The 232,834-nt window shown below is 40.8% G+C and overlaps 5 protein-coding genes across 12 annotated transcripts; 1 reads left to right on the top strand and 4 right to left on the bottom strand.

The window, feature by feature from the left end:
- Positions 1 to 795: 795 nt before the first annotated feature.
- On the bottom strand, positions 796 to 35,188 carry KATNA1 (katanin catalytic subunit A1). Its single transcript, XM_026505021.4, has 11 exons — positions 35,080 to 35,188; positions 25,289 to 25,463; positions 23,233 to 23,390; positions 16,876 to 17,056; positions 10,804 to 10,925; positions 7,505 to 7,610; positions 6,475 to 6,633; positions 3,278 to 3,404; positions 2,656 to 2,790; positions 2,241 to 2,367; positions 796 to 1,154 (listed from the first exon to the last, which is right to left on the bottom strand). The coding sequence occupies exons 2-11, from the start codon at positions 25,448 to 25,450 to the stop codon at positions 956 to 958; spliced, it is 1,476 nt and encodes a 491-aa protein (XP_026360806.1). The 5' UTR covers positions 25,451 to 25,463; positions 35,080 to 35,188; the 3' UTR covers positions 796 to 955.
- A 6,963-nt stretch (positions 35,189 to 42,151) lies between these two features.
- Positions 42,152 to 91,033, bottom strand: LATS1 (large tumor suppressor kinase 1). Of its 4 annotated transcripts, XM_026505026.4 has the most exons (10): positions 90,684 to 91,023; positions 89,766 to 89,848; positions 86,415 to 86,508; positions 70,509 to 70,997; positions 64,936 to 65,083; positions 57,072 to 58,582; positions 54,486 to 55,068; positions 51,638 to 51,820; positions 51,334 to 51,440; positions 42,152 to 46,026 (listed from the first exon to the last, which is right to left on the bottom strand). In XM_026505026.4, exons 4-10 carry the CDS (start codon positions 70,848 to 70,850, stop codon positions 45,517 to 45,519), a joined length of 3,384 nt encoding a protein of 1,127 aa, XP_026360811.1. In that variant the 5' UTR covers positions 70,851 to 70,997; positions 86,415 to 86,508; positions 89,766 to 89,848; positions 90,684 to 91,023; the 3' UTR covers positions 42,152 to 45,516. The 4 variants fall into 4 exon arrangements, with proteins under 4 accessions (XP_026360811.1, XP_026360809.1, XP_026360810.1 ...); XM_026505024.4 differs by lacking the exon at positions 89,766 to 89,848; XM_026505025.4 differs by lacking the exons at positions 86,415 to 86,508; positions 89,766 to 89,848.
- Positions 91,034 to 95,669: 4,636 nt separating this feature from the next.
- Positions 95,670 to 108,251, bottom strand: NUP43 (nucleoporin 43). 3 transcript variants are annotated; one of them, XM_026505031.4, is made up of 9 exons: positions 108,072 to 108,245; positions 107,629 to 107,751; positions 106,649 to 106,726; positions 105,255 to 105,435; positions 103,488 to 103,623; positions 102,347 to 102,498; positions 99,605 to 99,727; positions 98,411 to 98,665; positions 95,670 to 97,179 (listed from the first exon to the last, which is right to left on the bottom strand). In XM_026505031.4, exons 1-8 carry the CDS (start codon positions 108,189 to 108,191, stop codon positions 98,436 to 98,438), a joined length of 1,143 nt encoding a protein of 380 aa, XP_026360816.1. In that variant the 5' UTR covers positions 108,192 to 108,245; the 3' UTR covers positions 95,670 to 97,179; positions 98,411 to 98,435. The 3 variants fall into 3 exon arrangements, with proteins under 3 accessions (XP_026360816.1, XP_026360815.1, XP_057166960.1); XM_026505030.4 differs by having other exon boundaries at positions 95,670 to 96,578; XM_057310977.1 differs by having other exon boundaries at positions 95,670 to 98,665; positions 108,072 to 108,251.
- Positions 108,252 to 110,731: 2,480 nt separating this feature from the next.
- On the top strand, positions 110,732 to 151,017 carry PCMT1 (protein-L-isoaspartate (D-aspartate) O-methyltransferase). Of its 3 annotated transcripts, XM_057310976.1 has the most exons (9): positions 110,732 to 110,977; positions 123,415 to 123,519; positions 124,746 to 124,777; positions 133,086 to 133,190; positions 135,588 to 135,708; positions 138,138 to 138,223; positions 142,827 to 142,996; positions 148,549 to 148,692; positions 150,220 to 151,017. In XM_057310976.1, exons 1-9 carry the CDS (start codon positions 110,749 to 110,751, stop codon positions 150,230 to 150,232), a joined length of 1,005 nt encoding a protein of 334 aa, XP_057166959.1. In that variant the 5' UTR covers positions 110,732 to 110,748; the 3' UTR covers positions 150,233 to 151,017. The 3 variants fall into 3 exon arrangements, with proteins under 3 accessions (XP_057166959.1, XP_026360819.1, XP_026360820.1); XM_026505034.4 differs by lacking the exon at positions 148,549 to 148,692 and having other exon boundaries at positions 110,734 to 110,977; XM_026505035.4 differs by lacking the exon at positions 148,549 to 148,692 and having other exon boundaries at positions 110,734 to 110,977; positions 142,827 to 143,043.
- A 5,303-nt stretch (positions 151,018 to 156,320) lies between these two features.
- LRP11 (LDL receptor related protein 11) lies at positions 156,321 to 200,815 on the bottom strand. The gene is made up of 7 exons (XM_026505036.4): positions 199,892 to 200,815; positions 193,539 to 193,696; positions 178,580 to 178,721; positions 174,424 to 174,549; positions 173,301 to 173,501; positions 162,519 to 162,614; positions 156,321 to 158,253 (listed from the first exon to the last, which is right to left on the bottom strand). Exons 1-7 carry the CDS (start codon positions 200,502 to 200,504, stop codon positions 158,099 to 158,101), a joined length of 1,491 nt encoding a protein of 496 aa, XP_026360821.3. The 5' UTR covers positions 200,505 to 200,815; the 3' UTR covers positions 156,321 to 158,098.
- Between the last annotated feature and the right edge of the window lie 32,019 nt (positions 200,816 to 232,834).

Genomic DNA, 232,834 nt, shown 5'->3' with positions numbered 1-232,834 from the left:
TCCCGGTGAGACCTGGGACCATGGCATGATGCTCTTTTCTATGGTTGAGATGATACAGGAAGTTTTTTTTTTTTAAGTAATCCTAAATGGGTATCTTACCTGTAAGATTTTATACCATTAACTTTTATTTCATTTATTAACTTACAGTTGCACCATTGACTATTATTTTAATTGTGCTCTGTATCCAGGGGTAAACGGTGGGTTCGTGAGTCTCACTCATCAGAGCACAGTGAGAGCACAGGCTCGCAAGCATCTGCTTGCCTGCAGTGCCGCCTCGGACGCAGCCAGCAAAGTCATGCGAGAGAGAGAGAGAGAGAGAGAGAGAGAGTGTGTGTGTGTGTGTGTGTGTGTGCGCGTGCGCGCGCGCTTGCCTGCAGTGCCGCCTCGGACGGACGCAGCCAGCAAAGTCATGCGAGAGAGAGAGAGAGAGAGAGTGTGTGTGTGTGTGTGTGTATTTTTTTTTTAAGTGCATTATAAAATGAAGGGTCTTTAAAGCTCTTCCCAGGAAGAGGGAAGCTACCGTAACTCCAAGCAGGAAGGCGTACCGGGGGGCATGGTTCGTGCATCAATTGGCTACTTGTGTAAAAATGTTCGGGAATTTTCAGTTATCCACTGGCACCCGAGGTGCTAGAGCCAGTGTCACTCCCTAGAAGGAACGGCAGCCGGACAGTGGAAGAGAAGATGCCGTACTGAGAAGTGCACACAGAACACTTTTCCAAGCTAAGGAAGCGCACCCGTGCTGCAACATGTGGTCAATGAAAGAGAAATCGGGTAATACTAAAGGAAAACATTCGCTTGCAGCTTTAAAAAATTGCCTTTATTCAGAATCATACTTTTTTTTAAATCTTACCATTATCAAAGTTTAAAAAAATATAGCACTCAGTGCAATGAAATACTACATTTAATTATTATTCAAACACTTAAGGCAGGTTTCTCACAGTTTACATGTGAGAATTTAGCATGATCCAAACTCAAATATCCACTTCTCATATCTTTCAATGTCCGCAGCGGAAACGGACTTAGAGACCTTTTTTAAAGCCATTTCAAAATCCTCCATAGTTGTAGGCATGTGCATTTCTTCTCTTGAAAGATTTCTGATTTCTTCTGGGGTCAAACCTTCAATACGCCTTCTCATTGCCATCAAGGACGCATCCCTAGGTTTTAAATTAAAACACACGGAGTGTTATCTCGATTGAATAAAAACCCGTGAACAGAAAATCTTTTCAGTATGTTATTTGGGAATTATCCCACTACACATACTTAGGTAGAATTGCATAAAATCTTTTCTCAAAATACAAGGCCTAGTCAGAGTTGTTTTTTAGCAGTTAAATCTTCCACAATGAATTAAGGATATTAATCAATTTAAGTAACCGATACTGAGTAGGAAGCCCAAGAAAAAGTAAAAGGGTGTAATGAGTTGAATTTCATTGTAAGTGTCCAACAAAATAAACATCAGAGAGACAGGAGAGAACCAGCCGGTTGACAAACTATTTTCTACACGTGTAGGAAAAACTAAATGATCAAGTTAGCGTGTTTCAGCTTTCCCCTCTGTATTAGTTGTGTCTTTTTGTTTTGGGGGGTTTTTTGTTTTGTTTTTAAAGAAGAAACTTTAGGCTCAAGGACCTCTCCTTTCACCAAGTTTCATCTTTAATAACAGCCACCACTCACGCAAAGGGACGGCAACCTGCAGCTGCTCTCCACCCACACGCTCCCACAGATGCTCGCAACGAACCCGCGTGCTGTGCTTACTCTGCGACGCGCACCTGCCAATAAATACACGAGCTAATACTCCGGACCAAAGCCACTTGAATCAACTGGATTAGAGACTTTTTCTTTTGTACTCCTGTTCCTATCATATTTAAGATGCTTACACTGAAAATGAGATTGCACTCTTCCTGAGTATGCCCAACCCGTTTCACGTTTCTTAGGAAAATGTATACTGAAGAAGTACACCAACATTTTTTTTAATCCAAGACAATTACTGATTTTCTATATTATACCAATTGTTCTAACATTAGCTTCTTGAACTTGTAGCTTTCTACTGCACTGCAGACTGTTCCGTGACATGCAAAATACGCAAATTCTTACCAGCACCTTACCACAAGCTTAATACCAAAACTTGTGTCTGACTAGGTTCTGATGTGGGTCTTTATTCTTCACCCATCTTATTAATTCAGCATAAAAACTTCATAATAGAAGTTTATGCCCACAAAACCCCATGCTTGCAAAATAATTCATACCTGCACACATTGGTAATGTCCGCACCTGAATAACCTTCCATATTTTCTGCTATACTTGCAAGGTCAACATCATCAGCCAATTCCAGTTCACGCAGACTTATTCGTAACAGCTCCTCCCTGCCTTTTGCTAATGATGGAAACAAATTTAAAAATGTAAGCCTTCAACAAAAACAGACTGTTATTTTTTCTCTACTTTGTATGAGAAGTTGTTTTCCAATTCTTAAAGCTCATTTGCTTAAAAACTTAAGAGCCCTTCTAAATTTAAAATTTCCTGGTACCGGGGTGCTGGGTGGCTCAGTCAGCTGAGTGTGTCCGTCTTCAGCTTGGGACATGGTCTCTACCAACTTTAAAATCTCTAGGCAAAACTACCTAAGAGTTAACATGAGCTTTCAGACAAGATTCAAATGCAGATAACCTGATGGTAATGGAATATAGATTCTTTTTTCAAGACGTCGTCTTAATGCCTCATCAATATCCCAGGGAAAATTAGTAGCTGCCAGAACCATAACCATTTTGGAAGGGTCATCATTTTCAGAAGCACCTCCAACACCTAAAAAAAGGGAGAGGAGAATGTAAAAAGACAGGAAGTCAGAGTGTTCAAAATAATGCTCAACCACTTGAAGATCACCACATATTTAGCACTAAATTGCAAGGAAGTGTAATTGTTAAGCCTCCCTACGACTTCTAAAGCTAAATATATGAATTTGTGGCCCGAGAAAAATAAGTTTTAATATGCAAAAGAATAGGACTCAAAATAGATTTAATCAAAAGACCAGCTCAGCTTAATTACATACCAATTACTAAAATTTTTCAAAAACATACATATCCCTAAGGCAAATTTATTTGCATTTATTTCAATTTCATTGCTGAAAATAAGAAATCTGAGCATAGATGCCCATTATCTCTGGCATGTCCCCACAGTCCGAGTCCCCAGTACACCATCGATCTCTGGGACCTACTTGCCAGCCCCTCTAGTCGGCAGGCACCATGTGGCTGAGCCTAGCAGGACAGCTTAGTCAACACACAGACATGCATACCATCCATCTGCACCAGCAGCTCGGCTTTCACCCTCCGGCTTGCTTCGTGCTCCTCTGAAGTCCCTCTGCGACTACAAATGGAATCTATCTCATCGATAAATATGGTGGCTGGAGAGTAAAATCGAGCCTAAATAAAGAAACCATGTAACACCAGGTTTTTATTTCATTTAAAAAATAATCTATAGTAATTAGAAAAGAGCCCAGGAGCCTGCCACACCGCATCTCTCTCTTGTCCTAATATTGGGAAGAAGATAAACTGAAGCAGCTAAAAGACAGCTTCTAATGGAAACTTACATAGACTTAAATATTATATGGCAGTACTTTAACTGGCAATATTTATTCATGAGTGATATAAATACAGAATTATCTTGTACACTACAACAATAAGGTCAACGGTGGCAGGAAAACATCTACAGATATTGGTAACTGTTCCACAGTTCTAGAAAAAAATCAGTTACACAGAACCATTACCTTAAATAAAATCAGAGTCCTTCTAAGAAATCCTAATTGCCATTTTTCATTTGACCATACATTTATTACAGTAACTAAAGAAGTTCATAGTTAATCATTTTTATTTTTAAAGATTTATTTATTTTAGAGTGAGAGAGTATGAGTGAGGGGAGGGACAGAGGGGGAGAGAGGGGCAAACTCCCCCGCCCCCCAAGCACGGAGCCCAACCTGGGGCTTGATCTCACAACCCTGAAATCATGACCTGAGCTGAAATCAAGGGTCGGATGCCTAACTGACTGAGTCACCCAGGTGCCCCCATAGTTAATTATTTTTAAATGAAATATCCAATAAGGGCTAATTTCTCGGGGGTTACCATAAAGACAATAAAAACAAGGCTTAAGACACTGATGGCCATTGTAGCCACCACACAAAATCAAAGGCAACCCACAGGTAGAGAGAGAGGCAAAGGTCAGACATTCCCGAAAACATCTGAATTGCTAGATCTGCTAGTCCTAAAAAGCTAAAACTAACTTCTGAAAATTTCTAGTTACATAACCCAATATGATATTCTTTTGGTTTAAACTCATTCGATTAGGTTTCTGACCCTTGAAAATGAAAGTTCTTGGCAATACAACAAAAATTATAACATTAAGTTTTGGTATGCGTTTGTTACCATGTCGTGAGAAAAATCCCGGACAAACTTATTTAAGTGGCATTATTTAAAATACAGGCCGTGGCGGGTGGGCGGGGGGGGAAGAAAATACAGGCCTTGAGACATGTCTACTTTGAGACATTCTAGGGGATGGGGCTGGGCCTCGGGGAGAGGCAAGTCATCTACAGAGCAGTCAAAACAAGATGAGAGAGGCGGCACAACTTCACTCCCGGCCAGAGTCCACATGATGAACAGGGAAAAAAAATTAAGCCAGTTTTAAATACGAGCCCTAATCAAAAGTCACAAAGGCAGAAGCTCCAAACTGGCTTGTGATTGAGCCCCTCCTCGGTAGTAGGCAACTCAAAGTAGCAGTAACATTCCAGAGAAGCAGGCACTCATTTAAAGATGGTTAACACCAGGGAAGCCAGTAAAAAAAATAAGCCCTTTGATACGGCTCACCATAAAAAATAATGTAAATTAGCACTTTGTTAAGAGGCTTCCCCACAGAGAATAAAATGATCATTTTTCTTGAATATAAACTCTCCATTAGAAAATATATCAAATAATTCTTAAACAGAACAGCTAATATCTATTAGCCCCCGTGAGTCAGGCTCTAGAGGAAGCAATTCGCACGCGTTCGCTCATTTCACCGTCCCACCATTCCGGAGGGAGCTCCCGCATCACGGTCATCCTCTTCCGGATGGAGCAGCTGGGGATCAGGAAAGGCATCTGCCCACAGTTAGCCAGCTAGGAAAGTGACGACAGAGGTGGGACCTGAAGCCGGGCCACCTGACCCTAAAGACTCCATACTTAGCCGTTCCTTCTATTTACCTTACATTTTTTTTTTTTTAAAGATTTTATTTATTTATTTGACAGAGATAGAGACAGCCAGCGAGAGAGGGAACACAAGCAGGGGGAGTGGGAGAGGAAGAAGCAGGCTCATAGCAGAGGAGCCTGATGTGGGGCTCGATCCCATAATGCCGGGATCATGCCCTGAGCCGAAGGCAGACGCTTAACCGCTGTGCCACCCAGGCGCCCCCAATTTACCTTACATTTTTAAAAAGCCTGGATATTCAGGAATCCTGGCAACAGAATTCTTTTTCCCCTGAAGCAAAGGGCAAACTAATTTTCCCAATTCATGTGAGAGGTTCTCCACTAGATTTCTACTGCGGTATAAACTACTGATAAACTATAAAGAACCTGTTAGAATTGGCATCCTGCCATACGAATTATCAAACTTGAAGGAGAAAATGAGAACTGAAACGGGGAGAAACCGTTACAGAAAATGGATAACCTGAAATTGTAAGGGTTTTCATTTGCTTGTCTTGTTTTATTCTGAGCCTAGGAAGTCAGATCTAGTGTTGTATTAACATGGTCGTCTAAGGTTTTGTCCACGATGGAGTCTTTAGAGTTAAGAATGCAAGTCACTGTCCATATCATAAGCATAACTCCGTCCTGATACATATAACTACACTATTTCTTAAATGAGGCAAGACTGAAATAATCAGTGAAGCTTAACAGAGTCTGAAGTCTAAAAAGCTGTTGAATTTAACCCAAACACGCTACTAGAACTTGTTGAATTATAATTCCTTCTACTGATACTCAGATAAATTGGGGCTGAGGAAGGGAAAAGAAACTCAAAGTAACAAGCAAAAAAGTAACAGTCCAAAGTCTGGATCATTAAACTCAAGGTATTTATCATAGTTAATAGATTGCAGGTGATCTAAATTCCCTAACTACTTGATTTTCACGTTCTGCATTACTGATACAACACTGCATTTACCATATTATAAATAAGCCTACTGATTTAAAAAACATAATAATCCCAGACTCCTAGAGCAGATTAGGAATGCAGAGCCCATAATGTGAGCATGCCCCGTAAGCCAACAGAGACGGCTCTTCCTCTAGAGGAAAGGAGACACAGAAAACCTCCCAACTACTCACATGATTCAAGGGTTCTAGCTTCGAGGGCACGGGAATCACACTGTGGGCACAGTACCACCCTGCCTAGCTATTCTACACACTGGAGATGGTTACGACTCACTTCCTCCCCTTTTAGAGAGAAAGAATCATTACATTGGTCTCAAACATTCACCATTTCGAACAGAAGACGAACAAGCTTCTCAGACTCCCCTCTGTATTTGGAAGTCAGAGTTGACGAAGACACATTGAAGAATGTTGTCTTGCATTCCGTAGCTACTGCTTTAGCAAGGAGGGTCTTTCCTGTGCCAGGTGGGCCAACCATCAACACTCCCTGTCGGGAAAACAGCGTAAGTGAAAGATTTACCTGCCACTGTTCTAATTCACAAGAATTCCATTACTAAGAATTAATTTTCAACTAACGTATAATATTAAGATAAATAAAAAATAAACAAAAGGATGTTTTATCACCAAGTTACTTTTTTCACTACAAAAGGTAACTACCTTATTAAAAATCTGGAACTCAGAAACGAGAAAAATATAATCAATGTTATAACACTGACATTATAATAATCATATCCTAACACAAGTACCTATACAATTTGGGTATATTTCCTGCTAGCCTTTTGGTTGAACAAATTAGTTTTTTTGTTATCCAGTTGTACTCAAAGAATGTGCAGAATTCTGTAGCTTGCTTCTCAATATTTCAAGAATTTTTAATAATAAGGACAGAGTTAGCCGATAGCACATTTTCTAAATCCAAGAAAGTTTTTTTCAGTCTCTTTTTCAGATCAGCTCACAACTTTTTTAAAAAGTACCCATTCGATGCAGATAGGTCTCAATTTCTTAAAGACGACTGCAAGAAGTAGAGGAGTCAAGATCTGTAACAGACACATCAAATGGAGTAGTTCTGCATCACGCAACTTGTTCTTACTTGCAAATATGAGCTTGTTCTAAATTAACTTTCCAAAGGTCACACTGTACCTATTTCTTATTCTGGGAACCCTGCAATAGCTTTTGGTCTGAACAAAATTTGGAGCACATAACATTTCTTTTAATTTAAAATTTTCCTTAAAATAAAATAAAATAAAAATTTTCCTTATTTATTCTTTCCCCTCGCTTCCCTGAATAAGATAAATACTGGTTTTCTACAGCAATGTACTCGCCATTCACTCTGACAACGCCATTAGCAGTCATAAACTTACTTTCCATGGTCTCCTAATGCCCTTAAAGAATTCTGGCATCCACATTGGTAACACCACAGCTTCCTTAAGCAACTTCTTAGCTTCCACTAAATCAGCAATATCATCCCTGAAAGAGGAGATATTTCATCAACACCCTCTTAGATTACATATTTAACCGTATGCACTCATTCTTGCGAACCACAGCAGCACACGGTTTTACGCTGCTGCCAGACTGCGAAGCCCCTCCCTGGGCACAGTGAACTCGCACGCTGTGATGAGGCCGCCACACGAGCCAGTACACAATCGGAATCCTCGGTTCTTGGCTATAATGATTTCCAACTTGGTGAATAAGAACACCAGTCTATAGGCCCACTCAAGTATTTATCATGCCATCTCATTTTATTTTATTTTTTTTCCTGTTTTTTTTTAAATGTTTTTTTATTATATTATGTTAGTCACCATACAGTACATCCCTGGTTTCTGATGCAAAGTTCGATGATTCATTAGTTAACACCCAGTGCACCATGCAATACGTGCCCTCCTTACTACCCATCACCAGTCTATCCCATTCCCCCCCCAACGAAGCCCTCAGTTTGTTTCTCAGAGTCCATAGTCTCTCATGTTTCATTCCCCCTTCTGATTACCCCCCCTTTCTTTATCCCTTTCTTCCCCTACCGATCTTCCTAGTTCTCATGTTCCATAGATGAGAGAAATCATATGATAATTGTCTTTCTCTGATTGACTTATTTCACTTAGCATTATCTCCTCCAGTGCCGTCCATGTTGCAGCAAATGTTGAGAACTCGTTCTTTCTGATAGCTGAGTAATATTCCATTGTATATATGGACCACAACTTCTTAATCCAGTCATCTGTTGAAGGGCATCTCAGCTCCTTCCACGATTTAGCTATTGTGGACAATGCTGCTATGAACATTGGGGTGCATATGGCCCTTCTCTTCAATACGTCTGTATCTTTGGGGTAAATACCCAGTATTGCAATGCCTGGGTCATAGGGTAGCTCAATTTTTAACTTTTTAAGGGACCTCCACACTGTTTTCCAGAGTGGCTGCACCAACCTGCATTCCCACCAACAATGTAGGAGGAATCCCCTTTCTCCACATCCTCTCCAGCAACTGCTGTTTCCTGCCTTGTTAATTTTTGCCATTCTAACTGGCGTAAGGTGGTATCTTAGTGTGGTTTTGATTTGAATTTCCCTGATGGCTAATGATTCTGAACACTTTTTCATGTGTCTGTTAGCCATTTGTATGTCCTCATTGGAAAAGTGTCTGTTCATATCTTCTGCCCATTTTATGATTTATTTGTTTCTCGTGTATTGAGTTTGAGAAGTTCTTTGTAGATCTTGGATACCAGTCTTTTATCTGTAGTGTCATTTGCAAATATATTCTCCCATTCCGTGGGCTGCCTCTTAATTTTTTTGATTGTTTCCTTGGCTGTGCAGAAGCTTTTTATCTTGATGAAGTCCCACATGTTCATTTTATCTTTTGTTTCTCTTGCCTTTGGAGATGTGTCATTAAAAAGGTTGCTGTGGCCGATGTCGTAGAGGTTGCTGCCTATGTTCTCCTCTAGGATTTTGATGGATTCCTGTCTCACATCGAGGTCTTTCATCCATTTAGAGTTTATCTTTGTGTATGGGGTGAGAGAGTGGTCAAGTTTCATTCTTTTGCATGTAGCTGTCCAATTTTCCCAGCACCATTTACTGAAGAGACTTTTTTCCACCGGATGTTTTTTCCTGCTTTATCAAAGATTAGTTGCCCAAAGAGCCGAGGGTCCATTTCTGGGTTCTCTATTCTGTTCCATTGGTCTATGTGTCTGTTTTTGTGCCAGTACCATGCTGTCTTTGTGATCACAGCTTTGTAGTACAGCTCGAAATCCGGCATTGTGATGCCCCCAGCTTTGTTTTTCCTTTTCAACAGTTCCTTGGCAATTCGGGGCCTTTTCTGGTTCCATACAAATTTAAGGACTATTTGTTCCAGTTCCTTGAAAAATGTCATCGGTATTTTGATCGGGATAGCACTGAAAGTGTAGATTGTTCTGGGTAGCATGGACATTTTAACTATGTTAATTCTTCCGATCCATGAGCGTGGAATATTTTGCCATCTCATTTTAAATTCTTGCCCTTGTGATGCTCATTCCATAAACTCCATGACTTAGAAACAATGAGCCCATTAAAAAAAAAAAAAAAAAAAGAATAAAAATGGCATAAAGCAGAGACAAGGCTACAATATTGCTGCTTTGCCCCAACCCTATTAAGAGGTGGATACCAGGGATAAAGAGTATCATAGAGACTACTATGAAGTCATCACCAACCACTAGAAAATTCTTACTGCTACTACTATTACTGGTACATGTGGCATTTTCATGAAAATATATGTTCACTGTATAAATACCAAGTACCAAAAAATATTTTAAAAATATCCCCAAAACCATACCTAAAAATCATTAAGATTTTAATGAAAAATATATAACAGAATGTACCTAACTTTGTGGGAAAGGGGGCCTCTTATTAATTTTTTTTTGAAAGGAAGCTTTAGAACTTGGTGTGATCATTACAGTTCTTCGATTAGATGTAATAAAGTTGAGAACCACTGCTCAAAGTCCTAGAAAATAAAAGCAACATCCATGGGATAAACCTACAGTACAACAAGCAACAATGGGGCACCTGGCTGGCTCAGTCGGTAGAGCACTGAAACTCCTGATCTGGGTCAGGGTTGGGAGTTCAAGCCCCACCTGGGCACAGAGCTTACATCAGAACAAAAATCAAAAGCAAACAACACACACGCGTAAGAATCCCTGCCATTTCACCATTAGAGGAAGTCCCAAAAAGAAGATGAAATTTCTGTGATCTTTAGAAGATTTTTTTTATTTAATAGAAACTTTTTTATCATTTGTTACTTTATTAAATAAAAGAAAAATCTCAGACAAAAATTTGGTATAGCCTGAACCAAGTGCTGGGTTCACACCGCATGCACTCTCATTCCATCCCCAAGACTGACCTTCAGTGCATTTACTGAAAAGTAACGGTTCCCTTTACTTTCCCTAAAAGCATTATCAGCACCTAATTATCTTTTTTTTTTTAAGATTTTATTTATTTATTTGACAGAGAGAGAGAGACAGCCAGCGAGAGAGGGAACACAAGCAGGGGGAGTGGGAGAGGAAGAGGCAGGCTCCCAACGGAGGAGCCTGATGCGGGGCTCGATCCCAGAACGCCGGGATCACGCCCTGAGCCGAAGGCAGACGCTTAACGACTGAGCCACCCAGGAGCCCCATAGCACCGAATTATCTTGTTGTGATAGAACTTACCAACGAACGTTGGGATTCTGAGAAATTATATCTCTTTCCAAAGCTTCTACTAAGTCCTTGTCATATCCAGTACTATCAAACTTACTCGTCTCTGGTTCGGTAACTGCAGCCGGTGACTTGTTCTACATCGGGAGAAAAACACAAGAGCTTCTGTTTGACTCAAAAATTATACTCAGAGACAAAGACTGGACCCCTAGTGATATTTTTAAAAGAGCTAATAGTACAAGTAATGAGAGAATCCAAGACTATTAAGTCATCCTTCTACACCAACATCTACACCAACATGTAAGAGTTTCATAATCATTTTTATTTTTACATAAAAAGTATGACAAAAGTGTTCAAGAAAAACAAAAATATCATGCATACAAATTGGTGAGAATCAAAAAAATCAACACTGAGATGAACTGTGGTTACTGGTTAATATCAGATATGTATGGCATTTATCTCAAAACTTCAGAGGAGACAAACTTAAAGCCAGATGATTTATGTAGCTAAGATTACAGCTCACTTTTTTTTTTAAAGATTTAATTAATTAATTTGAGAGCGAGAGTGAGAGCACGCACGTGAGTTGGGGGAAGAGCAGAGGGAAAGGCAAAGAATCTCAAGCAAACTCCATGCTGAGCATGGAGCCCCTGAGGTCACGACCTGAGCCAAAACCAAGAGTCGGATACTTAACCAACTGAGCCACCCAGGTGCCCCATCTATGGCTCACTCTTAACCACCTTCTTGGCCCTCACCAGTGTTCCTGAAATTTCACTCTTCACTGTTCCCACCCCACTCTGAAAGACATATCTCAGTCCCCAGGTGCGATTCCCTCCCACCCACTGTGACAGCAGCCATCAGGGCCAGAGTTCCTAAGCCTGTACTGAAGTACTCCAGGGCACAAAGGCAAACTCACAGAGCACTGCAAGATAGTTTACATTTTTTAGGGAAACCCAGCATTATCTGTAGAACACTGGGTGAATTACCAGCTCCAGGTAGTTCCATTCCACATTAAAACTGCTATATTCTTTTCAATAATGCCATATTTTTATGAAGCTGGGTTTCTGGCAGTTTCTGTGATAAAAGAAATAGTGGGAAAAATCAAGGTGAAAGGAATCACAGTGAAATATCCACTCTGCCTCCAAAGTCTGAGAAACTGAGCCGATTTCTATACTTTATTCAAAGTGGTAAGATGACAATACCAGTCAACCGGTACAAGTTCTGTACACATAATATGTAGAGCAACCACTGAAAAAGCTAACACAAAGGGATATACTCAAAACCACTACAGAATATCAAAATGTAATTCTAAAAAATGCTCAAGTAACCCCCATGCAAAGGCCAGAAAAAGAACACAGAAAAATAAAACAACAAAAAAGATCAGAAAACCAAAAGACAAAACCCACCAGAGACAGAGCGGGGCCTTACATAATGATAAACAGGTGAATCCACCTGAGACAACAAAGCAATCCGAAATGTGAATGCATCAAACAACAAAGCCACAACATCTGAAGCAAAAGCCCATAGAAGTGAAGGAACCGGCAAACCTTCAGATACAGCTGGAGACTCCAGCAGCTCCTCTCCCAACAACTGACAGCACGACCAGAAAGAGAATCATCAAGGACACAGGAAAACTGAACAGCACCATCATCCAGCAGAATCTAACCGATATTAACAGAAAGTCCCACCCAACAAGGGCAAAATACACATTATTTTCAAGTGCTTATAGAGCATATTTCAAGTATTCACAGAACATATACCAAGACAGACAATATCCTGGGCCATAAAACAAACTTCAATAACTTTAAAGAAACTGACATCATATAGAATATATTCTCTAAGCACAAAGGATTCAAACTAGAAATGAATAACAGAGACGTAACACAATCTCTGGACTACCAGGAACTAAATAATACACTTTTAAATAACTGCAGAGTCAAAGAGGAAGTCTCAAAAAAAAAATTTTTTTTTTAAAGATTTTATTTATTTATTTGACAGAGAGACGGACAGCCAGCGAGAGAGGGAACACAGGCAGGGGGAGTGGGAGAGGAAGAAGCAGGCTCCCAGCGAATGAGCCTGATGTGGGGCTCGATCCCAGGACTCTGAGATCACGCCCTGAGCCGAAGGCAGACGCTTAATGATTGAGCCACCCAGGCGCCCCTCAAAAAAAAATTTTTTTAAATACATTGAATTGAATGAAAAGGAAGATACAATATAATTTCTGGGACATAGCTAAAGCAGTACTGAGAGGGAAACTTACAGCACTAAATGCATACATTAGGGAAAATTCTTAAATTAATTATCTAAACTCCCACCTAAGAATGTATAAAAGAAGAGCAAAATAAACTCAAAGCAAAGAGAAAAAAGGAAATAATAGTGGTAAGAGCAAAACCAATGAAAAACAAAAACATAGGGAAAAATCAATAAAACAAAGAACTAGTTCTTTGAAAAGGTTAATGAAACTGACAAACCTCTAGCAACACTGAAAATGAAAAAAACAGAAAACCTATTATCAATGTCAAGAATGATCTACAGACTTGCAGATGCCAAACAGTAACGGAATCTTACAAAAAACTGTACATACATAAATTTGTTAACTTAGACAGAAGTGATTACACCTTGAAAAACAAACTACCACAACTTATCTAATATGAAAGACTATTTAAACAGCCTTACAACTACTGAGGAAATTGAATTCATAATTTTAAAACCAAAAAAGAAACATCCAAGCCCAGATGTCTCACTGGACAATTTTATCAAACATTTATACAAGAATTGCCAATTTGACACAGTCTCTTCCAGAAAATAGAAGAAACACTTCTTCCCAATTCGTCATTTTTGAAAAAGGTATAGAAGCAATTCAATAAAATACAGCCTTTTCAACAAATGATGCTGGAGCAATTGCACATGGACAACAGGAAAAAAGTGAACCTCAACAGAAGTCTCAGCTTACACAGACATCAACTCACAAAAGATCATGGGCTTAAATGTAGAACATAAAATTATAAAATTTTTAGGGAAAAAACAAAAAATTTTCAGGATCCAGGGCTAGGCAAAGAGTTAAAACCCTGACACCATATGGTACAATTTAAAAAATGGAATACTGGGCTTCATCAAAATTAAAATATTTTGCCTTGTAAAAGATCCAGTATAAAGGGGGCGCCTGGGTGGCACAGCGGTTAAGCATCTGCCTTCGGCTCAGGGCATGATCCCGGCGATCTGGGATCGATCTGGGATCGAGCCCCACATCAGGCTCTTCTGCTATGAGCCTGCTTCTTCCTCTCCCACTCCCCCTGCTTGTGTTCCCTCTCTCGCTGGCTGTCTCTATCTCTGTCAAATAAATAAAATCTTTAAAAAAAAAAAAAAAGATCCAGTATAAAGGATAAAAAGGTAAGTCGCACACTGAAAGAAAATATTTTCAAAACACGTATCTGACAAAGTGCTAGTACCTAGAATAAATAAAGAACTCTCAAACCCCAATGGTAAAAGAATGGACAACTCATTCTGACAATGGGCAACAGACTTGAAAGAGAGACACTGCACTGAAGAGCACGTGTCGGTGCTTGTTTTCCTTTCCTCTAGTCATCTGGACAGCTACTCTTAAGGACAGACCAACTCAATACAGAAAGATTGTTAGAATGTACTGATTACTGAAAAGAACAGATTATGATTCCACTTGTGCTAAAAGATAAAAAATCATGCATATGGAAAACGATATACCATGGGAGTACCCGTACTCAGGAGGGGTAGGAATGTGAATTTGAGGGATTTTTTACTTAAGTCTATTTTCTGATTTTCTAAAATGAGTACATTACAAATGATTTTAAATAGGATAAAAGTCTATTCACCTTTTATGGCTTAGTAGTTTTATTTCTTCATAAAGTTTTCTGACTACCACCAACCTCTTCTAAGAATTCTGTTCTTTCTAGTCATTACTTACTACCACTGTTAAGCATCTCATTATTCCATAATTACTTGAAATATATTAATCTGATCTCCCCAAGTATAGTTTCTCAACAACAGGTACATATTTTCAAGACACACTAGCTGACTCGGGGAGAAAACCTATTTCATACATTTGTTCTCCGGCTATCCTATACCCCTTGCTCAAAGTCCTGAGGATGTTAGCAATTAAGCAAAGTCTACATTCAGCAGAGACACAGATAAGACCTCCTCTTATTGCAGCTAATCTTATGTTTATTTAGTATGCTTTCTTTTCTTACTCTATCTTGAAACAATAGAGAACAAAGAGTGGTGGAAACACTATACGTTTTAAAACTGAAGGCTAAAATACTTTCACTGATAAACAAGAACTTTTTTCTTAAGTGAGTTTCCTTTTAGAGGATTTATTTTTGTCTTGTTTTTAACCCAACAGTTCTACTTTTGCATTTGTATCCATTAAGGAGCACTTTGAATGCAGTCACCAATATCTGAAATATCTCACTATATTTTTGAAAAAATGCAATGGTAAAACTGTTTAAGCCAACAGCAAATACAGTAAGATCTCAGTTACCTGGAATGTGTGGGAAATAGTAACAGCTAACACGAAGTACATGCTGGGAGCCAGAATAAGTTATTGCACTTATCCTATGAAAACTCTAGGAGACAGGTGTTAAAATAATTCTATGTATGAGGAAATAAAACTCAGAAAGACCAAAGAGCTTATGGTAACACAGCCAGAAAGAGGAGAGCTGGTGCTTCAACACAGGTCTACCCGTATCTAAAGCCCATGCTGTATTTTTGAAAAGCTTTATGCTTTTCTGCCTCACCAGCAAGATCATATTAATTTAATCTCTCTTGGACAAAGGATTTGCTGATTACTATTGTGCCAGAAAATGAGGAGCTACTCAGAGAATGATGAGTACATGTCAAAAAACACACAGGATCTAGCTTCAAAAGTCACACTCCTCAAATCTCACACAATTTAAGCATCAAAAAGATAGCAACAGATTATAATTCACTGAATCAAGTAAGAATCCATGACTCCACACTGATAAAATTGAATAAAGAGAAAGAGATGAAGTTTTTCCTTACAGTAGGATGCCAATTAATGTAAAAGAAATAACAGCATTAGAAAATCATGATTTTTCAGTTGTCACAGGAATAACTGATTTAGGCAAGCATCACCGGATGCGAAAACAAGTAGATGAAATTTTGATGAAAAATAGGATATTTATATAGTCTCAAGGTATTTCCCCCCAAATTATTATAAAGGGAAACAGTAACTATATAGTGGAGAGCCCGGGCAGATAGCACCCTAACAAAGCACTCCAATCTACCACAAGTCACAGAACAAATAAACATCCTGTATCTCCTTACTATACACTGTGAAGAACAAAACTTCCCTTCGATGGTATTCCTGTCCAAAATGCATACCCTTAATCTAATCACAAGGAAACACCAGGAAAAGCCCAAACTGAGAGGCATTCTACAAAACAACTGGCCTGTACTCTTCAAAAATGCCAGGCCAAAAAAGAGAAAGGCTGAGAGAAATTTCACATTAAAAAGATGAAAGAAAATGACAGCTATATGTAACATACGCTTCCCTACTGCGTCCTGGCATGAGGGTAAAATGAGCTACACGTGTCATTACTGGGATAACTGGCTAAATTTTACGAGGGCCTGTGGATTGATACAGTCCTGCACCAATGTAAACTGTATGGCATTTGACGACTGTATTGTGTTTATGGAAAAGAATGTCCAAGTACTTAGGAAACACACTCTAAAGCATTTAAGGGTAAAAGGACATGATATCTACAATTTACTCTCCATGTTGCAGAAAAAGAAAATGTATATAGAGAGTAGATGAAAAAGCAAAAGGGGCAAAATACTAATAACTGGTAAAACTGGGTAAGTTTATACCGTTCTTGCAGCCTGTACGCAACTCTGAAATTATTTCAAGATATAAAGATACAAAAAAATACTCCAAAATATGTTTAGTAGTCAGTGGGAAAAATCCCAGTCTAGGTGGAATATGACTAAGGTTTTATTAGAGTCTGATGGTTTTGATGACTAAAAAGTATTAAAATTATACAGTCTTCATTTTTAAGGTTAATAAATATTTCATTTATGAAAACCAGTAACATTTACCTTTTCCTCTCTTCCTTTACTCTGTTCTTTCTTTTCCCGACAACGAACAGCTTTCCCTCTGTCATTGTGAAGATTGTGTGCAGATGAACGGTGAACTCTGACGGTTGTACTTGGACGGTTACCGTGTGGCTTAGGGTCACCGTACTGAGGAGACTGGCGTTTTCTAGGTCCTGGAGAGGGTCTAATTAGACACAAGGTCATGAAAATCATAATGAACTGGAGGTGGTCCAAATACAGATGAACACATATCATGTGTAAGTTGGAGTCCATGAACTAAAGTAGCCGAGGCAATAACAGAACTAGATAACAAGATAGGACTAAATGAACAAAGTCACTGAAATCTAAGGCCTAATGGTTATATTCAGCGGTCTGTGCTGATTTCCCGAGAAGAACGGGCTGCAGTACAGTTATATGGTAGAAATAATAGAAGGCCAAGTGATCATCACCTCTCCTTTGAGAGGAAATCACTGGTGTACAAGGATGAATAAAAAATTAGTCTGATTCTTAGAAACTGAAAAGACAGCAATTATCAAAGAGAGTTTTATCAAAAGACCCAGAACACACACAGGTACAGGAGTCATGTTTATCCACTGGCACATGTGCAAGCTGACACTATTTTGTTTAGAGTATTTCATAGTTCTCACATTTAATTAATACAACTAAATCATTTTCCCACTGAAAACACTGACCTAACCACTGCTGTGGACAGTCACAAGAAGTAATGTGTAGCACTTACACACATCACCTGTCATCGTTATTTCTGCGGCAGGACTCAGACCTCTCAAATATTTCTCAGGCTCCTAGACTTGGTTGGGGCCATTAAAATGAGCAATAAAAAAGGTAAGAGAGGCCTATCCGCAAATACCTCAGGTATAGTTAAGAAAGAAGGTATGTAAAACTAGGCAAGTATGCCAGAAAATGTAAAAGAGACCAAGTGCTATCAACGACCTCAAGAGGACAGAAAATAAACTGGGCCTGGAAACAGGAGATGAACTAAACAAGTATAGCTGCAGCCAAGAAAATCAGTGTAGAAGAGCAAAGAAATCAAAACGAGCTTCATCTATGTAAAGGTTTATAAGGACACCCACTATAGACAATGGTGAGCATCCAAGGAGGATACTGGACAGAGAAGGTGGTTTGGTAAGTAGAAAATGTGAATACCAGTTCCAGAGGCTAGCTAACTGCTGCTGGAAAGCCTTTGGAAAGATGAGTCCAGTGCTGAGTAGGAGACACCAACAGAGGAAACAGAAAGCAGGAGGATTTTGCAGGTTACAAATGTTATGGAGGCATGAGATGAGGGCCTGGCTTAAGGCAGTAAGCAATGCAAATCCGAGAGACACACTATTAAGAAAGATACTCCTAGACATGGAAAGTTGAGAATGAGGATTTGGCAGGATGATAAAGACAAAAAGGAATGATGGGGGTTCGATTTTGGATTGAGACACTTGGGTAGCCAGTGTAGGTATTCCTTTAAAATATGTATTTATTCCCCTCTTACTAGAAAAATAATATAAAACAGACACTGAGATATAATCAAGTATAAAGAATAAAAGTCACCTGTAACCCCATTACCCAGAGTTAACCACTTAACACATTAGTTTATTTTCTTATAGCTGTCTTTCATTTAATCAGAATTGGAACCGTTATATATACATGCATTCATATTGTTCTCTAATCGTATCATAAGGCATTTCCTGTATCATCACCTCATAAACGGCTTTTAATGACTAGAGGGCAGTTACATGTAAAATACGCCACTTTTTATCCACATCTTACTGCTAGCTATTCATTCCTCCAAACACTAATATACTGAACTATTACTATTGATTATTCTATGCACTGGGAATAAAAAAAATTCAAATAAGTTTAATAAAACCTTTACTCTTAAAGACTTACATCGGTGTGTGTACATACGTGTGTGGAGAGGGGGCTTCGATGAAGACAAACAGTACACAGATCATGCTACGTGCAGTCTAGAAAAATAAAGAAGGGTAGGGGCTCTCATTGGGGGGAGTATTTCAGGTAGGGTGGACGGAGACAGCCTTTCTGAGGTAACATTTAAGGTGAGACCAGAAGGAAACGAGAGAACAGTCATCAAACATCTGAGCTGAAGGAAAGGCAAGTGCAGAGAACTGAAGCATCTGGTGTTTGACTTGCTCGAGGAAGAAGAGAGCTGTAAGAACTCAGGTTCTAGAGGTAGTGAGGAACCGGACCGCGCGTGCTGTTGAAGGATATGATGAAAACTTTGGGTTTTATTGTGAGATGAGGAGGTATCTGAGGGATGCTAGCTGGCTTTTAAAAGACATTTTAAAAGAATCACATTTAATAGCTCTGAAGCTATTTCCAATCTTTGCTCTAAAAGTGAACCTCCTTGTACAAACATTTCTGTGCATGACCATAGAAGAGAACATTGGATCAGCTGAATCTGTTCTTTAAATGGGACTAAAATCTAGCTGATGACAAGGTTAGAATCACCAACAGAGTTCAAGAAAGAGTAAGCCCTCTTTGGCATGAGTACAAATTGAGACTAACAAAAAATAAAAAGTTTTGAGGGATATCTAGTTGAGGGAGCAAGTAAAATAAACTACAGAAAGAAGCAAAGACCCAGCAAATAAAGTCAAAGAGGAGACCTTTATAGTTAATAGTGATCCATCCAAGGCAATTAAGATTAGGGACAGAAAAAGATATTGAAGAAAGCAAGAAGCAATCAGAAGGGAAACTAGGACTTATAATCACAGAATTTCCTAGATGAAGAGGCTCAATGAATTCAACTTCCTACTACTCCCAAGAGAGAATCCTCCTGCCTTTGCTTCTTAGATCGAGGTGACCAAAGAATTCATTAAATTTGAAATGAACTAAATTTTCACTGGGCACATGTATTTATCAGAAAGTTCTTACCAATAAGTGAGAAAGGAGTTACAGAGCTGTTATGGACTGAATGTTTGTGTCCCCCCAAAACTCATTATGTTAAATCTCTCATCCCCAATGAGACCATTTAGAGTAAGGGAGTAATTAAAGTTGGGGGCATCTGGCTGGCTCAGTCAATAGAGCATGTGACGCTTCATCTCAGGTGGTGAGTTCAAGCCCATGTTGGGCATGGAGCCATGCTGGGCATGGAGCCTACTTAAAAATAAATTAATTAATGAAATAAAGTTAAATAAAGCCTTGATCTGAGGACTGTGAGAGACACCAGAGAGCTTGATTGTTTCCAAACACAGAGACAAGGCAGCTGTCTGCTTGGAAGAGTCCTCAGGAACCAAACTAGCTAGCACCTTGATCTTGGACTTTCAGCCTCCAGAACTGCGAGAAATAAAGCCATACGTTTCTGCTGTTTAAGCCACCCCGTCTGGTGTATTTTGTTACAGCAGCAGGAACGGACTAATAACACAAGGGCCAAATGAACATCCTCCAGAAAGAGAAAAGAAAAAAGAAAGTAAATAGGAATAAAACATACTTATAGGCAAGAAAAAATAAAAACACAACTTGACTCATCTATTATTAGTTTTACTGAAATTAAGAAAAAAGTAATCATTGGGGCGCCTGGGTGGCTCAGTCGTTAGGTGTCTGCCTTCGGCTCAGGGTGTGATCCCGGTGTTCTGGGATTGAGCCCCACATCAGGCTCCTCCGCTGGGAGCCTGCTTCTTCCTCTCCCACTCCCCCTGCTTGTGTTCCCTCTCTTGCTGGCTCTCTCTCTCTCTGTCAAATGAATAAACTCTTTTAAAAAAAAAGTAATCATAAATGTAGAAAAAGATCCATTTACAAATATTCACTTTATAATAACAAAAAGGGGAAAACAACCAGTAGGAGCATGGTTAACTATGTAGGTTATACATAACCCTTTAAAAGCACCAGAGAAAAAAGTCTGATGTGGCTTATGAATCATCAGTGCTTACAGTATGAAGAGCCAATTACCCTATCTAGTGTCCTCATCAGAAATTGGGGCTAAAAAATTAGTACCTACTTTCTGAGACTGTTTTGAGAATAATATATATAAAGCAATGAACACAGTATCCAGCATACAGTAAGTAATGTAATTACACATTACAGTGTAATGATTGTTGTCTAGCATTAGGATTTTTGTTTTTGAAACAGGGTACAAATTTATATATTACGGATATAATATACCTATGAAAATAAGCAAAGACTAGAAGTTGCACTGGAATGACTATATGACTTGCCCCTTTCATGCATTTTCGTATTTTTCTTTAATGAGCCTACGCTGTACTTTTTATTTTTTTAGTGAATTCTAAAATGTAACAGAAAATACAGTATACATAAAAGTGCTTATGAGCAAAGGAAAAATTTAGTAAATATTCAAAAGATATGGGAGTCACTAACAGAACACTGGTACTTTTATCTGGAGCTGAAGAAAATTAAGGTGGCTAGGAAGCAATCAATACCCACTAGTTTATCTTAAAGTGGAGAGGGAACACTTTGGTATGGTACTTCTCAAAGTGCGATCCAGGGATCACCAGGAGCTCCACCTGCTGTCTACAGGCATACCTCGTTTTACTGTGCTTCACTTCATTGTGCTTTGCAGATACTGTTTCTGTTTTTTACAAAATGAAGATTTGTGGCAACCTCATGTTGAACCAGCCTATCAGCACCATGTTTCCAATAGCATTTGCTCATTTTGTGTCTCTGTGTCACAATTTTGGGGATTCTTGGAATATTTTAAGCTTTTTATTACGATTATATTTGTTTAGGTGATCTGTGATCAGAGATTATAACTTGCTGAGAGCTCAGATGATGGTTAACATTTTTTAGCAATAAAGTATTTTTCAATTAAGGTACGTACATTGTGTTTTTTAGACATAATGCTACTGTGCACTTAACAGATTACAGTATAGTGTAAATAACTTACGTGCACTGGGAAACCAAAACATTTATTTGACTTTGTTTATTGTGATACTTGACTGTGGTGGTCTGGACCCGAACCTGCAGTATCTCCTAGGTAAGCCTGTATTATATCAGACTCTCTGGGAGTGAAAACCCAGAATTCACATTTTAGTAAGTGCCCCAAGAGGTCTTTAGGTATACTAGGGTTTGAGAATAAACGGTATGGCAGAGAATGCCAGCTTTGTAATCAAATACACCTGTTCAAATTCTAGCTCCACCAATCATTAGCTTTGTGATAATGGGGGAAAGTTACCCAACTTCACTGTCCATCAAACTATCTTATCTGAACTACAAAGAAAACATGACTTATTTGAAAGGTTAACTGTGAATAAATGAAATAACATGTGTAGCCTCTAATAGTGCTTGGGACACATGAGCACTCCACATCTGGCACCTACCATGAAATACAATCAAGAATGAGAGTTACAAATGACAACGTGAAAGTGAAAAACACCCAAGCAGTGTCTTCCTCAGCGAAGGTTCTCAAACTGATTAGGGGGCAAAGGACCTGCAAGTCAGTGTTTTTTGTAGAATGCTATTACACACTCACATGTTTAAATCCACAGTGCAAACCAGAAATTCTATTATGTGAGTGGAATAGACAAGTGACATCCATCTGACACTTGTCAGTAAAAAATGTGCAGTGAGGGGCGCCTGGGTGGCACAGCGGTTAAGCGTCTGCCTTCGGCTCAGGGCGTGATCCCGGCGTTATGGGATCGAGCCCCATATCAGGCTCTTCAGCTATGAGCCTGCTTCTTCCTCTCCCACTCCCCCTGCTTGTGTTCCCTCTCTCGCTGGCTGTCTCTCTCTCTGTCAAATAAATAAATAAAAATCTTTAAAAAAAAAAAAAAAATGTGCAGTGAAACTAAGCATGACTGGCTGTGAAAAGCATTTCAGTAAATATCACTTTCACCCACTGTTCATTTGCCAGCTCCAGGTAAGAGGAAGCTGAGGGAAAAAACGCCAAAGAAAAACCTAAAATAGAGAACATTTTATCCTTTTCTTCCTGTGAATTAAAAAGCCCATTTTTCATTTTAACAATTTTGATGAATGGCAGGATTCTGTGACAGCCTGTTTGAGAACCAGTGTTTTAATCTAACTCCCTCACTTTACCTAAGAAAAATCTGAAGCCTAGAAAGGGTCCATTTTTCCAAAGCTACAAACAGTGGCAAAGATAGAACGAGAGCCCAGATATTTCAATTGCCAGCTCCTTCCATAAGATAATCTTGTCTCCACTACTGTAAGCTCATTCACAAAAGCCTATTTTGGGGTTATTTCCACCTAAGTTTAATTTATCGATATGGGTCACAGTTACATGATACACAACATAAGACTTCTAAAAGGCGTTCAGTAAAAAACTCTCTGCTGTCCCTGTCTCTCGGCCACCCGGCTCTCCTAGATACAGCCAATGCTATCAGCTTCCTGGGCTGATCTGTTTCTTAAAAGCTCTCCACTTACCTTCGTTCAACGGGTACAGGCAAGGACCAGACTTCCCCCTCGGAAGCTGGCAGCTCATGTTGTGCAGCTTTCAGTGGAGTGTTGTCTAGTTTAAAGCTCTCCAGTGTTTTCATAATATCCTTAACATGTTTAGCTTCCACATTTATTTCCTGCCAAACCTGGTTTCAAAGGAGAACATGGTTCTTTAAATATCTGTAACCAATAAATCACTGCCAGGATTAAACCAGGGCCATTTATTAGAGACATTGGAAACCTCCATTTTGACATCAGCTATCCCATAAATCACACCAAAATATTCTGTCAAAATTTTTAAGAATGGTTCATTAAGCTTTTGTTTTCAATTGCAAGAGAAAATGAATTAAATATTCTGACCAATTAAACCATGTTACTAACTTATGGTTCATATTCAAACTGCATAACATATTAAAGTTAGCAATAACTTTCTTTTTGGAAATTTTGATAAAAAATTATCCTTTTGTACATTGCTTCTTTGATGGTTTTTATGCTATGTTACTGGACTTTTAAAATGGTAATGAGAATGCACTAATTTCATAGCTCACTAATGGAGTGAAAACTACAGTTTGAAAAACATGGGTTCAGATGACAAATGGCCCAATTCACATACAACCAAGATCTTTTTAAGCATTCCTGACTCAATTTATAAACAATATATACAAAATATTGAAATAAAGTTGGTAATGTCTGGTTTTAAAACTAAATGATTTAAGTAGCTTCACAAGAAAAGTATAGACTTTTGGGGCACCTGGGTGGCTCAGTCGGTTAAGTGTCCTACTCTCTTGGTTTTGGCTCAGGTCATGATCTCATGGTTGTGGGATTGAGCCCTCTTTTGGGCTCTGTGCTCAGCAGGGAGTCTGCTTCCCCTCTCCCTCTTCCCCCCTGCTCCCCTGCGCGTTCTATTCTCTAAAAACAAATAGGGGCGCCTGGGTGGCTTAGTTGGTTGAGCATCTGGCTCTTGATTTTGGCTCAGGTTATGATCTCAGGGCTGTGAGATCGAGCCCCAAATCCAGCTCCAACTAAGCCACCCAGACGTTCAACAGGCAGTCTGCTTGAAATTCTCTCTCTCCCACTGCCCCTCTTCCTGCTGCCCACCCCCGCCTCCAATAAATAAATAAATCTTAAAGAAAAAAAAAAAGCTTAGACTTTTAAAATAAACGTCTCCGGCCTACAGGGGCACCTGAGTGGCCCAGTGAGTTAAGTGTCCAACTCTTGATCTCAGCTCAGGTTTTGATCTCAAGTTGTGAGTTCGAGCCCTACCTTAGGCTCAACGCTGGGAAGTCTCCAGCCAACGAACATAAGTCTTTCAGTGACAAATTTAAGACTCTTTCCAAAATAAAATACTTTCCTCTTCAGGTAATGTAAGGGATATGAAGAGGCAGATTTAGGGGAAAAGGTTTAAGTTCAAAGAGGTAGGGTATTTTCTCTTTTAAAGAAATTAGCTACAAAAATGGAATACTATCAAAAATCTGAGGGATAACATTCTACCGAGAAGACCAGCTTAAAAAGACTATTAAATTCTGTAACATTTCTTTCCTCTGTGATGTAGCTGAACCTTGTAAAAAATGCTACCTTCAAGTGGACTTATAACTTCCACACTTTCTATCTGTAAATTTCTATTGGTCCTCAGTGACTAACATTCCTCACATGGGATTCAAATATGGTCTGCTTTAGAATATTCGACAGAGAATATCATAGCCATGAGATTCAGCTGTCACCTACAGTTTCAACAATGGCTTAATAAAGGTGATTCTAATTTTACCAGGTAAAAAAATGTGATGTAGGAAAAAAGTCAAAGCCATTATTTTTTTTAATCTATTAGATTCCAACAACTGTAACTGAGTAGAACTCACAATACTGATGACAGTGAATATGGACTATTACTAATATAATAAATCAAATTTCAAATAACATTATATACAAATCCATGTAACAAACCATACACTCTTCACGTGTAACTGCACAGGGCACTGACAATCTCTTTAAGTCTTCTCTTCTGAGTACTTAAACCATTAAAACACACAGCAGCCACGATTCTTACCTGTTGCCATTTCTGCTGGAGATAGGTATCTTTGACTGAATACAGATACTTGTTCATCTGGTCAAGAACTCCCTGATAATACACCATCGCAGAGTCATAGTTGCCCAGTAGGGCATACTCGCGGGCCAATTTTACATTCTCACTAATCATAAGAAGACTCATGCTCAATTGTAAGCTAAAAAAAAAAGGGGGGGAGAAAGAAACATTTTCATATTGTATGTCTCCTAAAAATAAGTACACAAAGAGTTTCTCTAAAGTATACTTCCTGGGGCTCCTTCAGGAAGCTCACAGTCACACACACCGCACTTTCCATCTCTGTATATGCTCAAGCCATTTCTTCTCCTTCAAAGAAATTTCTTGGTTCCCACAGGCAAACCCCACTGATGCATCAAAGCCCAGCTCCGAGGGCAGTTCTCCCAGCTCATCTGCCCTCTGAACTTCTCAGTTTAAAATAAACTCTCCCCCTTCTAGAAGCCCCCTGGCGCTTTACTGGGACCTTTCGCTCAAGACCCTTGTCTACTCTGAATTATAGTTCCTGATCTATGTCTTATCCCTACTTGGAGAGCAGGATTTAGATCTGCAACGTGTGAGACCCTGCGCTCAGTGCAAGACGCACAAGTCTCACTAAGCATCTGCAGAACAAGCGCCCCACGTCCGACACAGTTTTTGGAAGGCAGTGCGGAATAATAGAAAGCACGTGTGTTTCCAAGTTAGAAAATTCTCGGTTAGAATTATAATTCTGCCACCTTGGTCAAGTCCCTTAACTTTTCTAAGCTTCAGTTTTTAAATCTGTAAAACTGAGATAGTAACTACTTCCAAGACTTGCACTATAAAGAATAAATGACTATTTAAAGTACCCAGGATACTACTTGGCAAATAATAGCATGTCAATAAACACTAACTGCATCTTCCCTGGAACTTTCCATATATGAGAACCAAGCACAGTCTTTGTATTAGTAGGAAATGGCTATATGGATGTGGATAGAAAGCATCAGAAGTAGGCACTTGATAAATGTCAGCGTTGTTGATGTTGACAATTACTGGTATTTATTAACTGTACATAGCATGGTGTAGTTGAAAGTCCGAAAGATCTGCATATTTTTGAGAGGGCAATAAGTTAGGGTCGTGGCCTTCCAAATAAAAAGAAATTTAAAACACATGGTAAAAGAAATGCTCAAAGTTAAAATGAATGAAGTTTCAAGGTGGTGGAACTAAAAAATGAAGGAATCGTGAAAGATCACAGGAAAGCTGAGAAGAGACGGGTGCATGAAGGGCATAAGGTCATTTCTTCTGACTCCTTTTGTCTGTCAGTGGGATATTCAAACAGATGTAATCTCAGAGATGAACAGAAAACTTCCACATGGGGACCTCTCTACCTAGCTTAATTTAATCTAGCCAGAGGCATTTCCTAAAATTGTGGGGTTTGACACCTCCCTCCCTCACCCCACCTATGGTTAAGGTCAAGTGATGCAACAGAGTTTAAGTCTGATAGAGACCACTATGGCTCTTACATTCTTTATTATTTAAATTCTTCATTCAGGGATGAAGTTTTCTGTGAAAAAGTATGCCAAGCAAACTTCGTGAGTTTAATGTAGACTGTTTAGATGGCACACAGAGCAAGGAGAATGATGGCAGGCCAACCAGGAATACCTAACACTACACACAGGACCAGAAAGATTTTCTACCAAACAGACAAGAGAAGGTAATCATAGCCACCCAGCCCAGAATTAGAGGACTGTATTAAGCAAGATTAATGGGAAATATTGGCGGGCAGAAGGGTTACAAGCCAGGACTGCTATCTATACCAGAGCAGAAGAGGGAGGGGTACTATGCTCCTTAGGACACAGATTAGAGGGAGATGGAATCACAACCTCGATGGAGAAGCAGAGATGTCAAAATCACACGAACCACCCCAGGCTTCTATTCTCTGCCAGTCCTTGGCAGTTCTCATTCTCTAACCAGCTAAAGGTACAACTGCGGCACCTCTACCCAGTTAGGTTTGATTAATACATATCACGTATATTTATTACAATCTTTAAACCCAAACATCTTGAATCACAGTATCAGGTTCAACTCCTAAGTACAAGGCAAGCCAGGAAGCCAAGATAGCTACTGGCTCCCTTTCCAAAAACCAAGCCTAGAAGAGCCACAGTTACTTCGTAGAAGGTTGATGGATCCTAGAAATGAATATAAAATTCGGAAAAACACTGAAATAACAGATGGTGATTTGGGTCCTAGTGTGTGGGAAAGTACAAGGCAGCTCAGAGGAAAATAGGGCCAGGTTAGAATTTTCTAACTGTGCCCTTTCTGAGGTCTATTGTCCTGGCTCGTCCTTGCTCACCTTACCCATACTTGCCACTCACTGTAGGACTGAAAAGCAGCAACACAAGCCCAGTCTCTGATGGAGACAGCAGGGTACATCATGGCAAAGCCAGGCCTGGACAAAGTGGGGAGCTGATAAAAACTGAGGTCAACAGGACAGCTCTCGTGAGCAGTCTCCCGCTGCCACTCTTCCACTCAGGTTGGGCTAGATGGGAACAACTGAGAAAGACGGTTTTTAGGAAGATCAGTTCCAGGCTGAGAATCTCTTACGGCACAGCTGGGATAGACACACAATTGGGACATCAGGAAATGATGAGGGGTGGCTGAATATGATGGCAGAAATTCACCACACCCCACCACCATAAGAAAGAGTGAACATAATTGAGCTAAGCTGTCAATTCAAGAAGCTAGAAAAAGCCTAACAGAGCACAGTGAAAAGTATAAGAAGAAAGGAACTAAAGGGCCAAATTAAAAAAAAAAAAAAAAAAAAAACGAAAGGGCACCCAGCTGGCTCAGTTGATAGAGCATTAACTCTTGATCTCAGGGATGTGAGCTCGAGCCCCACACGGGGTGTGGAGATTATTTACAAGCAAAATCTTACAAAAAGAAGAAAAAAAGAGAAAGAAAAGAAGAGAAGAGAAAAGAAAAGAAAGAAAGAAAACCCCAAAACACTGGAAAAGACTTAAAGAATCAAACTATGGGTCATTTAAAAATTGAGAAATCCTGGCAAAAATGATAAAGGAAAAGAAAAAAGGAACATGCAAATAAAAGAAACACAAAATGAAAAAGAAAATAACTAGACAGATCTGAGTTGAAAGAAAATGAAATTTTGGGGGTACCTGGGTGGCTCAGTCGGTTAAGTGACTGCCTTCCGCTCAGGTCACGACCCCAGGGTCCCAGGATCAAGCCCTGCATTGGGCTCTCTGCTCTGCAGGGGGCCTGCTTCTCCCTCTCCTTCTGCCTGCCGCTCGCCTTGCTTATGGTCTCTCTCTCTGTCAAATAAATAAACAAAATCTTTAAAAAAAAAATTCATCTTTTTTTTAAAGATTTTGTTTATTTATATGAGAGAGAGAGCATGGGGCGGGGGGGGGGGGGAGACCAGAGAGAGAAGAAGACTCCCCAGTGAGTTGGGAGCCTGATTCAGGACTCGATCCTGGGACTCTGGGATCATGACCTGAGCTGAAGGCACATGGTTAACTGACTGAGCCACCCAGGCGCCCAGAATTTTTTTCTCCTTTAAAAATTTTTCTTCTCTTATTTCCTAGAAAATGGAGTTTTAATGAAAGACCCGTACCTTTAAAAGGCTTCAGGTCCAGAGGACTTTTTTATAGGTGGGTTTTACCTACCTTCTAAACAAAAAGTAATTTTTAAAAGTTGACTGAGAAAACAAGGGAAAAACTGACCAAGTCTTTTTAGGAGGCTGGGCTCACTTCAATCTCAAAACTGAGTAAGAACAATATAAAACCCATTTTGCATACGAACACAGATGTGGAAATCCAAAATAAAAGCTAACAATGTTTCAAAGCACACACACACTACACTCTCTCTGATCAAGATTTACCGCAGAGGGGCGCCTGGCTGGCTCAGTAGGTAGAGCGCCCACCTCTTGGTTTCAGCTCAGGTAGTGATCTGGGGGGTCATGGGATCGAGCCCAGCATAGCGCTCCACACTCAGCAGGGAGTCTTCTTGGGGTCCTCTCCCTCCCTCTGCCCCTCCTCTGTCCTCTCTAGGATAAATGAATAAATCTTTAAAAAAAGAAGAAGATGATGATTTACTGCAGGAATGCAAGGATAATTTAAGATCAGAAAATCCATCCGTATAATTCCTCATACTAATGGACAAAAGGACTTCATACAGAAACAAGTAAAGAGTATAAAGGACAATTCAAGGAAGAGAAAACCCAAATGGCTAAAAGTACAGGCACTATTAACAGATGAATGCAAATGAAAGCAATCAGAGACCCTCTTACACATCCACCAGATTAAATACAAATTAGTAACTCCAATAATGCTAAGTATTGGCAAGGATTTGGGAAAAAGGAAACCCTTATATAAAATTTGTAGACATAAACTAGTATAGCCATTTTGGAGAACAATCTGGGAATCCTTAGAGAAGTTGCATATGCATATATCCTATGACCCAGCAATCCCACTCTTCTGTAAATATTCCAGAGAAAGTCTCACACAGATCCACAGAGACTTGTTTTGGGATGTTAATGACAGAACTGTTTGAGAAATCAAGGAGCTGGAGGCAATCAACCTATTCCCTCCTAGAGAAATGGGTAAGAAAATATGCTGGAGGGAGCCTGGGTGGCTCGGTCGGTTGAGTGTCTGCCTTCGTCTCAGGTCGTGATCCCAGGGTCCTGGGATGGAGCCCTGCATAGGGCTCCCTGCTCAGTGGGGAGTCTGCTTCTTCCTCTCCCTCTGCCACTACCCCTGCTTGTGCTAGTGCACGCTCTCTCCTCTTTCTGTAATAAATAAAATCTTTAAAAAAAAGAAAAAGAAAAAAAGGTGCTGGATGCATACTCTGGAATATCATGTAGAAGATGGAAACAATTAACAAAATTTACGAATAGCAACATGCACAGATCATCGAAATACAGAGTTGGGTGAAAAAAAAACCTCAGGGGGCGCCTGGGTGGCACAGCAGTTAAGCGTCTGCCTTCGGCTCAGGGCGTGATCCCAGCGTTCTGGGATCAAGCCCCACATCAGGCTCTTCCGCTGGGAGCCTGCTTCTTCCTCTCCCACTCCCCCTGCTTGTGTTCCCTCTCTCGCTGGCTGTCTCTCTCTGTCAAATAAATAAATAAAATCTTTTTAAAAAAAAAAAAAGAAAGAAAAAAAACCTTAGATACAGAACAAGATCTAGATCACAATACCATTTTACAAGTTCAAAATACATATGCTATACAAATCACTCTTTTGTCAGAAATATATATATATCCAAAACCACATATTACATATATTAGTGTGCCTTTGGAGGGCTGAGGTACAGAAATATGAGCGGAGAAAGAGGATGAAGAGTAAGGAAGAAACAAATACTACAAAAGAAGGGTCTTCTATCAATATATAATTACAGACAGCCTCTAAGATGGCTCTCAGTAGCCTCTGACCCCTCCTTTCCTTACCCTGGTGAAATCACCTTCACTTGAATGTGAGCTTGTAACAAACAATATGGAAAAATAACAGAATGTCATTTCTGAGATTAGACTGTGACTTCCATCTCGCTCACTGCCTCTTGTTGGCCCGCTCTAAGCTGCCCTGTGCAGAGGCTCACATGGCAAAGAACTGAGGACGGCTTCAGCCAACAGCCAGTGAGGAACTGAGGCCCTCGGTCCAATAGTCCAGAGGAGCTGAATCCTGCCCTAACCATGTGAGGGAGCCTGGAAGCTGATCCTTCCTCAGTTGAGTCCTCAGATGACTGCAGCCCGACTGATCCCCTGATTACAGCCTGTGAAAGACCCAGACTCATAAGCACCCAGCTACGCCCCGCCCACAGCCTGACCAAAGAAACTGTGCGATAAATGTTTGTTGTTTCGAGCCACTAAGTTTTGGAGGAATTTGTTATGAAGCAAGACAGCTATGAACTGAGGTTTGTAAAGTAATTCAAGATTGAGCATTTGAGGTCCAAAAGAAAAAAAAACCATGACCTAAACAGTGATTCCATGGAGTCATGACCACTGATAATATTCTATCTTAATAAAAACTCTATGGCCAGGGAGCATGGCTCTCTGTTATTTACTGATGTACTCTCAGCACCCAGAACCATGTCTGGCACATCAAATATTCAGTCAATCTTTGAATGAATGGATACTGCCAGGTTTTTGTCTGAACTACCAAGATTTCTTATCTTTGTCCAGTTCCTTTCTGACCCTCAGCACTCTCACATTCCTTGATCCTCAACTCATCCCTACCAGAACTGTGTGACTGCTTCTGCCCTAAGGCTCTAAATGCCCTATAGTGACACCTAGTCTGGGAAACAGTGTTAGAAGAGTACAGCTGGGACCAGGTGCTGGCAGTATACAGTGGGTCTACATGAGCCTGGATACAACACTCTGATGTCTTTCCTCCTCTCTTCCTCTTTTTCTTAACTGGTTCTCTCCAGACCTTTCTTCCCATCCCCCCACTACGAAAAATCTAAATCAAATTGTTACTGATATATACGTGTTCCCCCCTACTTTTTTTTTAAGGATCATGATTCAATGTCCCAAACTCAAAGAGTTCACTCCAGGCCTTCTTTGAAGGTTCTGTGTTATGAATACTTCTTTCTAGTCAGATAAAATTCCTTAGCATCCAATGAACTGACATTTTCTTACAAAAAGAAATATGGCCTTCAATCCAAGGCCACCTGAAAAATGACCTGAAAAATTATCAAGAAACAATGTGTTCACTGAAAATATTATCAAAATACCCTTAGTTGATTAAATGTGAGACAAAAATAAATTTTCCTATTCTTCTGGTAGTCTTTAAGACAGCCTTCTTCTCAAATGAGTATCAACACTGCAAATTTATTAGACTGCAATTTTCAAGAATATATCCTTATCATTGCTAAAATTACACTGCAGGAGTACAGAAATGAGGTCTACCTGGCACAATATCTGGCAATTTTTGAAGAAATGAATATAGTTGGAGAAAAGCCTGTAAGTCAAATTTTAACCACCATCAACAGTAAAGAGTACCTACTGGTTCAATTAATAGAAGACTTATAAAAATGAGATTGTCCAAAAACACAGATTTTTGATTAGACAGATTATTAAAGAGAAAAATAACCATAGGTGATGCCTACTTCACCTCAGAGCAAGCTTTTCCTTTACATTATCCTATCAGGACCAACCTTTTGCTTACATGGCTTATGTATTTATTTTCGCTAATGACTAAATCAATTTAGTTAAACTAAGTAAGGTGCAACATGAAATTTTAATTCAAGTAACAGAGTCAAAAATTTTAGGCAATAAAAAATATTACAGCAAAATTTCTAGCAAATTTAATAGTTGCTGTGGTGTGGAATCTCCACAAAGATACTTAGGGTGTCTTTTTCTCCTCCAGGATTAGGGAAAAGAAGTGATTAAAGAGACAGAAAAAGAACAGGCAACAGATCCAAACATCTGAGGTTCTAGGATTCCTACACTCTCCCTAAACTACAAATATGGGGACTTCCCTATTACACACCTAAAAAGGATACCATATCTGCTTAATTTTTTAAGGAGTTAGACTGGGTTCCAATAATATTGCAGTTTTTACTGTAACGTGCATAGGTCATTCATTCCAGAAGTATTTACAGAGCCTCTACTCAGTTGCAAGGAATTGCACTGAAGACAAAAATAAGAATTAAACCTTTAAATACTTGAAGTTGAGTAGAAGGGACGTAATTTGATCTATCCTAGGTGTATTTTCTTCACTTAGGAGGAGGAAACAAGCATAGCATAGTATTAAGCACAGGCTAAAAAATCAACATCTATGTTAAAAATATTTATCTGTAAAACTGATGTCCTAAAACAAAAATAGATGAACCTCAATTATACATTTTCCTGAAGGCATTTCAGTAAATCGAGTGTAACTTTAAAAATGACAATGCAGGGGCACCTGGGTGGCTCAGTCGTTAAGTGACTGCCTTCGGCTCAGGGCGTGATCCCAGTATTACGGGATCGAGCCCCACATCAGGATCCTTCGCTGGAAGCCTGTTTCTTTCTCTCCCACTCCCCCTGCTTGTGTTCCCTCTCTTGCTGGCTGTCTCTATCTCTGTCAAATAAATAAATAAAATCTTTTTTAAAAATAAATAAAATAAATAAAATTAAAAAAATAAAAATGACAATGCATAATCAAGCAATGTTCAGAATGTTCATCTCTGAGATATGAAAACAACCATAACGCTAGTTTACAGTCAGTCGCTAATGATTATAAATACATACAATAAATGAGTGTACCATGACCAATTACAGCATGGCATATGTTCTTCTTTCTTTTATAATCACTGTATAATAAATACTCAAGAAGCATGAGAAAGTTAACAAAAGAGTGCCTGCCCAGGAAAAAAAGACGACATATATCTGTATTTGGTAAACCTTTCCTCAGTTTACCTTGAACAAAACAAAAATAAATCAGTGAATATAACAATTAAAATGTAATTAAAAGCCATATTCAAGCTGTATCAATAAACCCTACAAGCAAAATCTATTGAGCATATTATCAACATAGACCACATTGATTTGATACACTTTTTAACCAATCACGTAGCTAAAAAGAAAAACCTAAACCATTGCTATAAACAGAAATTCAACAATGCTGCTAGTAACAGTAAATTTTACAAGATTCCCTAATTCTTAGTATTTGTCAGAACTGTGACACCAGTTTCAAAATAAGATGCAGAATGTGTTGTATAATATGCCAAGTACTGAATCTATAAAATGTAAAAGCTTCTTGAATAGCCAATGCCATAGAGGAGCTTTACATAGCTTACCACAGTCTAGGAATGTTGGAAATTGATCAGCACTGCCTTTTTTTTAAGGCATGATACAGTAATATTAATAGTAATAGTAATACAAAATAAAGAGTTCTGCCGCTATTCCTGTGTGAGAACTCACTGATTACAAAAAATCATCTCCTTTGGAAAAGACAATAGGGCTGCACACTGAGACATTTAATCCTGTGAACTTTACAAGAATCTTTCTTGACACTGTGGTGTTCTATCATTGTGGCAAAGATTCTAAAACATTAGGAATGTTTACAGCAGTAGCTAAAGGCCTGATTTCAAAGAGGAATACATAAATGAATGCTTTCAAGAGAGAAGGATGCAAAACTGTGCTGCTGGAATTTAGTAACTGATATAAAATGGCACTTCGAAGTTAAAAGAGAAAATAATTTTTGATTAAATAAGGGCTGGGACTATCCACTGTAAGGTACATAAGGATCCACGTTTATCTCTAACTTCGTCACCACATACTATAGTATATGAAACAAATGTTTCGAGAGGTACATATTTTTAAAAGGTACCAACTCTAAACCAAAAGTGCCAAAAGCCTCCCAGGGGACGCCCGGCACCAAAATAAAGAACATCCTCAACAATATCACACCTACCTAACAAAATGTAAGAAAAGAAGTGCATCCCACTGCAAGGCTTTCGAGATTTTTCAAAGGGGGGAGGGCGGGGGGGGGCGGAGGCGTGGACGAATTAGGGAGAGAACCGCTCAAAAAAACAAAGAAATAAAGACAGGCGTGTTTTTCGGACCAGAGACTTCTCTAATGACACAGGCCTAGAAAGGGGATCGCCAGGAACCCTGAAAAGTCCCAGGCTGGACAGGATTCCTCAGGTAGGGGACCCGTCACCTGAGCCACAGGTGTCAGCGACAACAGCGAGGACCTAAGACCTCGGCGCAGGTAAGAGCAGGCTCATGGCAAGATGCGCAGACGGCTCTCATTGCCGGCTCCAAGTCCCTCGCCGAGGTGGCCACTGGGGTCGGGAGAGTGAGCACTCACCTGTGGCTGCCGAAGCTCCTTGGGAAACCGCCCACCGCCAGGCGGAGGGGAAGGGCCGTGCGTGACTCAGGGCGGCTAGGAAGCAAGGCCCTGCCCAGGCGAGCCCCAACCACTCTCCTCCGTGCTCACGGCCCCAGGACGGCAGTGTCCAACCGTCACCAGCCCCCAATGCTGCTTCAGCTCGCCGAGAATTTGAAGGCAAACCCGCCAGGGTCACTTCCGGTGCTGGGGGTGGCCTCGGCGACTCCAGCGCACGCGGGGCGGTGCCCCGGGAGCGAGGACGCCGGGCGGCGTGCGCGCGCTGCGCGCGGCTGGCGGGGGCGCGCCTGCGCAGTCCGCATCGCTTCCTGGCGGCGGTCGGGGAGGAGAGTAGGGATGGTAGCGTTTTAAGTTAGTATCACGTATCATACCTTGGTATCTTTTTCAAAGTTCTCTCTCGCTTTTCCTTCCATTTGATTTTCACCACACTCCTCAGAGGTTAGGAAGTCAGAGTGTCTATTTCACAGGCGAGTGTCGAGGGCCAAATAATTTGTTTATGACAAATTCAAATACGTAGAATTCGACTGAGGCACTTGTCACGACGCAAGATGAATAAAATAGGGAATGGGTAAACAAGGATATTCGGACATGCTGCTAGTGGAGTTTTATTTTCTTGATTTATTTATTTATTTATTTATTTTGGTCATCGTTTTAATACAACCGGACAACATACAATACTACGCAGTTTCAGGATTTACAGATGCGTACTCCACAGTACGGTTGGCCATGCTCCCTCCAGCCTTAGTCTCCATCCTCTTCCTCCACCTGAGGTGGAATGAGGCACGAGACACGTTTTCCTTCAGGAGTGCATGGTAATTAAAATTCTAATCTTAAATCATTGCTGTAATTTAACACAGATTTATATAAAGGCAATTCAAGGGAAATATGTCCATTTAGTCCACAAATATTTATTGAGCAACTACTGTGCTGTCGACACTGTTGTAGGCATTGAGTATATAGTGATCAAAAAAATATAATGTCTCATGGAGCTTAAACTGTAAAATTATCACCTAAGTAGAAAATAATAGTTTTGCTACGGTGTCTAGGAACTCCACTGTAATGAAGCAAAGGAAAATTATAATTAGTATATCTTTTTAAAAAAACAATTCAGGAAGGTACAGATTAATTACCCTAGTTAGGGTGAATCAACCTTCACCTTTTAAATGTGTGCAAAGGTAGCATACCCTATAAAGCCCATTTGTACTTTTAAAACTTCTCAAAACAGAGGTGCCTGAGTGACACAGTGGTTAAGCAGCCTACTCTCTTGGTTTTGGCTCAGGTCATGACCTCAGGGACCTGGGATGGAGCCCGATTCTCTCTCTCCCTTTGCCCCTCCCTCACACACTCTCTCTCTAAAATATATCCTAAAACAAAACAAAAACTTCTCAAAACAAAATGAATACATATTATATAATTCCATTTATATGAAATTCTGGAACAGGCAAAACTAATCTATAGTAACAAAAAGCTGCTCAGTGTTTGCTTGAGGCTGGATTAAGGGTGAGAGAAGGCAAGAAAAGGATTAGACTCATAGAGGCATGAGGAAAGGTTTTGAGGTTATGGAAATGTTATATATCTCAATTAGGGTAGTGGTTACAGAAATGTAAATATTTATTAAAACTCTTCAAAGAGAACACATAAAATGAATGTATTTTATTGTACATAAATTATACCTCAATGAAGTTGATTTTTAAAAAAGTAAAAAGCCTCCAAAGTGTGGCTTACATTCACTAGTTCAGTTTCTTTACTGGTTGTACCAGTTAGGGAAGACTAGCTAAGCTGTAGTAGCCCCTAAATCAGAGGTTTCAATAACAGGATTTTTTTTTAATGTAAGTAGAAAACCCTTTATACCAAAAAAGAACTCCAAGTTTACCAAAGGAGCTATAAACTCATGCCCCTTTGAACATTTTTTTTTCTCATTTATTCTATATGTTCATAACATAGTGAATGCAAGCACTCGGACCCTTGGAAGTGGGGGGAAAAAAGCGGGAGGGTAACTTGCACAACTTCTGCTTGGATATGATACATGCCACGTCTGCCCACATCTCATTGGCCAGAGCAACTCATGTGACCAAGTGGGACTTCAAAGGGACCAGGGTGTGTAAATCCAGTGCGCCCTGAAGGAGAAACAGTATTTGTACACCACATTCATGACTACTACACTAGCCATTTCTTCTTTTACAGGGTGGCTCCTACAGCCACCAGCTTTCTGAAGTGATTGTATACAAACTGGGACTCAGAAAATTATTATTATTATTATTATTATTATGTATTTTTTCCTAGTGAATGGTCAGATTAACTTGGCAGAATGATAGGACACATTTAGAGAAATTATGGGAAAAGAAGTAGAAAGGTAGATGCCAATAACAGGTGTAAACTTTATTCAATAGGCAAAAAGGAGCCATTGAAAGTTTTCAAATGAAAACGTTAAGTTATACAGCAAATAGATTAATTTGGCAGCTGTGAGTAGGAAGATTTGAAGGGGAGGAAGAAGAGATTGAGACACTGTTGTAAGAGGTGTAGTGACCTTTGGAATTACACAGAAGATTAAAGTATTTCTAGAAAAAATAAAAACATTAAATCATTTTTTAAATTTTTATTATTTACTTACTGTTTTATCTATTAAACTTAAATTTTAAAAATTTACATTTCATCAGAGAAATCTAAAAGGACTTTCAGGACCAATTTATTAATTTTACTTACCTGGTCGATTGTATCTGGCAGTCCTTGTCTACATACTTCAAAAATTTGAGCCATCTCTTAGAATAAAGAGTATATATAAGATGAGAAAATTCTTTTTTTTTTAAGATTTTATTTATTTATTCATGAGAGAGAGAAAGGGAGGCAGAGGGAGAAGCAGGCTCCCCATGGAGCAGGGAGCCCCATGCATGACTAGATCTCAGGACGCTGGGATGATGACCCAAGCCAAAGGCAGGCACTTAACCAACTGAGCCACCCAGGCACCCTAAGATGAGAAAATTGTAACGAGTAAGTATCTGAATTTTTAGATTATATTCCAATATTTGCAGTAACAAACTGGGGCAGATCCCCAGGGTTGTTCATTAAGCTTACTATATACATTTTTCCTAAATAATAGCTTTTCCATCATTGTCCTGCTACTCCCAGACTGCTGAATGCTACAGGGGAAAAAAAAAAAATCACACCACCATGAAGATTGATGCACCACAACTGGGTAACTTCCAAACCACCTGAAATATATTTTTCTGCATGTTCCACCTCAGTTCTCTCTCCCACTCTCTTCACATTAGTTATTTCAAACTTTGACCACTTTTAAGTCAGCCACTACACATTTCTGCCCTTTCAGCAAATTACGATGTCTCCACCCTGGGAGAAAATGGAAGCTATCAGATTGAAATGCCACCTGGCCACCAAATAGCCATTTTCCTTACTTAGTAACAGAACCGAGCTTGATGAAATTGGGCCATCTGCAATAAGGACTACGTTTCCAGACTCGAGTGCAGCTAGGTGTGGCCATGGATCTGACTTCTGGCCAGTGCAGGTGTTATGTAGAACTCTTAGGAAGACACCTTAAAGGGAGAGATCCTGAAACTCTCCCTTACCCTCTTCTCACCATCCCCTCTTTTTACCAGGTGAGAACAGGATAAAGATGGGTAGAGAATAAGCAGCCAAGTGGTGATGTAAGTTTCCTTTAGGATAGAAGCCATATGATGAAGGTAGCAGACTTGAACAAAGTGTGGGCTGGCTCTGTGGAGCTGCCGTACCTGCTGTGGACTGCCAACTCCAGATACTGTATGTCTAAGCAGTGATTGTTTGGGGTTTTATATGCAGCTAAATCTAATCACAATACTTTTACCCTCCAATGACACATGTCTCTACTCCACACTTGCCCTTTGGTTTTTGCCTCCCATTTCAGTGAAAGCTTAGCTTCCTTTGTCTAAACCCAGGTCCTCCACTTGAACTTAAAGATTTTGGTTTTTATTTCCACTTTATGTGTAAATATTTATATGGTTCAAAATTCAAATGATACAAAAGATTATATAGTGAGAAGTCTATTTTCTTGCCACCCCAGAAATCCAGTTCCCATCCCCAGAGATAATCAGTGACATCAAAGTCATTAATTACCTTCCAGAGATATTCTTTTTTATACATGCAATTAAATAATGCAATTTATTGGCCCTCTCACGAGTTTTCTCATATTCTGCCAGTTTATGTCTTCAATCAAAGGACATTCCCTTTTGGTTCTTACAGCTTCTATTTTCTTTTTTTTTTTTTTTAAGATTTTATTTATTTATTCAACAGAGCTAGAGACAGCCAGCAAGAGAGGGAACACAAGCAGGGGGAGTGGGAGAGGAAGAAGCAGGCTCATAGCAGAAGAGCCTGATGTGGGGCTCGATCCCATAACCCCGGGACCATGCCCTGAGCCGAAGGCAGACGCTTAACCGCTGTGCCACCCAGGCGCCCCTAGCTTCTATTTTCTTACTGGGATTTCCTATCTTTACATTTGTTACGAGAATATTTTTCTTTACATCATTGTGCGTAGTTGTTTTTTTTTTTTTAAGATTTTATTTATTTATTTGAGGTGGGGGGAGAACACAGAGGGAGAGTGAGAGGGAGAAGCAGACTCTCCGCTGAGCAAAGAGCCTGATGTGGTACTCAATCCCAGGACCTGAGGTCATGACCTTGGCTGAGGGCAGACACTTAACCGACTGAGCCACCCAGGCGCCCCATCATTGTGCATAGTTTTAAGAGCCATTGTACTATCTTTGCCAATTCCAGATGTTGGAATAGGCTCTTGGGGTTGATCTCCAGTTTTTTCTTTTGAGACTAGGTCGTATTTTTGTATTTCTTTGTATGACAGTTAATTTTGAAGTGTATCTCGATATTGGATATGTTATGTTATAGATACTCTGGTTTAAATCTGTAATATATCTCTGGAAGTGTTTTTTTGTTGGCTTGTTTTGTTTTGTTGTTAAGCAGGCAATTGATTTGATTGCTTTCTGTTGGGCAGCACCTCAAATGCCAGTTTAATTCTTTTGTCCTTAGGATGCTTGAATTCTTCCCCACAGATGTGTAGCAAATGATTCAGCTAGAGATTTGGGGCTTTCTCAGGCAAAATATCATGACAATTGGATACTCATCCAGTGCCATTCCTCTTTCATGGGTTGACTTCCATCCACAATCTGCTGGCTCTTGGTTCCACTCAGTATCTTTAGGTGGCTGTTTTTGTATTTCCCCCAGAATTTACTAAAGGTTCCATGGGGTAAAGTCAATCCATTAGAAGCATATTTGGTCATAGTGGAAGCAGAATCCAGTTAAACATTCTGCAGTTTATCAGTCCAGCCTGGACAGACAGCCCCACTCCATGTATTTTTCAGGTAACCAGGTTCTTATCCTTTTTTCCTTTTTTTTTTTTTTTTAAAGATTTTATTTATTTATGAGAGAAAGACAGAAAGAGAGAACATGAGTTGAGGAGATGGAGAGGGACAAGAAGACTCCCTCCTGAGTGGGGAGCCTGAGGTAGGGCTCAATCACAGAACCCTGAGATCATTGACCTGAGCTGTAGTCAGATGCTTAACTGACTGAGCCACACAGGCGCCCTTGGGTAACTATGTTCTACTCATTTTGTTGATCCATCACCACTAAGGTGTTTCCCTGGTTTTCATGGCAAATATAAAGTCACCACTCTGTCCATGTTCCATCCTATGGCGAAGAGGCTGAGCAAATAGGGGCAAGCAATATCAACTTTTAAGTGTGTATCACATATGCACATATCCCAAGGGCCAAAACTTAGTCATGTGGCCACATCTAATTACAAGGGACTATAAGAAACATGGATTCTAGTAGGGCAGTCAAAATTTGGACAGGGATGGGGGCTCTATTCACAAAAGAATGAGAGAATGGACACTGGGGAACAAGAGCAGCCTATGTCATTAGTCAACCATTCTGGGAACTAAGTACTCATGAGAACCCCCTTTTCACCACAGAACAAATTTAACCCTTCTCCAGGGGAAACAACTCAAAGTTGCACCCAGATTCTGATTCCAGCAGTATGTTTAGGATCTCGGGATCTTAAGTAGGAAGAAGAGACAAGATATTAGGGATGACAATAATTGCCTATACTTCAGACATAAATTTGGCATCTTTCCTCTATCCTTCACACACACATAAGCAGATACATTTTTTGTGTGTTTGGTTTTGGCATACCAAAGTAGAGTCGCAAGCATGCCAAATGTGGGTCTACAGTGTAGTATAAGGAATCATAGGGGGTGCCTGGGTGGCTCAGTCATTGAGCGTCTGCCTTCGGCTCAGGGCGTGATCCCGGCGTTCTGGGATCAAGCCCCACGTCAGGCTCCTCCGCTGGGAGCCTACTTCTTCCTCTCCCATTCCCCCTGCTTGTGTTCCCTCTCTCACTGGCTGTCTCTCTCTGTCGAATAAATAAATAATAAATAAATCTTAAAAAAAAAAAAAGGAATCATAGGAATAATGCAGTTTGCATCAGCTATACAATGGCCTCATGTAGAACAAATATAATTTTATAAGGAAGAGCAAACAAGAGGATAAAGGAGACTAAGAATGATGGTAATGTTTGAAAAAGGAAAAACACAAAACTAAAAATGTGTTCATCCGTGTAACGTTGATTTAAGATATAGCATCAATATACATATTTTCCCTGCCATGTGATAAAGCATTGTAAATAAAGGAAAACAGATTAGCCAACAACTACATATTTAAAAATTTTAAAGCAGACTCAAATGATACTAAATGAGTCTGATAATTAGAAAGGTTTAAATCTGTGCTAATCTAATCTAAAGGAAGCCTTTAACATGAAATATTTATTGTACTTATGTTGGGCAAAATGAAAACATTTTACTGGGTTACACTAACTCTACTCAGTCTGCCTTAACCCTATTATCATTAGTTATATATATTTTAATTATAAAACATCAAATTTTTAACCACAAATTTTCTCTGAAAATAAAGATTTAAACACATTTCTGAAAATGAAAATCAACATACATATGTGCCTTGGTAGTCAGCTTTCCACACATAATTGAAAGATCTGAATTTTTTTTATTATTATTATCCCAGGAAATGTTACACTAGAGAAAATGATTGGGAAAATACAAATAGAGTCATTAAAAACACAGGCTGATTATTCATATCTACTACATTCAGAAGTATGCAAAACAATTTAGTTATATTGCAAAGCTGTAATTCCTTTTCCTACCAAAGAATTATTTTATAAAACTGTAGTGTTGTATTGATTCAATTTTAATACAAAATACTTATATACACAATACAATATAAAAGTAAACTGTGGGATAGTGCCTTCCACAAAGGGATATATTAAGGCGCTTTACAAATATACCAATATGTTGACCCAAATTACTTTTTGCTTTAGATTAAAACGAACAGGCTAAATAAATGTTTTACTTTTAAATACTAAAGGGATTTTTGTTTATTTTTGTTTATTAAAGAAAAATTTCTAAAGTACCTTAAGTAACAGCAGCAGCAATATCTAAAACTCCTCCCACTGTATTCTCTAATTTCTAACATATTATTAAGTCAGAATAAAACATTTCCACTCACAGTTTTGCACTTTGCAACAGCAGAAGGTAATAACTTTTTTAAAAAGTCAATCTCAAAGTGACTTCTTAGTCATACATTCTATAGTTCCTATTACAAATAAGGTAGAAAAGATACAGCAATAGGGCCTGCCTTAGAATGTCACTGGACAATACATAATAGTATCTACGTTACATAATCATAGAACACATTTTATAAATACTATTGATATACATAAAAGGGGGTAAGTATAAGAAAGACAGCAAGTTTTTTAATAAGTGGGGAAAATTATTGGAGAAAGAAAACACCTACAACCAATGTTTTCACTCTGTATCAGTTGAAAGCATATAGATTTTTTCATGTTGTTCTCATCTTTTTGGTCAGGAAGCACCAGATTCTGTGCTAGAAGAACTGGATATGGTTTGGGAATAAGATAGCTAATAAGTATATCCAAACTGTTAAAACTACACATACCAAAGGCTTGCATACTCCTTTACATAAACAGAAAAAGCTTATGTTGCAGAAGAAATTTTAAAAGAATACAAAATTTGTAGTGTCAACACAGATTTTGTGGGGAGGGAGGGAGAGGAGACAGCACCTTAGTTTTCCTACAACATAAATGTAACAAAGTTGGTACTGTACTGCACTGCACCACAATCCAGAAGTAAAACCACCCAATGGAAATTTCAAGAAATCTGACTGAGGAAACCCAAAGAGCCAGAGGGATATCTTAAAATTTGAGTACTGAGCTCAAAATTCTTGAACTACTTTGTTTGGCATAGGATTTTATAGCACTAATCAAATGTTCCATGAAGTGGAGACTGCCAACTCATTATGGTGCCTTTTCTTACAACTCTCTGATTAGGAGTCCTTCAGAAATATTTCCGTATCAAGCCTGTAACAAGCCAAACATCTATTTCAATGCCCTCAAGAGTATGTTTAAAATGTTTTAGTGCTGTACCAGCAAGAGAGAGGCATTCCTGAGAATATCTTATCACATGGTAGACTTTTCCCATCCCAAATTATCAGTGTTTATACAAGATGTGCGAATCTGAGTACTAATCAGTAAATTTAAAGCAAAGTTCTTAGTTTAATGTATCGGTGTTCTTATAGGACAGAGATCCTTAATCAAGTTTGTGAGTTTTCAACATGTCCAGAATTCCTAAGACAGCATGCAGCATTATACATATGTGTGTGCTGATGTGTATTTTTCTGGGAAGAGAGTCCCCACCTTTCATCAGATTCTCAAAAAACCAATGAACCCCAAATACCCGTGGTTTACAAGCTGAGCTCTGAGAGGGACACCTAGAGAAAGGTGGGAAGTATGAGCTAATAAGTCTTCGATGCCCGTTCCAATTCAACTGGAACAGCTTTGCCTTTAATTTTACTTATGTATGTGACTTCCACTAGCTTTTTTCCACTAGTTTGAAAATCACTAAAATTTTGCCTCTTCTCATCCAGACATATAAAATTTTGATAAAACAATTCCCTATCAGTGGAGCTTAAAGAAAAGAAAGTAAAATACAAATTTTACTAATGTCAGAACAGAGCCCTTTTCCCCTTCCTAAAAGAGACGCTAAATGTATTTTGGTATGAAACCACAAGTGTTCTTAAAACCTAAGCATTATATATAATAGGCATGCTGAGATATTAATTAACCTTAAATCAAGATATTAATTAACCTTAAATTAAGTTAGGAGGATCTGAATTTTCTACTAAGACCACTATGTAACTTTTTCTAATTACTAACGGCCACCTTAATTAAGAATTAAGTAATAATTTTCTCACCAGTTAATTTGCCCATACGTAATATGCGGCCAAATAGCCAGATTTCCTTTGCCTTAACAATCCATGTATACAGCACTATTCTGAAAGAGGAAACGTGTAACATTACCGATGACATAACCAAAACTGTCACTATACAGAAAAAGTACTTTTCTAGTGAGTACCCACGAATAATTTTTCTAATTAAAGTTTCATATAAAACTGAAAATAATCTCTCTGCTTAGGATGGTGGAAACTTAAAAAAAAATTTGAAGTAAAAATATGAAAGATGCTAGCATTCAGTACTGTAAATTTTGACTTACGGCAACTTTGTTCCCTTTTAAAAACTAGAAGCAGCATTAAAAAAATACCAGTATAGAAAGAAAAACGGTAGTGCTTTGCTTCTTTTAAAGCCAGTAATTCTTGAGAAATAAATGCTAGAAGATTAAATATTCCACAGAGGGAAAAAAAAAAACAACCCAGATAATCTGCATTTTTTCTTCTTCTGATGAACATACTATTTCAACCCTGTATTTCTCAGTTCTAAGACGTAAATTATCAGATTATCATTAGCCTATGAACACATCACCATAATGGCTTAATTTCTACAGCTTATTTGTACCAAAAACAAGGTTATGGGGTTAAAAAAAAAAAAAAAAAGAGCTCTGTGAATGTGGGGTACATTTCATATTTGGTTAAAGCAAGATAAAAACTAAAACTGTCTTTCAAAAAAATGTCAAAAACTCTTGTCTTTTAAAATTAGTGTATGTACAAATAGATACCAGGCTTCTCCCTTTAAACAAAGCACTATTATTTTTATTTTAAGTACTTTAAGTACCAAGAACTGACTATAATATTCAGTTCATAATTTATTTACTTTATAACAATTTTTACTAAATTACTGATTAAAAAGGCTGGAATAAATTAACATTTAAAAAAATTTCCATAATTTAGGAACATAAAATATTGTACACAGAGCACTCATACATAGCTCTGTCACATTTGCATAATTTTACTCTCAGAGCCTCAAAAACTCTGCGTTTCAGGTCTTTTTGCAAATCCTCACTCCGACAATTTCCTAGTGTGTTAAACATACACTAGATCACGATTTTTGATCTCTGAGCCTGTGTGCTGATCATCTTCATCTGACTGTTGCTCTGAGCCTTGTGAATTAATATATTCATATTCAATAGGCTTTGGATAGTTATATGGGTAGCCATTGTCATCAAAAAACCTCCGAAAGGTAAATTCATAGAAAGCATGTTCAGGGTGCTTTCCATTTTTGTACCATCCGTTGAGAGTGTCATTTACATTTTCTTCCTCATTATCGTCACTCCATAACTTATCAGGATCAACAGGATCAAAATTTGATGTATCCGTTGGGTGTGTGATTTTAGGAATGTATGAAGCAGACTGCTGTCTCAGGTCACTGGAGAAATCGATTGTTTTAAAAAATGGATGAGCTTTTATTTCATCAGCCCCATTCTTGCCTAAGCGATCTTCTGGTCCTCGGCAAAGTTTAATAATAAGATCAGACGCTTCAGGACTCAGTTTAGCTTGAGGTGGAATGTGAAGAGATGTTTGCCAGTTGATAACCTTTAAAGAGGGTTTTTAGAAATTAGGAAGGAAGAGATAATAAGAAAAACAAAAATTTCCTCCAAGTTTTATACCAAAAAGTTTTACCAGACTATTCGCATCATAAAAATAAATCGCATGGTATTTCGCCTTCCTTACCTTTAATAATGAATGAATCAGTGGTGGGAAATAACCTTTCCCCCATTCCCTCCTCTCCAGGCAACTTATACTCACAAGACTCATCATTGTAAGTTTCAGCTCCCCTGTTAAGATCTTCTCCTACCTACCCAAGCAAAAATGACTATTTCTTTTTTTTTTTTTTTAAAGATTTTATTTATTTATTTGACAGAGATAGAGACAGCCAGCGAGAGAGGGAACACAAGCAGGGGGAGTGGGAGAGGAAGAAGCAGGCTCATAGCAGAGGAGCCTGATGTGGGGCTCGATCCCGTAACGCCGGGATCACGCCCTGAGCCGAAGGCAGGCGCTTAACCGCTGTGCCACCCAGGCGCCCCAAAAATGACTATTTCTACTGTGCCTCCCGTTCTATGTATTTACTGGTACCATAGTATCTCTAATACATTGTGATACCTATTTTTATCTGTGTCCTTCTACCACAGATAAAATTTCATAAGGCTATAGGCCATGTTTTGTCTTTGTATTTCTCAGTGCTTGGCAAGTTGCCTGGCACATTATTAATAGATGTTCAATAAATATTTATTCTGGGGGTGTCTGGGTGGCTCAGATGGTTAAGCATCTGCCTTCGGCTCAGGTCATGATCCCAGGATCCTGGGATTGAGCCCCGTATCAGGCTCCCTGCTCAGCAGGGAGCCTGCTTCTCCCTCTCCCTCTGCCTCTCCCCTTGTTTGTGCTCTCTCTGCCTCTCTCTCTTTTTTTTTTTCTTAAGATTTTATTTATTTATTTGACAGAGAGAGAGAGACAGCCAGCGAGAGAGGGAACACAAGCAGGGGGAGTGGGAGAGGAAAAAGCAGGCTTCCCAGTGGAGCAGGGAGCCCAATGCGGGGGCTCTGGGCCGAAGGCAGACGCTTAATGATTGAGCCACCCAGGTGCCCCGCCCCCCTTAAATGATTAAAATCTTTAAAAAAATAAATATCTATTCTGGCTTTAAGTGAAACAGAATGAGGGAGAGAGAGAGGAAGGAAGAGAAGGGAAGAAAGAGGGAAGAAGGGAAGGAAGGTAGTAGGTAATGGAGAAATATTTGTTACTACTTGAGTTTTGAAAGTTCTTTTTATAGTCTAGATACAAGCTCTTTGAGGGAAATGTGATCTGCAAATATCTTCTCCTAAGCTGCAGCTTGTCTTCATTGTTTTAACTGTGTTTTGTTCAGTTTTTAAGACTTTGAGAAAGGGCACACGTGACTGTGCACGTGCATGCGTGGGGAGGGGGGGGAGAACACAAGGAGAGGGAGGGGTAAAGAATTTCCATCAGACTCTGGGCTGAGCGTGGAGCCCGACACAGAGCTTGATCTCATGACCCTCAGGATCATGACCTGAGCTGAAACAAGAGTCAGACGCTCAAATGACTGAGCCACCCAGGTGCCCTTTGACTGTGTCTTTTGTATACTGAAAGTTTTAAGTTTTGATGAATTCCAATTTCTCAACTTTTCTTGTATGGATCATGATTTTGGTGTCATTTCTAAGTATTCTCTGTCTAACCCTAGCCCATAAAGATTTTCGCCTATGTCTTCTAAAAGTATTACAGCTTATGTCTTATCTCTAGATCGATAATCCATTTTGAGTTAATCTTTGTGTAAGGATGAAGTTTACAATGAGTTTCAGTACTTATGTATATGGCTGACCAGGTTTTCCTATATCGTTTGTTGAAATACTATTCTTTCTCCATTTGCACCTTTGTCAAAGATCAAATGGTCATATTTGGGTGATTCTATTTCTCCATTCTCTGTCCTGTTCCACTGATCTATGTTTGTGTCCTTTTGCCAATATCACCCTGTCTGGATTACTGTAACTTTACAGTAAGTCTTAAAATCAAGTAGTTGATTCCTCTTTCTTATTTTATATTTAAATAAATAAATAAATATTAAATAAACAACATTAAATAAATATTAAGTTATATTAAATAATAAATATTTACTTATTTTTAAGTAGGCTTATGCCCAGTGTGGAGCCCAATGTGGGGCTTGAACTCACAACCCTGAGATTGAGACCTGAGCTAAGATCAAGAGTCAGACACTTAACCAAGTCACCCTGGCAGCCCCATTGTTCTTCTTCTTCTTTTTTTTTTTAAGATTTTATTTATTTGACAGAGAGAGACACAGCGAGAGAGGGAACACAAGCAGGGAGCCCAATGCAGGGCTCGATCCCAGGACCCTGGGATCATGACCTGAGCTGAAGGCAGATGCTTAATGACTGAGACACCCAGGTGCCCCCCCGTTGTTCTTCTTTCAAGAAATTGTTTTCATTATTCCAATTCCTTTGTCCACCCATATACATTTTAGAATTGGCTCATCTATATCTACAAAAATTACAACAGAATTAAATCTATAGATGATTTTGGAGATAAGTGATAGCTTTACTATGTTGAGTCCTTCAATCTATCAACATGGCATGTGTCTGTATTGATGAAAATCTTTCTTGATTTCTTTCATCAGAGTTTGTAGCTTTCAGCATATAGATATCTCATTCATGTTTTATTAAATTTATACCTACATATTTCAATTTGGGGAAGCTTCTATAAATGGTACTGCTTTAAAATTTGTTTCTGGTTGTTTATTGCTGAAATATAGAAATACAATAGATTTGTATGTATTACCCTTATATCCTACAACCTTGCTAAACTAGTAGTTGTATGGTTTTTTTTTTTTTTTTTTAAGATTTTATTTATTTATTCGACAGAGGTAGAGACAGCCAGCGAGAGAGGGAACACAAGCAGGGGGAGTGGGAGGAAGAAGCAGGCTCATAGCGGAAGAGCCTGATGTGGGGCTCGATCCCATAACGCCAGGATCACGCCCTGAGCCGAAGGCAGGCGCTTAACCGCTGTGCCACCCAGGCGCCCCTGTATGGGTTTTTTCATAAAGTCTCTGGGATTTTCTTTTTCTTTCTTTTTTTAAAAAAGATTTTATTTATTTATTCGACAGAGAGAGCACAAGCCCCAAGGATATCTGTTCTTACCAGTCTTATCAAGCATAGTTCTGGGAGTCTTAGCCAGTGTAACATAGCAACAAAAGAAACAGAAGACATACAGATTATAAAGAAAGAAAAACTTCCCCTGTTCAGAGATGATGACATAATCTTCTAATAGAAAATCCCAAGGAGGGGGTGCCTGGGTGGCTCAGTTGGTTAAGCATCTGCCTTTGGTTCAGGTCATGATGCCAAGGTCCTGGGATTGAGCCCCACATCAGACTCCCTGCTCTGCAGGGGGCCTGCTTCTCCCTCTCCCTGCCGCTCCCACAGCTTGTGCTTGCTCTAATAAATGGGTAAAATCTTAAAAAAAAAAAACAAAAAAAAAACAACCCCAGATATACTTGCCTTGTTCTTTTATTTTTTTTAAAGATAAGATTTTATTTATTTGAGAGTGAGAGAAAGAGAGAGCAGGAGTGGGAGGGGAGGAGGGAGGGACAGACAGAATCTCAAGCAGATTCCATGCTAAGCATGGAGCCTGACACAGGGCTTGTTTTCAGGACCCTCAGATCATGCCCTGACCTGAAACCAAGAATCAGATGCTTAACTGACTGTGCCACCCAGGTGCCTCATCCTTGTTCTTGATTTTAAGGAGAAAGCATTCAATTTTTCACAAAGACACACATTTTTATATATGTGTGTGTGTGTGTGTGTATATATATATATATATATATATGCATATACTTCCATATATACATATATTAAAATGAAGGTGAAATAAAGATACTTTCAGACAAACTAATCTGAACTAAACCTGAGGGAATGCATTACCAATAGACCTATATTAAAAAAAAATCTAGGGGTGCCTGGTGGCTCAGCTGGTTAGGTGACCAACTCTTGATTTTGGCTCAGGTCATGATCTCGAGGTCCTGGAACTGAGCCCTGTGCTGGGCTCCAGGCTCAGCATGGAGTCTGCTTGGGATTCTCTCGCCCCCTCTCCTTCTCTCCCTCTGCCCCTCCCCTTGCTTGCGCGCACACATGCTCTCTCTCTCAAATAAATAAATAGGGACACCTGGGTGGTTCAGTTAGTCAGGCATCTGCGTTTGGCTCTGGGGTTCTGGGATGGAGCCCCACACTGGGCTTCCCTGCTCATCAGGGAGTCGCTTCTTTCTCTCCCTCTTCCCCTCCCCGCCACCCCGCGCGTGCTCTCTCTGAAATAAAATCTTAAAAATAAATAAATAAATCTTTAAAAAAGAAAAAGAAAAAAATCTAAAGAAAGTTATTTTTATTTTACCTTATTTTATTTTATTTATTTTTAAGTAGGCTCCATACCCAGCGTGAGCCCCATGTGGGCTCAAACCCACAACCCTGAGATCAAGACCTGAGCTGATTCAAGAGTTGGACAATTGAAGAGTGAAGAGTTGGACCAACTGAGCCACTCAGGTGCCTCAGAAGTTTTAAATACAGTATATTAAATGCAATGAAAGAAGTAGTTACAACTTAGGGGGAAGCATCATAGAAGAGATAACTTTAAGATACTCAAAGAATGATTAAGAATGAGTTAGTTTAGGAATTAGCCAGGTTTAAGAAAGTGGGGAGGGTTGTGAAAGATGGGAAAGAAAGGAGGATATTCCAGACAGAGGGAATGGTATGGACAAAGGAAAAGAGGGCAAATTTGGATTTTACTCCGTGGACATGGCAACCACTAAAGGGTTTTTAATGGGGCTGTTTATGGTCCAAATTGAGGGCAACTTCTCATTTAAGTGCCAGATGTAATTACAAGTGGAGATACATACTTTGTTTGTAGTTTGGGGATAGAATGTGCAATGGAAGAAAACAAAGCCAGGAGCCAGAAAGAGACAAAAAATAAATTAGAATAAATCTGCAAACAGTACTAAAGACTTCCATGAGAATGAGTGAGGGGGAATATAACAGTATGACAACAGTGGGACAATGCAGAGTAGAGTTCACCTGTGGCATTTTAGTGGCTTCCTATAACCTTACAAGTTCATTTCTTTTTTTTTTTTTTAATGAACTCTATCCCCAACGGGGGCTCAAACTCACGAACTCATGACCCCAAGATCAAGTCACATGCTCTATCAACTGAGCCAACCAGCAGCCCCCTCACAAATTCATTCTTAAATTCCAGATTAAGATGCTCTAAGTAAAGGACTGCTAAAGGTCTGTGATATAGGGACTTTGGGAAAATTATTTGGTAGATTCTATATCTTACCTTCATTTGTGTTTCTAACGGTGTTTGTGCCAAGAAAGGAGGCTGTCCCACCAACATTTCAAAAAGAATTACACCAACACTCCACCAATCACATAACTGTGTATAGCCTAAAATAAGATACCAAAGTTACAGTTATTCATAAACCTTTAAAACTGCTCAGAATACAATCAACATTAATATTAAATCACCAACTTATGCTGTAGAAATTGATATTTTTATTATAAACCTGAAAAATAAGCCACATGCTAATTAAGTTTCAGCTGGTCTAAAAGACTATCAAGATGTTATGAAACTAATGTTTTACCTGTTCGTAACAATACTTCAGGTGCAATGTAATTGGGAGTCCCAACCAATGAATGTGCAAGACATCGCTGATGCTGGCGTGCAGCTCTCCGCTCTAGTGGCTTCAATCTATCTCCACATCGACAGTTAGAGGGGTCACCCCATTCATTACTGAAATCCATACTATCTTGCCGTGGATGATCACCTGTGTAGTAAATAGGTACGTAAGTAAAAGCATCAAGAACAAGAGTGTACCTAAAGCCTGTTTAATCATTTAACATCACGGTTTAGAGTTATCAATACTCTTTTCTTGTGACAAACTAAGACACAATGTATGCCATATCACTGATGGTGTTTATTACTGACTAGAGCCTGTGCTCTGAAATATCAATAGGACAGGCTTTACACTAAGAAAAATTAGGACTTATCCTATTAATTATTCAGTAATTTACTCAATGTTAAATGATAATAATGAAAGTCATGAGTAGGCAGGATCAGGAATCTGTTATTCTGACTGCTCCCCATTACTAATCTGAACAAAGTTTCAAATAACTTAGATCAGTGTTTCATTCACTCAACAAATGATAATGATAAATAAGAAAGACAAGATTCTCTCAGGTAGCTTCTCTGTATGGGACGAACATAACAGATACATACATAAGAAACAGAATGATACATCCCAGTCAGAGAATCAACATGGGGTGATATGACAAATGTACCAGGGTGGCTCAGGAAGACTAACTGAGGTGACATTTGTAAAAAAAAAAAAAAAAACAAGAAAGACTCAACCATTTGAAAACCAGGGCAAGGCATTCTACACAGAAACAGTAACAGAGAGAAGACCAGTGCGATCAGCAAAGGAGAGAATGTGGGAAGATATTAGAGTTTGAAGGAAGAGAATGACAAGATCTGATTTATGTTTAAAAAAGAAAACACTAACTGCTGTGTAGAGAATAGGTTACAGGGAGCACAAGCGGGAGGAGAGATCAATCCAGAGGCTACTGCAGTTAAGCCTGGACTATGATGGTAACAGTGGAGACAGAGAAAAGTGAACAGATCCAGGGTATTTTCAGAGGTGGAATAAGCAGGATTTATTGATGGATTGGATGTAGAGGATGTGGAAGAAAAAGAATCAAGGATAACTAAGTGGGTAGTGGTAGTGCGATATACTGAAATGCAGAAGACTGGAGGGGGAGAAATTAAGAGTTGTTTATTGGTAATGTTAAGTTTGAAAGGCCTATTAGAAACACGCATGAGGCGCTTGGGTGGCTTGGTCAGTTGAGCATCTGACTTTTGGTTTCAGCTTAGGTCATGATCTCAGAGTCCTGGGATCGAGCCCTGCATTGAGCTCCGTGCTTAGCACGGGGTCTGCTGGAGTTTCTGCCCTGTGCCCCTCCCCTGACTTGTGTGCTCTGTCTCTAAAATAAATAATCTTAAAAAAAAAAACAAACAACCTACACACATACACACATTAAAGGGAGAGGACATTTCTGAAGTGAAATGTAGAAGTCACTGATATGAGATGGCATTTAAAGCCATGGCTGGATGAAATCACCTAGAAAAATACATCTGAAATTAACCTGACATAATAATCATCGGGGATGTTTGATTAAAATACAATTTCGTGGGGCACCTGGTTGGCTCAGTTGGTATAGCATACAACTCATAAACAAGGTTGTGAGTTCAAGCCCCATGTGGGGTATAGAGCCTACTTTAAATAAATAAATAAAAAGCAAACTTAAAAAAAAATACAATTGTCCCCTCCAGTGAATATTTTCAATCAGAAGACTGGAATAGAGCCTAAGATTCATATTTTTAAGAAGAACCCCAAGTAATTCAGGTGAATCTGGGCAGACAGGTTCAGGTTCCTCAGTTCTATCCATTTAATGTCAATTTACTGTGTTCACTTAAGCACAGAAGGCATTATAGTAAGACTTACCTCAGAAGATTGCTGTGACCCTTAAGTTAAAATACACGCAAAGAACCTAGTCATAATAAGTATTCAAGAATTGTTAGATCGACTTACACTTCCATTAGCGCTTTGAAGGGATCTTGGTGAGGCAGTGTGGTGTAGTAGAAATAACATGGGCCCTGTAATCAGACAAACCTGGGTTCAAAGCCTAGCCCTTATACTTCTTTTCCGTCTGACCTTGGGCAAGTTACTTCATCTAAATAAGCCTCAGTTTCTTTATCCTGCCTCACAGTGATATTGTGTATATAAAGTGTTTAAATTTAAATAAGTTGTGTAACAGTGATACAATGGAATCCTAAATAGTAGTGAAAATAGATGTCATATGCAGTAATATAGATCAACCTCAAACATATTAAAGAAAATGAACATAGAAGAATACATATAGAATGATTACATATAAATAAAGATACAAGAAAAGACAAAATGAAATACCATTGGTTCAGGGTTACAGACATATGTGAAAAAAGTATAGAGAAAAGTAAAGAACCGATCACAGAGTTCTGAAATAATGGTTACCTCTGTGAAGGAGAAAAGGGGAAGCAATTGTAAGGGGCTTCAAAAGTACTAATAATCTGGTTCTTAAGCTGAATGGCAGGTATGGGGCTTCATTTCAAAAAATTATTTTTAAAATGTTATTTGTCTGACATATTTCAAGTTAACATATTTCAAATTAATGTAAAGAGATTAACTCAAAAATATTAATAATATTTAGAAATAACTGAATCTAAAACATTCTTTCATTTTATAAGTCTAGGCGTCTAAAGGTTTCACTCACATTTATCTGACAGTCAAGACTTGAAACCAGGACTTCTGGCTTTCACCCAGTGATAATACCATTTTATATCTTATTGCATTAATAAACCATATTAGTATGTACAAATTTTATGATTTTACTCACCACTCTGATAGTACTTAGAATCATGTGTCCATCTGAAGCCAGTGCAGAGGCCGAAGTCAGTCAATTTAATATGACCATCACGATCAATCAAAATATTATCAGGTTTAATATCTCTATGAATAAAACCCATTTTATGAACACTTTCGACTGCACAGGTAAGTTCTGCTATGTAGAATCGTGCCAGATTTTCTGGAAAGATGCCCATTCTAATTAATAGGCTCATCATATCACCCCCAGGAATATAGTCCATTACAAAGTATAAATTGTCCTTATCTTGGAATGAATAATATAGACGAACTACCCATTCATTGTCAGCTTCGGCCAGGATATCCCTCTCTGCTTTCACATGAGCAACCTGATTTCGAAGCAGAACATCTTTCTTTCGAAGAGTTTTTGTTGCATACAAAGCCTTAGTATCTACTTTTCTTGCTAGACAGACTTCACCAAATGCTCCTATTCCTAGTGTCTTTATCTTCACAAACATAGACTTGTCCATTTTAGCCCTCTTAAGACGGATGTAATTAGACTCTTTTTGGCAAAGCATCTTCCTCATTTGATCCTGCGCGTCTTGAGATAATCCAACCTAGGCAAATAAACTAAAGGTTAAATGAGGAATTATCTTCTATACCAAATATTAAAAAACAGTTTGGAAAAAATTCAGGCATATAAGGTTAAATGCATAATAATTTTTAAAAAAGCATGTTAGAAATCTAGAATATACTTCAGAGAAAATTAATTATCAAAAGTGCAGCTTAAGGGATAGTTAACAGGATATACAAAGGTGAGTATATATGCAGATTCTGCTGTGGAGAGCAAGAAGACAATACCAATGGTCAGCCCTCAACTGCTTTCTAATGCACCCCCCAAAAAGTTCCCAATGTGCAATAACCAAACATCTGTTAACATGCATCCTCATCTATCTCTCCATGCATATTCACCCCAAATTATGTGATTAAATTGCCTTCATTATATGCTTCTCTTGTGGAATGCCTAGGATTAAAATATTCTTCCTATTTTACCTTTCATGAAAAAAAAACCTCTTCCCATCCAGATTCATTTATTCTAAAAAATTGATGTATTAAGAACAAAAGAACATCTTCTCTAACCTAATCACTCATTAATAGTCCATCTTTCATCTTTCTTTTATTCTTCTCAGGCATTAGAATAAGGGTAGGACTCACAGCCACCACTAATGCACAATGCAAAGGCTTTCTCCTACCTTACTTAAAAGGGACAACTTGTTTGATTATAAGGTATCTTTTAGACATTTTGGAACATTTCAAATAGTCAGTGTGACCTATGAAGATAGCAAAACAGATTAAAAAAAGCCAACTTCTGAGTAGACCTGGACTACCTGGATTTAGAAGGAAGTTTATTTTTGGCTAGTTCAATAAAGAACTAATTTAAGGATTTAAACAGAAAAGGAATTAAAGAAGTAGAGTCTAATTCTAGAAATGCAAGCCTAATTAGAATATAGCAACCTCATGCTTCTGTTAGGATGCGCATTTGCATGCAAAATCTTTTAAGAAGGGTGGCATGCCAGACTTAGAACTGTTTCTCTTAAAATCTTACTTGCCTACACAGTAATGGAGGCTACAGAAGTCAGCAAAGCTTCCAACACCATAAAAGTTTAAATCAGCTATTAGTGAAAGTGAAGAGGAAAAAGGAAAAATAAACTAAGAAAATACATACAGACAGACTTTAGTAAGAAATCCTAAGAGCTAAAATACGGATAAGTCATACAGATTATCATGGTATTTCTCATCTAAGAAAGTTCAATTTATAACAGGAATAACATAACCATGAAATCAAATTTAGAAATATTATCTTAAAAGAATGGCTCTCAAGTTATATGAACAAGTTTTATCACAAATTTAAGCCTCCTGGATTCTGAGTGATAGATGTAAGATTGGGAGTCAACCTTTGAACTGTAAACATGTGACAAAAATATTAACAATGATAATACCACTGTAATCTCTAATGAAGATATATATATATGGAATCACAACACAGATTCATCTAAAATGAGTTAGCACTAATTCTGGTCTCCTTTTTAGTCGTTTAAAATTTTCAGCACATTTTCCAGTACATTATAAAAATGAAATTAGAAGAGGAAATAACTGAAGGGACAGGTCTTTGACACTTTCAAATGAGACCAACCAAATGAATAAACCTGCTGAATAAAGCCCCAAAACTACTGTAAGTAAAAACAGATGTTTCTAAGTGTAGCAAGAGATGGGACCCAGATACTTCTAGCTTATTTTAAAATGTTGTAAGATAATGTGTAAAACCTAGAAAATAACCCTGGCTCCAATTTCCATATAAAGGGATTATGTACATCTAAACAGCACACTATAAATTATATTTTTCTTAATTTATTAGAACCTTATTCCACAAAATTCTGAGTAAATCTTGAAATACTAAAATAAAATGGTATAATCAAAAGTACTTTAATTTACTGACTTTTAAGTAACTGGTAATATATTTAGCTATTAAAAGAAGGAAAAATACTGAACCCATATTTTAAAATAAAGAATAAGCAAATAGATGATCAAGCATAAAAATGGGCATTTTAAAAGGTTTTACCCGCATCATTTCATTCTCTAATTGTTTTTTACGATGTAGACGTTGCTGATGAGATTTGAGTACATTTTCTACATGTTGCTCCATAAAGAATTTAAATGCCTGAGGAGAGTAACTTTGAATACGAGATTCCCTTCGTTCTTCATCTTTCTTGTTTTTCCTAACAGTGATAGGTGAGGTGGTAATCTGTTTCTTTTCTTTATCCCCACTATCAACATTTTCATAACTTTTTTCACTCTCATCTTCCTTGGGCATGCTCGCCTGATCCTCTTTGCTAGATTTGCTGATTGACTCGTACGGAGGAACAGACGGGTTTTGGTGTAGCAGGTGTTTTGGATAAGGTGGAGGTGGACCTTGATAGTTTGGAGCTTCAGCAACAGGAGGCATAACGGTCATATTTGAAGTGGTACCCTCAGAAAAAGGACTAGCCTGAACCGTTTGAATTGGCTGCGGTATCCAAGAAGGGTGTGTAGGTGCTAACGCAGTCTGTAGCTCTGGTTTTAACACGCGTATACTTTTCACAGGCTGTTGAATAGGAGCTGGTGTAATAGCAGTGACTGTTGTAGCTGAAGGCTGAGAATTAGCAGAATGACTTGTTCTATTTCCTAATGGATTATTAAAGGAATTTGACCTCACTGGTATGTTAGGTTGCCATGTAGGGATTTCATGCCCACTGCTTGGGGATGACTGGGCTGGAGCAGAAGATGACTGAGGCCAAGTTGTTTGCAGTCCAGGTGCATTCATGTTATAAAGTTCCATGTTATGACTGTTTCTATTTGGCACCATCATAGATTGGGGAATATTTCCATTTGTATATGATGAAGGAGCAGCAGATCCCCCTGTTTGTAAAGCAGAAGAGCTTTGTCCATTAGTTGGGGTCAGAGGATATGGAGGGGGTGGCTGCCGATTCACAGTGCCAGCAGGAACATTTTGGTGTATCATAAAATCAGTTTGACCACTACCATTCTGAATTCCAGGTCTTCCTGGTGGAAAGTTAAATTTGTTGGAACTCTGCATGATGATTGGTTGTCTGCCAACAGGAACAGAACTAATGCCTCTCTGTCCCTGATTAGGAGGATTCATTGGGGACGTGTTCAGAGGTGGTGGAGGATAGCCCTCCTGCCAGGCTCCAGGTGGAACAGGAGAGATTCTAGAGATTACATATTCCATGTTCCCGGAATAGCGTTTTGTTTGAGAGTTTGGTTCCCATGAGGGGGGAGGTGGAGTTGTACCTCTTGGAGGAGGAGTCTGGCCTCTGGGAGGTGGTGGAGGAGTGACACTCCGTACTTGAGGAGGTGGTGGGGGGTTCACTCTTTGTCCATTGCTAGGGTGAGCTTGAGCAAAAGCTGTTATACCAGAGCCTGACAAAGGTCTTCCTACATCTGTCTGCGAGTTGGGACTTTCAGAACGATAGGCCACACTTTCTCCTAGTGGTGGGCCATGTCTCTGAGGAACTAAGGATTCTTTGGAACCTTTCCAGCTTTGTTTGCGGTTAACTGATTGTTGCACACTCCCTATGGTCATAAAACAGAGAAAAAAAAAAACACATGTTTTTAACCTCTTACTTTTGAAAAAATTACCTTGGAATTCTGACATAGCTAAAATGGTAATTCTCTTTTGGAGAATTATAAAAATCAAATTTCAGTTAAGTGGTTTTATGTTATCTTTCAAATTTTTACTTGACTAGGTAATACATTCTCATAACTCAGAATTTGATAGTACAAAGATATACCCACCTCTGACCCTTAGCCAACCAACTTCCTTTCTTGAAGGTAACCAATGTCATCAGTAAGATATTTTAGGGATATGCAAGTCAATAGTATACCTCCTACGTAGACTACTGTCTCTTCTCATTAAAATACTGAAGGTTCTGTATCAGTATATAAAGTGTTTGCTTACTTTTAAAAAGTGTTACCACAGTTTTCCACTGTATGGATGTACCCAAATTTAATTTTTTTTAAAGCAGGCTTCACACCCAGCATGGAGCCCCATGTGGGGCCTGAACTCATGACCCTGAGATCAAGACCTGAGTTGAGATCAAAAGTCAGCCACTTAACCGACTGAGCCACTAAGGCGCCTAAATATACCCAAATTTAATCAGTTTCCCTACTGAAGAATATTAAGGTTGTTTCTAATTTTTTGCTATAGAAAAAAAAAGCAATGAAAAATTTTGTATAGATACCATTTTTCTTAAATAAAGATTTTATTTATTTGGCAGAGAGAGAACATGAGTAGGGAGAAGGGACAGAGGCAGAGGGAGAAGCAGACTCCCCACTGAGGAGGGAGCCCAATGTGGGGCTCAATCCCAGGACCCTGAGATCATGACCTGAGCCGAAGGCAGACACTTAACCGACTGAGCCATCCAGGCACTCCCAGATATCATTTCATATATAAAAGTTAAGTAGATAAATTATCAGATGTGGCATTATTGAGCCAAAGGATGTGTCCATTTGTAATTTTGATACAACTACTACTTTTAAATATATTTCAAAGACACCAGGAGATAATTAGCTGGACACTAAATAACGTATAGATTTTACAGTTTCTCTTTACTGGAATTTCCGAATAAATGAAATAGGAAAGAAAATAAATGATAGCCCCCCAAAATCAAAGTATTTAAAATAGTCTGACCACTTGAAAAAAGATCTTTAACACATTTAAAAATACATAAAAGAGGGGCACCTAGGTGGCTCAGTTGGTTAAGTGTCTGCCTTTGGCTTGAGTCATGATCCCAGGGTCCTGGGATTGAGCCTCACGTTGGGCTTTCTACTCAGTGTTGAGTCTGCTTCTCCCTCTCCCTCTGCCTCTCCCCATGATTTGTGTGTGCTCTCCCTCTCCCTCAAATAAATAAATAAAATCTTTAAAAAAAATACATAAAACAAGTTTGTATGAAATGCAATACATATAAATAATATACTCCAGAGAGAGAATATACAGTAAAGATTTACAGATGTAAATACATAAAACATAAAACACTTACCAACATTCAAAACAAAACACATATGAGGAAACATAGTTAAATGTTCAGAATGTACAGTTTAACACTGTTTCATCGAGGCTGGGCAGCATGCTGGGCCTATGACTTCAAGAAAAGTCATCACTCCAGGCAACCTAGGCAAGTCCTCTGGCCACCAAGCTGTTTCACCTTCCTCAGATAGTCAGCTAGGGCTAAATACAACAAGTATTCACTCACCCAGCTTCTTACCAGTTAAATTTTAAGTCTCCGCCAGCCTAGAGTATACTGCCATCTCTGTTCTGCACCTCTCATAAACCTCTCCATGTTCTCCCACTTCCCAAACCCTCCCACTATTGCCCCCTCAGACATGCTCCGTTCTATAACCAACAAATGCTCCTATATCACCAACGTCTGCTCCAGGCTTTCCCACCAACTCCTTAAAGCTGGTTATCTCCTGCTGACATTACTTTCTTTTCAGCCCTTTGCAATTAAGGTTTTCTTTAAAAATAAACTGGGCTAGGGGCCCCTGGGTGGCTCAGTCGGTTAAGCATCCGACTGTGATTTCAGCTTAGGTCATGATCTCAGGGTTGTGAGATCGAGCCCCATATTGGGCTCTGTGCCCGGCACAAAGCCTGCTTGAAATTCTCTCTCTCCCCGTCTGCCCCTCCCACCTTCCCCTCTCTCTCCCTTTCCAAAATAATTAATTAATTAATTAATTAATTAATTAAAAAATAAACTGGGCTAAAGGTGGGATTCTACCTCTTATTATTCCTTCATACTCTTTTTTAAAAAGCCAGCTCTTTGGATACTCATTCTATTTGGGAGGCCACATTCATTCCTCTCATTTAATGAACTCTTATTTGCTCGTCCTCATTCACTCATAGTTTTGACATTCAGTCTACCCTAAGCCCTGCCAACATTCTATAACTTCAACATCCCCATGGACAAATCATCCATCACCCTCACCTCTCAGTTTCTTGACCTCTTTCCCTTGACCTGCAATATCACTCCTAAAATCATATTTCTAATTTTGATATTACCCATATCTGCTTTTTTCAAAATAATTTCTTTAAGGTTTATACACCTGGACTACAACCCTCCTTTCGTGTTTAACTACCACTACAAGCATTTTTCAACCTCATCAAGACCTCCATATCCCTACTTCATTAGTCGTCCACTTTCTTTATGTGACAGTTCAGCTAATCTAAACCCATGGTCCGCTACTTCTTTCTCCCCTCTGCATTCCTTTTCTCCTCCCCTCATTCATTCATTCATTCATTCATTCATTCATTCATTCAATTTTTATTGAGCATCTAGCAATCCAAGTACAGTGGTGAACAAATACCTGTGGCCCCAGGGAACCTCCATTCTTGGGGGAGAAGACCGACAACAAGGTAATAAATAAAAAACAAGGTAACATCTGGGTATGATAAATCCTATGGAGGAACCATAATTGGTGTTAAATGGTAGAAAGTAACAGGAAGATAAAAGGGATGAGATTCAGTAGTCAGAAAAGGCTCCACCAAGGAGATGACATATGATCTAAGACTAGGTAAAGGTCCTGAGGTGGGAGCTTGGTATTTTCCAAGAACAAAAAGAAATTCAGCATGGCTGGAGAGCAGTAAATGTGGGGAAGTGGGGTACTGGAGGAAGTCTGACTGCAGCAAAGCCATCAAGAGGAGTCTGGAAGGAATGAAAAGCCACTAACCGGGGCACCTGGGTGGCTCAGTCGTTAAGGGTCTGCCTTAAGCTCAGGTCATGATCCCAGGGTTCTGGGATTGAGCCCCACATCGGGCTCCCCACTCAGCAGGAGGCCTGCTTCTCCCTTTCCCACTCCCCCTGCTTGTATTCCCTCTCCCTCTCTGTCAAATAAATAAATAAAATCTTAAAAAAAAAAAAGCAAAAAGAAAAGTCCCTAACAGCAGAGGAGGAATATGCCCTGATTAAGGATTTATTTATTTATTTTAAAAAATATTTTAATGTTTTTTTATTATATTATGTTAGTCACCATACAGTACATCCCTGGTTTATGATGTAAAGTTCGATGATTCATTAGTTGCGTATAACACCCAGTGCACCGTGCAATACGTGCCCTCCTTACTACCCATCACTGGTCTATCCCATTCCCCCACCCCCCTGATTAAGGATTTAAATCACGCTTTCAGCAATATTCTGTCCTCCCTTTATCTATCTTATTTTGTACTTGTTTAGAACTCTAGTCACAGATGATAGCAGCTACCTACTTTTTTTCATGCCTGCTAGAAAAGGTGATGTAAAGTGTAGTTGGATTCCACCATAAATTCAATGACCGGCATCATTAAATGGCTTTAGCACTGCCAGGAAATCCTACTGTTTCTTCTGGTCTCCACTACAACTCTCTCTAATCCTGGGTCTCCTCAAATTGCCTGTCCCATTACTCTCAGCAGAAGACCTGATTTTACACTTCAGAGAAAACCTTCAGTTTTTTTTTTTTTTCCTTTCAGCCTCAGAAAGGAACTCCCTTTATCTGCCCCACATAACCTAGGCCTGTTTGTTCCTACTAGAGCAAAATGGTTGATTCCTCTTCCTCTATAAGGCTAATAATCTCTCATCCTATGCTTTGGATTCTTTCTTTTCCTGGCTTCTTAGGAACCTTACTTGATCCTTTTCTCTAGAATATTTAATTTCTTTCTCTTAACTGAAGTTTCGCAATTAACTTTTAAACATGCCTTAAAACAAACGCACAAGGCTCTCCCTCCATTCTCATATAGAGCACTACCTCAAAATGTTGTTACTAGTCCACTGTAAGTATGGAAGTGGAGAACAAAAACTTAGAAATTTTTATAGAAATCTAACAGTGACATTTTATGTCTGTTAAATGTAATAATAAAATATGTGGACTTATATATGTCATTTTAAATTTATTTATTTATTTTTTTAAAGATTTTATTTATTTATTTGACAGAGAGAGAGACAGCCAGCGAGAGAAGGAACACAAGCAGGGGGAGTGGGAGAGGAAGAAGCTCCCAGCAGAGGAGGGAGCCCTATGCAGGGCTCGATCCCAGGATTCTGGGTTCACGTCCTAAGCCGAAGGCAGACGCTTAACGACTGAGCCACCCAGGGGCCCCAATGTCATTTTAAATTTAAATTTTGGAATAATTCATCGTTATTGTATTTTATAAAATTAGGGGCCACCCTAAATGACCTTATTTAACCTTAACTGCCTTCTTAAAGACCCTGTCTACAAATACAGTCAAATTCTGAGGTACTAGAATTAGGACTTCCTGAATTTGGTGGAGGGAGGACTCAATTCAGCCCATAATACATGGGGTAACTTGTTTCTGTTCAGTCATGGGAACATAATTCAGATTGGAGTGGGCTAAGGAATAAATGGATGTGAGATCAAGAATTCATGTATAAACAACACTTTGAGAAGTTTTTCTGTGAGGGTTGAGTGAGGACATTAGCAAGAGTATGCTTCTTATCTGCTGAAGATCTTTTACTTTTTAAATTTTCAATTCATTACAGATTAATAATTTTATAAAATACCCTTTTCTTTCAAGACACTGTTGGTTTTTTTCCTTCCTCTTCAGTTAATTCTTCTGTCCTTGCAGGCTTATCCTCTCCTGACAGCTACTGATTAATAGGCTTGGTTCTAGAACATCTTGTCATTATTGTCTACATTATCTCCCTTAGTGACCTATTTCATATACAAGGCTAATTGTGTGTGTGTGTGTATGTGTGTGTATATATATATATATATATATATATATATATATATATATATCCAGCTCCCTAGATGACATCTTCACTTGGATAACTCAATGAACCTAACTCAACTTGATGTCAAAAACCAGCCTTATGATCTTTTTCCACCAACCCCTGTTCTCTCTTAGCATTTGCTTTTAAATGTGGGTTATCACCATACTGCATCTATGTTTTTGCACCAGAAGCCTAAGAGTCATTCCTGCCCATTATCACCCCTCATATGTAATCTATCACCATGTCCTTGTCAACTTTACCCCTCTCATCTCTCTTAATTCATTCACTTTTCTCTCCTACCTTCTTCCAGTCTTAATAACCTTTGTTTCCTGGGAACTACCGTATCTCTTATCCAGTCTATCCCAATACCCAACCCCCAATCCATTCTTATCCACTGCAGCCATCTTTTTGAAACACAAATCTAATCATATCATTACCCTGCTTGAAGTTTCCCTAACTTCCTGCTGCTCTTAGGATAAGATCAACAGACAGTCCTGCATAGTCAGGCCCTATGTATTTCTCCAGTCCTATTGCATACTCTTGTTTTCAGTGCCCTGGCCACTTTCAGTTCTTCCAGTGTAGCACCAAAACCTGCCAAACAGGCCATACATAGGGACACCCTTCCTCACCAAACCCTTCCCATTAACCTTAGTCTTTCTTCAGCTATCAACTCTACTATTAGTTTCACAGGGAGGTTTTTTCTGATGTCCTTGATTAGGTCAAAACCCACTCAGGTTTTCCGCAGGAAAAAAGACTAAGAAACAAAACACACCAAAATCTTGTAGGTATTAATAGTGGTGTCTTCTTTTTCCTTTTTCCTTTCTAAATATTCTGTGGTGAACATCTTTCACTCTTATAATAAAACAAAATTATAAAAAGAAAAAAAAATAGTTTGAATATGATATCTGTGGTAAAAAAGAAATATTTCAGCTTCAGTATAACCAAACAAGTACTTTTCAACCTTGAAGGCTGCTTATCAGAATTACTTATGAAACTTTAAGGGCTCCATCCTCAAACTCGCTTTGGTGTAACACTATCATGCTATTACCCGGACTTGAGACTTTCCCTTACTGCGATACTTTTAACACTTTCTAAGACTAAAGAGCTGACATAGATAAATATTTTAAGACAATACTATAAGAAATGAGAAAAAAATGTTTGATTCATCACCTGGTTTCAAGCTGGCATTGATAGGTCTGGCAGCTGCTGCGGCCATCTGTTCCCGGCGAGGATCTTGGTAACTCATTTTACTAATGAATTCAATTGCTGCCTCTATACTTCTGTTATTAGTTTTCTGAAGAGCTTGTATAACCATATCCTGGTATGAAGTTTAAAAAAAAGAAACAAAGTTTCAATCTTATAATTGAAAAAAATTTTTTAAAAATCTTATAATTAATTAAGAGAGAAAGAACACTATCTAATGAGCTCTATGAGCTTCACTAGAGAAATTCATAATTATGAAGAACAGGGCCCCAAACCATAATATTAATGGCTTGTAAAACTACAAATAATCCTGTTTGTAAAAAAAGAAAACAAATGCTCCAATTCTTCAAATGTTTCTTTAATATTTTCACCTTTATGTAACATATCACTGTCTTCTTATAGGATTAACTTCTGGGGACAGTCGTAACAACGTAACTGATTATTTCTCATTCTTGATTTCATCCTTATACAAACAAAGACTATCAGATTGTTAAAAAGTTATCAGTCAAAATAATGGAAACCACTCTTTTCTATCATTAAAACATTTTGGTAAGCACCTTTGTCACTGTTTACTAGTAAAAGCTACATAATTCTGATTTCCATCCTCTTAGAGCTTACATTTTCAGAGACCATTATTTACAAGGACATAAATCTAGGACAAACGGTGTAAGAAAAACACAGACTGTATATGATTATGTGATGAAGACTTTAGGAGGCTACATGGTATGATGAAAAAGCAGAGTCTGGAATCAACAGAAGTGAGTTTGAGTTCCATTACTATGCTTCGTTTTTTACGCTTAGGAGCAAAAATGCACTCCAGTGACTGTAGATTTATTTACACGCTCCCCTTCAGAACTGTGTGAACTTTGGCAAATTATTTAACAGTTTAGAGCTCAAATTCTTCATCTGCAATACACTCACAGAACTGATGTGAGGCCTAAATAAGAAAACATGTAAAAACACATAAGCACAGTGCCTGGAGATTAGATGTGGGTCGTCCTCCTGCTCTGCTCCTTGCCCTTTAAATGTAAACATAAATCATACATTAACATTCAGAATACATATGGATAAGCTTTTTTCAAGAAAGCAGCAGCTATTTACTTGCCTTAGAGGAGCTAGTATTTCAAGCAATATTTCAAAATGGGAATGGAATAGTAAGACTAGTGGGTGAACAGGCTACTGACAGACGATCCTTCTAATGAAATGACTAGGGTGAGACTAACCAAAAAAAAAAAAAAAAAAAAGGTTGTGACAGGGGCACCTAGGTGGCTCAGTTGGTTAAGCATCTGCCTCCGGCTAAGATCATGATCCCAGGGTCCTGGGATTGCGCCCCACGTTGGCAGATTCCTTGCTCAGCGAGGAGTCTTTCTCCCTCTACTACTTCCTCTGTCCCTCCCCTCTGCTCTTGCTCTCTCTCGCGCTCTCAAATAAATAAATAAAACCTTAAAAAAAAGGGGGGGGTATGGCAAAGACTCCCTTTCCTAGAAAAAGTTATTGATTTTGTTGGAAGAATTCTTCCTTATAGCTACAGTGACCATATGACAATTCTGACAATGAAACAAAAGCAAGGGTTTCTGGAAAAATGTTGCTGTTCCTGATTTAGGTACGAGTACTTCCTGTATCCTGTTTCCTAGATGACAGATCTGACATCTGTGCTACAGCATGATGCCATCAAGAAGGAACATTCAAGAAATTCATAAGAGTCCTAGGTTCTGACATCTTTAAGAGAGTGGACCAATGCTAGCTATATAAACTGAGTCACTATTTTGTTTAAAGCATTATTATTTGGATTTTTGTTAAAAACAACCAAACTCAATCCTTAACTGATACAAAAGTACAGTGGGACCACATTTTATGCCAATAAGATTTCTGCAAGTTTGCAGTGAGATACAAAGGAATTAATGTCTCACTTTGTGTACAAATTTAAAATAATTCAAATCACTCCAAATTAAAATTCAATAGGGAGTACTTAACTTTAAAACTGGTTAAGCGAAATGAACTGTATTTATGCTACTACCACATGGCAGTGTCATCTCACTTGGTAAGAAAACTCGCATCCACCATCCTTTATCAATATGGGAACCATATTTTTGTTAAATGCACTAGAATTTCAGCTGGTGATTATTATGCTGGCTTTTATTTTTGAATAATTATTGCTGTATGTTAAAATGTTTTTCGCATCTGTTAACAAAATCAACCGAGTTCTGTAAGTGGGGGTGTTGGTGCCAGTGTGAAAAGGAGCACTCTTAAATCAGTACTTTGGAAGAGAAGTCTTATGTGATAAGAAAACATTGTGTCCACATTACTATGGTTTTTTCCATGCTTAGCAGCAAAAATACACTCCAGTGATTGTAGATTTGTGTGCCCCAAGAACACATCAATTCTGTTTAAGATTTATTCCTACAAAGAAACTAATCTTGAAATACCTGAGGTTTTAATTTTACAGACCACTAGAAACATTCTCAAAATACTGCAACAGCCTTGAACCCAACATAGCTAAAGGAACAGACGGGGTTTATGAAACGATAAAATAACGAAGTGAAAACTGGATAAAAAAAATTTTTTTTCCAAGTTTTTTAGGGGTGCCTGGGTGGCTCAGTCGTTAAACGTCGGCCTTCGGCTCAGGTCATGATCCCAGGGTCCTAGGATCGAGCCCTGCATTAGGCTCCCTGCTCCGCTGGAAGCCTGCTTCTTCCTCTCCCACTCCCCCTGCTTGTGTTCCCTCTATCGCTGGCTGTCTCTCTCTCTGTCAAATAAATAAATAAAATCCTAAAAAAGAAAAATTTTAAAGTACCAAGTTAGGATTTTAAACAAATTCTGCAATATAATGAGAAGCTATCAGAATGAGCGATTCAAGGAGGCAGCAGAATAAACTGCCATATTCTTTTTATCACCGTGGGAACAAATAATACCCTAACTTCATTATTTGGACAAACGAGAATGGATACATGTCTAAATGCTTTTAGTAAAGCAACCTTGCTTAAGGGGTTATTAGTGTCAAGCTGACAACTGTGAAATGTGTGATTGTAATAAAGCTAACATATCTTTGTAATGCAAAGCAATTATTGTTATTATTGCCAACAGATAAAGAATAGGGCACTGACCTAAGTGAAGTAAGTCAGAGAAAGACTAATATACCATATGATTTCACTTCCAAGTGGAATCTAAGAAACAAAACAAATGAACATACAAACAAAAAACCAGACTCTTAAATACAGAGCACAAAGTGTTGGTCGCTAGTGGGGCGGTGGGTTGGGGGATGAGCGAAATAGATAAAGAGTATTAAGACATACGAAGTCCCATTTATAAAATAAGTAAGTCATGAAGATGGAAGTACAGCACACAGAATATACTCAATAATATTGTAATAACATTGTATGGTGACAGATGGTGACTACACATACGGTGGTGAGCACTGCGTAATGTATAGAACTGTCTACAGAACTGTGGAATCAACATGTTATATACCTGAAACTAATATAACATTGTATGCCGATTATGCTTAAAAATAAAAAAAGGAATAGAGCATTGACTCCTGCTTTAGATTTCTTAAAACTACCTACATTAGAAAGAATTTTTAAGTTCCTTAAAGGAATAGACTATGTTTGGTATGACTTTCTATACTGATCGAAGGGTTCACACGTAGTAAGAGCTCCAGAAACAGGTATCCACTGAGGTGACTTGCCTGACATAACATATGACCACTTAAGGGCCTTTCTAGCCATGTGATTTTTTAAAACTCTCTTTCCCTAGCAATATATAACAGGGAAAGAATAAGGGCAATGATTCATTCCTTTTTTTTTTTTTTAAGATTTCATTTATTTATTTGAGAGAGAGCAAGAGAGAGAGCATGAGTGGAGGGGAGGGGCAGAAGGAGAAGCAGACTCCCCACTGAGCAGGTAGCTCTATGGGGGGGGCATGCAATTTGGGGCCTGCAGGCCCTGATGTGGGGGGGCAGGGCTCAATCCCTGGACCCTGGGATCAAGACCTGAGCTGAAGGCAGATGCTTAACAGACTAAGCCACTCGGGTGCCATGATTCATTCCTTCCTTTCTTCTTTGCCTTCTGGCTAAGACATTAGGAAGAAAGTACTCTGGAGAAACTCCATGTTAAGCCATTTCCTTAATCCTCCAACTACTAACCAGGAAAACATCACAGGTTCTTTCCTCTTTTCTCTCTATACATTTTCAGGTGCAAATCTAATTATTTTTAGAACACTTAGCATAAAAATGATAGGAAATAATATTAATCAAATGAATGAACAGGGTATGCCAGAAAGACTCATCTTTTTTCTCTATAGTTTGGTTGAAACTTTCTTTTTCAAATCCTTTACTACAGTGCATACTTAAGTTCTCAATTTTAACCACAGAGATCTCTGAAAATGTGGTCACCAAAATATTAACAATAATGGAAGAATTTTAAAGGTAATTATCTTTACGTAGAACTAAAGGTAATTTTCACTGTATTCTTTACACTTTTTAATTTTTAACAGGAAATAGGTATTTTTATAAGCACAAAAAAAGTTACTATAATTTCGAAAGGAAAACTTAATTTAACACTTGCTCGTTCACATTTAGGTAAATTTCCACAGCAATTTGTATCCAAAGTGATTTCTGCCACCTAAAATACTCACAGAAAGTAAGTTATTATGGAATATAAATTTTATAATCTAAACATTATAGATCTAAACATATACAATTAAAAATATATATGTGCTATGAAAAACTTTCAATGTGAATTCTAAAGGTAAATATTAAAGATCTGTCATAATTAACATGAGCTGAAATTTCATTAAAATAAAACTTCAAAATTCTAGCAGATTGAACAACATGTAAATTTTTAGTTTTTGTGAATTTGAGATTTGGGCCTGAGAATGATGTGAACATATAGCTACTTAATGAAATCCCGGTTTAAAAAAAAAAAAAAAAAAGATGGGGCGCCTGGGTGGCTCAGTCGTTAAGCATCTGCCTTCGGCTCAGGGCATGATCCTGGCGTTCTGGGATCGAGCCCCCACGTCAGGCTCCTCTGCTGGGAGCCTGCTTCTTCCTCTCCCACTCCCCCTGCTTGTGTTTCCTCTCTCGCTGGCTGTCTCTCTCTCTGTCAAATAAATAAAATCTTTAAAAAAAATAAGAAAAAGAAATCCTGATCCTACTTCTATCTCTGTAGTATGAACTTAAACTTCATAAGCTGTCATTTCCACACAGCCTCTTGGCTCCCCAGAGCTCCTATTGCAGTCAGAGACCTCCGTTCCTACCTACTCCGTCCTCCCCCGCAGCTTTCTTCAAATGCATTTCCATCTGACTTCATGACTTAACCTTTAATATCCCAGGAACCACAGAGAAAACTAAAGAAATAATTAATTATTTTGTTTTAATAATTAACGGAATTGTAAACAACATTCTTTGCTGATTAGAATACACAAATTTGTACACGCAGTTAAATTCTCTCAAAGGAAACACTTCGGCAGGAGATCACCAAAATAGTCTTATGTAGTAGTGTAAGGTAAGAAAAATCCTTTCTTTTGTCTTTCAAAATTCCTACCTCATCAAATCCAGCAGCTTGCAAGTCTTGAAGCATTTGTGGATTAACTTCTGAAGTACTCCGACTTGTTTCATTTGCAAATGGTTGTAGAGAATTTCGAATTTCCAGCAAGGCTTTATGATGCGTCCCAAATTTGGGTGGATTTCTGACTTGTCGAGGATCTTCAGTTGACATTTTATTCATGTTATGCTCAGCCTTAGCAGCATCCGATGGTTTGGATAAATTCCTAAGGGATTCCCGAATTTCTTGCAACATTTGCCGGCTACTGCCAGTGTAGTTACTGGCAGGAAAGGTCTTAGGCCTCATTTGTCTATATCCTTCTGGCTTTTCACTCCTCTTCATGAAAACATCTATATTTATAACCCACACAAAGGACTTCTTTACGAGCTACTTGACAGATCCAGAACTTTCTCTTGGGCCAAACTGAAAAAGATCCTTTGCAGAAGTCCCCAGGAATGCCGAAATTCTTTACAATCTAAATAATTAACCCTATAAAAGAAAAAGAAAAAGAAAAAGCTATAAAGGGATTAACTGATAGAGCAGTACCATGCGTTTGGGAGAAAACAAACACTGATTTAGTAGTCAGAGTAGAGACCTGGGTTATAGTTCTGGCTCCACTAAGGATTACTGTACAGACAGGAAAAGTTAGTTAACCTTTCTGTGCCTATTTCTCAATCTATAAAATTACATCAAGTACTGGTTATGATGATAAAATATAATTTTAAGAATGCTTAGTAAATTGGGGTGCCTCGCTGGCTCAAAGACCATGCAACTCTTGATCTCAGGGTTGTGAGTTTGAGCCCCATGTTGGTTGTAGGGATTATGTAAATAAATTAAAAACTTAAAGAAAAAAACGAGTGCTTAGTAAGCATATAAAGTATATACAGATACAAGGGATTACTAAGTGAATGATACAATGGACAGCCTCTCATCAACTTCACCTTGCAGCTCCAGTTCTAGATTTTAAAATTAGACTTTGGGGCGCCTGGGTGGCACAGCTGTGTTAAGCGTTTGATTCTTGGTTTCGGGCTCAGGTCATGACCTCAGGGTTGTGAGATCGACCCTGTGTTGGGAGTCCATGTGCAGCACAGGGCCTGCTTGAGATTCTCTCTCTCTCTCCCTCAGCCCCTCCCACTCATTCTCTCTCTAAATAAATTAAGTCTTAAAATAAAATAAAATTAGACTTCCAGTATAAGATTTCTTTAGAGAAAGGGTACTGTTGCTTTAAAAAGGTTTTTAAAACCACTAGTCCAGAAGATACCTTCATGCTTCAGAAACAGATGCTTGAGCTTATTTTGCCAACTGTGGACTGGGACTCTAGAGACAGGAAGTTTATTAATGACAGGATGGGGAAAGGATGTCCGTGGACAACTTGTCTTATTCCTCATTTAATGCATGAATGTCTTCTAAAACACACCAGAATTTGCAATGACATGGATAGAACTAGATGGTATTATCCTAAGTGAAATAAGTCCATCAGAGAAAGACAATATGATCTCACTGATACATGGAATTTAAGAAACAAAACAGAGGATCATAGGGGAAGACAGGAAAAAATAAAACAAGATGAAACCAGAGAGGGAGACAAACCATAAGAGACTCTTAATCATAGGAAACCAACTGAGGCTTGCTGGAGGGGGGTGAAGGGATGGGATAACTGGGTGATGGACATTAAGGAGGGCATGTGATATAATGAGCACTGGGTATTATATAAGACTGATGAATCACAGACCTGTACCTCTGAAACCAATAATACATTATATGTTAATTAATTGAATTTAAATAAAAAAATAAACTGGGAAAATTTTTTAAAAAATAAAACACACTAGAAGAACAGTCACCTGAAGTCTATTTAAATATCCTCATTGATAGGGAAATCACTAATGCAAGAAAGCCATTCTATTTGTGACCTGTAGAAAGTGTTCAAGATGTTTCCTTTCTGTGGAGCATCATGAAATCCCACTCAGTACATGCTGAGAGCCTATTATGGGCTGGTACTAAACAACTTTGCCTACATCCTTATTTGACCATCCTAGTAGCCCTGTGAAGAAGGTTTACTATCTCTGCTTGTACATGAGGAAACTGAGGTTCAGAGAGTTTGGGTAAAGCAGTTTGTAAGTGGTATCACTAGGATGTGAAACACTGCTAATTATCATCTACTAGGAGCCTGTTTCTATTCTTATATTTCTTTAAGTAATCTCTAACTTACAACCCCAAGATCAAGAGTCACATGCTCAGGGCGCCTGGGTGGCTCTTGATTTCAGCTCAGGTCATGATCACAGTGTCGTGAGATTGAGCCCCGTGTTCAGCTCTTTGCTGGGCATGGAGCCTACTTGGGATTTTCTCCCTTTCCTTCCATCCCTCTCCCTGCACGATATACTCTCTCTCTTCCTCTCTTAAAAAAAAAAAAAAAAAAAAAAAAAAAAAAAAAAAGAGTCACATTCTCTACCGACTGAGCCAGCCAGGTGCCCCATTTCTGTTCTTATAAATGTAGTCACCGTTCATGTTACATAAAAAGGTCTACAGGCAAATATAAATACATCCTTCTAGTCATTTAGGTCTCAGCCTTATGTTACCTCCTCAGTAACTCTCAATGACTGGTCACCTAATTATCCTGTTTTATTTTCTCAGTAGTACTTATTACTATCTAAAATTATTTTACTTGTTTAGTTGTTAATTGTCTATCTTCCCTCACTGACATAAAAGCTCTAAGAGAAGACCTTATTTGTCTCCTAACCACTGTCTTTCAATGCTATCAGAACCTGACAGATAGTAAGTGCTCAATAAATGTGTATGTTGACAAATGAAATACACATGTATCTCCTAAACACCCCGAGTTCCTTTAAAGATTTATTTATTTAAGAGAGAGAGAGAGAGAGCGCGAGTAGGAGTTGGGGAGGGGCAGAGGGAGAGAGATAGGAAGAGAATCTGAAGCAGACTCCCCCACTGAGCATGGAGCCCTATGGGGGGGGGGTGCGCTTGATCTCACCACCCTGAGATCATGACCCTAGCAGAAAACAAGAGTCAGATGCTTAACTGACTGAGCCACCCAGGTACCCCTAAATGTTTCTTAATTCTAGCCATGCGCTTCTGGATAATACTCTAGTTTGTCAAAATCCTATAAGTGCCAGAAAGTAACGGAAAAACAAAAAAATTATTCAAGTACCTGTTCTGTTAATTTTAGCAATGTGAACTTGGGTATTTATTTCTCTCAAAAACTGTCTCCTGAGGCATAAAATGTTTGGAATAACAAGGTTTACCTTAAAGCTTGAATAAGGATTATGAGGAACGATGCAATACAACTAAAGGAACACAAGTATTCGAGATGAAGGATGCTCCCTGCAACACCATTTATAACGGCAAAACATGAGATCAGTCTAGATGCTCATCAGTGATTGAGAGCAACTGACAGTACGTCTATATGTGATGAAGCAGATGTTAAAAAGAATGATGCAATTCTATCTGTACTAACAAGAACAGATACCCATAACATACATACATACATATATATAACGCGTATATATATATATATATATATATATTTTTTTTTTTTTACATATTTTATTTATTTATTTGACAGAGAGAAAGAGAAAGAACACAAGCACAGGGAGCAGCAGAGGGAGAGGGAGAATCAGGTTCTGCGCTGAGCAGGGAGTTCGATGCGGGGCTCAATCCTAGGGCTCCAGGATCATAACATGAGCTGAAGGCAGATGATGCTTAACTGACTGAGCCACCCAGGTGCCCCCTTATAACACATTCTTAAGCAAAAAGGGCAAGTTTCAAAACACCACAGATAAAATAAAGCCATTTCTATTTTAAAATTAGATTACTATTACGGTTGTATAGCTCTAGAAATATACTACCCTGAACAACCACTGAATTGAATACTTTAAATGAGTAAATTTTATGGCATATAAATTACATCTTAGAGCTGTTAAAAATAAACACTTTTGGGGGGGCTCCTGGGTGGCTCAGTTAGTTAAGCATACGACTCTTGATTTTGGCTAAGGTCACTATATCAGGGTCATAAGACTGAGTCCCATGTCAGGCTCCGTGCTGGGAATGGAACCTGCTTAAGATTCTCTCTCTCCCTTTGCTCCCCTCCACCAATCTCCCTTCTCACAAAAACAAAACAAAACAAACGCAAACAACCAAAAAAAGAAAATGCTTTTTTATTTTTAAAAATTAAACTTAACGGATGTTAATTATACATACACATAAACAACTATTTGCAGCAGGCCTGAAAAAGGATGAAGTCCTGAAACAGACCATCAGAGGTACAATTTCCTGATGACTTCGCCTCAATAATTAGTAACTCTGTGGTACAGTTCTTATTTATGATCGATTGTGTTGCTGAAGATGATACATATTCTGTCTACAACATAACCCAATCTACTGATAATTACTTCATAAATGAAATTAAGATGGACACATCTTATGCTTTTATGAAGAAAGATGGTCCCTAATGACAAGCAGTTTTTCCTGAAGGCTTCCCCAAATGTTAATGGCTTACTAATAAAATTTTTCTAGGTTTCATGCTTAGCTCGCCAGTCTAAAATTTACAGAATTCCCCTTCTTGCCCTTCCTGAAAGTGAAGATATTTTCCATTTCCTGTTCTGCAACCTATCATTTCTCTGTGATCAAGGATTAACAATAGTGGTTATGCAACGTCATGTTTCAGTTCTCTCAATATCTGAGTTATATTTCATTCATAGCATCTAAGCATTCCATTAATACGTCACTTATTTGGGGTTTCAACTCGAAGTTTAATATCATTTTACTATTATTAGTTTACCATTTCCAAAGTCATTCTCCTTGACAGAGAAGGGAAAAAACAAAACAAAATAAGCATAATTTGCTTTTCTGTCAATATACATTTGCTTCCATTCCCTTTTTTTTTTTTTTAAGATTGTATTTATTTATTTGACAGACAGCCAGCGAGAGAGGGAACACAAGCAGGGGGAGTGGGAGAGGAAGAAGCAGGCTCATAGCGGAAGAGCCTGATGTGGGGCTCGATCCCAGAACGCTGGGATCACGCCCTGAGCCGAAGGCAGATGCTTAACGACTGCGCTACCCAGGCGCCCCCATTTGCTTCCATTCCTAACACAGAGCCTGGTAAACAGTAAGCAGTGCAAAAATATCTGCTGAACTAATAAATTCAAGTGATTTATCCCTTTTTTTACCCTTAAAAAACTATAATCTTAGTTTTTTTCTAATTATATGAAGATTCATCCTTATTGAAAAATTTAAATATTATATAATATAAAGCAGAAGTCCCTCATAATTCACCTCCCTCAACAGTAAGAATCACTATAGTAGGCTGAATAATGGCATCCTAAAAGATATCTACTTTCTAATACCTAGAATCTGTAAATGTTATCTTATTTGGAAAAAGGGACTTTGCTGATGTCATTAAGGATTTTGAGATTGAGAGATTATCATGGATTATTCAGTAAGCAGTACACACAATTACAAGTGTTTTCTGAGAAGGGGGAGATCGGATACACACAGAAGAGGAAGAGGAAACGTGTCTGAGGGGACAGAGACTGGAGTGATGTGGTCAGAAGCCAAGGAATGCCAGCAGCCAAAATGGAAAGGAACGGATTTTTCTCCTAGAGCCTCTTGGACGGAGAGTGGCCTTGTCAACACCTTGATTTTGGGCCAGTGATACTGATTTTGGATTTCTGGCCTCCAGAGGTGTGAGAATAAATGTATGCTTTTTAAGTCCTCATTAGTAGTGATTTGCCATGTAAGCCACAGGAAACAAATACAATCACTATTAACACTGCATATTCTAGACATTTTTCCAAAGAAGATATACAAATGGCCAACAGATACATGAAAAGATACTCAACATCACTAATCAGGAAAATGCAAACCAAAACCACAATGAGCTATCACCTTATACCTATCAGAATGGCTAGAATCAAAAAACAAGAAATAGCAAGTGCTGATGAGGATGTGGGAAAAAAGGAACACTTGTAAACTGCTGGTGGAAATGTAAATTGGTGCAACCATGGTGGAAAACAGTATGGATGTTTCTCAGAAAATAAAAAATAGAAATACCATACAATCCAATAGTTGCATTACTGAGTATTTACTCAAAGAAAATGAGAACACTAATTTAAAAAGATATAAGCATCCCTATGTTTACTGCAGCATTATTCATCATAGCCAAGATATGGAAGCAACCTAGGTGTCCAATGACAGACGAAAGGATAAGGATGATGTGGGTGTGGGTGTGGGTGTGGGTGTGGGTGTGGGTGTGTGTGTGTGTGTGTGTGTGTTTATGTATGTTGGCTGTTATTGGCCATTTGGCAAAGTATTATATATATATATAAATAATGTAATATTACTCAGCCATAAAAAAGAATGAAATTGGGGCACCAGGGTGGCTCAGTGGGGTAAGTGTCTGCCTTTGTTTCAGATCATGATTCCAAGGTCCTGGGATCAAGCCCCGTGTTGGGCTCCCTGCTCAGCGGGGAGCCTGCTTCTTCCTCTCCTCCCTGCTCATGCTCTCTCTCTCTCTCTCTCAAATAAATAAAATCTTAAAAAAAAAAAAAAAAAGAATGAAACCTTGCCATTTGTGACAACATGGATGGACCTGGAGGGTATTATGCTAAGTGAAATAAGTCAGACAAAGACAAGTAACACATGATTTCACTTATATGTGGAATCTAAAAGTCAAGTGACAAAACAAATCCATAAACACAGAGAAGACACTGATGGTTCTCAGAGGGGTGGGGATTGGGAATGGGCAAAATGGGTGGAGAGTGGGAGGTAGAGGCCTCCAGTTATGAGATGTGTAAGCCATTGAGATGAAATGTACAGCATAGAGAATATAGTCAGTGGTATTGTAATGATATTGTATGGTGACAGACGGTAGCTACATTGTGTAAGCGAAGCATAACACAGTTGTCTGAGTAGTATACCTGAAACTAATGTAACACTGTGTATCAACCCTACTTCAATTAAAATAATTTTTTAAATACTGCACATTCTAACATAACATTACTATCAATCAAAATGGGATCACAAAGGGGCACCTGGGTGGCTCAGTTAGTTAAGCATCTGCCTTTGGCTCAGCTAATGATCCCAGGACTGCATTTGGCTCCCTGCTCAGTGGGGAGTCTGCTTATCCCTCTCCTTCTGCCCCTCCCTCCTGCTTGTGTACTCTCTCTCAAATTAATAAATAAAATCTTAAAAAAAAAAACAAAAAACCCAAACTAAAATGGGATCACAAAATAGGACATCATTTTACATAATACATGAATTTATAAGAAGAGAATGCTGTACTGCCCAACTTATCTGACAGAAGAATTTTTTTCCCTCCCAGCATTTCATGAGATTCATTTCTACGGAATACGTTTTAGAAAATGCTGGGCCGGGGTGCCTGAGTGGCTCAGTTAGTTACGTGCCTGCCTTCGGCTCAGGTCATGATCCTGGAGTTCTGTGATAAAGCCCTGCAGCAGGCTCTCTGCTCAGCACGGAGTCTCCTTCTCCCTCTCCCTCTGCTCCTCCCCTGCTCATTCTCTCTCACTTGCTCACTCTCTCAAATAAATAAAATCAAATGCTAGGTCAATCATTCTAATCCTATATTCTGTAACTCTGTACTTGAATAATGTAATTTCTAACATTGTTAACATCTGAGTATACAATGGTCCAGAAATGACTGAGTTCTGGTATATGTGAAATAATGTGTTTTAAGTTAAAATAAATGAAAAATTAGTTTATGCTTATCTCTTTCGTCTACATGTTGAAATACTTATGAATAAAATATGTCTGGAATTTTATTTATTTATATATAATTTGGCTTTGCAGTGAAGTGGACGGAGACATAGATGAGACAAAAGTAGCTGATGACTGTTGTAGCTGGGTGATGGGCACATGAAAGTTCATCACACTATCCCCCTTACTTTTGTATGTGCTTGAAATTTTCCAAAACAGAAAGTTAACAACTAAAAAGAAAAGGATATGACTATAAGTGCTCTGGATCTTGAAATGGTTCTGCTGCAAATTATTCTTATTCAAATACAAAACACACAAAGAACACACAGGATTTCTTTAATTTAAAGGAACCATTAATTCTACACAACAACATCATTTCAAAATTAGCTTTTCAGAGGAAATAACAAAGATATTACATTTATTTTTTATTTTTTTTTAAAGATTTTATTTATTTATTTTAGAGAGGGAGAAAGAGCACAAGCAGGAGGGACAGAGGGAGAGAGAATCTCAAGCAGACTCCATGCTGAGCACAGAGCCCAACATGGGGCTCGATCTCATGACCTTGAGATCATGACCTGAGCTGAAACCAAGAGTCGGACACTCATCCGACTGTGCCAACTAGGGGCCCTGAAACTTTACGTTTAAATGTTTGTTTCAAAAGATAATCCATACCATCTGATTTCAATAATGATGGAATGGAGGAAATGTGGCATATCTTTACCTAACTGCTCTTGATAAATCCTTGTGCCAGAGACTAATTCACATACTGCCCTCTACTTCCTAAATGAGGTCTGGCCAAAGCTCTGTGAACTGATGTAATGTGTCAATTCTAGGTTGAGGCAGTTAAAAAGCCAATGCTTCTCCATCTCTTCCCGCTTCAATGACAATGTTGGTTACATTCTGAAATGGTAGCTTCACAATATGGAGGGAATATGGGTTCCTAAGCCACTGGATGGCTTACTACTGAATCCCACTGGACTTTGTGCAAAAAAGATAGGAATCTCTGCTGTGTTATAGACCGATACTTGGCGATGTTACCACCAAACAGCCTAATATTATTGTGAAAATAAAGACCACCCAAGGGATGCCTGGCAGGCTCAGTCAGTTGAATATTTGACTCTTGATCTCATCTCAGGTCTTGATCTCAGGGTCATGAATTTGAGCCATGGAGCATGGAATTTGCAATGGAGCCTACTTTAAAAAAATTTTTTTTAAATAAATAATATATAAATACCACCGAAAATGAGCACAGTCTATTTATTAAGAGCTTGCCGTAGCAAGGGAGTCAGCCAGCCACTATCTCTTTCGCAGAGATTCAAAGGCAGGCAGGGGAATGCAAACGCTTCAGACTGAATAAAAGGGAAGACATCAGGTATGCTCTGCCACAAGGAAGCTGGAGGCCAACTAACTAGAAGCAGGGCATCCTATGTGATTGGTTGGGGGTGGGGGGATCTGTCTTTCCCTAGTTAGTCCTGAGTTAGAAGTTGACAGTTACTGACAAGACCTGGCTGTTTGGGCCTAGTGCTACTGAGGCTGTGGGTCACAGATCTATTTTCATATATGATCTGGCCATTGTCTATCTGCATATTTAGTCTCTCATTCTCCTTATACAGAAATTGGTACCTAGAAGTGACGTGCTACTATAACAAATACCCTAACATAGTATAGACTTAGCAGTTAGGCAAACGGCTTCAAGGAAAGTGATACTGGAGGCTGGAAAAATGAAGAACCATGTTTTACAGTGGCTAAATATTTCATAAAGCTGTTGCCTGTTATGACTTAGAAGGTGACAAAGGGTCTATTGAATTTGTAGTTCTATAAAAAAGAGTCTGAAAAAGAGAATCTTAGAACTGTATGTTGGCTGCTATTGGCCATTTGGCAAAGTATTATAAATAAATAATAAGGTCAGGAAAGAAGCAGCTGATTTGCAAACAGAAATAGGAAGGGACAGACAGAATTCAGAAATTTAAAGTCTTGCAGGGTTGGACTGCAGCTTGCTTCTGGACCCCAAACAGGAAGAGATGGAATTAAAAGGCTGAGCACAGATGCCCACTGGCATCTCTCAGCGGACTAAAGTACTTCAGTGGTACAACCCACACTAAGGGGAGAGCCGCCTCTCAACCAACTGAGTAGAGAAATGGGAGCTCTCAAATCTTTGGAAGAGGTTACTAACACATGTGAACTTATGGTTACTGACACATGGAATTGACTCGAACTAAACAAATCAGGGGCTTACTAACTTTGAGGAAATTGTTAAAAAAAATTTTTTTTAAAAAAACTACTCAAGCCTTTGACCATTCACAATTTAAACCCCTGGGGCTCCCAACTTCCAGGAACCATAATCTAGATGAGAAAGATTTGCACCTTCCAAAGAGGGACTATTCCCCCCCTCCCAAGCTCACATTTCTATATATGGCCAAGGATGATAATGGAAAAAGAACCCTAAGGAGGTTCTTGAAAGGAACAATGGCCAAGGATCACAGAGAACAATGAATGAGGGAGTTCTTTCCATATAATTGGATTAAGGCCCAATTAAAGAAAATCCCCTACCTCCAAGGCTGGTTGCTTTCAAGACCTGCCTATGGAGATTTCAAAATTATTACAGATCAGCAACTGCTATTTCCTATTCTTCTCCTTTTCTAACAGCAATGTTTATTAAAGCCCTGCCATTCTTGTTATACCACAGTGTACTGTGGTGAGTGAGAGAGAGAGAGGGAGATGGAGAGGAGAACAAATAGTGAGAGCAAAGATAACTGAACAAGTCTCTGGACCAAGAGGAACCATATTTGGACCTGAAGGGGAGATTACTGGACATATGGGCCAAGGCTCTGCGAATCTAGCTATTGCTGCTTAGGGCCTAATATACCATCAGAAGAATAATGTAATACTATGAACATCTTTTGACAGTAAGTACAGTGTTTTCTTGATTCTAAGATACAGGCTTTTCCATATTCTAGTATTTCTGAAATTGAGTATATACAAAAGTCACTATTTATTTACTTATTTTTAAAATTTTTTTTTCTTTTTTTTTATTTTTATTTTATTTTATTTTTTAAAGATTTTATTTATTCATTTGACAGAGACAGAGACAGCCAGCGAGAGAGGGAACACAAGCAGGGGGAGTGGGAGAGGAAGAAGCAGGCTCATAGCGGAAGAGCCTGATGTGGGGCTCGATCCCATAACGCTGGAATCACGCCCTGAGCCGAAGGCAGACGCTTAACCGCTGTGCCACCCAGGCGCCCCGCTTTCTTTTTTTTTAAAGTAGGCTCCATGCTGAGCATGAAGCCCAAAGCCCGGCTTGAACTCACAACCCTGAGATCAAGACTTGAGCTGAGACCAAGAGTCAGATGCTTAACAGACTGAGCCACCTGGGGAGCCCCTGAAGATTTTTATTTTACTTTTAAATATTATTTTTTTTTCAAAGATTTTCTTTAAAATAGAGAGAGAGAGAGAGAGCACCCGAGTGAGCAGGGGGAGGGGCAGACGGAGAGAGAATCTGAGGCAGACTCTGCACTTAATGCAGAGCCAACACAGGGCTCACTGATCTCATGACTATGAGATCATGGCCTGAGCCAAAACCAAGAGTTGGTCACTTAACCACTGAGCCACCCAATTCGACCATAAATAAAGGGTGAAATTTCCTTGTCACTTCAACTGTGTGTGTGTTTTTAAGTAGGATCCACGCCCAGCATGGAGCCAAATGTCGGGCTTCAACTCATGACCCTGAGATGGAGACCTGAGCTGAGATCAAGATCTAACGCTTAACCGACTGAGCCACCCATGTGCCCCCAACTGTGTTATTTTCATTGGCAGCACCACATATGGTTGAATCTAGACCTTTGATTAATGGTCAAAATGTCTTCAAAAAGATTCTGCTATGATGCAGCATTATGTACTCAGGAACTGTCACCCAATAGGCAATACAATTAAAGGGATAAAGAATTGCCAAGTTTAGGTGAGATCACAGAATTTTCAAAGGTCGGAGAGATTCATGAAGTACATGCACTCAGACATGAAACAACTGCCAAAGTCGTTTGAATTATCATCATTTTCCAGAGTAACTCACTTAGCTAAGAAAAAAATCGTTTAAGCAAAAAGAAAAAACCCCAGTATTCTTCAATATGCCTCAAAATTATATATTCAATCATAAAAACAATAAAAGTAGCATGTCACCATGTTATGTGTTAACTATCCCAAAGCCCAAAGAAATTCAGCCTTACTCACATTCAGAATTATTTCTGAATGTGAGGTTGAGACTCAAACTTCACTGCCACCAAAAAAAAAAAAAAGGTATATAATGGACTGGATAAATGTATGCTACTGAAGGTTAATAAAAAACTATGTTTAGGGGCGCCTGACTGGCTCAGTCAGGGGAGCACATGACTCTCAATCTTGGAATATAAGTTCGGATTCCATGATGGGTACAGAGAATACTTAATTTAAAAAAAATTTAAAGATATATTATTGAAAAAATTAACTATAGGGGCACCTGGGTGGCTCAGCCAGTTAACTGTCTGCCTTCATCTCAGGTCCTGATCCCAGCTTCCTGGGATCAAGCCCCTTGTCAGGCTCCACGCTCAGGGGGCGGGGGAGGGGGGGGACACTTCTTCCTCTCCTTCTGCCCCTTCCCCTACTTGTGTTCTCTCCTGTTCTCTCTCAAATACATAAATAAAATCTTAAAAAAAAAAAAGAAAAAACTGACTAAAAAAAACTATGTTTCTTTTTCTTTCCCTAAAAAACTGTTACTACACAGATGGTTTTAGACTTACTGTTCAGAATTTCTTGAAAATGAGAAAATATGACAATTCAACCTTATCTTTTTAAATAACTAAATATTGAATTACAGCATGTATATGTACCATAATTTATCTATCCCCTACTCATGCGCATTTAGGTTGTTTCCAATTTTTGCTATTATAATGTTTCAAACATTGGCAACTTCAATTGTATTGGTAATATTCTAGTTCTGAGGATAATGCATGGTGAGGTCATGAATGTTCTTTTTATTATGATCATAGCTTACACATATATAACATATTCCTTGTAAATACCAAAATCAGTTCATTAAAAAATGTGATAATAAAAATTGTGCATTTCCCTTAAGATAAAACCCCAGGCACTGGGTGGCTTAGTTGGTTAAGTATACGACTCTGGATCTCAGCTTAGGTCTCAATCTCAGGGTTGTGAGTTCAAGCCCCGTGTTGGGCTCAACGCTGGGTATGGAGCCTACTTAAAAAAATAAATAAAATAAAATTAAAATAAATAAATTCCCAGAAGTGGAATTACCGCATCAAAGAGAATGCATACAGGCATATCTAGGTTTATTTGGCTTCTCTTTATTGCATTTCAGATACTGCATTTTTTTAAAAACAAACTGAGGGTCTGTGGCAACCCTGCCTTGATCAAGTCTATCGACGCCATTTTTCCAACAGCATTTGCTCACTTTGTGTCTCTGTGCCATATGTAATTCTTGAAGTATTTCAAACTTTTTGTTATTAATGTATTTGTTATGGTGATCTGTGATCAGTGACCTCTGATGTTATTACTGTAATTGATTTGGTACACCATGAACTGCACCCATACAAGATAGCAAACTTGATAAATGTTGTTCTGACTGCTCCACCGACCAGCTGTTCCCCATCTCCTCAGGCATCCCTATTCCCTGAGACACACCAATACTGAAATTAGACCAATTAATAACCCTATAATGGCCTCTAAGTGTTCAAGTGAAAGGAAGAGTTGCAGGTCTCTTGCTTTAAATCAAAAGCTAAAAATGATTAAGGTTAGTGAGGAAGGCATATCAAAAGCCGATAGGCCAAAAGCTAGGCCTCTAGTGACAGACAGTTCGCTAAGCTGTGAATGCAAAGGAAAAGTTCTTTTTTATTTTTTTAAGATTTATGTATTTATTTTAGAAAGAGTGAGAGTGCGAACAGGGTAAGGGCAGAGGGAGAAAATTTTTCAAGCCAACTCCCCACTAATGAGGTGCGTGAGGTGGAGCTGGATCCCGACTCCCATGAGATCATGATCTGAGCCAAAACCAAGAGTCAGACATCCAACTGACTGAGCCACCCAGATGTCCCAGGAAAAGTTCTTTTTTGTTGTTGTTGTTGTTAAGATTTTTTATTTATTCATTTGAGGCAGAGAGATACAGAGAGAGCATGAGCAGGGGGAAAGGCAGAGGCAGAGGAACAGACTCCCCACTGAGCAGGGAGCCCTACGCAGGACTCATCCCAGGACCCTGGGATTATGACCTGAGCCAAAGGCAGACGCTTAACCATCTGAGCCACCCAGCTGCTCCCCGAGGAAAAGTTCTTAAAGGAAATTAAAAATGCTACTCCAGGGCTGCCTGGCTGGCTCAGCTGGTAGAGAATGTGACTCTTGATCTCAGGGTTGTGAGTTTGAGCCCTACGTTGGGTGTAGAGAGTACTTGAAAATAGAAATATTTAAAATAAGAAAACAATAAGTAAAACAAAAGTGCTACTCCAACGAATGCATGAATGATAAGAAAGCGAAATGCCCTTATTGCTGATATGGAGAAAGTTTTGCTGGATTTTGTGTAACAGATCAAACCAGCCACAACATTACCTTAAGCCAAAGCCTAATCCAGAGCAAGGCCCTCCCTAACTCTCAACAATTATGTGAAGACAGAGGTAAAGACTGCAGAAGAAAAGTCTGAAGCTAGCAGAGGTAGGTTCTTGAGATTTAAAGAAAAAAGCCATCCCCATAACATAAAAGTGCAAGGTGAAGCAGCCAAGTACTGCTTTAGAAGGTGCATCAAGTGATCTAGAAAACCTAGCTCAGATAATTAATAAAAGTGGTTCCACTAAACAACAGATTTCCATTGTAGGTGAAACAGCCTTCTATTAGAAGAAAATGCCATCTAGGCCTTTCATAGCTAGAGAGAAGTCAATGCCTGGCTTCAAAGCTTCAAAGGACAAGCTGACTCTCTTGTTGGAGGCTAATATAGCCGGTGACTTGAAGGTGAAGCCAGTGTTCATTACCATTCCAAAAATCCTAGGGCCCTTAACAGTTACACTTAATCTACTCTGCTTGGCTTTATAAATGTAACAACAATGACTGGATGACAGAACATCTGTTTACAATATGGCTTACTGAATATTTTAAGCCCACTGTTGAGACCTACTGCTCAGAAAAAAAAAGATTCCTTTCAAAATATTACTGTTCACTGACAATGTACCTGGCCACCCAAGAGCTCTGCTGGAGATATACAATGAGATTAATGTTGTTTTCATGTCTGCTAACACAGCATCTATTCTGCAGTCCATGGATCAAGGAGTCATTTCAACTTTCAAGTCTCATTATTTAAGAAATACATTTTGTAAGGCTATAGCTGCCATACACAGTGATTCCTCTGATACATCCGGGCAAAGTAAACTGAAAACCTTCTGGAAATGATTCACCATTCTAGATGCCATTAAGAATATTCATAATTCATGGGAAGAGGTCAAAACAGCAACATTAAGAGGAGTGTGGAAGAAGCTGATTCCCAACCCTCATGGATGATCTTGAGGGGTTCAAGACTTCAGTGGAGGAAATAAATAACTACAGATGTGGTGCAACCTCATGATAAAACTCTAATGGATGAGGGGTCGCTTCTTATGGATGAGCAAAGAAAGTAGTTTCTCAAGATGGACTCTACTGCTGGTGAAAATGCTGTGAAGATTGCTGAAATGACAACAAAGGACTTAGAATATCACATAAACTTAACTGAGTTTCTTAACTTAGTTGAGAAAGCAGTGGCAAACTTTGAGTGGATTAGCTTCAATACTGAAAAAAGTTCTGTGGTTAAAATGTTATCAAACAGCTTCATGTGCTGCAGAGAAATTGTTAATGAAAGGAAGAGTAGACTGATAGAGCAAACTTCACTGTTGTCTTATTTTAAGAAACTGCCACAGCCACCCTAACCCTTAGCAACCACCACCCTGATCAGTCGGTAGCCATCAACAATGGAGGCAAGACGTTCCACCAGCAAAAAGATTATGACTTGCTAAAAGCTCAGATGAAGGTTAGCATTTTTTAGCAGTAACGTTATTTTTTTAATTAAGGTATATATATTATCTTCTTAGACATAATGCTATTGCACTATCAGTAGACTATAGTATAGTGTAAACATGACTTTTAAGTGCACTGGGAAACCAAAAAATTCATTTTACTCACTTTATTACAATATCTGTTTTATTGCAGTGGTCTGGAACTAAACCGGCAATATCTCCAAGGTATGCCCGTATTTAAAATCCTGACATTTGAATGGCTAAAATAAAGAACACAAGAAACAACAAATGTTGGTGAGGATGTGGAGAAAAAGGAATCCTCTTGCACTGTTGGTGGAAACGCAAACTGGCACAGCCATTGTGGAAAAAAGGATGGAAATTCCTCAAAAAGTTAAAAATAGAAGTACCCTTAGATCCAGTAATTGCATTAGTGGGTATTTACTCCCAAAAAACAAAAACACTAATTCAAAGAGATCAATGTACCCCTATGTTTATAGCAGCATAATTTATAATAGCCAAATTGGAAGCAGCCCAAGCATCCATCAAGAGATGAATGGATAAAGAAAATGTAGTGGGCACATACACACTGGAATATTATTCAGCCACAAAAAAGAATGAAATCTTGTCATTTGCAAAGACATGGATGGTGAAACAGACCTTTAATTATACAGCACTAATGGTTACCAGAAGGGGTTTGGGGGGGGACTGGTAAAATAGGTGACAGGGATTAAGGAGTGCACTTGATGATGAGCACTGGATGATGTATGGAATTACTGAATCACTATATTATACACCTGAAATATACACTGTATGTTAACTACACTGGAGTTTAAAATAAAATACAATTTTTGGGGGCGCCTGGGTGGCTCAGTCGTTAAGCGTCTGCCTTCGGCTCAGGGCGTGATCCCACCGTTCTGGGATCGAGCCCCATATCAGGCTCCTCCACTGGGAGCCTGCTTCTTCCTCTCCCACTCCCCCTGCTTGTGTTCCCTCTCTCGCTGGCTGTCTCTCTCTCTGTGTCAAGTAAATAAATAAAATCTTTAAAATAAATAAATAAATAAAATAAAATAAAATTTTTGAAAAAGGAAAAAAAAAAGGAAAAGAGATACCAAAAAAATAAAATGAAATAAAATTCTGACACTTACTCTCAGATTGCCTTCTAGAAAGGTGTACTAATTTACAATTTCAACCAACATGATATAGTCAACAGTGGCATTAACAAATCTTAGTAATCTTTGCTAACTGCAAATGTAAAAATTCAAATTAATAATAAGTAAAGAGAGTTTTTAAAAGAATTCTTCAAAGCAAAATAGCTTACTGCTAACTCATGTTACACTGGTGCCAGATAATCTTCCAAAGAAATAGTTCTGGTCATATCACTTCTCTACTCCAGAACCCTCAATGACTCCTTTAAATTAGTGGTTAGAGAGCTCTGGAGTCAAACTGCAGGGTACAAATCCCAGTTCTACCACTAACAGGCTGTGTAATCTTGGCAAGCTGTGCCTCAAGTTTCTTCATATTCAAATGTGGGCAATAATGGTTCTTTCTAATCAGGTTATTTTGAGCATTATGCTCAAAATACAGTTTAATACAGTTGACCCTTGAACAACACAGGGGGTTTGGGGTGCCAACCCCATATGCAGTTGAAAAGCTGAGTATAACCTTTGACTCCCCGAAAACTCAACCATTAATAGCCTACTGTTGACCAGAAGCCTTGCTGGTAACATAAACACAGTTAACATAAACTTTGTATAAGTATTATACTCTGTATTCTTACAAAACGTAACTTTTTCTTAGTTTTTTTTCAGTATTTCTAGGTTATACAATTGAGTATCTGTGAGTGTTTTCAAACTGTCGCAAATCTCCCCCAAATTTTCCAATATATTTAATGAAAAATATCTGTGTATAAGTGGACCCGCACACTTCATATCTGTGTTGTTCAAAGGTCAATTATGCATGTCAAATGGGTAGAATAAATGCCCAATTCAATGTCAGTCATCTTCTTACCTCTTTTCACTATCTTACCTGGATTCTCCCCACTGTACCTTATACTCTAACCAAGCCAAATTACTTGCTCTCAGCTTTTGTACCTGTGCTTTTCTACCTTCATGTCCTTACTCATCCTGTTTCTTCTTGGGAGAGCCCCTACCATATTTCTTCTTGTAGAAATTATACACAACTTTTAAGGTGCCATTCACATGCCGTCTTCACAAAGATTTCATTGAATTGCCCGTTTGTTATCCTTCTCTGAACTGTAAATGACTTTGCATGGTCAAATAAAATCTATGTTTTTGCCCTACTCTTGTAGTTGTCTCATTTTTCCTACTAGATCACAGATTCATAGAGAATAGGGTATCTTAAATATATATATCCCACCCCTCCATACACACTCCGGATGAGGAAATGGATCCAGAGAGATAAACTGGCCTAAGTTCACACAGCCAGCTGGAGGTCACACTAGAAACAGAATCCACACATCCTGAACTGGCCCAGCGCTCTTCTCATCAGAACCTGCATCTTGAGTTTCCTAAAGGCAGGGATCATGACTCACTCATTCTTTTAAGGAACACTTAAATTGGTTACACTGAACAGACAAAACCTCGGTTTCTTTTGAAACTTCATACCTTCATCAAATATGTAAATGTCAGCAAACCCAGTTTTTGTGGCTATCTTGTCCAACTTGGGGGGGGGAATAGGTACCATTACATAATAAGATTTCAAAGTGTTACCTTGGGTTGAATTAGGTTTATAAAAAAAGACGGTCTGTCTCAATGCTTTGACTAAGTCAGTTATGAGAACAGCAATAGTAGTAATATGTACTGTTTCTTTCTTACCAGCATATAGTCTCAGTTGTTTAGACAGCAATATTCAAGACTCTCTTCCATACTGATGACATTTTCTTCAATTTGCTTTCTACAAAGCTGATCAAAAGTGAAAACTACCACTATATTTTATCTTATGCTGAAAAATAACTATTTCCACTTGATAAAAATGTTGTTCGACTAAGTAACTTTGTGGTCTACAAAAAACCACTAATCTAAATGTAACATCTAGAATGAAAACTAAATAACCAGAGTTGGATCTATTCCAAGGCTATATTTATACAGAATAACAAGGACTAGCATTAAAAACAAAAACAACCTATAGAAGAAAACAGATATCATACTAAAAACAAAACAAAACCCAAAACTTATAAATTTTTTCATACCAAAAATTGTAAAAGTTATTTTTTTCATTTGCTTTTGGAGAGTGGCAAGGCATATTCGATATTCAGGCTTAGAAAGAATGCACCTTCTCCAGCATGTGCCACGATCTAGTTTCTTGCAGCCACAGCTGATGAGAGAACACAATGCTACTTCTTTTACTGTTAAATCAGTCAAATTCCTCCACTGCTTTAGGGAATCAAGTAGCTCATTTTACCTGCCTATGAACTTATTAAAGGAAAAAAATAACCTTACTTAAATCACAAATGTAGTTATCTTAGCAGAGAACATTCATTTCAATTATAATGTCCTACCTTTTCTTCCTCATGAAGGAAAATTGATAAAGAATTTTAATCTTCAACAAATAATCCATAAAGGCCTGACAAGCTTCATGATCCTGGGTGAAGTGACACAATATTTGTGTGTGAGACTTTTTCTTATTTCTCACTAGAGTTATGAATAACTTTTACACAACGATATATATTTTTTAAGTCATAGTAACATATGGGGCAACAAACATTATTAAACTTTGTTCTCTTAGTAACTTTCAAATGGAGAAGTCAGAGAATGGGGTTAAATCAAGTCACCGGAGAATCATTCTTTGAGATTCAAGTTCTTTTTGAAGTTATAACAAATAATATTCCTTTCCTTTTCTTTCCTTCATTTTATGTACACATTCCTACTCCATAAAAATCGCTCTATCGCTCCTACCCCTTCTATGAACAGTAAGCTAACATTACAGTGGACGGGAAATAGAAATTCCCAGGCTTTCTTCAAGGTAAATCCAGGATCGAGTCCCTCTGGGATGCAAAGAACTGCAGCTCTTTCACTGCAATTTTCTTTCAGAACCACCTTTCACTTTCCTTCCTTCGTTAACACCGACCCGTCCGTGTTGGGGATGGGGTGGAAGCGGGAGACAGCCGCCGCAAAGCCTCAAGCAAGCCCAACTCTCCACAACCTAACCTGCACTTCCAAGGCCGCAGTGCCTGCGGCTCTTCCTTCAACCCCAGGCGCGGCCAACCCTCGCTTCCCCAGGGCAGGGCTCAGCTCAGGTCCATGCAACCAGCCAAATCAGGCCCGCATCGGACCGACTCGGCCCGGCCCGCCCGTCCGCAGCAACCCCTGGACCCCCGCCAGCGGGGCTGGGCGTGGGCCCCGGCGGCCACCGCCCCGCCAACTCGCGCTCGGGAGGAGAGAGTGCGCCCCACCCGCCACGCCAGCCCCAGACCTACCTGCAGGGGAGAGCGGGGCTCCTGGACAGCGGCCACGGGCCTGAGGGCGGGCGCCCAGGTGGCTGGAGCCCGTCCCAGGGACCTCAAGTATCCCTGGTGGGACAGGGCCGGGAGAGACTGGGGGGCTGCCGCGGGCCAGCGCGGCCCGTCGCGGGGGTCGCGGGGACCTGGCTCTCCCCTCAGCACCAGTCCACCGCCGCCGCCGCCATTTTGCCTTCCACTCGGTGTCGCCGCCGCCGCACTCCGCCGCAGGTTTCCCGGATGTAGGCATTTCCCGGCGTCGCTTGCGCGGGGGCCGAGAACTGGGGGCTTCTGTCCGCCCGGCTGCCAGCGGCCAGCGCGCCGCCTGTGGCCTCCCGCCTTCCGCTGGTCGCCCTCTCCTCAGCGTGTTGGCGAGCGTCGCCCCGCGTCGCCCCCGCCTGGCGCTGCCCGGGTGACTTGCCCCGGCTCGTGGGATCAGGCTCTCCCCCTCCCAAGTCCGCTCATTTCAGTATCTCTCTTTTTTTAAATTGCGCTCTTTCTGTGCACGAATAGAGAATAAGATGTGCATCTCAAGGAGTTGAATTCTCAGTAGGAAACAGCAATGAGTTGCTCTGAAACCTTGGTGTGGGCACTAGGATGGAGATTTCTAGAGGCTTTGAAATGAATTGAGTTTTGCTTAGCACTCTTTCCCCAAGTAAGTCCGTAGTTAAGTATTTGCCGAATCAGCCAGATTAATACATTCTTGAGCCAGGACGGGGTTAACAGAGTTTGGAGATTTTTGACTTGTTAACTGAATGGGTAGACGGGGATATCATTATTGCCATAATTGGAATAACGGTGACTCCCAGGAGAGGTTTTATATCTTGCTTAGTTGAATTAGACGTTTGGAACGGGTCACTTGGGTTATGGCATTTTAAAGTACCATCTACCCTTTGTAAAGAGTGCCTTTGCCAAATCTGCCTCTAGAAAATATATAGTTAGTATTTTCAAACATCTTTTTCTTTTTTCTATCTTTCTTTTTTTTTTAAGATTTTATTTTTTTAAATAATCTCTACACCGAACATGGGGCTGGAACTCACCACCAAGAGTCACAGGCTCGACCGACTGAGCCAGCCAGGAGCCCTCTCAAAACATCTTTTCATTCTTCTACTAAAGACTATAAAAATTTTCTTCAAATTAAAGACCTCTTTTCATGATGTTAAATTAAATGGCCTTTGTATTCTGAGGTTCAAACGTGAAAACCTCTGTTAAAAGAAGATTCCATTCCAAGAGCACTTCCTTGAAACTCTACAAGCACAAGCACAGAGATTGTAGAAGATAGAGGGTATGACCCAAGGTGGGTCACATAATAGACCTAGGTCTTATTTTCTTCAACTGCAGGACTAAGTAACCTTTGGGGACTTTCAGCCTCAAAATTACATGAATCTAGTATGTTCACAGGCCTGCTTGTCCTTTCCAGAAGGATTTTGTATCTGGAAAAGCATACTGCCCCCCAAATCTTGTCACCTCTGTCACCATCCAGGGAACTTCTTTACTTAAGCTCTTCAATTCCAAGCCTAAAGTTGAGTATCTTCATAAACTACTGTTCTGGGGAAATTTCCCAGATAATTCAGGGAGTTCAGTGAAAATTGCTCTATCTGGGACTAGAGGTTTAACTCCAATGAAGCAGGGGGAGAGAAGAGCAGGAAAGAAGAGAAGGAATGGTCAGGAAGGATGAAGCAATCCCCAAGATAAAAAGCAGCTGACACTAGGGAGTGGGGGGAGGTGAAAGAGTAGGGAAATGCTTACTAATGCTGCTGGATGTCTCTGAATGACAATACCTACCACTGCATTTGAAAGGCTTTGTATTGGCTGTGATGGAAAACCCTTGGTCCAGGTTCAACCTACTCAACTTCAATGCTTCATGGAAATGGGGACTTAGGGTTTCAGTTTTTTTTAATCAACAGATGTAGGGACCAAATTTCATGCTTGGGTGAGTATAGGAACAGGGACAGCAAACATGGAAGAAGTCTGAAGAGCAATGTGGCCCTGAGAACTTAAGTCCTCCCAGTAACTCAGTCTTAGGGGAACGCTATAGGCTATAAGCAGCCCACACTTAAGGGGTGAATTGCATTCTACCTCTTTTTGGGCAGAGAATTTACATAAATCAGTTGGAATTCTGAGCAGATTCATCTCTTCATTATTTTAAAAAACATATCAATATGGACTCATGGATATTTTATAGTTTGAGTATTTTATTTATTTTGATCAAATTGTTCCAACTTTGACTATTAGGAGCTCTTCCAGTTGAATTGGCTTCTGTGTCCCTTTGACATACCCTTCTCCCCATTATTATGACCTTTTAAAATTGTTTTTTAAAAGAACTCCCTAGTTCTCTACATCCCTTTAGGGGCACCGAGATGGCTGAGGTTGTTAAACATCTGACTCTTGATCTCAGCTCAGGTCTTGATCTCAGGGTCATGAGTTCAAGTACCACATTGGGCTCCATGGAGTGTGGAACCTACTTAAAAAAAAATAAAAGAACTTCCTTACTTTCTGACAGTACGAAATGCTTCAAGCTATCTTATATATTCCCTGTCCTTCCAAGAAGTCCTTGTTCCTTTTATTGGAGAATGGTATTAGAGACCAAATCTGGGGGCACCTGGGTGGCTCAGTTGGTTAGGCATTTGCCTTCGACTCAGGTCATGATTCAGGAGTCCCTGATGGAGCCCTGCATCACATCCCCTGCATCACATCGGGCTCCCTGCTCAGCAGGGAGTCTGCTTCTCCCTCTGCCCTCTGCTTCTCCCTCTGCCCTTCACCTCGTTAATGCTCTCTCTCTCACTCTCTCTCAAATAAATAAAATCTTAGGGGAAAAAAAAAAAGAAACCAAATCTGGTTTCTAGATATGCTTGTTACTACTGGGGTATCATTGTTTATAGGGCATCTCTTGCTAAGAAATTTTAAAATTTAACTTCATTCCATACTATGAAGGGGTAAAGTCTGTGTTTAGATGAGTTGCAGCTATTATTTTACAGTCTATTATTACAGTTTAGCTTCTTATGTCCACGGCCTGCACAAAAATTTTTTGATAGCTGATGCATTTCTGATGACTCTGTTAGGCTAGTCTGTCAGCTACTATCCCCCAAAGTCTAGTTATGACAGTTTGGAACCGGACATTAGTTTATTTTTAATTAATTTATTATTATTTTTTTTTATTATTTTTTTTTACCTCATCAGCTATATTCTAGTCATTCTTTTTACCCGCTCCCCACCCCGCGGTTCACCTAATACAGCAAAATGTTGGAATTGTTTTGATGCTAAGATGATGGTAGTCTGTTAGTTCTCTACATTGACATTTAATGTTGTGGTTCAGAAGATACTGCTCAGAGTGAATACTTGCTTGTTGTAGTTCAAATGTCCCCAGGTTTCTGATCTGTAAGACTACAGAGCACTGCTACTGCTTCAAACCATGTAACTAGTCTGAGCTGGGTACCATATTGATACCATAAGCTTAAATGAAGGCTTGATATAAACTATACTGGTGGACTTAGTATTCTTCTTAGACAAGATTCTAGAATGGATTATTAAAAGGATGTTTCCACAATAAATGGAAGTGTTACAAAGGACAAAGAATTTTTCAATTATACAAAATTTTTGATGGGATAGCTATAGCACTGGTATCTCCCCACAGCAGCTTTGTGAACAAGATTAATAAATGGGGCAGAATGTCAATAAATTAGGTTTACAAATATGTCAATAACTAGAGTCAAGTACCAGTGATTCACATGTCACTGATAATTGGGAGGACTAGAGGAGTGGGCCTAAGCACTTGAGTACATTCATCCTATCTCCTAACCAATGGGATGAGAGTGTAGATCATTCTGGGAAATTCTGAAAATAATCAGCTTCTGCTGAAAACGTTCAAAGGAGATTGTTAGTTCTTTCCTCTATGGAAATAAGCTTTGTCTTTGTAGAACAGGGATTGACCTATATATAGTAAGAATCAAAATCATCTGCATTAACTCAACACTAGGGGAAGTATAGTACACTACGTGTGTGAAAAAGGCAAAGGGTTTAAGTTCAACTAGTTAGCAGTCTAATTGAACAGATGTCAAAATAGTTAAAATAAGCTGACACAGCATTACAAAGGAATATTTTACCAAGAACCAGGATGGTAAGATTTCGTAAGTCAACTCTGAGGGAGGCAGACACCACCTGGGAAAGTGTTCATTTTGGAGGTCACACTTTAATGCTGGTCTTTGACAAAGGGGAGTATATATAGATATTTTTTAAAGATTTTATTTATTTATTTGACAGAGATAGAGACAGCCAGCAAGAGAGGGAACACAAGCAGGGGGAGTGGGAGAGGAAGAAGCAGGCTCATAATGGAGGAGCCTAATGTGGGGCTCGATCCCACAACGCCGGGATCCCGCCCTGAGCCGAAGGCAGACGCCCAACCGCTGTGCCACCCAGGCGCCCCTAGGGGAGTATATTTTTTAAGGGAAAACAAGATTGCGAGGTTAGTTCAGCTCAGTTTGCACTGATTCAGTGTTTACCATGGGTCAGATACTGTATTAAACACTGTTAATACAACACTAAGGAATGGGCCCTGTTGGTGTGGTCCAGTAGAGACAGGCTGCTTAAGACAACTGTAAGCACAGCACAGGCTCTGCACAATGGGCTTTTGAAACAGAGTACAATTTAGCCCAGATTGGCAGAGGTCAGGGAAGGCTTTCTGGGGAAAATGACACCTAAAAGGAGTTTGGAAGGTTTGGAATTTAGCCAAGAAGGGCAAGAAATGCTGCAGAGAACTCTGGAGAAAATGACACCTAAGACGAGTTAGGAAGGTTTGGAATTTAGCCAAGAAGGGCAAGAAATGCTGCAAAGAGAACTTTGCCCATTAGAAACCATTGAAGGGATTAAAAAAGCTTACCCCAAAAAGCTATGATACGTAGTTCTGAATATTTGGATACGTGATGAAGGATTTTTTTGTGGCTTCCAAGGAAGACAAATGAAAGCAAATTTCAGTTCAGTATATGAAAATTAATTTATTTAGTGAAACCTTATAGTAAAGCACCCCAACATAATGTAAATTCAGTAAACTGATTGATGATTGGCTGTCTTGCAGGAGGTTCACATGATCATTTCATTAACCCACAATATGATTCTACTTATTTTTACAGGATTGTTTTAGATTCCATTCATACTCTAAAACCCTGCCATAATGTGGTATCAGTAAGAGCTGTCCAAGTGAGGGGATGCTGCATTGGGAAATGGGAAACTTGATCACAGTATATTTTCAAGTATAGGCTGGATGATAATTTGTTGGGAATGCTGTGGAAGTGATGGTTAAATTTGGGTTAGAGATGCTCCCCAAGGTGCTTTCTACCTCTGTGATCCTGCAGCCCTCAAAAGAAACTATTTGATAGTTTCGTGAATAAAGGCAGTGATAATAAACAAATTTATAAATTAGGTTTTTATTTATACTCCATAAAGCTTATGTTTCTTATTAAATCTGGCAGAATTCATCAATTGATAAGAAATGTAACACCATCCAAATGTATTTTCTTTTACTCATGGTTACAAATACTCTTAAGTCAAAGCAAAGCTTCAAACTTGAAACTTGTTCACAGCCCAAGTTAGTATTCTAAATCTACACATCTGCCTCCCTCCCTCTACCAATTATTTACTATAACAACCTAGGGAAACTGTATGCATTGCTGCTGGAAGCTGAGAGGGTGCTAACAACATATATGAATCCTTCAAACTTTTCGGCAGCATATAATGTAGATGAAAGCAGAGGCACGACAAGTTTGCCACTCACTGTGCATGAAAAATGTGCCCCCCAGGAGCTAGTCTTCCAGGAGTGAGATCAACTCAAGGCCCACTCAGAGCAAGGATGTTAGTCTGCTGAATGGAATGGGAGCATGCCTGGAAAGTAAAGAAAGGGACACTGAAGCTTAGGCTGCAGCAAGACATTCATATAAAGGGAAATAAGTCAAAGGAAAATTAGCAGCTATGTTTTTATTATGGAAACCATGTGATTACTGCTGGGGAGTGTATATTCATAAATATAACATGATGTATTTCCTTTTAATAAATTATACACACATTGATGGATAGAAAAGGGAATGAAAGATTATTAATTGTCTGTTTGATAATTATAAGTACTTAAAAATGTCTTGACTTTTTTTTCTGTAACGAGTTACTTTTGTAATAACAAAGTCTTAAAAATTAGTCTCAGCAATAAAACTATAAAAGATTAAAAATTCCTATAGCAACATTTTCTTTCCTTCTCTGATTCTTTGGAATTCAAGTTACTAATTTTATCAAACATTTTTGAGTCAAATTTACATAAAAAAGCAGATTGCAGGGGCGCCTGGGTGGCTCAGTCGTTAAGCGTCTGCCTTTGGCTCAGGTCATGATCCCAGGGTCCTGGGATCGAGCCCCGTGTGGGGCTCCCTGCTTGGTGGGGAGCCTGCTTCTCCCTCTCCCACTTCCCCTGCTTGTGTTCTCTCTCTCGCTGTTGTCTCTGTCAAATAAATAAATAAAATCTTAAAAAAAAAAAAAAAAAGAAGAAAGCAGATTGCATATATGTATTCCATTTTAGAATGTTGACAAAAAACCCCAAACCAAAAACCCCCCGAGGTAAGGTGGCATAAAAGAATTGAAAGTATTTATTAGGACAGAAAAACAAAACTTTACCATAATTACTATCATTGGAATTATAAAGTAAATGAATATATGCTTTAATAGCATAATAACAGTGATTTGTCATTAAGGTCTTCACGTTCAATAACACATTTAACAAACATTGGAAAGACAATGTCACAAAATTTTTAAGCCTACACATTAACCTGAAATTAATGTAACACTGTGTCAACTATACTGAAAAACAAACAAAAGAAAACACCTACATGTTAGATTATCATTAACATGTAGATAAGGACAAAAACAACAATATTCTTTACTCTTAACCATATCATCATACTAGTCTCAAACATTATCTATCAAATTTTAGTTTGGAAGTCAGATCACTTATCAAAACTTATCAAACCTTAATGTCCAGTTCAGCAATTTTGACCATGTTGTAAAACTAAATAAAAGCAAAAATCCTTAGGAAAAATGTACTTTTCCTTTTTCAAGAGAAATGAAGTTGGGTCTCAGCAGTTGGCAGAGTTCTGTTCAAACCTACTCTAATAGAAGAACCTGTCAAAACACTTTCCTTTAAAAAAATCTTTTAAAAAAATGGGAACACTACAACAACTTGTCATCTTTGCTCTACTCAATTCGTTAGGAAATTTATTAATTTATTAAGGAAATAAAATGTGGAAAGATTGAAGAAAATATCTACAATAAAAAGGATAAAAACACTGGCCAGGGTCCCCAGGGAGGGGTAATATCCCCCCAGTGTCAATAAAAAGAACGGGAACCTGTTGGTGGTTGGAGAATATGATGTCCCATAACATTAGAAATGAAAAGCAGGTTCCACGAGCTAGAGCATGTTCTACAGAATAGCCTGTATGAAGGCAGTGTACACATCAGCAGAAGGATCCCTATGATATTCTTCCACAGATTCCAATTGTCTTGCCATTGGTCATCTCTCTCACTCTGCAACTATGAGAACATTCGACTGACAAAAGCCAAAACAGGACTTCGATATTATCAACAGTTTACTGAAGCTTCCTCTGCAAATTTCACATTTTCCAATAATAAAAATCCGCATAGAAGTTGTACTTTGAAAGGCTAACAATATGCTTTACCTGAAATCCTGTAATTACAGTATTTTCATGAGAAAAGTTGTCTAGTAACATAAATGGCTTCTGAATCAGTTCCACAAACAAGACAAGGACCTAAAACATCCAAACTGTTCACAGACAAAGTCCTGCTGGGAAGCAAGCTTGTGATTTCAATACGGTCTTTTGCAGGATCAGTGCTGAGCCAGGAGCTTATAAGAGACTGGTGAACATTAGCCTGGTTACTAATGCTGTGAGACAAAAAAGTACTATTTCTTCCTCCTGCAAGACAAAAAGAGGAAAACATCTTTCAAGACTAATATTATGTTAGTAAACATCTGAAACTCTATTGATATATATTTTTTTAAAGATTTTATTTATTTATTCGACAGAGATAGAGACAGCCAGCGAGAGAGGGAACACAAGCAGGGGGAGTGGGAGAGGAAGAAGCAGGCTCCCAGTGGAGGAGCCTGATGTGGGGCTCGATCCCAGATCGCCAGGATCACGCCCTGAGCCGAAGGCAGACGCTTAACCGCTGTGCCACCCAGGCGCCCCAACTCTATTGATATTTTTAAAAGGCTAGGACTGAAACTTAATTCTCAGACTATCAGGGTGATGACTCCATTATCACACATCACCATTTTTGACCAAAAGCTTATTCAGTGATATTAAATACTCATATTTCCATAGGATACTACAGATATCAAATGTGAAGTCTTCAAGCAAAGCAGGAGATTTTGACCATCTTTCTGGTGATTCTTGAATGGAAAGTCTCGGAAATGTAGCATGAAGACCCCTGGCTGGGAGAAGTTAGCCAGCTTATGGCATTTGTAGTCATCGGCACTATAGCAGTAAGCAGCTGACAGATTTCAAATCCTATGACACTAGAATTTACCCTGAGGCAGGAGAATGGAAACATTCTACCACTCTTTAATGTTAAAAATCTGAGAATTTCTGGGGCGCCTGGTGGCACAGTTATTAAGCGTCTGCCTTCGGCTCAGGGCGTGATCCCGGGGTTCTGGGATCAAGCCCCACATCAGGCTCCTCCGCTGGGAGCCTGCTTTTTCCTCTCCCACTCCCCCTGCTTGTGTTCCCTCTCTTGCTGGCCGTCTCTCTCTCAAATAAATAAAACCTTTAAAAAAAAAAAATCTGAGAATTTCTAATGTGGTATTAAAAACTACAACAAAATTACACACGAGAATCTTCATTAAATCCTTTTACCTTGGTTAAACAGTGATGATTTTTCAGGTACGTCTGTGGAGGCATCCCAGTGCCAGAGGGATCCATCCTCAGAACAAGTAAATAGATGATCTGGGTTGGATGGGTGAAAGTGAACTTCCCACACTAAAAGATAAGAACCAAGAAGCTAATTCCTGTGCAGAAAAGTTGAACAAACATTAAGACCCTGTCTCTAGACATCATATTCCATTAACCTCCATCACACACCTTCAAACCCCAAGTCTGTGATAAAAATCAAAGGCTTCAGAATTAAAGAAAAGACGTAATGTAATTCTCCAAATGGCAATAACACATAGATAGGCTAGAGAAGCCAAATAAATCTACTTGTGTATTGGGCCAGCAAGTGAATGAAAATAAATGCTAATCACTTGACCTATTACATTTTTTTATGGAAGAATATGACAGGGTGCCTGGGTGGCTCAGCTGGTTGGGCAACTGCCTTCAGCTCAGGTCATGATTCTGAAGTCCCAAGATCAAGTCCAGCCTTGGGCTCCATGCTCAGCAGGGAGTCTGCTTCTCCATCTGACCCTCCCCCGTCTCATGCTCTCTCTCTCAAATAAATAAAATTAAAAATAAATAAAAAATAAAAATATGACAATGGGGTAATTACCAAAATTTATTTTTTAAAGATTTTATTTATTTATTTATTTGTCAGAGAGAGAGCACACAAGCAGGGGGAGCGGCAGGCACAGAGAGAAGCAGGCTCCCTGCTGAGCAAGGAGCCTGATGTGGACTCGATCCCAGGACCCTGGAATCACGACCTGAGCCGAAGGCAGATGCTTAACCAAGTAAGCCACCCAGGTGTCCCTAAAATATTTTTTTAAATTGGTAAGTTCTCTTATTTTCAATTCGTGTGTCATTAACATATGAAGGTTAGGTGCGCCTGAGTGGCTCAGTTGGTTAAGCACCTGCCTTCTGCTCAGGTCATGATCCCAGGGTCCTGGGATCGAGCCCAGCTTCTCCTTCTCCCTCCGCCCCTCCCCACTGCTCATGTTGTCTCTCTCGCTCTGCTCTCTCTCTCTCAAATAAATAAAATCTTAAAAGAATATATATATATATATATATATATATATGAAGGTTATATTACTGGAAAAACAGAGAGAAGACCATAAAAGTAACATACAAATGAATTTCTAAGCAGCAGTTCAATTTTGCTTCATGCCAGGATTCTGGATACCTCTGGTATATATGACAGAAATAGCAACAAGCTCCTAACAAACTAAAACCTAGAAATGCTCCCAGAATCTGGACTCAGTTTCAGATGGAGGGCTTTAAAGAAGCCAATCTGGGATTGAGGACCCTGCGAGTTCTAAATTTTAAGGGAACTTTGTGTGTCAACAGACAAATGGAGGCCAATGACTGGCCAGGACGCCTTCGGAGGTTCTCTGCAGCATGCAAATCAAACAGGTAGTCTGTGAACAAGGGTTCTGTGATTCTGGATTAGAACCTTGAAGAGGCAGCACAGAAGGTGCCCGGGACACAGCATAAAAGGTATTAGGAGGCACATGCTTGCAAGTGGCAATTTTCATTCTGACAGTTACCACAGTTAAGCATCATGCCACAAAACATTAAAAGGTCATCTTCCTCAGGAGAACTTCTTCTGGGCAAATCCCTACGGAAAATATATTCATACTGTTTCATTAAAAAAAAAAAACCTGAAAGAAAATAGCCTGTAGAACCATAAGTCGACTGTACAAACCTAGTTTCTTAAGTATTTTTCAAAGTAGAAAACAAATCTATACCAAAACATCTTATTTCATTTCTAGCCAAGCGTCAGAATGAATCAAAACAATACATTACAATCTGCTACATTTGATGTATTGCTTAGCAATACAGGCTGGTAGTTAAAAAGGGGGGACTAGAAGAAGAGATCTGAAAGTTTGTAATACTACTACCACTGGCTTAGCCAACATCAGATTCTATGAGGACATATCCTATTTTTTATTCTTCCCCCACCCCCGGTATAGTTATAAGAGGCAAAAAATTTCTACCCTTTAATTTGCTTCTTAAATAAAATCTTAAAAATCATTTATCTTTCCAAGGTAATAACATGAAACTTAAACTGAGACGTTACAATACTAGTATGTTTCTACTTCTGTACTTTTATTCAAGCAAGGCTTAACATAAACTTCTCTTAAGTCGGAATTTAAAACTATAATCCAGTCATGGTATCAAAGACAGTGATAAAATGAAATATTTCTGTCTAGTCAAAAAATCCCCACCAAAATCAAAAGATGAACAAAAAAGGGGATAAGATCCTGTATACACTGTTCTTGTCCAAAAAAAAAAAAAAAAAAAAAGGTACAATAAATTGAGAAACACACAGATTGGTAAATATTAACAATAGCCTCTATTTGCATGGGAAAAGGGCATCCTCTTATACAGAGTATGGCAATATAAACTAGTATTATTTTTATGTATAACAGTTCGATAACATGTACCACAGCTTTGTTTTGGTGAACCAATTGTACTTCTAAAAAATTATCCTAAGAAAATAAGCACATAAAGATGAACATATAAGGATAATCACTGTGGTTTTGGATAGAAAAATGAAACATGTTGAAGAACTTAAGTGTCAAATAAAAAGGGATTAATTATTATACATTTATATAATTCAGCCAAAAGCTACAATGTAAAATGATCTGTATGTATCATTACGGAAAGCTGCTTACAATATATCACATTACTACCCAACAAAAACTTATGTATATCCACAGTACTTACTCTCAGCTTCATGAGCCTTCAGCAGAGACACAGGCATAGTGCCTTGTCTAACATCCCAAATACTCAGCATTCCATCCTGGCCACCAGTAGCTACAACATGCTGCTGGTTGGGATGTCTATCAACACAGTGGAGGGGCACTCGGTCACCAGTCCTTTTATGGGAGATACAGTGACATCAAACATGTTGTGAGGTATGATTTATCTTTGCAAAATCCATGAAACATGTTTCATTCTAGTAACTATATGATAACTTTGTGGCTGGAGCTACTGGCTGAACTTAAATCATGTCAAAAAATTGAGTGTATTAAATATATTTCTAAATATTAGAATTGTGCAATGGAATTAGAGCCAAAGTTATTCCCTCTTCAATTTGGAGACATAAGGAGCATGATAATCTGATGGTAAGATATGCAAACATATTTCCATTTCTTGGCATTTTAAAAACACCATGTACAACTAAACAGCATGTTCTTTACTTTTACCTTATTTAATACTTTGTTTATATAGTTACTTTCCCAGTTTGACACATTCTATATTCTTAGAAGAGAAAACTGCCCACATAGAATGGGGATTTTTGCTCAGAAAAAATATCTTGGATTGTATTTTTTTACCCAATCACATCTGGAGTGCACTGTACCTATTATCAGTAGAATGATTTGCTGAGTAAAAATAAATTCCCCGGGGCGCCTGGGTGGCACAGTGGTTAAGCGTCTGCCTTCGGCTCAGGGCGTGATCCTGGCGTTATGGGATCGAGCCCCACATCAGGCTCCTCCTCTATGAGCCTGCTTCTTCCTCTCCCACTACCCCTGCTTGTGTTCCCTCTCTCGCTGGCTGTCTCTATCTCTGTCGAATAAATAAAAATAAAATCTTTAAAAAAAATTAAAAAAATTAAAAAAATAAATTCCCCATTAAATAATATAAACTTCAAAGAGATAAAGGCTCTGAATCAATATGACAAATATTTACTAAATGCAGCACAGCAGTACCAAGCCCATTAAATTATTCTTGCTCTACCAAATTTAATCAGGGATCATTCTCTTCAAATGCAATTAAAATACAATATGGTTTAAAGTCAGTTGCTATAAGCAATTGAACAAATTAATTTTGCATTACACTACTGAAATTACAAATGAAAACTTACAGTGATAATATTTGAGAGGGCTCATTTCCTTGTTTTCTGAAATCCCATATTTTTAACTGCCCAATTGAATTTACTGTAAGAATCTCAGGAGTTCGAAGGAAGGTTACAGCATGGAGTGTACTGCTATCTGCATTGTCTACAAATTAAGAAAACAGTAGTATGTGTTAATAAGCTTTACTTTTCCATAAAATTCTTAAATGCCATTCCTTCTATTGATTGAAATATTGCAAGTGAACTTTTAAATAATTCAGTCTAATTTCTATAGAAAAATGCACAGTAATATATGCATTTTTATAGATTTTATAGATTTTGATAGAAAAATCTTACTTACAGAACATCTGTTTTCCAGAGGGCAGAGTTTTCACTTATTTCTCTATTTCCACTTAAGACTGTTACCCTCCATTGCTGATATAGCTACTCAAGTTCCTCTATATCCAATTTTATATCTCCCACTAGTGCTTAACCCAGAACCTCCAAACCCCAGTGCTTCCTATAGAGCTCATTCTGAACTTTTATCATTTGGCTGACTCATCTCAAATCTATTCATCTTTAGGGGTCCCTGGCTGGCTCAGCTGGTAGAGCGTGCAACTCTTCATCTCCAGGCTGTAAGTTCAAGCCCCATATGGGGTGTAAAGATTACTTAAAAATAAAATCTTAAGGGGTGCCTGGGTGGCTCAGTCAGTTAAACATCTGCTTTTGGCTCAGGTCATGATCCCAGGGTCCTGGGATCAAGCCCCACGTCAGGCTCCCTGATCAGTGGGAAGCCTGCTTCTCCCTCTCCCTCTGCCTTCCCCCCCGCCTCGTGCTCGCTCTCTCGTGCTCCTCTTCCTCTCTCTCTCAGATAAATGAGTGGAATCTTTAAAAAGAATAAATAAATAAAATAAAAAATAAAATCTTAAAAAGAAATTTCTTCATCTTCAGCCTCATTAACTCTCTTTACCTAGAGGGTTTACGCTTATACCATATAATTTAACATATATTTCTAGTCTTTTCGTTTTGTGACACTCCTCCGAACTCCAGGCAATGGTCCTTAACCGTTAAATAAGTGTTCTTCAGAACTAAAAAAAAAATAATAAATACAAAGAACTGATTCATGGGCTGAATCCACAGAGGTTCTGATTCAGGAGGTCTAGGGTGGTGGGTTGTTAAAACTATTGTCAGGTAAGTCTGTGGAAGGCATAGTTGAGAACTACTAGACTAGAATAAGCCTTCTAAAGCATGACAGGGAGTGTATCATCCCCTCGGTCGAAAAGATCCAATGGCTCCTTAGCAGCCCACCTAACAAAATGTAACCGTTGTAGCTGTGCATTCAACTCTTCACAACCTGGCCCCAACTTACTTCTCTTGCTTTATCTGTCACCTCTTCTATGTAAGTATCGAAAACTACACTTTTTATCATTCTCTAAATGGACTTATCCTTCCTCCATGTTATTCCCTTTGTTTGGTGTGCCATCACTCAGTATTATTTATGGTCTAGAACCTAGATTAAGTTAATTGCCACTTGCTCCTCCATTCTTTATTTGATAATCCTCCCCAGCCAAAAAACAACCCAAAACCAAAACCAAACAAAAAAACCTCCAAAAAAACCCCAAAATAGTTTCTACTGTGTAGTCACTCATTCATATACACCTTATTGACATATTGTTTTGTAAAGGGATCCTACTTTGTATATTTTTACATCCTTCAAACACTTAGCATTGGGTCTGCTTAGCACATGGTAGTTAATCAATTATGATGTGATAACAAAAGAAGTATGATTTTTCTTACCTATGGTTCTCACTGCCTCCTTGTGATCGGCCCTGAAGAGATTTATCCGACCATCTTCTCCGACGGTGACAATTTCTGGGTTACTGCACACAACACCTGTGCACGGTGCACTGCCGCAGGAAGGACTGCCTGGGCCCGTGTGGTAGTGAGCGCTTGTCCACTGCTGGCTGACTGACAGAGTCTAGGTGTCAGAAATGAGAATATGATGAATCAAAGCAAAGCCCTAAAAACTAGCACTTTTCCCTGAATAAGGAGTATTTTAAAATTCTGTCTCATACCCTCCTAGAAAAAGAAAAACCCTCTCCTTTTTCCTTTGTATTTCTGGGCACTAAAGCCTAGAAACTACTTCCATTAAAGTTCTGTAAATACTGGATTAGATTAAAAAAACACTATTCAAGAATATCTCAAACTTAGAGAAATGGTTTAGGTATCAGATAGTTGTGTGTTCAAAAGCAACTCTAAATTTTTTTTTTTTTTTAAGATTTTATTTATTTATTTGTCAGAGAGAGAGAGCACACGGGCGTGCTAGAGAGCACAAGCAGGGGGAGCCGCAGACAGAGGGAGAAGCAAGCTCCTCTATTAGCAAGGAGCCTTAAGTGAAATACTTTGTTTCATTCAGATGGGACTTGATCCCAGAACCCTGGGAAAATGACCTGAGCCAAAGGCAGACGCTTAACTGGCTGAGCCACCCAGGCGTTCCTAAAAGCAACTCCAAATCTTAATGGAATTAGCCTACATCTAAGAAATAAATCTCTAGTGTTTTCTAACTGAAACCATTAAGAAAAATACTTAAGAAGATCTGGGTCTTATATTTACTAGGCATGTCTATTAGGCAGATGACCTTTATTAGCCTGAAAATCTAAATAAGCACTCTCTTCCAGCAACTTAAAACTGTTACTACAAATGGGGGTATTTTAAAGGACTGCCCTATCATTATGAAGGTCAGCACTTAGGCTTTTAATACACAAGAAAGGCACTGAAAAAAATGTTAAGTTTTCATATAGTACATCCTCTCTTCTAATTAAAACCTAAGTTCTATCCACAGAAACAAAGTAGGTGTTCCTGTTCTCCTTCATGATACCTGAGCTAGAAGGTGCTCTTTCTTTGAAAGATCAGAATAGTAACTTAGAAGAGAAAATTACAGGAAAATTATTTGCCAGAAAACCATATTGATAGCTCTGGACTAACAGAATTTAAGAGATATCTAATTTCAGTAAAAGCTCACGCAAACCTGGTTCGAGAATTAATCTATTAAAAGATAGGTAATATGATATTTCCCCCTCCATATTTTGAGAGTATGAAACTTATTTGTGTCATTATTATATATAGTCTGGTTTGGGCCTCCTTAAAAATAATTAAAATATAAATTCAGTTTGCAAGCAAAAATTCTTTACCTGGTTATTTGGATGGTGAAGGAAAACTGTTACACATCCTGTTGATGAAGCAGCTACAATTCTTTCCTGGTCAAAAAACTAAATAGAAAATTCTTGTTTGTTATAAATTCAGAAATATCGATAGGGAGGAAGCCCATTTGTTTAACTCAATTACCAGTACAACAATTTAAAATGCAAAGAGCCTATAAATGCTAAGCAAATAAAATGTGATGATGGATCTGAAAAGTCAAAACCACTACACAAATGAAAGGATTTTCATAAAGAATAAATAACAAAAATTTTCCCCTCAACTCTTTCACCTAGAACTGGTTTAATTTTGGACTACTACCATAGAGGTTTAGAAAATAATCATTCTCAGGGTTAGGCAGCTTTCTATAGAAGAAAATGCAGGGACTTTGAAGTCCTACAGACCAGGATTTGAAAACTTAATTCCATGCTCCCCCCCTCCCCCACTTTACTGGCTTTGAGACATTAACCAAGTTAAGTTCTTTTTTTTTTTTTTTTTTTCCCCAAGTTAAGTTCTTGAAGACTTGGTAAACCTTTAAAATGGAAGAACTAATCTCCACTTAGGGGGTTGTTATAAGAATTCAAAAAGCAAAACCATGTGAAGTGCCTTGCACAGTACTTGTTCCACAGTGACATAAAACACCTGATTCACAAGCTCCTGATGAAAATTACGTTGGACTTTTGTAAAGCCCCCCCAAATAGTGTTTGGCACACAGATGGCCAACTAATTAAACAAACAAACAAATAAACAAATCAGGATTTTAAAAACTGTGATTAAATTCACATCCCCTTCCCCAGTTCTGACTCTGCTATTAAGCAGCTATATAATTAATATTAGCAAATCATAACCTACACACAACTCAGTTTCCTGTAAACCCGGAATAAGACTAGACAAAATTTAAGGTCCTTTGCATCTCTAAATGTATTACTCTCGGTTTTTTAAAAGTTAGCTTTTGGATGTTAGACAGACTTACTTGTAAATCCATTACATCGCCATGGTGTCTGATATCACACAATAGCTGATGGTCTCCTTCAAACCCTCCATCAGAATCCAAGTTCCCAAAATCTCCAATAGACCACAGTGAAACATAATTTTCCTGTAAAGCAGAAAGTTTTCTCTTGAGATGAAATATACATCAAACTCTTGAACATTAAAATCTGCATTGCCTTCATGCAACCTTGCTTTAAAATCATCTCAGATAAATGGAAGGTGACAGTTTAAAACACGAAATTCGAGGCTCAGGCACATCATCGATGGCTCTGAGGTACCAACCAGACAACCGAACTTGAGACGGGGACTTGGGGGACGGAGATGGTGAGAAGAGCTACAAGGCGAGAGTTCGCGCGCTGACCGCCAGCGGCGCGGTTCCCGGAGAAAGGAAGAAAGCAGGAGCTTCCCGCCTGGTAGCGGAGGTACCTCATTGTCCCAAGAGCCCGCAGCGAAGGTATCCGCGGTCTGCAGGCTCCCCGGAGGTACCGGTCGCCAGCGGGTTTTGCTGATTTTCTGAGACACAAACTTAGCATAAATATCCTCCATGGCAAAAACAACCGGGACAGGTACAGCAAGAAGCACAGCGCGCGCCTCTGAGTCCCGCCCCTTCCCGCGGAGTCCTGATTGGGCCGGACAATACACGGCGGACGGTGGCTGCCGAGAGCCAATTCTCGTCCTTCGGCAACGCGGGTACCGTCAACCCCCACGCGGAAGTTGGGGCGCCCTTCCTTATTACAGGAACACTGAAACGGTGCATTTGTGCAATAATTGTGCAATGTAAAACACATTTAAGAGCAAAACAAAATCAATGCAAGAGAAACCACCTAGTAGCTACACCCAAGCATTCAGTTTTGTATCTCAGCACCCTTTGAAAATACTGAAAATCCTTAAATTCTTACAGAAGCACCTTCATTACTGTACAGACTTATTCTAAAGCTCTCCCTCTTTGTCTCTCAAACAAATACTTTACTTCGAAGTTGGTAATACACAGTATCAGAGCCTGGAGTTGGAATTCTTAAAACTCCAATTCTAGTTTTGACGTCCACGGTCTAGCTGTATAACCTTCTTCAATTCATTTATGTATGTAATTAATCAGTTTGATATGTAACGTCGACAGCCTAGGAATTAGTGCTCTAGGTTCCTGCTTCTGTGCTTCGAAATACCTACAAAATCCTTTTATTCCTCTCTACTTCTTAGAATCCTGGTCATCCTTCAAGGACCAGTTCCTTCCCCTATCTTCTCCTGATTGCTCCAGCCCATGATGATGTAAATAAGCATAGCACTTGACATCTAGACCAGAATAGTATTTATATTTTGCCCTCTACTGCCTGTTTTCTTTTAATGCAGATCTCCCCAATTAGAATGTAAATCCTACTGCATACAAAAGATATATTTAAAAAAAATAAATAACTGTGTGTTGGTTGTTTCTTTATTTTTTTTTTTTTAAAGATTTTATTTATTTATTCAACAGAGATAGAGACAGCCAGTGAGAGAGGGAACACAAGCAGGGGTAGTGGGAGAGGAAGAAGCAGGCTCATAGCGGAGGAGCCTGATGTGGGGCTCGATCCGGTAACACCGGGATCACGCCCTGAGCCGAAGGCAGACGCCCAACCGCTGTGCCACCCAGGCGCCCCTGGTTGTTTCTTTAAAAGGAGCCATTATCTCTTCTTTTTAACGGATATTGGTAGTCCTATTTTACAGCCACAGCTTATGGAAGCACCACATGTAGATGGAATTCATCTAGGTCAGCTTTAGAGAGACTTATCAGGCTCTTATTGAGAGTAGGCTGGTTTTGTTCTTTTAACTAGAATATTAGTAACTGCAGAGATGAGATAGAAAACCAGTAGAGTCCCAAACTGACAATTTTATTTCTAATATTAAAGAACACTGAGGTGCTTCCTTATGGCAGTAGGCAATGCAACAGTCTCATAAAGAACACTTTTTTGGGTGTGGTTTCATTTATGTCACAGAATCCCAGACAACAGTTAATGTACAAGTGTATTTCGGAGTGGTAGTAGACTGACAGTCACATTTGACAAAATCTGATGAAAACTGGAATTTGAAAATCACTGCTCATGCAGTAGCGTAGAGGTCTTCGACATTGCTTTGTTTGCTTTCTTAAAAGTTCATTGGTCTAAATGATGACTGGATTCTGTCAGTCTCAGTTCCGATTAGGAGGCAGCAAGCTGGATGTGACTGGCAATGCTCCCTGTCAGCTTCCCGAACTCATTGTCTTGCAGGACTGATAGCGATAAAGCTGGTGTCCAGTCTAACGGTGGAATTTGTGTGGATTAATTAGCTGAAAATGCACACTTGTGTTGGGAAAATAACACATTCTCCATTAGATACTGTGGTAATTTTAGCCGATTGCATTGTTTGCAGGAGCAAAGCACTCCCACGCTCCACCCACCCGTCCTTGTTATGGCGTTCTTCCACTCTCCAAGTATGTGCTTTAGAGTTGAGAACAAACCAGGGTCCCAAAGTCTCTGCTAACCAAACACTGATGTACGTGTCACAAAACCTGCGGCTCGAGTACTCGGGTGAGAGAGGGCCTTTGCCCTCCAGTTCTATTAGGAGTATTCAGGTTCCACCACACGGAGCTCTGACTCTAACGGACCTAAATATTAGACAACTGGGTTGGGTGAGGAGTACGGAGGAAGCCCACCGTCTAACAATCTGGACAGCTATAGGAGCAGACCCGCGACTCGCAACAGCTGACTCAGCTGCGACTACGGAGCTACCGGCCGCGGCGTAACCAGATCGGGCAGAAGCGGCGGCACGAATCGGTCTCGCCGTCGTGCCACCGCCCTCGGTGACCAAGGCCGCAGCCAGGCACGCGACCGACCACGCCAGGGCCCACCCCGCCTGGCAGCAGGGCAAACTCAGCAAGTTGGAGGTGCACAGCCCGAGGCCTCAGAGAGGCGGCACGCAGCAGCGGCGGCGGCGACGTTGGCGCTGACTCAGCCCGGGCTCGCAGCCCGTCCGCAGCACCCGCAGCAGCCACAGGCGCAGGCGGTGGGGCACGAGGCCACCCCTGCCGGCAGCCCCACCCCGCCGCACCCGAGGCCGCGCAGCGTCACAGAGCGCATGCGTGCCGCGGGGGATGCCGGGAGCGCGCAGTGGCGGCACCGGCGGCGACAGCAGTCACAGCGGAGACTACAGCGGGGACGCAAGCGGGGCGGTGACCGTGTGGGAGGTGGTCTCACTCTTGGGGAAGCTGCTGGGCACCGTCGCCGCGCTGAAGGTGGTTCTGTACCTGCTCCGGGTGTGCTTAGCGATGGCCTGGAAATCCGGCGGCGCCAGCCACTCGGAGCTAATCCACAATCTCCGCAGTAAGTGCCACCCCCGCCCAGTGTGGGGCAACTGGGCCAGGCTAGGCCTGGACTGGGTCCCCCTGGGCCGTCCGGAACGCTCTGTCTACGCCCCCGCCCCGTGCCGGCTGGAGGGTACGGTGCAGTGTTGCACCAGCAGTATCGAGCGGCGTGCGCTTGCTATCGCCTCCCCCAGGGACCTGTCACTCTTCGGCGACGTGGACTGCAAGGGTAGAGAAAGAGCCACGGGCCGCTCTTGGTGGGGCAGGGGCAGGCGTCTCCCCACGGGCCTGGGGGAGGGGTTGCGGCACAGGTGGTGGGGCTGTCACTCGAGTCCGCCGCCGGCTCGTTCGGGTCTGGCGGGCGAGGGGCGTGCCCTCGGGGTGGGGAGATGTTGGCCTGGCCTAGAGGCTGGGCTGGATCCGAGGGGACCCCACCCTCGACCCCCGCGTTGTCTTGCCTTCCTCCTCCTTAATAATCGGCCTCACTGCAAGCATTCTCTCCCTCCTATACAACCTCCCCGCCCTCCGTTTTTTCCTCAGGAGGGAGATGCCACCGTCTGATACAGGCGAGGGGAGGGAGGGAAAGATGAGAGTATTGTCATTGCGGATGCTGGGAGAAATTTCTGGGGCGGCTGTCCAGTGGAAATCTTCGTGGGGGGCGGAGGAAGAAATAATAAGAGGATGCTATTCCTGGGAGACTTGTGTTTCAGGAGCTTTCAGGGGTCCTGGGATCCAACAAATGATTGTGTGTGTGGAATGTTCTAACTTTTTTTCAAGGCCGTTTCTTTATATCATTCTCTTTAGTTATTGTATTCCTAACTTTCATGATAATTTAGGGTGGGATGAGTGCTCTTACTTTCTTTTTTTAAATCGAGATAGAGTGTTGCTCTCTGTCTGGTCGGGAGACCAGAAGGACCGCAGTCCGTGATACCCTCACTCTAGTCAGAATTTATAGCACTCCGTTTGCCACCAGCTTTGCAAATAATTGTATCCTGCCACGTGGTATTTTTAATTGTCATATGTTATTTAGCTTTTCTTGTGTTTGTCGTGTTTCCTAATTCGATTTGTAACTTCCTTGAAGGCTAGGACATGTTTTTTTAAATCTTTGAATTCTCTCAACTTAATACTCATTCCTTTTTTCATAAATGCAATTAAATATATATTATGTGCTTGGATCTGTGCTAGGAATACCAAGGTGAGTGAGAGAAATAAACATCCTCGTCTGGCACATGGTTAGTACTTAATATTAGTCATTTGACTTTTTTTTTTATGGTATGTAAAAATTTTGAAATTGTGTCCTTTGCTTTTAGTAATGAAGAATGTTTAGCTTTCAAAATTCTGTCAAGCATTGCCAGCGTTCACTTTATGGAAGGATATTTGAGTGGAAGTGGACATTTATATGCTGAGGCAGTATTTTTAAGTGTGATTTAGGTTCCCATGGATTACACAAACTCAATATGTTGTAAATATTTTAATAATATTTCTTAAAATGATCTAGTGCCTACCATTTTAGTGTACACATCCCAAACATTCTATGCACAAATTGTGACTAAGTAATTTTCCACTGGTAAGTTATCACAGTAAACACTTGGCTATGGCAGAAATTTGTAATCAGGCTCTTAATGACTCTCCTTTTTGGGTCAAACTTGTAGTAAGTCAAGACTACCTCTTTCCCCACTGGTTTTATAATAATTTTATTGCAGTGTTATTATTCCTTGCTAGAATTTCTAAGGATTTTTTTTATCAGAAAATTTAATAATAAATATTTAACATTTAACATACATGTTGATATTGCAAATATTTAGTCTTATACTGTATCTATGATTTGTAGTAGGAAATTAGAGTACTCAAATTGTTTAGCCTCTGGTAACACTTGTGCAATGTTTCAACTTCTTGCTGAATTCTAGCTAGTAGATTTCATTTTTACTTATTAGTTTATTATAAAAGTAATATTTTCTCATACGAGAATTTCACTTGGCACAAAATGTGAAAATTTCTCTCTTTTCCTAGTTATTCCACTGTTGTGTATTCTTCCTAACTTAAAGGCTTCTAGTTGAATCTTTAGAAAAAGATTAAAGTGTGATTATGTTGTTGATTCACTATATTGTACACATGAAACTAATATAACATTATAATGTTAACTATACTGGAATTACAATAAAGAACTTAAAAAAAGGTGTTGATGTTAAAGTGAAAAAGGATCTGCAAATTGGAAGAGGAAGCAAATTACAGTTGTATATTTTTTAAAAGAAATGAAGTTCACGATTGCTTTAGTTTTAATATTATAATTTTATTGAAAATATCTACTGAGTTTACCTTTTATAAGATGGCATAATAGAAATACGGTCGTGTATGATTTCGTAGTTGATATATCATTTATGGAATATTGTAGAATGTAATGGTATGTCTCAGTATTTTATAGCTTATGATGACAACCACTTTTTAAAAAAGATTTTATTGATTTATTAGAGAGAGAGAGAGCGTGCGCACATTGCACACAAGCACGAGGAGGGGGAGGGGCAGGGGAGAAGGAGGAGGAGACTCCCCGTGGAGCAGGGAACCTGACACAACTCAATCCCAGGACCCTAGGATCATGACCTGAGCTGAAGGCAGATACTTAACTTGACTGAGTTACCCAAGTGCCCCAACAACCACTCTTAAGTAACTTAGAACAGTGGTCTAAAACTTGAGCATGCTTCAGAATCTCCTGGATCACCTGGAGAGCTAGTAAAACAGCTTGCTAGGGCTCAAGAATTTGTATTTTTTAAAAATAAATTTATTTATTCTTTTTAAGTAGGCACCACACCCAATGCGGGGTTTGAAGTTATAACCCTGAGATCAAGAGTCACATGGTCCACAGACTGAGCCAGCCAGGTGCCCCCAGGAATTTATATTTTTAACAAGGGCCTAAGTAATGCTCCCACTGGTCTGGGGGACCACTTTGAGAATCACTGACACAGAGAATTGAAAATTATGAGAAACTCTGCCAGTGTTTCAGTCGAATCAGTTTTATGCTTTAGAATGAGGTTTTAGGGAAAAAATGTCTGTAACAGTCCTGCCCAGTAGAGCTCTCTGTAATGTCTGTATCTTGCCTGTTCAATATGGTAGCCACTAAGCTACATGTGGCATTCAGCATTTGAAATGTGGTTAACACAACTGAGGAACTGGATTTTTATTTAGTTAACTTAAATAGCCACATGTGGCTAATGGCTACCATATTGGACAGTGCAGGTCTACAGAAATGAAGAATATAGTTATTTTATAATTATGGGCTGATAATGTGCTCTTAAAACAAATTTAACTTAAAACAACTATGAGCCTGCTTAATCCACGAAATGTGACAATTTCAGTAATGTTTATATTAGAATTTATTTTCTACTTTTATTGGAAAAATATCAAGCCATGATAGTAATTAGGAAAAGATGGGGACAAGAGTGGATGAGGTTAAGAAAGGTGGTCTCCTAGAGCAGGGGTGTCTAAACCTGAGCATTTGTGGAAGGTTAACTCTTAACTGATAGACTTCACATGTTATACTAGACACTTAAAACATTTTTTTTTTACTGATTTTTATTTGTTAGGAAAGATTAAATGTGCCCTAATAATATCAGTTATTTTTACTTTGCATCCTTGATTGTGTCATTTTGCATATACTGTAATGTTTACAGGATTTGTCAGTCAACTGATATTTAACTATCTTCTATATGCCAAACTGAACAAAACAAATATTCTCTCTTGTAGATTACTTGTAATGGGAGCAGACAAGTACAATACTTAGTATGTCACATGATAAGTCACAAAGAAGGGAAGGAGAATTGGAAGTGTGGGGTACTAGGTTTGCAGTTTTGGGAGAGAAAGCCTCACTAAGGTGTCACTTGAGCAAAGAGTTGGAGGATGGGAAGAAAATTTAGCTATGCAGATAGAAGGGGGGGACAGGCATTCTAAGCAGAGAAAATTGCATGTGCTAGATTTGGATTTGGGGTATGGGAGCAAGATTGGAGTCAAGGATATGAGAGCAAGGTTTTGGGCCTGGGCAATTGGAACGATTTGCCGTTTTCTGAGTTGGAAACAATAAGTGCGTGAGCAGCAGGAACTTTTGGGTGGTGGGAAGGAGTCGTGGGAGAGCGCGAGTTTATTTTTGGGGATGTTGTATTTGAGATGCTTAACATTTCAGTAGAGACCTTGAGTAGGTATTTGAATAAGAATTATAATAATTTGTAGTTTTTGTATCTTATTTATGCAAATAAATTGGAATTATTTTCTTTTTCTATTTAGAATGTCAGTTCTTAGCTACTAGTAGCATAACTAGTGGAGAAGAGAATATTCCATTAGTTTTATTATGTGTGTTCACGGGCCAAATAAAACCAGCTAAGAAAATACTAAGGGATTGTTTTCCAGAAGTTGGGGCATCATTTAGAGTCTAGAAAATACCTCCTCATTTTGGCTTATTTCAAGTCAGTCTTATGGGTACATACTAATAGGTAAACTTACAGTACCTTGAGTAAGATCTAATTTATATAATGGGGGTGGCTTTACTATCAGTGTGCCTACTTACATTTAAATCAATTAAAGTAAAATGAAATTTAAAATTCAGTTTCTCAGTCACACTAACCGTATTTTAAGAGCTCAGTAGCCATGTGAGGCTAAACTTAGTAGTGCAGACATAGAACATTTCCATCATCATAAGTTCTATTGGACAGCACTAGATTTAATGTATTACATTGTATTTCATGTGGTCTTAAGTCCATTTTGCTGTTCCACATATTTTTTATTAGTATTACATTTAGTTTTGGCCAACATGCTTTAAGAGTAGCAGTGAAAAAAAAGGATTATCAGACAAGGGTGATCAAGATGACCAGAGAGAGTCAGCATTTTATATGGTGGTTTGATGAGAAAGCTTAAGAGAGCAACAGTGTTTAAATATTTTAGGAAATGGCATGTAGTGGAGGGTCAAACCAGGACAAATGGAAGGCAGATCTTGGCTCGTAAGTAAGTATTCACAAAGCTATCCTAACAATCAAAGAGTTGGCTTTAAGAAATAATGTTTTCTGTCACTGAATATGTTGAAGCAAAGAATGGTTGATCATTTTTCTATAAGGGATATCATAGAAGAGATCTGTCATCAGCTTTAACTGTACACTAAACTCCCAAAGGACCCTTCCAAATCCTAGATTTTGTGATTTCAGTCGCATTGTGGATTCTGTAAAATCAGCTGCAGGGCGCAAGCTTTAGGAGTGAGCCACAGAAGTTAACATTTGGTTACCTATGTTTTAGAATTTTGTATAACATCTTAGTTTGTCAAATGTGAGGAGTCCAGGGAACATCCTCCTTTAAGAAATAGTGTCAAAACAAATAGTTAACTTTATGTATCTATTAGGAGTGATAGCAGTCCAGGGAGAGATGTGTTTTTTCTTTCTTAATTATCTGACATGGAGTGCTACATTAGTTTCAAGTGTACAACATAGTGATTCAACACCTCTAGTAAGAAACATGTATTTTTAAATAATCTCTGGTACTTAGATGATATGCTTTATCATAACTTTCCATCATGTGAAATTCTTCTTTGATTATAATATGAATTTAAAACTAATCTCTCTCCGACTTTCTATACCGAAAGTGTCTCAAGCTCTGCTTACCTCTTAGGCCTAATCATTCTAGATAGGAAGTAAAGGTGACCAGTCTGTTCATTTCTTACTGTTTTTCCTGGCATATTGATGGTTGAGAAGGAATATAGAGTAGATGGTTAACAACTGTTCAAGTCAAATTAAGTAATGTAATGTAATGTAATAGTTCTTTTATTGAGATGTAACTTTGTAGCAAGATTAGAGAAACTTGTTTGAAGTCCATGAAGCACCTTGTGTTCAGTGCTTCATATCAATACAGGCTTTCTTCCTTTCCATTGCTGCCAGTGTTAGTTCCATTCTTCTGTTCTCCTGGATCAAAAATCTTGGAATAGTTATTGGTTCTTTCAGACTGTTACCACATTAACTCAGCAGTTCTTATGGATGCCTTTCGTAGTCATTGCTTCTGCTGTTATTTTCATTGGTTCTCTCCCAGCCTGAGTCCGTAGTCCACACTTGGAGTGATAGACCTCCAAGTGTCTGATGGGGTTGTTACACTCTCAGTTTCCCTCCCCTCAACTCTGTTCTACACATTATGCTGATTTCCATAGTATACTGCTTTCTGTTAAGTCGTTTGGCTGCCCAGCCTTCCCATTACTTACTGTATCAGGGGTCAATACTTGCTCAGATTTTAGGCCTGTTTAGGGTGTTCTATAACCTATTCCCATGCTCCAACTCCAGTCCTGTTCTTCAGACTGATCTTGTTTTCCTCTTCATATACTGTGTGCATTAGGGTACCTGTTCGGCTGCTATAACAAAGACCACAATAACAATGGCTGAAACAAAATCAAGGTTTCTATCTCCTGTAACAATCCAAGCATAAGCAGTTTAGAGCTAATATAATTGTTCCAAAATGTTGAGGACCTGTGTTCCATCTCCCTTGTGCTTCCTAAAGTCTTTGCCTTATCTGAAAGGTTGAAGATAGTTTACCTCCATCATTTCCATATTCCAGCCAGTGGGGAGAAGAATGGGGAAAGAGAAAAACCCCCGTTCCTTTTTAAGGGGATGATCTGAAAGTTGCATACATAATTTCTGTGTATGTTCCGTTGACAAGAACTTAATTGTAAGACTACACATAACTACAGAGAGACTATATAATGCACCCAGTTACAGTTCTACCATTGTAAAGGAAAAGGAGTGCCCTGCCACATCTTACATCTTGCTAATTGGAGGTGTGTGTGTGTGTGTGTGTGTGTGTGTGTGTGTTGTGTATATACTTACCTAAATACATAGAATCTATGATAACAAGGTTAGGAGAATTAAGATTAATTTTTATTTTTTTTAAAGATTTATTCATTTATTTATTTATTTATTTATTTATTTATTTATTTATTTTCTAAGTAGGCTCCACACCCAGCGTGGAGCCCAACGTGGGGCTTGAACTCACAACCCTGAGATCAAGACCTGAATGGAGATCAAGAGCGGACACTTTAACCAACTGAGCCACCCAGGTGCCCCAAGATTAATTTTTAGTCAAGTAATATATATACATGGTAAAATCCTACACAAGGGCATTTATTGAAAAATAACAATTGCTTGGCTCCATTCCTCCCTACCCCTAGACTCATTGCCTAGAGGGAATCACTTTTAACAACATTTTTTTTTGTTTGTTTTTTCTGGTGATTATCTTCATGCCTTTAAGTCATGTGGTTAAACTGTCATTTCTTGTTTTATCGACTTCAGACATTATCTGTTGACCTCCTGCCAAGATGGACAAGTATTTAACTCTACACACCCACCTCTCCCTCGTATAGTTATATCATAATTTTTTGCTTCCTTTTTTGTGGCTACCTTTCTAACTTTAAGTAATATACTTTAACCTTAGTTTCTTGTTTCATAATTTATAAACTAACACTACCTCTGGTAACCCTTCTACTTTATAACAAAGGATACTAGGGAGTTCTCCCTCTCATTTTCCAACTTATTCGTGGCTCTTTTACATTGTTAAAGTTGGTAATTTGTATTTTGTTTTGAGCAGTAAATAAATTTTCTGTATTTTGTTGATTTTTAAGTGTTAAAAGTCAATAGTCATAATCGTATGACTATGTCAACATTTGGCTGAGTTATGTAGTCTGCTGTGAATTTATTCCCTACTTTCTGTTTCCAATATCACAGACCCCTCCACTATTGTAGAGGAGTAGTTGGATATTTTTCCCTGTTTTTACATTTGATCAGTTGCTTGAAATCATGTCACATTTTAGTTTTCTTCATATCTAAATCATGACTCTTACAGCATTTTTGTTTTTTTCCTGGAATTTATCTCCCTCTCACCCTTCCACCACCCCTCAAGTTGAAAAGAGAAACAGACACCTTAACATGGCTTTAATCTTTACAAGTTTTTTATTATTTGACTTATGGCTTGGATTCTATTGCATTCTCCTTTTTGAATCCTACTGACTTCTCCTTTGGGTCAATTGCATATTTGGACCAATGTTAGCCATTATTATAATTATTTAATTAAGGTCCTTGGTCCCTAGGGCACAGGAGAATTGGGTATGGGTGGTTCTAAAGCTGTTCACTATTTCAGAAAGCCTAATGGTAATTACACATTTACTCATAATTAGGCTATCCACAAAAAGTAAAACATTAAATTATTTTGCTGATTGATAAAAATATTTCAGGGCAGGGCAGTTGTATATGTCAAATTACCAAAAATGGCAAAATGACTTAATAACTTAGTAAATGTAGCTAGTTTAGGCATCTTTCAAAATACGGAATTCAGGGCAAAAGTATAAAAGAATCTTGTGGTGAAAATTTTGGAAGCCACCAAATAATGGCCTAATAAATCTTGATTCTGAGCCTTGATGTGTTCAGCTTTTTAATAAATAGTGACCTGCTTTTAAAAAGTGTTTGGTGAGGGGTGCCTGGGTGGCTCAGTTGGTTAAGCATCTGCCTTTGGCTCAGGTCGTGATCCTGGGGTCCTGGGATCAAGCCCTGTGTGGGGCTCTCTGCTCAGAGGAGAGCCTACTTCTCCCTCTCCTTCTGCCCCTCCCCACCTCGTGCGCTCTCTTGCTCTCTTGCTTACTCCCTAAAATACATAAAATCTTAAAAAAAAAAAAAAAAACACATTTAGGGGGCACTTGGGTGACTCAGTCAGTTAAGTGTCTGACTCTTGATTTCAACTCAGGTCATGATCTCAGGGTTGTAAGATGGAGCCCAACAATGCTGGGCCTGGAGCCTGCTTAAGATTCTCCCCCTCGTGCATGTGTGCACATGTGCACACATGCACACGTTCTCTCTCTCTCTCTCTCTCTCTCTCTCTCTCGTTTAAAAAAAAATTACAATTTGAAAAATTTGACAGATATAGTTATATAACCCAACACCATAATGATACAGAACGAGGGTCAGCAAACTGCACCTCACAAGCCAATCTGGCTTACTGTCTGTCAGTCTTTATTTGTTTATTTGTTTGGATGTATTTATTTTATATAGAGAGAGTGTGCGTGCCCGAGCAGGCTGAGGGAGGGGCAGAGGGAGAGAGAGAATCCTGAAGCAGACTCCTGACTGAGCATGGAGCCCAAAGTGGGGCCCTATCCCAGGACACTGAGATCATGACCTGAACTGAAATCAAGAGTCACAGCTTAACCGATTGAGCTACCCAGACACCCCTACTGTCTGCTTTTAGATGTAAAAATTTATCTTAATATGACCTTTATTTGGTATTGTTTGTGGTTGTTCCCACACTACGTTGACAGTTGAATTCTTGCAGCAGAGACTTTGGTCTGCAACACCTGAAGTATTTACTATTTGGACTTTTATGCAAATTTGCTGATTTCTGATATAGAACATTTCTTTTACCCACAAAGTTTCCTGGTACCCCTTTGCAATTAATCTACTCCTTTTACCCCGAATCTCTAGCAATCACAGATCAGCCTTCTGGCACTATGATTTTGACTTTTCTAGAATTTGATATAAATGGAATCATATAGTGTATGTCTCCTTGTCTGGCTTCTTTCACTGAGATTAGTACTTTTGAGATTTATCCAAGTTGTTGAATGTATTGGTAGTTTGCTTTTTTTGTTGTTTTTTGTTGTTGTGGGGTTTAAAAAAATTTTTTTTTTCTAAGTAAGCTCTAAGCCCAATGTGGGGCTTGAACTCATGACCCCAAGATCAAGAGTTGCATGCTGTATGGATTAAGCCAGCCAGGTGCCTCAGTAGTTTGCTGCTTTTAATTGTTGATTTGCATTTTTCTCTTCTTTTTTTAAAGATTTATTTATTTAAGAGAGAGAGAGTGAGTATATGGAGTGGGGCATGGACAGAGGGAGAGAGGGAATCTCAAGCACACTCCCCATTGAGCGCCAAGCCTGACCTGGGGCTTGATCCCAGGACCCTGAGATCAAGACCTGAGCCAAAACCGAGTCGGATGCTTAACGGACTGAGCCACCCAAGTGCCCCTGCACGTTCTTTTCTTGAATTTCTTGAAAATGTTGCTTCATTCTTGCTTTGCTTTGAATTTTGCTCTTAGGTAATCTGATGGTTGCCTTTTTTGTTTTTCTTTTTTTTTAAACCCTTATTAGGTAATTCGGTTCTTTGCCTTGAAGCTCTGAGGATTTTTTTCCATGCCTTTAAAGTCTGATACTTTTTATTGTTGTTGTTGTTGTTTGTTTTGTTTTAGAGGGAGTATGCTCCCCAGCCAAGCTTGGGTGCAGGGGCAGGGGATGAGGGGCAGAAGGAGAAGGAGAGAGAATCCCCACCCAGCACTGTCAGGCTCCATCTCACTACCCTGAAATCATGACCTGAGTTGAAATCAAGAGTTGTACGCTTAACCAGCTGAGCTACCAGGTGCCGGTAAAGTCTGATAGTTTTATTAGTATATGTCACAAGGTTGATTGTTCCTGGTAATACTTTTACTTACTTCTGCTGTTTTCTTAGAGTATAGTTTTAAAACTATTGTTTCTGTTTAATCAGCTGGAATGTTTTTTTAATTTTTAATTTTTTAAAGATTTTATTTATTTGAGAGAGAGCATGAGCAGGGGGAGGGGCAGAGGGAAAGGGAAGAACAGACTCCCCACTGAGTGCAGAACCTGGCATGGGGCTCAATCCCAGGACCCTGAGATCATGACCTGAGACAAAGTCAGATGCTTAACCGACTGAGCCACCCAGGCACCCCTCGTTTTTTGTTTTTGTTTTTTAAAAGATTTAATTTATTTAATTTAATTAATTAATTTATTTATTTTAGAGAACACAAACAGGGGTGGAAGAAAGAGGGAGGGGGAAGAATCTCAAGCAGATTCCTTGCTGAGTTTGGAGCTCGAGGTGGGACTTGATCTCACGACCCAGAGACCATGACCTGAGCAAAACCAAGAGTTGGATGCTCAACCTGCTGAGCCACCCAAGTGCCCCTCAGCTGAAATGCTTTGATTTGCATTTTGTTTTCTTTTTACAGTATCTTTGATTGGAGTTGGGTTTTTTCCTTTTTTCTATTTTTGGACATTTTGTGGACACAGATCCAGAGCACCTTTTTTCAGTATAGTGACTTGCAGTTTCTTTAATGGATGGTGTGTGTTAGGAGTAGTGCGGGGGAAAGGGGAGGAGCTGGCACGTCCTATTGCTCTTTTTTTTCTGCAGGATCCTTAATATTATTTTCCCTTTATTGCTGCACCAAAAGGCACCATCCTTTCCCTGTTTTCTTTTAATTCTCCCCCAGAATCAGAGCTTCTCGATTGCCACTTCTAGTCCCATTGAATTTTTTGTAAAGATTTTTTATTTATTTATGAGAGAGAGAGAAAGATGGAACGAGCAAGTGGAGGAGCAGAGGGAAGGGGACAAGCAGACTCCGCGCCAAGCGTGAAGCCCAATGTGGGGCTCGATCTCAGGACCCAAAGATCGCAACCTGTGCCAAAACCAAGTGTCAGATGCTTAACCAACTGAGCCACCCAGGCACCCCCACCGAATTTTTTTTTTTAAACAGGTTTACTAAAGTATACTTTTATATTATATAATCCACTCATTTAAATTGTACAATTGTAATTATGTTATCTTGTTTATTTCTAATCCTATATAATAATAATCCTAAGCATGTACCATTGTGTCTGGTATGTATTAGACAGTCAGTAAACATATTGAGTGAGTTAATAAGGGACTTACTGAATAATAACCATGCATGGTACCATGAGGGCTATTTAAGTTTAACATATTATACTTAATCTCAAAGAATTTATAGTTCATTAGGGGATCCAAATATAATCATTGACCTTGCTTTCCTTCTTGAAAAATTTCTTTTCACTTGGGCTTTGTAAGAGTTTATCTGCTTGATTTTCATCTACCCTTGTGGCTGCTTTTTGTCATAATCTTTGAAGGTTCCACTTCCTTTGCACAGCTCTTCAGTGTTCCCTTTTGTTTTTCTTCTTCGTGTATTCTTCCTTGGCCACTTGAGTTCACTTCCATTGCTTCAGTTACCATCTGTATTACTAGAAGTCTATATCACTGTCCTAGATCTCTTTCCTGAGCCCCAGATCCATGTGTTCAGTGGACTGCTGCATATCTCCACTTGTATGGTTTATAGTCACTGAGTAAGTAAGTTATCCTTTTCCTCCTTAACTCTGCTCCTTCTCCAGGATTTCACAAATCAGTGTATGATATCAGCATCTCAACCACCATCCTTCCTCCAAAGCTAGCTAGTTAGGTATATGTTACCTATTAAATATAACTCAGATCCTTCTACTTATCTTCATTCTTAGTGTCATCACTGAAGACCAGGTTGTGTTTACTTGGGCCATTGCAACAACTTCCAATCTTGCTCTCTTCCAGTCCAGTCTCTCCAGTGCAACCAGAGTAAATTTAAAGTGCATCTAGTCATCTCACTCCTAGCTTAAAATGTTTGCCTCATTCATTTCAGAAAATGGAATCATCAAAACAGATAAAGTATTTGAAGTAATGCTGGCCACAGACCGTTCCCACTATGCAAAATGTAATCCTTATATGGATTCTCCACAATCAATAGGTAAGGTCTGGATTTCTGAAAATGTCATGTTTTATTCATTTACTGTATACTTTTTGTTAAGTAAAAATGGACTGGGATACAAATATTTATTATTACCTTGCTAGTTTGAATTTTATACCTCATTTAAGTATCATAATTCCACACAGCCATTTCAGTAAAATGATGTTATGTATTAAGTATTTTTTCTATTTTTTCAAATTGTATATAATATATATATAAAGAATATCTTAAACATTTTTCTTTAAACATACTTTTAATGAAAATTTAAGTTTAAGCTTAGGGCTGAGATTTCTTTAGGGCCTTAATGCTGACTAAAGTTGTTTTTCACATTAACATCAGTTTTTTAAGTCAATATTAAAGGAAATAAGTATAATTAAGCGTTTAGTGACTTCTCTGCTTCACTTGCCCTGAATTTTTTGGTTTGTGCTTGGTTTTAGAAAGTTCAGTGTTTAACTCCTTCTCCTGAAGCAGGTTTTGCTGAGCTGCTGAGCCTTGGCAGTGGGCGCCTTTGAGGCTTAGAAGGGCCTCAGGATTCTGTCAGCCAGCTGCCATACTTTCTTCTTTTGAAGCACTATAACAGTCAGCAGAGAAGATCCTGGGGAGCTTCTGAACCCCGAAGGCACCTGCTACCACCGCTCAGTGAAAATTGCTTCAGATGCAGAAGCAGGTAAATAAGTTTTGAGAAAGCAGCACTGGAAGAAAATACTTGAAAGCTAAAAACTAAGAAAAGTTTGTGAATTACCATCAGGCAATAGTATAAAGAGTAAACTGAGGTCGTTTTTTAGTCTCTTAAGTTTCTTTGATTGCCAGTTGCTCAATAAGTTGCCAGAAATAGGAAGCAATTTAATTTTCAGATTTTGCATACCTATTGTATATAGAAGTTTATTTTCTTTTTATAAACCTGGGGAGAAAACAAGTCATAAACTTACCAACTCAACTTCTTGACGTTCTTACTTTATTTCTTAGCTAACTATATGGGGAAAGAAAGTTTTAGAAATAGTGGGAGTGTCATACTAGATGAGCATAATATGCCTTTGGCAAGGTTGTATTTTCTCATTTTAACTGTTCCTCGACAGTTATAAATAAAAGGTTTATTTTCTTGAGATCATGAAAACAAAAAATATTACTATGAAAAAAAATTTGTGGATGTTAGGAAAGGAGTTACATGGAGTATCTGGTATGGTTTTGCAGCTGAATGTGTCAGTAGTTCTCTTCTTCTTTTGCAGGTTTCCAAGCAACAATCAGTGCTCCACACATGGTAAGTTAACTTTGGCCATTTGGGTATAAGTGGATCACATTTTTCCTCTAAGATCATTTTCTTCAGTTAAAAAGGTTTTAAAAAAGTTGAACTTTTAATTGGATCAATTTTGTCATCTATGAGTTATGTGGATTGGTAATGAACCTCTTATTCTTAATACATGATGTATAGAGAGAAGTCTTGGTAGAAATTGTCATTAAAGTTTTTGTTGGTCGTCATTAGTATCTAATCACATAAAAATTGGATATAAAAGGTTATTTAGTGATGAGCAAATTAAGGAAGAGAATAGTTTATTTTATTTTTAAGATTTTATTTATTAATTAGAGAGAGAGCACAAGCAGGGGGAGCGACAGGCAGAGGGAGAAGCAGGCTCCCCGCCGAGCAAGGAGCCCGATGCAGGGCTCGATCCCAGAACCCCGGGATCATGACCCGAGCCGAAGGCAGCCACTTAACCGGCTAAGCCACCCATGTGTTCCAAGGAAGATAATATTTTAAATAATATAATGGATATATTGTAGAAATCTCAAGTCGAATATTATTTCTTTTATTTCATATCTTATTTGGAAAATTCATTAGGGATTGGTCAAGTATAGCAGCTAGGAAGCTGTATAACTTTGAGAAGAACCTATTTTAAGTTATCTAGTACTTTTAATCTGTTGGGAATTTTCTTGGGTTTTAAATGTCAGTTATTTGAATGAGTACTCTGTTGGTTTTTGGGGAGAACAATAGGTTTTCTGATTCTCTGAAAGTATTTGGGATTGGAGAAGCTCGTATTTAAATGTAAAGCCTTCTTTATATTAAAATAAATTTACATATATTTATAATGAACTGATAATTATACTAGGTGACATTATAGGAAAATTATTATTTATAGACATTAAATAGAAATGACTTTATTTTTTAATTTTTAATTTATTTTTAAAAGATTTATTTATTTTAGAGAAAGCAGGAGCTGGTGGAGGGGTGGGGGTGGAGACTCCCTGCTGAGCGTGGAGTCTGATGTGGGGCTCGATCTCATGACCCTGAGATCATGACCTGAGCTGAAATCAAGAGTCAGATAGATGCCTTAACCAACTGAGCCACCCAGGTGCCCCTGGAAATGACTTTTTAAAACATGACAAAAGACGAGCCATTAAAAAACATGATATATTTTGCAACATAAAAATTTAGGATTTCTGCAGAGAAAAAAATGTATAAGCAAATTTAAAAGAAGAAAAACTGAGGGAAATATTTATAATACATACGACAATCTAGGGCAGATTTCCATATACAAATGTGGTTGTGTATCCTATAAATTAATAAGTGAAAGACTGGTAAGCCCAAAAGAATATAGTTTAAGTACAAGAATGGTAGTTCATAGAAAAAGAAATACAGATGACATTAGCACTTAAGCAAATGAAAACATGTAATTTTCATTTATATTTATGTATATTATATATTGTATTTATATTTATATACTTAGTAAATTACATGTTAGCATTTTCACCTATCAGATTGTCAGAGGTCAAAAAGTTTAATACTTTGTATTGGAAAGGGGGAAACAGTTACATACTTTTTTGTTGAGAGTAAATTGATAGTGTTGGAAGGCAATTTGGCAAATTTATAAAATGTGAAATAAATATACCTTACACTTTTCAGTTTTATTTCAAGATATTTATCCTATGGTATATTTTTATAGGTACAAAATGACTAAAGATGTTCGTTGTCACATTACTTATAATAGCAAAAAAAATAATAACAGTAATCACTGATAGTCCACTAATAATGGATGGTTAATAATTATGGTATATCCATACAGTGAGGTACTGTGAAGCTGTTAAATGAGGAATCTCTGTAAGTACCAATACAGCAAGATGTTCAAGAAACATTAAGTAAAAAAGTAGAGTACAGGGGTGCCTCGGTGGCTCAGCCATTAAGCGTCTGCCTTCGGCTCAGGTCATGATCCCAGGGTCCTGGGATGGAGCCCCCGCATCTGGCTCCCTGCTCAGCGGGAAGCCTGCTTCTCCCTCTCACACTCCCCTTGCTTGTGTTCCCGCTCTCGCTGTCTCTCTCTGTCAAATAAATAAATAAAGTCTTAAAAAAAAAAGTAGAGTACAGAAAAGTATTTAGAGTATTCTGTAATATACAACAATCAATTCTGCACATATACATACACACATACATCTTCCTCTAGGCATGTAAACTAAAAATGATTTCTGCTAAGGTCAGAATTAGATGATTGGAGGGATGGGAATGATCAAGTGAGATCTGCTTTTCCCTCTGTACCCTCTACATGTTATCAATTTCTTTCTGTTTTCTTCTCTCTCTTTTTTTTAAAGTTTATTTATTTAGGTAATCTCTACACCCAGTGTGGGGCTTGAGCTCCCAACCCCAAGATCAAGAGTTGCATGCTTCTCTGACTGAGCCAGCCAGATGCCCCCTTCTTTGTTTTTTTTTTTTAACCATGGAATAGGAATGTGTTTGTTTTTTTTAATATTTATTTGCTTATTTTATTTTACTTGTTTATTTTTAAAGATTTTATTTATTTGAGAGAGAGAGAGGGCACGTGTGCAAGTGAGCACAAGTGGGGGGGGAGGGGCAGGGGGAGAGGGAGAAGCAGACTCCCCACCGAGCAGGGAACCAAATGTGGGGCTTGATCCCAGGACCCTGGGATTATGAACTGAGCTGGAGGCAGATGTTTAGCTGACTGAGCCACCCAGGCACCCAGAAAGGATGCATTTTTATGTATTTATTTTTTATTTTTATTTTTTTTAAGGTTTTTTAAAGATTGTATTTATTTATTTGACAGAGAGAGAGAGAGAGACAGCGAGGGAGGGAACACAAGCAGGGGAAGTGGGAGAGGGAGGCTTCCCACTGAGCAGGGAGCCCGATGCGAGGCTTGATCCCAGGACCCTGGGATCAAGACCTGAGCCGAAGGCAGACGCTTAACAACTGAGCCACCCAGGTGCCCCAAGGATGCATTTTTAATGACTTACATATCCTTACCTCTTGTCTCTTAATAAGGAAAATGTGTGTATTTATGTGTATGTATATAGTCACACAGTACATCTGTATGTATGCATGTATGTATAAAAAGTAATAATACAGTGTCTTTTGATGCTTGCTGAACCAGGATGTGAGTAGACTAAAATAGTATTAATTGTATTATATGAACATGCATTTGTGATTTTGTATCATTTATTGCATAGATCTTAGAAGTATTAAAAGAGAAACAGAAAATGAGCAAAGATAAATGACATTTCTGTTTAATGTCTTAAAATCACAGACTTGCTTGGAAGTATGTACAATCCTGGAATATAAAGTCTTAATTGAAAATGTGATATATGCATTGGGGAAGAGGTTAAAAGCAGCCTGTTTAAATGGCATCCTCGTAGCCGTAAGCACACTTAGTATGCAGATATTGAATCCTAAATATCATTTCTCACTAAATGAGACTAGAGCTCCTTGGAGAAGTGACTGAAAATTGGAAGGTGAAGAAGTACTCAAAGATTGATGGGGTGATGTTGGAAGGACATATGTGCAGGTTTGAAGAGATTCTCAGAGGCCAAACTGGAGACAATTTGAAAATTGAAAAATGATAGATAATGAAGATAACGGATTGTTAACACTGTGAATTAGAAACAAAAATCCGTGAGTTCATAGAGATTAAAAAAAAAAGGCAGAGAAAAAAATGAAAAACAGAAGAATGCCAATTAACACATATGGAGGGAATAATAGAACTTTTTTTAAAAAATCACTATTTTGTAATCATCAATATAATGATCGAATTGGGCAGAGATCATGAGGAAGGTTATTGGGGAACAAAAATGTTCATGTAGTCTCAAATTATTACTCTACATATTACTTATTAATTTTAGAGAGAAAATTATGCCTTTAAAATAGAGTGATCTAGTCGTTACCACATTTACTGAGTGGTTGAGCTTGGCAAGTCCAGAGGTGAGGTGACCCAACATTATGTGCTTCCTGATGTGATGCAACAGGGAGGTGCCTGGCAAGCTTCGTGTGCTGTTCTTGCTGAGTCTTGGATCTGAATCTCACCCTGAGGAAATTCACACATCTAGAATATGGGGTATTATGTGGGACAGCTGGACAGGACTCCTTAAAGGAGTCAGTGTTCTGAAGACTAGAGAAGTGGCATGTAGAGGAGAATTGAGAGGAGAATATTTTCTATTGACAAATGCAGTGCATGAGCCTTGAATAGACTGGGGAAAAAATAGCTGTAAAGGACATTTTGGGGACAGTTGAAATTTGAGTATGGGGGCGCCTGGATAGCGCAGTCGTTAGGCATCTGCCTTCGGCTCAGGGCGTGATCCCCGTGTTCCGGGATCGAGTCCCACATTGGACTCCTCCGCTGGGAGCCTGTTTCTTCCTCTCCCACTCCCCCTGCTTGTGTTCCCTCTCTCGCTGGCTATCTCTCTCAAATAAATAAATAAAAAATCTTCCAAAAAAAAAAAAATTTGAGTATGGTGTGTATGTTAGATGATACTAAATTGATTATTTTCTTGAGTGTGTTAATGGTGATGTGGTTGCAAAGGGAGATATCCTAGTTTTTTTAAGCAGATTCATGCTGAAGTATTTTGGGGTGAAGTATCGTGATGTCTGTAGCCTATTTTCAGATGGTTTGGTGAAACAGTTGGCACAATATATAAAGTCAGTGACTGTATATAAGGAAAAAAAAGGTATTCAATGTATTTGTGGGCTTAAAATTTTTCATAATTATAAAAAAGAACTTTTGAAAAACGTAGTTTGGGGATTTAGAGATAAACATGGGGTATCCAGAAAAATATTAACTAGGGTGATCAAAGCATAAGAAAAGCTAATAATTGTGATCGAAGGCCTTGACATTTTAAATCTGAATGGGACTTTAATAATAACTCAGTGTACTCCCCTGTTTAAAAAACCAAATCCTATGCAAACATAATGCTGAAAAAAATATTCCTGAGGTTTTTTTGGAATTAAGATGGTACAGTACTGCCTATAGATTGGGGATTGGCACCTTAAAGAACTCTCTTCTTGTCCTTTGATTTCTGGATCAGGAAAGCCAGATATTGCAGGATTTATTTTGTTTCATTGATTACTTCTCTATTCTTCCAGCCCCATACTTGTTATCTTATTAGCAGAAATTATTAAACCTCATAACTGATTGTTGTAAGAGTCTGATGAAAGCTACTTTTGATGTTTAATCTAGAGCTCTTTTTCATAGCATGAGTGTTTTTACTCTTTAGGCAAGAGCCTCTTTTGTAAATCAGTCTATATGAAAAATTGACAAAGTTAGTTCTCTATTACTCTTTCCCCAAAACACACCCCTCCTTCAGTGTACATTTGTGTTATCGTAAAGGGTTTTTGTGGAACCTTAATGACTTTCTGGAACACTGTTTGAAAACCCTTAGATTGTGTGTGGTTTATCTATTAAAGGCCTTTTTTACATTAGTTGTGGAATAGTAACCTTAACTTTTTTAACTTTTTAATATGGAAAGTTTCCAACACCACATATACAGATAGAATAATATAATGAACCCTCATGTAGCCATCATCACCTTTAATAATTACCCACAATTTGTTAATCTTGTTGGTTTTTTTTTTAAGATTTAATTAATTTATTTGACAGAGAGAGACAGCCAGCGAGAGAGGGAACACAAGCAGGGGGAGTGGGAGAGGAAGAAGCAGGCTCCCAGTGGAGGAACCTGATGTGGGACTCAATCCCAGAACGCTGGGATCACGCCCTGAGCCGAAGGCAGACGCTTAACGACTGCACCACCCAGGCGCCCCTGTTAATCTTGTTTTATCTTTGTCTCCCTCTTGCTGAACTATTTAAAAACAAATCTCAAACATAATATTATTCACCCCTAAATATTTAAGTATAAATCTGATGACTTTAAAAACATGACTACAATACTATATTATACCTCACAGTATTCCTTCTTAGTATGTTATATCTTACACATATTCCATGCTCAGACTGTACCAGGTGTTTCAAAAAAATTGTTTTATGGTTGATTTGCTTAAATCAGGATCCAAAGAAGATCTAGACATTGCATCTTTTTAGTCTTTTTAGTACCTTTTAATTTTAAAAGACCCCCCTTTTTTTAAATACCACTTATTTATTGACAGAACTCATCCATTTGGGGGCGCCTGGGTGGCTCAGTCAGTTGAGTGTCCAGCACTTGGTTTCACCTCAGGTCCTGATCTCAGGATTGTGAGATCGAGCCCTGCATCGCCCTGCATCGTCGGGTCTCTCTCCCTCTACCCATCCCCTCTGCTCTTTCCCTCCCTCTCCCTCTCTCTCAAATAAATAAATCTTAAAAATAAATAAATAAATAAACAAACAAACCTGTCCATTTGTCCTGTAGAATTTGCCATATTCTAAATTTGGTTAATTGTTTCCTAGTGATAGTTAACTTATTCCTCCCCCCACATACCTTTTTTTTTTTTTCCTTTTCAAGAACACTGTCTAATGGTTCTTTCTGTTCCATCACACAGGGGTGGGGGGTATGATATCTGATCATCTACTTTTAGTGATTGGAATAAATAGTCTTTTCAATAACTTTTTTTTTTTTTAAGATTTTATCCATTTGAAAGAGAGAGACAGAGCAGGGGGAGGAATAGAGGGAGAGGGACAAGCAGACTCTGCACTTAGTGTGGAGCCCAGGACCCTGAGATTGTGACCTGAGCTGAATCCAGGACACTTAACTGACTGCACCACCCAGGTGCCCCTCAATAATGTTTTAAGTTATTATACACAGCAAGGTACACAAATCTTAAGTGTGTAGCTTAATGAATGTTCACATATATATAGGTGTAACCACCACCTAGATGAAGATCAGAATGTTTCCTGTGTTCTAGCAGGCACTCTCATGCCAGTTCCTTAGCCTCTACCCTCAGTGTAACCAGTATTCTGGCTTTGCTCACCTAAATTAGTTTTCTAAATAAGGAGTTTTCGGTCTATCCTCCATTTTGAACATTACCTGTTTCTGATGCTTCAAATTTATTTTCTTTTTTTCTTTTTAAAGATTTTATTTATTTATTCTAGAGAGAAAATGGAGGGGGGGAGTACAAACAGACTCCATGTTGAGTGCAGAGCCCCATGTGGGGCTCGATCCCATGACCCTGAGATCATGACCTGAGCCAAAGCCTAGAGTCGGACATTTAACCAACCGAGCCACCCAGGCCTCTCTGATGAAGTTAAATAGTGAACAATGCAGGCATTTAAGGACAGCTTTTGAGATAACATTTATTAGTTCTAACTGCGTATTTTAGAAAAGCACTGAAATGTAAATTTATAAAGAGGAGGAAGTAGAAAAGCTTTATTTCTTGGTTTGGTCCAAAGTGTATCCAATATGATTTTATTTGATTAGTAATTTATATATTCTGTAAACATAAAAATACATATCCTTCGACCTCCTCAATTCTACTTCTAGGAACTTATCCTATAGATACACTTCGTAAGATTTTTTTTTTAAGATTTTATTTATTTATTTGAGAGAGAGAGCGCACTAGTGGAGAAAGGGCCAGAGGGAGAGAATATCCAAGCAGACTCCTGCTGAGCTCGGAGCTGGATGCAGGGCTTGATCTCACAACCCGTGAGATCAGGACCTGAGCTGAAACCGAGAGTCAGATGCTTAACTGACTGACCTACCCAAGTGCTCCACTTTATAAGATTTATAAAAATTATTACATTATCCTACACATATACCTTTTAAGATTATTTCATCTCTTTTGTTATAGAAGATTAAAACTAACTTAAATATCCCTCATTAGGGATTTTTGGGGAGGGATTTTGTTATTATAATATACATACAAGAATATACTTCTCAGCCATAAAAAGGAATGAACAGGCTATTTAAGTATTGATACAAAAGGTTCTTCAAGATACAGTAAATGAAAAAAATAGATACATATTTGCTTGTGTATGCATAGAATGGATATCTTTGAAAAGGAATCACAAGAAACTGACAACATAGATTGCCTTTAGGGAGTGAAATTGGTTGGGGATGGGGGAGATTGCGGACAGGGGTGGGGTAGAGACTTCACTGTAAATCCTTTTGTAGCTTTTGACTTTGAATTAATAAAAAATTCACGCACTGGAGATCTAAAATTACTAAAACATTTTATACAAATGTAAGAATTTAATCAGTGAAAAATTTTTTACATAATTCTGTAAGTGTAAGTATGTGATGTGTTTTCATTATCTTGGTAGATGACAATAGTAGAAAAATTGGTATGAAGTTGGCAACTTTTTTATATGCCATGGTATATATACTTGATAGAGTTGAAAAAAATGAATATTTGCTTTGTTTTCTTTTGGCAGCATGCATATGCACTAGAACTTCTATTTGATCAGTTGCATGAAGGAGCTAAAGCTCTCGATGTGGGATCTGGAAGTGGAATCCTTACTGCATGTTTTGCTCGTATGGTAAGAGCTTTATTTTTCATTCCTTTCCAGGAGAAGCATATTATATATTTGGCTGTACATTTTTTTACTAGCAGTTTTTGAGTTTTTTTTTTTTTTAATTAATATAGCAGTTGGAATATGTATCACTTAGGTTTTTTTGTTGTTGCAAATAACAGAAGATTCGGTCCAAATTGGCAGAGTAAAGAGGAATTTATTTGGTTTATATAATGGAAAAGTCTAAAGTGTATCTGGCTTTTTGTGTGGCTGGATTCAAAAGAAGATCAGATGTTGTTATTGACAGTGGGTTTCTCTTTGGTTCTTGGTTTGGCTTTGCTTTCCTCCAAATGTTGGCTTCAGTCAGGTTCTTCCCTTGTGATCACAAGATGGCAACCAGTAGCTTCCAGACTGCATTCTTCCAGATTCTCAGCTGGCAGAAAATGATACAGAGAATCTGATTTCCAAACACCCCTACAGGGTTATTAGAAATGAGAGTAGAGCTACTTTTATATTAAGAAAAGTACTCTTAGAAAAATGCCTTGTTTATTGTACTTCAAGTTTTATCACCAGAGGCTTATCTTGATTACTGACTATCCAGAGTCTGTCTGGAATCCTACACAGCCCCTTGAGTAAAGGTTTATCTGTGCTCAGATAATCAAATCAATTTGATTATTATGAAAAATCTTGTCCCTGGGGGCCAGATAGGAAGGTTCTGGTCTAGTTAGGTTGGGATTTATGGATGATACATCTTGGACTGGAATCCATTTAACTTGCTGTAAATACGTAACTGGCAGACCACCAGCATGTAAGCTCCAGGGAGGCAGGAATTTTATTTGATTTTTTTTTTCTATTGGCGTATCCTAAGCATCCAGAACAGTGCTTGTTACATAACAAGGACTCAGGTATTTCTTTTCAGTTGTTTTACTTGTTTTGTAGAAGTTAAGCCCTCCCTAATGGAATGTTAGGGTTTTGTTTTTTTTTTTTAAGATTTTATTTATTTGAAAGAGAGAGCGTTCGACAGAAAGAGAGAACAGAAAGCATGAGCAGGGGGAGGGGCAGAGAGAGGGACAAGCAGACTCCCTGCTGAGCAGGGAGCCCAACGGAGGACTCAATCCCAGGACCCCGGGATCATGACCTGAGCCCAAGGCAGACACTTAACTGACTGAGCCACCCAGGTGTCCCAGGATTTTTTTTTTTTTTTCTAAGCTTAGACCCAGTGTTTACTTAATGACATGTTCTTGACATTTGACATATTTATGGTTTTAGAGAAAAATTCACTTTTAAAAATCATTAGATTTCTGAGTTATCTTTTTAAAAGTAGTGTTATTTTAATGTCTTTCACATATTTACCATGTGCTAGTCAGTGTTCTAAGTGCTTTTCGTGTATTCTTTTATTTAATTCTCACATCATTTATGAGGTATGTACATTTTTCCTCGTCATTTTACAGCTGAGGAACCTGAGACATAGAATAACTTGCCAAGGTTGTACAGTTGTAAGTAAGTGATGAAGGTTAGATGTGAACCCAGGTTGTCTGATTTCAGAGTCTTTGTTAAATTTATTTTACAATTAATATTTATACTTGGGGCCTTTTTATATATTTATGTATTTTATATTTTCCACATATGGGAGTAGAATCGGGTATAGAAATCCCTACAGAAGAATGAAGGGGGGGTAAACAGAAGGGAGAATGAACCACTTGAGACTATGGACTCTGGGAAACAAACTGAGGGTTTCAGAGGGGAGGGGGGTGGGGGGATGGGATAGGCCGGTGATGGGTATTAAGGAGGGCACATATTGCATGGAGCACTGGGTGTTATATGCAAACAATGAATCATGGAACACTACATCAAAAACTACTGATGTACTATATGGTGAATAACATAACATAATAAAAAACTTTTTTAAATCCCTATAGAATTTTTTATGTAACATTTTAATGTTTAAAGTCACACTTTTAGATGGAATTTAAATTAAAAATGATTGCACCAGTTACCATTTAATATCAGTTAAATGCAGTTTAAGTATTTAATATTAATTTTTAAAGAATTTATGATTAAGCATTTAATATTTAATATTAATATTAAGCATTTAATATTAATTATTTAAGCAGTTAAGTCTTATTTCAGGGTTTGGGGCTTAAAAATTAGAAATCGAAGAAAGGATTTTTTTTTTAGTATTTTAAGTTTTCGTAATTCTAGCTTCTTAATTACTGAAACGTAATTATCCATTTGAAGGTTGTAACTGAAAAAGTTGTACTTGGTAAATATTTTATAGTAAACTGAATAACAATCTAATTGGAGGCTTGAGTTGTCTTCATTTCAAATTGCAGAATATGACTTTAGGTGAGGAAAACACTTTAATGACACTTCAGAAAGACAAATTTAGGCCAGTGAGTTATTGAATTATTCCCTCATTTCCAGGTTGGCTCTAGTGGAAAAGTCATAGGAATTGACCACATTAAAGAGCTAGTAGATGACTCAGTAAATAATGTCAGAAAGGACGATCCACTGCTTTTGTCTTCAGGGAGAGTCCAGCTGGTGGGTGAGTATCAGAAAACTTTAAAAATTTCCTCTCCAGAGAATTTTTATTTTTAGAGGATCCCATGCAAGGTAAATAAATAATACTCAAGCTAATTTTTACTTTTTTTTAAACATTCATTTTTAAGGACTAGGTAAGGAAAACAGTTACTGTAAAATGTTTTGCTGGTTCTACCTTGACCATGGTGGTGATATGACTGTTAACTGCTTCAGAAAATGCTCATGTTGTGAATTCTTTCTTCACTGCTTTTGAAGAAGTAATAGCAAAATAGCAAGTGTCCATTCTGAAAAACTTCAAGTGCAGAAATGTGTAAGATAAAAAAGAAACCCCTCCTTTTCCATCTTAAGTTTTCCAGACATAGAAATATACGTATGAATAAATACACATATACACACAGTTTTTTTAATTGACTCATACATTCTGTCCTGTAGTTTGCTTTTTTCAGCAGTATATTTCCATGTGAGCACACTGTACTATTATGAGAAGTAACAAACATTAAAACATGCATAAAGCATAAGTGTGAAGCTTAGCAAAAATACCTGTTTCATCAACACACTGATATAGAAAGGGAACAGCATTGGGAGCTTGGATGTCCTCTGCTTGCTTTTCCCTTCTCAGAACTCTTTCCCTTCTCCTTAGTGCTAACCAGCATCATTACTTTTATGCATTTACTACTTAGTTGCACTTCCCTAAACAGTGCTCAATTTAATTTTGAAATTTAGATAAACAGAATCATACAATATATGTTCTATGATGAATGACTTCTTTCATTCAATATATTATGTTTGTAAGATTCACCCATCTTTTTAATACAGTTAATTTTTATTGCTTGCTGTGTAACATTTTACTGCAAGGACATTACCCAATTTGTTTGTTTATTCTTCTGTAGATGGATATTTTGGGTTGTTTCTAATTGAGGGTGTTCACAATGCTGCCGTGAACGTATGTGTACAAAGGTCCAGATGCATATACACACTCATCATACGAGCATTCATTTATATAGAGTATTATTGCAGATTCATAGGGTAACCATAGATATTGCAAAACTTTTTAAAAGTGATTGAACCAATTTACTTTCCCATGAGCATTGTATCAGTGTTCTTAGTGCTCTATGTCTTACCAACACCTGGTATTGTTAGATTTTTCTTTTTACCCACTTAGTTAGTGTATAGCAGTAAGTCTTTGTGATTTTAATTTTGTATTTTTCTCCTAACCGGTGAGGTCAAACACTGTTTCATATGTTTGACCATTTGGATGTCTTCCTTTGTGAAATGTTCAGATACTGAGTTGTTTATATTTTTCTTTGATATGTAGGACCTCTATAGATTAGCCCTTTGTCTATTTATACATATTACAAATCTTTTCTCCTACTCTGTGGCATGCCTTTTCACTCAAATTGGTGCTTTCTTGATTCATAGAAATATTTAATTTTATTTTTTTTAAGATTTTATTTTTTTTATTTGAGAGAGAGGGAGAGAGCACGAGCAGGGGGAGGGCCAGAGGAAGAAGCAAACTCCGTACTGAGCAGGGAGTCCGATGCGGGGCTCCATCCCAGGACCCTGGGATCATGACCTGAGCTGAAGGCAGATGCTTAACCAGCTGAGCCACCTAGGCACCCCAATAGAAATACTTAATTTTAATGTATCAGACTTAATAGCTTTTTCCAGTGTTTTCTGTGTCTTTTTTTTTTTAATTTATTTATTTTAACCGACTGAGCTACCCAGGCATCCCAAATTTATTTATTTTAGAGAGAGAGAGTGAACAGTAGTGGGAGGGGCAGAGGAAGAGGGAGACAGAATCCGAAGCAGACACCTGTTGAGCACAGAGCCCAATGTGGGGCTCCATCTCACGACCCCGAGATCAAGACCCTAAGATCAGGACCTGACCCAAAACCAAGAGTCATGCTTAACCGACTGTGCCACCCAGGTTCCCCTTCCGTATCTTGTTTAAGACTACTTTAAAATCAGGACGCCTGGGTGGCTCAGTTGTTTAAGCGTCTGCCTTTGTCTGAGGTCATGATTCCAGGATCCTGGGATCAAGTCCTGCATCAGGCTCCTTGCTCAGGGGGGAGCCTGCTTCTCCTTCTGCCTGCCACTACCCCTGCTTGTGTTCTCTCTCTCTCTCTGACAAATGAATAAAAATCTTAAAAAAAAAAAAAAAAAGACCTCTGAAATCATGAAGTTATGTCCCTGTGTTATTTCTCAGAAGCCTTATTTTAGCTTTTCACATTTAGATCTTTGATCTATCTGACATTGATTCTTGTGCATGTAAGAGATAGAGATTCAAATGTTTTTTTTTCCATATGAATATCCAGTTGTCCCAGCATCATTTATTAAAAGTCTCTCTTTGCTCTGCTTTAAACCTCCTATAATTCTTCACACTGGGTAATTCTATCTGAACAGATTTTTAAAGCATAATTTTTTTTCTTTCAGTGGGGGATGGAAGAATGGGATATGCCGAAGAAGCCCCTTATGATGCTATTCACGTAGGAGCTGCAGCCCCAGTTGTGCCCCAGGCAGTGAGTTGGGTTTTTTTCCTGTGTGTTTGTGCTTTAGTCAACTACAGCTATAAAAGATTTATAGAGAAATGACTTCTAGTTGATAAAACATAATTAGACTTTTATGTCATGTATTTTAATTACACTTAGTAGGCAATTTTTTTCATATGCAAAGAGTTGTATAAATGACTTGGAAAATTACTAAATCATAGTTCGTGGCTGTCTTATTTGAAACCGCATTTGATCCATCTAAGAACTAGTATGCCCGTAGAATTAGGAAAAACCATCTGGAGTTCATGATCTGATAATCACTTGGTGTTTTATTAAATACCAGAATGTGCAAGATTGCTAAGTGCATGGGTGAGACCAGGAGATATTTGTTATACATTTTACCCTCAGTAAGCTTATATTCTGGAAGAAATATGTCATACATATAACAGGGAAATTAATGCTATTATAGCATATCATTAGCATGTAATATATGTTAAAGGGAAAGGAAAACATGTACTACTGTTAAGAGTTCAAGGGAAGGAGAGAGCTTCATGTGGAACAGTTAAGGAGACTACATACAGGAATGGAATTGGAACTGAATCTGAAAGAATAGTAGGGTTTGCATAGTTGCAACGAGAGGGAAGGATATTTCAGTATTGTATACTACATAATCAAGGAAATATTTAAGTACAAAATTGGTTTTTTTTTTTTTTAGTCTATTTTTTTATTTTAGGGAGAGATTATGGGGGTAGGGGCAGAGGGAGAAACTCAAGCAGACTCTGAGGTGAGTGCAGAGCCTGACTTGGGCTCAATCCCAGGACCCTGAGATCATGACCTGAGCCAAAATCAAGAGTCGAATCCTTAACTGACTAAGTCACCCTGGCGCCCCCAATACTGGTTTTCTATTTCAGTAGGACTGATGAGCTTCTGTCAGCCCTTAATAATCGTTGGTTAAGTTCACTGAGATCTTAAGTTTCTATGGTGTCTGAGTTTTCCACAGTTCTGGACTGGATGACTAGGGGCTGAGAGTGACGCTTCTGTCCAGTCTCAGCCACTCTCCAGTCTGGAAGGGTTCTTTTTTTATGTGTTTAGATCAGTTGGTGAGAAGCTGAAAGTTAGGGAACTTGTTCTGGTCATTGACTTGCTATTTATCGACTGAATGACTTTGAGAAAATTACTTATTTTCTCTGGCCCTGTTACCTGTTTTTTGTTGTTTTTGTTGTTGTTTGTTTGTTTTTTAAAACTAAACCGGTGGTTTTAACACATTTTAATTGAAGGGTTGATATGCTGTAAAGGGGATGCCTAACTGGCTCAGTAAAGCATGCAAATCTTGATCTTGGGGTCATGAGTTTGAACCCCATGTGTGGAGTAGAGTTTACTTAAAATTAAAACCATATATGCTGTAGAAAGATGTACAAGTCATAAATGAATGTTCACATATAGACACATGATCCATAGGTTTTTAACTTTTTTTTTTTTTTTAAATACAGCCTAGTAGGAACAATTAAAATGTGTAATAGAATTGTATTTAAATGAAGGGGCTTGGATGCAGGGCTTATCTTCTCCACTAAGTCCCTGAGATGATCTTGAAGGGCATTTCTGGCTTTAGCTCCATATAAATTTAAAGATTAATTTATTTATTTTAGAGAGAGAAAGAGTATGCACACAGAGGGTGGGGCAGAGGAGAGGGAGAGAAGCAGACTCCCCGCTGACCCCGCTGACCTGCCGAGCACGGAGCCCAACACAGGGCTTGGTCTCGTGACCCTGAGATCACGACCTGAGCCGAAATCAAGAGTCAGACGTCTAACGGACTGAGCCACCCAGGCGTCCCTAGCTCAGTGTAAATTTGTAGTAGCACTTGGAAGTATTATAGGGGTCTTTATACATCTGATTAAAGAGAGGCATGCTGAAGGGAGGGGCTTTCCAGTTTCAAGGTAACAGAAAAGATATTTATGCCTCCTTTTGTATATCACCCCAAAACAACTAGAAAAGCAGGAAACAGAAACACAGACTCCATATTTCATTATCTGAGAGATTATACATGCTCTCCTGAACCCTGTGGTGTATGCAGATGGGAAGTGGATGGAGTAATAACTGACTCGGGAGGGCAGAGGAAGTTGGACCAAAGAGCCTGCAGAGGGGATCACTGCAGAAGCAGTTTGCTCGGCACAACTCAGAAAGGGCTTAGAAATCAGAGGCATGAGGATCTTGGAAGTCAGAGATGAAGTGTGGGTTTGCCAAGGGGGCTGCTGCTTGAAATTCTTTATGAGGAACAATTAGTGCTAAGCCCTAAGCCCTAAGCAAATTTCCCAGAACCAAAGGACATGATTCTATAGTTTGAAAAGATCTATTGAGTGCCCAGTATGATGATTTTTTTCTAAAAAGAGAGGGGAGAAAAAAAGAGAACCATAACATCACCATGAAATTCTAGACTGTTAGGGATAAAGAAAAGATTCTAAAAGCTTCTAGAACAACAAATCATGATCTGTTAAGGATTGGTAATCAGAAAGGCATCAGACTGCAGAACAGCAGCATTAGAATCAACAAGCCAGAGGAACAAACTCACAATTCTGAACTGAAAATGATTTCCAGCCTTGAATTCTGTACCCATACGTATTGTCAAATATGTAAAATAAAGATAGTTTTAGACTTGCAAATCTTAGTCTCTCTCTTCTAAAATACCCCATGAACTGTTTCACAGAATACTTCTAGAGAAATTGCTTTAATGTCAAAAAATAAGGGAGGAGAGAGAGAGTAGGAAAAATCAGAAAGAGGAAGCCTTGGGATCTAGGCAGGTAGAACAGCTGGTTCAGGAGAGAGATGGCGAGAGTCCCCAGTGCTAAAAGGGAAGTCTCCTGACGAGAGCTGTGCAGCGGGCCTGGGGAATAACCAGCCCAGACCCGGAGCAGGAGGAGGGAGGCACTGGAAGGAGTCTACCAAACAACAACAGAGCACTAATTAGATAGGCTTGACTTTGAAGATCTTACTGAGAAGTTGTTGGAGGATACAAATATTTAGAAAACAGTTACAAAGAAAATTAAGTGAATAAAAAAAGAAAGAGCTTCAGTTGTTTTTGTTTATTTTTTTTTTATTTTTAATTTTTTTTTTAGTAATCTCTACACACAATGTGGGGCTCAAACTCACAGCCCCAAGATAGGAGTCGTGCTCTTGTAACTGAGCCAGCCAGGTGCCCCGAAAGAGCTTCCAGTTTCTAAGTGCAGGATAAACCACTGTTGTATAAGAAAGGAAACAAGCATTGGATACCTCTTGGCTCAGCTGCAAATTATTTTACAGTCATAACTGAAAATGATTTTAAAAAATTATGATATTGGTTGGATTGAGGAAAAGGGGAAAGGAGCAGAATAAGAGAGCTCAGGCCTCATCTAGCATATCATTTGAAATAAGAATATAAAGACTCTACAGCATAGTGACTGGATTTAACAATACTGCATTGTATATTTGACAGTTGCTAAGTGAGTAGGTCTTAAAAGTTCTCTTCATCACAAAGAAAAAATTATAACTGTGTGGTGATGGATGTTAATTAAACTTATCGTGGTAACCATTTTGCAGTATACACATACTATTAAACCATTCTGTTGTACACCTAAAACGAATACAATGCTATATGTCAGTTATATTTTAATGAAAAACATAAAAGATAAGCTTTAGAAATAGTCACTACCAAAAAAGTAAATACTAGAAGACACAGCTGAGAGCATTTAAAATATTTAAAATGACTAGATTAGGGAGCAAGATTGGAGTAGGGTCAAGTCTGCTTCATTTTATCATAAACCTTGACATTTAGAGAAACAACTCAAAGAATACTTGAAAGAATTACTTGAGTAAAAATTAAAATGGGAAAAATAAGGTAGGCTTGCTGACAACTGAAATTTTAATTGAGGACCCACTTTTCTGGGATAGTGCTGTCCAAAGTAAAGTTTCTCCCTTACAGTTTTTGGTTAGTAGTCATTCATAAGGCCACATTCAAATGGTAACATATGACCTAGAAGTTTTCTGACTGGAAAGGCTCTCACTGAGTAGTCTTGGTTTCTCATTGACAAGGGTGTCTTCATTCTAATGCTGCAGGAACTCCAGCCCTACCTGCCTGTGTCATGGGGCCAGCAATCCTAAATTCAGTCATAAAACCGAGGTTCCCTTATTTTTTGGCTCAGTGATGCCCTGAATTCTACAGTGACAGGATAGGGACTCCTTACTGATTTTCTGCACTCCCTGCTCCCTTCTCCGCTCCAAACCACAAAGATTCAAAGCAGGCACACAGGCATTGAAGTGTTCTGCTTTGCCTTTGGTCTTCCCAAGAGGATAGCTGTACATGATGTGGTTCAGCTCCTTTTGAGCCCTGCAGTTGTACCGTGTACTGTTAGGTGGCCAGCGCACAACGATGAATAAGAACACGGTCCCTCTCATCAGAGAACTTGTAGTTTGGTAGAGGAGGTTGATAAGTAAATGGGTAAGTGGTGATTGAGTAATAAGTTTAACAATCAAAGTATGTATATACTAAAGTGCATTTCTGCTTTCTGCCCGTGGACACTGGAAGTTGTTTGTGGTGATGTAAAATGACTCTTAATATAAAATCTGTAACTCGGTGTGTATGTCTTTTTCTTTTTCTTTTTAGCTGATAGACCAGTTAAAGCCTGGTGGCAGATTGATATTGCCAGTTGGTCCCGCAGGTGGAAACCAGATGTTGGAGCAGTATGACAAGCTACAGGACGGCAGTGTCAAGATGAAACCCCTGATGGGAGTGATATACGTGCCTTTAACAGATAAAGAGAAGCAGTGGTCCAGGTGGAAGTGATTTTATCTTCTGCTCTTTCTTCTTCCACACATGCAAGGTGAAGGGTGTGGATTCTAAGACATTAGACCACAAGAGCTGCTTTTTTTGGTTGTCACCTTTATGCTACTCCATTTTAACATCAGAAATTCACTACATTAAAAATCTAGAAAAATTTTGCATGAGTCTGCCCTTCTTTTGGTTTAACTCATATCTTTGGGAAAGGGGGGTGAGACTTGGTTGGCACAAAGGTGGTTTTTTTTTCCCCTTTTTTAAAAAGAGGCTTTTAGCCACAGTTCAGAACTTTCTAAAGATATTTTATTTTTAGCCATTCTGTTTCTGTATTCACAAATCATTTTCGTAGCTGCTCTATGGTCACGGAAACAAAGGCTTTGGTCTGAAGAGAAGGGGCTATCCTTTCCTGCCCCGTTCACACCCTGTTATACCATTGTTACAAAGAGAAAGAAGGTAAAAGATACTCTTGTCCCACTTTTCAAAGGTGTCAGAATCCCAGAGAGGACATTCTTCCTCTCAGCTTGCTTTCTCTCTTTCAGTCAGGTTCATTGACATTCTCTCTAACGACCTGTGCCTGTTTTACATTCAGCTACTGTTTCAGAGCCACTATAAGGAATAAACTTCTGCCAGTCTATAGAACTGGCCAGCCCATTTTGAAGCCGCTCTAACTAAGTTCCTGGGGAGGGGAGTGGATTCTGTGAGCTCAAAGCGAATGCAGTGCCCAGGTCTCACAAACCCACCCAAAGGGCCAACAGCATGCAGCATAATCCTCAGTACAGCATGGCTCATTATAATGCATACTGTGTTTTATGTCTCAGCGTAATCTGAGTATTTTGTCTGAAGCCAAGGTTTCTCTTCTTCCTCTCTCCTCCTTCTCCCTTCCCCTCCCCATGTCCTTCAGTGGCAAAAAGTGAGATCAATAAGGAAGAATGACACTAGCTAAGACTATTTAAAATTAAATGTCAAAATAGGAAAGACTTTACAAGTTTCCTTGTTTTAGAATCTTTTTATTTGACAGAGGTACTTATTTTAAGATAATTATTTTTTAGTAAGTAAAATGGTGATTGTAAGTTTAATAGACCTCTTAATTTTTTTTGGAAAGATACGATTTGAATCAATGTTTAATTGCAAAAATGGTACTGAATCTAACTCAGTTTTTCTTTTCATTCTGATTGTCCATTTCTGGGATATCTTATTAGGAATTACTTTATTCTTCACTTAATGTGGACATAGCTATTTTCTTTGAATTCTAACCTGGAGCACAGCCACTTCTTAAAAAAAAAAATTTAAAAACTATGGGTCCTGTCAGTTAAAATCATATAGTTATTAACAACTAATTACAACCTTCCTTGACTTTGCTTCTAGTATGGTTATGTTGTTATATAATTGTATACTTGGCTGTTGTATGAAAGGGGCAAACTTACACTGAACTTACCAAAATTTGATATCAATTAAGATTTCAGATTTTCATGAATAAGTTTAAAAGTTTTCTTTTTATATACAATAAGTATTAGTATTGAACATTCCACTGTAGTTTGATGATGAAGGAATTATAAAAAAGTTTTTTGTTTTTATAACCAGAGGTAGATTTAGCATGAAGTGAATGAAACTTAAGCCTCAGGGCCTTCACATACTTAGGGGCCTTCTTGGCCTTACACCTAATATTATATGCAGTCTTGGTTTTAGTCCTCCTCTTTTTCCCTTCATGAAGAGGTTCCCCCTTTCGCAGGTCATACAAGCTCTAGGTTTCCACAACACCTGTATTCACCCCTTGGAAAACTAAACTATTTGTATTAAATTTAGAATAATTTTTAAATTTATGGACAAGTCATTTACCAAATATTTAAATATATATACTTGTTTTTCTTTTTTCTTTTCAACTTTTTAAAAGATTGAGCAATTTTACACACGTATCATTGGAAACTTTTCTCTAGTTGTACCAGGAAGACTTCCTAATTCTTTCTGTTGTAAATTTTCTGTTTGTTCAAACACATTTTCCTACATCCAAAGATGTAGTGGGTCTTTTTTGTTTTGTTTTGTTTTAAGTAAGCTCTATGCCCAATGTGGGGCTTGGACTCATGACCCTGAGATCAAGAGTCGCATGCTGTACCAGCTGAGCCAGCCAGGCACCCCCAGAGATAATCAGTTACTTAATTGTACATCTGTAAGTTTAAAGAATATAGGTTTAAAGAATGTAAAGGTGAAACAAAATCTGAAAACAAAATTGGAAAAAACAACTGCCTCATCAAATTTTTTTTGTACTGAAAGAAATTACTAGAAAATAGGATGTTTGAAAATAACAGTTAACTTAAAATTTAAAGAGACCATTAATCTGCTATTTCTATTTGTATTCTTAGACTCTCAGTAAGGGTCCAGAACAGAAAGTATGCTCAGCTAGGATTTTAAAGTGATTTTAGTGAAAGGACTGTTCAAAGAAATATGGGAAAGGTTATGGGAATCCAGAAAAGACGTTGACATAGCCAGGGACAGGGGACCTACCATGATAGGCCATAAGGGGAGGAAACAATTTTACTGGAACCCACTGAGAGCAGGGACTGTACTAGGGCTATGGATACATAGCTGAGAATTTGAAACTGACCATTCTCTTGGAACTTACAGTCACATGGGAGAGCCAAAAAAAAAATCTAAAGAAGACAAACAGGCAATTAGAGTGTCGTGTGTTAAGTAGGGAGCAATAGTGTTGAAGCCAGACAGTGAAGTAATCAGAATTACATTTCGGAAAGGTGACTCTGGCAGTGGTGTAGAGAGTAGATTGGAAAGGGAGGGACAGAACGACAGTCAAACAGAATGTGGTTGTAGCAAGTTAAGGGTGAAATGGTGGTGGCCTGAATTAAGGCAGTGGTAGTAAGGATGGAATGTGGTTGAAGAGAGTCACTTACCGCTTTCTGAGTGCCCAGCCCGTGTTTGGGAATAGCATCTCAAGAGCTCCTAGTCAGTTTTATTGCCAGGTTAGGTGATCTCTGTTCTTTCAGATTTTCTTCAGGATTAATTTAACAGCTCATCCCCATGCTTCTGGACGTTCTTTAGCTTTTCACCAGCCTTCCATCCTTCTCTTCCCAAGGAGTCCAGAGCTAGTCACAGTGCTCCGTGAGGGTGAGACCCAATCTTTGCTGAGGAGGTGTGGTAGGAACTATATGGGGAAAAAAGAGCCCTAGTGGGCTTGCCAAAGTCTTATGCCAAATAAAGCCGAAGGCCTGAACGTAGACTTACGTTTCCTTATATTTGGAAAAATGTCACTTATAATTTTGGTGGAGTAATAAAAGGGGAGACAATGCCAGATGTATGAGCCATAGACCTAGAACCTGTGGTATTATGTTCATGACTATGCATGTATGGTAGTTGTATTAGTTGCTTCATAAACTCTGCATACTTTTTAAATTTGTATTTTATTTTACATAAGTATTATATGTAGAAATCAGTATTTTGTTAATCATCTAGTAAGTTTATTTTTGCTTTTAATGGTCACAAGAGTCAATGGAATAAGTTTATGAAACCGAGGAATGTTTCTCGTTCTGTAAGCGCTTTGCTTATCAATGTCATCCCAAAGTGCCATGTGCACATGAAGAGCATGTTATGAATTGGTTGGGCATTTCTAAGATTGATGGTATAGGTCCTAGGGTATCCAGCTGATCCTGTGTTCATATTGTTCTATATTGTCCCTTTTTAATTTCTTTATATACGTTAAAGCATTATGACATATTTTGCCTTATATTTTGTTGCTTTTAGAATTCTTTTTATGTCTCTCATAATGCTTTATATAATTTACTTTATTATCTCCGAAAACCCATTAAGTAGAAACCATTCATGGATTTTGATTATTGTTTCTTGGTAATATATCTTTTCATTTGTTCTTGATAAAGAATATATAATACTAATATTAGTAGGTTAGAGTTAATAATCTAATAAATAAGTTACATATAATTATATATTATATAATAAAAATATGTATATAGTTATTAATCTAATGAATATGTTTAGCACATATATAATAAAGAGACTTTCTAGAAATTCAGGACATAATACTTTTTATTTTAAGTGATCTACACATGTAAGTCAGATAAAGATAGTTATGTAGAATTTGGAACATTAAATGGAAAAATAAATAACTTGAAAGTTATATGGATTTTGGAGTATTAGGATGTAAGATTTATACATGCAGTGACAGCAAATTTTTGGTTTTCTTTGGCACCCTAAATGTTAAAATTCAGATCTATAGGCTTAATTTCTTTTCCTTTTTTGTTTTTTTAGTGCTATACATTTCCTTTTATTTGTTTTTAATAATACTGTTTCTGACTACCAAAATAATACATATGTAATGTAAAAATTTTTAGAAGTACAAAGGATGAAATAAAAATCATCCACAGTCCCAGAACCTAGAGATAACTACTATTAACATTTTGGTAGATATTTTTTTTTACTCTTTTATTCATAGTTCTGTATACAACTTTTTGTAATCCTGAGATCATATAGTAGCATTATCTTGTAATCTTTTTTCATTTAATAAAATGTCATCAGCATTGTCCCATATTAGCTTTTTTACAATATGATTTTCTCCAGTTTTATTGAGATACAATTGACATAGTGTTATATTACTTTTACATGTACAACATAGTGATCTGATATATATATGTATGTATATATATATTGCAACATGATTATCACATTAAGTTTCGTTTTATGGTTTGAGGTCTTACATTCAAGTCTTTAATCCATTTTGAGTTGATTTTTTTATGTGTGGTGTAAGATGGTGGTCCAGTTTCATTCTTTTGCATGTGGCTGTCTTGTTTTCCCAGCACCATTTACTGAAGACAGTATCTTTTCCCCACTGTATGTTCTTGGCTCCTTAATTAATTGACCATATATATGTGGGTTTATTTCTGGGCTCTCTATTCTGTTTCATTGACCCATGTGTCTCTTTCTATGGCACTACCATACTATATTGATTATTATAGCTTTGTAATATAGTTTGAAATCAGGAAGTATGATACCTCCAGCTTTGTTCTTTCTAAAGATTGCTTTGGCTATTTGGGGCCTTTTGTGGTTCTATACAAATTTTAGGGTTGGTCTGTTTCTGTGAAAAATGCTGTTGGGATTTTGATATGGATTACATTGAATCAGTCGATCGCTTTGGGTAGTATGGATATTTTAACAGTATTCATTCTTCCAGTCCATGAGCATTGTGTCTTCTTCACTGTCTTTCATTAATGTCTTATACTTTTCAGTGTACAGATCTTTCACCTTGTTTACATTTGTTTTAGGTATTCTTTTTTGATATAATTATAAATTGGATTGTTTTCTTAATTTCTCTTTCTGATAGTTCATTATTAGTGTATAGAAACACAACTGATTTCTGTATACTGATTTTGTTTCCTGCAACTTTATTGAATTAGTTTATTAGTTTTGACATTTTTTGGTGGTTTTTAGGGTTTTCTGTATATAATATGTTGTCTGCAAAAAGAGACAGTTTTACTTCTTTCTTTCCGATTTTGATGCCTTTTATTTCTTTTTCTTGCCTAATTGCTCTGGCTAGGATTTCCAGTGCTATGTTGAATAAAAGTGGCGAGAGTGGGCATCCTTGTCTTGTTCCTGATCTTAGAGGAAAAGCTTTCAGCTTTTCACCACTGAGTATGATGTTAGCTGTGGGCTTGTCATATATGGCCTTTATTATGTTGAGGTACGTTTCCTCTCTACCCAGTTTATTGAGAGTTTTTATCCTTTTCCTTTTTAAAAAAAATTTTTAATTGAAGAGGATATTTGGAAATGTTTGTACTGTGTTGTTGGGCAATAAGGATATTTATTTATAATATCCTTAGTGCCTTGCAACAGGCAAGTCAAATATGGTAAATTATTTTACAAAAGCAATAGTATCTTCAATTCACATTTTAAAAAGCACAAGTGAATTTATGAATAGAGCACTTTGCAAGTGAACTCTTTGTAGATTAAATATTTTAATGCTTGCATGAATTTAAGTAAAATCTATTCTATGAGAATTATAGTGCTTAAATTATTTAGAAGAATATATTAAGAGAAACCAGAACTGATAATTTGTCATTTAACAGATAATCCAGTACTCTATGACAATGGCAGCTTATGGGAGAAGTAATCTTTAAAATAATTTCTCACGCAATTTACAAAATTCAGTTTTAAAAAGAAGCATATTATCTGATAGTCCCTTATTTCACCACATACCTGGGAAATTTTAGCTCTTTATTTACTTTCCCTTCGAATTTGTTTTAACTTTTAAAAAACTTTAAAAAATTTTTATTACAGACAAATTGTAAGAATAGTACGAAGACTTCCTGAATCTCTCCATCCAGAGTTACCAATTGTTAACATTTTTCCACATCTGCTTTCTCACTCCCTCTTTCTCTCTATATATACACACAGGTCATATTTTTTCCTGAAATCATTTGACATTTAGTTGCAAACATCATACTTCTTCACCACTAAAATTCTTGAGTGTTGAACAATGTTTTTGTCACTCAGATTATCCTCACATATGAAGCTTTTTGGCTTTTTTGGTAGCTTGATTTTTTTCACTTTTAGCAGCTTTTTTGAGGTGTGGTTTATACGCCGTACAGTTTCTTCAGGCTGCGTTCTCCTCCCTTCCTTTCCTCGCTGGCAGTGGCTCGTACGGTGCTGCACCCAGCTGAGCGAGTGGTTTCCTCTGCAGCTGAGAAACCACCTTCTGAAATCAGCTGACAGATACCTACACAGGATGCTTTTTCTCCCAGAGTTTGGGTGGAGACTGTCCCACTCAGCATTTGCTAGCAGATAGTCTAAGCAAAAGACCACATTTTTGTCCAGTTTTGTCAATGTAACTATAAAAAAGTATTCCAACTCTGAATGCCCTTCGCCATTTTATAAGTAGTCATTTTATGATAAGTAGTGTTAGCAAGATCCTAGATCTAAAAGTTAAAATTTCTCTGAATTTTGGTCTTGAAGGAAGAAAGATACCTTTAGAATGAAAAATAAGGGATCCAGGGCTTTCCGGTCTCATATTTCATTCTGGAGTAGCATGAGAGATGTGTGGATGGCTGACTCCATTTTTGCTTTGACTTGGGGCTGTTTGCCTTTTTTTTTTTTTAATGCTTGGGGATGGGTGTATTTTTACTTATTTACTAATCGTATCTAAATTATTAGAAAGCCACGTTTTGTAGTATGTAACGCCTACTTACGCATTTCTCTTTTTTACCCCCAGGGATGAACTGTAAAAGCGCCAACCGCTTGAGCAGTATATAATATTACAGTGGATCGCTCATCTCAGTCCTCAAAGCTTTTTGAAAACCAACAGCATCACAGCTTGTTTTGGACTTTGTTACACTATTATTTTCAGCATGAAAATGTGTGGTTTTGTAAGGTTTCTAGTTCTTCAGAGGCACAGAAGCCGAATTGGTGAAGGAACGATGCAAAGTATAAATTTGTGTATTATTACTTTAACACGCCCACATTTTACTTTAAAATATTAAAAGACGGGGTTCCACAAAATGGAGGACTTAGTTTGGAATTGATTTCGAGGAGTGGTTTTTCTTAGACACTTAATTCTGTTTCAATATTAATTGATCAGCTTGCTCTTGTGCACCAGATAACACCACCATTCACAAGGTAAGATTCTTGGATTTTGGACGTCTGGTAGGTGCCACTAAGAAACTAGAGATGAGCTTCCTTTTTAAAGCTTTTGATGTGGTGTCATAGAGTAGCATGTTGTAGATACAATCAGCTGCTTTGTTACCGTAAAACTAAGCATTTGTAAATATTAAAACTTCAGAAGGTGGCCAGTGATGTCCTTTACGACACTTAGCTGTTCAGATTGGACATAACTGACATAGTTCTTCCTTTCCCTCTTTAAAATTATAGGAGACTTGTAGCGTAGTATTGTTTTTTCTGTTTCTAATTTGCTGCTGATAATGTACATGAATTTACCATGCTGTGTAAGCTGGGTCCGAGTCACTGAACAGTTTATGCAGTGCTGCTTTGCCAAATAAAGTTAAAAGTCAAAGAGGCATTGGTGGTGTTTGAATACACAAGAACCGCATGTCCACCAGATACAGGGTGCTCACTGAGGTCACAGAGAGAGAGTTGTGTCTCTGATGCTCCGTTTCATGAAATCTGAGTAGCATGGGTTAATCGCATTAATCCAGCTGTGCATTTGTAGAACACGACCACACAAGGACCACGTCACTTTGCTCTGCCTGACACAGGGCCTGCCCTCTTGTAGAGGGACCGTAGACGCTGAGTGAGTGAGTGAATGAATTGACTTCGTTTCAGGGAAGAACAGGGTCAAGGGCACATGTACCAAAACCCATTTCTCATCTATAAATAGATCTATTAATACAATGACTGGAAAATGAGTTTCTATGAGGGCTTGTTTAAAGATTGTGGTCTCAAACCTTTTATAAAAGGATCTTAGTTTTTCTAGGAGTTCTAGAACCGAAGAAAAACTAGCAAAGCAAACCCCCTCCTGTGTGCAAATGTGTAGGATTCTGCCACGTCGATCCTTAGAGTGTGAGGCACCTCTCCCCTACCTCTTAAAGTCTTAAGCTTTGTTTAAAAACTGTTTTTTAAAAAATTATGCATAGATCTTTTCCCTGGTGTCTCTTGGGCAAGATCTCAGACATGAGGAACTAGCATCCATTGGCAGCTAAAACTTGTGAGTTTCAGTTCCTTGCTGGCTTCAGTCTGCTGCTCTTGGTACTGCTTCTGGACCCAGGCCATGGACGCTTTGGGGGCAGGACTCCATGTCATTTGAGGTAGTTTCAAAGGTTAAGTTTTCTTTAGGTCTTAAAATTGATTGGGTGCCTGGGTGGTGCAGTCATTAAGCGTCTGCCTCGGGCTCAGGGCGTGATCCCAGCGTCCTGGGATCGAGCCCCACATCAGGCTTCTCTGCTGGGAACCTGCTTTTCCCTCTCCCACTCCCCCTGCTTGTGTTCTCTCTCTCACTGGCTGTCTCTCTCTGTCAAATAAATAAATAAAATCTTTTAAAAAAATAAAAAAAATTAAATTAAATTAAATAGACTCTTAAACTTATCCACTAGTCTGTATCCTTCATAGCCATTGCCAACATTTTATTATATGTAAATCCCTTAAGTTAGGTCTTAGGGCTAGAATAAAGCGCTTACTCTCAAGTTTACAATCTGGCCGAGGGGACAGTTTATAAATTCAGTAGGACCAAGTGCCACCTGAAATGCCATGCCACACTTTTGGATTTTACACGTTTGTGAATTAAAATTTTTAAATGTTGAATAAACAGGAGTAGATTTTAAGGGAGCATCGATAAGTGGCAGAGATAGCAATAATGGATTTTAACTAGGCCTAAGCTTTCTTTTTAAGAGAGCTGAATTTATGTATGTGCTGGTCAGAGATAAGAAATGTCTCTTTAATCTTTAGTATTCACAATCTCCAAAATATTTTAACATGACATTTTTTCTTAATAGAAGTGATCCCTTCATACAGTTTAAAGAGGGCAATGAAAACATTTTTTAAAGTTCCAGTCTTGCGAGATCCTATTGAAACAAGGTGTTTTTACAGATTTGATTTTATTAAAGGGAAAATCCAGCTCCAGTTAAGAATTGAAATTAAGAATTGCAGTTTCTAGTGAGGGTTTCAACTCTTTCCCAATCAGTAACGTTAGGGAAAAATGACATTTTAGGAAAATACATTGTATGTGCAAATATTTAAAATCCCATTGCCCTAATTTTTAAAAACGCCATTGCTCAAAAAAAAAAAAAAGTCAATTACACTTTTTAAGTTGACTATAATGTATCTATCCTAAAGCATCCTAAAAATTCAATGTATTTTACAATAACATTTTTTAGTAATAATCTAACGCTCATGAATTTTTTGAAACCATTCTTAGCATCGGATTGTCAGCCAAGAAATAGAGCTCCTCCCTCATTAGAGAGGGAGGTGTTTCTAGTTTTCAGCTAAATGTTAACACATTTTCCAGTAGTTTGGTATGGCACGAAAAGAGCTCATATGACAATGGTAATTGAATACTCATGTTGTAAGCGGAATAGCAAACATGGGTAATGTTTTAAATGTTCTAAATGGGGTTCAAAAAGCCAGTAACTTAGGTAAGTGCTAAAATTCTTTGAGGGTATAAATCATCACTTCCTACAACTTGCTGAGTTCTTTAAAGAACTACACTAGTAAATAAAAGTGTTGTGATCAAATTTCAATTTCATGTCTCTTGATTTCTCCTACCATTTTTCAGGATGATGACCGTGTTTTGTCCCCATTGTACTTAAAAGGGTGGCTCAAATAGATGGCCGGTAAAAATCCTGTGTGAAGAAAACTGGCTGGCCCACGTGGCCCGCAGAGGTTGGCTGTGTGTGTACTGTAATCTCATAAAGATGAAACAAGCCCAAGAGTCTCCTTATCGTTAATCCTTCTACCAGCGCCTTAGTAGCAGGTGTTACTTTCCCTCCTCGGACTTTGTAACTGCGTTGTCTGAGCCAGGGCTCTATGAAGTGCTCCCTTGCTTGGTGGAAGAGAAAATGACTTTTCGTTCCCGTAGATGCTACCTGGAGCCGGGGAATCCTTTTCTTCCTCTGTCTTTCCTCGTGTTCCTTTCCCTACCCTTGCTTCCCTGATACGCTGTCCGAGGGCTGCCGGAGCTCACTCTTACTCAGTGGTTGTGTCCTAATAGGGTGGCCGTCACAAGAATACTTCTTTGTCCCAAGGGCGGGTGATTGCAACACTGAAGACATTTTAACTATGAGAGGGCAGCAACCCAGGGGCCTGGGGCAGCTGAGGACATTGATACTTGAATTCCCACGTCCCAAACACGTCACTGTGCCCCCCCCCCCAAAGGATCACATCACACGGAGTCATGTGTGTGTGTTTTTTTTTTACCAGCCCTATTTATTTAGGTTTTTTGGTGATAATCCTGTCAAGATTTAGTTTAGAAATTACATTGTAGATGAAAGAGCCTGCAGAATTTCCATGTTAACACAACTGTGTCAGTTGTAAATAATTTATAAAAAAGGATATTTTCTGGGGAAAAATACCTGCCCTTATTTAGGATCTTCGCTCCTTTATGCGATTAGCTTGTAAGGAACAGAGTTGGATCAAGCAGTCTGGAAGTTACAAATGGGGGTGTCAAGGGGTGTCAGACTATCGGCCCTCAACGGCAAACAGCACTGAAGGCATGATCTCAGACTGCACAGCTCATGGTTCTGATTTCTTCGTTCTTCTATACACACATCTCTAGATCACACATTAGAGATTTTTTTAAATCTCTTTTTTCATCTGCGAAACTGCTTTGTTTAAATATGAGAATATAGCTTTTTGATTTATTTGGAATTCTGGGTCTTCAGTCATGAAATGAATGAAAATAAAAGAACTTTTTTTTTTAAGTCCATATACTCAATACAATTTTCTCTAAGCTTTTCGGTAAAAGTTAAAATAATTTTAAAATGTGTTTTGAGGGGCACCTAGGTGGCTCATAGTAGAGCATGCGACTCTTGGTCTTGGGGTTGTGAGTTTGAGCCCCACATTGGCTGTTGCAATTACTTAAATAAACTTAAAAAAAATGTTTAAGTGTGTTTTGAGAAGTTTCCTAAGTTTTGAAATGACTGTATAAAAAGATCCTTAAGCTGCATGATATTGTATGTTGATCTCTTTCCAATTTAGAGTGTGGTAACTCACATACAAGACTCAGAGCTGAGGTGATGGGAAAATTAAAATGAGTAGGGATGAAGACACACTGAGAGAGACCTACATGAAACAAAGGGGAAAACCCAAAAAACAAAAAAACTGTTTGCTGTTCAAGTAGCCATGAAATATGCACTTTATTTAGGATTCTAGAATTGAGCAACACCAGAGAGCTGAGAAAAATGGGGCCAGTGCCCAAGAAAAAGCAACACAATTGCTTAAAAAGCCAGGGAGATGAGAACATTTGTGAGCAGGAAACTGCAAGCTAGGCTTTTCCCTCATTCTATATGGTGTGGGGAGTTTTTCATTAGAAATTGTCATTCAGGGGGCGCCTGGGTGGCACAGCGGTTAAGCGTCTGCCTTCGGCTCAGGGCATGATCCCGGCGTTATGGGATCGAGCCCCACGTCAGGCTCCTCTGCTATGAGCCTGCTTCTTCCTCTCCCACTCCCCCTGCTTGTGTTCCCTCTCTCGCTGGCTGTCTCTATCTCTGTCGAATAAATAAATAAAATCTTTTTAAAAAAAATTGTCATTCAGTTTTAATGCCAACAGATGCAGAAAACCTAGAGTCCAGAAAAGAAAATAAGTAATTGGAATTACTCTGATAGGAACAAAGTGGTGCAATCTGCAAACATGAAACTGGGGACAATATAATTTAACAGAGACCCCAAATGACAATCTCAGGCTGAGACGCTTCTGTTCTGTGGCATCACCACTGTGGTATGGATGGAACATGGGAGGACACGGACGGCGCCTGGGCTCCCGGGCACACCACACCGCAGGACGTTTCTGTACGTGACGTCCAAGGAAGTCATCAGCAAGGTCTGCCTTGAACCCCAAAACTGAAGAATAGAAATACGCATCTCCGCATTTGGGAGAACATGAAACCGCCGTCAGTGGCTGAGGAGGGATGGTAGGCGTGAAACGGAATGGTGGAGCCAAATCACAGATGACGAAAAGGCAGTAGGAGAAGGATGAAGACATTCTGTCGTCTTCCTGGGGAAGAGAACAATCTGATCCAAGCGACTTGGAAACACTCAAATGCTTGGGGAGGGGTGGAGGCTGACGTCTACTTGTTCCGTGAATTAGGGCAAAGAAGCTGTATGTTTTCTTTCTTTCTTTTCTTTTTTAAAGATATTTATTTATTTATTTATTTGAGAGAGAGAGCACGAGGTGGGGGAGGGCCAGAGGGAGAAGCAGACTCCCCACTGAGCAGGGAGCCCCACGTGGGACTCGATCCTGGGACTCCGGGATCAGGACCTGAGCTAAAGGCAGACGCTTAACCGACTGAGCCAGCCAGGTGCCCAGCTGTACATTCTCTGAAAGATGGCTTATGTGGGCCTTTTCTCTCCCAGGAAAAGACACGTGAGACATGTTTGAGCAGTAAGTTGTGGACAAACTTCCCTTGAAAATTATTTTTAAATTATCTTAGCTGCAGAACTCCTCCAATCATATACTCGCAGGTAAGGTGACTTTAAAAAGTCCCATTCAGTCCATCTGACAATATAACTATTTTGTAGACTTTGATTCTCCTTTAATTCTTAATTTCCCCCCTTTGCAAGATAAGGTTGATATGATTAAATCCAGGTGATACAGTAACAGCTCAGTAAGTAATAGCAACTTATGATGATGATTAGATTAAAAGGTTATTTAAAAAGGCATAAGAATAAAATACAATTTATTAAAGGGATATTGTACACATGGATATGGACGTCTTAAGTATTTCAACACCATAGCAATACTAAACCGTGTTTAATTTCTTCATGTATAAAAAGATGTGCTGAAAGATACATGCCTCTTCAGTTTTTATTTTATTGGGTATAGCTATAAGTGACACCCTTCTCTAGAAAAGCAAACGGCAAAGCGTCACACAGAGTACAGATATCCTAAGTTCAATCACATAGGCATTTCTCCAGTCTGCCCTTGAGGAGAACTTCGAATCTTTGCTCAATTCTAAACATTCAACAAAATGCTGGGACCTCTTGGGAAATTAACCAATCCTTTGTTTTCCTAGAACTAACTTTCTGTTTATTAAAGTATTGTTATATTTCAGACCCAAATGAAGCCCTCTGCTAAAAGGACAACTTAGGTTCAGTCTGAAAATAAAGCGTTCTACAGTGTTTTCAAGTATTTTAGAAGATGCGCCACTTCTGATAAAAAGCCGTGTTATATAAACGGTAACATCACGTGAGTGTAGACAGGCAGCACACGACAGATTCCTCTAAGGGGAATGATTTCTAGGATGTGTGTAATCCCGGCATGGAGTGATGATGGGAATAATTTGCCTTTAAAATCCTACCAGTTGATTAAAAGGGAGAAGACGCTAAGCTAGACGCCAGTTTTGTGTAGAGATGAATCTATGCAAGCCTGCTTTCTGCTCGGGGAATTCGGAAGCCCAGCATTAGCTGCTGGCACAGGGTAACATTTTATAGCACTGAACAAATGATGGAGAAACTGGCCTATCCCGTTGGATGCAAGAACGTGCTGATACCTAAACATGGGACATTTTTACAAAAGCTGCACTTAGAAATCCACTCAGTGTTCTGCTTTTCAGTTTGAATGCATTTTTCTCTTCCATCAACACAGGTTCCTGCTGAAAACCAGAGACTATATAAATAAAGCTGCTGTGTTCTGGACCATCAAGCAGGGCTGAGTAGATTCGAGAAAGTACTAATGGGCCTCCTGGCACTTCGCCCTCAGCTAAGTCTGTGTTAAAATGTTTCACCCGCCACCCCTGCTGCCCCCCGGCTTCTGCTCTCCCTCCAAGACCGCGTGACAGCTAGTTGCGATCCAAAGCTGGAGGTTTTCTCCCAAAGGCAAGCCCGAGGAGGCGGCCACCTCAGTGGCCCGAGGTCAGAGGCTCTGGGCTGAACGCACACTCACCTGCCCTGACACCTCTACGTGTTCCCGAGGGCTATCATTTAGACACCCCTGCCCAGGGAGCATCCCAGGGAAGATCTCAACTCACTTGAGAGCCTTTCTCCGAAACAGGTTTGGAAGGGGAGAAGAGAAAGGAGAGCACTGGAACAAGAAGGCCTCCGAACAAGACAAAAGCTGTGTGCAGAGCAGTCCAGGGCTGCCGGGGGCCAGTGGTCGGCTTCTAAAAAGTCAAGGGTTAACGTTGCCATTCGAAGGCCACCCCTTGAGATCCTGAATTTTCTGCCTTGGCTCACTGCAAATCGCTATTTTCAGGGACAGTTTACCTAAGTTGGAATTAGACTTCTGAGTCTTTACTCATATGGACTCCTCTCTAAATTTCAAAACATTTCAGATACTCCCCAAAGAAACTCTTTCTACAATAAATAAAAACAAAGGTTTGGGGTTTGCAGAATTTTCCGGGGCTTCTGTATTTTTCTTAGCCCAGATCAAACCGAAGAGGTTATAAATATCCAGAACTGATCTATGGATAAATTGGAAGTGACACTTATTACAGATACATCCCATTTATGAGGTAGTCCGATTCCTCCGACGTAATGGGACGAGCTTTCTTCAGTTTCTGTTTCACCAGGCGCAGTCGGCAAGCAACCATGAGAAGCAGCAGCGCCGTGATGGCCAAGCCCAGGGCCAGCGGGAGCACCGCACCTGCGAGGCGGGTAGAGACGAACAGGGCAGGTCAGTGATCAGCCGCACTAAAGCTGCGGGCTCCTGTGTGGTAAGCGCCTCGCGGGCACCGTCGTGGTTCATCCGAACGACTCCCCCGCGTAGCACCTGTACTGTCACCATCTTACAGACGAACTCAGTGCCAGATTAAGTCACGGGTCTAAGGGCACATGGTCCGTAAAGGGCAGGTGTAGTCCCCGAGCCACATGCTGCGCCGGGTCCCTACGACGTGTGCGGAGCGTCGGTGGGCCCCCGGTTGTCGCCCGACCCCCTCGGCCCCGCTCTAACAGACTCTGTGAACGGACAGCGGTGAAGCCGTGGCCCCCACAGGATTGGTGTTCCTCGTAGTCCCGGATTACACGGGGGTCCGTCCATGACCATTCTCTCGAAGTAAGTCCGGACTAACTCCCGACTCCTGGTACTGGTTAGGGCTTCAAGAGATTGCTTTTCTTCCTAAATCCAGAGAACCTACCCTCAGCAGGTGAGAGCCGGCTTCGAACCAGGCCGGCGTCAGTCCGGCTAAGGGCCCCCGAAGAGAAAAAGCTCTCTAGTTCACCCTCACAGGTCTCTCCGGGGGTGGGTCCCAGACACCCGGCCGAGGAGCCAGAAGCAGGCTTCCGAGGCCAGCAGAACCTGGAAGGGACAAGGTGTGCCCGGGGGTCTTCCTTATCAGGCGGCAGGCTCTATCCTTAGGCTGAGCTGCTCTGGAGTCAGACCAGGCTTGGAGGCCATACGGTGGAGCTATTTTAGCTGCCGCGGTCTTGCCAACTCGTGCAGTTAGAGGGATAAAAATGCCCATCGTGGGGCGCCTGGGTGGCACAGCGGTTAAGTGTCTGCCTTTGGCTCAGGGCGTGATCCCGGTGTTACAGGATCGAGCCCCACATCAGGCTCCTCCGCTATGAGCCTGCTTCTTCCTCTCCCACTCCCCCTGCTTGTGTTCCCTCTCTCGCTGGCTGTCTCTATCTCTGTCAAATAAATAAATAAAATCTTAAAAAAAAAAAAATGCCCATCGCATAAGCTGCTCCTGTAACCCTTCATCTCGTTCCTTTCTTCACTCACGCAGCGCTCAGTAAGAGCCACGCGCCCCACGCTGAGCGGGGTGCTGGCGACCCAAGACGATAAGCCACGCGACTGAGTCCCCGCCCTGTTCTAAGTGCCTTTTTTTTTTCTTTTAAAGAATGATTTTTTAAAAAAGAGATTGATTTATTTATTTTAGGCAGAGAGAAAGACGAGTCTTAAGCAGACTCCACGCTCAGCGTGGAGCCGACACAGGGCTGGATCCCATGACCCCGAGATCATGACCTGAGCCAAAACCAAGAGGGGGACGCCGAACTGACGAGCCACCCGGGCGCCCGCCCTTCTAAGCGCTTTACGGTATAAATCATTTAATTCTCACAGCCACCATAGGAGTCGGTACCGTCATTAGACCCATTTTGCAAATGAAGGGACTGCAACATCAGGAACGAAGCGACGGGTCTGAGCTTGGAAGGTCAGCAGGGGAATGAGGGCAGGGCCCCAGGCCGCGCAGCTCCGCCCCACCCCCTACAGAACTTCTCCAGAAGGGAAATGCGATCGTGAGTCTCAACGACTTCAGGTCTGGCAGACAAACATTTAAATGAAAAAACACCATTAAGTATTACAATTACGATAATAGAATTTAGATACGAAGTGCAGACGTGAAGGAGCGGCTCCTGTATCCCGTTCGCAGGCTTTTTGCTCCAGTGGTTTAAATGTATGATGGGTGGGTAGGGGAGATAAGTTTACTTTCTGACATTTTTGGATTGAGATGTCTATACGTGATCCAGGTAGAATTTTCTTTAGGTTTCTGGAAATTTTTTTTTTTTTAAAGATTTATTTATTTGCGAGAGAGAGGGCGAGAGAGAGCACGTGCCCAGGGCAGCAGGGGAGGGACAGAGGGAGAGAGAGAGAATCTCAAGCAGACTCCCTGCTGAGTGAGGAGCAGATCTCACAACCCAGAGACCATGACCTGAGCCGACATCAAGAGTCAGATGCTTAACTGACTGAGCCACCCAGACGCCCATAGGTTTCTGGATTATTTGGGCCTAAATAGATGAGTCTTTAGCGTCAAGGTCGTGGGTGCAGCCGCAAAGTGGCTGAGATTGCCAGAGAGAAAGGGAGAAGAGGGAGGGCCAGGAGTGAGGCCCCAGGAAACACCAACATTTCAGAGGGCAGACAAAAGACAACCTAAGAGAACAGAAAGAGAGGGATCGGAGAAGTGGCAGGGCAGCCAAGGGAGAGGGGAGTCTTGGAAGCACCGGGAAGAGACTATTTCCAGGAAGCACTTGGCTGAACCGAATGCTAAGAAGAGGTCAAGTGGGGTGAAGGCCGGAGAGGCCAATGGACTTAGCAATCAGAATTCATTTACAGGGACACTGAAGACTGAGGGATGCTATTTTGTTTCTATGTGTTGGCAGAGATCTGAATGTGTCTGCAGCTGTTGGGGGAATAAGCCAGCAGAGAAACAGATTAAAAACATAGGAGAGTTAATCAATGAAGGAGAATCGGACCTGAGAAGATTAGGGGCTGGTATCAAGCTCAGGGGGAGACTGACCTTGGAAAGAGAGGCACTCCTTCGTTTAGTACTGAAGGAAAGGAAGCGGGGTGGGTGCAAACGGATGAGTGTTCACGTTTGGGGATGAGTAGCTGGGGACGCTCACTCTGCTTGTTCAGGGCAGGGAGAGGACCAGAGGCTGCCACCCTTCCAAGTGTGTGTGATCTGCGTAAGGATGAGCCCTCGTGCTTAGGCCGGGGGGAAGGGGGCTGTGCCTGAAGACCCCAATCCCAGGTCTGGGGTGCAGATGCAGCTATGGGAACAGCAGAGCAGACATATAATCTTGCGGAATTTTCTATTTGTCAAGTCAGAGATGAGGTGGCTAAACTGTCAAATTGATTCCTGTTTAATGCTTTGAATGCAAGGAAAATGAGATCTCCCATAAAGAACTTGCTAGAATACTGTCAATTATTCCAGACTTCAGTACTCATTTGGCATGGTTTCTTCATTGTCTTTAGATTTAAAATTTTCTAACCCCTTATAAAACACATCATGATATAAGTTTCTCAGGAACCAGCTAAGGAGATGAACTGGGGTATCCTGCTCGTATAAGTGGGAGTGACATTCGTAACACATAACTGGACGGGGCAGGGGCAGGTAGAATGGAGACCCTCTGCATAGAACCAGGCAGGCCTAGTTTCCCTTTATGTGTCCATGGAGGACAGAGCCCTTTCTATTCAAATATCTGGGGACGGGGTAAGTCCAGCAGGCCAGCTGACCGAGCAACATGTAGGTACTCGAGGTCTGGTTTATTCTGGCCATCTGTTGGTTAATGGTTATACTTTGATGTTGTCCAGAGTTTACAAAGAAAGCTCTAGGGTGAAAAGAAAGGCTTCTCCATGTTTAGATCTGTAATTTAAGAATCATCTTTTGTTCTCCTGAATCTTCTTTTACTAATTGTTTGTGGGACTTAGGATTAAAACCTACCTTTCTACAGAACTATGTCGAAAGTGTTTTCTTTCTAGTTAAAAACCACCCAAATCATGGAATTATGGTATTCTTCTGTACTCACTAAATATTCCCTTGACCTCCAACACTGTCCTCACTCCTGCTGTCTTCGGTCTTTACCGCTAGAGCAGCTGGGGAGAACTAGGTGCGCTAAGATCTTTATTCTTATATCATGACTAACTCAAGCATAATGGCCACCATTTATCTGGCTCATTGTATGAGCCACGCAGTGTGCTAAGTGGTTTATATAATTGTCCCATTCATCCTCCCTAACAACTCTGAGGCAGGGATAGCTGTTCCCTCCATCACACAAACGCGGAGACTAGGGTCCAGAGCGAGAAATTTGCCCGCCCCAGGTCACAGGGTTCGTGGTGAAGCAAGGGTTTGAACCTTGGCATCGGATTCTAAAGCTGCGTTCTTAACCCCTGTGCCGTGAGTATTACTCTTCCCACAGAATGTTCCACCCGGGAGGGAATGATAATCTAGTCCAATCAACTTATAAAAGAGGAATCCAAGGTCCAAAGATGTGAGGTTACTAGTTTAAGAGCCCGGCGACGCAGCATGACAGAGGAGGTGAGCCCGACAGAGGAGGTGAGAATCCCATGGTTCTTCTGACCCACAGATCTTGTCGCAGACTCTTGCAGCGTCATCTGATAACTGCAGCTAGAGGATAAGTGATTCTGCCAATGTTCATACTCGGCAATGAATTTCCAAGTTACACATTTACCTGTTTCTGGGGCTGGGTGTTCCCCTCCTCCTCGATCGCTCTTGGACTCAAAAACGTACTTTCCCTCTTTTCTGTTCTTCCCTGAGGGACCACGATCTACAGAAAACAAATAGAACATATGAAGGTACGGCAGAAACTTCAGGAAACAGACATGAAAATACGGCCGTATTTACTTTTTTAGGATGGATTTAAAGGACTTACAGAATTTATTTCTCTAGTAAACCTAGGTCTGTGTGGGATACTAATAGCTAATGTGACCGGTTTAGTAACGCGGAGGACGGGCTCGGAACAAAACCGCCGGCAGAGAAAGGGGAAGAGGCACACAGCACCAGGAGTCCTTCAGGTGCCCTGACTCTGGAGGAGGAAGGAGAGGCCTCAGCTCGAAAAGTCAAGGGTAATGCCTGGACTTCATACCACGGAAAGCAGAAGCAGTCCACAAAGGTTTACAGTGAGCCGGTGCCTGGTGGCTCAGTTGGTTAAGCGACTGCCTTCAGCTCAGGTCATGATCTCAGGGTCCTGGGATCAAGTCCCACATCGGGCTCCCTGCTCAGGGAGGAATCTGCTTCTTCCTCTGAACCTCCCCTCTCTCGTGCTCTCTCTCATTCTCTCTTAAATAGATAAATAAGATCTTAAAAAAAAAAAAAAAAGAACAGTGAGCATACATAAGGCACTCAGACATGCTGTCTGACTTTTGCACCTCAACCCTACTTGGCAGGTATTCATTGCTTCATCACATGTTCTGGTTTGGTCAGAGAGGCTTGGCACCTGCCCAGGTTCTTTCGAGTAGTAAGTGGGTCATGGGGCTGGGGTTTCTTTCTTTCTTTATATTAATTTCTTGAGAGAGAGAGAGGGAGAGTGTGCAAGTGAGCGGGGTGGGGGCAGGGGAAGGTAAGTGCTGGGAGGAGCGGAGGGAGAGGAAGAGAGAGAACCTTAACCAGCTGAGCCGCCCGGCGCCCCAGGGCTGGGATTTTAAACTCAGGTGTGTCTAACCGCGCGTTGGCAGAACCCCGCCCTGGTGATGTAATGATGGGCTGTTAATTGCTCACTCTAGTCAGTTCTATTATACGGTTGAGAGCGATAGTGAGAAAGCAGATCTTAGGACTTTTCCGCCAGGTCTGATGAGCCGCAGTCGTACCACGGTATCATCTCCTATCTAGGAACTGACGGCATTTGTGTGCTTATTACAGTGACATACAGTGAGTCGTGACTCGTGGAGCTGCCCTCCTGCTGTGCTGTGACCTCAGGGGAGACTGCGGGATAATATAATTCTCAGTGACAGTATCTTAGAAATGATGAGGGGACATGAGGAATTTTACTGAGAAACAAAAATCAAATTTTGAAGCCTCTTTACTCATAGGTCATCAACAGGTATGTTCGTAACTCCTGCCATTGAAATCTGGCTACTTAAATGTAGTATTTATGAAATTCTTTGTAATTTGTGCTAGGGGGTATGCCTGGATTTGCTAAGGATCGCAAAAATCAAGAGGATAATGGCAAATTGTGAAGTTATTGCAGGAACCTACTGGAAGCCGTGACATCCACCGATCGTAGCCGTCCCGGGCTAACGCCGTTAGAGAGAAGGGGCTGCAAATACTTCTCCTTCTTCACGGCATCCTGGACGATCCTTTTCACTCAGCCCCACAAGCCATCTGTCTGCGTACTGCGCAGACCCTGTCCAGGATACCCTGTGAAATATCCCCGACTGTGGCCCCTCCTCTCTGTCCCCACGGCCACAGCCTCAGGTCTCTGTCACCTTTAACTCAAGCACTGCAATGGCCCACATTTGCTCACAGCCCAGGCTTCAGAGGGCTCCCTGCATTCGCCTGCACTTCTCCATGTTACTCTACGAGGACCCACCCAGGCCACCTGCACACAGCCAGCAATGTGTGGGCTGTCCTCCATAAACTCCCGGCCCAAAGAGAATGAGAAACGTGAGTACGGCGTAAGCAACTTCTTGTAAGCCAGAGAATCAGATTTAGCTTTCAAGTTGATGGCTATCATTGTCCCCTTGGCTGTGGTGTTGGAAGGCCCACTCCCATCCAGAACGGTGACGGGAGGGAAAGGAAGAGGAGCAGCCAGTGAGAGACTATACTCATGGACAAAGGGACAGCTGCCTGGAGCAGCGGGGACCTGTGTCCCAGTGGATGGGGACAGGGACTACTAAATTTAAGCCACTGAGGCTGGCAGAGCACTGAGGCCATTGAGAACCTGGGCTGTCTGTCCTCCACATGGCAAGCTGATTTCAACCCCTTTGGATTTTGTGCACCAAAATTCAAAATGAGTTTTGGGGCCGATATAGGGTTGTCAGTTTTTATTTTGCCAACTAAAGACATTGAAAGAAATGGCCATTTACGAAGGCCATTGCCTTCACTTCGTTATAAAGTGAGAAAATGTGTAAACCCTCAAAACATGGTTTATTTATTTTTTTAAAGATATTATCTATTTATTTGAGAGAGACAACAAGAGTGGAAGGAATAAAGGGGAAGGGAGAGAGAGAACCTCAAGCAGACTTCTCACTGAGTGTGGAGCCCGATGCGGGACTCAACCCCAGAACCCTGAGATCATGACCTGAGCTGAAGCCAAGAGTCGGACGCTTAACCGACTGAGCCACCCACGTGCCCCACATGAAGAGTTGAATACATAAAAAGGACAGCTCTTTAAATTGAATAAATTTAGCCTTATAAAAAACAGGCTGCTTTGTCCTTATTTTTCTCATTTTGCCATGAATGGACAAACGCTTTATTATGGGCGGGTACTGATCCTTCCTCTACTGGCTTTGGGACTAAATTCGGTTACCCCCCTTCTTGACTCCACCTGTCCGGACACCTCAGCACAGCTTTCGAGGTCCTCCATATTTGCCCTCGATTCCCGACAAACACCCTTCCCTTTGGGAAGCTGGGATCCCCTGCTTCAATAATTGTCATTCCCAAACCCATTTGCTCATGCAATTAGTTAGAACCCTTGTTTTCCGTGTATTCAAACTCTTTCTGCCCATTCCACAGAACACAGTGGAACGTCCATGCCTGTCACAGCCGGGGCTGCCTGTCCACAAGGCACAATGGGCACAGAGCCTGCAAAAATGTTTCAATTTGATTTCTCTTAAAATTACAAGAGCACAATGGATATGATAATAGTGAATCTAGCCTGTGTTATATTAATCTCTATACCAACACAGTCATAAAGCAAAATGTTTTTTTATGGGCCCAGGAAAGTCATAGTGCAGATCTACAAGTAGCCAACCCCAACTTCTCCAGCACCCACAGATCTCTTCGTTCGGAGCTTCTGATGTCCAAACAGAAAGAACTATACGAACAGGTCTTAAGGGCACGGTAGCTGTTTCCTGTCTCTGCAGCTAAGAGAAAAGGCCCTTGAACTCAGTGAGGCTTGCTGCCGAAGCCATCATCCCCCTGGGGCTGGTATTAGACGCTGAGTTCAATTCTGGCTTTATTACCTACTAGCTGCGTGACCTAGTCTAAGTTCTTCATCTCTCTGTGTCTCACTGTCTTCATCCATACAATGTGGCTACGATTTCTGCACATCACCAGGTTGCTATGAAGACCCAAGAAGTGCACAGCGACCAGCACTCAGGATCTGTCTCTCCAATAACAAATCTGCAAGTGGGAAGATCACGTGGCTGAGAACTCGTGTCCTACTTTTTAAAAATAATGAGCCAGGAATAAAAACACCAACATTTACCAGCCTCCAGTTCTTTTCAGAGGATTAACTAATCCATCTTTTACCCAATGGAAAAATATAAAATATCTACACTCACAATCCTCCCACCCCTGTCTCTTTCCAACAAAGAGGAGAGATTGTTCACCCTAATTCTGGGGAGGAACTCAGTATTGGGGCCACCACTGCACTGTTTTTATTTTTTATTTGATTAACTGTCTTACAGGCTTGGCGCTCTCGTCCGAGCATCCTGGTGAATGCCACTGCCCTCGAATGCTCGGGCAAAACTTCATCAGGCGTGAACAGCTACTGAGAGACCTAGGTTATGTTTACATACGATGTCTCACGCTATCCTCGAAGCAACACTGGGAGAAGATACTGTTATCCTCTCTATTCATTACCGGGCACCGAGTAACTGGTGGTGCTGGAATTAGAACGCGGGGCCGATCTCTGGATCAGGAGTGTTGCTACAGAGCCATACTGCTCTTGGAGCCACAGAGCCAAGAACTTAGAGTTGATACTGTATTTATTTACTCATATCTACAGTAATACATATCTACTATATTTATTTACTCAAATCAAAATACCCAGGCAAAATCACAAATTTAAGTATTTCCTTAGGCAGTCTGAGACAAAGGTCTATTAAGGGTGCAGCAGAGAAAGAAGTTACTCGCACTTAGAAAGGGGATCTTGCCTTGGAAATGGGTTCACGTGGAAAACTAAACAAATTCATTCGGCATCTTCAGTTGTCAACATTGAGGAGTATTTTCTTTTCTTTCTTTCTTTTTTTTTTTTTTAGATTATTTATTTATTTATTTGACAGAGACAGCCAATGAGAGAGGGAATACAAGCAGGGGGAGTGGGAGAGGAAGAAGCAGGCTCCTAGTGGAGGAGCCTGACGTGGGGCTCGATCCCAGAACGCTGGGATCACGCCCTGAGCCAAAGGCAGATGCTTAACCACTGCGCCACCCAGGCGCCCCCAGGAGTATTTTCTTAACTGCTCTCACTCCTTGGGGAGAGGAAGCCAGCGCTGCAGGAGGCGGGAGGGATCAGGCATTCAGGAGAGGGCAGTGCACATAGGAGACTTAAGAAGACACCATGGCCACAGACTTCAGAATTTCCAGGGGATTTGCCCTATCCGAGTCAGTATTTGAAATGTGAATTTCTGTTTTCTACATTTCAGGGAGGAATTCGCTGTCATTTCCCAGACTGTCTGATTCACTTTTTCTAGACGTGTATGGAGCAGCAGAGAGAAGTTTCACTTCCACATGCCCTATGGCAGGCTCTAACCAGAGTGGCAAGTCAGAAGAAACAAGGCAAAGTTGGCATTTGCTTTTGCAAATAACTCATTTCTAATGACCCTTTTAGAAAAGTTAATGTCTTAGGAAACTACTTTTCCTCTCTTCTGCATGACCTATTGTGTTATGCGTACGTGCACAGCAATGCATTCACAGGAGCTGGAAGGAGACTGTAAGTTTTTTTAATTTTATTTTCAGTCACCATAGAACAAGCAGGCATGTTCTGGAAGGAAGGTGGAAATACCAGCTGGAAAAGTGGCTATAATAAGGTCCTGCCTTCCGGAATGCTCTATGGCTTCCTGTGACCACCTGCCAACTAATAAAGACAATGTCTTTGTTACTCTTTGTCACTTTGTCACTATTTATCAGTAGTTCACCCTGCAAGACTGCAAAGTAGGTAAGCGGGAGCTCTCTTCAGGAAATGTTCTGGACTCTACTAGGATAAGATCCACCCATTTCAGAAAACAGTTGATTCCTGCTTTCATGTTGGAGCATAACAGGCTATTCAGCTACACTGCTTATCAGGCTTCCACAAATTCAAACTACCTTCCCAGCAATGTTGTTTTATAGTTTCAGGACGTTTCCTCAGTGAGAAAAGAGATAGTCCAGGATAACGAAAAGATGAAATACCCACGAAAAATACAGGGTACATGAAAAAAGCCTTTTGAACATCATTTATAAGGATATCCTGTCTGGATAAAACACCTCTGACAATAATGCAAAGGTCACAGTTGCTCACTGCAGCTACGGCCAGAGAGAAGCTAAAGGGCGAGGCTTCGGCACGTTTAGCGGGGGATGTGAGAGCGTGCAGGCAGAGCCCCTGCAACCGTACAGAAACTGCACATTCCCCCAAGTCTGTGCTCCAGTCTGGATCCTAGGGAATCTGGTTGACCTGCTGCGCTAGACATGAATTCTCAAGTTTCAAAAAACTGTGACTGTGGAAATACCACTTTTCTAGCACTCCGCAGTGCGGGAAGTCGGATTTCTTTCCTCTGGCAGGGTCAGATATTATCATACTATTATTATATTTTTTCACCTTGCTAATGTGACAGATGAAAAACTGCATTTCATCACTTTCTGTACTACATTATCAGTATTAATCCTAGTATCTCTTTAACATATCTTCAATGAGTTAAGTTTCTTTTCTCCTCACTACATGTCTGTGGGGGAAGAAAGTGGCAGAAAACTTAGCTTGTCCATATTTCTTGTACTTGCTGGTGATCCTTGTAAAGCCCGGCACAGCTTGCCAACAGTGATGGGTTTTTAAATCTAAATTTATGTTATGCCGGGTAGAGCATAACTTCACTCACATGAGATCGGAGGCTGGCGTGGTCTTCGGGATGGGGAGGGAGGAGGTAGTTGCTGTCTCAACAAACCACATGTTGTGAGGGCCCTTTCAAACATCTGCAAGGTTCTGTCCTTCTATTCCCACTTTCTCCACCCTGGACTTTCAAATATTATGTCTTCTTTCTTCACCCAGCCCCACCCACCTCCCCTCCAGTACCCATCAGTTTGTTCTCCGTATTTATGGATCTGGTTTTTTGTGTGTTTGCTTTGTTTCTTAAAAAAGTTTTTGTTTTTGATGGATAGGTAATAACACATGAATATACTCCTGAGAAAAATAAAAGTTTCATAAGCATAACATGTTCCTAATTTTGTTAAAAGTGAATAAATGTCCAAAAAACTACTAGAACTGGTAAATGAATTCAGTAAAGTTGCAGGATACCAAATTAATATACAGAAATCTGTTGCATTTCTATATATTAATAATGAAATAGCAGAAAAAGAGATTAAGAAAAAAATCCCATTTATAATTGTACCAAAAAGAATAAAATATCTAGGAATAAATTTAATCCAGGAGGTGAAACACTTGAACTCTGAAAACTATAAAACACTGATGAAAGAAACTGACAGAAACAAATAGAAAAATATACCATGCTCATGAATTGGAAGAACAATATTGTTAGAATATCTATACTGCCTACAGTAATCCACAGATTTAATGCAATCCCTATCAAAATACCAATAGCATTTTTCATAAAACTAGAACAAGTAATCCTAAAATGTATATGGAGCCACGAAAAATCCCAAATAGCCAAAGCAATCTTGAGAAAGAAGAACAGAGCTGGAGGTATCACAATCCCAGATTTCAAGATATACTACAAAGCTGTGGCAATCAAAACAGTATGGTACCTGCAAAAAACAGACACATAAATCAATGGAACAGGATAGAAAATCAAAAAATAAACCCATGAGGGGCGCCTGGGTGGCACAGCGGTTAAGCGTCTGCCTTCGGCTCAGGGCGTGATCCCGGCGTTATGGGATCGAGCCCCACATCAGACTCTTCCACTATGAGCCTGCTTCTTCCTCTCCCACTTCCCCTGCTTGTGTTCCCTCTCTCACTGGCTATCTCTCTCTCTGTCGAGTAAATAAATAAAATCTTTAAAAAATAAATAAATAAATAAACCCATGGGGTGCCTGGGTGGCTCAGTTGGTTAAGAGTCTGCCTTTGACCCAGGTTATGATCCCAGGGTCCTGGGATCAAGCCCCAAGTTGGGCTGCCTGCTCAGCGGGGAGCCTGCTTCTCCCTCTCCCTCTGCCACTCCCCCTGCTTGTGCTCTCTCTCTCTCTGTCAAATGAATAAATAAAATCTTTAATAAAAAAATAAATAAAAAATAAACCCATAACTATATGGTTAAAGGAAGCAAGAATATACAGTAGGGGAAAAGACAGTTTCTTCAATAAATGGGGCTGGGAAAACTAGACAACTACATGAAAAAGAATGAACCTAACCACTTTCTTACCTCATGCACAAAAATAAACTCAAAATGGATTAAGGATATAAACGTGAGACCTGAAACCATAAAACTCCTAGAAGAAAACACAGGCAGTAATTTCTTTAACAGCAGCTATAGAAACATTTTTCTAGATATGTCTCCTCAGGCAAGGGAAACAAAAACAAAATCAAAGTAAAAAGCTTTTTGCACAGCAAATGAAACCATCAATAAAATGACAAGGCAACCTACTGAATGGGAGAAGATATTTGCAAATGATATATCCAGTAATGGGTTAACACCCAAACTATATAAAGAACTTAATAAACCTAACACATACACACACAGGAAAAAACAAAAACCCACAAAAAATAAAAAAGCAAATAATCTGATTAAAAATGGACAGAAGACCTAAAGAGACATTTTTCCAAAGAAGATATATAAATAGCCAACAGACACATGAAAAGATGTTCAACACACTAGTCAGGGAAATGTAAATAAAAACCACAATGGGCTATCACCTCTCACCTGTCAGAATGGCTAAACACAAAATCCAAGTAATAACAAGTATTGACAAGGATGTAGGAAAAAAGGAATCTTCGTAGACGTTGGCGGGAATGTGAACTGGTAAAATCACTGTGGAAAACAGCATGGAGGTTCCTCAAAATATTAAAAATAGAATTACCATATGATCCAGTAATTCTATTACTGGGGTATTTACCCAAAGAAATCAAAACACTAATTCAAAAAGATACATATGCCCCTTTGCTTACAGCAGCATTATTTACAACAGCCAAGACATGGAGGCAACCCAAGGGCCCCTCCATAGATGGATGGAGAAAGAAAAGGTGGTAGATATACACAGTGGGGTATTACTCAGCCATAAAAAAAGAGTGAAATCTTGCCATTTGCAATGATGTGGATGGACCTAAAGGGTATTAGGCTATAGATGAAATACATCAGACAGAGAAGGACAAATACCACACGATTTCACTCTTTGAAATTAAGAAAAAACAAAGAAAAAAAGAAACAAAAACAAAAAACAGATTCTTAAATACAGGGAACAAACTGGTGGTTGCCAGGGGAAGGGGTCTAGGGGGACAGGTGAAACAGGTGAAGGGGATGAAGAGCACACTTATCACGAGGAGCACCGAGTAATGTATAGAATTGTTGAATCACTATACTGTGCACCTGAAACTAGAACACTGTATATTAATTATACTAAAAAAGAGTGAATAAATGTGTGTACGTATGTGTAAATTAAAGTGACCAGAAAGAAATGCAACAAAATATTAATGGTGAGTTTTGTTAGATGGTTCAAATTTTTTTCTTTATATTTTTCTGTACTTTTCAAGTTTTCTACAGTAAATATATATTACTTTAATAATTAGGAAAAACAATATATATATTATAAATAACTGGACATTTAATCTCTCCGCACCTGTGAAACTCCATTCCTTACATTTTTATAGCCAAAGTCAGAGGCTTATTATCAAAAAGGACAAAGCAGAGATTGCAAATACGTTTCAAACTGAGCACCAGCTCCCAACAAGCGGTGGTGCAGCCCGGAGCACTGTTTTCAAAGAAATTCTGAGGCTGAGTTTCACTGCCCAGGAGACAGCACTGGGATCGTGGCACCGTCTCTGGCCTGGATAAGGGCAGGAGCATCGGGCTATGGACCATTCCTGAAGCACGCTCAGGGCTACACGCGGGCTTAGAGGCCGTCTGGTTGAAATCCCTTACTAACTGGTGAGGAAACAGGTCCAGAGGATGAAGCAGCTTGCTCAAGATTCTAAAGGCAGAGCCAAGACTAGACCCAAATTAAGGAGACGTGGGCTTTGGTCTCCACTCTGCCCTCAGCTAATCCACTCACGCTCGCGTGAGCCTCTCTACCACTGAGACGCAGTGAGAGCCCATCCGTCCCGGCCTCTGAGAACTCCGTCCTGTCGCCAGCTCTTCATCCCTTCAGCCCTCCTGCCCAGAACACCTGGCCTCCCCTGACTCTGGCCTCAGGTGGCTGCCTTCTCCATTCATAACCTTCCATTCGGAGAAAACGGGCTGACACAGATCCCAAGGCTTGGAGGGACTGATTGATTTGCCCAGCAGGTGGCAGTAGGAACAAGGAAGGAACCCAGCCCCTAAATCTAAACCCTTCCGGGAATATTCTGCACACAGCTGCAGAGGCACTTAAAATCTAAATAGTAGATAAACAAAAGATTGGAAAGAAATATACCAAAATATTAAAAGTTGTTTTCAGTAGAGGGGAGGTGTTTTAAGTCATTTTCCTTTTTTATTATTTGCATCTTCTGCAATAAACAAAAATTTTTCATCGAAGTTATTGAAGTAGTGACAGATTATTTCCATCTAAGGCAGGCAGAGTTGGAGTACTGAAAAGACACGTACAAAAGTGGACAGAAAAGTGATATTCTATATTTCTGTCTATGTCATCAACAAATACAAATGTGCAAAAATAAATTTAAGATGATAGAATGCTAACGCTTCAGCAGTGTGAATAAATTTAAAATTCTTATTAGCCTGATTAGAAAAAACGAAAAACTTACAGATTTAGTTAAATTGGGGACCAAACACTGAACTACTGGCACATGTAACCATTTCCATATGACTTTCATATTTTCTTCACATTCGCTTGCTTAGTGGGAAGAGGATTTACACGAATACATAGGGGTTACGCTGCTTCATGTCAAAGCATGTCATGTCATGTCAAAATAACCTACAATTTAACACTTAGGGCATCTGTTTCCTCAATACAGGTGTTGAAATTTCCCAATTCTAACTTACTTACTAATAAATGTACTGGTATCTCTGGAGTATGTATGAATGTATTTAGTAAGTGTTTTTTATTATAAATAATCAGTGCAAATAGATGTTTGGTTTTTTTTTTCCTTTTTGGCCAAATTCTTCATTTTCAACTCTCTTCTTTCTTGTATTTCCTTAACACTCTTCAAATATAACCTGAATTTTGAAGGCAAGTGTCTCTGTAGAAAATGAGGCTGTGGAGCACCTGCTTAGGTCCTTACCTGGCCTCACGGGATCTGTTTGACTCTCTGGTCCCCAAAACATGGAATGATTCCTCTTCTCCGTGTTTGGTAACGCCGGTGGCTGGTTTTGGACAGTGACTTTCTGGGACTTTTCCAAGAAGGAGCTTCCTGCTTTGCTTGGTCCTGTGGTTCTAGGCTGGGCAGTTGCTGTGTGGGTCACTGTCTTCCGGTCAAGGCTCACTGGAACATGGAAGAGCTTCCATGAGTTGTTGGGTTTCTTTTCTGAACTGTAATTAAAACCACTAAATTTGGTGGGGCGGCTGGGTGGCTCAGTTGGTTAAGCAGCCGACTCTTGGTTTCAGCTCAGGTCATGATCTCAAGGTCATGGGATCGAGCCCCCTGTTGGGCTCTGAGCTCAGTAGGGGGTCTACTTACCTCCCTCTCTCTCCATTCCTCCCCCCTTCCTCTCTTACTCTCTCTTTCTCAAATAAATAAATAAATAAATATTTTTTAAAAACCTAAACTTGCAGTACATTTAAAGTCACGGATATTTGGGAATAATAACCATTTAAGGCATGTCAGAACCCCACAAAAAACTTCTCTCTCTTTAAATGGGTTACCTGTTTTCTCTTCTTCCAATAATTGAATTTCTAAATGTCACACATAAATTGACAAAAACAAAGCTTACACCTAAGGTTTTGAGATTCTACATCCTTCTTCGAACCAGCACCTTCATTACACTTTCTGAAGCTTTCATTCTTTCTCACGATGCCCTTTTGTGTATGTAGATGCCATTATAAGATGGGTTTACAGTCCTGACTTAGGCATACCCCAGTACATCTTAAATTTTTTTTAAAAATTTACCAAACAAAATCTTAACTCAACTTAGTTTTTTTAAAAACCATATTCTACACAGCTTTTTAAGAATCTTGTGGAAACCCGAAAGCAATTTTCAAAAAATGTAAGCAATATAGAAAGTTTGACATTTATAACTCAGATTAAGACTCCTAGAAAAGCCTCACTTAATTTAAGGCATAGCTTATTCACATGAAGTTATACCTGAAACTGGGTAGAAAAAGAGCAATAGTGAGTTTGCATTTTATTACGAGAATACAGACATCCCTTCTCCCCCTTGCCTGAAAAGGCCATGCAGCTGACTCACAATTTTGGCAGAAAGCCTCATCAGATCCATCAGGACACTGCTGAACTCCATCGCAAGCCAGTGTGATGTCAATGCAACAGCCATTGTCACAGAAGAAGTGGTAGCGTGAGCAAACCTTCAAGCATCCTGTTTACAAACAGTCTCAGGTCACAGGAGTGTGGGACAGTCAACACTTCACCATGTTCTGATTCACAGAGACTAAATGTATGATGAAATGCTTTGGGGTTTAGAGATGCAGATAATGGGGAAACACTCAGCAGTGCGAGCTGGAGCAACAGGTTTCGAGAAAGTGAAGGGTGTCTCCTTGACCTCCTGGCTTAATTCCGAGGCATCACCATGGGCTCTTGTCTCAGGGCCATTCTCCAGGCCAACACGGCGTAAGAGGTGGGAGCAGAGAAGCAGCAGCTCTGGCCTTCTCCTGCCAACCCTGGGTTTGCTCCCTCAGGGGTCTCCCTCTGCATTCCTTTGTTCATCCTGTCATCTCTGTGGGGTCCCTAACATCCTTACACCCCTGCATGGCACTGGGCTGGCTGGCCATGTTTTATTAGAGAGACCATTTTATACATGCTATGTCTTGCATTCTTGTTTCCTAAGTAATAATTTTTCCTGAGATTAACTAACTTTCTACTGTTGAACCCTATTTGTTGACTACCATACATCCTTGGTGTTATAAAGAATAAATAAAATCTTGAGCTACTAGCTGGTATGAGTTTATTTTCTTCAAATAATGAAATTGTCTCCCTTTTGGAGCCGTTAGGAGTTTTTAACCTATAGGGTAATTCATAGGAGCTACCTGTATTTTCTTGAAAGGCATTCCCCCACTCCAGATTAAGTCAACTTTATCAGACTTAGCTATGTAACAACTGGGGACTTTGACACTGTTAATGCAGAGTAAGGGTTATCAGGCTAGAAGGAGCTCTTATGGAACTCCACAATTTTCCAGGGACAGAAGGAACTAGACAATTTTCTCAGGACATGGGAGAGTAGTAGACGATGATGGTTGAGCATAGTATACAAGCCCGAGCGAGATCCCGGACACATATTCCACCGGAAAGCAGTTAAATCAGGGCCTGGGAAAGGAGTCCCTCTGGGTACGAGGCAGTTTGAAAATACCTTGATCCAGGAGGAAGAAGGGAAGAAATGGTGAAAGAAGCTCCTGAGGAAGAAGAGGAAGCTTCAGTTAAGACTGAGAATTTGGGCCTAGAAAGGGGAATTTGCTTCCGTTCCAGGAAAGGAGCTTAGAGGAAAAGTGAAGGGGAACTGGGTTCCCCTGAATACCAAGCAGGATATAGCTACTGCTCACATTTTTAAGTTCATGACATGAAAATCCCAAATATCTCAAGGTTTTACTTATTCATTGGTAGTTTTGGAGCTAGACTGGTATTTATAACTTATCCATTTATTTCTAGATTAGTGGTCTCTAACTTCTTTTGACCACGCAGCTCATCAATACATACGGTATTATATACTATACATATGGTGTAGTCAACACACATCTCCATCTACAAATAATATGCATGTACCACTATGTTATAGTAAACATGCTCTAAAATATACTAAAAATTTAAAGGAGATTAAAAATTACTAAAAATATAAGTTCAGGTGTCTTCTTTTCCATCCTAAAAATGTCTGTCTCTGCGGGATCCTCTTCGGAGACTATTAATCTAGATCATATTGGAAGTGTTTGTTGGCTTGGCATTTGAATAGATGATTTTCCCCCAAGCTTGAAAACATGCAGCCTCTACACCCAAAGTCAACCACGTTATTATCACATGAGCAGGGGCACATGTTTGTCTGTTTCCCCCAGAAGGTGCGCCCTTGGTTACCACTACAGCTGGGTTATTAACTGCAAGACCACTACATATATAACAGAGGGGAAAGAAATACCTCTCTATCCCCACTCTGGTTTTCAATGTCTCTACGTGGTGTTTTATTACTTTAATTCATAGTATGCTATTCCAATCTAGCCAGAGAGTGATTCCAGATACCAGTTAATAACACAGCCACTCTTTTTTATTTTCTATATAAAGTTAGATACATAAGACCTACATCCAAGTGGCCTTTCAGTATCAAAAGTGATTCACGTAACTTTCTGCCACTTCCACTACATTTTACTATCATCTCGGAGAAAGGCCAGAAATGTACAACTGGTAATTTACCTTTGGAGCCCTGGAAAACTGGCCAGGCAAATGCCAGGCTGGTGCAGCGTTAGTCACCGGCTTGGACCTGCACTTATATCCCTTTCTCCCTCCCAAGCACCTGGCTGTACAGAAGTGATCCCTTTCCAACTTCTGTAGGGATAGCGGAGTGTTCATGCCTTCTTCCCGTTGAGCTCTTTCCTCCAAGAATCAGCATTTAACTCGCTCCCTGCCCAAGTGAGCCCTGGGTCCCAGGAGGACGGCCGTCTGGGCTCAGCGGTCCTCCACAGGGAGTGAGTGGCTGGAGTCGATGCCGTGTTTCCAATGGTCCTGGTGTGTGCCCAGCACACCAAGGTACCCAAGAATGTGTTCTTTTTTTCAAAGTTTACTTATTTATTTTTTTAGTAATCTCTCTACTCCATGTGGGGCTCAAACCCACGACCTTGAGATCAAGAGTCACACACTCTTCCACCTGAGCCAGCCAGGCGCCCCTCAGAACTGTTCTGAACAGCCATCTGGCTCTCCTTTGCAGCTGCACTAAGTCAGGGGCCTGCCGGCAACTGGGCTCTTACTCGCCGCCACAGCTTCAGAGGGCGGAGGTGGGCGGGACCTTGGTGCCACGCCAGTCCCCGGGCAGTCGCCCTCCTTCCTCACAGGACGCTGGAACCTTGGCTGGATGGGGAGCCAGCCAGCCAGCCAGATTGGGAATGCTGCTTGTGCTCTCTATCCCTGCGGAAGGCAAATTACCAAGGCTGCCAAGTTCTCGGGATTCTAAAATCTTGCTTCGTTTCCAAAATGCATACTGACCTATGTCGTTTGGAAGACAAGATTGGCGACATACAGTCATTTCCCTATCTGTTTACCTTTATTCTTCCAACAGCTGGCTTAATTACCATCTAATTAACTGAGTAACCAGGGATGGCGAAGACATGCTGTGGGCTTACTAGAGCAGTGGCAAGCGACAGGGAAGGCTCACTGCGTGGGGAGGGGCTGGGCTGGGTCTATGGAGCACACCACGGTGCGCCCAGTGCCTAGCACGGCTTCTGCACACCCCGTGTCCCTGCAGACACAGAGTAGCCACGGACCGAAGGACAAGACCCTCAGATACACAGAAGTGCGTTGGGGGGGGGGTGTTTCCCTCCACAATACCTCTCTATCTTTAGTGCTCTCAAGTTCCATATACATACATACATACATATATATATATATATATATTTCTAAACTTGATGAGCTAATCTTAGAAATGTAGATGTTTGGGAAAGTAAGAAACATAGATAAATGAGAAGAGTGAGTTTATATTGTGCAACAGAATGTGAGGACCATCACATATACGTAAAGCTATATTATTAGTGTATCTGTGTAATGTGTCCATTAAAAATTTTAAATACTCCTTTTAAATTGGCACATGTACAATTTAAAAGGACTATTAAAATTTAAAATTTTAATTTATTTTAAATACATTTCTTAGCTGTGCTCTTGGAACATACATATCAAATAGACAGCCTGCCTTTAAATACGTTCCTCTCCTGGGAAAACTGCATGACTGTCTTTCATGAACGTGAGTCAGGGAAGATGAAGAATCTACAGGGTCCTGTGGCTCACACAGTCTATTCTCATCCTCTGGAACTTTCTCCTCCCCAACCCAGCAGCGCCACGAAGCCCAAAATGTAATGGGGAAAAAAAAATGTAATGGAGCCTATTTTTGTCATCATATTTTTAGAAGACTCTTATTCAACAACAACCAAAAATAGAATGGAAGAGGGGTGCCTGGGGGGCTCAGCTGGTTAAGTGACTGACTCTTGATCTCAGCTCAGGTCTTGATCTCAGTGTGTTGAGTTCAAGCCCTGTGTTGAGCTCCATGCTGGGCATGGAGTCTACTTAAAAAAAAAAAAAAAAAAAAGAATGGAAGAGCCCATGAAATGCAGTCAGAATATAAAATGACAATGTAATACCACCCTTCTGTAAAGAGCTGGTGTCTGTCGGCCACTGTGAATGCAACGGAAGGACTTTCCTCTCACCTCCCGTGGAGAAGGCCATGGGGAGCACTGTCACCGAGACGTTGTCGGAGCTTCTCTGCCCGGCAGTGTCCATCACAGTGAGCTGAAAGGTATATGTTCCCTCTTGTAAGTGGGACAGCTTGAGGGTTCCTGACTGAGGTACCTGATGCCCAAACAGGAAACAGCACAGTTAGTTAAGAGAGCCGAGGCTTGGAGTCCAGCAACATCCATTATCCTTGGAGTAGTCCCATGACTCGCCTCTCCACTCCTGGTCCGAGGATGTGAAATACTATACTATTTTGGCAGTTTGCCCCACCTGGAATTCGCAATCCTCAGTTTTATCTGGGCTGGCAATACACTTGTCCTTAGCAGCCGCTGTTCCAAACCCGTAACTCCTCCAAGCTCCACTCTCATTATCTGGTGTCTTCCCTCTCAGCAGATGACCTCATATGCTTTGGGAAGAAAATCAGGCCCATAATTATGGCCATGAGTATGGCTCCCGCACTCACCCCGTGCTGGGAATACACTTGCACCTGTGAGTGTCATCACCTCCTTTCCCCCAACTGTAAGATGAGCTGCCCCTTCTGCACTCAAGCCAATCCTCCGTCTAGGCCCTGACCCCTTCCCTCTCTGACCTCCAGAACACTGACCCATCAAGTAACTTCTCTTTCAAATGGCTCTGCTATCACTCTGCTCAAGTTTCTATTGACCTAAAAACAAACAACAGCAAATAAAAAACCCTACACTCCAAGATCATCTCTAGCCATACAATTGTATCTCCTTTCAATTTATCTTTTCAAAAACCTTGTTCATGCTGCACTTGCTGCTTCCATTCGCTCATTTTCCATTTATTCTTTATCCCACCCATCTGGTTTCTTTCCTCACCATTCCCCTCAAAATGTGGTAAGGCTCACTAACAGATCTAGCAAAGGTCACCAGGTTGTCAAGGTCAACAATACTTGCTAGTCTTGCCTCCTGCCAGCTCCCCCTCCACTGGCCCTCTTACTGTATTTCATAATGTTGGCCCCTCCTGGGTTCTGGAACTCCCGACTTCCCTGGCTTCTGTTTCTGTGCCTGAGTTCCCCCAGCTAGTCCTCGCCTTGCTGATCACCGTCATGGACTTTACTTCTGCTCACTTCCTACACCCAGGGTGCCATCTTGATCCTCTCCTCTCCTCACACCACTTTTCAAGGAGCCCCTTGCTCATGGCAAGAGCAGTAGCTTCGAAGGCCCACGTTGTGATTTGGGAAGTCATTCTTGGATGCTCAATCCAATTACTATATTTTGCAGCCCTCCCAAAGTTACTATAACGGCTTAATATCCTATTTTTCTAGGAAAAACCCTTTTTGCTTAAATGAACTAATCTGGATATTGGCTACAAATGAATTCTGACCATTTCACCATTTATTACAGGGATGCATTAACGGACTTGAAAGTATGGAGAGTTGCTGCCCTGTTAGGACTGTCAGCTGCTGGTTTGTATTCAAGAAATCCTAGAATTGAGATTCCTGAGCGTAACCCTGGCTTGAGGCTTTGTCAGGACTACATTCACACGCGAGCAGAATGCTTCACAATGACTCAGAGGCAATGTAAGGAGATAGAGCCGTTGCCACACTTCAGGTGCCAGGAATCAATCACCCAGAGCTCCTTTTAAGTATGGGCTTCTCAGCCCAGCCTCAGCGCCTGAGTCAGAGGGTCTGAGCGTGGGATGGGGGCATCTGCATGTAACAGGCACACCCAGATGAGACACCGATCACACCGGGAGAAACATGAGGGAAGTGATTAAGAGCGAAGTCTGGCAGCCAACAGAGCTCGTACAAGTCACTTAACCTACTTAAGCCTCAGTTTCTTCATTTGTGAAATGGAAGTAATAATGGCACCTACCTTATAAGGATCAAATGAGATAGCTATGTAAAAAGACCTTAATATAGGGCTTACATAGAATTATAAACATATATCGAAGGAGCTTGAAACATAGTAAATGCTTAAATACCTCCATTATCTCTCTTGGCTAGTTCTCATCTCAAGCTGAGCCACCCAGTTTTTATAGACAGGAAAATGAAATCTCAATCATGTGACTTTCACTCACTGAGACCTCTAGGTGTAAAGCTGTCTATAAGCGGTCCCACCACTCTCCTTGCAAAAGCTGTAAGCTGGACAGCTGGCAAAGAAGGCCACCAGTCGTTGTGGTTTATTTCAAAGAGATGTTACTAAGTTTCCACTGCCACATGGTTGTATGACCTTCAGGCCCAGTTACACTAAGAGAATTTCATACAGGGGTCACTTCTGTGAAAACGAAAACACTACCCGAGGGGCATTCAGAGAGAAAGCTGAAGATGACGAAGATGACTAAGAGTCTGGAGTGGGCCAGTGACCCTCAGAAACAAGAGGGTGCTGCGAATGTCTGAGAACATCAGAGATTCCGATGAGTAGGATTTAAAATGAGACGAGAACTGTAGTGTGGGACCACAGGGTCGTATTGAATTCCTGTTGTCTCTCACATCCCATATTCAATCCATCAGGAAATCCCATTGGCTCTAATTTAAAAACACATCCAGGGGCATCCGGATGGCTCAGTAGGTTGGGCGTTGGACTCTTGATTTCGGCTCAGGTCATGATCTCAGGGTCATGAGAGCGAGCCCCAAAACGGGCTCCGAGCTCAGTACAGAGTCTGCTTGGGGTTCTCTCCCTCTCCCTCTGCCCAACCCCCACTTACACACTCTAAATAAATTTAAAAAATCTTTTTAAAAAATCCAGAATTTAACCACTTTTCATCATGTCCACTGTCATTGTCACCACCCTGCTCTGAGGCCATTCCGGTCTAAGCCCACCCTGTCTCTTGCCTGAGGCACTGCAGTGGTCAAGAGACTTGCACTCCAGTGGGATTGGGCCCCGGCCTCCCTTTCTTCTGGAAACTTCCCCTCCCACCTTTGCCCACATGATTGTAAGGTAAGTATCAGTTATGACTTCTCCCTATGGCTGCAGGAGTGTGAGGCTGAACCAAGGGGAGCCAGTGACTGCAAGGGGCAGGAGATGGTAAGGCTGGTGCAGGTGGTGAACTCTCACTCTCTCCAGCTCTGGCTCAGAGCCAGGCAGGCCTTGCTAGGTGGCAGCCAGGTAATAGGCCACTACTTATTGCTTCTTGGGACACATGGGTACATGGTGGCAGACGATGACCGCACTGAGTCCTGCAGCCTTGAGTAAGGTGCTGCAAGGGAGAGAAGCTGTCCCAGCTGGTCTGCCTGAATGCAGACAAGACCTAAGACTGCAGAAAGCCAACGACTAAGGGCTTTGCTGCCTAGGTACATGAGAGGAGAGGGTAGACTGTAGGATTGAACAGAATGGGATTTGTAAGGTCAGGGAGACCTGAGTGGGGCCACAGGAGTGAGATGGGGCTGAAGTTAACGGAGATTTTAAGAGACCAGGGAAGCCCTGAGGCAAGGGATCTAGATGGGCCATCTACGTGGACACTGTCATCACCCAGGCCTGTGCCTGAGCTCTCTGGGTGTCAACATTTAACGTGCTAGTATCAAACTGAACCTCTGAGACCTGGGGTTTGTATGGGAAGCTTCTCTTTAATGCTGGGGCTGGAAGGACAGAGCGTCCCCTGAGAGGCCAATTATCCACCTGGGCTTTGGATGCCTCTCTTTGCCTTTCTAGGCACCTCCTTTCTGATGCCAGAAACACTGATCCAGATCCAGACCATGTTGATAACCTTCAAAGTCCTGGGTGGGCTTAAATTTAGATCTATTCAGACTAATATCCCTTCCTTGACCCTTTTTCTTCATTTAGCTAACAAAGAATGTCTTTCCTCGAAATCAGATATTTAGAATATTTAAGATGGATATTTTCCCTTCAAGCCCCCAGGTAATCCTTCCAGACATCTTCTTATATTTATATGACACTGAAAAGGATTTAAAACATTTTACAAACATTTCCTAAGTGTTAGGGTAAAAAATTAATATATAGGAGAAAGAGAATAAGACAAAACTCATTGTTCCCACCAAGAGCAGGACAATATTCCCTGAGAACATGTGTCAATTTTCTTGACACCTGGCGATAATGCAGAGTTTCTACAGACCAAAGATTAGTATTGCTTCTCTCGTTTCTTCTCCTACTACCCTTCTCTCCTCCCTAAACTAGGAAACATCAATATTGATGTCTTGGTTTGGCAAGATGTGGGTAAAGTGCACACAAGATCTCTTTGTATTATTTTTCTTTTCTTCATTTATTTTAGAGAGAGAAAGAGAGCACCAGCTAGGGGAGGGGCAGAAGGGAGAATCTTAAGTAGACTCCTTGATAAGCGATGAGCCCGGAGCCCGCCGAAGGGCTTGATCTCACAACCCTGAGATAATGATCTGAGCCAAAACCGAGAGTAGAATGCTCAACCGACTGAGCCGCCAAGGTGCCCCTCTTTTTTTCTTTTTTTTAAGTAATCCCTATGCAACTTCCAACCCCAAGATCAAGAGTTCAGGCTCTACCAACTGAGCCAGCCAGGCACTCCTCTCTGTATTATTTTTTTGGAAAAGTAAAAATATGTTACTATATAGGCGACTGGGCAAATGGACAATTGTCCTCTGGGCAAAACCAAACCTGATTCTCATTTTTAAATGGATTTTGATTTTACGGCCCTAGGTCACCGTACTCAGAGGATGCACATTGAATTTGAAAGCTATCAGGCGTGTCCAAAATTTTTGCACCATAGAATGTGGATCTTTTCAATCTGCAAAGTTCAAGTCAATGTAAATTTATACGACCTGTTGGTCAGAGTATTAAGATTACAGAGACATGGACCTCAGGGCCCTCATCTGCGAAGCCTTCTCTGACTTCCCTCAACTAGATTACGACCTCTCCTTCTCTGAACTCTAGTCGCACTTTATCTACATTCTTTCACAGCCTTGCCACTTTCTGTTTGCTACTACTGTTATTTAGATGCACGTCTAATCTCAACTGGTGTCAAGCTACTTGAGGGCAACAGCCCCCACAAATTTTTCAGAGCCTTCCTCCCTTGCTCCTTGAAGAGGCCCTCATAGTTTTTTGTTTATATACAAATGAGTAAATCTATTCTGTTTGTAGTTCAGCTAAACTATCCGCCAAAAGAGACCAATATTTACATCCCAAGATATTTAGAATTCACCATAAGAGTTACAGCTCCTGGAGTGCTCGAGTTAAACTCTGCAGTAGCTAAGCGCTTTATTTGCATTTTCCCACTTTGACCCCTTACTGAAACTCAGGTGGTATTGAGGAGGGAACAGAAGGCAAGCTGAGGACACAGCAGAAGCTGACACCCTGCAAACCCCCGCCCCCATGTGATGTATGCGACATTCCTCAGGCACTCCCGGCTGCCCTAAAGAAAAAAGAAATAGTTAACCTATAGAGACCACAATCCTGCAAGACGTGAGTCTCCCTCAGTTTACAAACGTCTTAGCGATCTACCAGAACGAAGCATTTCTATCAATAACCTAGCTTCCGGAAGGGAATGTAAATACAATGAAATGCCTTTACAACCTGCAGGCCATAGACAGATACTTCCAGGAATCCCCGAAGTTCCCAACTGTCTACGTGTTAATGCCTTACCAGGGGGAAAAACAACCTTAACCTGACCATGGCAAGGCCTCCGGTATCCTGTGAGTCTTTAACATATGAAAGTTTTTCTCAACCTCCCTTTTTCCTCACCTCCCCCAACCCCGTGGTATATAATGGGCCACCCCTCACAACCCCAGGCAGCCGCTCTTTCTGCCCACGGGTCCTGTCCCCGTGCTTAAATAAACCACCATTCTGCAGCAAAGACGTCTCAGAATTCTTTCTTGGTCGTTGGCTGCGGACTCCACCCCACTGAACCTCACCGATATCCCACAACCTCCTCAGTATTATCCTCTTTACAGAGGAGGAAGCGAAGGCTTACAGAATGAAGTAATTTTCCCATGTTCACCCTGCTAGGGACTTGGCAAAACTGGGTTTGAGTTCAGGTTATTTGATTCCAAATTCCATATGCAAGGCGGTCCCGGAATCCTACCTCTCGGTCAGCAGAGGAAGGCCTTCCAAGGTCCTTACTCCAAGAACCATTTCTTAGAAAGAACCCAGGCACAGTTTACATACAGACTGGCTGATGAGGTTGTGGGATATCGGTGAGGTTCAGCGGGGTGGAGTCTGGAGCCAACGACCAAGAAAGAATTCTTGAGACGTCTTTGGTGCAAACTTGGTGGCTTACTAAAGCCCGGGGACAGTACCCATGGGCAAAAAGAGCTGCTGCCCCGGGTTGTGAGGGGTGGCTGATTATATACCATGGTGTTGGGGGAGGTAAGGAAAAAGGGAGGTTGAGAAAGTACTTTCATATGTTAAAGAAGACTCACAGGATAATAGATATCTGGTCATTGTCAAGCCAAGGCTGTCCCTCCCTCTAATAAGGCATTAACTAGAAGACAGTTGGGAGTCTCCTGGAGGAATGTTACATTCCTCCTATCACAAGTCCTTGTCAATGGGCTTCAGGTTTAAAAAGAAATTTTATTTTGGGGTGCCTGGGTAGCAGTCGTTAAGCGGCTGCCTTCAGAGTCCTGGGATCGAGCCCCACATCAGGCTCCTCCGCTGGGAGCCTGCTTCTTCCTCTCCCACTCCCCCTGCTTGTGTTCCCTCTCTAGCTGTCTGTCTCTCTCTGTTAAATAAATAAATAAATAAAATCTTTAAAAAAATAAAATAAAATAAATTTTATTTTATTTACATTTCCTTCTGCCTCAGCCTCCCTCAATTTTATGGAGGGGATGGTAATGTTAGGGCTTCGGGAAACTGAATTATGGGTCTCTGGAAGTTAGGCTATTGATAAGTAAGCTGCTTCCTTGTAAATCACTAGGACATGGGTAAACTGAGGGAGACTCAGGTCTTGCAGGACTGTGATCTCTGTTAACTATTTGTTTTTCCTTTCCTTAGCTTTAGGGCAGCCAGGAGTGCCTGGGGAACGTCACGTACCTCCCATGGCGGGTTTTGCAGGGTGTCAGTTTCTGCTCTGTCCTCAGCTTGCCTTCTGTTCCCTCATCACCGGCCAGCTGTAATGGTCTAAAAAAAAGCAGATACAATCTCTCAGGCTGAAGCCCCATTTGACCGGAAGCGGATTGCAGACTCCTGCGACTCTGGAAGCCCTACCGTGCTGTCAATTTATTGTCTGAGAAGTTGCGTGTTTGTTTCTGAACAGGAGAAGAACTTCAAAGCTTCTGCCCTTACTGGAATAGATCTTTCCTAACTCAATTCACCCAGATTTATTTCTCATGAATTATGTACCTATGTACCCCCCGCCCCGGGAGATTATTTTTCAACATTTCCCCATAAGTAATTTTCTTAAAGAAAAAAAAATGCAATTAAATATTCAAGGCCTTGAGTATTGTGTAAAAAGAATGTATACTTAAGTGAGGGTAGGCTATATTTAAGCGCATGGTTAATGTTGAAATGCAACAGCTATAAATTATTACCCTATCCTGCATGCTCTAACGTGTCTTCCTGCTTAATTGGAGCCATAAATTCTAGGATTTGCTGGGGGTTTTCTCCTGTCTACACCCTTCATTTGTGAAGAAATCCTCAGAACCACAATGGACTATTCATTCACATGCACCAACAAATCCCCAGATGTTACTTAGGAAATTTGTAGCCCTGGGAATCTTCTTTGTCCTGAAAATGCCCTGTGGGCTGCCATTACTTTCTGTCCTTTATTCAAAGCTTGGAGTGAATGGAAGGACTGAGAGCAGGGATGCTGATAACATTTTGACATTTTGAGTTCTGGTCCTATTGGATGTGGTATATTTTAATTCTCTTCTCCTTCAGCTTTTGCTCTCATTCCCAGGAAATACCAGACCCTCTGGCTTTCTCAGTGTCAAAATTGCTCCTTCTTAAAGTTCTTTTTTGGCCTCAGACCAGAGTCTGAAGGGTTGCCTCTTCCGCCATCTGAGGAGTGAGGTTTTGTTTCCTGTTAAAGTCCTTTGTGAGCACCGGTGAGCACATGGAGTGAGTCTTTGCGATGTGGGCTTCCTTGGGAGAAATCTCTAAAAGACCATTACCCAGGCAGCAACACAGTCTTGCCTGGGGGTAAAGACAAGACTATCAGGAATGGTGTGAATACCATCAAAGGAAAAACGATCTTGTAATAAATTGAATAATATCATCACGTTTGACTGTTTATTGAGTGTGGCTCACAGTTCCAGGGGCCTTACTGCACCACCTCGTTTAACCCCAATAATAATGCCTCGAGAGGAGGGCTCCTCTTATTTTCATCTTACAAATGGCTTAAACCATCTGTCTCACAGACAGAAGTGGTAGAGCTAGGGTTCAAAAACCATAGCAAAGTAGGCGCTCTGTTAGAATCCCCATCTGTTAGTTCTCTTTCATTTATGACAAACTGACTCACTTGAAGGAGGAAGGAAATAGTGTTAAGTGTGATATGAAACTTTCTCAGGTACCCAATTACCACTTTTCTCCTCTTCCTTTTTTTTTTTTTTTTTAAAGATTTTATTTATTTGACAGAGAGAGAGACAGCCAGCGAGAGAGGGAACACAAGCAGGGGGAGTGGGAGAGGAAGAAGCAGGCTCATAGCTGAAGAGCCTGATGTGGGGCTCGATCCCATAACGCCGGGATCACGCCCTGAGCCGAAGGCAGGCGCTTAACCGCTGTGCCACCCAGGCGCCCCTCCTCTTCCTTTTTTTTAAATTTAGAAACAGCCTTCTCTACATCACTCCCCCCACCAAAGGCTTAGAATGTCTGGGATAACTTTTATTGAAGTGATTTACATTTTGTTTTTATGAAGACAAGAAGCTGTTCAATAGCCGAGAAATAATAATCGGTTATGTGTGCTTAGGATCTCCTTTGATGAGGTGCAAGGAAATTGTCAGACAATACTCAAGGGCTCTTTGTAATATGTGTATGAGTCCGTGGTGGTGAGCAATGTTGTTCTGTCTACCGTGCTAGGAAGGATGATACAGATTTGGGGGCCAGAAGAACGATTTGGAAAGATTAGCTGAGCAATTACTTAAAAAAAAAATCAATTAATTAGTAGTATTATTAGAATCCCAGTAAGTATAAGCACAGTTCTAAGCTTTGGGAGAGAAAGGGAAAAAAGAGCAAGAAAGGAATAAACGAGGACGGAGGGAGGAAGGAGAGAAGGGAGATGGGGCCCCTCTGGCAGTGAAATCTCTCTTCAGCTCATCGTTCCTTCCCTCACTGAAAATACTTCTACAGGAATCTTTCATTATTGTTATAAATTCTTTGTGATATTATAGATTTTATGTATTTCTTTAGCCTGTTGTCAATGAGGTTGTGTAGAAAACAGAAGACAACAGATACAGTGAGTGTTTAATCCTTAAAGACCATGGTAGGTTCTCTGGAACCTTGCGTCTTGGTTAAACAACCACAGGCTGCCTTGAAAACCCCGCTCATTAAATTTTTCTAAAGTCTTTCAATAGGTTTTTAAATCATCTCCTTACCATGCAATGATTCGTTCCTTTTGTGAGCATTTTCAGTATTGACCCAAAGTCCATCCCAGGAAATCTGAGGAGGAGTAAGTGACAAAATGGCTCCTGTACAAGGAGACAGTGCAAATCTGAAATTCAACAATTATTTTGTGCTCTCTTGCCCTATATCAAAAAAGTCAATTATTGTTTCCATTTATGTTCCTTTTCCAGAAACCTCTTCTCTAAGGCTGAATTATGAAATGCCACTTTTAAAAAGATGTATGGGGGGGGCAGAGGGAGAGAATCACGAGCAGACTCCCTGCTGAGTGTAGAGACCCACGTGGGGCTCAATCTCACGACCCTGAGATCGTGACCTGAGATGAAATCAAGAGTCAGAGGCTTGGGGGCGCCTGGATGGCTCGGTTGATTAAGCATCTGCCTTTGGCTCAGGTCATGATCCTGGGGTCCTGGGATCCAGCCCTGCATCAGGTTCCTTGCTTAGTGGGGAGCCTGCTTCTCCCTCTCCCTCTGCTGCTCCCCCTGCTTGTGCTCTCTCCTTCTCTCTAATAAAAAATTAAATCTGAAAAAAAAAAAAAAAAAAAAGAGGTTTAACTGACTAAGCCACCTAGGCACCCCTATAAAATACCATTTTTATCTGCTGGGGGTGGTTTAAAAGATGAGACTAATGGGGAGACCTCACATAGACCATCCATTGCAACTTTTATCAAGGACCCATGTTCCTGTCTGCTCCAGTTTTTCTCTGTGCAGGAGCAGGGGGAGGGGCAGAGCGGGAGGGAGAGGGAGAGAGAATCTTGAGCAGACATCATCGTGTTCTCAGTGGAAAGTCTGACCAGTGAGTGCTCCTGAAGGGTGGGGATGGTCAAGGGGCATAAGAACAAGTGTATCCCACGTTGGGTTTAACTTAATTGCTTTGCCATGCTAGCCTGTAAGTACTCTTCCTCCATTCCCAACAACCTTCCAAATGAGCCCTATTTTACAGCTGGAAGGAGGACAGCATTAATATTCCAGTCAACTGGATCCCATTCTTAGGGGGGGAAAAAAACACCAAAAAAAAATCCCACACCTGACTTGAGAGTCCCAATTTTCCCGTCAGAAATTTAGGGGGGTAGGGACACCTGGCTGGCTCAGCTGGAAGAACACCAACCCTTGATCTCAAGGTGGTGAGTGGAGCCCCACGTTGGGTGTAGAGATTAGTAAATAACACAAATAAACTAAAAAAAAAAAAGAAGAAGAAGAAGAAGAAAGAAAAAAAGAGGAAATTTTGGGGTGTAAAATCAGGCTGTCTAAGTGAAAAGGATCAGTGAGAAAGCCCCTGAAGGATGTTAATTACTGTTAAAGGGAAATGCTCAAAATGTTAAAACTATGACTCTCAGACAAATCTAATATGAATATGAGTCAAAGATTTTATTTAATTCATTAATTAAAGAGAAAACCAAGACATTCCATAGATTCAAAGGAGAATCTGAGGGGCGCCGGGGTGGCTCAGCGGGTTAAGCATGGGACTCTTGATTTCAGCTCAGGTCATACTCTCAGGGTCCTGAGATGGAGCCCTGCGTTGGGCTGTGCACTCAGGGCAGAATCCGCTTGTCTCACTCCCTCTGTTCCTCCCCCTGCTTGCTCTCTCTCTCTCATAAAAATAAAATCTTTAAACAAACAAACAAAAAACAAAGGCGAATCTGAAGAACAGACAGATATAAGCAGCCGGGAACGCTTAAATGCAGTTGCTAGGAGATGCAAAGCTGAAACAAGTTTCCTCTTAATACCTATTAGGCACCAACACGCATAGATTAATAGATTAATACCTATTAATAGATTAACAGCTAGGTGTCAAAATGTCACGTTGGAAATCTACTTTTCCGTAGGGCGGAAATCAATTGCAGCTCTATGTGAACAATTTATTTGCATTTCTATGGACAAGAATCATTTGCATTACAATCTGTTTCTTACAGTCTATAAACGCTAATCTTGAAGGACCTGCTCCACAACCCCCAGCATTTCATGGAAAGGTACTCAGTAATCTCTTGCCACTTCCAAGTCTTGGACGATGTTCTATCATAATTTTAATCTACAAGAAGGGGATGTGCCTGCTTGTGAGGTTGTTCTGAGGAGATGACAGATAGGTCTAAACCGCCGGGCATTGCATGGGTGGTTCCATCAATGGCAGCCTCATTACGATGAAGTCGTGGCAGGATGAGAGTTAACTTTTGGGGGCATTCCTGAATGTACACCATTATAAGAGTCACAGCTTGGTAGCAAATGGCTCTCTTTTGCAGACTTTGTCACTCAGATTATTTTAGTTGTATAACTTTAGATCTATCTGCCAGCACATTATACACTGGCTGAGGGATTGGTTCCCTCTTGATGCCAGAGCAGTCAGACCTAAAAGCCCATGAGATGCCTAATTTTGTTAGTCCTTTATAAATATCTTCAATAAATTAAATACTGAATCACCAGCATTATTTTTATTCAGTACTCATATATGCAATTCATTGCTTACAGAATAAAGCTTTTAGTGGCAAATACACAAAGCTAGATGATAATGGAGGCAGATTTATAGCTGCTTGAACAAATCTGGCCCAGAAGTGCCAATTACCAGTCAGTGTCCACTCAAGGGAGCTCTCTAGTGGTACGATCAATGGTTTGTCTGTGTACCTTTCCTGATCAACCTTAGTTCTCAAAGACTAAATAAAGATATATTAATTTTACAGCTGACACAATGCACCAAAGGATAATAAATACGCTGGATGCCTCTCAAAGTTCAAACTTATTTCTGTTGTAGATGAAAACCAAAAGCCTGAGATGTAGAAAGGATAAACATAAAGTCCTGCACTCAGGTTCGATAAATCAATGATACAAACGCAGGAGGAAGAGGCGATCAGGGCAGCAGTCCATGCAGAAAGATGAAGCAGGTTTTAGGTAATCCTGCTAATGGAAAATTCAACATGAATCTATTGTGTGAAGCAGCCACTAAAATAGTTTATGTAAATTAAGCTTCATTAGTAGAAGTACAGACAATGTCTGGATCCCAGGAGGTGATAGTCTGTCAGGAAGAACCACAGTTTACATATGGGGTTCATAAGGGTGTCAGATTTTCTTTTTAAAGATTTTATGTATTTATTTGAGAGAGGGAGAGAAACAGAGCACAAGCAGGGGGAAGGGCAGAGGAAGAGGGAGAGGGAGAAGCAGACTCCTCGCTGAGCAGGGAGCCCAATGGGAAACTTGATCCCAGGATGCCAGGATCATGACGTGAGCCAAAGGCAGACTCTTAACTGACCGAGCCACCCAGGTGCCCAGGTGTCAGATTTTTAAGTAGGGCCTAGAAGAATCTGAGAAAATCCAGAGGAGGCAGGATGGTCAATGGGACACTCTGAAAGTCAATTTATGAGGAACATCTGAAAGATTGGATGTGTTGAGTTCTGAGAAGAGCATTCCAAGCGGCTGACATTCATTTTTTTTAAAGATTTTATTTATTTATTTGAGAGAGAGAGAGACAAAGAGAGAGAGCACGAGCGGGGAGGAGAGGGAGAAGCAGGCTCCCCGCTGAGCAGGAAGCCCAACGTGGGGCTTGATCCCAGGACCCCAGGATCATGACCTGAGCCAAAGGCAGATGCTTCACCGACAGACCCACCCAGGTGCCCCTCATTTTTTTTTTCCAAAAAGAAGACCTAGCATCAGTGCACAGAGGTAATAGGAGGCACATCCTGTTGGCCTAGTAATTCGAGCTGATGAAAGCTGTTACAGGACAAGATGTGAGGCAGTGAGTTTTCATATCTGGAAATACCAGGCAGAGAGTGGACAACCACTGCGAGGGGCTCCTCGATGGGTGGGGGCTGGGGAACATGCTGAGCAAGGGTCCAGGCAAGTGGAAGACTATATAATCACTGAGTAAATAATGGGCATAAATCAGTCGTGAAGGACTAGCTGCTTATTGTTTTTGTTCCAAAAGAATATCAATCAGTATTCCCCACAGAGGGAAGACCCTGTGGACACACAGAAGTAGTCGACACCAACTGCGAGGCCTTAGAAGAAACGGGCCCTGCTGACACTTTGACCGTGGACATCCAGCCTCCAGGACGGTGAGGACTTCCTGTTGGCGAAGCCATCCATCTGTGCTAGTTTGTTAGGGCGGCCCTGGCAGACCAATACAGACTTTTTCCACCTCCTCCAGCTAAAGTGGGTAAGCCAGGAAATACTCCTATCTAGGAAGGGTCCCGACAGAGTTAATAAAAAGCCACTTGCCTCACAACTCAAGATACCCTGTGTTGGTCCCTCAATTCCATTTCTGGGTATTTATTTAAAGGAAACAAAACACTAACTTGAAAAGATAGGTGCACTCCCCCATGTTCACTGTAGTATTATTTACAATAGCCAAGATAAAGAAACAATCTAAATGTCCATTGACGGATGAATGGATAAAGAAAAATGGGGCGTGTACATAAAAAGGAATTTTGCCATTTGTGACAACATGGATGGACCCTGAGGGTGTTATGCTGAGTGAAATAACTCAGAGAAAGACAAATGTCGTATGATCTCACTTATATGTGGAATCTAAACAAAAAACTTGAGCTCATATGTACAGAGAATAGATGGGTAGTTGCAAAAGGCAGGATGTGAGCGGCGGGTGAAATTGGTAAAGTGGGGTCAAAAGGTACAAACTTCCAGTTATAAAATAAACAAGTTATGAGCTGTAATGTGAAGCATGGTGGCTGGAGTCAAAACACTGTACTGTATATTTGAAAGTCCCTGAGAGTAAATCTTTAAAAAAAGTTTTCAAGGCTTCCTCAAAAAAATAAAGTTCTCATCACAAGAAATGTGTTACTATGTGAGGTAACAGATGTTAACTAGGCTTATCGTGGTGATCGCTGCACAATATATACAGATCTCAAGGCATTATGTTGTTCTTCTGAAACTAATATAATGTTTTTTAATAGCTCAATTAAAAAACCAAAAAACAAACCAGAGACTCCCTGGGTGTAGGCAGCCAATGGGAGAGTGACTCATTCCAGATCAGCCCACATAAGCCTGATGAACATCAGCGGGGAGCGTATGAACAGGAACACTGCCCCTCACTGACTAACTCTGTTATCTCAAGCACGCCTCATTGCTACGTGAGGTGGTTGCTTTCTGGATTGTATGAAGAATTTGTTTGTTCTACTGTTATTTTCCTCTTTATATTCCTTTGTATTTTTTCAAATTTTCTACCTGGACCTTGCACTAAGAAAAAAAGAAATACAAAATTTAAAAAGTAATCTGAGTCATTAAAACAAAGCCTGAGTCTTTTCCCTTGAAGGGTTTCGCCAAAAAAGCAGTAAGAACAGTAAGCTTCAAAACAAAGGATCAGAATCACGGTTTACTCAGTAGAAAAGTAAATTCATGTAACAAACCACTTTTTCAACTATCACTTTTACGCGTTCTCCATTTTATGGCTCCTCTGCTGGCTTACAGATACTTTGGGAACAGGAGTAGAAGAACATTATGAGAGATCACCTTATGGAAATATTTGCGGTCATTACAGTGACGTCATGAATTACCTTCATGTCCACCGATGGGTCACCCTGCAGCAGTGTCCACTCATACTGGATGATGGCATGGTCATCTGTGCTCTCGCGGCCGTCCAAAACCACTCCATCTGTGGGTAGATGCAACACCACGTCCTGCCCGGCCTTGCTAAGTGGGGGCTCATCCTTTTCTGTGAAAGAAAATCAATAATTCACAAGAGAGATGATCCCCTATTTTTTAAATAATTTATTTAAAGAACTATCTTGTTTGCTAGAATAGATGTAGTCCAGTGAACAACTACAAAGACAATGTACAGCAACTAAAAGTACTTTTCTTATTGATTTTCATTGTATTCTCTTTACATAATAAACAATCAAACAGCAACATATTAGGAATACGGAATTTAACTGTAACATGTGAAGAAGAGGAGGTGTGGAGTATCAGCTGGCAGCAGTAGCTAGGAAAGGTTGTGGGTACAAGACAGAGTACTAGGCTATCCAATCTGGAGTAGTACTTTTATTCTCTAGAGTCAGTTTTCATTTAATTCATAAACAATTTAAGTTCAAGCTTCTATGAAATGAATTTACCAAAAAAAAAAAAGACTTATGAAACACATTTAAAAAAAAAATCTACCTCTGATATAGATTTTTTTTCTTATCCTCAAGTTTTTAAAGTAGAAGTGATATAAAGTATTCAATGCATAGAAAAGAAATTAAGTTTGGCAAGTTAAGGCAAGTTCTTGGATTCACACAAAATACAGCTCACTTAGAAATTTCCTGGAATATAATTTTTCATCTAGGAAAATAGAAAACATTCACAGGTTCTAACAACTAATTTTTATTTATTTAGTTTTAATTCTTTTTTTTTTTTTTTGAAGATCTTATTTATTTATTTGACAGAGAGAGAGAGAGAGAGAGCACATGCAGGGGGAGTGGCAGGCAGAGGGAGAGGGAGAAGCAGGCTCCCCGCGGAGCAGGGAACCCGATCTGCTGGGGCTCGATCCCAGGACTCTGGGATCATAACCTGAGCCAGAGGCAGACGCTTAACCAACTGAGCCACCCAGGCACCCCTAACAACTAATTTTTATAACAGAAGCTGGCACAGAGTTTCTGTATGATAGCAAAACAAGTATGTATTTACCTTTGATCTGGAATGGTACTAAATAATTCAAGGCTAACTTGAAGTAGTGTTCACTAACTACTAATCTTTAACTGGTCGCTGCTTTAGTGCTGACAGATACGAGAAGCTGCGTATGGAAAACATTTCTAAGGGCTGAGTTGTGAATATTTTACTGATTTAAGCTTATTAGTAAACTTACCCAAATGCACTTATATCTTAAAGAAACAGTAATATAACCGGGGAAAAACATCTGCAGGTTCTTATAATTTATCCTTTTTGGCATCACTATTTCCTCCCTCCTCCAGTGCCAAAGCTCTGTCTAAATTCTGGCCTGGATTTGTTCTTCCTTAATTTTCTCTGAATGACATTGCTAAGACACTGCTCTCTTCCTCCAGAACCCCATTTGCTTCCCAAGCAAACATCTAAGGGCCAACCCTGATATCCCAGGACCTGAGGCTAGCAGCAATCCCTATTCCTTTCTCACTAGGCAACAAAGGGTCAGCACTCTTGATACACTACAGCTGAAACAACTTTTCTGAAATTCTAATTTGATTGGGTCATTTCCCTGCTTAAGAAAAACCCTTCAACAAATTACCACGACCATTTAGATGTTCAGAGACCTGCTTGTCCAGCCCTATCTTCTCATCTACTGATCCTTGCAATACCCGGAAACAGAGAATTTCTATAAGGGGCTGGCAGCTCTTAGAGCCGTGGCTTTTCTGAATGAGAATACTGCTGGTAGCCTCGAAAAGAGACGCCTTTTTTACGAGCCTGTTTACAGGGCATAAGCACACTTGTTATTGCCAATGGTTACATTTGTCTATTGAGAAGATGAGTCCCCCCGCCTTTTTTGTTGTTGTTGTTATTGCTTTGTTTAAAAGATTTACTTAGTTGAGAGAGGGAGAGGTTGGGGGAGGAGCAGAGGGAGAGGAAAGAGAGTCTTTACACAGACTCCACGCAGAGAGTGGAGCTGGATGGAGCTGGACGTGGGACTCAATCCCGTGACCCTGAGATCATGACCTGAGCCAAAATCAAGAGTTGGATGCCTGACTGCACCACTCGGGTGCCTCAAGACGAGTCCCATTTTTATAGTCATTTAAAACAATGAGGACTAATAACTCAGATTTAAATAAGCCACACTAGCAACTTCTGCCAAAGAAGAAATTTGTTCCGCCTTTTCCATCTCTGAGCCAAGTGCTAGTGTCTGAGGTCTTTATTCTGCCTCTCCCAGGTAAGGAGAGGTGACAATTTCATTACTAATACGCCATTTTACAGAGGGTTACAGAGAGCTTTCTTTTGGCTCTGGAAGTTTTCATTGCTTTCCACATAATGGTTTATAGCACTTTATAAGGAAAGCATCTTATAATTCGCAGTAATACATTACAGTTTGCAACTACTTGCATGAAAATTTATTTTAAAATACTTTTTGTAAGTAAACAAACTAAAATATACCTATATGATATAAACAACAATGAATGCTATATTTTTAAGCTCTCAAAGACGTAACCCCAAAGACCTTAAGATGGAAAAACCAGATAAGTTCTGAAATATCCCACATAATTACAAAACTAATTAATCGTACCTCTCCCTGGAGAAGAAAAAAAAAATCACTGTTTTAGTTGTTTACTTTTCTTTAGGTAAGCTTTGAGATATGATTTATGAACACAGCGAAATCCTCATATCTTCCACATTGATCACTGTTGTAACTGAAATAAGAGAGATATATTTCCTCCTTGGTTCAATCAGGCAAATTATGCTGTGTAACGTATTCTGAAATAAGCCAGAGCTTATCTACCTAGGAACGGGTCTTAAAAACAAACAAGAAGAGGAAAGGAGCGTGCTATCATTCAAAAATATTTGACTTGCTGGGGCACCTGGCTGGCTCAGGCGGTTGCATGGGACTCTTGATCTCGGGGTTGTGAGTTTAAGCCCCACGTTGGGTGTGGAGATTACTTAAAATCTTTAAGGGGAGCCTGTGTGTCTCAATCGGTCAAGTGTCTGACTCTTGATTTCGGCTCAGGTCGTGATCTCAGGTCATGAGATGGAGACTGGCATGGGGCTCAGCACAGGGTGTGGAGGCTGCTTGAGATTCTCTCCCTCTGCCCCTTCCCCCCCCCAACTCGGTCTCAAAAAAAAAATTCTTTAAAAATTCGACTTGCTGATAAAGAACAAGATAAAGGTAAATTTAAATTATCATCATAAAAATGTAATAAATCAATGTGAGGTACCTTAGAAACACTGATTTCTTTTGAAAACTAAACATACTTGGTCAGATCTACAGAGGCAAAATAAGATTCATACCAATTTTGATGAAGCAAATCAAGTTAAGATATTTTATACAGATAAGAATATTGTTAAGTAATCTGATTTATAACCCACTGCTATGAACGCAGCCTTAATAACAAGGAGATTCTGGAATCTGGCTCTGTACTGTGTGGGCACAAAGGACATAATGGAGGTTGAGAAATTAGCAGAGACTCCTGAAGTCAGGACACAGAAGTGAGGCCAGACTACGGGAAGAGGCTTAAATACTGTGTGTCAAAATCCATGTGGCTGGTTTGTTTTTGTGGTTTTCACTTTTTTTGTGCGTTCTTCCTAATTGTAACACTTCAGGAAAAGATTATTCACAACCCCAAACTGATTATTATCATTTTTGGTGTATACTGTTATAGTCTTTCTCTATATGAGCTGATGATAGTAAGAAAGAGGTGGCATTTACTGGGTGATTCCTTTGTACTGGGCACCAGGCTAAGTGCTCATGAGCCTTATAATGTCACTCAACTTTCACAAATCTCCGAGGTAGGTATTATCATCTGCATCAGACTCAGGAGGAAATGAGAGTCAGGGGCTTAGTTGCCTAAGATGATAGAATTGATAAATTTGTCAGTTCAGAGGTCAGCCCAGATCTTTCTAAATATACTTTGGGGGTCCACAAAGTGTATTCCAATTACAGGAAATATAAATCTACATCCTGAATTAGCCTACTAACTTATTAATATGTTGTATTTATTGATATTTATTCATATATTCTAGCATTGCCCATGTTACTACATAAACTTCACAGCTGCCATTTTAATTTTTAACCTCTGGTATTGGACTTTTACTTTATCATTTTTTTTCACCATTATAAATAATGCCACAATAAATTTTCTTGCTCCTACTTTTTCTTTAGCATGGATCACTTTCCTATAAAAATATCCCAGAAGAACAAATGACCATTTTAATGGTCTCTGCTACACATTTCCTGCGAGACACTTGGACACAGCTCCACAACTCACGTGTGGCAAGGCTTTGGGCAGTTTACTTTCTCTCACAGAGCCTTCTGGTACACCGGGGATTACAACAGAACCTAGATCTTTAGCTGTCGTGAGGAGAGTGAGCTCATGTGTCTAAGGACCTTATAATAACGCCTAGCACCAAACTCAATCAGTGGCCACAACAAACACGGCTGATGGGTTCTGCTATAAATTTGTGCCACCCCATTCCACCTGCCCCGTCATCATTTCATGACATTTTTATTCACCTCAAATGGTCCCCTGACAAATTCTCAGCAACAGCTTTCCTAAACGATATTTACGTTCAGTTAGCCTCTGTATACTCACAAAAGCTAGAAAAAGGCAATTCGAGAAGGGAAAAGGTAGAAGTTTCAGAAGCATAAAGAGCTGCAAGAGGTTAAGCACCTAGGCAAGGCAAACACAGGGCATGTGGGTAGGTAACCTTTGCCTTAGCTGCAAATGAGGGCACCTCAGGATCTGAGCTACACCCTTCTAGTTTCCATGTTGCTGGGTATCTGAAGTGTGTATACAACAGTGTTTTCCAGAATGAAGACCAAGCCCTGTGACCCTGAGGTCACCCATTTGATCCCTAACATCTACATAATTGAATTCCCAGACAAATTCCCTAGGGAAGGGAAGGGCAAAGAAGGAAGCAGGAGAAAAGTGACTCAGAAACTCCTATTAGTAAACCTTTTTTTTCTTCTAATTTCCATGTTTATTTTCCTTTAATTTCCCCTAGCTTATAAGAAAGCTTCGTTTGGTGATGTTGGTTTCTTCCAGATGTGCAGTGCGAACAAGAGAAAGGGAATTTGTTTCTTCGCTGCTGGTATTTTTTAGTCCATGTTTGAGCAAAGAGGAAGGATGTGTGTGTAATAGCCACGGGGCAGGCTCAGAGAAGCTGGCGGAGGTCCAAGTGAAAGCGTCTCTTGCTTTTGCTTCAGGGAGAAAACACTGGGGTTCTTCCAAATGTCTGCCTCAGGGCTGAGCAGTCACAGGGTGACCTTTCATGTCAGCTCTCCTGACAAGGGTCCTGAGCTTTCTCTCAGGTGGAGGTGGGCCCTTGTGGACGTGGTTTCCCAGACCCTTCTCTTTGGACCTGCGGGTTTTGGAGACTCCAGATTTCCAAAGTGGCTGAAGCTACCCCCCCCCCGCCCCCAATCTCGCTATATCATTATGTTATCATAAATCAAAGAGCAACAGAGTGCAATCAAACACACAGCCAACCACACATGGGCCCAATCAAGGTTTTATTCCCTCAACGGCTTTAATCTCCAACTGCCACAATTTTTTTTGTGCCTCCTGTATGTGCCTTGACTGTCATTCAGGGCATCTGCAGCAAGTACAACCATAGAATGAAAAACTTCATTGTTAACTCTTTTAAAAAGAGACGTGCCTTCAACTTTCTTATTTTCAACTAAAATCAAATCCCTTCCTTTCCCTCTTTACAATCAGCCGGACCCACTTCAAAATTCCCGACACCAAGTTTCCCTTCTCATCTCGTCTGATGAAAGCCACTGCACATGGAATCACGAGTCGTGAGAGCCAAGCTAAGAAACGGGTGTGCTATGAACAGTCTGGCATCTAATTAGATTTTGCTCCTGCGATTACTTGCCACAAACTATGACTTACAAAAATCTGAGCCTAAAATAAACTTTTTTTTTTTTTTTTTGCTTCGAGCTTTCCTCCTCCTTTAAATCGAATTTCTGTGAATCCTCTCAGATCAGCCTCCCTCCCCAAGGCTAGAAAAATTCCAGAAGCAGACCATGGTGCCCTCTTCTGCCCAGTCTTCCAGGGTTTCTCAGAAACCACCTATAAAACAGCAATCAAAGCCACTCCTCTGGATGCTCGCGAACTAAAACAACTTGGAACGAGCTGTTCCACTTCCCACTTGGCTGTACTGCCTAAGCGGTCTCCCGGATGCAGCCACTCAACAGGTGCCTGGGCAGCAGAACCCAGAGGTCTGGCCCAGCCTCCTCCCCCGCAGTGCTCACCCTTTCGAGCCGAGGCTTCCAGGTCTTCCCGCCCTCCCTCCAGGGCGCGGCTGAGGCTGTAGCTGCTGTAGCCGCGGTGCAGCGCGAACTTGCAGACGCTGCGGCCGCGGGCGGTGCAGTTGAAGAGGTAGCAGCCGAGCGCGGCGGCGGAGGACGCGGGCCGCCGGGGCAGCTCCACCACGGCCACCGAGCAGCGCGGCTCGGAGCAGCAGGCCGCCACGCACTGCCGCCAGTCTCGCACCGCCGCCGGCGCTGTCAGGAAGCTGGCGCCCGCCGCGAGGGAGTCCTTGGTGCGGATGATGGCGTCCGGCATGGCGCTGTAGCCGCCGCCGCCCGGGCCCGGGCAGCCCTCCTGGGGGGGGCCACCGCCCGCGCGCAGCTCCAGCTCCAGCTCCTCCTGCGGCCGCTCCTGCTGCAGCTGCCGGCGGAACTCCTCCAGCAGCTGCTCCACTCCCGAGAGCTGCGCGTGCAGCTCGGACAACGGCTCGGAGGGCAGGCCGGCCGCGCGGCCGCTCGGCAGCCACAGGCAGAGCAGCAGCAGTCCGCGCAGCGCCCGGTGCCGCGGCGGCCGCCCGCGCCCCGAGCCCGCGCTCTCCCGGGCGGCGAAGGCCATGGCGGCCGGTAGCTGAGGCAGCGAGCCTAGGCGGGGCCGCAGAGCGGGAGGAAGGCAGGCGGGCCCTAGGCCCTGGCACCTCACAGCACGGCCTCCCCGGGGCCCGGCTGAGCCCCAGAGGCCGCGGGCGCGCGGTCGCCGGCGGGAACCGCAGCAACCGGAGGCATAGCCGGCCGGGCCTGGCACCGCCGCTCGTGCTTTCTGGAGGTTTCCGGGAAAGCCGGCGCCTCTCTGCCGAGACCCGGACTCACTCTGAGGAAGCAAGACGGCCTCGGCGTGGATCAGCACCCGGCCTGTGAACAGCTGCCTCTGCTGGAGCGGAGGCGCGCCAAGCCCCGCCCAGCGCCCTCCCGCCCCGCGTGCGGCCCCGCCCCACCTCCCACCAGCTCCCTCCCTCCTGCGTGCGGTCCCGCCCCTTGCTCCCGTCGACCCTTGCCACCCACTGCCTTCTTTCGCAGGCTCCTCCCAAGCTGGGAGAGCGCGGGAGGGAGACCTGGAGTGTAGGTGTCTAGTGGTCTGTACTTAGAGTGCATCTGCGACCGCGGCCCTCCGAGTCTGGGCGGTGTTTGTGCCTAAACCCGCTCGGCTTTATTAACACGCGAGACCTGCTCGGGTGTCAGCACAAAGGGGAAGCTCAAATCTTTGTGACTTTAGGGTCTGCTTTAGAAAAGAGACTTGAACTGGGGAACCACCAGACACAGTCTTCAGGCCTCCTCCATCGTCCCCGATTGTTGACACATTGGGTTCGCCAGATGTACTTGAATAGCACAAGGCGGTCGATGCTGTTGAAAAATATAAAAATCAAGTAGTCACATGCAGTCATATTTCTACAGACATACCAGAAATCTGAACACAGCCAATTATGAGGACCCGATGAGCTCTCTCATATATAGCATGTAAAGAGGCCTTCAGCTTGGATCATGTAAGATGTGAAGATAGTGAAGATATATTTTATTTAATTAAACTTAGCAGATAACCTTTTCCTTTATTGAGATTCCCTTGACATAACATGTTAGTTTTAAGTGTAATGATTCAACATTTGTATACATTGTTGAAGGATCACGACAACATCTGTCACCATACACAGTTCTAAAACTGAGCAGCAGTTTTGTTTTGTTTTTTTTAAAGATTTTATTTATTTATTTGAGAGAGAGCACGAGCGGGAGGGGCAGAGGGATACTAGAGAGAATGTCACGCTGACTTTGCACTGAGCCCAGCGTGGGCTAGATCTCCCACCCTTTGTGGGTGGATCACATGACCTGAGATCTTGTCCTCAGGGGAAACCAGGAGTGGGTGGCTTAGCCGACTGCGCCACCCAGGGGCCCCAAAGCAGTAGTGTTTTAAACGGCCTAATAAGGTTTATGAAAATCCAGTCCAGTGGAAACCACAGCTGAGAGTTGTAAATGCCTGCCAGTGGCTTCTACATCTTTATTAGTTCAGTCTCCACTGATCGTTTTTGTCCTGATTATGGATCACATTTTCTTGCTTTTTGGCATGTCCAGAAGTTTTTTTGATTGGATGCATGAACATTGTAATTTGTACGTGGTTCACTGTCATTTTTAGGAGGGAAAGAGAAAATAATTGGAGAGGAAAATAGCATTTTCTGATATGTATGTATATATATATATTTTTTAAATTTTAGAGCTTATATTTAGGAACCCATTGCTTTCAGTTCTAGAACAGAGAAGGACATAGAACTAGAGGGTAAAAATACAAAAGAAGAAACAAGAAAAAAAGTCCAGTATTTCTTGCTATTTCATGGAAAGGACAGTTCATAGAATTCATGAGGTTGTGTATAGGCATGACTCTGAAGTGGAAATACTGGCCTCTTCGCCCTACAGGGAGTGGCCCACTTCGGGTTACAGGTTCTTCCACCTCTGAGATATTCACCCCACACAACGGAACCTACTTAACGATGTCCTCGACAGCATAAAGATGTCACCTTAGACCTCAGAGAGCTCCAGTAGGCTTATGATAAGGAGAAAGTGTCGCTAGTGATAAACATGGATCCTGAAGGTAGCATTCAAATCTTCTAAATACTAGCTACAATAAAAATAATTATTAATATGAAAAATAAACATGTATGATAATAGGAGATAGCATTAATAATTGTAATGATTTCAAAGTTTGGCAAGCACTTTCAGGCACATGATTTCATATGGCCTTCATAGAGATTTTCAGATGGGCACAGGACCATCACTCCTGCCTTTGGGAGAGCGGAAGAGAAGTCAGTACAGAGTGAGATCCAGCTCACATGTTCCATGGGGAAGATAATGAGCGAGATTGGGAGGGACAGCGTTTCTCGGGAGCATTCATTTCCAATCCTGCCAGCACTGCTAAAGATTCCCCCTCTCTAACTTCACCACAGGGTCCTTTTGAGAGAAGTGGAAATGACTGAATGTGTTTACCATTAACAGTAGTTAATGGTTGGTTATTTCTGGGGTGTGAGATGGGAATAGTGGAGGGGGATATGCACTTTTTTACTTCATAAGACTTCATATCAGTTGAAATTTTTATAATGAGCTTCTCATAAAGTATTTTTCATTTAAAAAAAAAAGAGCACGCTCTTTCTTCTGCTGTAGCCATAATAAAGGGGTTGGATTTATCCTACAAAGTTAGATGAAAATTTCAGGAAAAAAAAAAGAAAGAAAGAAAAAGAAACAATGTGCTTCAGACATCAGATAACAGGCAGCACAACACCCAGGAGAAGGGATACTAAGGAAGTGATCCTTCTGATTGCCCTGGCTTCCTGTCCCGAGAGGGATTCCAAACTGCAGGGCGGGGAGGGCAACCCAAAGGGAGCCTGGCAGTCTCTCTGAGCAGAGAAAATGGAATTGAGAATCAGGGGGGCCAGGTGGCTAGAATCCACAGAGCAGAGTACCAGAAGGGAGAGAGCTGTGCAGAGATTCTGGAGGCTTGCAGAGGCCCCCCTCCCCCAACCCAAGCCTTCACCTGAGTACTGGGCAAGTGCAGGCATGTGAGGAAACTATCCAAGGCCAGAGAAAGAACCACTGGGAAAAGAGCGGGCAGAACAATTTCCCAGCTGCACAGGCCTGGAAATAGTTGATGTTCTGGGCAGCCTGAGTGGAGAAACCTGTAATTCCAGGGTGCAGTGGGAGGGAAGGATTACAAGGAAGTGCAAGGATACTTTAGCTGGCAGGTGATAGATAGACGTTCATGCTTTGACTGTGGTGATGTTTCACTGGTGCGTGCCTATGTGAAGGCTCATCAGATAGTACACTTTAAGCAGATAGAGTTTATTGTCTTCAATTACACTTTAATAAAACTGAAAAAACAGGTCTCATTGCATAGTGTATTAAGAGGGAGATTTGGGCTGATTATGATTTGTGATAGAGGAAACAAATCATTTATCTCCAAGTTCTGGTTTCTCTCCTTTCATTTTTATCAGAAATAAAATACCTTTGTTTTGAAAACCTAAACATCAAAGCCTTATCAATGGACGATGAAGAATTTGTATGTGAGGATACGTATGTCAGGACTGTGGGTTGAAAAGATGGAGATGCATTACTGTTTTATAAGATCACTAAGGGTAAAGTCCCGCAAATTGGGATTTGCACATTGTAAGTCCATTCATTGAATGTTGGAACAAGATTGTCACCCTAGTGACCACCATAAATGCTTGACAGGCATTCAACAAGTTCGACTAGTGCATGCAAAGAGCTTAGAATAGAATCTGACACGTGGTAGATGCTCGATAAATGCTAGTTATTATTATTTCTTTTTTTTTGAGATTTGCATTTTAGGTTTATTAGGGTTCCCAGATACAACAAACTCAACTATAATTTTTAAATCACAGCAGGTTATTTTTATGTTTATATTTCCCTGGCCATTTCAGATTTTTTTTTTAATAGTGAAGTACTTTTTTTTTTTATTTTTGTGGCATGAAATTTGCTTTTTTATTTTTTACTTTTAAATTTTTTTTATTTATTTTTTTGATGTAAAGTTCGATGATTCATTAGTTGCGTATAACACCCAGTGCACCATGCAATATGTGCCCTCCTTACTACCCACCACCAGCCTATCCCATTCCCCCACCCCCCTCCCCTCTGAAGCCCTCAGTTTGTTTCCCAGAGTCCATAGTCTCTCATGCTTCATTCCCCCTTCTGAGTACCCTCCCTTTCTTTATCCCTTTCTTCTCCTACCGATCTTCCTAGTTCTTATGTTCCATAGATGAGAGAAATCATACGATAATTGTCTTTCTCTGCTTGACTTATTTCACTTAGCATTATCTCCTCCAGTGCCATCCATGTTGCAGCAAATGTTGAGAAATCATTCTTTTTGATAGCTGAATAATATTCCATTGTATATATGGACCACAACTTCTTCTTTTTTTTTTTTAATGATTTTTTATTATATTATGTTAGTCACCATACAGTACATCCCCGGTTTCCGATGTAAGGCTCGATGATTCATTAGTTGTGTATAACACCCAGTGCACCATGCAATACGTGCCCTCCTTACTACCCATCACCGGTCTATCCCATTCCCCCACCCCCCTCCCCTCTGAAGTCCTCAGTCTGTTTCTCATAGTCCATAGTCTCTCATGCTTCATTCCCCCTTCTGATTACCCCCCCTTTCTTTATCCCTTTCTTCCCCTACCGATCATCCTAGTTCTTATGTTCCATAGATGAGAGAAATCATATGATAGTTGTCTTTCTCTGCTTGACTTATTTCACTTAGCAGTATCTCCTCCAGTGCCGTCCATGTTGCAGCAAATGTTGAAAAATCATTCTTTTTGATAGCTGAATAATATTCCATTGTATATATGGACCACAACTTCTTAATCCAGTCATCTGTTGAAGGGCATCTCGGCTCCTTCCACGATTTAGCTATTGTGGACAATGCTGCTATGAACATTGGGGTGCATATGGCCCTTCTCTTCACTACGTCTGTATCTTTGGGGTAAATACCCAGTAGTGCAATGGCTGGATCATAGGGTAGCTCAATTTTTAACCTTTTAAGGGACCTCCACACTGTTTTCCAGAGTGGCTGTACCAACTTGCATTCCCACCAACAATGTAGGAGGGATCCCCTTTCTCCACATCCTCTCCAACAATTGTTGTTTCTTGCCTTGTCTATTTTTGCCATTCTAACTGGCGTAAGGTGGTATCTTAGTGTGGTTTTGATTTGAATTTCCCTGATGGCTAATGATTTTGAACATTTTTTCATGTGTCTGTTAGCCATTTGTATGTCTTCATTGGAAAATTGTCTGTTCATATCTTCTGCCCATTTTATGATTTGTTTATTTGTTTCTCGTGTATTGAGTTTGAGAAGTTCTTTGTAGATCTTGGATACCAGTCTTTTATCTGTAGTATCATTTGCAAATATATTCTCCCATTCCATGGGCTGCCTCTTAGTTTTTTTAACTGTTTCCTTGGCTGTGCAGAAGCTTTTTATCTTGATGAAGTCCCACAAGTTCATTTTATCTTTTGTTTCTCTTGCCTTTGGAGATGTGTCATGAAAAAGGTTGCTGTGGTAGAGGTTGCTGCCTATGCTCTCCTCTAGGATTTTGTTGGATTCCTGTCTCACATCGAGGTCTTTCATCCATTTAGAGTTTATCTTTGTGTATTATTATTATTTCTAGGTCCATTTCTTAATTTTACAGGTATAAAAACTAGGGCTCACAGAAATGAAGGAGATCCCCCAGGATGAGAAGGTGTGCAATGCCCAGAAGCCTGAATCTCCTACAACCTGCCAGCCAGCCAGGGGGTCAATATACTATGATTCCGCCTTGTCCACACCACTTTCGGAGTCTACTTTGCCCACATCCCTGGGAGGGGCAGCCCTAGCGCCCAGGTGCCCCACCCCTGGGAACCAAAAATGAGCACCCGGCACAAGCTGAGCCCATCAGATACTCTCTCCCAGGAATCTAAAATATAGAATTGAGAAACAGATGGAAACAGTGAGAACCGCATAGCTGGAAAGCCAGGTGGGCTCCTGGGCTCCATGGAAGGGGAGGATGGAGCAGAGGACCTGCTCAGCAGAGGGGCACACACGGAGCAGTGAGGAAGGGCAAGCAGAGACAGTGACCACAGCCCTGAGAGAGGAACAGAGCAAAGACAGGAGCTGCCTGACAACTTTAAAGTGCCAGATGGGGGCTCAGTCCTTGGGCGGCTGCCTTCGGCTCAGGGCATGGTCCCGGAGTTCTGGGGTCAAACCCTGCATCAGGCTCTTCCGCTGGGAGCCTGCTTCTTCCTCTCCCGCTCCCCCTGCTTGTGTTCCCTCTCTCGCTGGCTGTGTCTCTCTCTGTCAAATAAATAAATAAAATCTTAAAAGAAAGAAAGAAAGAAAGAAAGAAAGAAAGAAAGAAAGAAAGAAAGAAAGAAAGAAAGAAAAAGAAAGAAAAAAAGAAAGAAAGAAAGAAAGAAAGAAAGAAAGAAAGAAAGAAAGAAAGAGAAAGAAAGAAAGAAAGAGAGAAAGATGGCTTCCCTGAGCACCTCCTTGGCCTTGTACTTGGGGTTCTTTGCGTGGACTATTTTTATTCCTTGCAGCCAAGTGATCCAGGTTTGGCCTGATTAAATTTCTGTGGGTGGCAAGCAACAGGAACCCAATTCAAACTGCCTTGAGGAAAAAGGGCCACTGTGCCTAAGCATGTGAGATGACTCGCAGGCAGGGCTGGAAGGGCACGTGGGCCTGGAGGAGGGCCAGGGCCCAAAGGTGGAGAGCTCTGAGCCATCAGGCAGCTGGTTTCCCAGGGTTACTTCTCCCTTCTAGGACCAAGCAGTCTTGGCTGTCCACCTCTCTCTGTGCCCACGATTCCTGCTTCTCTCAGTCTGGCATTTTCTGCCCTCCTTGTGCAAAGCCTGAGTTTACCTCACCTCAGTTCCAGCAATGCATGGAAACTGAGACCGGCGACTGTCAGTCCCAGGAGGGAGATTCCGTTGAGTCCAGTTTAGTCCTGTGTTGCCCCCAGGTGCTGTTACTGAGGTGCAGAGATCAAGAAGTACGAACATGGCTTCGGGCCCTGCCTTCCCTCCCCCACTGAGGATGGAGTGAGAGAAAGGCCGCGGTAGGGAGCTGGGGAAAATCCTGAAAAGTCATCTTCTCACTGACTAAGGCAATGCCTAGCATTTGCTTGGACACTTCTTTTGATTTTTACTTTAAATTTAAGAAACAATGATAAGAAGTGTGTTAGGACTGCCAGCAACTGTTCTGAGTTCTGCACAAACACTGACTTCTTGACTTAAAGCAACCGTACGCAGCATATACCGCGACTATCCCCATGGTATAGTGGGTGGGAAAATCCGACTTCACATAGCAAAGCTACTCCATCTTGGGGCAACTCTACTATATCCATTAGAACGCTTTTCCTTATATTCAGTTATAATCGGTTTGTAGCTTCCAAGTATTTGTCCTAGTTCATTTTCATTTGCTCTCTCAGAGCGATCTGTACCTTCTCCCAAGTGACAGGCCTTTAAATCTCTCTCATGCAACTCAGCCTGCTAAATACAGTGCGGTCTTAAGTCATGGACAGCAGGACCTGTGCCAACACTCACTGGTCGTGCAGCCCTGGGGCAAGCCACTTACTCTCTTTAAACCCCAGGTTGCTCATCTGTAATACAGAAACAATTGCCTTACCTTACTTCCCACACTTGCAGGGAGGTGGGTAAGTACGGGGTTGGTGGCGCGGCATGGTAGGGGGAGGGAGGGTCTGGGGGCTGTGATGGGGAAGGGACAGGGACAGTGGGTGGGAATTGCCTGGCTCCCAGAGAGAAACCACCAGCAAAGCCCCTCTATTGCTCACTCCCTCACCCTCCCTTTTGCACGTGTTCATTGGTCTGTCAGCTCCACCATTTTCTCCCGTTGACCAAGAATTCCCAGGCTGTTATTTGAAATCACCTTTTGAGACCTTAGTGATACCTGTGCCTTTAGTTGTTTATGTCATGAGCGTTCATTTGAGAGGCTTGCTGTAACAAAGTTCCACTTAAAGGGTTCTGCACTCAATCCCAGTGATGGAGGAGGAAAGGGAGTCCCCACACCAACAAGCAATTCTCCAGACACCAGCCGGGGAGCCTCCAATTTAATTCAATTCTGACACTGTCTGTGTGGAGATAACAATAGATCCCACAGGTCAAGGGGTCAGTCCTACAAGGCTCCCTGACTCACCACCCTTGAGATGCCAGCTACAAATTAGGATTGTCACCGGTGCTTCTGATCGACCAGTAATTCCTTCCTTGGCTTTCAGTAATTTGCAAGAGCAGCTCACAGAACTCAGGAAAACATGTTACCCATTACACCACCAGTTTATTGTAAGTGGATAAAATTTAGGAACAGCCAGAGAGAAGAGATGCACAGGGCAATATATGGGGAAGGGCACTGAGCTTCTATACCCTCTTCCAGAACACCAGTCTCCCAACAAGTCCAACAACCCAGAAGTTCTCTGTACCCCATCCTCTTGGGTTTCTATGGAGGCTTCATTACATACATACGATGATTTACATCATTGGCCATCAGTGACTGATTCAACCTCCAACTGGTGTTTCTTTCCTGGATGTCTGGACTGACAGGACATGGGACTGAAAGTTCCAACCCTCCAATTACATGGATGGTTCCTTTGCTGCCCAACCCCCATTCTTTTTTTCTTTTTTTAAAGATTTTATTTATTTATCTGATACAGAGAGAGAGAGAGTGAGAGAGAGAACAAGTAGGGGGAGTGGCAGGAAGAGGGAGAAGGAGAAGCAGGCTCCCCGCTGAGCAAGAACCCTGACTGGATGCTGGATCCCAGGATCCTGGGATCATGACCTGAGCCAAAGGCAGACCCTTAACTGACTGAGCCACCCAGGTGACCCCCTGCCTTTTTAAAAAACATTTTTAAATTTAAATTCAAGTAATTATCATAAAACGTATTATTGGTTTCAGAGGTACAGGCCTGTGATTCATCAGTCTTATACACCCAGTGCTCATTACATCACATGCCCTCCTTAATGTCCATCACCCAGTTACCCCATCCCGCACTCTCTCCTCCAGCAACCCTCAGTTTGTTTCCTGTGATTAAGAGTCTCATGGTTTGTCTCCCTCTCTGGTTTCATCTTGCTTTATTTTTTTTCCTCTCTTCCCCTATGATCCTCTGTTTTGTTTCTTAAATTCCACACATCACTGAAATCATATGATACTTGTCTTTCTCTGATTGACTTATTTCGCTTAGCAAATATCCTCTAGTGCCATCCACGTCATTGCAAATGGCAAGACTTCATTTTTTTAATGGCTTCGTAGTATTCCATCTTCTTTATCCATTCATTGATGGACATCTGGGCTCTTTCCATAGTTTGCCTACTGTGGACATTGCTGCTGTAAACACTGGGGTGCAGGTGCCCCTTCGGATCACTATGTTTGTATCTTTGGGGTAGATACCCAGTAGTGCAATTGCTGGGTTGTAGGGTAGCTCTATTTTCAACTTTTTGAGGAAACTCCATAGTGGTTTCCAGAGTCCAGCCCCCATCCTTACAGCGTAGACCTACAGCCCCCTCCGGTATGCCTATGTCCAGGGTGGACCACTAGCAGAAAGAGGCTTAACCTGGGAAGGGATATCAGGGAGAACTTTTTTTTTTTTAAGATTTTATTTATTTATTTGACAGAGAGAGACAGCCAGCGAGAGAGGGAACACAAGCAGGGGGAGTGGGAGAGGAAGAAGCAGGCTCCCAGCAGAGCAGGGAGCCTGATGCAGGGCTTGATCCCAGGACCCTGGGATCATGCCCTGGGCCGAAGGCCAACGCTTAACGACTGAGCCACCCAGGTGCCCCAGGGAGAACTTCTATCCTGAAGTTCACAAATCCTTGAAATGGTTGATTAGTGTGAAGAGACGTTGGGACAGTCATGAGGTATCAAAGGCTTTCTGGATCTCTTGACACTCTGGGGCCACAATGGGAGTGAAAGAACAGGTGAGGCAGCTGCTGTCAGCTCTGGAGAGCCGAGCCCTGCTTTCTGGCACTGGAACTCTCTTCGGACTAAAGAGGAAAAAGGAAAACGTATTTATGCTAGATTCTGGATAGATTTTCTTGGGTCTACCCCTGCGTAGTGTCTCCTGACTTAACACACTTCCCATCAGCTCTTTTCCTCATCATCTGGTTTCGGCTAACCTCCTCTCTCCTCTGCCCCATCAGCAAAAGTAATGCAAAGAGATGCCAGAGACAACGAAGTAGGAATGTGTCGCACCCATCGGGGCACACTCCCTCTGATGGGAAGACCTGTGAGAGGCTGCCTTCCCAGACGCAAAGGGGATTGGAGAGCCGGGAGGAAGCATGGGTGGAACACGTTTGTACTCCTTATCTCTGACCCACGCTTTCCTGGGCCTGCCCTGCCTCCCATCTCCCTTCAGTTCATCTTGGGCAACATTCACCAGCTGAATCCTGCCCTGTCCCTGTCCAGACCTGTAGCCCTTCAACAGCAGACTCATGCAGCCAGAAACAAGTTGGCTGAGTTCAAAACCCCAAGTGTCCATGGACGCCCAGTTTCCTTTAAGCCCTCACTGTTGAGACCTAGTTTCTAAAATGGGTCATCTGCCTTCCTCCCTGTTTACCAGTCCCCTTCATGGCTGGGCATGCGGCCTAAACTCCAGCCTGCTCTGTTGAGGCAGGTAAGTCGTCCTCAGGCACCTTCCACGAGGGGTTAAAGGCAGACCAGTGTTCCTGCAGCTCTGTGCATGGCATCCCCTACCCTGGGAAGAGATCAGCTGGGCCGACCGTGCTACTGTCCCCACTCCAAGTCTTGGTGTATACATAGGCCGGGCTCTTGCTGCTGCCGTACCACTCACAGCATGGGCCCTTTCTGGACAGTGGCCCCTGTCTGCTTATACGTGCCCGGCATGTTTGGTCACTATTATTCAGTAAGCTTACTTTTCATGACAGGGCCCATACTTAAAACAAAGAAGGCTGAACATTAGTGTTCTTTTGAACAGCTAAAGAGTTGAATCATTCCCCACATTAGTAACATTGCTCCTTGTTGAATGGGACTGGTTTATTTTTGTCATCAAAATCTTAACTTTGGAAGGGCCTAGGTGGCTCAATCGGTTAAGCATCTGCCTTCAGCTCCGGTCATGATCCCAGAGTCCTGGGGTAGAGCCCCATGTCGGGCTCCGTGCTCAGCGTGGAGTCTGTTTATCCGTCTGTCCCTCCCTCTGCTCCCGCTCTGTCTGTCTCTCTCACACACACACACATGCTCTCTCTCTCTCAAATAAAAAAATAAGTAAAATCTCAAAAAAAAAAACAAAAACAAAGTATCTTAACTTTGGACTCCACAGAGAACCCCAGCAACTGTGACTTTAACCCCAGAGCTGCCAACTTTTCTAAATTGCTACACTTCAGTTTGGGAGGTCTGGGTGAACCTGGGGAGGACATTTTAAGGATGATGACAGCAATGGGAGAAAGAAAGAAATGTGTAAGGCTAGAGCAGTGATGTAGGTAAGGGATTAGTTAGTGGGGTCTGGTGCTGTCTGTCATGTAATAGTTCTCTCTGGCCATCTGTGTCTCTGTCTCTCACTATATATATATATCTGATTCTATTCAGAAAAAGTGTATAATGTGTTTATAATTTAATTCACCAATGAGGATATTCCTGACAAGAGAACTACCAGTTTATCAAGACATTAATGAAAACTGAAATATCTCCTTAGAATTTTTTTTACACTTTCTTTGTTGAAATGTAATATTCTGGGGCGCGTGGGTGGCACAGCGGTTAAGCGTCTGCCTTCGGCTCAGGGCGTGATCCCGGCGTTATGGGATCGAGGCCCACATCAGGCTCCTCTGCTATGAGCCTGCTTCTTCCTCTCCCACTCCCCCTGCTTGTGTTCTCTCTCTCGCTGGCTGTCTCTATCTCTGTCGAATAAATAAATAAAATCTTAAAAAAAAAAAATCTACATCCTTCCAAAAAAAAAAAAAAGAAATGTAATATTCTCACGCAGTAAAGTGTATAAGAGCTTGATGTCTTTTTAAAGGTGAAATGTGCCTGCATAATCACCTGTCAGATCAAGTTATAGATCATTTCCTGATCAGGATCCACTCTTCTGACTTCTACTACCAAGGATCAGTTTTGTCCAGTTTGAAATTTACATAAATAGATTCTAGAGTATATATTCTTCTGGGTCTGACATTTTCCTCTTACCTTCCTATCTATGGGAATCATTCATGTTTTGTGTAGCAGTTTACTCCTTACTGATTTCTATATAGCGTTTCATTGTAAATATATCACATTATTATTTATCCTTGCAACTAAGCCAGGTGCCATAGGGCATATTAGTATGTAAACAGATAAGTTAATTCCCATGTCACTTTGCCGTGTGGCCCTGTACCTTTGTGTTATGACATCTAGTCAGTCAGCATGGTGGACCTGTGGTTTGCACATAGCAATAATTTACCTGCACAGGGAAGTGTGTGTGAACACATAAATATATCTCACTAAACCAAAATAAATCTATTCCTAGCTCATTTTCCTCTCAACTGAATTAAAAAAAAAAAAATGCCAGCAGCCACTCCAGTTCCACCCGACATGGGGGACATCTGATGGAAACAGCGTCAGAGTTAAACTGACAGGCCTAAATGATCGTGAGCAAATAGCTTACTTTTGCAAATTTTTCAAAATGACCAAGTCAACCCATTGCAAGGGCCCCTTCAAGGGCCGCGGGAGGAGGCAGAGTAAAGGCAGCTTTCTGAAGCTGCAGCCTCGGTAGCTTCTTAGCAAACCCACCTGCGGGAGAAGACCACGCGTTGGATTGGCGGCCAGACTGTCGTCAATGTCTGTTCCTGCCACTGAGGGCTGGTTTAACATGGTCATCTTTTCATGGTCTGGACAGAAATGCCAGATAATGGAACAGCTGTTACAACATTACAAAAATTGGTGAGCTAATCATGTTATCCCCAGAGAGCAAAGTTTTTTGTTTTTTCACATCAAAAGTCTAGGGCAACCCTGGGTTAGATTGTGACAAGATGACACCATTCCCCAGGCATAGATCTGAGACCCTGCCCCACCTCTGATGAGGGAACAGAAGGCAAGCTGAGGACAAAGCAGAAACTGACACCCTGCAACACCCCCCCCCCCCCCCCCCCCCGCCAGGGGATGTACCTGACATTCCTCAGGCACTCCTGGCTGCCCTCAAGGACAAAGAAATAGTTAACCTATAGATACCACAATCCCTCAGTTTACAAATGTCTTAGCAGTTTACAAGAACGAAGCATTTCTACCAATAACCTAGCTTCCGGAAGGGAATGTAGATACAATTAAATGTCCCTATAATCTGCAGCCTCCAGGAAGTGCCCAGCTGTCTTCATGTTAATGCCTTACTAGAGGGGTAAACAACCTTAACTTGACAATGGCAAGGCCTCGGGTATCTTGTGAGTCTTCTTTAACATGTGAAAGTATTTCTCAACCTCCCTTTTTCCTCACCTTCCCCCAACCCCATAGTATATAATCAGCCATCCCTCACAACCTGGGGCAGCAGCTCTTTCTGCCCTTGGGTCCTGTCCTCGTGCTTTAATAAACCACCAATTTTGCACCAAAGATGCCTCAAGAGTTCTTTCTTGGTCGTCAGCTCCAGACTCCACCCCACTGAACCTCACGTGTATCCCGTGTCCTCATCATTTGGCGCCCATATGTGGGGCTTTGAGTCTTTACATCTGGACTCTGAGCTTCGGTGCAAAACTGGTGAGTACTTTCCCTTTTCTCCCTTTACTCTACTTTCTGGGGCTCTTCAAGGAGTATGGTCTTTTTGGAACACTTTCATGTCGCTAGGTTAGGCCGCAATCCTCTAGCCCATGGCTACTCTATGGGGAGGAAAAAGCCTGCCTTTTGGCTGTAAGTTAGTACCCTGGCCGGGATGGTAATAAGACCCAGAAACTCGATGCCCCCTTTGTACTGCTGTCCTTATACAAAGTCGTCTGTCTTGGGCACGGGACAGCCACCTAAGTGACTAGCACGGCTGCCAATCTTAAGACTCCCGTGTGAGGTTTCCTCCTGATTGATCTAATGCGATCCCCTCCACATTCCTGGTCTAGCTGGTTCTGCCTGCGGGACCTCCACTCAGAGCCGGCCGAAACCAGTACCCGATTGAACTAAAACCCAACCAGGGACGTTTCCCAGGGAAGTTGGCTGTAAGGACCACATGTGTTGGAATGTCGCTTAGAATATGATGGATTTCTGTCTTTACTGTTTTCCATCAATGTCCTCTACTAACTATTTAGGCTACAAAATTTGGTAATTCCCCCTTGTTAAACTTTTCTAGTTTTCTCCATGGATTAAAAACAGCTGGTTCTTCAAGGCAGGATAAAATAAGGCGTGACCTTCACGGCACGACCTTCAAGGCATAGTATTTCAGTCCATTCACCAGACACCCATCGGCAGCCTAGGATGCGATGGGGTGGCGGGGGGGGACGCCGGCATCCTTCCTACGGGCCTTTTACGGCAGGAATGCCTTCACAGGAAAGCAGGATTGTGATCAATAGTGATGTCTTGTTTGAGGGACGCCTCCGGTCGCTTTTGACACACGGGAACCTCTGACATATCCTGCGTGGGATGCCACCCGGGAGTCGGGGGGGATTTGGTAATGGACCTTCTTTACTTTTCTGAGCGTGGCCTCAGTAGGCTGCTTCTTCGGTTCCCAGGGACTCTCCCTTGGGGTGTCTTCTAACCTATTGGAAACAATTCAGATTGCAAAATTTAGGAAAGCACTGAGCTCCTGTAACACTGCTCGGCCTCAGTGGGATCTATTGGTTAGATCTCTTCTGTAAGGAACAGGGCAAACGGACCTAGGGTACCTTCATTGCTCGTACCTAGGCCTTCATTGCTCTACACCAGGACCCCGACCTAAGGGCCTCTTGCAGAATGTGTTTGCCCGAATGGGTCAGCTAGTAAACTTTCTCCTGACGTATTGGATGATAATTATCTAAATAGGCCTCCTCTGAGGAAACCCAGGTTCCTGGAGGAAACACAGGCCATCCCAGACAAAGGGGACTTGACTCTCTTCTCTCACTGTTACTTCTAACAGATGTGGGGGCTTCTCCCTCACTCATTTCCCGGGTTAATGGCTATAACTGGAGCCAACTAGTTAGTCTCCCTCGGGATGGAGACTTTAAGGAATATTCCCAAGCAGCTGCTGAAACTCTCTTTGTTTCGGGGAAATTCCCTGTCTTCTCTGGCCCGACATGGACTGCCTATTTCCCCTTGTTGGTGGGAAAACATGGCGTCTGCTCCTGTTGGAGCTGAAGCTGATGAGCTCTAAAACCGGGAACCCTTTCTCTGCCTTCTGGCAGCACTTTGTCTCCACTGTCTCCCCCTCCCCCTTCTTTCTGCACCACCTGGGTGTGGCCTCCTTGACTGGCTTCTGTACCATCCTCGGTGCCTCAGGCACCATGGCTCTTCCTACCCACACCATCAAGGAGCAAGAAGAGCACCCCCTGGACTTAACACCATGCACTCCAGGTTTCCCCACCAGTGTCTCAGGTAAAAATTGACAATGGGGAGGATCCAGGTGGAACATAATTCAGTATTTAAGTTAAGCTGGTTGGTTTAATTAAAATAGACATGTCTTTAAGTTATCAACACTACATGTAAAACTTCTAATCTATCAAGGTTTACTAAAGGTCAAACTTGTTACCTCTGTTGTGAGTCGTTAGTAAAAATATGACTAAAATGATGGTTAATTGTCTGTCTCAAAGTTTTCATGGGTAATTGTTAAAATAGCTTGCTTTCAAAGTCTTCGGTAACCTGAATCTTTATTGCTTGGATGGTAAATGGAATTGAATTCGTTGGACATCTAGGTCTTTCTAAAATAGGATACAGTGCTAAAGCATTGATTACTGGATGTAGATTTGTGCTTTTGACTTCTTATTGCAAAGAAACGAAGGATATTTAAATCTGTTAGACATGTTTTGTGCTTAATTGATTCATAAATTTGCCATCTAAACGTTTTGTTGTAACAGTTCAGTTGGTTACTACTTCGTTCTCACTGGAGACTAAGGTGTCTAAAGAATGCAAAATTCTACTAAATGTAATGAAGGCTGATGGAAATAAGGGAAGCCACTCTGTATGTACAAAAGTAGGAGATATGTAAGAAGGTAATTTTGTCCTAAATAAGATGGTTGTTTGGAAAGATAGCATGGGGTAAAATCTGAATGCAAAAGAAAGTTGTAGAAGGTTTATGATGGGATAACTTTGGAACGGAATTTTATGTGTGGTCAAGACAGACTAAGAGTGAAATGAATGGATTTTTAAAGTACAGTGGTATGATACATAAGTCTGCTTTCTCTCTGTTCAAAAGTTCAAAGGTTTCTCGAATTGTTCATCTGCTCTGGATACGAAAATGTAAACAGTTTTCTCTTTGCCCAGAAAACAAAGTTTCTATGTTTTGTCATTAACAGGTCTTCGATCACTTAGTTAAAACTTCTCAGTATTAAAGGAGCTAAGTTTTGCTAACAACTATAGAACCCTAAATATTTGCCTTTCAAATCTTATTGTCACCTTGGTTAAATAAAAGTAGTTTTGTAGTGATCTGTAATTCTGTTCAGGCATGTGCTATAATTTTAAGGTTTTAACAAACTTTACCAAGATTTAAGTTGTAAATGAAGTCTCTTTAACTCAGTAGGCCTTTTTCTTTGGTGTGCTGAGTTACTCTGGAAGCACTGTTAAACATTAATGATAAGCCTTAGGTTACATTTGGGTAAATGCTGTAACTATTCTAGAGATAATATGCAATTCCTAAAGTTTTAATACAAGGTCGTCATCACTCTATTCTGGCTATGGAAGTGTTATGTGTCACAGAAATAACCTGACTTCCTTGCCAGCTATATTGTAAACTCTCATCTCATCAGATCTCAAACCATGTCCATTCTGCGTTTTTGTTACTTAAATTGTTCTTATTGTCTTGCAAAATGAGTTTCATCTTCAATGAAATTCATGTAAAGGACTTTAGGACAGATACAGGTATTCGATATCTTTATACAACCCTAAAACTGAAATGGGTAAGAATTTCCAGAACTAACTAAAGCTGCATTCAAGCTAAGGAAGAATTAGTAACATAGGACTAAATTAACTAAAAGATTACAGTGTTGTGACTCTTGTTTAAAACATTATTGGCTCTCTAATGTTTGCTCTTCCAGACTGAGGAAACTTGCTCTTAAGACATCAGTGATATACAGAAATAATAAAGCGAATTAAAGCATTTAACTTTCCTCTCTACCTGAACCCTCTGAAATTAAAAAGGTCTGAGTAAGTATTCTTTCTTCCATGGCAATCATAATCATTTGCATAAGTTCAATAAGTATTGTTCTCCTTGTAACAGGACACCATTGGAAACATTGGTTATTTTACCAAAGCTTTGACTGGAATGTCATATTTGAGAGACATACATAGACTCAGATATGACCAAACAGCTTTCAGGAACTAAGGTTGACTGTATGAAGCCTGGAGCCATAAAGCCTCTTGGAAATGCTGGCCTGATACTTTGCTTACAGAGTTCCCAGCAGCCTCACCAGGTGAGTAAAGAATGTCACTTCCCGGCAGGTGCAGGAACCTCAGGATATATTGGGGACCTCATGAAGAGGAATTTGCCCAAATCTACAGGTATTGCAGGCATGTCTGATGGCAAGTACTTGGCTTGGCTTCTGGCCTGGAGAGGCTACTAAAAGTTCAACCTGGAGATTCCTTATAAAAGTTCCAGCAAAGCAGATTCTAAAAGATCTGTGTGATCAGTCACTATTCTTGCTGAGCTTATGTAAATAACTATGCCAGGTCTGTTAAAACTGGACTTGTTTTGCAAACAAATTAGTCCTGATTTGGCTATCTCTGGAAATGAGGGTTATTTTAGAGAGAAAAATTATGTTTAAATAACCCACCTTTGTGGATGTTAAATTCTAGATCTGATTGTCCTTAAATGTTTGCTTAAGCTAGACAACTTGAGGTAAGCTTAAGAGAAATAGCTTTTTTCTATTTCTATACAATAGCTCGTGTATAGATAACCACCATGCTTTTTATTCTGTGGGGCCAATAACAGGACCCCATGGGCATATAATTAATTATTTGAACAGCTGGGAAATAAGATTGATTCCCCAACAAAGCTATCACCTTGACCAGTTCTGTGGCTGGGATGATGAAATCACTCCTTAAAAGCCAGAGCATACCCCACTCCATAGGGTTAACTATGGGCTTGTGGAGATAATGCATGACCCCACTTTCCTTGTGATTGGACTGGATGATGACTTGGTGATGCCTTTATCTCTTGACAAATCTTCTCCCCACTCGCCAGTGATTCCTTGTTAAGATATTAAGGCTAGACCTCAAACAAAGAAGGCTTCTTAATGCTTTCATCCTGCATAGTTATATTTAATCCTAGAAGCCACCTCTATGGATGTACAATTATAAGGAGAGGCTTTAACCCAGCATACAACAGCCCTCCTGGTAAAAGGAGCCTCAGAGCTCACTCTGGGACAGTCTCTGACTGTAATGACTTCACATCAGGTCCAAGACCAAAAGCAACCAATGGATAATGGGAAGCCTACTTAATTAAATACCAGACTATGCTTATAGGTATGTCTGGAATAATACTTGAAACCTGTCAGACTTTAAACGCAGCTACCCTTAAGCCTGGACCTGACCACTGTACTTCTATAGAGCATAACTGTTCAGAGGTTATTGATCTTGTCTATTCTAGTCAACCAGATTTAAGATGTCCCTATTGAAAACACAGAGGACAATTGGTTCACCAACGGTAATAGTTTCATGGAAAAGAGGGGTAAGAAAAACTGGGTATGTTACAGTCAAGTCTAACTCAAGACTGTTGAGGGCAAAGCCCTGTCAGCAAACATGTCTGCCCCCAAAGCAGAACGCCCACCTGTGCTTTGCAATTGGCAAAAGCCTTAAAAATATTTATACTGACTTCAGATATGGTCCTCCATGCTCACGGTGCAATTTGGGAAAAAAAGGGGATTATTATCAAGCCATAACTCCCCAATCAAATAGGGGCCTGAAATCATTGCATGTATGGCCCTCCAAAACCAAGTGGCCCTTGAAATCCTGACTGCAGTTCAAGGAGGCCCAGTATTACATGACTGGCTCCTGGCTGGGACCCGATGACTATGCAGCTCTGATCTGGCCGTGGCCTCCCCCAGGCTGGATAGGCTACTGTACTCTGGGTTTTGCCTAGATGCATGGATGCATTATTAAAGCCATTACCAACCTTCCAAGTTTAAAACCATAGTGGACATGTTCTGTGTTACATTGGTATGACCACCTAGCATCTCTCTTTGTTACCTTTTTGAGACTGGAGAATGTTGTTTGGCACATGGAAACTCTTAAGTTCATGGTCGAAGCCCTAAATGACACTCAAAATAGCGTTTCTCTATTGAATGCTAGGGTAATACAAACATGTAAAGCAGCTTTAAGAAACAGAATATTAGATGTTTGTAACTGCTACATAAGGTGAAACTTGTGCTAGCATAAAAACAGAATACTGTGTATACAGTCCAGATTACAACAAAACATATCTGGGTTTCTACCTGACATGAGTACTCAAAATGGTGCTTTAAATGATCGCTTTCCTTTAGTGATTGCTTTAAACTCCTGGACTGGAGGAAAATAATTGAGGTCAACTATCAAAGACCTTTTTATTCAGATCTCTCTTCCTGCTTCAATGTTAACCTTATTTTGTCATTTCTGGTATCTCCCTTCCTAGTGCCAAGACTCCTTCACTGCCGTAACTTCCAGCTAACAGATGATCCCTTCTACTCAAGGAGGTTCATCTATGTTGTCTGCGTTTGATTCAGCTGCCTCCCCCTTTCGTGACTCCCCTATAAATTCCCCAAACTGACCAATATTGACCCATAGGTAGGGACATCTCTACACCCCTATCCAGCAGGAAGACATTACAGAAGATGAGACCTTCCACCTTCAACAACCTTAAAGATTTAAGGGTCAAAATTGTTCAGGGGGGAAATGACGAGGGAACAGAAGCAAGCTGAGGACAAAGCAGAAACTGACACCCTGCAAACCCACCCCCCCACCCCCCACCCCCCCAACCCCCTCCATGGGATGTACCTGACATTCCTCAGGCACTCCTCGCTGCCCTCAAGGACAAAGAAATAGTTAACCTATAGATACCACAATCCCTCAGTTTACAAATGTCTTAGCAGTTTACAAGAACGAAGCATTTCTACCAATAACCTAGCTTCCGGAAGGGAATGTAGATACAATTAAATGTCCTTATAATCTGCAGCCTCCAGGAAGTGCCCAGCTGTCTTCATGTTAATGCCTTACTAGAGGGGTAAACAACCTTAACTTGACAATGGCAAGGCCTCGGGTATCTTGTGAGTCTTCTTTAACATATGAAAGTATTTCTCAACCTCCCTTTTTCCTTACCTTCCCCCAACCCCATAGTATATAATCAGCCATCCCTCACAACCCAGGGCAGCAGCTCTTTCTGCCCTTGGGTTCTGTCCCCGTGCTTAAATAAACCACCAATTTTGCACCAAAGATGCCTCAAGAATTCTTTCTTGGTCATCAGCTCCGGACTCCACCCCACTGAACCTCGCAAATATTCCGTGTCCTCATCAAAAGGAGAAGTAAAACACAGGAAGAAGAGAAGGCTAAAAGCACAATGTAGCTTGTAGATTTGGGAACCACCTAGCAGTCCAGGATGACTGAGTCATTGGTTAGCAGGGAAGGGGGCCCCTGCGAGGAGGAAGGGGGATGGAAAGGAGCATGGTGGGAGGGCCTATGGCAGTTACTGCCTCTCCAGTCCACCAAGAACTCAGTCAGTTGACTGATTCATCAGATCTTTAATTGCACACACACACACTCCTATCCACCCAGGGAAGGAAGGCATTTGACCTTTAAAGAGAGCTACTGCACCCTCCTCAACCTGCTCAGTTACCTGGGGGCTCCAGCACTTTCTCCCAGTGTTCTAAGAATTCCCTGAGCCAGTGACTGCAGTCTCCCATGGAGATTCTCCTGAAACAGTCTGCTGGTCCCTTGTTCTCCCACTCCTCCTTGGTGCCTCTGGCTCCAGGATTCATGACTGCCCAGCTCATGTTTGATGAGGGAACAGAAGGCAAGCTGAGAACAAAGCAGAAACTGACACCCTGCCCTCCCCCCGCCCCCATGGGATGTACATGACATTCCTCAGGCACTCCTGGCTGCCCTAAAGAAAATAGAAATAGTTAACCTATAGAGACCACAATCCTGCAAGACTTGAGTCTCCCTCAGTTTACAAACGCCTTAGCGATCTACCAGAACAAAGCATTTCTATCAATAACCCAGCTTCCGGAAGGAAATGTAAATACAATGAAATGTCTTTGTAACCTGCAGCCCATGGGCAGATACTTGAAGCCGGGAGAGTGTAATGTTCGTGCAGGAAGTTCCCGACTATGTTCATGCTAACACCTTACGGGAGGGGTAAACAACCTGAACGTGCACTGGCAAGCCCTCCGGTATCCTGTGAGTCTTCTTTAACATCTGAAAGTACTCTCTTGAAACTTCCCTTTTTCCTTCCCTCCCCCAACCCCATAGTATATAATCAGCCACCCCTCACAACCGGGGGAGCAGCTCTTTCCTGCTGCGGACACGGGTCCTGTCCCGGTGCTTTAATAAACCACCAGTTTGCACCAAAGACGTCTCAAGAATTCTTTCTTGGTCACTGGCTCCGGATTCCACCCCACTGAACCTCACCTATATCCCACAACCTCATCAATGTTCATGGCGTCAAAGAGGAGAGCTGTGTGTCTGTTGGTAAGGTTGCTTTTTGCCTCTAGCAAAGCATTAACGTTAAGGCAGTTGTGAGTTCTTGAAGAAGGTCATACTCTGTCTCAATATTTGCCAATCGGCTGCAAGTTGTAAGCACATTTAATTTTATCTACATTTCTTTTGCCTTTGTCAGCTACTCTGTTCACCTGCCTGCTGTGAACTCCAAGGGGAGGGAAGAGCAATGTCAAAGCAATAGATCTAAGTATTTCCTCCATTTCATTATCAAGTGCGGTCCCCTCCCTTGCTGGGCAACCCCCCACCCTGAAGTCTCAGTGATGAGGGAGCTGAAGGCCATAGCACAAGATGACACCCTGGAACCACTCCCACCCCCAACATCAGGTAGGATCAGGCACTCTTGGCTGCCCTAAAGCTAAGGGAAGGAAAAACTAATGGTTAACTTCCAGAGATTACAGTCCTGCAGGACGGGAGTCTCCCTCAATTTACAAATGTCTTAGTGATTTACAAGAAAAAAGCATTCTTACCAATAACCTAACTTCCAGAAGGAAATGTAGGTAAAATTAAATGTCCTTATAACCTACGGCCCATTGACAAATAACTTAATGCCTTTCTAGGGTGAAAAACAACCTTAACTTGACAATGGCAAGGCCTCTAGTATCTCGCAGGTCCTCTTTAGCATAGGGAAGTTCTTTTGAAAACCTCCCTTTTTCCTTACCCACACGCACCATCAGCCATCTCTTCCAACCCCCTTGCAACAGCTTTCTGACCAAGGGTCCTGTCCCTGGGCTTTAATAAAACCACCATCTTGCACCAAAGATGTCTCAAGAATTCTTTCTCGGTCCTGGACTCCAAACTCTACCTACATTCCCAAACTTCATCAGGGTTGGTGGCTTCCAGGACAAAGGGACAAGGTGCAAGGTCTGATTCCCTGCCCACTAGCTCCCTTCTAACTCACTCCTCCGGGAGTTGCTGGCGTGGGCGGTAGGGGCGGGAGAGCAGGACGGAAGCCCAGCCACCAGGGCCAAGGCCTGGGCCGCCGTGGAGGCTGCAGGCCCCGCCGACACGGAGCGCCCATGGGTTGGTGAGACCTAAGAAAATGCAGCAAGACTCCACCATGCGCCTGTCCTGGGTTGATGTCACCGCGGGCGCACAAAAGTATTTTGAAACTTTACTCTTGCGGTTTTGTGGTTTTCTCTGGCTGTCGTCTCTTGCTCAGCAACTCCCTCCCCCTCCCGGGTAGGCCCAGCACAAGGCATCTCGCCCATGTCCAGGACGCCAGAAGCAGCCTCTGGGGAGAGGGGAGAGGACCCCGGGCGAGCGTGGGGAGGGCGCCGGTCGGGGCTCCTTCCTCCCGTCCAGCTTGGTGGGGATCTGGCACCCTGCACAGAGGGCACCCCGCCCCTCCGTCGCCTCACGTTCAGCTGCTCTACTCCCCCCACGCCCCGCATGCACCCCCCCTTCTATTCTCCTGACCTCCCCGCCTCACTAATCTCACATTCTCCCCCACCCTTTCTCCACCCGATTTCCACAGTCTAATTCATACACAGGTGTAACCCCTACACAATTCAAGCCCCACTTTGGCTTAGCCAAAGGTCAAAGTTCAGCCTGTAATCCTTTGGCCTCTGGGAACAGAGCAATATTCTAGATGAATGGCTTCTTTTCTAATTCTCATCGTATTTGATGAGTAAACTGCTTCCAGGAGAAATATCCAGCAATTCCTATCTTTATCTTGTATACATTTCTGTGTCTCGGGAGGCTAGGGCTTTTTATAAAAGCACTGGCACATCTGAGGCAGTTTTATTTTCCTGTAGGTTCGTGTATCATTAAGTAATTGCTAGTCTTTCTTTTTTAAAAAAATTATTTATTTATTTATTTATTTATTTATTTATTTATTTATTTATTTATTTATAATTATGTTTTTTAAGTAGGCTCCACACCCAACCTGGGGCTTGAACTCATCACCCTGGGAACAAGAGTCAGATGATCCACCAACTGAGCCAGCCAGGTGCCCCATTTGCGAGTCTTTCAAAGGGGGACCAGTCTGCTGGGGGGAATGGCTGGATGGCACACGCGAAGGTACAGAGCCGCAGTATGCATTGCAGTGTTTATCTATCCTATGCCACCTGCTTGGAAATGTGGGTAGAGAAAGAGAAACATGGTTTGAAAAGTACGACGCTGAGCCTAGTCCGATGGGAAATTATTTTAATCATCAAACGATTCTCTTTGCCCCTCTCCTCACAGCCTAAAGGTATGTGATTAGTTTTCTGTAGCTGTGTGACAGACGACATCTGCTCTAACGGCACTCAGTCATTAGCTCACAGGTCTGCAGGTCAAAAGTCTGGCATGACGAGGTTGGGTTCTCTGCTTGGGGTCCACAAGGCTGTGATTAAGGTGTTGGTCAGGTACCAGGTGGTTCTTCAAAGAAAACAGTTGAAGGGTACCTGGGTGGCTCAGTTGGTTGGGTGTCTGCCTTCAGCTCAGGTCATGATCTCAGGGTCCTGGGATCGAACCCTGCATTGGGCTCCCTACTCAGCAGGGGGAGTCTGCTTCTCCCTCTCCCTCTACCCCTGCTCATGTGCTCTCTCACTCGCTCACTCTCTCTCTAAAACAATAAAGATTGAAAAATAAAATAAAATAAAAGAGTTGAATAGGAGAAGCTTGCCAGTTCAGATGCTCCAAGAAGCCAAATATGTGGCTTTCTTCACAAATCCACGTGAATGTATTCAGTGGGCATCCGGGGTCAGAAAAGCTCCCAGTCAGATCAGCCCCCATCAGAAAGCTCTATTGTAGAAAAACTCCTGTTCAGTAGGAACACACAGCCTGCTCACAGGGCTCAATTTGTTCTTGTCCAGATGGGTAGGGTCTCAAAGGGGGAGGCAAGTCACTGCAGGGCCTCAGGGGTGTTCTGGTGGAAATATCTAAGGGCAGCCAAGGGGGACAGTTTTCTCACAGGTGTCCCCCTGAAAGAGCTTAGAGTAGCCAGATCCAGCCGCTGATTTGATGTGCACTTGACAAGTCTTTGCCCCTTGATTTCTCATCTGTGAAGTGCAATCATAAGAAGGATTGATTCTTACCATAGGAGAGGAAACTGAAAGTTGACAGCACACCCAACTTTGTCTCAAACTCTCACACCTCTCATCTGTTCTTCTAAGGGCCTGTTCCTCTTTCCTAAAAATCATGTACTCACTCTCCCCTATGAGGCCTATATCCCTGCTCTCCTTTCTCTGTTAAGATAGTGTTTAAGACAATTCCAAACTGCCTCGGGAGTTATTTTTTTCCCTGGGCCTCTCCCATGTGCACATGAGGTATATATATTAATAAACTTATATTTCTTTTGCTCTTGTTGATCTGTCTTAGTACAGGGGTCTCAGCCAAGAACTCAGAGGGTAGAGGGAAAATTTTTTCTCCCCTACAATACTAATATTAAAAAAAAAAAAATTCCTTTCCCAAGCTGAGGGTTTGTCTGGCTTGTGCTGTGGTGGCCATGAGAACATGACCCTGTGAGATTGCCACTGTCTGTATTTTAAGCTCTCAGTTCAATGGTGGCCATGAGCAACACGGCCTTAATGTTCTAGTTCCCAGCTGGACTAATCTTAAAATAATCTCATTCCTGGCTCCAGGCTCCTGATCTCCCTTTTCTTAGAACATTTTATTTAATTTTCTTTTTTATTTTTACTTTTTAAGTAGGCCCCATGCCCAGCATGGAGCCCAGTGCGGGGGCTTGAACTCATGACCCTGAGATCAATACATGAGCTGAAATCAGGAGTCAAATGCTTAGCTTAACTGACTGAACCACCAAGAGCCCCTAGAACACTCTTTTTAATAACTTGTAATAGTAAATTCTTTCTCCTCTTACCAGCTTTATAGCCCATGACTATTTTTCTCAAGGCCCTGAGAGCAATCTCTTTCAAATGTGAACATCAAAGGTGAGGGTCCTCACCTCCCAGTCTCTGTAGGAGGGAAGGAGCCTATGTTTGACAAAAAGACCATCAACTGGGAGGCTTATAAGCAACAGAAACATTTTCTCCCACTTCTGGAGATTGGAAGTCCATGATCAGGATGCTGGCAGGTCGGTTCTCCTGAGACATCTCTCCTTGGCCTCCTATATGACTGCCTTCTTGCCGTGTCCTCACATGGCCTTTCCTCTGTGTGTGCCCGCGGATGCCGTCTAAGAATGGTAAGGGATGGGTTCTACAGTTAACATTGCACTGTACGTGCCTTATCACAAATTATCCTCCTGTTCGTTCTCTTCTTTCATCAAGGTATCCTATTTTTTTTTTTTTTAAAGATTTTATTTATTCGACAGAGATAGAGACAGCCAGCGAGAGAGGGAACACAAGCAGGGGGAGTGGGAGAGGAAGAAGCAGGCTCATAGCGGAGGAGCCTGATGTGGGGCTCGATCCCAGAACGCCGGGATCACGCCTGAGCCGAAGGCAGACGCTTAACCGCTGTGCCACCCAGGCGCCCCAAGGTATCCTATTTTTGATGCATCTCCAGGTGGAAGACATTACAAAGTTTGCCCCAGATGCTTCAGCATTCATGTCAATAACGAAAGTTCTTGTCTGCCTTTGAAGGTGACTGAAAGGAATCAGTGAACCTTATGATAACCAGTTTATCATAAATCATTAATATCAACAATTAACTACAACATATTCATCCTTATAAAATATTAGTTAATGCTAGTATAATGCTTTCAAAGTTTACTGAGCTCTTTCTGATTTGATCTTCACGGTATTTCTGTGTGGACACAATGTCCTCTTGCTGGCTTCTGAAACGATGGGAGGGAAGTTGTGTGGGGCAAGGCCAGGCTTCTGTGCCCCAGAGAGGAGGGGAAAGGTGACAGTGGAGGACAGCACGTCAACACATTCACACTGTACAGCCAGGCCTTCCCGGGCAGCCTACCTGCTGGTTCCCACCGGGGTGTTCATCTTTGTACCCACTCCTCCTCAGCCCTTTGTCTAGAGGACTTTTTCTATCGGAACAAGTGGTAAAATTCCTGTAGGGCTCAGATAATGTCATCTGAGTTTTCCCAGCTGTTTCTGATGGAATTAATGTTCTCTCTTCTATGTTCTAAAAGTTCTGGCTACTGTAAGAATACCACCCAGTGATCTAGGTGGGTGTACATCTATCTGGTTCTCACTCTAGGTTGATTAGTTCCCTTAGGAAAGGGAACATTCTTGTTTGCCTTGACTCTCTAGGTGAAGAACTTGAACATCCTAGATGTCAGTGAATGTTTAAGAAATTGATGTATTGAATTACTTTGGGCACAGCAGGTGCTGAGGGTAGCATCTCCTTGGTGTTAGGGAGTTGACAAAAGCATTCACTGTATGTCTCTCAGGGCCACAATGCATGGCCCTAACCACATCTCCATTCTCCTGAGCTCCCCCCAAGCCCTTTCTCACTGAGTCTTCTCTTGCTCTATAACTAACAAGGTGTATAAGAGCTCCTGCTCTTTCCTCAGAAATGTCATGTCTTGGACAACCTTGGCTCTGAAGGGAAGAGAAGAGCCCTAGTATTTCACTTTTCCTTGGAGCCCCTACTGGCAGCTTCCTCAGACGCCATGAGGCTCCTCTGACAGTTTCTTCACAGCTCTGCAGTCACTGTGCTCCCAGCGTGCACCTACTTCTCCTTTGCAAAGCCCCCTGCATTCTTTGTTCTATTTCCAAGCACAAAAGTCTCTGAATTGTGATATTGAATCACACTGAAACTGTGAATTGTGGTCTTCTCTAACTCTGCAAGTGGGGAATGGTCTGAGGTGTACAGAGACCGGGGAGAGCCTAGCCCCAAGTGGAGTTTCCCTAGGCCCTTCGACAAACACAGGATTCTGTCCTAAAGACCTGAGGATGATGTGAAAATCAGAGGGCTCAACTCTTTAATAATCAAAACAATGGCATTGTTTCACTTTCTCTTTTCTCCTGGACCATGGGGAGCTAGCTGTCTCTTAGTTGGGACCCTGGCCATTGCCAGCTCTTTCCTATTGAAGGCACTCTCTGTTGATCCCCCATGTTATCCTACTGGTTCAGGGCACATGGAAAAATTATTTCCTTATATTAATTATATTATATTATATTGTATTATATTATATTTCTTTATATCTGTTGTTGCTTAACATATTTCCCCAAAAGTTAGTGGCTCGGAACACCAATAACCATTTGTTATCTTACGTGGTTCCTGAGGGTCAAGAATTCAGGAGCAGGAGAGCCAGCAGGCCCTGGCGCAGAGTCCTCCATGGGCTGTGGTCAAATGCTAACTGGGGTTGCCCTCATCAGAGGGTTTGACTGGGGCCACAGGTGGGGAGATAGGGCATATAGGTTTGGCTGGTGCTTCCAAGCTGGGTCACTCCTATGGCTCTCGGCAGGAGGCCTCAGCTTCTCATCATAAGGATTTCTCCCAAGGGCTACTTGAGTGTCCTTAAACACGACAGTTGGGGGGGGCCCCTGGATGACTCAGTCGGTTAAGCATCTGTCATAAGCTCAGGCCACGATCCCAGGAGTCTTGTGTCGGGCTCCCTGCTCAGCAGGTCTGCTTCTGCTTCTCCCGCCTGCTCCTCCCCATGCTCGTGTTCTCTCTCTCGCTCTCAGTCTCTTGCTGTCTTTCTCAAATAAAATAAATAAAATCTTAAAAAAAAAAAAAAAGGCATGACAGTTATCTTTCCCCAGAGTGAGAGAACAGAGAGAGAGAAGGTAGAAATATCAATGTCTTTTGTGATGTGGACTCGAAAGTCTTTTTTTTAGTATTTCCATTATATCCTGAAAGTTGCACGCGTCATCCCTGTTCGGTGTGGGAGATTACACAAGGGCATGAATACCAGGAAGCCAGAATCCCTGAGAGCCATTTTGTAGGTAGGCTGCCACCATTCCTTTACCTGGGTCATCCTTGTCTTCACAGGACTGGCCCTGTGGGGAGAGGGGGACAGCACACAACAGGAGCGGGAGTCAGATTCCAGACGGAATGCCTAAAACAGGAGTCATTTGGATTGGCACTGGGATTGAGGAAAATATAAAGAAATAATTTTTCCATGTACCCTGAACCAGTAGGATAATATAGGAGCTCAACAGAGAGTGCCTTCAATAGTCACTCTAAGAGCTGGCAATGGCCAGGGTCCCAGCTAAGAGACAGCTCCCTTTCCAGGAGAAAGAGAAAGTGAAACAATGGCTGCCCATTTTGTTTTGTTTTGCTTTGTTTTAAAGATTTTATTTATTTATTAGAGAAAGAGAGAAAGATAGCACAAGTGGGGCGAAGGGCAGAGGGAGAAGCAGACTCCCTGCTGAGCCAGGAGCCTGATGTGGGACTTGATCCTGGGACTCCAGGATCATGACCTGAGCCAAAGGCAGCCATTGAACTGACAAAGCCACCCAGGTGCCCGTCTGCCCATTGTTCTGATTATTACTGAGCTGAGTTGAGGTCTCTCGTCTTCACATCATCCTCAGGTCTTCAGGAGAGAATCTTGTGTTTGTTGAAGGGCCTAGGGAAACTCCACTTGGGGCTCTCCCCAGTCTCTGTACACCTCAGACCATTTCCCACTTGCAGAGTTAGAGAAGGCCACAATTCACAGTTTCAATGCGATTCAATACCACAAAGTTCTCCTTGTGGCAACCAGTGTATCTGGCCCTGTATTTTGTTCCAAAACAAATCACCTTAAAAGAATGAATACATTTACTTTGTTTTAATAAGATGGACTTTGTTCTCAAAAACCTAAAGGAACTAATATTTCTACTGAGGGAGACAGACAGTACAGCTTGTTAGACCACAGTGGTCAGAGACTTTAAAACACAAAAGAAGGCATGCTTGATTCCCTCCAGGAGGGTAGTGAAGACTTCATGGGAGGTGAATCCTGGGGGGAAAGAACATTTAACCAGGTGTGAAAATGGGGAAAGTGATTTCTGGGGAAAGAAATGAAGACAAACTCAAGAGCTTAGGGGCATCTATGATTCAAAAATCTTGAATAAGATCAGGATGACTGGACTTCGAGTTATTATAGAATAAGATCTTATAGTAAAGAGAGGTGTCAGGAGAATAGGTGGGAAATATCTGGAATCATAAATGCTACACAGAGAAAATCCACAAGTCACCCCACCAATCATCCATCCATCCATCCATCCATCCATCCATCCATTCATCCATCCATCCATTTCTGCATTTCCTAGCATATGTTTTCTCTCTTCCCACCCCAACACAGCACAAAAGGGGTAGTTCTTAAATATTTTTAGTGGGGCCCAGACCAAGAGAATGCTCTGCGACAGATCGAAAGTGCTGTATGAGCCACTCTGCCATCGGCACACATTCCACCAGATTTAATGATGCCCGAAGTATCAATGGTAGATAGGGATGCTGTTTGTTTTTGCTGATTTTTTTTTTCATTTTTCACATTGGAACAGGTTTTATTTAGATTAAAAGTTTTTCAATTAAATTTTTATTTTGAGATAACTAAATTATGTGCATAAATTCATAGACAGTTCTTAGAAATAACATAGAGATGGTGCAGGTATTCTTTTTTTTTTTTTTAAGATTTTATTTATTTATTTGACAGAGAGAGAGACAGCCAGGGAGAGAGGGAACACAAGCAGGGGGAATGGGAGAGGAAGAAGCAGGCTCTCAGTAGAGGAGCCTGACGTGGGGCTCGATCCCAGGACGCTGGGATCACGCCCTGAGCCGAAGGCAGGCGCCCAACGACTGCGCCACCCAGGCGCCCCGGCGCAGGTATTCTTTTTCTAGCTTCTTCCAAAGGTAACAAATCACAAGCACTATGGGCAATACCACACCCAGGAAACTGACACTGATACGGTGCACATCGCTATTTCAAGTAAAGATGAAATTTGAGCCTCTGGCAAGCCTCCAGAGGTAGGTCACAGTGTAGGCCTTTTAGGATTTGGAGTAAGGCCCTGCCATCACTCACAGAAAACTGCTCTCCTTTTGAAAAACCAAACTTGGCCTGCCCTGGGTCTTAGTGGGGACTGAACATGGACCCTGCACCACTGAGTCACCATGCGACCTGAGCTGCCCATCATGAGCTGGGTGTTTTCTGACCCATCGAGCCATAAAGTTAGGCAAGCAGAGTAGCACTCCATCATCAGATGGAAGTGGTGGGCACACGATCAGGCCCTGGGGCACAAGCAAGTTACGTGAAGTTGCCTGAATGCCCATGGTCCCCACTCCTATTCCACTGCCTCCTCTCTCCCAGTCTGTATCTACGGTCTCATGGGAAGAGCCTGGCTATCAGTGACAGAGGAAGAGAAGACTCAGGCCTGGTTTCCAGATGGTTCTGTAAGATTCACAGGTACCACCTGAAAGGGGACAGCTTCAGCATGACAGCCCTTCTCCAGACTATTCCTGAAGGACAATGGATAAAGGAAATGTTCTCAGTGGGCAGGACTTTAGGCAGTACCCCGGGTTGTACACTTTGCTGGGAAGCAGAAATGCACAGATACGCAACTATATACCAATGTCAGTGGTTTGGCTGGATGGCCAGGGACTTGGAAAATCCTATTGGAAACCTGGTGACTCAGAAATTTGGGAGCGAGGTATGTGGATAGAATTCTCTGAAAACATGAAGATATTTGTGTCTCATGTGAATGCTCACCAAAGGGTGACCTCAGAAGAGGAGGATTTTAAGAATCAGGTAGCTAGGATGACCATTCTGTGGCTCTCAGCCAGCCGGTTTCCCCGGGCACCCCGCATTGCCCAATGGGCTCATGAACAAAGTGGCAGGAATGGGTGTTATGCGTGGGCTCAGCAGCACAGACTTCCATTCACCGAGGCTGAGCTGGCCATGCCCACTGCTGAGTGCCCAGCCTGCCAGCAGCAGAGACCGACGCTGAGCTCTGATATGGCCCCATTCCCTGGGGTGATCGGCCAGCTGGCATGTTGATGACACGGACCACTTCCATCATGGTAAGGCGCAGCGTTCACCTTTTTTGAAATAGATACTTAGTGTGGACACTGATTTGTCTTCTTTGCATGCAATGCTTTTGCCTAAACTACCATGCATGGACTTCCATAATTCCTTATCCACCCTCCCTGTGTTCCTACCCTGTGGCTTCTGATCAAGGAACTCACTTCATAAGGAATGTGGCAATGGGCCCATGCTCATAGAAATTACTGGCCTTACCATGTTCCCTGCCATTCTGAAGCAGCTGGCTTGACAGACTGGTAGAACAGCCGTTAAAAGACTCAGTTACAGTGCTGGCTATGTGATCACACCTTGCAGGGCTGGGGCGAGGTCGTCCAGCAAGAAGGCTGTGTATGCTGTTGAGTCCAGCTCCTCTCCCTGGGATTAGACCCTGGACCCTCTTCTCTTAGATCCCGGATGGACTCCTCTTCCAGTTGGCACCTCACACGGAGACTGTGCTGCTCTGGCCCAGATGGGAGTCATGTCTGCCACAGGTGTGCCTGCCCTCTGCCCTTTGCCCCCTGCCCCCCACCAAGGAATCTGCGGAGTCAGGCTGACTTTTCTTTTCTTTTTTTTAAAGATTTTATTTATTCATTTGACAGAGAGAGAGAGAGACAGCCAGCGAGAGAGGGAACACAAGCAGGGGGAGTGGGAGAGGAAGAAGCAGGCTCCCAGCGGAGGAGCCTGACGTGGGGCTCGATCCCAGAACGCCGGGATCACGCCCTGAGGCGAAGGCAGACGCTTA

This window comes from Ursus arctos, unplaced genomic scaffold, assembly GCF_023065955.2.
Source record: "Ursus arctos isolate Adak ecotype North America unplaced genomic scaffold, UrsArc2.0 scaffold_13, whole genome shotgun sequence".
Taxonomy (NCBI): Eukaryota; Metazoa; Chordata; class Mammalia; order Carnivora; family Ursidae; genus Ursus; species Ursus arctos.
The sequence above is the reverse complement of the archived record's forward strand: the minus strand, read 5'-3'. Positions and strand labels throughout refer to the sequence as shown.

Coding starts and splice junctions, on each gene's coding strand:
- NUP43 (XM_057310977.1), bottom strand. CDS start 108,191: ATGGAGGATATTTATGCTAAGTTTGTGTCTCAGAAAATCAGCAAAACC. Junction 105,436..106,648: donor TTCACCATCCAAATAACCAG/GTAAAGAATTTT, acceptor TCTGACACCTAG/ACTCTGTCAGTCAGCCAGCA. Junction 103,624..105,254: donor GGAGGCAGTGAGAACCATAG/GTAAGAAAAATC, acceptor CTTAATTTGTAG/ACAATGCAGATAGCAGTACA.
- LRP11 (XM_026505036.4), bottom strand. CDS start 200,504: ATGGCCTTCGCCGCCCGGGAGAGCGCGGGCTCGGGGCGCGGGCGGCCG. Junction 174,550..178,579: donor CATGGCCTTCTCCACGGGAG/GTGAGAGGAAAG, acceptor GTTTGTAAACAG/GATGCTTGAAGGTTTGCTCA. Junction 173,502..174,423: donor TGAGGCTTTCTGCCAAAATT/GTGAGTCAGCTG, acceptor TCCATGTTCCAG/TGAGCCTTGACCGGAAGACA.
- LATS1 (XM_026505026.4), bottom strand. CDS start 70,850: ATGAAGAGGAGTGAAAAGCCAGAAGGATATAGACAAATGAGGCCTAAG. Junction 65,084..70,508: donor AAGCTGCTGGATTTGATGAG/GTAGGAATTTTG, acceptor ACTTCATACCAG/GATATGGTTATACAAGCTCT. Junction 51,821..54,485: donor TTCTAAGTACTATCAGAGTG/GTGAGTAAAATC, acceptor TTTACTACACAG/GTGATCATCCACGGCAAGAT.
- KATNA1 (XM_026505021.4), bottom strand. CDS start 25,450: ATGAGTCTTCTTATGATTAGTGAGAATGTAAAATTGGCCCGCGAGTAT. Junction 7,611..10,803: donor CAGAATCCCAACGTTCGTTG/GTAAGTTCTATC, acceptor CTCCTCTTTCAG/GGATGATATTGCTGATTTAG. Junction 1,155..2,240: donor GACATTACCAATGTGTGCAG/GTATGAATTATT, acceptor TTTAAAACCTAG/GGATGCGTCCTTGATGGCAA.
- PCMT1 (XM_057310976.1), top strand. CDS start 110,749: ATGCCGGGAGCGCGCAGTGGCGGCACCGGCGGCGACAGCAGTCACAGC. Junction 123,520..124,745: donor GGATTCTCCACAATCAATAG/GTAAGGTCTGGA, acceptor CTTCTTTTGCAG/GTTTCCAAGCAACAATCAGT. Junction 133,191..135,587: donor CTGCATGTTTTGCTCGTATG/GTAAGAGCTTTA, acceptor CCTCATTTCCAG/GTTGGCTCTAGTGGAAAAGT.